The sequence below is a fragment of the Grampus griseus genome, assembly GCF_964374135.1.
Source record: "Grampus griseus genome assembly, chromosome: 9".
In the NCBI taxonomy this organism is placed as follows: Eukaryota; Metazoa; Chordata; class Mammalia; order Artiodactyla; family Delphinidae; genus Grampus; species Grampus griseus.
Genome location: NC_139003.1, coordinates 72586268 through 72874625, shown reverse-complemented (window position 1 = coordinate 72874625; position 288358 = coordinate 72586268). Strand labels below are relative to the sequence as shown.

General features: G+C 37.4%; 2 protein-coding genes across 2 annotated transcripts; one reads left to right on the top strand and one right to left on the bottom strand.

Annotated features, from left to right (window-relative positions):
- Positions 1 to 81235: 81235 nt before the first annotated feature.
- On the top strand, positions 81236 to 83745 carry SP8 (Sp8 transcription factor; the record flags this gene model as incomplete). Its single annotated transcript, XM_082661796.1, has 3 exons — positions 81236 to 81256; positions 81997 to 82093; positions 82253 to 83745. The coding sequence occupies 3 exons, from the start codon at positions 81236 to 81238 to the stop codon at positions 83743 to 83745; spliced, it is 1611 nt and encodes a 536-aa protein (XP_082517922.1).
- Positions 83746 to 106769: 23024 nt separating this feature from the next.
- On the bottom strand, positions 106770 to 220441 carry ABCB5 (ATP binding cassette subfamily B member 5; the record flags this gene model as incomplete). Its single annotated transcript, XM_082661709.1, is given in 31 exon segments — positions 106770 to 106967; positions 108630 to 108776; positions 114194 to 114400; positions 116220 to 116387; positions 116391 to 116417; positions 119374 to 119530; positions 130114 to 130254; positions 131356 to 131452; positions 133294 to 133420; positions 134208 to 134411; positions 143964 to 144047; positions 148473 to 148550; positions 148745 to 148849; positions 149810 to 149926; positions 149930 to 149953; positions 162394 to 162534; positions 166414 to 166554; positions 185769 to 185939; positions 197093 to 197296; positions 198586 to 198711; positions 201030 to 201140; positions 201453 to 201566; positions 202904 to 203081; positions 203162 to 203202; positions 203206 to 203283; positions 205902 to 206073; positions 206159 to 206350; positions 213970 to 214024; positions 216376 to 216526; positions 218187 to 218241; positions 220389 to 220441. Coding segments are annotated over 31 exon segments (3864 nt in total).
- Between the last annotated feature and the right edge of the window lie 67917 nt (positions 220442 to 288358).

Sequence of the window (288358 nt, the reverse complement as noted above, 5' to 3'; positions counted from 1 at the left end):
CATCTGTCTCCTCAGGGAAGGGAAACAGAAGCAAACATTAACAAATGGGACTACATCAAACTAAAAAGCTTTGTCTGATGAAGAAAACTATCAACAAAATGAAAAGGCTGCCTACAGAATGGCAGAAGATATTCACAAACAATATATCTGATAAGGGGTTAATATCCAAAAAATACAAATAATTCATACAACTCAACATCAATAAAACAAACAACACGATTAAAAAAATGGGCAGAGAACCTGAATAGACTTTTTTCAAAGAAGACATACACATGGCCAATAGACACATGAAAAGATGCTCAACATCACTACTCATCCTGGAAATGCAAATCAAAACCACAAAGAGATATCACCTCACACCTGTCAGAATGGCTATCATCAAAAAGACAACAAATAACAAGTGTTGGAAAGGATGTGGAGAAAAAAGAACCTTTGTGCACTGTTGGTGGGATTGTAAATTGGTACAGCCACTATGGGAAACAGTATGGAGGTTCCTCAAAAAATTAAAAATAGAACTGCCATATGATCCAGCAATTTCACTTCTAAATATTTACCCAAAGAAAACAAAAGCACTAATTCAAAAAGATATATGCATGCCAATATTCATGGCAGCATTATTTAAAATAGCCAGGATATGGAAGCAATGTAAGTGTCCACTGACAGGTGAATGGATAGAGATGTGGTGTGTATATATATATGTATAAATAATGGAATATTACTCAGCCTTAAGAAAAGTGAAATCTTGTCATTTGTGACATCATGGATGCATCTAGGGACATTATGCTAAGTGAAATAAGCATAAACAAATAAGCTGTTTTTAAAGGAACAAAGAGTGAAGGGTCTTCTTAGAGCCCATACAATGATTTGAACAGGGAAGTAAAGACTAATATCCATAAAATAAGGTCATCCATTTACAAAAGAATGGTATTAAACCAACTCAACAAATATTCACTGAGTTTGTAGTAAATGATAGTCAGTGGAAGGTGTGAATAAATCCTGACTTTAGGTTAATATATTATAAGTAGGACATAAACATGTTTGGGGGCACAGAGATGGATGTGCTTTTTCTCCCAACAACAAAAAAAATCCCACCAATACGGTGTTAAAATAAATGTGCTCATTTTATCACTTAGATGAGGGCTTTCTGCTTGACTCCAATATTTTAAAAAAATAAAGGTACTTCCCTGGTGGTGCAGTGGTTAAGAATCCTCCTGCCAATGCAGGGGACACGGGTTCGAACCCTGGTCTGGGAAGATCCCACATGCCGAAGAGCGACTAAGCCTGTGCACCACAACTACTGAGCCTGTGCTCTAGAGCCCCTGTGCTACAACTACTGAGCCCACATGCCACAACTACTGAAGCCCGCATGACTAGAGCCTGTGTTCTACAACAAGAGAAGCCACTTCAATGAGAAGTCCACACACCACAACAAACAGTAGCCCCCACTGGCCACTAGAGAAAGCCAGCGTGCAGCAATGAACACCCAACAAAGCCATAAATAAATAAGTAAATAAATAAATTTAAAATAATGTAACTTGCAGCCCATGTTTCTTGAATCATAATTTTGATTTTTATTTGAGGCCAAATAAGCATCAAGTCATAACATATAATGTTCTAAAATTTGGATGTTTAGGGGATTTCCCTGGTGGTGAAGTGGTTAAGAATCATCCCGCCAGTGCAGAGGCACAGGTTCAAGCCCTGGTCCAGGAAGATTCCCACATGCTGCAGAGCAACTAAATTCGTGCATCACAGCTACTGAACCTGCACTGTAGAGCCTGTGAGCCACAGCTACTGAATTCGTGTGCCGCAACTACTGAAGCCCGCGTGCCTAGAGCCGGTGCTCCCAAGAAGAGAAGCCACCACAATGAGAAGCCCACACACCACAATGAAGAGTAGCCCCCATTCACCACAACTAGAGAAAGCCTGCACGCAGCAACGAAGACCCAATGCAGCTAAAAATAAATAAATAAACAAATGAATTTATTTTAAAAAATTTTAATGCTTATACAAATACTTAATAGTTAAAATGTTAATTGTACCATGATAGTCAGAAAACAAAAACACTTTTTCCAATACAAAAGCTTAGATTCCTTGGATATAGTATTAGAGGCACAGAGGGGTTTGTGGAAGGGTTTTTTTCTTCTCCACAAAGATGAAACCTCACAAATCTGCGCTACAGAGAAAGCAAGATAAGGAATTTTTTTATTTGAGTCCAAAAATAACAGTAATATATTTATTTAAATAATTTAAGTTAAAATTTAAATCACTATTGCTGGAGGAACCTATGATCTATAAAATAACAACAAGAATTTTCTACCTTCTGGTTTTAATAAAAATTGATCTTCAGTGGGCATTTACAGTGTGTTAGGCACTGTACTCTACAGGTACTTTATAATCAATATTTGATTTTATCTCTGTAAGAACTCTATGATGTAGGTATTATATGATGTAGATATCTCTCTCTTTCTCACTTTGTTTTTTACATCTTCAGACAGTTTAAATACTTTCCCAAGAGCACACTCTTAATAAGTTTCAGAGCCATGATTTCAGCCTGAGCTCCTGTCTCTAAAATCACACCTCTCCATCATAAGCAGTAATATACTGAATCCCCTCCATTCCACCACTGGGGAGCAGTGCTAGTAGAAAGAAAACCAAATAGAATTTAAAAGGCTTCCTAGGTTGTCATATGTTTGATTTAGTGAAATACAAATCATGCCAATTTGCTACATAACATCAACGAGGCAAAGTTTAGAAGGCAAAACACCAGATCCCAAGAATCAAAACATAGAATTTCTTGGATATATGTATATGTATAACTAATTCACTTTGCTGTACAGCAGAAACTAACACAACATTGTAAATCAACTATACTCCAATAAAAATTTTAAAAACACACACAGAAAACACAGAATTTCTGTTCTCACTTATCCCTACTGATTTATGAATTAATCTCGAAGAGCTTGACTCTCAGCTTGTGCATACGCTTTTCAATTCATCTGATAGGAATTGTGATAAATATCTCCCACCTACCATATAGAAAGGTTCTGAAAATTAGTAATGTTTGAAAAGATTTAATTTCTCTTGAGAAAGAAGCTGTGAGATATTGTATATTTTTATCCCAAACAACTAAATTGAGTACCAATGAAAATTCATTTAAAAGGGTGAGAATTGTCCCTTTAGAGCATGTGAAACTAAGAATTAAAAATTAAAGGATGAAAGTCATAACCCATTAGTAAGAGATGCTCAATGCTAGGCTAGCAAAGCTTAAATATCAACCACACTCAAACAATCTGAAAGAAAATTTGCTTGAAAGGCTGGCTATCTGCTGGTCCAATTAAATATCTTTAAGATACAGATTTTGTTCTACTATGATATTTACCCATGACCTACATTTACATTATTAGATGTCTTAATTTTTATTTTTTCCTATTGACTCTATTGAGATTTTAGCATTAAAATCTCAACTTTGTTAACAGAGGGAAGACATCCTACAAAACAATACTTATATTTATGTTCTTGCATGCTTAATTATAAGAATCCATCTATGTTTTCATGCTTGGTTGTAAAATAATTTTTAAATATAATTATAACTTATTTTTCCTTCTCTGAATTTTTCTTTTTTTTTGGCGGTATGTGGGCCTTTCATTGTTGTGGCCTCTCCCATTGTGGAGCACAGGCTCCGGACGCTCAGGCTCAACGGCCATGGCTCACGGGCCCAGCTGCTCCACGGCATGTGGGATCTTCCTGGACCAGGGCACGAACCCATGTCCCCTGCATCGGCAGGTGGACTCTCAACCACTGCGCCACCAGGGAAGCCCTGATTTAAAATTTTCTCATTCAAAATCTCTGTTAACTTTAGAGCTCTAAAAAAGGAATCTTACACCAAGACAATGGAATATAATTCAGCACTAAAAAGAAATGATCTATCAAAGCCATGAAAAGGGATGGAGGAAACTTAAATGTATATTGCTAAGTAAAAAAAGCCAATCTGAAAAGACTACCTGCTGTACAATTCCAACTATATGACATTCTGGATAAAGTAAAATCATGGAGACAGTAAAAAGATCAGTAGCTGTCAAAGATTATGGAGGAGGGAGGGATGAACAGGCAGAGCGCAGAGGATTTTTAAGGCAGTGAAAGAAACTATTCAGTATATGATAATGGTGGGTACATGCCATTATACATTTGCCAAAACCCGTAGAATGTACAATACCAAAAATGAACCCTAATGTAAAGTATGGACTTAGAGTAATAATGATGTGTCAGTGTTGATTCATCAATTTCAACAAATGGACTATTCTGGAGTTGGTGGTGGTGGGGGTGTTCATAGTAGGAGAGGCTGGGGGGAGGTTGTGGAGGGAGTATATGGGAAATCTCTGTACCTTCTTCTCAATTTTGCCATGAACCTAAAACTGCTCTATACAATAGTCTGGGGGACTTCCCTGGTGGCACAGTGGTTGGGAGTCTGCCTGCCAACACAGGGGACACGGGTTCAAGCCCTGGTCCAGGAAGATCCCATATGCCAGGGAGCAACTAAGCCAATGTGCCACAACTACTGAGCCTGTGTGCCACAACTACTGAGCCTGTGCTCTAGAGCCTGCGAGCCACAACTACTGAGCCCATGTGCCGCAACTACTGAAGCCCGCACACCTACAGCCCGTGCTCCACAACAAGAGAAGCCATTACAATAAGTCTGTGCACTGCAATGAAGAGTGGCCCCCGCTCGCCACAACTAGACAAAGCCTGTGTGTAGCAATGAAGACCCAACGCAGCCAAAAATAAATAAATTTATTTAAAAAAAAATAAAGTCTGTTGAAGAATTTTTTTAAAGAAATATAAAACAAGTCTTGTGTTCCTCATTTAGAAGATTTGTCTTACTTTTCATTTCTATATCATATTATTTTATTAACAGTGAATCAAAAATGCTCTGGCCCTAAGCTATTTTCAACAGAGGTGAAAAGAAACTGGATTCCTCCATTATTTATATATTTAGTGAAAAAAAATGAATAAATGGAAGGAAAGTAAAGAAAACCTACTATCCATCAAAGTGAATGTGTTGCTCACCTTTTCAGGTGCTATAATTTGGCCTGGTCACTAGGGATCCACTTAGTGTCCTGGAAGAAGTAATTAAATAAATGGCCCCTTGTGGCCCAAAGAAACTAATAGAGCTGCCTTTTCAATAATAAAACATACCATTTCATCCTGACAGCATAGCAGTTAATTTCTAATCTGAAAAATAGGAGCTGCCAGGCTTGGCTGTGTTGTTCCTTTCAGATATGCTGCTGATGACTCAGAATTATAGTTTTTTAGCCAACTTACCTATATTCAATTTTAAACTCTTCACTGAGTTTAGATGAAATGGAAAATGTGAAGATGCAAGAGATCTGGTTTTTCTCAGCTTCCGACTCCATTCCCTTAATACCGCACATGATAATTTTCTGCCTTCATGTCTTTATGTATTTAATTGACTGTTTTACAGAGCAGCAGCCACCTCTGCATTCCAGTCTTGGCTAGTGCAACTTTGGGTAAGTAACTTGAACTTCTGGGGCCTCAGGAGGACTAGATGAGTTATCTGGTTATTTACAAACTTAAAAATCATAAAACTATCATAAAATCATATTAAATCCTAAAGATTGCCTCTGGAACAACATTCCACACCCTTTTACGTGACTGACTTCTTCTCATTCTTCAGGGCTATATGATGCCCTCCAGAGAGGACTTCTCTGACTACACAATCCACAGTATCACATACATAAATACAGATGACCCCTGAACAACACAGGTTTGAATTTCACGAATCTACTTACACACAAATTTTTTTAACAAATATATTAGAAAAATGTTTGAAGATTTGTGACAATTTGAAAAAACTCACAAAGCACATGGCCTAGAAATATCAAAAAATTAAGAAAAAGGTATGTCATGAATGTATAAAATATATAGATACTAGTCTATCATTTACTAACATAACATATAAAAATCTATTATAAAAAGTTAAAATTTATCAAACTTACGCACACAAACACTTACAGACCGTACATGGCGCCATTTGCAGTTGAGAGAAATGTAAACAAACATAGTCATTATTAAAATCATTATTAAAAATCCGCTTAAAATGCCATGTGACACTAATCCTCTCCACATGAGCAGTTTGTCTCTCCAGTAAATTGCCTATCACAGTAAAAAGTAAAAAGTGATCACAGTAAAAAGTGATCTCTCATGGTTCTTGCTTGTTTTTTATTTAGTCCAATACCATAAGCCCTGGATAACACCATGGGACCCATATGACACACCACTAGTGATGCTGGAAGTACTCCCAAGAAGCAGAGAAAAGTCATGATGTTACAAGAAAGAGTTGAATTGCTTGATATGTACTGTAGAGTGAGCTCTGCAGCTGCCGTTGCCTGCCATTTCAAGATAAATGAATCCAGTGTAAGGACCACTGGTTTTTTTGGTGTTTTTAAAAAATTTATTTATTTTATTATTTTTGGCTTCATTGGGTCTTTGTTGCTGTACGCGGGCTTTCTCTAGTTGTGGTGAGCAGGCTTCTCACTGCAGTGGCTTCTCTTGTTACAGAGCACAGGCTCTAGGCACCCGGGCTTCAGGAGTTGTGGCTCATGGGCTCTGGAGCACAGGCTCAGGAGTTGTGGCACACAGGTTTAGTTGCTCCGTGGCATGTGGGATCTTCCCGGACCAGGGCTCAAACCCGTGTCCCCTGCATTGGCAGGTGGATTCTTAACCACTGAGAGACCAGGGAAGCCCTTTTTTATTTTCTTTTTTAAAAAAAAAGGAAACTTGTGAAGCCATCACCACAGCTATGCCAGCAGCCGTGAAAACCTTGCCCTTTTGGCAAAAATACCTTTTAATCTTGCATTGAAAATGCAGACATGCAGGTGCAGGATTGCTATAAGAAAGGCATACCTATATACACACATATGATTCTAGAAAAGCAAAATCATTATATGACGACTTAAAGCAAAATGAAGGTGAAGAATCTAAAGCTGGAGAATTTAATGCCAACAAAGGATGGTTTGATAATTTTATAAAGAGGTTTGGCTTAAAAAATGTCAAGATAACAGGATAAGCAGCTTCTGCAGACCAAGAGGCAGTAGACGAGTTTCCAGAGGCCATTAAGAAAATCACTGAGGAGAAAGGCTATCTGCCTGAACAGTTTTGTAATGCAGACCAAAGTGCCCTATTCTGGAAAAAAATGCCACAAAGGACATTTATTAGTAATGAAGAGAAGCAAGCACCAGGATTTAAGGCATAAGGGATAGGTTAACTCTACTATTTTGTGTAAATGCAGTCACGTTTGTGATCAGGTCTACCCTTATCTGTAAAGCTACTAATATCCGAGCCTTGAAGGGAAAAGATAAACACGAGCTACCAGACTTCTGGCTGTACAACAAGAAGGCCTGGACAGTGTGAACCCTTTTTCTGGATTGGTTGCATTGATGCTTTGTCCCTAAAGACAGGAACTATCTTACCAGTAAGGGATTGCCTTTTCAAGTTCTTTTGATATTGGACAACGCCCTGGGTCACCCAGAACCCCATGAGTTCAATACCAAAGGCATCAAAGTGGTCTGCTTGACCCCAAACACATCTTTAATTCAGCCTGTAGATCAGAGGGTCATAAGTAGTTTTAAGATTCATTACATATGGTATTCTAGGGAAAGGCTTTTCAATGCTGTGAAAGAAAACCATGACAGGGAGAACATCATAAAAGTCTGGAAGGATTACACCATTGAAGATGCCATCTTTGTTAACAGAAAGAACTATGAAAGCCATCAAGCCCAAAATAATAAATTCCTGCTGGAGAAAACTGTGTTCAGAGGTTATGCATGACTGCACAGGCTTTACAACAGAGCCTATCAAGGAAATCATGAAAGAGATTGTGGTTATGGCAAAACAGGTGGCCATAACCTGTTTCAAGGATTTCAAGATATGGATCTTCAAGAAATTCAACAGCTTACAGACACCACACCAGAAGAACTAACAGAAGATGACTTGATGGAGATGAGTGCTTCTGAACCAATGCCAGAGGAGGAAGAAGAAGTCATAGAAGAAGCAGTGCCAGAAAAAGACTGACATTAGACAACAACTGGAAGAGTTCCAATTATCCAAGACTGCTTTTGACTTCTTTTTATGACATGGACCCTTCCATGATACAGGCACTCAAACTAAAGCAAATGGTAGAAGAAGGACTGGTACCATATAGAAACATTTTTAGAGAAATGAAAAAGCAAAAAAGTCAGGCAGAAATTACAGTGTATCTCCATAAAGTTACACCAAGTGTACCTGCCTCTCCTTCCTCCCCTTCGACCTCCTCCACCTCTTCTGCCTCTGCCACCCCTGAGACAGCAAGACCAGCCCCTTCTCTCCCTCCTCCCCCTCCGCCAACTCAACATTAAGATGATGAGGATGAAAACATTTAAAATGATCCACTTCCACTTCATGAAGAGTAAATAATTATCATGCCATACAGTTAATAAATGTATCTGTTGGGTACGTGTGTGTCTTCATGTGAAAATCTAGTAACTGTACAGCAAGAATTGTATGAGACATTGTTGTGCCACCATCATCACTGCCTAAGTATTCATCATGTAAAACATCATGTGCAAGACCTGTATTGAAGTGGATAGCCTATCCTGCCATAGGCATAAGGTGAGTGACGTTTAATATAAAATTAACATGTTAGTTTTCTAACACTGTTTCATAACTTTCAAAGAATTACATTACCATACAGTATGCCTCTCTGTCTTATAATTAGAGAAACCACATGTCAGCCTATCATCACAGGTAAGTGGTTTTTTGAAAAATGTAACAATGTTTCCAAAAATGTACTATGAACATGGTAATCATGTATCCCATAAAAACTGTATTCAATTCATTCATTAATGTATAGGCTAGGCTACTGTGAAGAAGTTGTATCGATTATACTAGCAATCATACTGCTGCTTCTTCATTATCAATGCGTGAATAATGTTATACCTGTAAATAAGTATGAATTTCTTTTTTATATTATCATTTTTTGATGTCTAGTATTAGTAATATGTATAACATCTACAGTGTTTTTTATCTTATAAGACAGCATTGACATAGGTAATGACAGAACACTCATCTTCTTAAACAGATGATATAAACTTATAGTATCAATAAATACAGTACAGTACTATAAATGTATTTTTTTATGATTTTTGTAATAACATTTTATTTTCTCTAGCATACTTTATTATAAGAATACAGTATATAATACATGTAACATATAAAATGTGTGTTAACAGTTTATGTTACAGGTAAGGCTTCTGGTCAACAGTAGGCTATTAGTAGTTAAGATCTGGGGGAGTCAAAAGTTATATGCAGATTTCTGACTGTGGCAGAGGTCAGTGCCCCTAACCTCCTCATTGTTCAGGGGTCAACTGTACATACACATGCACACACAGAACACATCCATACATATACATACACACAAACACACAGGGGTATGCACACATACACAGGCACACACGTAATTGCCAAGACCAGTTACTCTGGGCAGTTTTCCTTCATGGTTCATGAAAATATTTAATTATGTTGTTTACCTGTGTACTTATTTCTTTTCTGTCTTTCTTACAAAAATATAAGCTCCCTGAAGCCTGAGGGTCCATATATCTTACCCAGAGATGTATTTCTGGAGACTAGTACAGTGCCTGGCTGATGGACGGCCCTCAAATATTTATTAAATGTATGAAATAAACATAAAACCATATTGAAATTTAAAGTTTGTTTTTATAATATATGCAATCTGTGAGGGAGCCATGTCAGCAAAATGCACACGTGGATGTGTGCGATGTGTATAATGCATTAAAAGCATTATAATGACTGTTTATTAAACAATTTCTATGTGTCAGCACTAAATAAATGTTCAAGATGAATAAATGAATGAATCCTAGAATTTCAGTGCACCACCATAATCAGGTGAACGAAAACAGAATTCTAAAGACTAAGCTGTAATCAAACCACATTGCCTTAATTTCGGCTTAAGTTTCTTAACATGAAGTCATCACTTTTAACTTTTGTTTCCTTTCATGTACATTATGGTATACATATGGACAAAAAATTACAAGATAGTTAATCAGATAGCTAACCAAGTCTAGGGTAAATGGGCCATTCTCTTTGGTTACATATTTTTAAGGCTAAAAATCCATACTCATAACATTTTTAATTTATCTAATAGAATTTTTTAAATTTAACATGTACAAATAAATGAACAAAACAAAAATGTCAAGAAGCCAAAAATGATCTCTGAAATTATATGAAAACAATAATTATAAAACCATCAAGGTTATATAACTTTATATTCTGGGTTTATTCTCACAGAAGTGCAATCAGAAAGGAAAAAATATAGTGAAATAATGAATAAAGCAGAGGACACTCATTAATTCACTAACTTTTCAGCCCATCACTAAACTGATCAACAGCTGAATACACAGATTCACTGGTTATTTTATGTGTACTTTAAAAAAATCATGAAAAATATTTTTATTGCTTTCTATATCAGCGCCATTTTATAAAAAGAAGACACTTGGTTTCTAATACTTTTCATGTCCTCCTTCACAGAAACAAATCTCGTACTATCTTATTGTTGCTTCCAATGAAACACAGCTGTCTTTTATTAGAGATGTTTAGCTTACTGACTGTATATAGGTGGAATTTTACATGCTTAACAGAAGATTTTAATACAGTTTTAGCTCCTGCTTGAGATAAATCAAACTCAAACTGACAAATAAGCAACTGTGTCTGCAAGTGGGGGCTGTCTAATTTAAAACTCCAAGAAGCTGAGAAAGCCTTCAATCTCAGGTTGCACAAAATACACATTTTATTCAGCAAGACATGATAGATACTTTATTGCAGTCGTTCTTTTTTGAATTCACTAGATGCAACTGAGACTAATCTAAAGCTACAGTTTATTAATAAAATTAGCCAGAAATAGAGAAAGAATAACTAGTAATATAAGTAGTATCATTTATCAATTGCTTTAGAAATTTTATGTAAACATCTTCCAATCTTAAATGCCTTACTTGGTTCCCTTGTTTTCATATTTCTGTTCTATTATACTTGGTGCCAAGCTCTTTTTTTTGTACAGTCCAAACATTTTCCTGATTATTACTGTGCATGATTGTGAATAAATGCAAAGCAGTTTAAGATTATGCAGGGGGAAATGGCTGATGCACGCATTACACTTCATAGACCTAACTTATTACCATTCTGCTGCTTGATGAAAAATTCAGAGCATTTGTTGCAATAGCTTCGTTCTTCAATGGAGTTATTCTTTTTTTTTGCCTTTCCAGATTAATTACCTGTAGTAATACTGTGCCCTTCTTGTTGTCTACAGATGTATTAATCCCTATGATAACCTGTTTTACACTCTTTTTAAAAAAAAAAAATCACTGGTAAAAATTTCTGCTTGATCAAAATTGGTAAAAATAAAATATTTGGTAACCAACATAGTAATAACTGATTTAGGCAAAAATTATCAGTAAATGTTACAGCCTCTGGGCAAAAGTTAGTTGGGGAATAGGACCTAAGTATGTCCTCTTGGTTTACATATTAGTTAGCAAAGGGAATGGCATCTTTAAGTAGAGACAGTTGCAGACACCTCCTTAGGAAAGTAGTAAAGTTAGCATCACCAATAATGAGATAAACTGGCATTGTGTTACATGGGGTCATATGTTTGAGAAGGACAACACCATGTAGACAGTACTCCTGACAGAAATGCACAACCTGAATCTAATCATGAGGAAACAATCAAACACAAATTCAGGGATGTTATACAAAACAACTGACCTGTTATTTTCAAAATGTCATGAAAAAAACAAAAGGATTGATGGGCTGGTCCTGATTAAAAGAGACTAAAGAGACGCAATAACTAAGCACAATATGTAATTCTGGATTGATGCTGAGATAGGAAAAAGGGTATTTTGTTCTAGTTTTTTGTTTTTCTCTAAAGAACATTATTAGAACTATTGGAAAAATCTGAATATGGACTGTATATTAGGTAATTTGTGTTGTATTAATATTAAATTTCCTGAATTTTATAATTAAGCTGTATTAAATGAAATTAATACATGAGGCTGTAAGGACATATATGCTTCAAGTATTTAGGGGTGAAGAGTCATGACATCTTCAACTTACTCTCAAATAATTCAGCATGATTAGGTAGATAGAGATAGATAGATGATAATTATGCATATTCATAAAGAGATAAAAATGTGAGAAAACACTGATAAATCTAGGTTAAATGTACACGGGTGTTCTAGAATTCAGTAAAGTTTCTATAATTTTTCTGAATGTTTGAAATTTTTCAAAATTGAAAAGTAAAATAAGAATTTCTGCAAGTCATATCACAATGACAAAAGCATCAATATTCTTGGGGAAAAAAAAGGAGGAAATCAAGGTTTAAAAAATTAAGCATTCCACAATCTAGTGGACTTATTACCTTCCTTCAACATTGAACTATATTGTCAATGTGCTTGTTTTTCTGTAAGCGTTTAAGAATTTTCCATTTGTTCAGTCTGGTATATATGTCTATCAGTCTAAAGTAAGGTACCTTCTTAACTGCTGAAGTTTCTCATTTACTTTTGCCATAGTTAGCCAGTTATAGATTGTACTTTAGAGTCACAAACTTGAACACTGGAGACACTTTTCAAATTTTTTTTCTTGCTTACAACTCAGCTTAACTTTTTTAAAAAAACCTTTTTCTCTCATGGAGAAAGTACTGCTGCTTAAATACAAAAATAAAGTTTGGTTATCAGTTTTATGTCTTTACAGAATCTTCTTTTACCCCCACCCATGCATCTCTCAATTCCAATTGCGTGTGTGTATGTCAGTTTCTATCTATTTAAAGGGAAGCCGTTGATATATTGCTATATTCTTGATCCGTTGATATATTCCTGGTCTGCTTCCTCCATCCTAATCTTCACTTTGACCTAAGTTTCTGAAGAAAAACACCTTTAATAATTCTACTTCTTTACTCTTCTACTCAAGTCTAACTCCTTGTCACTTCTTTGCTAACTTTTCTGTGAATCCTTATAAATTACGTTAATCATGAAAAGCAAATATTTCATTCCGGAAAAATCTCTGTTATTTTCTTCTTTTGCATTTTGGGGTCAATAAAGAATGGATGAGAAATATGCAAAGAGAATCGCAATATGCTCTCTTCCCAAGAGCCAATTATTATACTAGAATGTTTTACTTGATAAAGGCAAGAGGAAAGGACTTCAGTTTCAGCTGGATTCATTATAAAGATGGAAACTGCCCCAAACAGTAATACTCATGCAGTTAGGAAATGGAACAAATGACCAGTAGACGCCAAAGTAAAGTGTAGTCCCCTACACTTTTCTATAAACTCCAACCTCCAACCAGTCATGTTTGAAAAGAGATCCCCTAATCCTTAGCACCATAATGTAAAAGCTTTCTCATTACACTGAGAGGAGGTCATGCTCCCTAGATCTAAAAAAAAAAAAAAAAAAGTGCTTTTCAAATTCTCAATGTTAATTTTTCTGTTGTTAAAAGAGATAATGACATAATCCATGAAAGCTACTAGCACGGTATCTGGCACATGACCAACACCCTGTAAATGTTAGATAGTATTAATTTTTGTTATTTTTCACGCTGTCTACCCTCAGAAGCATTTTTCTTTCTATCCCCTTGCATTTTTGATAGCTCAAGCTCCAAAAGCAGAGAAATCTATATAGTCCTGATATTCAGCAAGTATCATTTACCAAACTTGGAGCCATAACTTGAATTTTCCACGGCTGTATCAACGAGCTGCGTAACCAGTCACCCAAAACGTGCAATTTCAGCAAACTTAGTGACCTTTTAGCACGTTGGCAGCTCTTTTAGGGGCCAAGACATGCTGGGCAAAGAGTTAACTGTTCTTTATCTTCAATCTCCCCAGTCAGTAAAAAATTGTCAGAGTAATAAATAGCTTCAGGATAAAGATCAAATCAAAGTGTGACTGTAAGTCCTTTGTTAAGAACTCTAAAATTTTTAAGGACATTTATAGTAGATACTCTCAGACCAAAAAAAAAAAACAATGACTTTCAAAATTCTTCAGGGTGCTTCCCCAGCAGCCTGACACACCCAAGTAAAAAAGAAAACTGTCTCTGTAAGAATTGTGAATGTGGCTTCTAGACCTGAATCAGATTCATAGGAAACTCTCAAAATGTTGAAGTCAATTACACTGATCAAAGCACAGCAATCCTGGGTTGAAAGAGACCACGTCAGCTCAAACTAAAAAGAGCCTCTGGGCCCCTAAAACTCCATAAGAATGAAGAAGGCTGAGGACGATATTCAGCTGCATACACAATCCTTTTTTTTTTTTAATAAATTTATTTATTTTTGGCTGTGTTGGGTCTTCGTTGTTGTGCACGAGCTTTCTCTAGTTGTGGCGAGCGGGGGCTACTCTTCATTGCAGTGTGCGTGCTTCTCATCGCGGTGGCTTCTCTTGTTGCGGAGCACGGGCTCTAGGTGCGCGGGCTTCAGTAGTTGTGGCACGTGGGCTCAGTAGTTGTGGCTCGCGGGCTCTAGAGTGCAGGCTCAGTAGTTGTGGTGCATGGGCTTAGTTGCTCCACAGCATGTGGGATCTTCCTGGACCAGGGTTCGAACCCGTGTCCCCTGCATTGATAGGTGGATTCCTAACCACTGCGCCACCAGGGAAGTCCCACACAATCTAATTTTTATAAATAAGGTATGACATCTCAGAGGTCAGAGTAAAGAACTGTGAAGAACAATGGACTAGAGTACCACTCCCCGAGAGCTGTAAACAAAACAACAGACTGGAAAAACACTCCCAGGAAGCTGAGTCTCAGCCTAATCAAGGAAAATCTCCTGATCCTGGAGTACAGGGGATCTGGCAGCACACGCCTGGCAGGATTTCAGAATTTCTATGGACCAGTGACTGCTATATGTCCACCATTCTTCCCCTTTCAAATGGTTCTCTCTAGTGTAGTTATCATATTCTTGTCTTAACACTGTATGTTGTAACTTATCTTTTTAGTGTAACGAGATAAAGAAGAGCTGCATCCAAAAACTTACTTCAGACATCATTATATATCAAGAGATCCTGGACTTTGAGCCTGATGTTGTGACTAGATGAAATTTAGGGGGTTTTAGGAGGGAGGAAATGTATTTTGCCTATGGAAGGGATATAAATCATCATGACAGGGGCCTTCTATGGTAGGTTATGGCAGTAAGACTCTAACTGTTCACACTTGCCTGTATCCATACCTTAGTTAGTTAGTCCTCTCCCACACACTGGACTTGGCCAAGTGACTTGTATCAGCCAATGAGACAGTAGCAAAATGGACAGCACAGAGCCTCGAAAAGTACTCAGACATAAGGGCTTGCCTATTTTGGCTTCTCTTAGAACCACCATGTGAACAAGCATAGACTAGCCTGCTAGCTGATGAAAGATACATGACCTTCAATTGCCTTGATTACCCCAGCCAATAGCCAGTAACCCCTAGAAACAGAGCCAACTATATGACCAACAGCTGACCACAGACACATACATGAAACTAGACAAGAACCGCGCAGTGGAGCCCATCCAAATTGCCGGCCAACAAATGGCAAGCTAAATAAATAAACAGTTTTTGTTTTAAACCACTAAATTTGTGGTGCAGAATAACATGGCAAAGAATAATGTTCTAGTTCACATCCAGCAAATTACAGTCTGCAGGCCAAGTCTAGCCTGCTCCCTGTTTTGGTACAGCCTACAAATTACGAATGGTTTTTACATTTGTAAATGGTTGATAAAATCAAAAGAAGAATATATTTCAAGACATGTAACAGTTTGGGAAACTCACACTTTAGTGTCCATAATTAAATTTTATTGGAATGCAGCCACACCCATTTGTTTATCATTATCTCTGGCTTCTTTTGCACTGCAACAGCAAAGTTAAATAGACAGAGACTATATTGCCCGTGTTGAGGAAGAATGTCACCTGCCATATCAGTAAACAAAGGATGTTGCAGCCATCAAGCCCTCAGCCACTGCAGCCACCCCCAACGGTGCACCCTGAGAGGATTCAGGGTAAATAAAAGGAGGATACCCGGTCCTAAATAGTTAACGTGCATATCAAAGGAAGGATTTCAATGAGCCCAGACTCTTGCATCTTCCCAGGCATAAAAAAATGCTAAATTCACTATCTTGTGGTATCTGTTTTTCTTCAAATCTTCTTCAAAAGATAAACAGTAATCTTTTGCTGTTCTGACTACCTGTTTTGTCTTGTTTTGTTTTGTTTTTGCAAAAACTCCTGTATATCCTGGCTCCTCCCTTACCTCTTGGGAACAGTCCCTCAGAGCTAGCTGAGAGGCTGTCTCCCAGGCTTAAGTCCTCAGTATGTCCACTGAATAAAACATAAATCTCAACTTTTAGGTTGCACTTCTTTTTTTCCACTAGATAACTGCAAGCCTAAAATATTCACTATCTGGCCCTCTACAGAAAAAGTTTGATGACCCCTGTTTTAGCTATAGTTCAGTTGTTTACACATGGTCAAAAATAGCGCCGACAAAGTTTGGCATTAAGAAGGAAGGTGACTGTTCCATGTCTTGGCAGCCCAGGCACAAGCTTCAGGCTACCATCCACACCCACAGGACACCACCCATAGGTGGAGTTCAGTGAGATCCTATTAGAAGAGCAAGGGTACACCACAAATGACCAGGACCCTTCAGCAGTAAGTGAAATTAGAAGGAGAAAAGGAAACAAGGCACAAGTGACCTAAGAGACCCTGAGAGGAATCTGTGTTTGCTGTCACAGCTTTTTTCACCTCCTTACAATATAGCTGAAGCAACACAACTAGCAACAAAACTCCAACTTTAGCAATTCAACACAGTTATTTACTGTGAGAGAAAACCTAAGTTTACATCAAAAAAAAGCAAGCAACTAAGATTTCTAAATATTATAATAAATTATAAATTTATAATAAATACATTTATAATTTATAATAAATTATAAATATTCTACAAGTACAGACATGGTGAAAGAGAGGACAGTGCATTGGAAACAAATGCCTAATGTAACTTTTATGGCCTTACCCTCATTATTTCCATGGTAGTATCTTTGCTTACTCATTTTCCCTCATGTTCTTTTTCCCTGGCTCTTCCTTTTGATTGCCCCAACAAAAGAAAACTGGTAATTGAAACTCATTAAACTTGAGTTTGACCACCGATGAAGAAACCAGAAAAGTTACCAGTGGGTGCTCTAACTATATCCCTTCATAACTTCACTAGTAACTGATGATCCACTATTTTACGTATGGAAAACAGAGCCAGAAAGAAAGAACAGGCAGACATAAAATAAGAGAAAGAAAAACAGGAGGGAAATGAGAAAGAAAGGACAAAAACTAAAAAACAAACCCAGGAACCTATTCTGACCTCTTTACATGTGCTAAGAAATCGACATAGAAAGGAATTCCAGCTATCAGGAGGACAAGAACATTGTTCTCCACATTCCCTATTTTGGGAACTGCCTCCGATCTACAAGTACAATAGAATGGCTACAAATTAGGACCAAACTCACCAGGGACTTTGAAGCATATTGGTCACTTAGGTTCCTGAGACATCCTGTGAGTTGGTACAGAACATCTGAAAAAAAAAAAAAGAGTGATAAGCTTCTGACTGAAATTCCTACAACATTTGCCTTATTTTTTTTTTTTTTTTTTGCGGTATGCAGGCCTCTCACTCTTGTGGCCTCTCCCGTTGCAGAGCACAGGCTCTGGACGTGCAGGCTCAGCGGCCATGGCTCACGAGCCCAGCTGCTCCACGGTATGTGGGATCTTCCCGGACCGGGGCGCGAACCTGTGTCCCCTGCACTGGCAGGCGGACTCTCAACCACTGCGTCACCAGGAAAGCCCTACCTTACTTTAAAGTAGAGTTTTTGCTTATTTCTAATGACAGACCACGGTAGGAGGGTGGGAGGAGCAGTCTGCCTGGATGCCTGTAATCAGGAGACACATTCGTAGCAAATTCAAAAAAAAAATAAAAGTGAAAAAAAAATCTGCTTTTTATTATCACTCGGCACAGAAAATTCTAAATGATTCTAAATAAATGATAAAATATTCCTTCCTACCCAAGCAAACTGTATTCTACTTCTTAGTATACCACTGCTTATTTTACCCAAAACTCTAAAAGGTTCCCACTCTTTTCATAGCCACTGACACTTTAAAGCCAGCCTCACACATACATCCAAAATTGTAAACAAACATAAACACTCCAAAAGCATGGACCAACAACTGAATTTTACTAGAGGTTTTCTGGGGTGGCTGAGAAAGGAGTTACATAATAGATGACACAACAAATGTTTAAAACTCTTTCCCTCCTACCCCTGATCCCTTTTATCTTTCTTTGAAATCCCTCAGATTATCCTCCCTTTTCCTATCACCTGAAACTCCTTCCTTTTTCTCCTCAAACGCCAATCTTCCTTTAGTGTCTCTGTCCTTTTCTTATTTAAAGACATTTATCCAATTTATATCTTCACCCATTAGCCCCTCCACAAAACAAATAATAAACATGTTCCTGGGATACTCTTTCCTTCTTAGCCTAAAAAAGCACGAGGTAGGAAGTGGTTGTAAATAACTAATACTAATCTAAACCATCTAGTTGATAAAATAACAATGTGTGACTACATTTTAAAAAATGTATAGGGTAAACTGCAACAGCTGTTTAAATACATCACAGGACTTCCCTGGTGGCGCAGTGATTAAGAATCCGCCTGCCAATGCAGGGGAAATGGGTTCGAGTCCAGGTCCCAGAAGATCCCACATGCCGCGGAACAGCTAAGACCGTGCACCACAACTACTGAGCCTGTGCTCTAGAGCCCGTGAGCCACAACTACTGAGCCCACGTGCCACAACTACTGAAGCCCACACACCTAGACCCCGTGCTCCACAACAAAGAGAGGCCACTGAAATGAGAAGCCCGTGCACTGCAACAGAGAGTAGCCCCACTTGCCGCAACTAGAGAAAGCCCGCACACAGCAACGAAGACCCAACGCAGCCAAAAATAAATAAATAAATTTATAAAAAATAATAAATAATTAAATAAATACATACATTACAGAAAAACATAGAAGTAATAAAGTATGAATGGGAAGTATTTTCTAAGGGTATTTTTAAAATTTATATTACACCTTCTGCTATGAAGATAACATATATTTTACCCAAATTAGTTTGGCATTTGTGGTTTTCAATTTAATAACATCTATAATATCAAGGGAAAACTCCTGATAAATTGAAAGAAGACTTGCATTTTGACATTATATAAACCATCTAAAATGCGTGCCACAGACTGTGTTTTTCTATATTCTCCCTCTTTGTAAAGTTGCTTATAGTGAAATTCTTCAATAGTGAAGTGGAGTAAATGGTCTAAATTGCTTCAGCACAGCTCAGCAAGGTTTCATTACAATTACTGAAGTATACTTTTACCTACAAGCATGTGCAGTATTAAGTGATATACTTGTCATGCACCACATGGGTGAAAAGTACTTATACTGAAATGCTCCCTTTCTCCTCTCCCAGAGTACAAGAATGGGAAATAAAACTGGGTTCCCTTCCCAAGGGTTAAAATGACCAGAAAACTCTTCAGGATGAAGTTTAGCTTCTCCCTGATAATGCTTCCTTCCCCCCGCAAACCCCTACTCAGCATCAGGCTAAAAGAAAAGAGAAAAAAAAAAAGAATTAAAAAGTCCGTTTTGTCAGGTTTTCATCATCACGTGGTCTATTTTCAAGATAGAAAAGAAAACATCAATTCTAGACTATAGAGGTAGTAGCTGACCCATTTGGAAATGTGTTATCCCTTGTAGTATATGCTAAATACAATTCTCCTAAGGTGCCATACATGCATATCTATGTTATCTTAGAATAGATGCTAAAATTATCAAATCCAAGTGATCTGCCAAAAGATAAATCTAACCCAGAACCCCAGTCTTTTATATATGAAAGGCCTAAAAATATGTTCCTGCTCTGTAGACTTTTCGTCAACCAACAATCAGAAATACATTACTGGGAGACCTTCAGGATGGCGGAGGAGTAACATGTGGAGATCACCTTCCTCCCCACAAATACATCAGAAATACATCTACATGTGGAAAAGCTCCTACAGAACACCTACTGAATGCTGGCAGAAGAACTCAGACTTCGCAAAACACAAGAAACTCACCACGTACCTGGGTAGGGCAAAAGAAAAAGCAGAGTAAAAAGAATAGGGACGGGACCTGCACCTTGGAGAGGGAGCTGTGAAGGAGGAAATGTTTCCACACACTACAGGGCCCCTTCTGGGCAGAGACTGCAAGTGGCAGAGGGGGGAAGCTTCGGAGACACAGAGGAGAACGCCGCCACAGGGGTGTGGAGGGCAAAGAGGAAAGATTCCCCAACAGACGATCAATACTGACCAGCACTCACCAGCCTGAGAGGCTTGTCTGCTCACCCGCCAGGGTGAGTGGGGTCTGAGAGCTGAGGCTTGGGCTTCGGAGGTCAGATCCCAGGGAGAGAACTGGGGTTGGCTGCGTGAACACACCCTGAAGGGGGCTAGTGTGCCACAGCTAGCCAGGAGGGAGTCCAGGAAAAAGTCTGGAACTGCCGAAGAGGCAAGAGACCATTGTTATGGGGTGCACAAGAAGAGGGGATTCAGAGCACCGCCTAAACGAGCTCCAGAGATGGGTGTGAGCCGCGGCTATCAGCGTGGACCCCAGAGACTGATATGAGACGCTAAGGCTGCGACTGCAGCCACCAAGAAGGCTGTGTGCAAGTGCAGGTCTCTATTCACACATCCCTTCCTGGGAGCCTGTGCAACCCGCCACTGCCAGGGACCCGTGATCCAGGGACAGCTTCCCTAGGAGAACGCATGGCATGCCTCAGGGTGGTGCAACGTCACACTGGCCTCTGCAGCCGCAGGCTCACCCAGCATTCCGTACCCCTCCCTCCCCCCAGCCTGAGTGAGCCAGAGCCACCTAATCAGCTGCTCCTTTAACCCTGTCCTGTCTAGCGGGGGGAAGAGACGCCCTCAGGTGACCTGCACGCAGAGACAGGGCCAAATCCAAAGCTGAACCACGGGAGCTGTGCGAACAAAGTAAAGGAAAGCTCTCCCAGCAGCCTCAGGAGCAGCAGATTAAATCTCCACATTCAACTTGATGTACACTGCATCTCTGGAATACCTAAATAGACAACAAATCATCCCAAAATTGAGGCAATACACTTTGGGAGCAACTGTGCACTTGGGGTTTGCTTTCTGCATCTAATTTGTTTCTGGTTTTATGTTTCTCTTAGTTTCATATTTAGAGTTTATTACCATTGGTAGATTTGTTTATTGATTTGGTTGCTCTCTTCCATTTTTCTTTTTTTAATATATAGATTTTTTTTTCCTTTTTCTCTTTTTGTGAGTGTGTATGCGTATGCTTCTTTGTGAGATTTTGCCTGTATAGCTTCGCTTTTACCATTTGTCCAAGGATTCTGTCTGTCCTTTTTTTTTTTTTTTAGTATAGTTTTTAGTGCTTCTTATCATTGGTGAATTTGTTTTTTCTGGTTTGGTTGCTCTCTTCTTCCTTTCTTTCTTTTTTTTTTTTTTTCTTTTTTCATTACTTTTCAACTTTTTTAACTTCTTAATAATTTTTTTTTATTTTAATGACTTTATTTTTTCTTTCCTTCCTTCTTTTTTTCTCCCTTTTCTTCTGAGCCGTCGGGCTGACAGAATCTTGGTGCTCCAGCCAGGTGTAAGACCTGTGCCTCTGAACTGGGAGAGCCCAGTTCAGGACATTCGTCCAACACAGACCTCCCGATTCCACGTAATATCAAATGGCAAAAGCTCTCCCAGAGATCTCCAACTCAACGCTAACATCCAGCTCCACTCAACGAGCAAAAAGCTACAGTGCTGGACACCCTGTGCCAAACAACTAGCAAGACAGGAATGCAACCCCACCTATTAGCAGAGAGGCTGCCTAACATCATAATAAGGTCCCAGACACCCCAAAACACACCACCAGACGCATTTCTGCCCACCAGAAAGACAAGATCCAGCCTCATCAACCAGAACACAGGCACCAGTCCTATCCACAAGGAAGCCTGCACAACCCATTCAACCAAACTTATCCACTGGGACTAGACACCAAAAATAAAGGAAACTACGAACTTGCAGCCTGCGAAAAGGAGACCCACAAACACAGTAAGTTAAGCAAAATGAGAAGACAGAGAAACAAACAGCAGATGAAGGAGCAAGGTAAAAATACACCAGACCAAACAAATGAAGAGGATATAGGCAATCTACGCGAAAAAGAATTCAGGGTAATGATAGTAAAGTTGATCTAAAATGTTGGAAATGGAATACAGAAAACACAAGAAATGTGTAACAAGGACCTAGAAGAACTAAAGAGCAAAAAAAGAATGATGAACAACACAATAAATGAAATTTAAAATTCTCTAAAGGAATTAATAGCACAATAACTGAGGCAGAAAAACCAATAAGTTACCTAGAGGATAAAACAGTGGAAGTAACTACCCCAGAGCAGAATAAAGAAAAAAGAATGAAAAGAATTGAGGACAGTATCAGAGACCTCTGAGACAACATTAAACAAATGAATATTCAAATTATAGGGGTCTCAGAAGAAGAACAGAGAAAGAAAGGGACTGAGAAAATATTTGAAGACATTATAGTTAAAAACTTCCCTAATATGGGAAAGGAAATAATCAAGTCCATGAAGCGCAGAGACACTCATACAGGATAAATCCAAGGAGAAACACGCCAAGACACATATTAATCAAACTTTCAAAAATTAAATACAAAGAAAAAATATTAAAAGCAGCAAGGGAAAAAAAACATACCAGGGAATCCCCATAAGGTTAACAGCTGATCTTTCAACAGAAACTCTGCAAGCCAGAAAGGAGTGGTGGGACATATTTAAAGTAATGAAAGGGAAAAACCTACAACCAAGATTACTCTAGCCAGCAAGGATCTCATTCAGATTCATGGAAAAATTAAAAACTTTACAGACAAGCAAAAGCTAAGAGAATTCAGCACCACCAAACCAGCTTTACAACAAATGCTAAAGGAACTTCTCTAGGCAGGAAACACAAGAGAAGGAAAAGACCTACAATAACAAACCCAAAACACTGAAGAAAATGGTAATAGGAACATACATATCAATAACTACTTAAATGTAAATGGATTAAATGCTCCCACCAAAAAACACAGACTGGCTGAATGGATACAAAAACAAGACATGTATATATGCTGTCTACAAGAGACCCACTTCAGACCTAGGGACACATACAGACTGAAAGTGAGAGGATGGAAAAAGATATTCCATGCAAATGGAGATCACAAGAAAGCTGGAGTAGCAATTCTCATATCAGACAAAATAGACTTTAAAATAAAGACTATTACAAAAGACAAAGAAGGACACTACATAATGATCAAGGGATCAATCCAAGAAGAAGATATAACCATTGTAAATATTTATGCACCCAACATAGGAGCACCTCAATACATGAGGCAAATGCTAACAGCCATAAAATGGGAAATCGACAGTAACACAACCATAGTAGGGGAATTTAACACCCCACGTTCACCAATGGACACATCATCCAAAATGAAAATAAATAAGGAAACACAAGCTTTAAATGATACATTAAACAAGATGGACTTAATTGATATTTATAGGACATTCCGGGCTTCCCTGGTGGCACAGTGGTTGAGAGTCCGCCTGCCGATGCAGGGGACACGGGTTCGTGCCCTGGTCCGGGAAGATCCCACATGCCGCGGAGCAGCTGGGCCCATGAGCCATGGCTGCTGAGCCTGCGCATCCGGAGCCTGTGCTGCGCAATGGGAGAGGCAACAACAGTGAGAGGCCCGCATACCACAAAAAAAAAAATATATATATATATATATATATATATATATATATAGGACATTCCATCCAAAAACAACAGAATACACTTTCTTCTCAAGTACTCATGGCACATTCTCCAGGATAGATCATACCTTGGGTCACAAATCAAGCCATGATAAATTTAAGAAAATTGAAATCGTATCCAGTATCTTTTCCAACCACAATGCTATGAGACTAGATATCAATTACAGGAAAAAATCTGTAAAAAATAAAAATACATGGAGGCTAAACAATACACTACTTAATAACCAAGAGATCATTGAAGAAATCAAAAAAATACCTAGAAAGAAATGAAAGTGTAAAGACGACGACCCAAAACCTATGGGATGCAGCAAAAGCCATTCTAAGAGGGAAATTTATAGCAATAAAATCCTACCTCAAGAAACAAGAAATATCTCAAATAAAAAACCTAAATTTACACCAAAAGCAATTAGAGAAAGAATATCAAAAAACTGCTAAAGTTAGAAGAAGGAAAGAAATCATAAAGATCAAATCAGAAATAAATGAAAAAGTAATGAAGGAAACAATAGCAAATATCAATAAAACTAAAAGGTGGTTCTTTGAGAAGATAAATGAAATTGATAAACAATTAACCAGACTCATCAAAAAAAAAGGGAGAGGGCTTCCCTGGTGGCACAGTGGTTGAGAGTCCACCTGCCGATGCAGGGGACACGGGTTCCTGCCCCGGTCCGGGAGGATCCCACATGCCACGGAGCGGCTGGGCCCGTGAGCCATGGCCGCTGAGCCTGCGCGTCCAGAGCCTGTGCTCCACAACGGGAGGGGCCACAGCAGTGAGAGGCCGGCATACTGCAAAAAAAAAAAAAAAAAAAAAAGGGAGAAGGCTCAAATCAATAGAATTAGACAGAAAAAAGGAGAAGCAACAACTGACACTGCAGAAATACAAAGCATCAGGAGAGATTACTACAAGCAACATTATGCCAATAAAATGGACAACCTGAAGAAATGGAAAAATTCTTAGAAAAGCACAACATTCCAAGACTGGAAGAAATAGAAAACATAAACAGACCAATCACAAGCACTAGAATTCAAACTGTGATTAAAAATCTTCCAACAAACAAAAGCCCAGGACCAGATGGCTTCACAGATGAATACTATCATATATTTAGAGAAGAGTTAACACCTATCCTTCTCAAACTCTTCCAAAATATAGCAGAGGGAGGAACACTCCCAAACTCATTCTACGAGGCCACCATCACCCTGATACCAAAACCAAACAAAGATGTCACAAAGACAGAAAACCACAGGCCAATATCACTGATGAACACAGATGCAAAAACCCTCAACAGAGTCCAACAGCACATTAAAAGGATCATACAGCATGATCAAGTGGGGTTTATCCCAAGAATGCAAAGATTCTTCAATATACACAAATCAATCAATGTGACATACCATATTAACAAAGAGGAGAAAAATCATATGATCATCTCAATAGATGCAGAAAAGCTTTTGACAGAATTCAACACTCATTTATGATAAAAACACTATAGATAATAGGCATAGAGGCAACTTACCTCAACATAATAAAGGCCATATATGACAAACCCACAGCCAACATTCTTCTCTATGGTGAAAAAACAAACGATTTCCTCTAAGATCAGGAACAAGACAAGGTTGTCCACTCTCACCACTATTATTCAACATAGTTTTAGAAGTTTTAGCTACAGAAATCAGAGAAGAAAAACAAATAAAAGGAATCCAAATCAGAAAAGAAGTAAAGCTGTCACTGTTTGCAAATAAGATGATATTATACATAGAGAATCTAAAGATACTACCATAAAACTACCAGAGCTAATCAATAAATTTGGTAAAGTAGCAGGATACAAATTTAATGCACAGAAATCTCTGGCATTCCTATACACAAATGATGAAAAACCTAAAAGAGAAATTAAGGAAACACTCCCATTTACCACTGCAATAAAAAGAATAAAATATCTAGGAATAAACCTACCTAAGGAGACAAAAGACCTGTATGCAGAAAATTATAAGACACCGATGAAAGAAATTAAAGATGATATAAATAAATGGAGAGATATACCACATTCTTGGATTAGAAGAATCAACACTGTGAAAATAACTCCACTACCCAAAGCCATCTATAGATTCAATGCAATCCCTATCAAACTACCACTGGCACTTTTCACAGAGCTTGAACAAAAAATTGCACAATTTGTATGGAAACACAAAAGACCCCGAACAGTCAAAGCAATCTTGAGAAAGAAAAATGGAGCTAGAGGAATCAGGCTTCCAAACTTCAGAGTATTCTACAAAGCTACAGTAAATGAGTCAGTATGGTACTAGCACAAAAACAAAAATATGGATCAATGGAACAGGATAGAAAGCCCAGAGATAAATCCACACACATATGGTCACCTTATCTTTGATAAAGGAGGCAAGAATATACAATGGAGAAAAGACAACCTCTTCAATAAGTGGTGCTGGGAAAACTGGACAGCTACATGTAAAGGAATTAAATTAGAACACTCCCTAACACCATACACAAAAATAAACTCAAATTGGATTAAAGATCTAAATGTAAGGCCAGACACTATCAAACTCTTAGAGGAAAACATAGGCAGAACTCTCTATGACATAAATCACCGCAAGATCCTTTTTGACCCACCTCCTAAAGAAATGGAAATAAAAACACAAATAAACAAATGGGACCTAATGAAACTTGAAAGCTTTTGCAGAGCAAAGGAAACCATAAACAAGACGAAAAGACAACCGTCAGAATGGGAGAAAAGATTTGCAAATGAAGCAACTGACAAAGGATTAATCTCCAAAATTTACATTCAGCTCAATATCCAAAAAACAAACAACCCAATCCAAAAATGGGCAGAAGATCTAAATAGACATTTCTCCAAAGAAGATATACAGAATGCCAACAAACACATGAAAAGATGCTCAACATCACTAATTATCAGAGACATGCAAATGAAAACTACAATGAGGTATCACTTCACACTGGTCAGAATGGCCATCATCAAAAAATCTGCAAACCATAAATGCTGGAGAGAGTGTGGCAAAATGTCAACCCTCTCGCACTGTTGGTGGGAATGTAAATTGATATAGCCACTATGGAGAACAGTATGGAGGTTCCTTAAAAAACTAAAGATTGAACTACCATATGACTCAGCAATCCCACTACTGGGCATATACCCTGAGAAAACCATAATTCAAAGAGTCATTTCCCACAATGTTCACTGCAGTTCTATTTACAAGAGCCAAGACAAGGAAGCAACCTAACTGTCCATCAACAGATGAATGGATAAAGAAGATGTGGCACATATATACAATGGAATATTACTCAGCCATAAAAAGAAACGAAATTGAGTTATTTGTAGTGAGGTGGATGGACCTAGAGTCTGTCATACAGAGTGAAGTAAGTCAGAAAGAGCAAAACAAATACTGTATGCTAACACATATATATGGAATCTACAGGAAAAAAAAAATGGTTCTGACGAACCTAGGGGCAGGACAGGAATAAAGATGCAGACATAGAGAATGGACTTGAGGACATGAGAAGGGGGAAGGGTAAGCTGGGTCGAAGTGAGAGAGTGGCATGGACATATATACACTACCAAATGTGAAACAGATAACTAGTGGGAAACAGCCACATAGTACAGGGAGATCAGCTCGGTGCTTTGTGACCACATAGAGGGGTGGGATAGGGAGGGTGGGAGGGAGGGAGACGCAAGAGGGAAGAGATATGGGAACATATGTATATGTATAACTGATTCACTTTGTTATAAAGCAGAAACTAACACACAATTGTAAAGCAATTATACTCTAATAAAGGTGTTAAAAAAAAATGAAATACATTATTTTCCACACAATAATATGCATGGAAGATACTACAGAATATCCTTAAGGTTCTAGAATGTTGGTTCTCAAACTATTTGGATAGCACAGTGCAACAGTAAGAAATGTTCAAGCATGAAACTCTAATAGTCAATATTTACTTATTTTTAAATTATATACATGTACTATATTATCTAAATATACATCTAAAACACAAAAATTGAAAATTTTTTGTAAAAAGCTAATGAAGCACACAATATTTTAAAGTATTTTATTGGTCATTTGTATTTCTATAAAATATGGTTCTCACTAAAAACATAATATTAAGTTATTAATATAATAATACACTTCAATTGTTTCACAAATTTTAGTTTAACACCTGATGACAGAATTTTAAAGCCTGCTTCTAAGTTGTTTCTTTTATTTATTTATTTTTAATTCTTATAAATATTTATTATAGATAACACTGCTAACATTTCATGCATTTCCTTCCGGTCCTTTCTCTCTGTAATTTTTTTTTTTTTAAACATCTTTATTGGAGTATAATTGCTTTACAATGATGTGTTAGTTTCTGCTTTGTAACAAAGTGAATCAGTTATACATATACATATGTTCCCATATCTCTTCCCTCTTGCGTCTCCCTCCCTCCCACCGTCCCCATCCCACCCCTCTAGGTGGTCACAAAGCACTGAGCTGACCTCCCTGTGCTACGCGGCTGCTTCCCACTAGCTATCTATTTTACATTTGGTAGTGTATATATGTCCATGCCACTCTCTCACTTTGTGACAGCTTACCCTTCCCCCTCCCCATATCCTCAAGTCCATTCTCTAGTACGTCTGTGACTTTATTCCCATCTCACCCCTAGGTTCTTCATGACCATTTTTTTTCTTAGATTCCATATATATGTGTTAGCATACGGTATTTGTTTTTCTCTTTCTGACTTACTTCACTCTGTATGACAGGCTCTAGGTCCATCCACCTCACTACAAATAACTCAATTTCGTTTCTTTTTATGGCTAAGTAATATTCCATTGTATATATGTGCCACATCTTCTTTATCCATTCATCTGTTGATGGATACTTAGGTTGCTTCCATGTCCTGGCTATTGTAAATAGAGCTGCAATGAACATTTTGGTACATGTCTCTTTTTGAATTATGGTTTTCTCAGGGTATATGCCAAGTAGTGGGATTGCTGAGTCATATGGTAGTTCCATTTTTAGTTTTTTAAGGAACCTCCATACTGTTCTCCATAGTGGCTGTATCAATTTACATTCCCACCAGCAGTGCAAGAGGGTTCCCTTTTCCCCACAGTTTCTCCAGCATTTATTGTTTGTAGATTTTTTGATGACGGCCATTCTGACTGGTGTGAGATGATATCTCATTGTAGTTTTGATTTGCATTTCTCTAATGATTAATGATGTTGAGCATTCTTTCATGTGTTTGTTGGCAATCTGTACATCTTCTTTGGAGAAATGTCTATTTAGGTCTTCTGCCCATTTTTGGATTGGGTTGTTTGTTTTTTTTGATATTGGGCTGCATGAGCTGCTTGCAAATTTTGGAGATTAATCCTTTGTCAGTTGCTTCATTTGCAAATCTTTTCTCCCATTCTGAGGGTTGTCTTTTCGTCTTGTTTATGGTTTCCTTTGCTCTGCAAAAGCTTTCAAGTTTCATTAGGTCCCATTTGTTTATTTGTGTTTTTATTTCCATTTCTTTAGGAGGTGGATCAAAAAGGATCTTGCGGTGATTTATGTCATAGAGTGTTCTGCCTATGTTTTCCTCTAAGAGTTTGATAGTGTCTGGCCTTACATTTAGGTCTTTAATCCATTTTGAGTTTATTTTTCTGTACAGTGTTAGGCAGTGTTCTAATTTCATTCCTTTACATGTAGCTGTCCAGTCTTCCCAGCACCACTTATTGAAGACGCTGTCTTTTCTCCATTGTATATTCTTGCCTCCTTCACAATGATAAGGTGACCATATGTGCATGGGTGTTTCTCTGGGCTTTCTATCCTGTTCCATTGACCTATATTTCTGTTTTTGTGCCAATACCATACTGTCTTGATTACTGTAGCTTTGTAGTATAGTCTGAAGTCAGGAAGCCTGATTCCTCCAGCTCTCTTTTTCGTTCTCAAGATTGCTTTGGCTATTCGGGGTCTTTTGTGTTTCCATACAAATTGTGAAATTTTTTGTTCTAGTTCTGTGAAAAATGCCAGTGGTAGTTTGATAGGGATTGCATTGAATCTGTAGATTGCTTTGGGTAGTGGAGTCATTTTCACAGTGTTGATTCTTCCAATCCAAGAACATGGTATAGCTCTCCATCTATTTGTATCATCTTTAATTTCTTTCATCAGTGTCTTATAATTTTCTGCATACAGGTCTTTTGTCTCTTTATGTAGGTTTATCAGCTGTTTCCTTTAATACATGGTTTTTATAAGTGAAAAAGATTTCTCATAAATATATGTATTTCCCAAATGGAAGAAGTGCCAACATTTGGTTGCTCTTACTAAATCATGATGCTCATTTTTCAATGCCACCCAAAAATTTTACGGTTTTTGGTGAAATTCAGCTAATAAATTTCCAGTTGTTACAAACGAATCACAAATGTATTCAAACACACAAAACCTAAGTTGGAAGATTTTTAAATGGATTTTTTAAAATTTTCTAAGTTCTTACATGCCAAAATAATCATTTTTTAGGTACCAAACACATCATTTTATGCAATACCATATGACAGTAGAAACATTACCCACTATTTTGTTTTAAAATACTCCTTTTTGAGGCCTTCCCTGGCAGTCCAGTGGTTAAGGCTCCGCATTTCCACTGCAGGGGGTTCGGGTTCAATCCCTGGTCAGGGAACTAAGAGCCCACATGCCTCACAGCATGGCCAAAAAAAAAAACCACCTCCTTTTTAAGAAAAGAAAATAATTTTCTCACTAATTATGAAAACTGTCTCTGTTTTGTTGGTACAGAGTAAATGTGTTCAGTGGGTATATGTTAATTTTCTATTAGGTCGGAGTCTACTCATAGTTACTTATCACAGAAAGGTTAGCAAACTTGGAACCTTGTATTTTGTAAAAGAAATATGCACTATTCATCTTTAAATTTGACAGCTCCTCCACGTGTTTTATCTCAAAATAACCACTGAACTTCTGTGAGGCATAAGAGATGCCCATGGTCACTTCCCACCTCAGTACTAAACATTATGAGGATTCTATTATTTAGGATAGTACACTATAATCCATATATCTGCTTAGGAGGGACACACAAACGGCAATATTCCGAGAAAACTGAAAGACAACAGCAACTTCTCCCTGCATTAGAAGTTCCCCTGTATTCGAAGAAAAGCATGCCCTCTGAATCACGACTACCCAATATACAGGGTATAGTTAAGCTTAATTTCTTTATAATTTTGTAGACTAGGGAAATATATAAAGAAAAATTCTAAAATTTTCTGCATACTTAGAAATAAATAACTTTCTTGAGCAACCCCTGGGTGTTCTTCAGAGTAATGGTTCCAAGCAGTGACTCTGAAAGTACTACCTGCAATTTGAATTATTCCAGGATCTTGTCAAAATAGCAAATCTCTAGGCCTCATCCAAACCTACTAGGTCAGAAACTCTGTGGAAGATGTCAAGTTATGTATTAGCATTAGTAACAAGCAGGTTGTTTTAGTTACTTGTTGCTGTATAACCAGTCATCCCAAAACATAGTGGCTTAAAATAATTATTTTTTTCTTACAATTCTGTGGATTGGCAGGACTTGTGATCCACATGGTATCAGATTTCATTTATACAACTGCATTCATCTGGGAACTGTACCAGCCTGAATTATCCTCAGAGGTCTCATGCAGTATGGTGCTGACCAAGGATGGGGCACCCCAGTCCTCCTCTTTCCCATGGTCCCTCATGGTATCTCTCTTTCCCATGGTCCCTCATCATTCACTAGGCTAGCCTGAGCTTCCTGACATGGTAGCTGGTTTCTAAGACCATGGAAGCAGAAATCTCTTAAGGGCTTGCTCCAGAACTTACTTAGACTCTTCTGCTGCATTCTATTAGTCAATGCAAGTCACATGGCCTGCCCAGATTCAGGTGGAAGGGCAACAAGATTCCACCTTTTTTTTTTTTTTGCGGTACGCGGGCCTGTCACTGTTGTGGCCTCTCCAGTTGCGGAGCACAGGCTCCGGACGCGCAGGCTCAGCGGCCATGGCTCACGGGCCCAGCTGCTCCACGGCATGTGGGATCTTCCCGGAGCAGGGCACGAACCCGTGTCCCCTGCATCGGCCGGCGGACTCTCAACCACTGTGCCACCAGGGAAGCCCCAAGACTCCACCTTTTGATGGAAGGAGCAGTATGCATGTATAGAGATAGGAAGAACTGTTGGTGGCCACCACTGGAGACAAGCTCTTACACAGATGATCTCACAGTTAAAATTTGAGAGCAGCTCTTATAAGGTGATAAATCTAGCCGAGACTGTTAGATTTAAAGTAAGAGCAGTTTTCAGCATTCATAATAAGTTGTTACATAACTTTTGCATCAAACTAGCCGTTACTGATAAGAGTAAAAACCCATATCAAAAAATATATACACGTATAGATATATCAAAATATATATACGTAATATAAAATATTCTTCTTTTCCATGATGCTAAATTATATGGTAATAATTAGTTTTTTAACCATTCTTTCCTAAGACATTGGTCTTATCCTTGCAAACAAATAAATTGTAAATAAATAGACTAAAATTTATTAATGAAAGAAAAAACAAACTATTTCAATGCCATTGTTTTACCTTAACCAAACCAGCCATATGATTGGTAAATCTGTCAGCTGTCCTCAGTGCAAAACCCTACCATTTATGGCCAAATAGCAGCTGAAATTCTACCATGAGAGGGTTAAGCTCACTGGTGGTTTTTTCAGAGGGAGGCCAGGCTGGCACTGGATAAGAACAGAAAGCAACAGAGATGGTCCTCCAAATCACCAAGGGTTAACCCAGTTTCCAAGTACAGGAGATACTTGGTTTCAAAGATTTCATTCAAAGTTTCCATTAGAGATCTTGAGACCCATGGCTTGTAGAGATGTGTCATTTTCCTAAATCGTGAATTTGAATCACATAATTATATAAAGGAGTATTAAAGATTGAGCCTGTATTATCAAAAAGACAAGAAATAACAAGAATTGGAGAGAATGTGGAGAAAAAGGGAACCATCATACACTGTTGGTAGAAACGTAAATTGGTACAACTACGATGGAAAACAATATGGAGATTCCTCAAAAAATTAAGAATAGAACTACCATACGATCCAGCTATTCCACTTCTGTGTATTTATCCGAAGAATATAAAAACACTAATTAAAAAAGATTTATGCACCCCTATGTTCACTGCAGCATTATTTATAATAGCCAAGTTATGGAAACAACCTAAGTGAAGACATGATATATAATACAATGGAATATTACTCAGCCATAAAAAGATGAAATATTGCCATTTGCAATGATATGGATAGACCTTGGGGGTACTATGCTAAGTGAAATAAGTCAGAGAAAGAAAGACAAATACCCATGATTTCACTCATATGTGGAATGTTTAAAAATAATAAATGAACAAACAAAACAAAATAAAAACAAACACAAATATACAGAGAACAGATTGGTAGTCATCAAAGGAAAGAGGGGCTGACAGAGGGCGAAATAGATAATGGAGGTCAACTGTTGTGACGGATGGAAACTAGACTTCGGTGGTGAGCATGCTGTAGTACATACAGAAGTTGAACTATACTGTTGTATACATAAAACTTATAAAGCAACGTTACCTCAACTTAAAAAAAAAAAAAAAGACTGAGCCTGGCTGATTGTCCGGAATCTGCTCTCAATTAGGATTTGTTGCCCTCTACTTGTCATGAATGAATTTTCTAGGAAGAAATTATATGCTTCAAGTCAGATGTCAAAAACTAAAGACCCATAGGCCAGATACAGCGACATGTATTTAGTTTGGTCTAAACTTTTTTTTAGAACTAGAATTAGTGGCAACTTTACATTAAAAAATAAAAACATAGCACTTCAAAATTTTTTTAAAACATCATGGGAACTTGCAATACTGGACTCACATTTCCGCATGGCAACACAAGACTGGAGCTGATTATAGCCCACCCCCTACAGACAGGGCATGTGCATTCCAGCTTGCCATTGTCCCTACTGCTCCCTATGAATTTACTCTGGAATGCTTCCTTCATTTACATTATCTACCTGACCTTTGGAAGTAATTTAGTTTTTTACCCCCATAGTGGTTTTTAAAAATTCAGGGATTTTAAAGTGACTAGAAGATGTCATTTGTAAAGACTTTTGAATATAAAAGATCTACTCTATTTAAGACCAGACTTTTCTGATATACATCCTAGTACATATTTAATATACAATACATGTAGTACAAATTGAAACTTTTTCTTTGTTCTTGTCACAAAAAAAAAAAGCTAATTTCACTTATTTAGAGTAATAGACTTTTTAGGGAAAAAATCAAGCTAATAACCCCTTTTTATGTAGTATCATTTTTTTCCAGTTGAAGAGATCAAAGGGGGAAAAAATACCCTGAAATTATGCAAAGGGCAAAAAGAGAGAAATGCAACATATGTGGAGTTTTTTCTATAAAACAACCAACCTACTTACAGGTCATTATCATTATAAAATCTAAAAAAATAACCCAGGAATTTGTCCACTTCTGTGATAGTTAACTTAAATATCTGGGTGCCCAAATATTTGGTTAAACATTATTTGGAGGTGTCTGTGAGAGCGTCTTTGGATGAGATAAGAATTTAATTTGGTAGACTGAGTAAAGCAGATTGCCCTTCCCAATCCAATCCATTTAAGTCCTGAACAGAACAAAAGGTGGATTAAGAGAGAATTTGCTCTCTCTGCCTGATTATCTTCAAATTGGGACAGTGGAGTTTTCTCCCCCTGCCTTCAGACTCAGACTTGGACTAGAACTTACACCACTGGCTCTCCTGGTTCTCAGGCCTTTGGACTCAGACTGGAATTATACCATCCGCTCTCCTGGGCCTCCAGCTTGCGGACTACAGATCCTGGGGCAGATCCTGGAACTTCTCAGCCTCCATAACTGTGTGAGCCTATTCCTTATAATTTTAGATGTGTGTGTGTGTATATACATACATATATATACATACAAACATATATGCATATGATCTCCTTTGGTTCTCTTTCTCTGGAAAACCCTAATACAACTTAATATTTAATATCACCCCTACTGGCATTAATATGACTTCTGTGCTTACCAGAATTGTCTTTCTAACATAAAATTAACTTTTTAATCTAAAGGATAGAAATAGCAGAAAAAGCACTCAAATTGGAGTAATCAGAAGACCCGGATTCAAATCTCAGCTCTACCAGTTACTGTCGGCAAGACCTGGCAAATCAATTTACCTCCACGGATCTTCTTTATTAGTGGCAGGGCACAGCTAGGGACTCAATATTTAACGTCCAACTAATTCTTATGTTTTAAGATTTTATAATATATTGTTCTAAATAGAAACTTTCTCCCAGTCTGACTTGTGTGTGAATCTCCAAACCACAGGTTTCACTGACATCTTTGAGGAACTGAATGCAGTTACTGATCTCTTCTGATGTCCTCAAAGAGAGCTCTCTCAGTAAGTTAGTGTTTGTATTAGAAAGAGGCATTGTATTTTAAAGATACAGCACAAAGCACTGGCATTAGCATAGAATAACATTAAACTCTAGTACAAGATTTGAAAAGCCTAGTCGGGGTAGAGGTTCCAGTGACTCTTAGCTAGAATAACCAGCTTGATAGGACTGAAGAGTCATTTGGCTACACGTGATTTTTACACATCTGTCAACTAAATAAGAGCTCCAAATGAAAAATCTGGCACCTAGAAACATTATGAGAATTTGTGAGTCCCCCTGGAGAATTCTGGGTCCATAAACCAATGAATAGATTACTATGACACATAGAGTATTTTCATCTGTGACAGATAGAATCTTGCTCTGGTATTCTCTGTGTCATGTTGTAGAAAACTATACTCACTGTCCTCAAACCAGCTTTAGAAAATGTTGAAAGACGAGCGACAACATTAAACATGGAAGCCCACCTGTGAAGACCTAAATCCCCAATCTTTTAATACCACTAACTTCAATCTTTGAGTTACTCCACTGACTCCAGCCCTAATGTAAGTACTTTACATTTCAAATCATTTCAACAGTTAAGATCTCATTCATCCTTCCAAAAAATCTGTGACATAGTAAGTGTTACTAGGAAGAAAACCAAGATTCACTGATTTTGTGACTTACCTAAAGGCCCACAGAGGATAAAGATGCTTCTATCCAAATCCAGGTATTCTTTCACCAAGTAATAAAATGTTTTTAATCCATAAAATGAGAATATAGCAACTCAAGTTTTGGATTTCATTTATCCATTCAGAAAATATGTTATTTATAAGTTGGATGGACCAAAACACGGGTATATAAAAAGAGGATTTATGTGTCTCTAGAAGACAAAGATTACAAGGGAAATATGTAATGTTCTTTGGAAATTACATTAGTATCAAGTGCTGCAGAAGCACCCCTAAATGTGGCAGTACCAACAAAACTGCACCCCAGGCTTTGGGAACACTTCTTAGGGAATTTTTTGAGGTCTCTCTAAAAATTGTCAAGGAATTACTTACAAGATAACAATAACATATACAAGTGCCTGAAATGCTATCACATATTTTCTTATCTATTTTTGGACACAGATCTATATGGATATATTATGTTAGCCTTTTGGAAAGCACGGTGTATAAGTCTAAGGTTTAATGAAAACAGACTGATGTCTCTCCTTTTTATCGATATTTGAATTAACGAGGTGTTTGAAATGTTGTCTACCTTCTACCGTGTCCAAACCCTGGGTCAGTGACCTGCCTTGAAAGCCAAGCTCCCTGGGTCTGTGACCAAAGAGAGAAACCTGTCTCCCTGGATGAGATCAAACTGCCACCAGATACAGCCTCTCTCAGACCCCACACTGCTCAGTAGCTCTATCTACCACTCCTGTGTTCTCTTCACAGCATTTTGTAGCTGTGGTTTTGATCATCATAGAGAAATATTAGAGCTGGCAACTACAACATTCATGACCTAGGAGAAGGTTAGAGCTGGGTGGAGAGAGTTAGCTTCTCAGTGTCTAGAGAACCCTGATTTCATTGTGCAGGGGAGTGTTTAACTGAACGGTGACATCTTTTTAGAAAGTCTCTGGAAGTGTGCTCAGTGCTCCTTGAAGATGGGTAAAAACTCTGTAAAAGTTTGAATATTCTGTAGGAGCAAATTACTAGCATTTTAGAGTAGAAAATTTACATTTGTCAAGAGGAATTTTCTATGGATTTTATATTCTTTCTTGGAAATGCTTCCACAAAGAGATAATGTACGGAAGACCCATTTTTTCAAGTTTAAGTTTTTAAGTTAAATAACAATTGAAAATAAAATCTTCCCATTGGCAATATTGGGATCTTGATTTTAGTCCTTTTGCCAACTTAACACTTATTGATACAGCTTAGCAATGACATACAGCTAATAGCAAAGTGCTTATGGTGTTACCCTCATCTCCTCGCCTCCCTCCCGCTAAAGAGCAAGATAACATGTTTCCCAAGCTAATGGTCCCAATATGGGACTGATTTTTTTTCACTTTTTATTTTTCAATAATTATAGAACCACAGGAAGTTACAAACATAATATAGCCAGGTTCCATGTACTGTTGACCCATTTTCCCTCAAAGGTAACATCCTACATAACTATGATAAATATCAAAACCAGAAAACTGACACTGGTACAATAAACAACCTTGTTCAGATTTTACCAGTTTTGACAGGCAGTCTCATGTGTGTGAGATTCTATACCATTGTACCACATGCAGATTTACATAACTACCACACAGTCAAGGTACAGAATTGTTTCATCACCACAAGGATCCCAAGTGGTACCTTTTATAATCACACCCATGTTTCTCCCTCCCAGGCACTGTCCCTAACCCCTAACAACAACTAAATCTATTTTCCATCTCTATAATTTTGTTATTTTGATAATATTATATAAATAATTACTTCAGTACATAACCATTTGTTTGTAAATTTTTTCATTCAACATAATTATCATGAAGCCCCCCCCCAAGTTATGCATGTATTTCAACAGTTGATTTCTTTTTGTTACTGAGTAATTTTCCATGGTATGGATGCAACACAGTTTTGTTTCGTTTTGTTTAACATCTTTACTGGAGTATAATTGCTTTACACTGTTGTGTTGGTTTCAGCTGCATAACAAAGTGAATCAACTATATGTGTATATATATCCCCATACCCCCTCCCTCTTGTGCCCCCCTCCCACCCTCCCTCACAGTTTGTTTAATCAGTCATTCATCCATAGAAAGATATATGGGTCATTTCCAGTTTTTGGCTATTACTGTTGCTAGGAACAGTCACATAGATATTTTAATATGGACATAAGTTTTCTTTTCTCTGGGATAAATGCCCAGGAGTGTCATTTCTGGGTTGCATGGTAAGAGAATGTTTACATTTCTAAGTAACTGCCAAAATATATCCCAGGGTGACTGAACTGCTTTTCATTCCCACTGGCAATGCATGAGTGATTCAGTTTATCAGCATCCTTCCCAGGATTTGGTGTTATCACTTTTTTATTATTTTAGCCATTATGATTCCGCCTGGATTGTTTCCTTTTTTTTTTTTTTTTTACTGTTGAGTTTTGAGAGTTCTTTATGAGATATATGGTTTACAAATGTTTCCTTTCAGCCTGTAGCTTGCCTGTTCATCCTCTTAAAAGGATCATTCCTTGAGCAAAAGATTTTGAGGAAGCCCAATTTATTAATTTTTTTTCTTATACGAATTGTGCTTTTGATGCCGTGTCTAAGAACACTTCATCTAGTGCTAGGTCCTAAAGATTTTCTCCTATGTTTTCTTCTAAATGCTTACACATATACCATACCCTACGTACTAACACTTATCCAAATTCATATCCCATGTACTTAGGGTCTCAGCAGAAACAAATGACACACTTGAACAGATAATTGGAAAAAAGCTTAATAAAGTGATCATTTATGGGTATAGAAGGAGAAAAGAAAAATCAACAAGGGTGAAGCACCCAGAAAGTAGCAACAGTGGGACACTGTTACCACCCCTAGTCCTAATGAGGCAAGAGGGAAAGCAGGTACTAGGACCCAGAAGGAGCAGCTGTAGCTCAGAAAGTCCCCACAGCAGGAGCTGTGGCCTGCCTGTCAACCCAGCAGGGCGGGAGTTAGGAGAATACATACCTTAACTTCACTTTCTTCCCTCCTACCTGCTGTCACTAGAGGCCAAAGAAGCTAGTTCATGCAGTCCATAAAGGGCATGGTATCAAGACAAGTTGGATTTTAGAAAAGGTATCAGAATTCCTACATTTAGGTTCTTAAGGTACAAACATAAATAAAAGCAAGCAAGAGGCAGAAAGAAAGGAGAAATCAGAAATTCCAATCAATTTGTTAGACTCTTCGGATCACATCAATGCTGCATGTATTCACTGCATTTAAAATAAAGTATAAGTGACATAAGAAATGCTTACTCCAAAAGCAAAGCAAGAACTGCAAGCTTCACTGAAGCTATTTACTATCAACTGTTTTTCTTTTCTCCAAAAGCAAGCAACTCTCAGCAAGGTTGAGTAATGGCATTGCTTTCCCCAGCCTACAGGCACTTTCTGGACTGTCAGGCAGTAATTAACTTGAGTGGGGGTGGGGGAATAGGCAGAGGTTGCTAGGAAGGAAAGTGAGCCAGTGGATGGCAGATGGTTATCATCTAGGCATTTTGTCCACGTGGAGGGGGATCCTTGCCAAGAGACAAGGGGGTGTTAGAAAACAAGCAGCAGGATAGTCCTGAAAACTACAACCAATGGAGGAGGGCGTAACTGTGCCCACTGCAAGGTCTTAAGGTCATTTGGGGACACAGAGTTCCAGATCTAAGAGCAGCCTATAAGACTCTCTGTCCTGATCAGGAGAGGGGTCTGCAGAACCCTGTGCTGGGCTGGTGACCACTGCACCACCAACACTACACACCCACACCCTGGGCCCCACCTTGACCTGAAGGGGGATCTGAGGCTGTTTACTTTATACCTCTTTTAGTTTACATTGGTCTGGAAAATGGAGAGCTTGAGCAAATCAAATGTGACAGCTGAGAAAAGCAAGAATGGAGCACTGGATAAGAATTTGTTTTATTCATTTATTAAATACTTATTTATCAGGTTCCTACTAAGTGCCACGTACTGTTTTGGGTACTAGGGATACAGTGTTAAGTAAGTAAGGTCCAGCTTCCATGGAGCTTACATTCTAGTAGGGAATGCCATCAAAGAAAAAAAAAAGATAACAGAGAGAATTTCCAGAGTGACAAATGCTATGAAGAAAATAAAACAGAGTAACTTGATCATAACTGGGGGTGAGAGATGGGAGGACTGCCATGCAAAAGACCTTTCTGAGAAGATGATTCGAGTTGAGATGGGATGAGCTACTGATGGGATGAGTTACTGATGGGATGGAGTGAGTTCCGCAGGGGAAAATCTGGGAGAAATGCAAACAGCTGATGCAAAGTAGCTGCAGCAGGCACAATCTTGCTCCATTTAAGAAATAGAAAGAAGGTGGTCAGGCTGGAGCAGAGTAAGCCAAGACAAAATCATACAAGATGAAATGAGAAAGGTAGGAGGCTGATACCAGATCTTACCAGCAGAAGGGCTGGAAGTGCTCCTAGCTCCATCTCAAACCTCAGCTGCAACACTCAGCCTAGCTGCTGATCAAGTGCAACCCACTGATAATAATGTCCTGTAGCTTCTGACAATTATCACAACCAAGTTGATTAATTTGTAGTCAAGAGCCACCTGAACCAAGACCATCATGCCCTATTACCCTTAAGCTACTCAGTATAAAAAGATAGTGCAGACCCTTGAGGATGAGTCGACACAGGTTTGCTACAAGACCACTCGACATTTGCCAGGCACTGGTGTCGATCATGTTCCCTCTATGTTCACCCACTGGAGTCTGTCCCATTTCATAATTACAGGGGCTCTACTTCAAAATTTGCCTCCATCCTAACCATCTATCCAGAACCAGGATTCAATAAGAATATACTCTGAATGCTGCTCTTAAGAAACTTTACCTTAAGACTTAGCTTTTGCTGGGAACTTCTCCCACTGTGATTGAAGGGTATGAAACTCACCAGCTGTGGACAGCAGATGTGCTGGCATCATGTTGTCACGTTAATCCCCTCTCAAGGTATTCATTCCAGGGAGACACAGGGACACAGAACCACCTGATGCACCACTTCACGAGTTCTCTGGTGGTGGTTTCTTGACCAGGCTTCCCGAGGACAGCACAAAAGCAGACTAGAAAGGAAGAACTATGTCTTCCTTGACTGCCTTCACTGATTAATGTAGTCACAAGACTATCACAACCATAGAGGTGTTTCTCAAATACCTACTCTTTTTTTTTTTTTTTGCGATATGCGGGCCTCTCACTGTTGTGGCCCCTCCCGTTGCTCCGCGGCATGTGGGATCTTCCCGGACTGGGGAACGAACCCGTGTCCCCTGCATCGGCAGGCGGACTCTCAACCACTGTGCCACCAAGGAAGCCCTCAAATACCTACTCTTCTAATTGGCTAAAAAATCGCGGAGAGTTCTGGTTCCACATAAAAGGAATTTGGAAGTTACCACTTGGTGCTAACAACATGTAAAAAGCTGAAGAGACTGAAAATTCAACAATTCTTCTTGGATCCATAAGAGAGAGGAGGACACAGGTCAAACTGCCACCCCCAAGACTGGAGACACAGACTGGCAAATACAGACGGTCACGGCGTCCTGGAGCGGAGACTCACAAGCAGAAACCGCGGTGGGAAGCAGTGCTGGGGGCGGAAAGCCTGAACTGTTAATTAATGAACTGCTGGAAGCTCAGTATGGAAAAGTCTGAGATTTTAAAACTTCAGGGGGCACTCAGAAGCAGAATTCCCACAACATTGTGACTTACCTTCACGAGCTCCACCAGGTTTCCAAAGTAAATAACGGAGAAAAGTCCCCTCATGCTTCTGACAGGAGAAGGGGAAAAGCAACCATTTTTAAATACGTGCCTGCGCTCAGGAAAAACTAGTTAACCAGCCCCTAAAGTGTTGGAGTATTATCAGAGCCTTACTGACCTGGGGGAAGAAAAATACACAACTCCAGCCCGCTCTAGCTATACTGTCCCACTTAAGGGGACAGAAAAAAAAAAAAAAAAAAAAAAAAACAACTGAGAAACTCTTGTAAAGTTCACAGTACAGAGGCACAAGCTCACTAAAAGACTAAGACCTAAAAAAACCCCAAAAAGACTAAGACCTAATCACAGGATTATAGAATCCTTCCTCTCCCCCAATACCTCATCACCACATTACTAAATACTTATTTATTGCAGTTCCTTTTACCTGATACATATGTCTGGCTATCAAGAAAAAATTACATGGCATACCAAAAGGCAAAAAACACAATTTGAAGAGACACAGCAAGCACCCTAACCAGACACGGCAGGGATATCAGACTGGGAATTTAAAACAACTGTGATTAATAAACTAAGGACTCTAATGGGTAAAGAAGACAGCATGCAAGGACAGGCAAAGGAAGCAGAAAAAGGGAAATCTTAAGAAAGATCCTATCTTTCTTAATCTTAAGAAAGATCCTAGAGAAAAAAAAAAACAAACTGTGTAACAGAAGTGAAGAATACCTTTGATGGGCTTATTAGTAGACTGGATATGGCTGAATGGCTGAGGAAGAAATCTCTGAGCTAGAGGATATATCAATAGAGTCCTCAAAAACTGAAGCAAAGAGAACAAAAACTGAAAGAAAAAAAGAACAGAATATCCAAGGACTGTGGGACAACTACAAAAGGTGTAACGTATGTGAAATGGGATTATCAGAAGAGAGAAAAAGAACAAAGAAATATTTGAGAATATAACTGAGAATTTCCCCAAATTAACGTCAGATACCATACCACAGCTCCAAGAAGCTCAGAGAACACCAAGCAGGATAAGTTCCCAAAAAAACTACACCTAGTCATATCATTTTCAAACTACAGAAAATCAAAGATAAAGTCATGAAAGAAGCCAGACTCTTATCAGTAGAGGAACAAAGATAAGAATTACATCCAACTTCTCAGAAACCATGTAAGGAAGAAGAAAGTGGAGTGAAATACTTGATGTGTTAAGAGAAAAAATCACCAACCCAGAATTCTGCACCCTGTAAAATTACCTTCAAAAGTGAAACGAAATAAAGATTTTCTCAGACAAAAAAAAAATTGAAGTAATTTGTTGCCAACAGACCTGCCTTTCAAGAAATGTTAAAAGAAGTTCTTTAGAGAGAAGGAAAATAATATGTCAAAAACTTGCATCTACATAAAGAAAGGGAGAGCATCAAAGAAAGAACAAGTAAAGGTAAAATTAAAACTTTTCTTATTCTTTATTGATCTAACAGATAACAATATGTTCACAAAAACAATACCAACAACGTACTTGATTATGTGTGCTTATGTATATATCCACATGCAAAATATTTAATCTGGACAGACCTTATACCCTTCACAATAATTAACTCAACATGGATCACAGACCTAAAAATATAAACTCCTATACTACAAATAGATATAAAACTATAAAACTCTTAGAAGGTAACACAGGAGAAAACCTAGATGACTGTTTAGATACAATACCAAAAGTATGATCCATGAAAGAAACAATTAATAAGCTGACCTCATTAAAATTAAAAACTTCTCCTGTGGAAGTTAATGTCCAGAGAATGAAAAGATAAGTCACAGAGTGGGAGAAAACTTTTGCAAAAAACAACTGATAAAGGACAGTTACCCAAATATATATAGAACTTTTAAAACTCCACAATAAGAAAACAAACAACCCAGTTAAAAAATGGCCAAAGACCTTGGCAAACACCTAACCAAAGAAGATATACAGGTGGCAAATAAGCATATGAAAAAATGTTCCACATGATATGTCATCAGGGAAATACAAATTAAAACAACAGTAAGATACTACTACATTCTTATTAAAATGGCCAAATCCAGAAAACTAACAACACCAAATGTTGGTGAGGATGTGGAGCAACAGGAACTCTCATTCATTGCTGGTGGAAATACAAAATGGTATAGCTACTTTGGAAGACTGTTTGGTACTTGTTTATAAGACTAGACGTACTCTTATGATACAATCCAGCAATTGTGCTCCTTGGTATTTACCCAAATAAATTGAAAACTCATGTCCTCACAAAAACCTGCACATGAATGTTTATAGCATCTTTATTCATAATTGCCAAAACTTGGAAGCAACCCAGATATCCTTTAATAGGTGAACGGATGCATAAACTATGGTACATCTAGATAATGGAATATTATTCAGCACTGAAAAAAATGAGCTATCAAGCCATGAAAAGTCATGGAAAAATCTTAAATGCATATTACGAAGTGAAAGAAACCAGTCTGAAAAGGCTACATACTGTCTGATTCCAACTATATGACATTCTTGAAAAGGCAAAACTATGGAGACAGTAAAAAGTTCAGTGATTTCCAGGAGTTGGAAGGGAGAGGGAGATGAATAGTTGGAACACAGAGGATTTTTAAGCAGTGAAAATATTCCATATGATACCATAATGATATATACATATCATTAAAATTTGTCCAAACCCATAGATTGTACAATGCCAAGAGTGGATTGTAACATAAACTATGGACTTTGGGTAATTACAATGTGTTAATGTAAGTTCATCAGTTGTAACAAACATGCCACTTTGGTGGGGGATATTGATAATGAAGGAGGCTATGAATGTGGTGAGCAGGAGGTATACGAGAAGTCTCTGTACCTTCCTCTCAATTTTGCTGTGAACCTTAAAAAAAAGTTCTAAAAAATAAAGTCTTAATTCTTTAAAAAATCTAGGAAAAACAGTAATGTTACATAGACACACATGTCCATTGGTATTATGGTCCCAAATAAAGAAATTTTCTGTGGATTCCTACAGTTGTCAGCTATTAGTGGAATTCCTCCCATCTCTGCCCCAAAGCTCCACTGTTACTGAAGGATTGTGTTTAAGAGTTACCTCTTTGCTGCTGTCTCAATGCTTTTGTAGGACATTAAAATATCATAAGTATTTATGAATTGGCTTCCATTAAAGTATTTGGCACTATTCTTTAAGCAAATTTCTCCTGTTGTTTAAAAAAAAAATAGCGTTCTCACCTCTACAATCAGCAATTATACATATTTATAATTTTGAATATTTCTGCCAATCTGCGATCTAAATTATAAGGACTAGAAATAGGCTCATGAGAGAAAATTACGTGATTAGTAACGAGTCTAATAATATTTTTTAAAATTCAAAACTACAGTAATCTCTAGCACTGAATATTTGCTACATGTTCATGGAAATAAAAAGACCTATACAATCTAATATAATCAAAATACACTTCAAGATTAAAATCTTCATTTAAATGATCCATGTTGCCTGACCTTCCTTCATGAAAGTTCAAGGCTTTTTGTGGAAAAGCCTTTCTTAGAACGCCCCAAATTGAATAGCCACAATTGAATGGCAATTTTCTACCTTCCACTAGGAGTCAGGTTGGCCTGCCTTTTTCAGATGTCATCAGTTTATCTGGCTAAAACTCATGCCTCTCCTGATTGCCCCTTCCTACACCATGAAAATGTCAAATCAAAGCCACTTTTCAAGGAAATGTCCTTCTTGGGAGAGGTTGGCCCGGTCCCTTCCCTCCTGACGTGCAGGACCATCACTTCTCAGGAAGAAAGATAGAAAGGGATATGAGAGGGAAAAAGAAATTCCTTGACCAAGGCCTATAAGTAGACAGGAAAATTTTCTCTTTTCTTAGTAATTCAGAGATCCTGACTGGCATCACCTCCCAGGACTCCAAATGCTTCCTTTCTTGTTATAATCCTCTTAAGTTCTTTTTTTCCATTCCCCCTGTTATTCTGTCAGTGTTTCTCACTCATTCTCTGCTGGGCTTGGTGCCCCTCCTCCACCCTGCAAGCCTCACCCAGGGACAGGGAAAGAGGCCTGGGAGGCTTTCAAGTTTATGACCCATTATAGGTGAATGCTGGGAGGTGTTGGCAGGGCTGCGGAACTAATCAGTTTTCTTAACACTAAGGACAGTAGGGGTAGGGTTTGTAGATGGCTAAATGTCACAGCTTATTTTAATTGTAAGAAATAAAGAAAATCAGTTTTATGAATCATTGATCGGTGCTTTGAACGACAACAAAAACAAATCCCCAAAATCACCCACCAGAGCAGACCAATTAAGAAATGGGAAAAAAAAAACTCAAAAGAAAATTCTTCGCTTAGTGAACAAAACTAAAGGTAAGGTAAATCAGTGCTACTGCAGAAAGTTTAAATGAAACAAAGAGACATGCTCCATGTTCAGATGAGCCTCATGAAACCTACACCAAGATTCCATATTCAGAGTAATTCACAAAACCACAGAATTTGGATTAAGCTACTGTGAAAGGTAAAATACAAAGAAACAGGATAGAGAAATTTTAATCAGGAACAAAGATTACCATAATCCCCAAATGGGCTTACTTTTGAAAGAAGAGACATTTGTAGAGGACAAACATTCTTAAAACAATAGGAGTGGTGTATAAAATTAACCCAAGTAAGATCTAGGCTACTGTTTCCGTGACTAAGGAGAGGTACTTTCTAAAAGCAACACATTTTTCCATAACTTTATCTACTCATCTGTTCAGCTTGGTCCAACTTTTCTAAGATTAGAATGTGAGTTTTTGGAAGCAAGTGTTTCTTCATGCTTCAAGTCTTCTAATATGCAGGGATTACCTAATTAACAAAAACTTAAGTTATTCACTCTCTTAATACTCTCTTATATTCTTGGACACTCTAAAGGTATGATTGTTACTGTAAAGTTCCTCTTCCATTCGTTTTTCCTAGAGATTGAGAGAAAATTCCACATAAAGAGTGCAAAAATGAAAATCACAGGCAATTATAAGAAGTAATTATTGTTCGACAACAATCACATCATTCAACAATGATAATAGAGCATATTATAAGAAAAAAATGAATTGGTTATTTTAAAAATAAATGGCTTTTTTTTCCTTTTCCCAAGAAGAGGCAAAATGTTTACAGGTTTCTTCTCACTCACTAGAACAGGCACACAGCCACAGGACAAACAAGCTCCTTTTGTTGGGAGATCTGTCTATGGAATTGTTTCTTCTCCAAAGGGTTTCTTCTCCAAAGAACATTCTAAACAATTATGAGAATCTTGGATGAAAAAGACAGTACCACAGTAAACAAAAGTAAATTTTAAAGAAGATTTTTCTGAAAGAGTAAGACCAAATTGTAAGAAATAAACATAATTTTGGGAAACTAGTGTATTAACAATATAGGAAATTTTATGAGTTCAGTACAGGAAGGTAAAACTGCATAAATATATAGATTATGATAATGAAAGCAAAGGGTTTAGCTATATTATTCATTTCTGTGACAAAGTCTGTTATATTTATCATCATATTTTAGTCACCTTTGCAGAGCACATGGAACTCTCCAGGATAGACTGGAAAAGTGAACTGGAAAGGTCAAGAACAAAATGTCTGTATATGGAGTTCAACTCTTTCTTAAGCCAATTCACATAATATCCTATAAAGAATATAACACTTTCACTTGTGTGATAATAATACTATAATAATAACAATCTTGCATTGGTACTAGGCTTCACACTTTCCAAAGTGCTTTTATATTCATTATAGTTTCTTGATATCCCCAAGTAGTAAGTATTTATCTTTGGCCCCTGAGGAAAAATGTATTCTTCATCCAGAACATTCCTGGGCGGGCTTCCCTGGTGGCGCAGTGGTTGAGAGTCCTCCTGCCGATGCAGGGGACGCGGGTTCGTGCCCCGGTCCGGGAGGATCCCACATGCCGCGGAGCAGCTGGGCCTGTAGGCCATGGCCGCTGAGCCTGTGCGTCCGGAGCCTGTGCTCCGCAGTGGGAGAGGCCACAACAGTGAGAGGCCCACGTACCGCAAAAAAAAAAAAAAAAAAGATTCCTGGGCTATCTGGCTTTGCTTGAGAAAACTCGGCCCACATCAGTGAGTACTTTACTCCCAAGCATGAGTTTTGTTCTCCACATAGCATGATAAAATAGCAAACCAATGGACTATGAAAGCAGGTTTGAGTTGCTATGAATGAGTGAAAGAAAAAGTTTATTGAAATAACAAATTATTTATCTTGGAGATATAATTCTGCAAATCAACAAAATAATATATTTGGGGAAACTGCTAGCAATCTACCAAAATCTGTTTTCCTTCTATTTCTGGGCATATGACTATGGAGCTAGACATTTCCCAGCATCCCTTGTGGTTAGGTGTAGCCTCACAATGTGAGGAGAAAGATAAATGCCACTTGGCCTGAGCCTTAGGACACTGGGCATGTTTCCTCATGTCTTCTTTTCCCTTTCCAGTTGAAGGGAACTGGTTAGGAGGCAATCCCACTTTGATCAAGCAGATGGCAATAATGCCCTAAGGGATGCTTGTGCAAGCTGAAGAAAGGTACTTGGGTCCCTGAATGATCTTATGGAGCCAAGCTGCCCTGAACTGTTCTCCTTGTTATATACAAGAGAGAAAAATAAACTTCTATGTTCTTTAAGCCATTGTATTTAGCATCTGTTTGTTATAACAGCTTGACTTTAGCTAATATATTTCCCTTGAAGACTCAGATTTTTCTCATGATAATGAATGTCATATATTTGTGAGGACACAGGTAATGGATAGAGGATACAGGCCATAACTGTTAAATGGGGCAAAGTTCACACATCCACACTGGTATCCAATTATGATCAATGCTAACCAATTAAGTTAACCGTCCAAGAATTCTTACAAATATTAGTAATATTAATAAATGAATTTTGGTCTTAAGCAATTAAACACACAGTTTATTAAAGGAAACTAGGAAGCAAAGGGAATAAAAAGCCATCAGCGTTTCACACACAAAAAGATTTGGACCTTGTCTGAAACTTAACATCTGATAAGTGTTGCCAGAGTTAAATATTCAATCTTGGGATGTTTACAACGAACTCCTTGTTTATCCAGAAAGTAGTCTGGGAAAATGTAAAGCATACTTTATATCTTACGTCTGACATTCATGTACTTATTGAGGTAATTTTCAGCCTCATTCATTTATTGCTGGCTCTGCAACCCTGCAAATGACAACGCTGATTTTGTGACATAGCAAGTCTTTGAGACCACTCATCCCCTAGAAATGTTTACATTTACTCGTGAAATGTTTACTTGCTTGTGAAATCTGCTTCTAGTTACTGGGGAAAGGGAAATGCTATGAATTTTTTAAGCAGAGAGGGGCTTTTGCATTAAAAAATTAATAGAAATTTAAAAGCAAAAGATTCTACCATGTCAGTCTACCTCATAAATAATAACTAATATTTACTGAGTGCTTATTATGGGTGAGGCACTATTCTAAATATTTTACATGTATTAACTCATTTTTCCTCACAACAATCTTGCAAGTAAGTGGCAGAGCTAAGATCCAGCTGAGACAGTCTGGCCCCTCTGACTACAACCCTCCTCTGTCTCGTTGGGGCTAGAAGACTAAAAAGAACAGTAATTAGTAACATGTTGTTATATACTACAGAATGTATATTATTAAACTGAATCCTCACAGCTCCATGAGGTAGAAGATATTATATCTGTTTCACAGATTAGGAAACATTAAAGAATTCCATCACTTGCCCAACATTACAGAACAAGAAATTAGCAGACTAAGGGCATAGGATTTGAACCTAAATTTTCTAATCCTAGTCCATCCTCTTTCATTTCAACAAGTTGTCAGAATTTTATTTGTCCAAAATATAAATAAGGTCTGATAATAACTTTGGTTTTGTTGTTTCCTATTGCATTCCCAGCACACAGCACAGTTCCTGGCACACAGTAGGGATTAAATAAATATTGAATGCATAAATGCATGAAGTAGGCCTTGAAGGTTGAGTAAATTTTGGTTTACCCTGTCAGGTTTGGAGTCAGGGGCTCAGGGGTCATATTTAAACAAAACCAAACCACCACCACCCTTACAGAAGGGCCTTGGCTGTATGTGTGGAGGCTCTTTGCCTTCTGAGCATTGGGAAAAAAGCCCTAGGGATATACCCAAAAGAAATGGAAACATATGTCCTCACAAAAACTTGTACTTGAATGTTCAGAGCAGCATTATTCACATTAGCCAAAAGGTGGGAACAACCCAAATGTCCACCGACTGCTGTGTTGACAAACAAAATATCATATATCCATACAATGGAATATTATTCATTCATAAAGATGAATGAAGTACTGGTACACGCTACAATAGAGATAAACCTTGGAAACATTATGCTAAGTGAAAGAAGCCAGTCACAAAGGCTACATGTCATATGATTCCATTAATATAAAATGTCCAAAACAGGCAAATCTATAGAGACAGAAAGTAGTAACTGTGATGGGCTGGGGTGAGGAAGAGATGGGAAGTTTGGGAAGTGACAGCTAAAGGGCATGAGTTTTCTTTTGGGGGTAATAAAAATGTTCTAAAATTTACTGTGGTGATCGTTGCACAACCCTATGAATATACTAAAAAACATTGAATTGTACACTTTAAATAGGTGAATATTATGGTATGTGAGCTACAGCTCAGTAAAGCTGTTATATATATTTTTAAAAAAAAGAGTTGATGAGGAAAGTCCTGGAAAATAGTAGAAACAATCCATTTCTCCCTTCCTTTCTTCCTTCCTTCCATCCTTCCTTCCTTTCTTGCTTGCTTGCTTTTCTACCATCCTGTAAGAGAGCTCTTTTCTGAAGAAATGCCCGATTTGTTTTCCTTTATTTTATAAACTCTTGTAAATCTGGTTTTCTCTGACCTCTCTCTGACAGCTTCTAAATCCCAGGGAGTTAGTTTCCTTGGTGGAATGATTTTTAATTGCAAGTTCTCTGTTGACTTTCAGTGGGTTCTTTGGTATTTGACAGTGGAGTCTGATGGTTTTGGCATTGGCCAATTCTTTCTCCCAGGTATCAACCAAACAAGTCTATGTATATCACAAAAGAATATAGTTCATGTTTACATGCAGCTTTTTAGGAAAAAACTTACTGCAATCCAGTCCTTTCTGTTTTCTCTGGAGTCATTTAAACAGCTATTTTGAGTATCAATTCACTATAAGAACATTGATCATGTATAGATTATATGTCACCCACTGTGTTATGCTCTAAGATTATAAACGTAAGGTCTCTTCCATAAAGATATCTCAATTTAGAAAAGAAAGTAATCATGAACTAACTCTACATGCCATAAGAGAAATTCAGTGCAAGAACCCAGGAGATAGGGCTGGCAGTCTTCAGACAATGAAGGGGCAGGATGGGAGAAGGAAGAAGCAAGGTGAGGAGGGTGTCAACAAGTAGGGCCTTAAGGGATACGCAGGATTCCACTAAGCAAGAGAGGAAGTGAAGCATTCCAACAAGTGAAGAGCATAGGCCAAGGGCTTGGGGTTGTTGGTATGTTCCAATACACGGCAACATAGGTTACCAATGGTCCAGTGACCTCAACCACCCTCTTCTGTGCGTATATACCCTGTCCATATTCTACCCCTCTCAGTCTCATCCAGGTTGCCAAGGCCTTTCCTTCTACCCCATATCCAACAGTTCAAAAAGAGAACACAATAAGTGGATCCATGCTCTGCTTCATATATTCCTCATTTTCATGTACCCATAATTCCATTTAAAAGGAATTCCATTTCTGCCATCTGTCTAGCTCCAGAGTAGAGGAATCAGAGATGGAAAAACTTAACTCCAATACTTTGCCATTCAGATCATAGGCTTTATAAGGGTCCCATAAAAGCTCATTACCAGAGAGACATTTGGCATGGGGCACAAATTGGCATAGAAAGGATGCTGGAAACCTATAAAGGCAAGCTGAGGCAGCTCTAATATCACGCTGGAGCAGTGGTCTAGGATCACCGCCTCTGCTTACGCCCCATTGTACTGTTCAGATAGTGATGGCATATACTGACCTCAATTCTGCAGCAGCCATGTTTTCCAAGAGCGTTCTTCAACATCATCAGGGCAATGAAATTGAGTTACCTAAGGTTCTGAGGCCTTCATCTCTGATTCTTTGGTAAACTTGTTGGTACTAATTCCACTTGCACTCCCCAAAAGATCCTACCCTCGCTTAAGCAAAACCATTTCCCTATTTATTTTGGTAAAGTTGGGGATGCCTAGTTTAGACCCTATATCTGAGCACCTTCTTAGCAGCTATACCACTGGATCAGATGGTAGATGTTTAACCAATAACTAACCTCATATAGTTTAGATTCTTAAAATGTAACAGTGATTGAATATTAATACAAAACCAATAATTACAAGTATTAATATTAAATGGATAATCTAGGAAGATTCTTTAATTCAACTTATTAATTTTTCTTATACTCTGTAAAAATGAACTTAATTCAAATATGCAAAATAATTATTTTTCCAGTCATACCCCAATCACATTATTTATCATTCCTTCTATAGAAATCATCATGTATTGAAGTCAAAGATTTATGGAATCTCTTTAAAAAATAAATAATTCATTGAATGCAGGAGCTGAAGTACTGTAAACTTTATGAAAATCACCTGTACCGGTCTTTCTTCTTGCTCATTCTAGTTGAGATACTTTTAGTCCTTTAACAGTTTTATGGAATCATGCTGCATCAATGGGGGGGTAAAGAGTCAAAAACGGAAGGTACAAAAATGCATTTAAGAGGAGAGAAATGATTTATAAGATCATGCTAAATTGGTAGTGAGAGTGATAGATAAATGATATTTATTCAAAGATTAAATAACAAATTAATAAATGGACTATTTTAAATTTAAAAATTAAAAATTGCAGAATAAATTGGGCTCAGTTTTTTGTGTCCTGATTTGTTTTTTAAAGATATTTCAAGTTCAGTGATAAGAGCATGACCCAAAATATGTAAGTCAAAGTCAACTGACCACATAAACTGGCTTCCTGCTGCCTTGCAGACATAAAAGGGTTAAGATGGACTGTGATGAACTAGTACATTACATTTGAAATAACAATATTGTGGTTAATGTGAAACCACAATGTTCACTGACTTCTATAGGTCACTTTATAAATTCAAAATATTGGTCTCTCAGCAAGAGGTAGATGGTATAGTGAAAATAGATCAACACTCCCTCTGTGTCACTGGATGAGGCAGGAAGCTGCAATATTCTCCTCCAAAGGTCTTATGAATTATTTGGCTGGGATTGCAAAATCATACCCAGGGATCTGGCAGTAATTTAAGAAGGACTATACAGTGGGACCAGGCTGAATTTTCTGAAAGATGGTTTTTTGATCCTGAGATATGCTCAGTCACTTTAATTTAGTATCTATGTCTTGGAATTTGATTGTTGTGGTTGTTGTCACTTCATTATAAATGAGAAAGGTATTCAGTCATGCTGAATGAGGATATTTATATGTAAATAGAAGATGTTTTGCTTTGAAAATATCACTATTTCTGGGACGGAAGTGTATATGATTTTCCAAGTGCTACGGTAGCCATTTAAGAAAAAAAGGAAGAAAAAAAGAAGTCAAGATTTTAAAAGAACCAAAGACACTATGTATTTTGAATATTAATTTCATTCCATTTTATGTCTAATATTTAGTGTTCAAAAAAAAACAGACTTAGAAGCAGTCTACCTTACACAAATGATTCCATATGTTCATCCAAACCATTATTTTACAATGATAATGTTGAAGAGATATATGTTCATCAAAATATTTCACTGAGCATATCTTGTCCACAAACCCAGTGTTTTAATTGTTTTTTTTCCAAAACAACATGATGAACCCTGTCTAATGTTGCTTGATCTTCTACAACCTAACCAAAAGTGATAGAGGTTAAAAATAATATGAATAAGAATTATTAGACCCAGATAAAAAATTACATTAGAGTTCATTCCAAAAATTTCAGACCTCAATTTCATCATGTTTGATGTTCATTTAATTCATTTGAGTATTCATTTAGGATTTTCTACGTGCAAGGCAAGATAACATATGCTGGGAGGGAAATAAAGAAGCCTAAGATACTGTCATTGCTCTCAAAGAACTTTCAAACCAATGAGGGAGACATACATACAAAGTTCTAGGAGATGACTAATTTTAGCCTCTTAGTAACTCAGCAAACACCATCTTTGACTCTCGTACTTATATGTGTCATTTAGACCTCAAGTTGATTCCAGATCTACTTTCAAGGGGAACAAGTATTTCAAATTTTGCATCAAATATTCTTTCTTTAAGAGTTGTCTCATGAAGGGACTTCCCTGGCAGTCTAGTGGTTAAGACTCGGTGCGTCCACTGCAGGGGGCATAGGTTCAATCCCTGGTCTGGGAAGTAAGGTCCCGTGTGCCACAAGGCATGGCCAAAAAAAATAAAGGTCAAAGAGTTGTCCATGAAAAATTCTGTTTTCAAAAATTCGTAAAGCTTAAAACCACAATGAGATATTAACTCATGCCTGTTAGAATGGCCATCATTAAAAAGGCAAGAGATAACAAATGCTGGCATGGATATGCAGGAAAGGAAACCCTTGTGCACTATTGTGGGATTATTAACTTATACATCCACTATGGAAAACAGTATGGAGGTTCCTCAAAAAATTAAAAATAGAACTACCATATGATCCAGCAATTCCACTTCTGGGAATATATCCAAAGGAAATAAAAGCACTAACTCAAAAAGATAACTGTGTCCCCATGTTCATAGAAGCATTATTTACAATAACCAAGACACAGAAACAACCTACGGATTCATCAATGGATGAATGGATAAAGAAGTTGTGATATTGATATTACTCAGCCATAAAAAACAAGGAAGTTCTACCATTTGCAACAACACTGATGAATCTTGAAGGCATTATGCAAAATGAAATAAGTCAGACAGAGAAAGACAAATACTGTGTGATCTCATTTATATGTGGAAACTATAAAACAAAAAACCAAACACCAAACTCATAGGAAAAGAGATTAGATTTGTGGTTACCAAAAGTGGGGGTGGAGGGATGGAGAATTGGAGAAAGGTGGTCAAAAGGTATAAACGTCCACTTACAAGATAAATAAATACTAGGGATATAATGTGCAACATGGTGACGGCAGTTAACAAAGGGGTATGATATATGGGAAAGTTGTTAAGAGTAGGTCCTAAGCATTGTCATCACAGGGAGATTTTTTTTTTTTAATCTATGTGAGATGATGGATGTTAACTAGACCTATTGTGGTAATCATTTCACAATATATGTAAATCAAACCATCATGTTGTACACCTTAAACTTATACAGTGATATACTCAATTATTTCTCAATAAAACTGGAAAAAACACTAAGCAGATATTTAGAAAATTATGCTTGCTGATTAAAGCTTTAAAAAAATTATATAATTAGTAAAAACTGTTAAAGAGAAAAAATTCTTAAAGAGATGTAAAATATCTATTATCAAAATATAAGTAAGCAAATGATCATTTTTGTAGCTGAAATTTTAGCATTAAAATGTTGGGATTTGAGGGGCTTCCCTGGTGGCGCAGTGGTTGAGAGTCCGCCTGCCAATGCAGGGGACACGGGTTCGTGCCTCAGTCCGGGAAGATCCCACATGCCGCAGAGCAGCTGGGCCTGTGAGCCATGGCCGCTGAGCCTGCGCGTCTGGAGCCTGTGCTCCGCAACGGGAGAGGCCACAACAGTGAGAAGCCCGCGTACCGCAAAAAAAAAAAAAATGTTGGGATTTTTATGGAATGTATGGTTAAAATATACATATGATTCAATAAAAATATTCCACACTATTCTTACTTGCAAAAAAATTACTTTTGTATTTTCAGAGTCACAACAATCCATTACTTTTGTTTATATAATAGAGAAAAAGCAATATTTGTCATACTCTTAATTATTAGGTACTCCATACTATATAAAATAACATTTAAACACACACTTTTGGGAATGATGTTACTAACCTATTCACAATTTTTGAGGCTCTGTATAAATTTTCGCTTGGTGCTATGATATACTTGTGGATGCAAGTTCAAATAAAAATATGAAAGGACTCCTGGGAAATAACCACCAGACAAGTGAAATTCAACAAGTTCCCAATATCCCAATTAATATATCCCCGAGACTTACTTACAAAATCTCACAGTAACTGCAATTTCAGGGACGGAAGGACAGTAGGAAGGTCTCCATCTGTAAATCCAGTCTCTGGAAATGAGGCAAATACCAAAGTGAGACGTGCTGGAGAAAGGGCACAATCCTCTGATCAACCACAATAGAGGGAAGATACAGAAGAAGTGCTAGCAACCTCTGCCTACTTGTATTCTCTGCAAAAATTCATGCCCAGCAAGGATAGAGCAAACAGTAAAGCCAAACAGTCTGCTTTAGGTACTTAGAATGGTTTATTCTTCACAACTGTATGAAATTAATACTACTATGCTCTCCTTTCACAGATAAGGGAACTGCACATAGAGAGTTAAGTAATTCACCCAAGATGACCGTGAACAAGAGCCAACATTCACATCACTGTACTCTTAGCCAGTACACTCCACCTTAAATTTTTGGATGATATATCAGCCATTGTGGTCACACTACACCTATCTGTAACATTCCAATATCAGGAAGTCACAAGGACAATGGACAGACCAGGGCAACACAAACAAGCTAATGCAAGTCATTAGGGGATCATTATGGAAATCCCATATTCCTCCTATTTATAGAGACACTGAAAATGTGGAGTCAGAGGTAGTATAATGTAGCGATGGAGCATAGAATTTGTAGTCATGTTTGTCAAGTGCCTCCATGAGCTGGACCCCAGAAAACTAATCCCAGTCTGCTATTCACTTGAAAATTGGTATCCAAAGCCAACAAGCCAAGAGCCTTACAAACTAGAGGCCCATTCATTAAGATTAAGATTGAGATTAGAATATTGACCCTCATAGTAGAGGATCCGAGAGAAACTGGGGGGCTTGGGGCAGGGGGGCAGGTAGTCAAAAGGGCTATTGCCAGAAAGGAGCGGGAAATGTCATGGCCCTTTCCCTGAGAAAAGTTTTTTTAAAGGGTAATGCCAATGCAATGTGCCTGGGGTCACTTCTCAGAGAGAGGAGGACAAGTTCCAGAGGAGCGGTCCTGTGCTCCCAGAAAGTCTAGGAGGGACTGGCCTAAACCAGGTCTGACTTTCTCTGGATACACCTAGGTGCTAGTATTCTGGGAAACTTGTTCACATTTGCATTATGTCCTTGACAGCATTGTGCTGCAAATGCATACAGACAGATCTCCCTACTGGACTGCTTGAGGGTAAGAACCATACCTTTTCCACTGTGGATGCCCAGCCCCAAGCAGTGTGTCTATCATACAGTGAGCACTCCATAATTATTGAATGAATAAATGTACAAATAAACCAATCAAAGTAATCAATGGGGAAAAGCCTTACTGACCCTGCAGCAACCAAGGGTAGCCCTACAGCTCTTTAGGATTCAAAAATGTTATCCAATTTGTGGCACAAAGTTATCACTAACTGCATATTCAAGTTTTGAAACATTGTTTTATTAGCTATTCAGCAGCACTTATGATAGTGCGAAAATGATGAAATCAAAATGAATTAAGGCATATAAAGTATTATACTATAACAGAACAAAGTGCCTTTTTAAAGATATAAACTATATAGCCTATAAAAATTATATACCCTCTTCAAACCTCAGTTTTCTCATCTGTCAAATGGGGATAATAAATTACTCAAAGGTTTAATTGCATTTTATACATATAGCAATTTAAGCTTGACAAATGAAAGTCATAGATAATTATAATTAATATTAAATTTACTCCCTCAGAACATCAGAAACTAGTTACCTGTTCTTGCATAACATATAATTAAGACACAGTAAGAAATTAATTCAGTTGTACATCATACAATGGTCCATAATTCATGTGCTTATAAAAATAGATGTAGAGCTTCCCTGGTGGCGCAGTGGTTGGGGGTCCTCCTGCCGGTGCAGGGGACGCGGGTTCATGCCCCAGTCCGGGAGGATCCCACAGGCTGCGAAGCGGCTGGGCCCATGGGCCATGGCCGCTGGGCCTGCGCGTCCAGAGCCTGTGCTCCGCAGCGGGAGGGGCCGCAGCGGTGAGAAGCCCGCGTACAGCAAAAAAAAAAAAAAAGATGTAGCTAGAGATAAAGAGACAACTATCTAACAGGCCAAGTTAAAAACCATCTAGTTACCCAGTGGTAGAAGACAATGCATATTAATAGAGCTGTTAGAGAATATTCTGTTTTCTAGGAAGAAAGAAAAAGGGAAAGGAAAGGAAGAGTAAAAGCAGTTAGGAGTAAGTAATGCCTGTGATGTTCCAAACACTTTGCTAAGTAATATACTTCCTTTCATTTAATCCTCACAACTGCCCTATGAGATAGATACTCTTATCATCCGATTTTTAGAGAAGAAACTGATGCTTAGAGAAGTAAAACTACTAGCCCGAGATCACATAATCAGATCACATAATCAACCCAGGAACGTTGACTCCATTGTACTTCACCACTAAGAAATCAAAGAGGTGCAATAAAAACTGCAAGTAAATTATCTCCTTCATTGTTATAACCTGTTTCTTTTTTTAACTGTTTGATTAGAACTCTGAGCCCATTGAACTGAGTTTCTGAGGCCTTTAACTTTGCATTCCCAAAAATAACAACCTGAAAAGAATATTTTGAGTTGGGAAGGCTTAAAAACAAAATCACACATATACATGTTAACTGCTTTGGAAGTGAAAGATTAGTTTGAGGGTGTTTCTTCAAGCCACATGTTTGGGGTTTTTTTAAAGGTATTTCTTGAAATTAATTTTAATTTTTCTCTATGTAATACATGTACATGGTGTACAAATCAAATACTATTAAAAAGCCTTCCCTATCCCATTCCCACTTCTGTCCACCATCCCCCCAACAAAATGCTATAGCCCAAAGAAACCACTTTTAGTAATTAAGTACCTATTTTCAAATTGTAAGTATATAAAATTTTTTCGTATCACCTATTGATTTTCTAACATGGATGATATGAATGATGATTGAGATCTCTTATACCACCTCACCTCCCTTCCAAAAAATACACATTTATCTCCCCCATCCACCCAATATAATTACCTCAAAAATTTTATTTAGATCAATAATTGATATTTACTCTATTACAACTACATAAATATCGTTTACTATCGAGCCAAGTGGTATTTTCTTATTATGTTTCCTCTCTCATTAAGCTTTTTTGTTTTTCCTGTAGGTATTAATTTCATTGATTTCACATTGATTTAGTTTTCTATGTGCTTATGGCTATTTTTTCCCCAAAGGCTATAACATTTGTCAAATGTTCATCAATTTTTCTAAAGGTTTATGCACATCAAGTAACCCATTACTTCTGTATTTTTTCTTGAAATCCTCCCTCCCATAGCTTCCTGTTTCAATACAGATTGGTGGCTCTCTCTAAACCTAATTACCCATTTGTCACTCTTTCCTTCACCTATTTTCTTTGGTTGGATTGTTTCCTGGATTCCATGACTATTTTTTTCTTGGTTTACTTTCTGGTTCTACTTTGCTCTCTCATGTTCTTCCATTATTATTTTGATAGGTTTCTGAAGAGAAGACAAGAAATAATACATGTTCAATGTGCTATATTTAACTAGAAGTCCCTAAATCTCATTTACTTCAGAAACTATTCACATCGAGGTAGCTTTTGATAATGGAATTAGATTTGTTGTCTTTATTCATTAAAAAGAAACCAACATGATGAGTATAGGTGCAATTTAAAATAATCATCATCACCAGTAGTTAACTGACTAGATTAAGTATATAATTTGATTGTTATGACTACCTGCTATACAGCTGTATAGCTTCCCAGTGGCCTTTAGTTAGGTGAAGGGAGGATAAAAGTATTTCATGCTACTTTTCAGAGTCTATATGAGGGATTTAAACATATTTGGATAAAGGCAAACTCTAGTCAACTTTATTCTTTTGAGTACAATTTTTCTCCTTCAATACATAAAGCTTTTGTCGCAATTGGTGGCTGTTTCCTCTGCTGAAGAAATATGGCAGAATCAACTTCACCATCATGAAAAGTAGAAAAATCAACCTCATCATGACTAGAAAAGAACTTAGTGCCAAATGCATGCACAAAATAGTTATAATTTTAGATTAGATTTTCAATAAAAATTATTAAGTAGGGATTTAGACAGTAAATAGGAATGTAAAGAGGTAAAAAACTAAACACATCAAGGTAAAGGAATAAATACAGTCCACATTCTTTGACTCTGGGGTTAGATATATTCCAGAATTTAAAATTTTTCACATTTTAGAAAAGTTAATTTTCTACATACTACATAATAACAGAAACTGATGCAGCAGTCTGTAATCAACAATATTTCTACATTAAATTGTATAAACAGTGACACAAAGTGGAAACAAAAAACCAAAACAGCCTCACATCCATTCAAGTAAGGTTTTAGTGCCAAACTTACAAACTTTCCACTTTCAAAATTAAATGCAAATAAGAAATTGTAAACTATGATTAAAGGAGAGACAAAATTAGGATTACCAGTAGACCGCCCAAAAACACCTCAGAGGATTAACTGGAAAATTATAATAAGAATTTATAAAGGAGTTTTTAAGAATTATTATAAAGAATTTATAAGAATTTTTTTAAAAGATAAAGATCAAGAGTACAAGAGTAGGTTTCTACAGATAAAGTTCTGAGAGAGGATTCCTTTCCCTGTAACTATCAATGGAGAAATATTCAACTTCGACTTTTTTCCCTAATACAATAATAACAACATTAGGCTGAATTTATTGTACATGTGTCAGGGGAGGGGTATGATGAAAGAGAGCTGAAATAACTATTATTTAAACATATCTACAATGTGCTTCCAGGTACATGGTATTATATAAGGAAAGAACAATGCCTTTTAAGAGTTTAAAATCTAAAACAACACATTAGAACAGATAAAATTAATAGATATATAGAGAGAACATTACATCTTTTTTTTTTTTTTTTTTGTGGTACGCGGGCTTCTCACTGTTGTGGCCTCTCCCATTGAGGGGCACAGGCTCCGGATGTGCAGGCTCAGTGGCCGTGGCTCACGGGCCCAGCCGCTCCGCAGCATGTAGGATCTTCCCGGACCAAGGCACGGACCCATGTCCCCTGCATCAGCAGGCAGACTCTCAACCACTGCGCCACCAGGGAAGCCCTAGAACATTACATCTAAAAGGAGCAGAATACACATTCTTTTCAAGTGCACACAGAACATTCTCCAATATAGATCACATGATAGGCCATAAAACAACTCTCAGTAAATTTAAGAAGACCGAAATCATATCAAGCATCTTTTCTGAACACAACAGTTTGAGACTAGAAATCAACTACAAGAAAAAAACTGCAAAAAACACAACACATGGAAACTAAACAATATGCTTCTAAACAATGAATGGATCACTAAAGAAATCAAAAAAAAAAAAAAACCTGGAGACAAATGAAAATGGGAACACAATAATCCGAAATTTATGGGACAGAGCAAAAGCAGTTCTAAGAGGAAAGTTTATAAGTGATACAAGCCTACCTCTGGAAATCAGAAAAATGTCAAATAAACAACCTATGCTAATACCTAAGATGATACAAACAAATGGAAAGATACACCATATTCATAGATTGGAAGAACTAATATTGTTCAAATGGCCATACCACCAAAAGTAATCTACAGATTCAATGCTGTCCCTATCAAAATACCAATGGCATTTTTCACAGAACTAGAACAAATTCTAAAATTTGTATGGAAACAAAAAAGACCCTGAATAGCCAAAATAATCTTGAGAAAGAAGAATTTGCTCCCTGATTTCAAACTATAGTACAAAGCTACAGTAACCAAAACCATATAATACTGGCACAAAAACAGACATAGATTGAGAGAACAGAATAGAGAGCCCAGAAACAAACCCACACTTCTATGGTCATTTAATCTACAACAAAGGGAGCAAGAATATACAGTGGGGAAAAGACAGCCCCTTCAATAAATGGTGCTGGGAAACCTGGACAGCTACACACAAAAGAATCAAACTAAACTATTTTCTCATACCACACAAAAAGAACTCAAAACAGATTAAAGACTTAAATGTAAGACATGAAACCATAAAACTCCTAGCAGAAAACACAGGCAGTATGCTCTTTGACATTAGTCTTAGCAATATTTTTTTTACATCTGTCTCCTCAGGGAAGGAAAACAAATGCAAAAATAAACAAATAGGACTACATCAAACTAAAAAGCTTTGCACAGTGAAGGATACTATCAAGAAAATGAAAAGATGGCCTATTGAATGGTAGAAGATCCCTACAAATAATATATTTGATAAGGGGTTGATATCCAAAACATACAAAGAACTCATATAACTCAACATCAAAAAAGAAACAAATTTTAAAAATGGGCAGAGGACCCAAATAGACATTTTTTCAAAGAAGACATACAGATGGCCAATACACACAGGAAAAGATGCTCAACGTCACTAATCATCAGGGAAATGCAAATCAAAACCACAATGAGATATCACACCTGTCAAAATGGCTATCATCAAAAAGACGACAAATAACAAGGGTTGGTGAGATAAGGGAACCCTTGTGCACTGTTGGTGGGATTATATATTGGTGCAGCCACTATAGAAAAGAGTGTGGAATTTCCTAAAAAAAAATAAAAATAGAACTACCATAGGATCCAGAAATTCCACTTCTGGGTATTTTCCCAAAGAAAACAAAAACACTAATACGAAAAGATATGTGTACCCCTATGTTCATTGCAGTATATTTAAAATAGCCAAGATATGGAAGCAACCTAAAGTGTCCATCAATAGGTGAAGGGATGAAGAAGATGTGGTATATTTATACACAATGGAATATTACTCAGCCATAAAAAAGAATGAAATCTTGCCATTTGTGACAATATGAATGGACCTAGAGTGTATCATACTAAGTGAAATAAGACGAAGACAAATACAGTATGATTTCACTTACATGTAGAATCTGAAAAAACGAACAAACATAAGAAAACAGAAACAAATTCATAGATATAGAGAACAAACAGGTAATTGCCAGAAGGGAGAGGGATGGGAGATAAGTGAAAGAGGTGAAGGAAATTAAGAAGTACAAACTTCCAGTTGAAAACTAAATGAGTTATGGGGATGAACTGTATAGCATGGGGAATATAGTCAATAATATAGTAATAGCTTTTTGTTTGTTTTTTTTTTTTTGCGGTAAGCGGGCCTCTCACTGTTGCGGCCTCTCCCGTTGCGGAGCACAGGCTCCGGACACGCAGGCTCAGCGGCCATGGCTCACGGGCCCAGCCCCTCCGCGGCATGTGGGATCTTCCAGGACCGGGGCACGAACCCGTGTCCCCTGCATCGGCAGGCAGACTCTCAATCACTGCGCCACCAGGGAAGCCCAGTAATAGCTTTTTTATGGTGACGGATGGTAATTAGACCTATCATGGTGATCATTCTGTAATGTACAGAAATAAAGAACCAACATGTTGTACACCTGCAACTAACATATTATTGTAGGCCAGTCACACTTCCGTTTAAAAAAAAAAAAGAGTTTAAAATCTAAGGCAACAGTTTTAACACAAATGGAGTCATTTAGTGCAGGATATTAAGGTCATTAAATGAGAAAAGTGTCTAAACTACAGGGCTCTGAATCCTGTTTACTTTGGCCCCATTCTGAATTTATGTAACTTACCCTACCTGCTTCTCTCCTGTAGATATTTGGGATTGTCAGCTCTAACTGAAGACCTGCAGGAAAGACCTGGAGAGGAGCTGCCAAACTCCTCAAGTAAGCTCTTGAGCATACTCCAAATAGTCCACCCTTGAGTCCATGGTTTCCTACCTCAGCTGTAAATTAGAATCATCTGTCAAAACTCTTTGGAGGAGTTTTCAAAATTCCAATCCCCAGGCCACATTCCAGACGAATTAAATCAACCTCTGAGTGTCAGGCCCAGACATCAAGATTTCTGACACCTTCTCAAGAGAGTATGACAGTACAGCCAAGGTTAAAAACAACTGAGACTCAAGGGAGAACGCAAAGGATGTGATGGCCATGCTTCAAGATTATGCATTCAAGTTCATAGCAATTGAGCAAGGACTATCAGATAGCACCCTCGCAGATGCCTTATTACAATGCTTCCTGGGGATTTGGGTAGAACATAATAGAGTAATTAAGGCAATTTTCTGATTTCTCTGCTGTTGAACATTTAACAGTTTAGAATAGAAACGAAGCTGAAAGAAAAAGAACAGGCAAACCTAAGAGTTACTTGAAGCTGAAGTCCGGATGCAGTCACAGCTAGCTTTAGGTTAAATGACTCCCATCTTGCTAAAATCTACAGTACAGTTGTAATAGCTGACAGACTGATCTTCCAAATAACAAAAAGTCTTCTCATTTTTTCTCAACAATTAAAAAGAAGTAATAAAGTTCTTTTCTTTTTCTTATTTAGTGTTTTATTTAGTTTTAATTCTAGTTACTCTGCTCAAATCTCTGGGTATGTATTAGTGTGTGTAGAAATCTCATATTCTTGGTTATTTATGTCACTAAGTCTCTGGAAGGTAAGTAGCTGGGCATGGTATTCTTTGGCAAAATACTCTTAGGTCTAGAAAATAATTTTGAATTTCTAAATGGAAAATATCTTCAGAATTCATGTATTTCTCCCACAATTTGTATTTAGAGTCTTCCTAGGAACTTGGTGTGCTGTTTGTTGGCTCTAAAGTCTGTGTCATTGGAACTGCCCCAAACCCACCTGTAGAGTGATCTAAATTTCTGGGGCAAGAAATTAGAATTACTACTTTACCATCAAAAATTTTGGGATGATTAAAAACTAATTCAAACACACAACCACACACCAGCCAAGGAAAAAGAAAGTGCAAATGAACTTTGATTTTGTCTCCACCAATTCCATTCAACTCAAAGCTGCAGAGTTTAGCCAGAACGAGCCCAGTCACCAACCGATAGAAAAATCATTTGATTCTCTATATTCAAGTTCCTCTGACAAATCCAAGCCATTAATTCCGAATTAGTAGAATTTGCTACTTCCAAACACAAAAGACTCTTTGCTTATGTCCACATGTCTTATGTGGGAAGTCAACAGATTAGTCCTTATTTGGAAGGAAACCTAACCTGAACCTTGTCCTTTCCTCTTCCATTCACTAACTATTCCTAGCTATGCAAATACACGAATGTGCATGGTAGAACATAAATTATGGCTAACAGTTTGACATCATTGTTTTATTAACAAACACAACTCAAAGCAAAATAATTAAATAGGGACACATAGTAAAATAAACATTCCAATGACCTTTTAGACTGAAAAGTTCTGCTCTACAAATAAAGGGGAGAACAATACAATTACAGGATAGTACTTGTACAGAAGTACTGAATATGCGATAAACCCTTGACCAGCCAGCCAGTCATCTCATCTCTTCCATCACAGAAAAGGTTGAAAAGAACAGGACAGCTGTAGTGTCCTGACTTTGAGACTCACTGGTGAATGGAATGACAGATGTAGAGCAGTGTCCCAAAGTGGGCAGGACCTCACCCCTGACAAACAAAACAGAATGACAGTCTCGGAGCCCCATTTACTTCAATGAAAAAAAAAATTTAAGCCAGCTGTCTTTTTTATGTATACAAGATACTGGTACAAGGTAGTATTTACAGATTAAGTCTCAGAACACCATTTTACCCGATAATCCAAGCAAAACACCAACAATTAGTTTTTCCCTAACTCATTATTACCTTTTAATTATATGTGTGTGTATATATATACACATATGTATATATTATATGCTACAGCTCCATCTATAGCTTTATCACATGTGTCAAATAATAAGGGCAGCTCTAGATGTGTCTTAGGTTTACCCAAAAAAAATCTGAAAAATGAAAATTTTAATCTTCAGAATGTTCCACATCTGTTACATGTATCTTCTTATAATCCACCAAAGACCCTTAGGTTTTGTCTTCTTGAAACTCCCTACTGACCCAAAGTAATGATTTGTACAACTCATTAAACACATATTCAATTCTCTACCATATGTTGTGCTGGTGACTTCCTGCACTTTTCCTCTCCTACTCAGTGACTGTAAATATCTTGAAATCAGGTGTCTATTGATTATTTTTTTTGTTTTGGGGGATTTTTTTCCCTACAGTAGGTGCTCCGTAAAAAGGGCTATTTCAGATACCTTATCTCATTGGAGCCTCAGAGCCATCTTGTGGAGTTGGCAGGGCAAGTAATATTTTAGAAATGAAAAACCTGAGGCTCAAGCAGGTTAAGTGATATGTCATCTAACCTAATACAGAGAATCAGTGGGGAAATTGGAAATAGAAACCAGTTTTCCCAATTTATAAGTCAGTATTCATTATACGTATAGCTTCTCCAATGTATGGACAAGTATATCAATTGTAAAAGTACTTTTATTCTCAATTTCTTTATGTTAACTAGTACTAAGAAATTTCCCAGGGACAGAGACAATAACCATTACTAGTTGTCAAAAAACATGTTTTATAATTTAGGTCGTACATTTCTGAAGCTTAAATTCTGATTAAAATTATTCATTCTGCAGTTCTTGGCTTAATAGGATTAACACAACCATCAGCACTTTTGCTTTGCCTTGACAAATAGCTTTAGAAGATAAAGACTTTATTGAAATATAGTAGAGAGACATGTTTAAAAATGTGAGCTATTTACATAAGAATAAAAGAAAACATTAAATTACATTTAAATAGTTAAAGTAACAGTGATTCTAACCCAAGGAGGTAATGGTATGTATAAAATTTAAAGTTCCCGCTAATTCTTACATAAAGCTGTATGAATTTCACATCTGAAAAACTGCAAAAATTCATCAACATTTATTTGTAAGATGGCTTTAAGGTCCACGCAGTTAGAAGTTGACTTTCCATAGAAGAGAGAATGATGCTAATGAGTGAATATTAAGTATAAGGCACTAACACTACAGAGGTAAATATGTAATTATATACATTTCCAAAAGTGGGATAAATCACACATTAAGTTATACCATAATTCAAGCACTTGTAAGAGGCAAGAAGATGTACTTGATAGCCTTTGGATAATTACTTTTAATTAACATGCCTATATTATAAAAGATATAAGAATATTTTAAATTAGGAATGTAAAAATATTCAATACAAGAAAAATATGGATCTTTAAAGCTAGGGGAGGGCAACCATTGGAAAGAGGAGTGGGTTTACTTCTTCTGCTTACCCATAAAGGCCAAGTCTAGACATTCATAATTACACCAATTAATTGGCCATTTTGGCTAAATTATGTAAATTGTCTGCATACACTTCTCAAAGTACATAACTGCCAATGCTATTTTCAGTTTGGTCAAGTCTACACTAGCTAGCAAAATGAAGTGGATAATTAAGACAATTATTCTGCAAATTTAGATCAAACATTAATTAAGGTAAAAGCAGATTAAATTTGCGGGGGAGAGGGGCTTGGATTGGAATATAAATGTTCGTCTCGTGTTCCATAGCATGTCAAAAAGGTCTTCTGTTTCTTGAATTGTTTTTGAAATCTGATTTCAAAATACTTAGTATATATTGTTTCTATAATAATTCTTTAATCAGGTTCTTAAATTCCCAAGACACCTAGGTAATACAACACTGATAAAATTTATGGACATTCTGAACTCAAAAATAAAGTCAATAGAAAGCTTTTTAAAAATCAACAATAAGAATATATTCTATATAGGCATTATAGGTAGACAAAAGAATGTCCTTTACCAGAAGTGTGCTGAAGCATTTAAGAGTGAAGTGCAATGATGTTCATAATTTAAATGGGTAGAGACAGAACTATGTGCATGTACATGAATATACAAACAAGAAAACAATTTTATTCCATATCTACCTATTTAGGTACAGTATGTTGACACCTATCTATCTATCTATCTCTCTATCTATCTATCTATCTAAAGGGAGAGAGAGAGGGAGAGAACCTAAGCAATTGTCACAAAATGTTAACAATGTTAACCTAGATGAAAGGAATATGGGTGTTCACTGAAATGTTTCATTGTACTATTATTTCAACTTTTCTGTAGGTCTGAAATTTTTCAAAATAAAAAGTTTGGGGAAATATACACTTTAAGCTTCACATTAAATAACTAATAAATATTCAGTACCCATCAAACCCCCACGAATATGATACCCTGAGATCGAACATTCGGCAGTACCTCATTTCTTAAAACCATACTGTGAAATCTATACTAAAGATTCTTTCCAATAGACCTTAAGTGAGCACTTTAAAATATTCCCAAGGTTTCCCATGCAGGGTATAGTTAAAGAGCATTCCACTTGAGATCTTTGCCTGAAAGGCCCTATAGAATTGCAAAGTATCATTATTAAGCAAATGTTCCTGGGCCCTTGGGTGGTTCACTTAAAACACATTTCACTGTATTGAATATTCAGTGCCAAAAGCACACTGTTCACTGTTAAGATTTGCAATTTAAACCCAGTTGGGAGAAGTAAAAGGTTCTTGTAATTTGCCTATACTGTATTGCACTGATGTAGTGGCTTTCATTGATAATTAAGTTCCAAAAATATGAGTTAGAGTGTGTGAACAATGGAGGAAAGCTAACCTTTCTATTATAGCTTTAGCTCTTGACTTCTTGTATTTAAGATTACAGATGCTCCATTAAATCGATTTTGTGTTTAATCTCCTCTTTAAAAACAGTGAATGCAAGTCCCCAACTTTCTTCCCTTTGAGAGAACCCAAGTATTTGACAATGAAACCTACAAGGCTCAAACCAGATGATTAACACCGCCCACTGGGGATAAGAAAACTTTAGCATGTCTCTTTTTCGGGAGTTTTCCTCAACTAACGCTCACTGGATTGGAATGTCAAAATACATTTCACACTAGATTTTCAAATAAATTTTTTGGCGGAATCAGATTTGAGAGTGCAGGGGGTGCATTTAAAATGATAAGATTAATTATGTTCCCTTTAAATACATAGATATGCTTTTAAAAAACAACAGAGAAATTTTCAACAGTAATGTGGCTTTTTAAAAAAGTTTCTTTCCAATATCTTTTCTGCTTACCTAGTTCTTGTGCCCTGTTTTAACACTTTCAGGTCCCTCAGTAAAATATAAAACAAAAATATGGAGAATATAGGACGGAAAAAAATCAAAAATTTAGAAAGAAAAGCAGACAGGAGATTGTCTTTATACCAAAAGGGAATTACTTGATTCCCTTTTGAATTTGTGCTGGAGAGGCAGGACCCATCTCTCTGGTTCAGGCTTTCAGTGTGGGGAAATGACCAGCTGAACTATGGCGTTCACATCTATGCAGCCTCACTTTCTCAAGCACCACTGGCGCTAGGATTACACTGCAGCATTTGGTCAGTCTCGAATTTAGAGCTTCTGGCAAGAAAATCCCATTCATACTCGATATACAGCTTACCTTCAGGAGGTAAGACTGCCTTGGCAGTGAGAACACAAGCAATGCATTTGGGAATCCCTGTGGAAGATCCTCTCCCCACTTCTACGGGAAGAGTGGTGAGGAAGGAATGGTGTAGCAGTGATTCTCAAGTGCGGTACCCGAATCTGCAGCTCAGCATCACGTGGGAACTACTTGGAAATGCAAATTAGCCGTCCCCACCCCAGACCTACTTAAGCAGAAGCTCTGGCGATGGGGCCCAGCAATCTGCGTTTAACTAGCCCTTTGGGTGATTCTGATGTATTATCGCTGACAGAGAAACGAGAATATAAATTTTCCAAAGGAGCTTTTACATCCAGTCGGGTCAAAACCTGGAGGGGGAGACGAGGGGAGCAGGAGGTTCAACCACCGCCCGGGTGGGATGGGTCCCAGGCCCCCTGACCTGTCCGCGACCCCCTCCCGCACCCCTGCGGCCCCAGCGGCGGGGGGTGGGCACCCCGCCCCGGCCTCACCGCCCACCTCTCTCCGCCCCTAGGCCGCGCCGGCCGCCCAGCAGGAGTCAGGTCGACGGCCAGGGCGCGGCGGGCCCCTCCCGCGGCCGCGCGTGCCGGCCGCAACCCCCTTCCGCCCGGCCTGCCCCTTTGTCCGCCCCGAGGGCGGCACCTTCCCGCCCGCGGGGTGTGCGAACCCTCGGGGGGTGGGAGAGGAGGAGGGACCGGGGAGGGAAAGAGGAGGAGCGGGGCGGGCGGCTGAGTGCCAGGGTAAGGAGCCGCCGCCTCACACCCGACTCCCGTCCCGTCCGGCCCGCGGAAAGAGGCTTCTGTGGACGGCCCGGGAGTCCCCGCGAAATGACCGCCGCGGGTCGGGATGGTGCCTCCCCCTTGGCGGGAGCCGACACAGCCTTCCAGGCCGGGAAGCCGCGGAGGCCGGCGGCGTCCGAGCCGGGCCGAGCGCGGAGCCGGCGGCGGCGCTCGGCGGGAGAGCGCGGCTAAGCGGAGGGGAGGGCCGGAGGGTGGGGCGGGGCGGGGCTGGGCCGGGCCGCGGCGGAGCCCTGCGCCCGCGCCTCCGCCTCCCGCTCCGGCTGCCGCCGCAGCCCGGACCGCGCGGGCGGGCGGGGACGCGTGTGCCCCCCGGCGGGCGGCCTGCGCCCGGGGCCAGAAGGTGCGAGGCGGCGCGGGCCTGCGCGCTAGGCCGGCAGTGGCTGGCGCGCGGGTCCCGGGACGGCCGGCAAACGCGGTGGGGGCGGGGGCGAGGGGAGAAAAGAAGGGGGAGTGCAGATTCTGTGACTGCTGGGTGCCGGTCTGTCAGAGATTCCGGCTCCAGGCTCCGGAAGACTGCCGGGAAGGCCGACGACCCCTCGTTTGCAAGGTCTTCCTGACCGCCTCCCAGACAACCGTCGCTCATTTCTTCCCCACTGCGACGGGTGGGGAAAGTTGTCCACTACTCACCTTTTATCCTAGAGTCCCCAAGGACGGGATACTAAGCTGACTTCTTGGGGAGCTTCAGCTGCGGAAAAACGCTGGGCGGTTGCCACCTTTGCAGGCGGATGTGAGGGGGAGCGTCTCCTCTTCCTTCTAATCCCCCTACCCCACCCCTCGGCTACAGTCTTGGGTTTTTCCTTGCCTGTCTCCCGAACTCTTAGATAGCCACAGCACAGAGAAGGGACATGAAACCAAAAGTACCCTCTGGAGGGCAAAACACCCCGGGGATACGTGCAAGCCGAGAGCGGGAGCACCTCTGCGGTTGCCCGGACAATTAATCGCGGGAACGCAGGGATCTTCGCGGCTTCCTGTGGCTACGGCGGTCTCCGCGAGTCTTGCCCCTGCGCAAAGCGTGGTGGCTGGCGACGCATTACGTGATATCCGCGAGGTTCTCCCCTCCAGCTGAGTTATGAACTTGCACAGATCAGGCCTTTTTAAAGTCAACAATTAAAGTTGACTTTAATTTCCTCCCGCAGATTTCTAAACCTACAATTTTGCTACTTATTTCTGACCGTTCTGGAATTTCTGTTCTTAAATCTTAGGTACCTAAGGGGAAGGAAATTCGAATCACCGAAGCTTACGAGAAAGAACAGTTTTGGTCAATACTCAGCTGGTCAATCAACAGCAAATCGCCTAATAAAACAAGTTGTGCATATCTGTCTAAGGTTTATTTTGAAACTTTACGTATATCAATTGGCCTATTTTCAGTTCAATCTGCTAAAATCTGTTGAAACACTGAAATTGAGCAAAACACTCTTTTTAATGCCATAATACCAGTCAGTCAATAAAATCGATAGTGCGGGTGTCTTTTAGCAACAACAAACAATGCTTCTTTTGCTTTGACTTTGGCTTTTATTAGTTTGCTACAAGAGTTCCAATTGATAAGTATGCCAGAATTGCAGAAATCAGTTTTGTCTTCCTTTTGTTCTCTGAAGCTTCTTCTTGAACCAGAGCAGGAAAAGTTTTGAAGTGGATTCCTTAGTTCTTCCAACATTTTTATACAGAAAGCTTCAAATAAACTGACCTTCGACAGTACTAGTCAAATCGTTTCAATTTGCAGCAACTGTTTTTTCCAGCTTCACGGTGGTGAGGCTGAGGTGAGGCGGGGGTTATGCCTCTGTTAGGATAGGTGTCATCTTGAAAAAACTACTTGAAGTACCACCTACAGAAAAATGAGAACGTTCTGCCGTTAATAGCTGCCCTTTTGAAGGTAATGGCCATTCCATTTCAGGGCTGTAAATGTAGAGTGTAGACTCCAAAGTAGTGGGCTTTGGTCCTTCCAATGTTTGCTTTCTTCAGTGTTGATCAAAGAGCTATGTGTTTGCCTTATGAGGCCCCTTTGGAAAATGTTTTTAGAGCAATTACAGACATGACAATAATTAGTTCAGCTTATTTATCTCACCTTAAGAAACTGCAAAAAATTTGAGAAAGAAACCTTTAAATAAAGACAACAGGGAAGGAAAAAAGGACTATATTGCCTATTGCGGGTTAAGTGCAGACATTTCAAGAGGAAAAAGTTGGAACCTCACTCTCCCACTCTCTAAACCCTGCAGTCCTGGTCTTGTTTTGAATTAAAATGGGGCAGCAGCCTTCCTTGGTGGCCAGCAGGGTCCTTGTTATTTAAGAGAGAGAATCTTCACAGCGACGTTGGGGGAGGGGTCGTGCTAAGTGTTAGGGAGAAACCGAGCTGCAAAATGCAATTCCGTGAGTCGGTTACGTTCCGGTGAGGCGATTGTGGAAAATTGCGTTCTCAGTATCTGAGCAAACTATTACTTTTCCAGAATCCATAAGCAAGAATCGAGGTTTTATTTCCTCTTGAAAAGTAACCTCTGCTGAGTACAGAAGTCGTTACTTGTCAAGCCTTCAATGAAAACGTGCCACCTCCTTTAGTCGAGATGGGCGTTTCTGTCTGGATTTGGAAGGGGGACCGCGCGGGTAAGGTAGACGCCCTTGAACTCAAGTGTTTAGCGCATCATGTCACGAATTTCCTAGAATTGCTGTAGATAATTTATTTCCAACACCTTCTAGAGTGGGGGCGGTATCTGCTAAGTGGGTCCCCCTCTCTGTAGGCTTGTATCCATCCTTCCCGCTAACCCTGCAGCCCTGAGCTCCTGGAAATGAGCCTGAGGTGGCTAGCGCCTGTCTGAAGAGGGAGGAGGACTGCATAGACGTGATGCCGTAAGCAGCAGTAACCCAATTTGTAGGCTGCGTTGACGAAATTAATCACTGAGGTTCCTTCCGTTTCCATCTAGAACTCTCCAGTCACAAGCCAAACCGTCTCTGTCTTCTCAGAAGGAGGACACTGGGCATGTGAGGCTGTTTGGGCCAAGACCACTGGGAAGTCCTGCAAAAATTCACTGAAAACAGGCATGAAAGATGCTCACACATGACCTGGGCGATGCGTAGGGAGGAGCGGGGTATGGGGGTGTGGCGGCGCTAACCCCAATCCACTAGGGTCTGCGGGGGCGGGACTCACCCCGACGGCTGTGCGGGACCAAGCTACTCCAGGGTTCACAAGACACCCTTTGCAGTGACCAATGCAGACGTCCAGTTCGATTACCATGGAAGCTCTGCAGGCCGATTCAACTTGACCCAAACGCATAACCCATCTCTTTCACAAGGGAAAGAGGGACCCGTGACTCCCTTCACTTTGACGGCACTGGAACGCGTAGAGCTGTGAGCAACAGCTTGTGTGTGTGTGTGTGTGTGTGTGTGTGTGTGTGTGTGTGTGTGTGTGTGTGTGTGTAGGTGTTGGCGCACATATTCGATTTCCAAACATCTTTGAATCTGTTTTCTCCTTTGTGACTTACAAACCCAGTAAATTCCAAAGAGCTTGATGGTGTTATCAGACACCTAAATGCACAGTCAGCTTTCCTCCAAAATTGGGTTTTCTGTATACTCTTCAAAAATCTTTTAGAAATGTGTGAACTCACCATATGAATCCCCCTATAGGAATCACTCAGTCAAGAGAAATGAGTTACATATATAAAATGACTGAGGTAGATTTTTAAATAAAAAGTTAAAGTGAGGCACACAAAAAATATTCCAATATTCTGTACAACCTCATTCAGAAAAGCAGATATCTTTCACGTCCCCACAAGCATTCTTTGCCCTAGTGTCCTCAGAGTGACTTCTGATATCCCCACTTCTTCAAAAAAAAAAAAAAAAAAAAAGTTAGAGAAAGCCTGTACCCAAGTTTTGGGTGGGATTCAATATACTAAGCAAAATATGCTCAACAGATGATAGTAGAGATGAAGCCAGAAAACAACTCCAGCTATTTAAACTGCCAAATGAGACATAAAGCTGCATTGTAAAAATCATCTGGAAAACAGGTTTTCCCATTGAAGTCGCTATGTGTTAATTACTGTGAGCTGGAAGACTGGAGATCGAACGCCTGGAAGCCGACTTTCACCCCGCATACGTAAACGGAAAAAGTGCTGAACCGCAGCCAGAGGGCTCCTGCTCGGACTCATTGCCATGCATGCCTGGACATTAATATGTGTTCATGGAGGGCTCGTACAGTACGAGGTGTTATTTCCTTATAAAGAAACACCAGGTCTCGCTTTCCATTCTTCTTACAAAATTATTCGCATTATTTATGCTACATTGAGCGATCTAATTTCTTCGTGATAGTCAGCTAATTGCTCTGGCAGGTAATTAGAAGCGGTTTACAACGCAAAGGGCTTTTGCATTGCCCCTCGGATTATTAAGTTGCGCTGTAAATTATACCATATTTGCTGGGGAAAAATTCTTTTGAGCAAGTTCTGTTCCTGCGATCCGAGATGAAATCGGCTCCCCACCCCAGCTCCCCCTCATACACACCCCTCCCTAGCCACCCCCACTGCCACCACACCCCCTGCTTTTCCTGGACTCAGAGTCGAATGATTCTAAAGCACGCGATTTTGTTCGTGTTCACTGGGCCGAAATAACGTGGCCATTATGGCCTGAAATGGGCCAGGTTTGAAGCGAGCTTCCTGCGCGCCTGCAATATCCAGCAGGCATGTGGGAAAAGAACGGCTTAAATGGGGACATCTGTTCAGTGCTGCTCATCTTACTCTTACAGCCAGGTCAGGTTAAGAGAATAACCTGTTCGCCACCTTTTTTTTTTTTTTTTTGTTAATAAGACTATTAGAAAAAAAAAGCGAGCACACACACAAACAACACTAATTGAGCTGCCGTAGAAGCAAAGAATCAGACACACAAAGGTAGCAGCTGAGTTACAAGAGGAACTGTAAAAAATAACCATTGGGCTATTTCAGTGAAAATCTACAGGGCTGCGAGGAAAAAAAAGAAAGAAAGAAAGAAAAGAAAATTGAATCTGTGAGTTTAGAAATGCTCTCTACAAAAATGGTTTTACATTAAGAGATTTTAAGAACTCAACAAAGACTGGTTTATTTTCAGGTTTTCATTTTCATAAAATTGATCTGAAGGTAAACGTCAATGGAAAAAAATTTTCTTACGCTTTCAAGTACTCTGAGGCCCCAACTTTTTGTTATTGGTGTTTTTTGCTCTGTGTTATCTCTGAGACAAACCCCAAGTGGGGGCATCCTAGTTTGTCCCCTGATTTTAGAAAAGCGAAATGTATCCCCTTTCACAAATATCACCCATTTGTAAACCTTGTACAATGATGTGAACACATGTGCAGTTAAACCTAGAGACCCGGTGCAGCTCCTAGATTATTTGTAATTAAACACAATTCCCAGAGTAACATTTATCTTCCCGAAACTGCGATTGCAATTGTCACCCGTCTGGTGGAGACGACGGGGTAATCTGGGAGCATTACCTCCTCTAGTAATAGAACAGAATGAAAAGAAATCAATATTGTTGAGGATAAGAATTTAGTAGTTTTTAAGTCTGCGTGTTAGCTGTGAGAAAGTGATATATAATACCAAAAGAGAAAACAGCCGAAACAAATCCACTCTAGGAAAAAATCAGGGACAAACTTGTCTGAATGTCTAAGCCTCTCTCTTTCTCTCTCCTGCCTTGCACAACAAGAATACACACACACACACACACACACACACACACACCACCCCCAAATGAGCAAACTCTCTTTTCCCTACATGTGTTTCCTTCATTTACGTGATGAAAGAGAAATATGAAGTGCTGTAGAATTAATTATCAATTTCATCTGTGGGCTGTCAGGGAGATGAATACGACATATACCATAGAGTACACGTCTGCCTGTAGACCTAGCACACGATCATATCAACATACTATGATGATATGAACATTATGCATGCATACAACAAATAAGGAATTATGATTTTTCTTCCTTTACTATAGGAAGAAATACCAATTTGGCTAAATATCTTCATATTTTTCCTATCTATGAATTTACCAATACATTCATATGATTGATATACTGGAAAACTCTCCCTTGTCTTTCTGAATATAGGCAATTTGAATGCCCTAGCTAAAGGGAATCAAAGGATGTAATATCCTAAGTTAGATGAGTCTCTTTCAATTAAAATGTCCCTAACTTTTGAATGTTTCGAAGCGTCAGAGAAAAAGAATAAATATTAAGCAGTGTGATGGTGGGGGGGGGGATCGAGTCAATTAAGAAATAATGTGCTTTCTCAAGCAGTCCTATTTATTTAAAAAGAGTCACCAAGGCAAGGCTTTGCATCCAGCCGGAGATCCTATGCAAGTAGATCAAGAGTCACTACTGCTTCGCTGTGGTCAACAAATGCATCCAATTAAGCAGTACCAGGAAAGTAAGGACTCGGCTGTAAACGTGGCCGGATAGTTTGAAACCGAATAGCCTCACTAATAGGGGCTATTGTTCAGTATGGAAGTTCCCATTTTCCAATCAGGAAAATACAGCCCTCTCTGGGCTCTGGCTGACTGATCCCTTCCCACCTACAGCTCAACAATCTGCCACCAGCGAGGGGCTTTTATTACCTCCCTTCCCAGGAAATGTTAGGCAACTTCCTAGTAAAGCTGCCCGAAAGCAGGAATGGACAGCAAAAGGGCACTCCTCAGGAATCCACAGGTCCATGCCTGGCCAGATTTTCTTTTCAGCAGGAAAGAAACTTTGACTAGAGAGCTCCGGGCGAGGAGACACCCCCAACCTGGCCCAGACCGCTCCTCCCCGCAGCCGCCGGCGGCGCTCGGCTCTCTCCCCACCCTACTTCAGGCTTTATTTAATAGCCAACGAGTCCGCGCACGAGGTCCCCGCACAGTGTCCAGGGATTGGGGGCTGTCTCCCTATTTGGGGAGAGGCACCCACCAGGGCACCTGGGTCTTCAGCGGGCACTGGCCGGTCAGCTTCCAGAGCTTGCGCGTCCCTGCCAACGCTCAGGAAAGCCAAATGCGAAGAGCCCGGTTTAAACGTACCCAGCAGAGACAGGCGCCTATATAGTTCATGTGTACTTTTTTTTTTCTATTAGGCTTTTTCAGCGCTGTGTATTTACCAGACCACACTTAATACGTTCAAAACCTTATTTGGTGTAGATGTGTGGCCGGACACTTGAAAGCCTGGATAACTTTGATGTTTTCAACTATAAATCCCCACTTGTACTTAATGGTTACAAATGGTTTTATTTACTTGTCGTTCTATCTACACATTTTAATCTATTTAACCAAACAGCAGAGGCATATTTCATTCCCCACTCCCCGAAAAGGAAAAGCAGGGATCGAGGCCTCTAATTTTTTTTGGACCTTCCATTTCTTTGGTTGTGAAAGCGTAAGAGCTCCAGATTGCAGCATTGATTAGTCTTCAAACCCGGCTGCAAAAAAGCTCCCCTTCTCCACTCCATCTAAGGAGATGTTGATGTATATTGTAGCTGCAAGGTGTTAGATATACTTGAGCAAGTTGTCCCCAGGATGTAAATTAGGTCCCAAAAGCTGTTGTCCAAATCGAAGAAACAGAGAAATTAATCTGGGAGACTATCCATCATCACCGGTAATAAAGAGAGCGACATGGATGAGACAGATGATATGATTAAGGGGCTGTGGTCGTTTTAATTAACTTTTTGCTGTCCTGTAATGATCAAACTGGTCACCAGACCCGGTCAATAAGCATGTTAATATCAAACAAATAAAACCAGGGATGATTAAAAACCTCCTGGTTTATTAAATTTGAAATTCAAATGAAATTTATGCTGCAGATGCATACAGAATGCTAATAGATTTTAGCTTTATTGAAAGTGGATCTCACAGGTTTGCAAGAAACAGCAGAATATCCATCTACCCCTCTCCCTGCCAGCACTTAAACTTCATATGGGGTGGGGAAACTTTTAATTAATGTTAGAAAGGCTGCACTTCCTGTCTTTCTTCCCCTTCCAAACCTCCATATTATTATGGTATAATACTCAAGAGCAGTGATCAATATCACCAAAAGTAAACTGAACTGGATGTGCCATGAAATGCTTTGCTGGACAGGCTCTATCTACAATGGATTACAGATGTTCCCTCCTGTGGGCGATTCAAAAATAATAGAGTCACTTCTGCAAAGTGGAGAAAGAGCTGCTATTAAGACCAGTTTCACTGAAACCAGAAGCAAGATTATTGTTGTTTTAATTTTTGGTCAATTATATAATTCTCTTTGTCTTTCCTTTTAAATTCTGCTGTCTTATGCCTTATGACAAACACTAACCACTTCTTTTGGGGTGGGGGGGTAGGATGAGAAAAAACCTTTGACACTACTACTATAAAATAAACACCTAACTTAAAAATGGGAAAAAATGGAATACACATATACATGAAAACATAAATATATTTTTCCATAATGAAGAAAGATGCACGTGCAAACCTTTGTGAAAATCTGCTGCGAGCCAACCTTACGCAAACTGAGAAATCCAGTGTGTTCATTAAATCCATACCAACACTGTGATCCATTGTTATAGGCAGAATTACATGATTCTAAAGTGAATTTATATAAATGAAATCTTAGAGGTAGATACTCAAAATTGTAATCACATGATGCTGTTTTTCTAATTCCTAGCATTTTTAAGGAAACAGTGGTTAATGCCTCTGTTTACTCTCAGAATCAGTATTTAACTTTTCAATAGTCCTGCCACACTTCCTACCAGAGATAGGAGGATAAAAAGATAAAATAAATAACTATTCATAGAAGAGAGTCTTCCCTCAAACCATTTTTTCTCCACCTTTGAGGATGATGGTATTGATTAGAATTAAACCCCAAATTTGAACAACTGTATATTAGGTTCTTAAAATGAATATCATTATAGAAGGAGACCAAAGCAATGAAGTTAATTCTCTTTTATTTGTTAAACAGAGTTCCCTCCTTTCCCCCACCCCTTCCTCCTTCTGGGCTGGCCTGTCACGCCTTCTCACCACGCTAAAATCATTCAGAGTGGCTTGCAGGGAGAAACACGACATTTATGGTAAGCGTCAGCCTTCAGAGAAAGAAAGCAGTTCATTAATTTACTTCACACTTACTTCAAAGTATGAGAGTGTACCTTACCCCCTTAATCAATAGATATATATGATATACAGTCAATATCCCAACACTGTTAAAAAGGGGTCAGAAACACACTCTCATACCACAAACATCAACCTCAACTCTGCTCCATGAAACAAATGCTACAACCTGACTTTGGAGTTCAGTAAACCCCAGGAGGATTTTTTTTTTTTTTTGACATCTCCAGAAGCTGTGACGTACTTGAGGAAGGTTCAAAAACAATAATAAAATTAACATGTTTCTCCAGTCAAAACAAAACACTTCTCTCAGCTAGTATCATTTTAATCAACTCCGACTTAAAATTAGATTTCTGGGAGCATTTGCAACTGCTTCAAAATGTGAATTACTTTTTTTAAACATATGAATATTCAATAGGGCTCCAAGGGCTGTGGACTTTTTGTTACACTGGTATGGTGCTTTCTGTAGTTTATGATGTTTCCTTGTGGTGGCAGTGAAATTGTAATTACATTTCTGAAGGCAACTAATAACACAAATGGCAAGCAAGTTCTAAAACCCACCAAATTTGAACTGTCTATTGACATGCATACACACTCATAGATATCCGGCCCAAACGCCATTAGACACAGACGCCTCCATACATGTGGTCCACGATTTGTCAACAGCTTGTTTCTATTCTCAGATAAATAAAACTCAAAGATTTCAGTCAAAATCCTGATTTTTTTTCTCAGAAAGAGGCGGCGGGATTTCCTGCGAAAACTCCTAAATACCAAAAAACGCTCAATTTCTCACCCCCAGAAAAAACAATACTCTCCCACCCCCTTCTCTATCTAATCCTTTTGTATTGAAATTTACTCATCGCCACGGGACAAACACACCCTCTCCCCTAGAGTGAGACTTGCACTTCCAAAGCCGAATCCCACCTCAGAAGAAAAAACAAAAAGCTACCGCAGCAAAGTAACAACTCTTTGACGCAGGCGCACACAAGCCCTAACTCTCTTAAAAAAATACCCCTCAGCCTCCCTAAATTTCTACCCTTCGGCTGTAGAGCCAGGAAAGGAGAGGAAGGTATTAATACGATTTTCTTTTAAAATGTAGTGATAGTATCCATGAAATTAAGGGGGGAAAAATCACTCAACATTTGAGCTACAGGAAACCAGAGGAAGTTGGCGACAGTGATAGCGTTTGTGAATATTTATTTATTCAGCCTCACTCAACTTCGCAGTTTCACTCTTCAAATCACCATGTCTCTCTTTTACGTATGTGCACTTCACTGCACTGTTCCTGTTCTCCACCCCCAGTTCTGTGGCACAGACACACACAAGCACACACGATTCCCCCTTCTCTCTCACACAAACATTCACACAGCCTTCGTCTCTCCCACATCAAGCGGACACACACTCATCCACCCTCCCCCTCTTTTCACACACTCATATTCACACTCCTTCCTCTCCCACAACACCAAACACACTGAGACACCACCTCCCCCGTCCACGCACACTTTACTGCACTGTCCCTCTTCTCTCCCGAGGTTTGTCACTCACAGTTACACTACACTCACACCCTTCCCCTCAACACTTTACTGGTCCGTCCCTCTTACCCCCCTTTGTCACACATGCAGCTAAACTGTCACTCACAACCCCCTCTCCCTCTCTGCACTGTCCCTCCCCTCCCCCCGTCACTGTTACACTGCTATACTCTTGCCCCCAACCTCCCCCCATCCCATCCCTCAGTCTGCAGTGTCTTCTTCTCAGCTTGGTCACACTTGTACACAGTTACACTGTTATACACACACACAACCGCTTTGCAACACACACACAGTAACCCGCGCCGCTCCCGCTCCAAACACCACCCCCCCACACCCCGCCGAGGCGGCCGGCGGCGGCGCCGATGACCTCACGGCGCGCGCGCGGCGCGGCCCGGCGAGGCCGCAGATTGGCTGGCCGCGCCTCCGCGGCACTTCAAAGCCGGAGAGGGAGCTACAATTGTGGTGGAATGGGCGGAACTGATCATTGTATTGCACACCTCTAAAAAAAACACTGCCTCTGATTTATCAATATAAAAAAGATCCTCTGAGAGGAGGAGGGCACTTTTGTGTGATGGCAACTTCACTTCTAGGGGTGAGTCTCAGGATTTTCTCTTGCTGGTTTAATTAGTTTCCTTTTATTGCCGATCGGAGGGGGTTAAAGTCGCCCCGGCCAGGCCACGGGCTATCAGTCTCTATTGAGAGCTTTTTTTCCCCCCTTTAAATACAAGTGAGTTTGGAGAAAAGAAAGAGGGGGAGAGGGGGGCAGAGTCACTTTTTTCAGAGCAGGAAAAGGTTCGAAGGGCATTTAGACAAGCCACCTCGCAGCGCCCGGCCTCTCCCCGCCCGGGAGACGTGCGCCCAGCCCATTTTACGTGCGACGATTTCGAGGGTAAAGAGAGCAAGTTTTTCCTCCTGGGCAAACTGCAGATTTTCCCTCTTCCCCTTAGAAAATTCCGCAGCCCGCCTTGTCTTGCAGGTACGTTGAACCCGTCTCTCTTTCTCTTTTTTACTATTGTAGACTTTTTTTTTTTTTTTTTAAAGAAAATCAGGAAGAGCGAGCCAGCCCTATAGTTTGACGTCTTTTGGCCTGGGAGAAACAACCCAGGATGGGTTTGTGGGGACCGGAACAGGATTTTCAAAGCTCTTCTGTGGATTACAGGGGTAGCGCTCTTAAAAGCAATCCAATGGTTTTTCCCCAGGCTTCTCCGCAAAGGAATCTTCCTTCCTCCCCAATCTGGACTTTTTGCTTGCTTGTTTGTTTCGAAGTGCCTGGGGCCTTGTGTGCGCAAGAGTGTTGTTTTAGCTGAGAATACTTGTCAAACTCTTCTTTAGCATGGCGCTTTGCTCCCGAATCAGACGCCGGCAGCCAAACTTGTCCCCTCCCGTAGAGTAGAAAGCAGCCGGGCGCCGGGGCTGTTGGGGGAGCCAGGTGAGTTGGTGGCGCCGCGCCGCAGCGAGAAATGGGGTGCAGTGGGGCGTTTTGGAGGCTACCGGAGGACTAATGCACATTTCCTTCCTCCCTCCCCCACTGGCCCTTTGCCCACCTCCCCTCCCCCACCCCGTCTCCTCTCCTCCTTCTCTCAGGAAGAACCGAGGTTGGGATCGACTCCTTTGGCCATGCTTGCTGCTACCTGTAATAAGATCGGCAGCCCCAGCCCGTCTCCCTCCTCCCTCTCGGACAGCTCATCTTCCTTCGGCAAAGGCTTCCACCCCTGGAAACGTTCCTCGTCCTCCTCCTCCGGCAGCTGCAACGTAGTGGGCTCCAGTCTCTCGAGCTTCGGCGTGTCGGGCCCCTCCAGGAACGGCGGCTCGTCCTCGGCCGCGGCGGCTGCCGCGGCGGCGGCGGCTGCGGCTGCGGCCCTGGTGACCGACTCGTTCAGTTGCGGCGGCTCGCCGGGCTCTAGCGCCTTCTCCCTAACCTCCAGCAGCGCTGCCGCCGCGGCCGCGGCAGCCGCCGCCGCCGCCTCGAGCTCTCCCTTCGCAAACGACTACTCGGTGTTCCAGGCCCCTGGCGTATCGGGGGGCGGCGGCGGCGGGGGCGGCGGCGGCGGCGGCTCCTCCGCGCACTCGCAGGACGGCTCCCACCAGCCAGTGTTCATCTCCAAGGTGCACACCTCTGTGGACGGGCTGCAGGGCATCTACCCGCGCGTGGGCATGGCGCACCCATACGAGTCGTGGTTCAAGCCCTCGCACCCCGGCCTGGGCGCCGCCGGCGACGTGGGCTCGGCCGGCGCCTCCAGCTGGTGGGACGTGGGCGCGGGCTGGATCGACGTGCAGAACCCGAACGGCGCGGCGGCGCTGCCCGGCTCGCTGCACCCCGCCGCCGGGGGGCTCCAAACCTCGCTGCACTCGCCGCTCGGAGGCTACAACTCGGATTACTCAGGCCTGAGCCACTCAGCCTTCAGCAGCGGCGCCTCTTCACACCTGCTTAGCCCCGCCGGGCAGCACCTCATGGATGGCTTCAAGCCGGTGCTGCCGGGCTCCTACCCGGACTCGGCCCCATCGCCGCTGGCCGGAGCTGGGGGCTCCATGCTGAGCGCGGGGCCGTCTGCGCCGCTGGGGGGCTCCCCGCGTTCTTCCGCCCGCCGCTACTCCGGCCGCGCCACCTGCGACTGCCCCAACTGCCAGGAGGCGGAGCGGCTGGGTCCGGCCGGGGCGAGCCTGCGGCGCAAGGGCCTGCACAGCTGCCACATCCCGGGCTGCGGCAAGGTGTACGGCAAGACGTCGCACCTCAAGGCGCACCTGCGCTGGCACACGGGCGAGCGGCCCTTCGTGTGCAACTGGCTCTTCTGCGGCAAGCGCTTCACGCGCTCCGACGAGCTGCAGCGGCACCTGCGGACCCACACCGGCGAGAAGCGCTTCGCCTGCCCTGTCTGCAACAAGCGCTTCATGCGCAGCGACCACCTCAGCAAGCACGTGAAGACGCACAGCGGCGGCGGCGGTGGCTCGGCGGGGTCAGGCAGCGGCGGCAAGAAGGGCAGCGACACCGACAGCGAGCACAGCGCCGCGGGCAGCCCGCCTTGCCACTCCCCGGAGCTGCTGCAGCCGCCCGAGCCTGGGCACCGCAACGGCCTGGAGTGACGCGCACCCCACCCCTGCCCCTCTCGCCTTCCCCCTCCCACCTTGGTCCGCTTGGGCCCTGTGGGTCCTGGCCTCAGTTCCAGCCTCTCTACACTGCACCCTGCTCACTCTCTCTCTTTCTGCCCGTGTCCCTCTCTCTTTTAACTCCCTCTGTGACAACTTTGTAAAGGGAATGTGGACATGTAAGTAACACGCGTTGCTCTCCTGGGCCCTGGCTGTCTCTCTCCACCGGGTGACACTGTCGGAGCCCAGTACAGCCCAAGCCAGCGCCTTGCCGGGCCTTTAATTTTGGTCCTCTCCTCCTCGTCCTCCCTCCGTCATCCCCAGCTTTGACGGGCACATCTTTTAGAGGAAAGCGGCCACTGGAGGTAGAGCTGGACCGATCCAGTGCCTGGGAGACCGGGGGCCTCCGCACGTGCGGTAACAACTAGGCTGAGCAAGGTTGAGCAGCGCCGTGGGGAGGGCGAGGCAGTAGGCCCACCCATGGCCTCCCCCCGCCCCCCCCCCCGGGCTAGCGACTTGGTACCAGAACCTCAGTCTTGGGCGTCTAGGCTGCGGAGCGCCCTGCCCTGCCGCTGCGCGCCGCTGCCTGTCCTGCGCTGAGCCGTCGGGAGCCCATCTGGCGGCACCGAGACCAGAGTTTCCTAGTTTAGCTCTCCGACGTCAGCTCTGCCTCTTTTTCTTTGTTCCCTGGGGTGGAACCGAAGCAAGTTTCAGCTAAGGGCAGTCTTGGTGAATCGCTGCAGCAGCCTTCCTTTATCTTTATAACTTTTTTTTTTAATGAAAAAGAAAAAAAAAAACTAAAGAAAATAAGAAAAACAGCATCCTTCCATTTGGTTTCCCTTCTAGATAGCTTTTCCTCTAGCAGTGAGCAAGTCTTTCTCTCGAAACTTTGCTAATATTGATCCCAAAGTTATTTTGATCGCATTAACTTAACTTATGGGTTGGGGTTGGGGGTGGGGGTGAGGGTAGGTGTCTTTTTCTTATGCAAAAATACCCCTTTCCGGTGAGACCAGATTAACTATCTCCGTGTTTGTCCTTTTCTACCTCGTTTTCACCACTCCCGAGCATAATCTCCTTTTTTTTTTTTTTTTTTTGCTAGTCTAGCCGTCAATTTGTATAGTACCCATTTCTGTAAATTTTTGCAATTCGTTGAAGATTCTTAGGGTTAAACTTTTTTTGTGTGTGTGATTCAAACTTATAAAGAAGTGAAGAAGCTGTCGTTTATTTCAGACGAGGCTGTAGTTTAAATGCCAAAAGGGAAAATAGAAAAAAAAATTGTAAGATATATCTGAACCTAATGGTTTGTACAACTGGAGAATCGTTCTAGATTAGGTATCAATTAACTATAACTCCACCAATGTATGGGTGCGAGGTGCAGTTGTCCAGGAGACGATTTTGTATAGTATTTTTCTTGTACATTACTTCCAGTAAATATTTGAAAATATATTGAAGTAAACTTGATTTTTTTTTTTTGTCACAAGAAAATATTAAGAGTTATTCTTGCAGTTCTGATGAGCTGCAGGTTTATTGAACTCACTTCTGGAGGTGCAGAGCCACAAACGCACTTTCCGGGCCTAGTTTTGCTCGAGTATGAATTTAGATAGGTATCAAACTGTAACTAAGACAATATTTGATAAATGTGGGATGACACTTAATTTAATGGAGCATGTACTTATTTGCATTTGCTGGCAGTTCAGGCATAGTTAAAGTGAGAGTTCACCTATATTTCATAATAACTGGGTCTGCCAAAACCCATGTGTTAAATAAATTGTCCAAGTGAATCTCAACTAATTTTGGCCTTTGTGTATTTCCTAAAGGTAATATTGTTAACTGTTAATAAACACTCCTGACACTACATTTAAATGTTTGCAGATTCTGCAAACTAATTGCTCATTGTAATGTTGAAATAATTTGGATATTTCACATTGAAATGAAAAGCCTTTCTCTGGAACATTTTAGACTTGCATTTTAAATGCATGAAATGTAATTGATTTATTTGTAATATTTTAAATGGTATTAATAAACTCAGATAAAAGACTAGGTCAGTTAATTTGTATTTTTTTTCCTTTTTAAACTATGGACATTTGCATTTATCTTCAGTTAAATGTCTAATTTAAACAAAATATAATCCTGTTTGTGGTAATATTTAAATAATTGCCTTTAAGATATTACTTAGATGGAATGCTATATTTGGCAAAGCTGTGTTTTCTCTATTTACCAAGATAAAGACTGTAGTGTCTAAGAAATGTAATTAATTATTTACCAGTAGATTTAGCTCCAAGCATCAGGATTTACTGACCTCTTAAAATTTGTACAAAGTCACCAAACACTCTAAAGAAATTTCTCTGTTCTGCTTCTTCTCACTCTCCAGAAGGATTCAGGTTGTTGGCCATTGATTGCATTTGGTATTTAAAAGGCCACATCTTACACAAGAAGATCAATACATCTAAAATAAAAACATGGGTTTGGGGATAACTTTTGTTGTTAGGGGGTGGAGGAGGTCAGGCTAACAAAAGCTGGTTTTTGGCATTCCATGTCTTAGCTAAAGATTATGTAGAGGTAAATATCAGTAGTAGATTCCTGTTGAAATGAGTTATCTGTTCTTTTAAAGTCTCTAAACAGCCACCAAAGAAAAGGAAGGTTAAACCTTAATCTATCTACTAGGCTACTGTCCATAGGTGTCAATGATGCCAATAAAAAAATATTGTCTTGTTATGTCTAAGTGCATTTAAGCAATGGGTGTTCCTTGAGCCATACTTTGAAACATAAAATACTTTAAATGTTGATTGCTGTTTTATCAAACTATTTCACTATTAGATTAATATTATTATTTTGAAACAAACTGAATAAAAAGTTAGAGTGTTCAGATTCTCATAAGTTTAGCTTCTTTCTTTCTGTTTGCATTCCCCCACCCTAAGTTCAGTCTCGGTGTGCATCTTGAACTAAAAATTTTCCAGTGAAATTTATATAGTCTTTATGATCCATAGAAACGGAAGTGAAAATAGAATGCTATAAATACTGTAAATTCAGAAGAAAAACAACAATTAGGGATAAAATATTTTAGAATAATGCAGTTTGTGCCCAAGTAGCAGAGTGCCTTAATCCTGTTGCCTATGCTGATGTTTGAGACTTCCAATCCTATGGTTTTAGGCAAGCAAGTTAGCTCTGATTCTTTGCTGTACTATAGCTCTAAATAATGTTTTTAAAAAGTAAAATAGTCTCCTTCGTCACTTTCTTCCTAGGAATCACACACAGAACACAATTAAATGTTGCTTCTTTTTTATTGAAAGTTGCAGAGCTGAGGGATTCGGAGAAAACAGTTCTGAATGAGTTAAATGTAGTGGCAGGTAAGCAGAAAGCAGCTTGGTACATTTATAATATCAGTTGTATTATACACAGAATCACATTTGATTTACGAAGTGGGTGATGACAAGGAGAGATATTGTCTGGAAGAAGATTTCTTTGGGGTGGATGAACGGGGACAGATTTTTCTGTAGCATAGATGTTCAAACTTTCACTTTCTTCCTTTGGCTCCTCCTCTCTGTTCTACCTTTGGTTTATTTTGTATTGTTGGTTATTGAGCAATATTTCTAGATTCATTTTCTGCAGGGTGGGCAGGGTTCCCTTTTGGGGATGAACATCTTTTTGGAGGATAGAGGATGAAGTGCAAAATTGTGGTTTCTTCCTGCTTTATCTGTGCTAAAGCACCTCTTAACAGTGCCTGCAGGCTCACTCAAATGAAGCCAAAGTCTTGGTCTCACTTTGAACCAAGGGACCAGCTTCCAGTCTTACAGATCAAGGTAGAGTTAAACTAGTTGTTGACCCAGAGGTCAGGCCAGCCTATATCAGTCCACCCTCTGGAGACTAGAATAGGACTGCAGCTCAGTCCAGCTTTTCTGTTAACCTGTCTCATTTCTTCCCAAAACATGAGTGTTTCTTCCTTATCCTGCTTTTTCCTGTTCTGGTCCAACTTCTTTTTGGATGATGTCTTTCGCTTAGGGACGTGACTGTGATTTGTTAAGGTTGGGCTATCAACAAAAATATTTTAGGCTAAAACTTAATTTAAACAAATGTGATGAGTTTTTCTCATCCCTCTCCTATAACAACTGATATTAGAAAAAGTTCCTGGATGGGTTTGCCCTCCTTCCACTGTCCTCTTAACTCCAATCTTGGTATAACTTCTCAACTGAGGTTCCCGTGGGGACAGAATGCTGAAATTAAAAAAGACAAGCACGTGATGAGACTGGACTCCTGGGCGGACAGATCGATAATCCTGCCATCAACATTTTCATCTCCCCGTGGATCTTTTGGTTTGATTATTGAATGGAATGTTACAGAAGGCCACTGGAGGAATTTTTTAAACAAATATTTTATTTTAGAGGATTAGCTCAAAGGTCAGATGATCTTTTAGGCTGGTAAATTAAGGTAGGAACTTTACAGAAAAAAAGTAGATTTGATTATTCTCTGGTGGCCTAAAATGGTAAAGATGAATATTATTATGAAAGAAGTTCTACATTTTGCTCAATTTTTCATACAAATAGCCTCAAAGAGGGGTTAATTTGATGCAGGTATTTTGAATAAACTGGGGCTTTTAATTTCCTGCTGGCTTTTGCTGCTTCTGTCCAAACAGGCAGGAATTATTATTTCTTCCTACACCCCTAAGAAAAACCCAGGTATGATCAAGTCTCCTCTCTCTCTTTTAAAAATATGGTTTCTATAGTTGTTTGCTTTTTCCCCCCTTTCTTTAAAAAATGCCCCAGCAGATTAATTCTATCGCTGTCTTTAAAGAAAATCGTATTAAGGGATCAACAGGAGTGAAGTGTACTCATTTTTAAGTTAGGACTGTAGTTCTGGGTGGCATCCTTTGAAGACTTTGCTCGATATACAATTGTTGCTGTTGTTTAAAAAGTAAGATTCAGAATTTGCTTTCGCCCTATTTATTCCCTGCTTCCGGATTAAAGGAAAGCCGATAATTCCTTGCTGTCCTGGGCTCCAGCGGCTGAGGTTTAAGGGGATGCGCGTCAGTGGCCATCTCTTTAGGTTCGCTGTATTCCCTGCGCGCAGAAGTGTTGATTTGCTTGGGGGCGGGGTGGGGTGGGGTGGTGGAATCTATTTCTTTTCGTCCCTGGGCGCGTGTTTAATTTAATTTAATTTTCTGCGGAGTCTCCTGGCGGTGAGGAAGCAGCCTTATACATTTTACTTTGGTTCCTAATGACAGTCGGGGCTTCTAGAGCGCTAGAGACAGCGAGGAGAGCTGGTGGGGCGTGGGGAGTGACTGGGAACAAGAAATAAAGCGCCCGCTCAAAACTGCCGCTTTTCATGGTGTTCTTTCAAGTCCATCTTATTGGGGCTTCTTTTAAGCCCACTCCCTAACTTTACTCCTCAGACAAGCATTTCTTGCTGCGCAGGAGGGAAGGGTGGAGGCGCCCTCTGCATCCCTTGCGGGGTTCGAGGCGGAGGTCTGGGCTGCCCAAAGTCCCCCTCATTCTCTGTTCCATTGAGTTCAAGGGTAGGTTTTGAGCCCAGGAGAATTTCCCAGCCTTTCTAAACGCTACCTCCTCTTTCCTCTCACTTCTGGACGTGCCGGCTGCTCTCAAAATGACCCTCCGAGGCCCCCGGGAACAGTTCGGAGGAGGCGAGGCGCGTCGTCCGCCCGAGGGTTGCAGTGAACGGTGGGGCGGCAGTCGGGTCTACCCGCGAGCCCCGGTCCCCTCCCGCAGTCCCCCTCGTGCTGCTGGACAAGCCGCCCTGCGCGGTGCCAGCGCACACAAAGGCGTCGCGGCCGCCTCCGCCCGATGCGCGGACTGCGAGCGCCACCACGTGCCCCGCGACCGCGCTGCAGCGCGCCCGCCGCAGGCGACACCAGCCCGAGCAGCCCGCGCTTCCCGGAGCCTCTCTGGCTCCACCAAAACCCACCGTGGGAATCGCCGCGGTGAGCCTCCCCCGCGCTCACCTCCCAGCTCAAAAGACACTCGAGGGGCTTTCCTGGTGGCGCAGTGGTGGAGAGTCCGCCTGTCGATGCAGGGGATACGGGTTCGTGCCCCGGTCCCAGAAGATCCCACATGCCGCGGAGCGGCTGGGTCCGTGAGCCATGGCCGCTGAGCCTGCGCGTCCGGAGCCTGTGCTCCGCAACGGGAGAGGCCGCAACAGTGAGAGGCCCGCGTACGGCAAAAAAAAAAAAAAAAAAAAAAAAGATACTCGGGCCGGATAGGGATGGGGGGATTCCCTTCCCTTCTTTTTCTCTCCGAATCCCCAAGCATCCTTCCTCTGTCCTTGGCCATCCGAGCGCCTGGACCCTGGGGCCTCTGTCTCACCCTATCCGGGGCTGGTAGGCCAAGTTCTGCGTCTTGCCGGTGCCACCCGGGCCTGCCGCGGCGTGGACGGGCTGAGGGTGTTCATCCCGAACTTGTTGGATATTTCTCTCCTGGCTTTAGCAACGACTGTTCTCTTTTCTTGGCCAAACTACTTTGTTAACTCTCACCCGCCTCCTCCCCCTTTCCTCCCCCGTGGCAGATCAACAAACTGCAGCGTCCTCCGTCGGCAGGAAGTGTTCTTCTTGTCATTTTATTATGGGTTTGCCAGGAACTTGTGCACCTTTTCTCACACTGTTATCTTAAGGGAAGCAGAGTCAAGTCTGACTGGCTGTGATTTTTGATTTCAGGAATCAAAAGAACAGTTTAGCCACTTAAGGGACTATCTAGGGGAGAATCTTACCGATAGGTAGATATAGACATATAATCACTGTACCTGTTGAACAGAACTCAACTTGTCTTTACCAAGTTGTACCTAAATCCCAACAACCTCTCTTGGGCTTTCTTCCCTTCCCTTCTTGCCCCTCCACCCTTCGGGCAGCTGGATATTTGGGGAGCGCTAGCCACATTCTCCAGGCCCCGTATTTTGGTGACATCTGAAGGAAGGGGAGGATGGATCAATCTCTAGGAAAGAGTACCGTACTCCCTTTAAAGATCTTTACTTTGAAAACGTACCTGCCGCTCCCTGGGGGCGGGGGGCTGAGGAACAGAGCCCTCTCCCAGGAAGCCTCTCCCTGCCCCTGACTCTCTTAGGCGCCTCTAGGACTTGGGCCCTCTGGTCTTGAAAGCTCATCGTGCAGGTTTGGATCTATGGGTTCCACTTTGTACTCTCTAGATATGCCAGGGATTCAACTTGGCATGTAATTTTGGTTATGCATGCACCTTCTATACGCATTTAAGGCACCCTGTGATGCGCTGCAGTATAAGCATCTTCCTTAATACTCAAGAGTTCTCAGAGCTTCACACCTGAGTGTGATATGGCTCCAGCCATTCCTGCCTGTGGTTAAATCCACGGGCTCCATTGACCCCAATCCCAGTAGCAGGGAAGGGAGGGGAATGGCCTATCTGGTCTGCAGTGAGGGCCTCGCGCGCCAAGCCCCTGGAGCCTCCCAGTAGAAGCAGTCTGGCCTCCTGGAGCTGCAGGATATATTTGACACATCCACCTCCGGAGCCTCCATCACCCTCCCCCCTCAAACCAGCCGGTGACGAGACCCCCACCTCCACCCCTCTCTCCAGGGTCCGGAAAGCCGGGAAGCTCTGGAATGTCGCGTTCTCTCACCCTATTGTGCCTAGGTGTTGCAAACCACTGGAGGACAGAGCTTCGGGCTTTGATCTCATGTCCCGGTCATTCTTTAGCACAGAGGGGTGAGTTTAAATTAAATTTCTTTCTCTGCTGATAAGTTCTAATGGGCCTCAGAAGGTGAATAATTATGCAGTAACATTTCATGGGTTGTTGGAGTGGGAATTCCCACTGCGCTGTCACCAGGAACAGCATTTCCCCTGTACCTCAATGGTAAATGAAGCTTCACAAGTAAGCTACAAGCGTCTTTCAGAATCTACGAGTGGATAATCCTTCCCTGCCCTCACCTTTCTTGCCCCTGCAAAGCAGTTTGGTGTCACTTTTTAAATTTAAGTTTTATTCGTGGCTTAAAAGTACTTTAAAAATCTCTACTAAAGGATCTTATGTCTGAGTGTAAAAAATTTTTGCTTTGATGATTAAATATGCATTCCTATCAAGACAAAGTACACATTGATGAAAGCGGAGGCCGCATTTTCCTGGAAAAAGGCAGACAAGACACCTGGGATTTGCCACCAAATACCTGGACTTAGTCTTGCTATCTCTCTTCACTTATTTTAGTGAATTAGTGCTTTTTTGCTTGCTTTCTGAGAAAAAGGGTCAAGACCTGGAACTGCTACAATCAGTGTTCTGAACCTACCTGGTTTGCAGTTCAGAAATGTACTTTCTGTGGGGGAGGGGGAGGCTAAAAACCATAATGCATTGCTGCTTCATTCAAAATAGCCATCTACCTATTTGAGACTGTGGGCTTCTTTAAGATTTTGATTTATAGTTACTTTCCCCCTAAGATAGATAAGAAACAGCATCAACAGTTTGAATATTTAAATGGATCACGACATTTTGACAGACATTTTAAAATCAGACTCTTAGCTTAAATCAAAGAAATCTAAATTTGTAATTTAAAAGCACAGGGGAACTCTTTATGGTTTTCTTCTTTAAAGAAAATCCTTTATACATCAGTGTTTCATTGCTTAGCATTTTCCTTGTTTACTTTTCTTCCCTTTAAATTTCTTCCTTTAAATGAATTGAGCTCCCACAAGTTTTAAGATTTCTAAATCAACACATAGAAACTGGAGCCTGCTTATCAAGTTTTCACTCCTCTCTTGGCAACTAATTTGAAAGGGCCCAAACAATGAGTTGATTTACATTATGCTCATTTCACCCTGTACTCCATGTGAATGTTGGAAAAAACCCTCAATACTTTATCTAGGGTTATCTTTACAGCTTTGAGGCGACCGATCCTTCCAGCTTTAAGTTTTTTAGCCACTCCATTTTAAGCACTGAAATAGAAGAAAGAAAGTAGATGTCGTGCCCTCCGCCTCCCCCAGAGTTCAGGTGATTGTCTAGTTCAACTGAAAATAAGGGATTTGTACTGCCCAATTTTGCACCCAATTTAATGTCCCTAATTATTCAGGTACCCTATCATCAGGTTTCCCATCATTTCAGGAAGTTTTGTGCTCATTCTTCTTCAATGCTTCGTTTCTCTCTTACATACCTGTCCCTTATTTTTTTGTTTGTTTTGTTGTTTTTATAAGCACTTTCCCCTTTCAATTAAACAAACAATGGCCTTTGTAAGGGAGGGGGAACCTAGTAGGTAGAAATGAATTTAAGTTATTCACATTGATTTAGTGAATGAATATTATCAAGTTATACATACTCTAACAGAATTTGACTATAGATATATGAAGTCTCAATGTAAGAGAAAATAATCATTTTTATAACATTAAATTCTATTTCTCCCAAACTTTAAGAAAATAAGGTTCTTGTAGGTGACAATTCAATAGCCTTTGTACTATGAGGCAAACTAAGTTTTACTCTTTCTCCCAGTAAATATTTGCTCTTTCTCCCAGTAAAAAAAAAAAAAACCTGTAGTGGTTAAGTAGAGGACTGTACACATATATTTCCTATACCCTCAATAGTGACATATTTTAGTTTATTATCACAATTGAATGTTATAATTGTAATGAATAGGAAGCAGTAAAAACACCTTGTAAATATTTTGGCAACAGAACATTATATATTCTTCAGTTGCATACACTTTGTAGAAAGCATATGATATAATTTATTTAGTATATGGTGTAATGATTAAATTTGAACATACTTTGCTTAGTGACATGTTCATTTGAATGTTTTAATATGTATACCCAGGAAAATCAGAATCAGTGAAGTGTTCCATTCTTAAAATTCACCTGTTGTTTTGTAGAGAAAATTTTAGTTTCAAAAGAGGGGTATAATAGTGATCCCTGTTGTAGAGGAATGGCATTTATGTCTGTAAAGTGGTTTAGAATGACTTATTACTTTATACTCCAAAAGAAGTAGCAATTTTACTTCATTGTTTTAAAGTAAAGTTTTCATTTTGGAATAATTTTAGATTTACAGAAAAGTTGTAAAAATAGTATAGTGAGCTCTAGTAGTTTTCTTTGTTATTAACATCTTACATTATGATGGTATATTTGTCAAACCCAGGAAATCTATATTGGTATATAATTTTTTAAAATAAAGAATTAAAGGCAACAAGTGTTGCACTGCACATCAGTCAGTGGTAGACTGCAGCTTAGGAAAATGCTGACTTCTTTTTGCTCAACTTCTTATATAGCCAACTTGCCTATGCAGAGGCTATGTACTACATTAGCAAGTTATGTAGAAAGCTATTCCTCAGGAAGGTTTTTAAAATATAGTGTCTTAGAATAAAAAGTTTTTTATTTCTTTCATAGTTAATTAAAATCTAAGAAAATATATCTAGTTCAGTTTTCATTTTTTATTTTATGAATGGAAGCATCAGATTAAATTTTGAATGGTTGACAGTTTCACTTAAAATTATCAAAAATTTATTCTTAGCAATGTTCTACTTGTAGCCTAGACCTATTTTTTGTTCTACAATTTAAAATGACTTATTTACTCATTATTGTACTACAAAATACGAATAATCTAATGTTTCTATTTATTTCCTCCATATTTTTGAAGTTAAATTTTAGGATCATTTTTACTAAGGAACTGAGTTTGTCAGAATATAGAAAGCTTTAAAACTTAATGGTTGAGTCTTTTTTTTTTTTTTAAGCACAAATAAATGTGTCTCTACACTCCATGGAGCAATACACTTGCATGGGTCTTTGTCTTGTTTAAGTGAGATTATAAGGAGTTTCAGAAAAAAGGAAAGTATCCTTTATTTAAAATGTATTTTCACTCTACATAGAGTTGTTGGATAAAACACAGGAAACGCAGTTATATTTGAATTTTAGATAAACAACAAATAATTTTTTTTAGCACGAGTATGCCCCATGCAATATTTGGGATGTAATTATACTAAACGTGATTTGATGTTTTTTTAAAAAATTCAGATTTAACTGGACGTCCTGATTTTTCATTTTTTTTTCATTTTTGAATGAAATTCATGTATCTATAAGGACAAATTTAAAAATAGAAGACAATATACAAACAAAGTAACTCATGCCTGTTCATGAACATGCTAAGGATAGCGTGCTGTACTATTTAAAAGGGAAATGCAAGACATAATGAAGTTAAAAGTTACTTGTTACCTGTAGGGTGAAAATATAAAATTGATTTTCCTATCACTCTTTTCTGTTTCTTATTTTTCAGCTTGTTTGGCTTCCATCTGGGCTTTACACTTTTAGAATGCTAGTACTACCTTGCCATACTAAGAAACTACATTCATCTAGCTTTCAAGAAAGTAATATTATACTGATGTGTGCACTCTTCTTTTTAATATTAATGCTATAAAAAAGGAGGTATCTAAAAAATCACCCTAATTCATTAGTTTCATGCAGTTAGGACCCTATACTGAAGTTTTGCTTTTGCAAATTCGATTCCGTAGATACTTTACACTACCCCCGGTTTAATTGCTCTTACTTAAACTGCATAAATGTGGATTCCTATATTTCCAGAAGTCATGTATAAGTTGTAGTAGCAGTACTGCATATGAAATTCAGTTGCCAGGTATTCCATCGATTACAACTAAATAACCAGAAGTTAAAGTTCTCTGTACCAGGAGAGTTTGTTTTTCCTTCTGTGCAAGTAGTGCTATTTAGGACATAAAGGTAATAGCCACTTATTATTTTTTTTATAGGTTTTTTTTTTTAATATTAAAGTTTTGGTCTTTTTTTTTTTTTAATAAGTAATTCAGTGAGGAAGGCAGAATAATTCTTTATTTTATTTATTTATTTTTGGCTGTGTTGGGTCTTCGTTTCTGTGCGAGGGCTTTCTCCAGTTGCGGCAAGCGGGGCCACTCTTCATCGCGGTGCGCGGGCCTCTTCACTATCGCGGCTTCTCTTGTTGAGGAGCACAGGCTCCAGACACGCAGGCTCAGTAGTTGTGGCTCACGGGGCTAGTTGCTCCGTGGCATGTGGGATCCTGCCAGACCAGGGCTTGAACCCGTGTCCCCTGCATTGGCAGGCAGATTCTCAACCACTGCACCACCAGGGAAGCCCATAGCCACTTATTTATTCATGACATTTTTCTCAAGAAGCAATCCATTAACCTAATGTAAGAGTTTTCTTTCTTGCGATTCATTTATACTATTAATTTAATTTTTCTAACAATTTCCTATCTTTTGATAATTATTGTTTGTGATTATCCCCAGAAATAATGAGTAAAATTCTGTGTAGCTTAGACACGATACAGGCTAATAAAAAGTGAGGGGGAGAATGAACCTGGCATCTGAGGTTTATCCATCTTGCTTTCACACAGCTCAAAGGGTAAGTAAAAACAATATTTACAGGCCATGTATGCCAATCAGGTAGATCATTAAGAACAATACAGGCAGTCTTTTATCCATAAACAGGGAATTTATCAAAAACCCAGGCTTTAAAGGTAGCTGCTTTTACCAGGCAATACACCTATTACTGTAAGTGTCCAGAAGAAATGGGTAAGTGGGAGGTGTAGGAAAATTTACTTTGGAGGCTGCCTTGATGGTAGCACTCCCTGAAAATTAAATTGTAAGCAAGTTTCCACAAACTGCCCTACTTTTTTCCCCCACTTTACTTTGTTTTATAAAACTAATTAGATATTCATTTGGATTAATAAATATTTTTTAAAATGTAATTACCTCTGTGAATTTTGAGGGAGGCCTTCACATACAAATGCAAATTTGTCAACTCATAATACCTCCATCCTAATCCAAAGATTTTCCATTTCAACAGAAGTTTTCAACTTCATTTTTTTGGAGACTCTTAGATGCTCACTGAAGATACCCTAGAAAGTACAAGGAATTGTGAAGAAGCAGAGAAAACAAATTACCTTAAAGCTACTTCTGAGAAACAAAAATTATGTCTTATAATCTTTGTTCCAAGTGACTTTTTTCTTACATGTATGTACAAGAGTATAACCTACTTTTTTCCCATTAATATTAAAATAAATTCCCCCCACTATTAAAAATTATCTGCAAACACAATTTTAAATGGTATGGACCTCATATATCAAAATTTTACTACTTCTCCAATATGGGGCATTTAGCTGTTTCCAAATGATTGAACATCCTTTTGCATGACTTTTTGTTCTAATTTCTGATTATTTCCTTAGGATACTAAAAGAGGAGGGAATTCTTGAGGGATAAGAACATTTTAAAGGCTCTAGATAGGGATGACCAGATTACTGTCCCTGTAGCAGTTTATACTTCAGGAAACAGCTGTTGAAAGAACCAGCCTTAAGTGCACTGAATTCTTTGTTCACTTAATAAGGAAGAAATGAATCTCATTATTGCTTTAAGTTGTATATTTTAGATCCCTAACCTTTTCTTCCACATCTTTATTTGCTATTTTTATTCCCTCTTTTGTGAATTGTCCTTCATTGGTTATGACCTTTTGAATGAGGGTCCACTTGGTTGCAAAATCAAGCAGATGATCTGGGCCAATGGAGAACATTGTGGGGAAAGAGAGTGCTGGCTCTGGAAGCAGAAACTCCTTTTAAGGCTTTGCACCATACAGTTCCAGTAAACTGAAACCTGCAGATCCGTTTCCATTTGTTAGTACCAGATTAATTACAGTAAGTGGGCAAAATGGAACATAATATGTGTTATCATTTTACAAAAGAATTTTGGGAAACAATCTGTTGTATTTCCCAACTGAGAGTGGACACCACTGTCATATGGTACTAAATATAGATTCACTTGAACATGTTAGCTGTAACTGGTTGAAAAGTTAAAAAAAAAAAGATTTCAATCAATGAGTCTATAGGATACCCCCCCAAAATGACATGATTTTTATAGTTTACTTTTTTAACTGAATTAGCCAGATGTTTTGGCCCCTGGCTGCACGAAGCCACAGAATTGACCTTTAAAGAGAGGTAATTCATTCATGGCCACCATACATAATGAGTCTGATTTGAATCAGCTGTCTTAGCGGGACAAAAAGATCTGTTTTAAAATGTTGATATTTTATGACTGTTGGAGAAGTAACGTCCAAGAGTAAAGTTACGTCTACTTAATCACTAATTCTAAGTTTCTTAAAAAGGTTTTCATAATTCTACATAAGTTATTCTTTAACAAGCTTGAAGTAATACCTGCATGACATATTCATTAGCCCTTGAAAGGAATGCTTAAATGCAGCCACTGAAGAGGCTGTCACTCTTGAATTGTTGGGAAAAGAGAAGGAGGAAGGGGGTAAGTAGATTGGACATATACCGTATCTCTAATATAGCCTCAGCTTGTAGTAGAGTAAACTGTATCTCATAGTGATTTTTTTTTTTTTTTTGCGGTACGCGGGCCTCACTGCTGTGGCCTCTGCCGTTGCGGAACACAGGCTCCGGACGCGCAGGCTCAGCGGCCATGGCTCACGGGCCCAGCCGCTCCGCGGCATGTGGGATGTTCCCAGACCGGGGCACGAACCCGTGTCCCCTGCATCGGCAGGCGGACTCTCAACCACTGCGCCACCAGGGAAGCCCCATAGTGATATTTTAAATGATACATTTGCTGCTGTTCAAAAAATTTTAAAAACAAGTCAACAGCCTACTTTGTGTTCAGTACTTTGGGTTAAAAATAACCCTTAAGCATGATCGTGAATCACAGTCATAATTGGAGAACTTACTTAAAATTGTAAAACAGAAGTAAAATATTTCTTGTGTCCTTTCTTTAAGGAAAAAATGATCATTTGAAAAAAATAAAAAATCACCCCATCATTCTGACCTTATGACTCTATTTAAAAATTTAATAATATGTACGCATTATAGCATTATAATTTTAAAATGCTCAAACTGTGTTAAAATAACTTAAACCTTGGTCTGTGAGTCTATATGTATTTACTTGGAATTAAGCCCAATCTATTTTGATCTAAAATTGTTACAAGGGGACAGAGGTTAATTTAGTTTGTCCTCCAAATAAAGTTACTTGATTATTAAGTAAATTTAAATATTCTATTGCATATAACAAACTAATAGAGCTCACTGATGTTGCTAAATAGACTTTTGTAAAAGTAACTGCTCTTTCTTCTTTTAACTATATATAGGAAATTCTGAATACACCAAAAAAAAAAAAAAAAGGATACAAGAGTCTGTGCCTTTTAAAAACTATACTACAGCAAAGAAAATAGGTGAACACTTATTGGACTTCATTAATTATTCTATCCATGCTCAGGTTTACAACTTTTATTTATGAATCCTATATTTAAAGTGGCTGGTTTTGGAGATAGTTTTTTTGTTTTTGTTTTTTAATTCTGGTCTAGAACAATGGTTCTCAATTTTGTTGTTGTTAATAAGCCCCTTTGAGAACTTGATGCAGGCTATAGACCTTAATTTAAGAATATGTTAATCTCAAATCAACACCTCTCTGACACCTATAAATAGACTTAAGATTTAGAGCTAGAGGTGTACTTTTGAGTCCTTAGTTTGTATGCTCTACTAAAATGTTACACATTTTAGAAGAACTTTACCTGAGTAAATCAAAGAAAGTGTCTTTTATCTTTGGCTTTGTAATCTACCTTGGTAAAAATGAATGTGGAGAAAGGAGAAAGGTTAACTCTTTTCTGACGAGACTGGAGTTTCTCTGAAGATTCCAATATTCACTTAAGGAGCAACTTGAAATACAAAACATTAGCGAAGAACCACGGGATTGTTGTCCTTCACATTTCAGAAGTTAATGATTAACATTTTGTGATGTTTTGTACTTCTCTTGCTTATTCTGTGTATGCTGGGTTCCGAATGTTTTGTCTAGGTTAATGTCATAGACCTTCCATCAGTATGGAAATATATGGAATTTTATAGTTTTTATAGTCCATCATTAAATATCCCTTTTAAAATAATTTTATTACTGAAGCAGTATTTATTGTACAGTATTTGGAAAGTTGTTCTTATGAACAGGAGCCTCAGTATAATTGAGCAAACCTGAACCACTTTTGATGGCTCCACCTTAGCCAATACATTACCCAGTGCATATGTTACTACGTTTTTTTTTTTTTTAGTTGCAACATTTGTAAATCTGTCTTAGTTTTTGTATAACATAGCTATCAAGATCTTTTTTATCTTACGCAAAGAGAGGAATGATGCATCAGCAAGTGGGCTGCAAATGGAACAAAAGAGTTATGATAAACACCCTGAAAATAAGATAGCAGGGGTGAGTCAACAGTGAGAGAAACAATCTATGTAGATCTCAGGGTCTAATCTTCCTCTACACTTGTGAGTGTGTGTGTCTGAAGGTAGAGAAAACTGAACACTTGTGGGGAAAATGTGCTATTGCCAGAGCAGCTATATTTCTAACCCTTCCGAATTGTAATCGGGTTGTGTACGAGAATTTTTTTCAGTGTGGGTGGGCAGAAAATAAAATCCAGCTTCACATCAGAATGTTAACCAAAGAGGAACCGTGCACCTTTGTATGTCTGCAGTGTAAGGGGGAGGCACAGTGCAAGTTGTTTTCTATGTAAATAATTCAAAAGTTCTACTTTACCACCTCCAGTTCCATCTTAGAGGGCTAATGGGTTAGTTGAGTGTGGGTTATAGAGTCAGATTTTCTGAGCTGAATCCTCATTCTGTCACTTCCTTGGTGTTTGACCTTGGGAAGATTCCTTAATTACTCTGTGCCTCAGTTTCCCCATTTGGTAAAATTTGACTAAAAGAATGAATCTTACCGTCAGTAAGTTAATGCCTATAAGGCTCAATTGTAGTGCCTGATAGATGAGTGCTCAGTGTGAACTTAATTTTATAAGTTCTATATAAAAACTATATATTGGATATAAAAACTAGAACTTATGAATCTAGCTTATTTTATATTATTGATCTTATTATTGCTACTACTACTGACAGGAACATTTCATTTTATAATAGAAAGCATTCTCTGTTACTTTGGAGGTTTTTTTTTCCCTGTCTCCCTCCGTGGGAGCCCTGTCGACCTTGCTCTTATTTGGTGACCCCCTCTTGCTCCTGTTTTCCTTTGGTGTCCTGTACATACCATCCTGTGAGAGCCAGGCTTTTTGGCTTATATGTTGCTCTTAACCTATCTCTTCTCAAGGGATTTAGCCCTAGGAAACTGGGGACTAAAGGAATTTATGAAACTAATGTAGGCAAAGGTGTAATTCTGCTTTACCTGGGGCCATGGAAGTAAGAATTTTACATTTAAATTTGTACACCTTTTTTAGGTTTTCTGAGGATTTGATGGTAGAATATTTTTTCCTTCCAATCCTAAGCTGATTGCTTGAGTGTATTTCATTCTTTATTGTTTGAGTATTTTCAAATAGGTTTTTCTTCTTTCTCTAGTTCATTCTTTCTCTTGCTCTCTCTCTTTTTTGCTTTACAATTGTCCAGAATGTTCTGGTAATTTAACAACTTCAACTCTTTTCCTAGAATCTCTTCTTGACTTTCAACTGGGAAGAAAATATTTTAGCCATGTATTACATTACTGGATTGTAGTAAAGTTGATGATCAAACAAAATACCTCCATTCAATAGCAAATTTTACTTGGCTTATAAAGAATAGCATTCCATCATTTACTACATCTACAAAAACACAGATCAGTTTACAAGACCATTCTTTCCCTCAGTTTAATAATGCAGCAGTGATTGCATTCATTTACAGAATTTCACACCTAATTGTCTAACTTTTGCTTTTCTGAAATCTCAATAAACAGATCCTCAAGCAGTTTAAAAAGTAAAACATTTTAGAAGGATTAAATTGGACCTTGATAATTATGTATAAATCATTAAGAAAACATGCCTAACAAACTCAATTACATTGGTGATGCTTTTCAGCATATTTCCATAGACATTATAATCACAGATACCATGCTTTTGTCTAAGAAGTGTGACTCTTTCAAAAATTTTTTAGCTTGGAATTCTCATATTTCTACAATTTTACCAGGGTAAAACGTGTCCAAATCCACAACACTTATACATGTAAGTAAGCACAAAAGGAAAAACATATCTCGTAACTTGGGCTGAATTCAATCTTGTTTCAGCAGTGTGGATGTAGAGAATATTTTTAGGGTGTGGCTTGTTAATTTTATTAGACTACGTAACTGCTGGCAAAACTTTACTTTGATCCTCACATTGATATACTCCTGTGAGCAATGACTGTACTCTCAGTTTGGCTAGCCATCTTCCTGAATAAATTGTGGACAGAAGTACTTGGTGCTATGATGGAGACTGTGGGCTCTGGAGTTAGATAACGCTGTGAATACCAAAGCCCAGGCCTCAGCAAATTACTTAATTCCCTTAAGCTTCAGTTTTCTTCTCTTTAAAGAAAGATAATGTTAATATTTGTCATTATAGGGTTGATATAAGGACTAAAGAGACAATGTACATAAAGTGCTTATCCCATGCCTATGTGAAAAATTTCACACAAAAAAAATAGCTCTGATTAGAAGCAGTAGTTTAAAATGGTTTTAGGAAAATTCAAAAGTATACTGAGTCAGAAGTGTGTGAAAGCTCATATATTTACAGTATTAAGGATGCTATTTTTACTTGCTAATGCATAAAGCATTTTAGTGGAAAGAGAAAAAGGTTAAGAAAGTAGAACTTAGTATAAACTTCTATTTAATAAATCTAGTCTCAGGATAAAAGCGAATACCAGCAACAGCAGAATCCAGTAGCAAAAGTGAAGGGAGAAAGACAAACACATTCCAAATCCTTGCCTAGCAATGAGGATGGGTAGCATGTTGCAGTGGAAATAGCACAGGGCTTGGAGGCAAGATCTGTGAGTTTTTGCTCTCTCATCAACATATAACGATGATGTTCGATTGGATGTTTTCAGGGTTCTTTTTTAGCTTTTATTCAGTGGAAATCTAAGAAAAATTGTCTTTTCTTTTCAATGGAATAAAAGTTTGAATGCTTTGTAGTAAGCTGGGCCTCCCAAAGATAGCCACATGTCAAAAGGGTCTTTGCAGATGTGATTAAGAATCTTGAGATGGGAAAATTATCCTGGATTCCCTACGTGGGCCCAATGTAATCGCATGGGTCCTTATAAGAGTAAGAGAGGAAGGACAAAAGCAGAGAGAGATGGATGGAGGTACGATGAAGGAATCAGATATCCTCAGGATGCACGCTGAGGAACGTGGGAAAAGAACAAGGAATAGATTTTTCTCTAGAGCCCTCAGACTGATTTTAGAAGTTTGTCCTCTAGAACTGTAGGATAATAAATGTGTGTTGTTTTAATCCACTAAGTTTGTGGTAATTTGTTATAGCAGCAATAGAAAAGTAATACAGGCTTTATCAGTGTGGTTTTGCTAAAAGGTGGCAAGCTGTGTTACTTGAGGTACTATGTAGATATTTGATGATCCATGCATTTTTTTTTTAATAATTATGGCTTTTAAATGAGCTTTTTAATTTCTGTTTTATTACTTCCAATTTTCCCAGTTTCTTCCCTTCATCAGTTCTTATAAGTGAACTTTCCAGTCAGCCTATGATTCCACTTCAGTAGCCCTCTGGGAATAAGAGCTCAAATTAGAACAATGAATACACAGGTGGACACTAACAGGAAATATTTTCATATAATAGGTCATATGCAAAGCACGCTATACATACGATGAAACTGACACATTGAGTAGGCTAAAAACCAGGTTATTAGCTATGACCTAAGTTGACTTAACATAAAAACACACCACAGCTTGTTTTAAGGAATGATAAGATATAAGGTAGGTTGGTTGGGCTAGTTATAAAAGAGGTGTGACAAAGTGGCTTATTTCTTTTTGTTAATATCTGTGCCTTATCCTTGCTACATTGGTTCAGTTTCACTGGTACCCTCATTGGTGTTTCAATTATTTTAAGACTCAGTGAACAGCCCTCCTTTCCAGGAAGGAAAGGTGGTGCAAAGGACAAGATGTGGTGATGGCTGAGAGCTACTACAACATACTAACATTTAAAGGATGACTCCGATGGATCCTGACCTCCCTGGTCTGCTGCCTTCACTATATTTAGGGCTTTCCAGGCCAGGTATTTAGAGGTTCTCCTGTACCCACCCCACTGCCCACCTTCCCCTGCTCACACCACCCCCCCTCCACTGGTGCTTCCTTTTTGTCTCCTGTAACATATCCAAGCCCAAAGGTCAAGTAGAAGCAGAGGGCAAGAGTGCTTGGACAAGTTTGGACTGAGGTCAGCCTAAATGAGTATTAGGCTATGAATCATGACGGCAGAAGTCAGTGTTTTCCTGAGACCAGGAAGTCCTCAAGACTAGTGAATGCCTAGTAAGATAGATAGAAGTCTTGTGGGAAGTTAGGCCCACAAGGATCTAAAAGGGATTTGGCAAGGTACACTCAAGTGCCAAATTATTTCAAAATTAAATAAATTAAACCAACTCAATCACTATGATAAAAGACCATAATTAATTAAATTAAAATTGAAGTTAGTTAAAGTAAAATTAAAATTGCGTGTGAGTGGAAAGAAAACATTTTTATGGACTTAGGCTAGCCTAGAATAAAAGCTAACCATCCAATGGGTCACCAGTGATGGATAATACCCGTGACAAAGGGATGGCAATATGTGACTGTTGAAGCAAAAACCATTTGCAGCTCACCAGCTCATCCTTTCAGTAAAATGTAAGCCTCATTTCTGTATCAATAAAGCATACCTGCTATGAGAGACGTCCTTCTGAGCTGAGTCACCTAGTATTTATTTAATATCTACAATATCTAAGGCACTATAAGAAGATAATGCTGAATCAGCTAAATGTGCTGATTTGGTGCCCTGAATAATGCAGCATTCATTACTTACAGCCCTTACGTAAATATCAAGTTGGGAACTATAAACCTAAACATATTATTATTTAATAATTAATTTATAAGAGCTTTAAGGAGTGATTTAAAATTTAAAACCTAGACTTAAATCTGCTAAAGTACCTTTTCATTTCATTTTTTTTAAGATAAAAATCTCAGTTCCTAACTTAGCTTCTTTTCCAGTTATAGAATACCCCGATTTAAGAAAAAGTATACGGATTAAAAAGTCAGACTTACAAAACTGATAAGGTATGTGCAAATGGTAGTTCATTTTGAAAAAATTTCTACAAGTATTCCTAAAATCCTGACCTCACTGAAGTAATTCCATAGCTGGCTGGAATAATTTTGGGGATGGGGTGCCTTGGTTCTATTAAAACTAGTGTTTTAAATAAAATGATATATTTTAAAACCATTTTAAGAACAGTACAGCAACTTTAAACTTTTAAACTGCGGCAGTCCCTAAAAGCAGCTGGTCTCTACTTATTTTCTGCCTTCATCAGCTGATAACCCCACAGATCCTTGTAGACTCTCTGGGACCCTAATTCTCAGCATGGTTGCTTGTTCCCATGAAGGCAGTGACTTTAAGAGAATGCTGATGTGGAGCATCCTTTAAAATCTTTTGAAATAAAAATGCAAATAAAAAATTAGACAGGGCTATTAATTAGAAAGGAAAGTGTTTCTCTGACATCTGTAGGTATGACGGTAGGATTGCTATGGATAGGCTCAAGGGGAAAGTAGGCATTGCAGGTATTTGCTAATCTAGGAGGCATTACAGACTTGGGCCTGGGCTGCTCCTGTTCTGAGGAATTAAGCATATCCATATCATATTGCCCTTTCCCTCCTTCCCATCCTACTCTGGAAAGAGAAAACACCAAGGGCTCTATATCCACACATAGCAAAGGGGCCACAGGCTTTCAGTGCCAATGCTTTTAAACAATAATCTGGTTCTCAATCCCCTAAGCCTATTTTTATTTTGCATTTTCTAAAAAGTGGCATAAGACAAAAATGGTTTTAATTTTTTTCACAAGATTTCAGATTACTGGCAGAGGGTACTTTAGAGAGGCTGGCTGTAAGTATCACTGTAAATGGAAGAAAATACAATTAAGGATGGAGATAAATCATTAGATGAAATGACATATTTAAGTAAATGGAAAACATGATTCAGTTTACCAATATTGTTATTTACACAGAATTTTTAAATCATACATATATTACATAAAATACATATAAAGTTTAAACAAATTACTTGATTGAATAATAATAGAGAAAGGCATTTAAAAATTTTCACCCGTAATAAACGTAGCTCTTATTTTAAGTAACTAAGTGTTCATACACGGGTAAGCTTGTGACTTATTCTGCCTAACCGAAAGCTTGGAATAATGGAATCTTCAGAATGGATCATGTAAGGCATTTCACTTACTGAAGTGGAAGATAACTACTTAATTCTGCCAGAAATTTTACACTGTAATCCTATCCCCCTGACAAAGGAATATAATGGAATTTTGGGAAACAGTGGATATTCACTGAAAGAAGCATTGAGAGATATTATGAGAACGTCCTATGGTCTGGAGTGAAGGACTACCTCAAAGTACTCTAATTTGCTACAAAATTTGGGAAGTTCCAAATTAAAATCATTCTCCCTGCAATGCCACAGGCCCAACTACATCTTACTCTCTCTTTGCTAAAATCTTTTAATTTAGTTAACTGGGTAATTTTTCCCTCTGGGAATATATTCCCAATTTCATAGTGGAAGTTTAAAGGAAAATATTCACTTTGCAGCAAATTGCTTTATAAGCAAATGTGCTTTTTATAAAGTGAAGGATACAGGGATTATCTCACTTAAATGAATTTAGTAATTTTTGTTTCCTTTTAAAAATCTGAAGGGGGGCTTCCCTGGTGGCGCAGTTGTTGCGAGTCCGCCTGCCGAGGCAAGGGACACCGGTTCGTGCCCCGGTCCAGGAGGATCCCACATGCCGCGGAACGGCTGGGTCCGTGAGCCATGGCCGCGGGGCCTGCGCGTCCGGAGACTGTGCTCCGCAGCGGGAGAGGCCACAACATTGAGAGGCCCGCGTACCGCAAAAAAAAAAAAAAAAAAATCTGAAGGGAAGATGGTGTGTAAACAGAACATGTCTGTACTTGAATAGCATGATTCTATTGATACATGCAGTAAAGGAGATCAAAGCATGCCAAATAATTATTAAGTAATTCCTAATTCCTACTAATTATTCTTTGCATTACACAAAGATCAAAATATGGGTTAACTCCAACAGCATCACTGCACTGACTGTGCATTTACTAATTTAAAATGTATGTCTCGATTTCTCAGGAGCTCTTGATGAGTTCCTTGTTCCTTTATTTTTCCACTGTGCAGAACCACTATCAGATCTGCATTCTGTATCGTGGAGAGTCTGTGAGCCACAACTAGGCATGTCCTCCCCTTACTGGCCTTATCAAGGGCATGCTGAACCACCTGGAAGAGAGAAGGACCTGTGATTGCTACCTTGGGTTAAATGCTAATAAACTTGCACAAGTCAAATTAATTAAGGTAATCTAATAACATTCATTGTGTATTTGCTTATCTCCAAGGAAACTACCCTACTTTGTGAAATACCCTACTCAATAGAAATCTAGAAAAAGTAATTATAGACACATTAAGTAATACTTTTAATTTGAAGAGCTTTCATGACAATGAATAAAAATTAGGTGGTTATTTGTGTGTAAGTAAGTGGTTCCGAAGTCAAAGCTGGAAAGTAGTATTTCCATACCCAAGTGGAATTGTCTAATTTACTTACTTCGTTTCTTCTCACAGTTTTATTTTTTTATTTGTTTGTGTTGGGTTTTTTTTTCTTTTTTTTTTAATATTTAGTTGTAAAACTGTCCTGGCTAAAACAGCATCTCAGCTACAATGAGGTTATAATGCTATATAAGAAGAAATGAGGGAATTCCCTGGTGGTCCAGTGGTTAGGACTCTGCACTTCCACTGCAGGGGGCATGGGTTCAGTCCCTGGTTGGGGAACTAAGATGCTGCATGCCATGAAGCACGGCCAAAAAACAAACAACGACAAAAAAGAAATGAAAGTGGAGGGTGAAAACCAATATTTGCTGAGTATATAAAATATTCCAATGATGGATATTTCATTTAAATTCTTTCAGTAACTCTGTGAGGATTATTTTCATTTCCCTGATGAGTAAACCAAGATTTGAAAAGTCCAGGTCCCTGGACCTAGGCCACACTGCTAGTAACTGATGAATCCAGGATTACAGCCCAAATATGTCTGGTTCCAAAAGTCCCATTTTTTTCTTTCATAACACACTGTTTCCTTGGAAATAAAGAATGATAATCATCTACAAATAGCAATTGTGTGGTGATTAATCACATGGGATCTTAGGTCAGACACCATCTATTAAAATTTAGGGAAGTTTCTTAACTTTTCTAAGCCTTAGTGTGCTGATTTGTAAAATGAGCATAAAATAAGCTAATTCATCAACTTGTTGTGAGGATTGAGATAGTAGTATATAATAAGCACTTGATAAATATGAAAGATTATAATTCATTCAACCAACATTCATTTAACAAATAAGAACATGCTATATGCAAGAACTATTAGGGGACAAGGACATAGTAAAATTAAACATCTGAAGCACCTTGCAGTGTAGGTTTATTGTTACATGTCTGTTCGCCCCCTTGTTTCCTTCTCAAACAGAGCTAATAGTCTATAGAAGGTAGAGTAGCAGGCTCCAACATTGCAGGGTAGATCACTCTTTTATATATGTAGATTGCCTTATTATTTTGTTTGGTATCATTAAAATAATAATAAAACAGGAAAGTAATTTTCATTGGGCTTTTTCCTTGAGTGGAGAAACATTTCAAGAATTGGGTCCCTTTTGATAATGAGACCAATTCAAATGAGAAAACCTTTCTAAAACATGAGATGCCCTGTGTCCCAACTCTCTCCCACCTCCCCACCAGCCTCTAACCTTTTTATAAAGGCCAAAACTTTAATTACAACTGGTGACCCTATGACTACAATTCTCTCCAGGCCTTTCTTCCCCAAACTGAGCTTCATTTCTTCCACAATACTCCACTCTCATACTTCATATTACATCCTGAGATGAAAGAAGAGGCTGTTACCTTTTCACTCTCATTATCAAGGGCTGAAGTGGCCTCATCCAACAACAAAATTTTTGGTTTTCGGAGAAGAGCCCTTGCAATAGCTAGTCTTTGTTTCTGGCCACCAGAAAGCTGTGTTCCTTTCAGTCCAACTTGTGTGTTGTATTTCTATTACAGGAACGTGTAATTAAGAAAGCAAGCCTTGGTTATTTAAATTAACATGGCGACTGTGGGCGAGAGCCATCTAAATATTTCAAATTTTGCTACTCTCTAAAATTTGTGTCCCAACAAGTACTAAAATCTATTCTTGGGCTTTGTTGCTAATAAATGCTAAACCAGCAGTAAACACTACCATCTCATTTACATATCTAATCTGATCACAAACAGTAGACCTTTGCCATTGTGCTTCTACAAAGGAATTGTTCAAATTAAAGCATAAGAAAAAAAATTATTAGGGAAAAAAAGTTCCCAGTAAGCACAAATCTTTCCCCATTAAGTTAAATTGTCTTCTGTTTTCAGATCAAAATGATTTAAAGTATCATTTTAAAGGAAATCATTGGGTTCTGTAACTTTGACTTTCACCAACCCTCTATGGGCGCATCTCTCCAGATGCCATGATGCCCTTCTCAGAGGTCCAGGTATCATCCTAGTAGTAAGTTAGGCTGACATCTTGAGACAGTCCATTCACCTTTTCAGGCCATGATAGTGACATTTAGCACTTCACAATGTTTCTACACTCTCCTACATACTAATGACCCCTTTTTCAGTATTACCCTCCATGGAAGGGTAAAGGAAGTTTTTCACTTATCCTGAAGCCATCCTAAATCACAATGGATCAGCAAGCAGGCTCCCACTTGCTTTCTAGGTTGTCCTGTTAACTCTGCTTCCCTCCAAGGTTTCACACTGCTTTCTAGTAGCCCTTGCCAGTTGTCTGAGAAATACATGCCATTGGTACCCCGACAAGGATGTGTGGATGGATGAGCTCCACTGGGAAAGTGAGTCCAAGTGTACAGCCTTCTAAAGGTGGATCCTTTAAAGGTAGCAGCATTATAGAGAAGATGCAGCACATGACTGATGTGCTATTTATCTTAGTGCCCTGGAGAAGCCTGATTCAATTGCTTTCCCTCCATACCTGGCTGCCTTTAGGAGGTGCCTTTCCAGCAGAGTGGGTTTCCAGAGAGCCTATGATATAACTTCATAACAAATGTGTCTGCTTCATGTCAAAGTTCATTTTTCAACTTAAAATGCTCAGTTGCTTACTTTATATCAAACAATGGGTATCTGAATTACTAACGCCCAGTAAAAGCATCCTTTCTGAAGTGAATGCTCTACGAAGAAAACAGACTTTAGCTAGCTCCTCTGTGATTTTTATCTGGGACTGCTAGCACGCTGGGTCTCTTCCTCCTAAAATGCATTTTATTAAAATTGGAATCATAGGGCAACAGATAATCAGGTAAAACTCTGTAGTTCATTTCCACACACTGCAAAGTTCCCATCTAATTAGGGAATTCAATCTTAAGCCAAAAATTGAGAGAGGATTGGGTGGGAATGATAATGGGCTTGTAGCTCTTTCTGCCAGTCCAGCTTAAATTGTATGTGGATTCCTCTATTATAGCTGAAGAAGATACAATACTAGCTTAGAAATCACTTTGCATCTCTTGGCCTTCTCTGGCTTGCAGGGAGATGTAAGTCTCAAGAATGAATTGGTTGAAAATACAGTTCAGATGTTTTTGCCCATCATTAAGCAGAACAGATTATAAATGTGACTATACACGTTGTCTCAATAGCAACCCCAAAACATTTTCAGACACTTAAACTGAAGGCTTTTGTTTGTTTTTAATGAAGAACTATAGGATTTCATTCCTTCCTGTTTAAACTGAAAAGCTAAATTTTCTGGCAAACACTGGGATAGTGAGTGCCCTGAAATCACCTGTTTTATGAGACACTGAAGGGGCAATGGCTGTTCAATGTGAACCTGGGTCTAAATACCAGTTGGATCCTGGAGGGAACATCAGAAAGAGTCTAGTCCTAAACCAACTGCATTCTGGAGATCCCTGCAGGCCCTGGAAAGGAGTTTCAGTGTGGTTCCAGCGGGAGACATCATGTGGCTTGACTGAGAGCTGCCACCCTGTGAAATTGTGGCCGCTAGGGGACATCTACACCTGCTGTGTTTCTCCGAGGATCCTCAAGACCAAGTCAGTGTTATGCCAACTCGTCTTCCAGGCTGATATTTCCAAATGCCTGGAGGTTATCTCCATGGCACATACCATAGATGTGTTACCCTTAGCATGCTCTGAGTTGATGCTCTGCTATTCACCCTCCTGCCTTGATCTGCCAGATAGGTCCATAATCCTTTATCTGAAACCCACAGGGCTATATTTGTTTAAGAAGTCTATTTTTTTTTTTTTTACTTTAGAAGAAAATATACTGTAAATTGTACATACTATATATTATTTATATTTAATATGTGATATATATTATTTAACACCCCCAGAAAGGGCTGGGTAGCAACCAGTAATCAAATATATGAATATTTCTGTAGAAATATCTGACAATTCATTCTAAGTAGGACTAATAAAGATTTCATAAAGCCTCACATCATTTTGGCCACCCAAAAAATTGATATCAAACACATGGTCTTTGTGCGTGGAGGGGAGAGGAGGGCATGGAGTTTAAGAACTTTTGGAAATTGGAGCTGGGGGAAAGAAAATGCGGACCTGAATTTCTCTCATCTAGACTGTTGTAATGTACCAGGACTTGCCCCTTTCATGCAGTGTATGCCATTGCCACAGAGACCACAGAGCCTCTTGAATGAGCAAACAAAAGGCTGAGCTGCAAATGCAATTATTTTCTTTAAAAATTTGATCATGTCAGTTCTCGGCCTAAAAATGTCTAGCGGTTTCCCATTTCCAAACGTAGCCTGGTTAATCAGAACCTTCGCATTTAGTCCATGTGCATATTTTGTTTGGCTTCTTCTTCTCAATTCCCCAGTTTATGCTTTATGCTCAGAATTTTAAATTTATTTTCCCCAAAATACCTAAAACCCTTTCACATATACGTGTTTCTTCATGAGCTTATTCTGCCTCCTAAGAATGGTGTTGTCCCCTCTCTGCCTAGTGAACTACTCATTCTTCAAAACCCAGTTGAAAGCAACATCCTCTGTGTGGTTTTCTCTGAGCTCCAGTGACACCATCGAGAACATGAAGGCCAAGATCGAGGATAAAGAAGGCATCCCCCCTGATCAGCAGAGGCTCATCTTTGCAGGCAAACAGCTGGAAGATGGCCGCACTCCTTCTGATTACAGCATCCAGAAAGAGTCGACCCTGCACCTGGTCCTCCGTCTGAGGGGTGGCTGTTAATTATTCAGTCTTGCATTCATAATGCCCAATGATGGCATCACTCTGCACTCTAGCCATTTGCCCCAATTTAAGATTAGAAGTTATCAGTTTTAGTAATAGCTGAACCTGTTCAAAATGTTAATAAAGGTTTTTTTGCATGGTTAAAAAAAAAAAAAAAAGAAGACTTTGTCATTCCTTCTTCTGTACTCTCACCATATGCTCTGTGTGTTTTCATTCCAGCAAGCTGCCCAGTGTATTATGTACTTTCTTGCTCACTTTCTACAGACAACCTTAAGGTAAGTCCTGACAATCCACTTTTATGACATCTTTTACATCCTTTTCCTTGTTTTACTTCACTTTATAATTATTAATTCAGGCCTTCATAACTTAACCCTGGAAGTAGCTCCTAAGTGATCTCCCAAATTCCCTATCTTCTCTTCACTCCAAATGGTCATTTTCATTGCTGCTAGACTAGTAGTTCCACTGTCCTATTCCAGAATGATATTTTGGCACCAGATTTCTCTATGGTTGTATATATTTTAGGGGTAACAGTGATATGAAGGTAAACTAAAGTTAAAAACACTGAGAAACAAGCTATTCTTTCTTTTGGAAATAACATCATGTTGATTCTCAAAGTTTATTGTAAAAAGGACACTGAATCTCTGCAGTATGTAGTTTTGGGTAAATCTGAGAAATAGTACAATGAAAAGAATGAAAGATAATAAGCAATTTAAGGACAAAAGTCAAATGGTACAAATACAAAATGGATAGCATTTTACCATGTATAAATTAAAGAAAAAAACCTATCAGGAGTATGTGGATAATAATCTGACCCTGAATCAATAACGCAATGAATGCCTTAGTAAAAAAAGGGAAAGACATAGGGTCACAATATTGATAAAAATATGTTACTCCTTCTATTATAGGTAGTAATGAAGAAACTTACTGGAGTTAGGGAAATTGTATTAAAGGCCCATTTATAGTTAGAGGCATCAATTAGTATGGACAGGAGATGGTGAGGGAAGATCTAGCAGTATAAAAGAAAGTATGGTGACCAGTATCCTCCCCCAAAGAACAGGGCACTAGATTAGTTGTTTGATATAATGCTTACTAAACTTTGGCATTTCCTTTTAAAGTGAGCTAGAAAATCACATTATAAAAGTTGTTTCCAATCAAAAGTAGGTATCTATATTTTTATTTTATCTATGTGTATATGTAGGTTTAAACAGATATTGCAAGAATTTTAAGCTGCAGTTACAGTGTCTCTATGCACTACTTCTGGATTTGTATCAATGCTTGCTATGCTAAAGGCTTCTCTACAGTTAGCCAAGCTTTTTAACTTTTCTGAGATTTTGTGTCAGCCATCACAGACAATACAGAGAGGTCACAAAAATGGCAGGCATTTACTTAACATTTGAGTGGGAAAAGGAGGCCCTAAACAAGTCAATAAGCACCAGGGTAATTTTAGACTGCGATGAGTGCCCTGAAGACTATGTGATAGATTATAAGGGCTGGTGGGGACTCTTTCAAATAAGGTGGCCAAGGAAGGCCTCTGCAAGAGTGACATCTGAAAGATCTTGAAAGTTAAGGAGCTGCCTCTTCAAAGAGCCAGAGGAAGGGAGGCCCCAGCTGAAGAAATGGCAAATGTAAATGTCCTGTGGTAGGGAAGAACTTGGCCAACTGATGAGACAGAAAGAAGCCAGTGTTGCTGGAGCAGAGGGAGCACATGATGTGCAAGGCGCTGGAGAGGCAAGCAGGGCCAGATCATTGAAGGCCTTGCCAGCCACATAAGGAGTTTTGACTTCATTCTTCGTGCAAAGGGATGCCATTAGGAGGTTTTAAGCAGGGAGGGGTATGATTTACTTTATGTTTTTAAAAGATCCTTCCAGTTGCTGTGAGGCAGAATTAGAAAGGGGCAAGACTGGAAGCAGGAAAATAGATTAAGAGGCTACTAAGGTTGTCCAGAGGGGGATGATGGTGGTGTAGACATGGCAGAGTATAAATGAATAGAAGGTGTAGAATCAAAATATGAAAATTAATTCCGTGAATATTAATACAGTTTGGTCTTGGAAAAAATAGTCACACAAAAATCTCAAATTTTGCTTTTTATATCTAACTTTACATTAGATGCTAGCAATAACTACATTGTATAATCCATGGAGCACATAAAAATAACCACTTAGGCCCAATAAAATACTTGGGCTTACTTGACAGCTTTGTAGTTCAAGATTTCAGACATTTTCTTACCTCAGGGAGACTCTCAATAAAAGAGTGGATATTCGCGGCATTTGCTACTTCTTTTATCTCATTCAATGGCACGACATGGCTGTTATCACCATAGGCAATGTTCTCAGCAACGCTACAGTTGAATAGCACAGGCTCTGGAGAAACGATTGCTATTTGGGAACGGAGCCACTGTACGTTCAATTCCTTTGCATCCACACCATCAAAGAGCTGCCAAAAGCAGAACGGAAAATGGTATGTGAAGATCCAACAACTGTATCATGTTACGGTTCACTGTATTCAAACATATACAAATCATAACAAGAAGGTTAGGAATTCAAGCTGTTTCATAGTATAATGTTACCCAAGGAAGGTTCATAAATCATATGTTGTATAGAAACAGACAGCATGTAACTGACTAAAGTACCGACTCCTAAACTTACTTGACATTTCTAGGAATGGCTATATATTCTAGAGACCTGCTCAGAGTCTAGGATAAACGTCTGGTGCTCTGTACTGAAGTCAGAGGAAAAAATACCAACCTCCACTGCAACAGGACCCCACTTTATTAAAGCCTGGTGAGAGAGTAGGTGCAGAATGATACAGTAGTCCACATGCAGCAATAAGTCATTTTGTACAAAGCCATGTTTATTCACATGGACGTATAACAAAATTCAAGTGACATTTGATGAGCATACCTATTATGTGATGGGGACTCTTCAGACACTGGGGAAACAGTAATAAACAAGACAAAGCTCTTACCCTCCTGTAGCTTATATTCTGGTGGAGAGAGGCAGGCAATAAGCACACAAACAACTCAATAACATCAGAAAAAGAAAGTGTCACGAAGACAAGATAATGGGATAGAGGGCGACTAAGGATGTGGTGAGGATTTGGGAAGGGGGCGACGGGATGCATTATATTCTATCTAAGGAAGTAGCATTTAGACTGAGACATGAATGATGAGAAGACATTGGCAAAGAAGTTAGAGTAAGAACATTCGAAGCAGGGGAATAGCAAGAACAAATGTCCACAGTGTGTTTAAAGGACATAAAGAAGCCAGTGAGACTGACACACAGTGCATAACGAGCTAGGAAGGATAGGAGAGGAGTTTGGAGAGAGAGGCAGGGGCCAGATCATGAACGACCTTGATTTGATGGTATGGACTCTGGTTTATTGTAGCTGTGGTGGGAACTCACTGGAAAGTTTAAAGGAGGGAGTGTGCTATGCTATGTGCAAATAGGTGAATGTCGCCTGATTTTCATACTCATTGTTAACTCATTGTTTTCTCTTGTAACAAGGCAGCCATTTTGGACTGTTCCATTTTTCAAAGAGTCTTTGAGACTCTGTGATGGGGAAAAGACTGTAAATTGCAGCAGAAGGATGACTAACATGACAATTTTTGACTTTTATGGACTTATGGTTTTTTGTGGCAGTAGGAGAAGGCAGAACAGGAAATTGTCTTTGTGTGTGTGTAATTTGGTGGTGGTTGTGGGGAGAGAATAATTGAAAATCTGAATACAAGTTAAAGTAAGAAAAGTGCCAGGTGAGAAAGACAGTCCTTGGAGTTCAAAGGAGGGAGAGGTTGCATTTTTTTGAGATCAGGATGCAGAACTTAACGGAGCTGATTCAAAGAAGCTCTAATCATGTCTAAGGTTTTGAGAGTTGGGAGGTGGAGACGGCCAGAGTGAATAGCAGGAAGCCTGAACCAGGGAGGCAGAACAGAGTGACAAAAGAGCCCAGATGTTGATATTACACCCATCTTCCAACACCTGTATTCTAAGAGAATTCCATGGCTTATAAGATCAAAATTTCTGCTCTATAATGGTTGAAGAATCTTTGGAGCTTTGATCTTAGCCTCAAAGTCCTATCCATCATTTCTTTTATTGGTTTGCTTATCCTCTTAGTTAAGGCATAGAGTTTTTTTTTTTTTTTTTTAACTACTGCACTGTTTGCCCTCCCCAAATCAGCGAGGATGCTTAAGCCCAAGGGAATGTTTAAGAATAGCCCCACTAACCCCCAGATAAGTTGTATTTGAATTCAGTCTTACTACTTGTCCTTTCACTGGGTCATAAAATCTCTGTAGAAGTTGGACAGAAGTGCTTTTCCCACAGCCACTGCTCCCAACAAATGCTACAGTCTTCCCTTTCTCAATGCTGAGGGATAAACTGTGAAGGATTAGAACATCTGGGCGGCATGGATAGAAGAAAGAGACTTCTCAGAACTCTATATTCCCTTCACATGTGTCCTGTGAAAGAAAGTTGGCAGTGTTTAGAGGATGACTTAGAAAGGCTGTAACAAATTATAGCACATTGGCTGAGTGCTTTCTGAAAATTGTGCATGTTTCCACAACCATTTTAATTTTATTATTTTTAAAATAAATTTATTTATTTTTGGCTGCATTGGGTCTTTGTTGCTGCGCATGGGCTTTCTCTAGTTGCGGCGAGGTGGGGCTGCTCTTAGTTGCGGTGTGCAGGCTTCTCATTGTGGTGGCGTTTCTTGTTGCGGGCCGTAGAGTGAGCGGGCTTCAGTAGTTGTGGTACATGGACTCAGTAGTTGTGGCTCGAGGGGGTCTAGAGCAGAGGCTCAGTAGTTGCTGCGCACGGGCTTAGTTGCTCCGCGGCATCTGGGATCTTCCCGGACCAGGGCTCGAACCCGTGTCTCCTGCATTGGCAGGAGGATTCTTAACCACTGCGCCACCAGGGAAGTCCAACCATTTTAATTTTAAACATCGTATTCCTTTCTATAGAGTTGCTGACTGCATATTTGTTTCTGTCACTTCTGTTGAGATTTTTATATCTGTAGTTCTTGTCTTCACTACAGGACTTCACCAAGTTCCTAAAATCACTAGTTTCCTTTGGCTTCAGTACCCAGTCACAGTGCAATCTGTAAATTAGCTGTTTGACCAGCTGCTCTAAATAAATACATTTTTTAAAAATTAGTTTGTGCTTTATAGACATTTATTGCTTAATTCAGCATAGCTGGGGTCCTCATCAACTGTACATATAAATGTTTTTCTTTTTGTTTTTTTTTTTGCGGTACGCGGGCCTCTCACTGTTGTGGCCTCTCCCGTTGCGAGGCACAGGCTCCGGACGTGCAGGCTCAGCGGCCATGGCTCACGGGCCTAGCCACTCTGCGGCATGTGGGATCTTCCCGGACCGGGGCATGAACCCGTGCCCCCTGCATCGGCAGGCGGACTCTCAACCACTGCGCCACCAGGGGAGCCCCTATAAATGTTATTTTTGTAGGTTGGACCATGTTTTACAGTTAATATACATTATATTTTGAATTCAGATTTATGTTAATGGATCATTTTTTGGCAGTGACACTTGCCTAAAAGTTTATCTTTCTCTCTATGCTTCTTTCTCTTTAGTGGTTGGTAATTTGTAAACCAATACTTATGTACACCAGGGATGTTTATAAAAGACTTTCCAGAATGATCAGTAAATGATGATTAACTTTCCATTTATATATTTGGTTCATAAGATTTTAGCTTCTTTTGAACTTCATGTTTGCCCTCAATCAACTGCATTTTAAGTAGTCAGGTTTAATAGTCATGCTCAGCATATTCCAAGCCCAGTATATAGGTAGGAGGCGGGGGTAGGTGGAGGGGAGGAGTACCAAAAACTGTTTGACAATGAAATTATTCTGTTGTCAAAGGAAAGAAATGTTAACATATGGTTAAGAGGTCTAGAATTAGAAAAAATATATCCTGGAAGGATATATGCCAAAATATTAAGTTATAGTAGTAGCTTATTCAATGCTTTTTGTTTTGCCCACTACAACACATGAATATTATTTGTGAAAAAAAAGTTTTTAAAATAACCTCAGGATACTGCAGAATAATGAGAGTGCAATTATTTCTGTGTATGCTCTGGTGCCTTTTGGAAAGGCATAGAGAGATGTTCTAAATTTCTAGACTTAATACGTTTAAAAATTTATTCCTACTATTTTAAACATTTTGTTATGGAATATTTCAAACTTCTATAAAAGTAGAGAGAATAATATGTAACAGACTGCTATATGCCTATCTCCCAGCTTCAATAACTATCAATATTTGCCAATTTTGTTTTATCAGACTTTAACTTTTTTAAAGCATAGGGACTGATATTTATAAGTATTCATATATTAAATAAAATAAAGATTAAATAACAATTTTGTAGTCTTTATAAGGAACATTTCCACATTCTATGTCTTGTATACAGTTCTATGAGGACATTTATCAATGAGATGCTCAATTCCTCTATTGTAATGTTTAGAAAGAAATGAGTAGTAATATTATTAAATATCTAAATTCTAAGATTAAAAAAGTTTCCTACATACTTTACTTTCCAAAAGACAAGTATAAAATCTTATTTTGACAATAATGTATCTTAGAATATTCTATTTTGAGAATTTCATGATCTTTTTGTTTCTAACAACCAGGATTCCTTCTAATAATTATGCAGTTCTAGTGATAATGTACTATTTTAAGCTATCGTACATATAAATCTACTGTTAAAATTCTAGAGGGAAATACTTTTAAATGAAAATTTTCTTTTAAGTATATACCTAATAGCTATTCTTTTAAATTTAAAATGTCTAGAAAAATTGAATATATGTTTAATGTATAAGACTACTACTGAGAGGCTTATTTTAATTATACAATCTTCCTATTGCTTCCCTTTTAATATTCACAGTCTTTTAGAGTTTGTGACTAAATATGTGCATGTGTTTTAATATTTAATAATTTAATAAATATAGTTCCCTTTTTCTCTCTTTTGTTTGCAGATATATTTCCCATGAAAAATGGCATCTGAAGTTGCAGGGCACTATTTACTTTGCATATGTTACCAGAGGCAAAAAATGAATAAATCCTAATGCAAATCTTTATCCCAGACTAAAACTTTTGCAGTCTAAGTAAAATGAAATATATAAATCAATCATTTGTTCCAGAATATTCTCACGGCATCAGGCAAATAAATAAACTAGAAGCACATATTTTTAAATATAAAGTCTGTACATTTTAGTAACAGAGGTGAAAATTTGATTAAGACCCCCTTTCTCCCTTTGTAGCCGTAACAATTATTTATACAAGCTTTTAATTCTTTATAGCACTCTCTTTTGCAGTTATCAGATAATGCCTTCATTTAAGTCTCTATTTAGAGAGCATGCATATAGACAATTAATAATAAGTGGACATTTAAAATCAGAGTTGTGCTTACGGGTTTTTTCCATTCTTGACTATAGCTGTCTATAGTTGGTTTCTTTTCCAACAAAGCAAACAGATGTGCAGCCCCAGATTTGGCTCTCGAATATTCAGGTGCCAAAACAAGTGTTTCTCCAATGACCATAGCTCCATATGCAATTGCAGTAAAAACTCTATCAAAATATAAAGCATTTGAATCTCAATTAGGTCTGTTTTCAAACAAGAGCTGTAAAAGCGAAGGAAAAATCAGGCACTGGAATATAATCTTTTGGCCCAGACAATACCATCAATGCTGAAGGCCTAACAATGATATCTCTTTTGTAATTTTCTACCACATAGTGATCATCCCTTGCCTTGTACACCAAAATAACCTTTGGAGCTCAGGTAATCTTAAAAATTTCTTTTCCAATTAGAAAGATAGCTCAAAGGCTCTAACTAATGAATATAAAACTTCTTAGCCTCCTTGATATAAGGCTCATTTGCTTGGAGATTTAACAGAGAATTCAACTAACAATAGGAAGAATGTGTCACCAGTAGTGAGATCTGAATTTACACAGTAGATATGAATGTTTTTTTTCTTTTTTTGCATATAATGTAGTTAGAACAGATAACTGATGTCAGATGATTGGTTATCTGTCTGAAGTGCTACATGATTTAAAGAGAGCAAAGCATGGAGATTGTACTTTGTTAAGGTCCTCAAAACAATATCTGACTAAAATGTACCTTAGCCAGGCTGGAAGAAGAGCTTTGATCTTTGGTCTGCTATAGATTATGATCTCAGTCTTAAAATATGTTAATTATAAAATGGTAAGTGTGCAAATGATGTTTGGAAGCACACAGATTGTTCACAGAAATGTGGCATATCATGTGGCCATGGTTAAATATTTTCCTCTCATTTCCTTTTTCATTTTAGCCATGAAAACATATTACTAGAATGAAAAATAATGCATCTCAGTGGCAGAGCTAAAGGTATAATTCCGTTTCATTGGCAATATTTAAACATTAGGCAGTAAAAAGACATCACAGAACCCAGTTGTTTGTTTGCTCTGCTGGATCACAGCAAGGTAAACACACTGGTCTCCTTGTGAATTTCTTCAGAGATGGGACCTACTAAGCGCTGGATTTTGATGCAATCTCTTCAGTGACACAGACCTCAGATCTTGAATCTTGTTGTCTTTACAAATGTCAAACACAGTATAAAATATAAAACCAGTTTACTGGGATGTGAGACGCTAAAATTTTGTAGCCACTAGTTCTGTGATGTCAAGGCAGTTTTAGTACTAATATTTAGTAAAATTATTTAGAGCTCAAAATGCCATTCAAAATACTTAATACTCAGCTATAAATATCAGAAGTGGTTATTGAATTTAGGTTACACATCAGAGGTTTTTTTTTTTTTTAATGCAAGGAAAAAAAACCAGGCTGAATCAGACTCCAGCCTCAGTCTGATCCAAGAGTCAGCAGGTAAGATGGGAAGAGAATTGGATTATGAGTCAGGAGACCTGGATTCTAGTCCCACAGGGATGGAGGCTTCTCAGAACAACTAAGAAAATACCATTTTCCTCTGATTTGAGATGTGCCAAAATATCTACCTGTCGTAAACTTTGTGTCATTAAAAGTCAATTTAATCATTTGGCCTAAATGTACAAAGGCTGATGTCTTTGTTAGGTCTCCCATAAAATGAAATTTACTGAGAAGGGTAGAAGGGAGAACTTGTTTCTGTGAGAGGTAAATGATCCAAAGGATGCACAATAGAGCAAGAAGAAAAGTTTTAGTAGAGAAGGGAGAGTACCAGCTAAAAGCCCTGATGCTGTCTTTATTGTGTATATGTTGAGGGGAGGCTAAGTGGGATGGGGGTTGACGTTGATGAGGATTACATTGAGGAACCTAACTTTGTGGTGATGGGACTATCTGGGGGTTGAGTCAGGGACATCAATCTCCTTTATACTTTTTCCCCAGGTGGGTTCTTTATAAAGAGGCCAAAGCTGGTCTGCTATAGAATCTGTCCTAACCTAGTCTGGCCCAATTAGCTAGAGTGAACTAAGTTGCATTTCACTTCCACTTAGAAAGTATTTATTGCACAATAACCAGTGCTCTAACTCCATGAGAGAGTTAAACCAGATCCTTCAAATTGGTCCAACCTCCTGGAAGCATCTGAGCCAAGAGCTTACTCCAGAGAAATGTTCAGGCCGACTTCCCATGCCAATGTTGGTCTTGGGAATTTCACCCATTTGGGATATACAAAGAGGAATGATTTGCTATAATGATGAATGTTTTAAAGTCACTAATAACACATTTGTCAAAGTATTAACCTATCATAAATGCTTATATAGCCCCTTCATGCCCAAATAAGATTACAAGAAACATTCCACCGTTCAGAAATGATTTTCACGTTGAAACAATTCTTGAACCATAAATATGTAAAGCAGGAATTCAAAAACCTAAAATTTAACTTCTACAACTTTCTTAATTTAAATTGTCCATGGAAGAAGAAATCTTATCTATAGTTTATCCTTATATGGATTTACACTGAGTTTATACTGCTTTACTGAATTTATAGCAAAAACCTCCAGGTTGGCTGGGGTTGAGGAAAGAGAATATTGAGCAGGAAGAGGTCTGGAGAGGGTTTTCACGTGCTAGGCTTCTTCTTTCCTAGTTTTATGGATTCTTCATGGGTTCATGGGGCCGTTGTCACTGCACCATTGCTACAATGATCCTTCCAAGCATTTTCAAGCAGTGGGGAAATCCCCTTGCCCATCATTGCTGCTGAAATAGAATTAGAATTTTTTTTTAAATAAATGTATTTATTTTATTTATTTATTTTTGGCTGCATTGGGTCTTCACTGCTGCGCGTGGGCTTTCTCTAGTTGCAGCGAGCAGGGGCTACTACTCTTCATTGTGGTATGCGGTCTTCTCATTGCTGTGGCTTCTCTTGTTGCGGAGCATAGGCTCTAGGCGTGCGGGCTTCATTAGTCGTGGCTCGCAGGCTCTAGAGCACAGGCTCAGTAGTTGCGGTACACGGGCTTAGTTCCTCCGCGGCATGTGGGATCTTCCCGGACCAGGGCTCGAACCCGTGTCTCCTGCATTGGCAGGCGGATTCTTAACCACCACGCCACCAGAGAAGCCCGAATTAGAACTTTTAAAGGATCTTTTGGCTGGGAACAACGTAAAAAAGCATAGAAATGAATAATCCTAATTTTAATACAATTGATCCAAATAGAAATACCCAGCATAGTTACTGGTTCAGGTCTATTTGTCTCCCCTTAACTCTGCTCCCATATCCAGCTTGTATACCTTTGGTGACTTATTCTAAGAGGAAATATACTGGGCAGTTCAGAGACTGGACTCTGAAGCCAGATCACTGGGACTACATCCAAACTCCATCATTTATTTGCTAGTTCTGTGACCCTGTGCATGTTCTTTGTGCTTCTGCTTCCTTACTGACAATTGGAGATAACAAGACCATCTACATCTTATGGGGTTGTTGTGAGAATTAAATACATTAATAATATGAAGTGTTTAGTATAGTGCTCATTAAGTGTTTAAGTTATTGTTATTCCTCTCATAGAACTGAAAGTTAATGGGACACTTTCTGTTGGAAAGTAAGTTCTCACATTTCTATGGATGTAGATTAGCATAGCAGGTCACACCACAACTTCTGAAGTCCCCACTCAGTAAGTTTCTTTTTTTTGACTGGAAGATAGAGTATCTTTCCTCACAGGGGTGGCTATTACAATTATTCCCATACTCATACTCTTTTCCCCTAACATCCATATAACAGTACAAAGATCCTTTTCTTTTCACCATAAATCCCTTTCTCAACAGAAGGGAGAGAGAAAATATACAACTTATATTTATTTGGTACTTTGGGTTTTACAGAATGTTTTTGTATACATGTTACCATTTGATCACCTAGGAGTAAGGCACACACATCACTTTTTAATAAATAAGGAGACTCTTTATCTCAGAGAAATAAGTAATTTGCCCAGAATCACATAGCTATGAAACTGTAGGACTGGAACTTGAACCTCCTTGTTAACTGTTTTCCCTTACACAGTGCTCCTTCTAGTGGAAAGCTGACCTGAACTGTCTCTCCCTGCATGTTGGGGTTTGTTACCACTTGTTTCCCATTTTAGAATCTTCAGAGGACCCTAGATAGCAAATCCCCCTTGATTTGTCTCCTTTAGATCCCTTCAATGGTTGATCCCTCTATCTGGTCTCCTTATCTTTTCCTCCTAACCTCTGCATAATCTCTGGGGAGGAGCCTGGCAGCAGCTGGGTGGCTGCCATGGCAACGAACACAAAGAAGACTTTCCTGTTTTCCTTGTTTTGGCTAACTAAGGTTGTTTTCCTAATTATGTTAACACAGTTCCATGGCTGCCTGGCCTACCAGAGCAAAGATGATGGTGGAGACCTAGCTTGCTTTCTATCCCTTTTTATTCCAAGCTGTTAACCTACTATTAATATTCACTGAAAACCCACCTATTGTTCTTTTGGCCAATAACCACATTAAATATTCAAAGTTCAATATGATTTCCTGTCAAGAACTGCATTTGGATTTTTGGAGGACTAGGCCAAAACACATAAGCTGCTTGGCTCTCTGCTTATCAGGCAGTTTTCAAAGCTGTGGCTTTTATAATTACTGTACTGAAGGCTGTCATGACTTGATTCTTTCTTACCCATCTGCTCTACTTAGCTTCCTGCTAATATGCGTAGCAAAGAAGGAAGAAACAGAGAGAGGAAAGTTCTGACGTGGGAGTATGGAGAATAACAGAAACCTCTGCTGGAACACTAATGGTTTCTGGACTATACTGCAAAAGGCAAGTTAGCTAGAAACTAACCTAAAGGCACTAAAATTCAGATGGGAGAAAATAAATTTATGTTGTATTTCTCAAAGTCTGTACATTTAGACTGAAGTAAATCCAAAGTGTTGCCAGGGCTAACAGAAGCAGAAGGGGAGATTTTTACTACACGTATGTGTATGAGAACGTAAGAAAGAGATTTTCTGAATGCCTATGCATTGGCTGCAAGGCAGCAGAGGGAAAATGTCACCACCTTTTAAAAAATGCTCATTTCAGAGAAACTTCTACAATAATAGAGATGGATGGAGACAGTTTCTACCATAAGAAATGTATGTTGCCTATTTTTTTAGAAGAAAAAGCTAAGGTTTTGGTTAAGTAGCTTTGCTGATAACGTAACTTTATGAGCACATCAAGGGATTCTGCTGTTAAAACTCCCGTTGTGCATCTCCTTCTATAAGGCACACTGTCATTTCTGAAAGAGAGACAGCTTATCCATCCTGGTAGCTATAAATCATGAAAATACATTCACATTTTATACAGTGAATAAAGCATCTTTATTTTATACAATAAACTAAAATATGACTTCCCCAGTTCTTATATAATTCTAGAAAAGTTTCTGGTAATGGCCAAAAGAAAACCCTGAGGTTTCAAGTAGCTGTGGAGAGCAGCCTGGAATTCAGTCCCTATGCTCATATTTCTTAAAGAGTGATCTTCAGATCCTGTGCCTCAGAACAGTCTGGGATGTTTGGTAAAATGTAGTTTCCTGGCCCTACACCAGATCTACAGATATCTGGGTTAGATCTGTAGGGTGAGCTCCAGGTATCTGCATGTTTAACCAGCTCCTCGATTGATGAGTTGGGAAACCATTGATTTAGAGAATGGCACAAAGTTCTTTTCATGTAAGGAGGGTTCTAGTAGGAGAGAGTTTTCTTTGTAAAATCTTCCATTCAATTAGCTGATTATATAGAAAGCTGTCTCTGTCCTTAGATTCTGGAAGGCACAGAGTCCTTTAGGCCAGGTGTAGTTTAGTGTGTCTAAAGGGACACTTGTGATATGTTTATGGTAGCTGGGGACCACTTTGGGTCTCTAAGAAAACTGAAGATTTTGCTATTGAAGACAAATCTCATCTGTTCACATTTTGCACAGCCCCATACCCATATTTCCCAGAGCCTCTCTTCTTTGTCCATACTATAAAAGTATGGGTATCCTTACTTTGTTTGTAGTCTGGTTGAATGAAACTCAAATCAAAAATGATACTCGTGGTCCAAGCTCAGATAGCTCCTTGTTTCTTCCTTCCCTCAGGGCACTAGGAAATACCAGTGTGATTACTGTTCATTAATCGTTGCTCTCATGTTAACAGTCCTACATATGTTCTGACAGCTAAAATTCTTACGTCTCCAGAAATGACCCTTTTCAATGAACTTAATGAAAAAAAAATTCAGGATATATGGTAGTCCAGCAGGAGGAGGAATTTTTGTATGGGGGCCTTTTGATTCTCCTATATTTTAGGGTCATAAACTAATATTAAGCAAGTTACTTGTTCCATTTATGGTAAGAATCAGCCCAGCTCTGGATATTTAAATGTTTGGAAAACTATACAAGAATTTTTAAAAAAACAATAATTTTATAGAAAGGTTCTATGAAAGTTTGTCACAGAATTAGTAATCATAATTAATAAAAATAAATGTCAACTAAGCAAAGCCCCTAGCATCTTGAGTCATGAACTTGAATCTGTGCTCTGCCACTTGCTGATTAACTGACTTTGGGCAAGTTAGGTAACTTCCTTGAGTGTTAATTTTCCCCATCTGTACAATGGGAATCATAGTATTTCACAGGGTAGTGGAGAAGATTAAGCAGAAAATGTATTACAAATCCTTAATACTAAGTAAGGACTCAATCAAGTTTGGTGTTATAGTGATTATGATATGAAACAGAATTGTTGGCAGCCTTGAGAGGCCCCATTCAAGAAATGTCCTGCCTGATGTCATTTGCAGGCATGATAGTGATTGCATGATTTTGAAGTTGTATCATTCTTTAACTAAGAAAATTCTTTGCTTAGTTTTAATCTAAACAAATCTCAGTATGGAGAAGTAGACTCCCAGCTACAAACATTCTACTTTTCTATAAATGGCTGTCTTTGACTTACATCCAGTCCTTATGCCAAAGCACTTGGATGTAGAAGGGAAGAAAAAGAGAAGAATCTGTAAAAAACAGGAGTGATGTGGAAAAGTTGAATCTGGGAATACATTTCCAGGAATGACTGGACTGCTTAATTATGCACCACTCCAAGTCTCTCCCTTTATTTTTGGTTCAGTCTTTTATTCAGTGAATATTTATTGCGTGCCTATGATGTTCCAAGCTCTTGTTTTTGGCTCTAGGGAAACATCAGTGACCAAAACAGGCTAAGCTCTGCTCTGACTGAGCTTACAGTCTATGCACTCAATAAATCTGGAAACAAAAAAGATAATTTCACATAGTGGTAAGTGCTGTACACAAACTAAACCATGGTAATGGGATAGAGAGTGATGAGGAGAAGGGCTAAGAGGACTACTTTGAGCCATCAGCAAAAGTCCCTCTGAGGAGTGGACTTGGGAGCAGAGGCTTGGATGGTGAGAAAGAGGCAGCCCAGTAAAGAACTGAATGATTATTCCAGACAGAGGAAAGAGCAAGTGCAAAAACACTGAGAGTTCCAGGGACAGAAATGCAAGTAGGGGTCTGATGTGCAGATCACAAAAAAAGACAATGGTAGATGAGGTTAGAAAGGAAGGCAGAGGCCCAAATGTGTAGAGCTTTCAGGTCAGAGTAAGGAATTTGGTTTTATTCAAATTTCAATGGGAATTCATTACAGTATTTTAGTAAATTGATGGAATTGGATTTGTGTTTTAAAAGATTAGCCTAGCTACTGTGTGGAGAATGGATTACAGGGAAGCAAGAGAGTGAGTACTGGGACATCAGTGAGCAGGTAGTTGCAGTGGTCCAGTCAAGACAGGCAAAGAGATAAAATGGAAGGTAACATGGGTAGAGATGGTAAGAAGTATTTTGGAGTTACAGCTGTTAAGACTTGGTGCTGCATGTGGTGGGTGAAGGCAAGAGAAGAAATAAGGGATGACTCTTAGATTTTTGGGCCGAGCAACTGCATAGATGGTGGTGCTGTTTATTAAGATGGAGAAGTCTTGGAGAAGAGACACTTTGGGAAGGAAAAACTTCAAATTCTGTTCTGGACACATTAAGATATGATTAGATGCCTAAGTGGAGATGTCCAGTAGGTAGTTGGATAAGCATGTGGTATTTAGGAGTGGGGTCAGAGTTGGAAATACACAGAAGGGAGTCATCAAGATACAGGTAATATTTAAAAAACCATTAGATTGGATGAAATTACCAATTAGAGTGTGTGGATGAAAAGCACTGAGAACTCTAAAGCCCCCCAACACGTGGAGGCCCAGCAGAAAATCAGGAGCCCGTAAAGGAAATAGAGGAGGAGGGGCCAATAACAAAGGAGAAAAAGCCTAGAGAAGAAAATGTTTCAGGAAGGAGAGTATAAAATGCTGCTGAGAGGTCAAGTTAAATGAGATGGGAAAACCGGACACTGGATGGGTCATGGGTGGGCAAGATGGAGGTCAGTGGTGACCTTGATAATGAGTCTTTCTAGTGGAATGGTGGGAATCAAGGCTTGACTGGAATGAGTTTAGGAGAGGTTGGAGATGAAAAGGTGTAGATAACAAGAATAGGCTACTCTAGAATTTGTTTTGCTGCAAAGGAGAACAGAGACATTGAAAGTAGGCAGAAGGGGACTTAAGGTCATGGGAGAGATTTCTTTCTTTTTCTTATGACAGGTGATTATAAAGCAAAGAAACAGTAGTGACAGAAACTGATGTGAAGAGATGATTGCAGGAACCTATTGCAGACGAGGACCTTAGTTCTTGCATGGAGATGGCAGCATGGTGAGTCAGTGGTACCCTAGTGAGTTTGGTGATGGGAAAATGAGGTGATTCTCTCTTGATTGCTTTGTTACACTATCTTCAGCTAAATCCATTAGAAAGTAACTGGGATTATAATTGCTTTTATAAATGAAAATTCTTCTGTGAGAATTGATAAAATCATCAGACATCCTACATTAGTATAAATATATTTAATTGGCTTGCTCTCTACTAATACCAAGGAACAGTTATATGAAGGAATGGGACACTGGGGATTTAAAGATGGCTGCAGAAAGTTTAGAGCAACGTAAGGAAGACATGTTCTGAGTTTCAAACGATTGGCTTGCAAGCAAACTTTTGGAATACAATCAAATTTTAAGCTTGTGATTGCCTGCATTTCATAAGAACCAAAGAAACAACTTGCTAATTTAGTGCAGGCTGGTGAACTGAATGAAGTAATTTAGGTGATTCTACATTTGGTTTCTTGCTAATTTATCTCTGTAAACTAGTCTGTGTAATCAGAATGAAGTCCAAGGCTAAATGTCATAATTGTGATTTATATGTTCACACGGACAGTACTGCACACTGTTTTAGAGGGTAGGAAAACATGGTAGAACAGGGAGCCTAAAATTCCTGTTGACATTTTACATACAGATATTCCATTTTATAAGAAAATCTGCTTCATGAAACCTCTAAGTGGCCCCACAGATTCAAAAATATTAGGTTGGTGAACTGTGGATGCTTTCCTTCTGAGTGCCTAGCAAAGAAACTTCCTGGGAACTCAGTTAATGTTTGATAGATAAACAAACAAACAAACAAACAAACACATGAAGAGGAACTGAAAATTATTCCAAGTTATTCTGAAATTATTTGGCTTCAAATGACTTTTGGTCATTTCTTCAAATTGAATATATCCTCAAAGTACAAATATGTGCCACCAATAAGGATATTCAAAAGAATGTGTCTGAGTGTTGAGAGGTAAATCCCAAAGAGGAGTTCCCGACATTTTTTGCCAAATGGAAGTATCCTTGAAACAGGTGTAACCTCCCAAGTCATTATATTGAAGAGGCTGATCCTTGCTTTGATGTGTATGTTTTGGTGGGCTTCTTAAAAAGAAAATAACGTTACTTTTTGGAGTCAAATATTGTATGGATTTCTCTAGCTCTAAACATTTAGCAGTGACATTTATGATACAGATTAGTAACAATCTGACATTTTGGGGAGACTTAAGAAGCTCAGAATTAATACCCAAGATAAATTTTTCTAATTTCAGAATTTGAATTTAGGTGTTTCTGTGAAGTAAAGAAATTCATAACTATGTGAACAGAGTTCCAAATAGAAGCACCAACAAATGCTTTGGGAAGAGGCAGCCTCATTGGGATGCCATGATCAATTCTCAATGTGACTTTTCTGAAGAGAAATACTCATTTACATGTGTTTCTCCTGGAGTATTTGCTTAGCAAGGAACTTACCTCACTGATTTACAGTCACACTTGATAAAGCCATCTTCACCTTGGAAGACAATGGATAACAAGAAGGCTTTTTTTTTTTTTTTTTTTTTTTTTGCGGGACGCGGGCCTCTCACTGCTGCGGCCTCTCCCGTTGCGGAGCACAGGCTCCGGACGTGCAGGCTCAGCGGCCACGGCTCACAGGCACAGCCGCCCCGTGGCATGTGGGATCTTCCCGGACCAGGGCACGAACCCGTGTCCCCTGCATCGGCAGGCGGACTCTCAACCACTGCACCACCAGGGAAGCCCAAGATGGCATATTTTACCCCTACATTCCCAGGTCTAGTAAACTGAAGTAGGAAGCAATTCATCTGGGAGTTTAACTCAGAGTACCTGTGTTATATCAGTATTTTACCAGCTTGACTGCACTTATATCAATAGATATTAAATAACAAAAAATTTTAAAATTTCCCCAACATGTCTTTTGCACATATATGATTTAAATGATAATACACTCTAAACTAGACATCTTTCTGGTTAATTTAAGTACATAACCCATTTACAGGGTTTATATATTTGTCCAACTTACCTGAACATGCCCTCTGGGGTCATTCGTCCTGCTTGAATTAAATAAGTTCCAAATCGAAAACACGCTGCATAGGCAAAATATACAAAGGCATGGCTGAATGCGTAACAGATTCCAATGATCTGTGCTTTCTTCAAGGTATTTCTGAAATGCACAAAATTTACTAGATAATGGGGCATGAGGTATAGTAAGGTCCTTTAAATAAACGTAGAGTAATGAGTACAGAAGGTAAAACATGTTATCATTTAGGGGGTATACACTTTTTCTAATTATTAAAGAGAAAATGACTTTTTTTTTCTTTTTTACTTTTTTTTTTTTTTTTGCGGTACGCGGGCCTCTCACTGTTGTGGCCTCTCCCGTTGCGGAGCACAGGCTCCGGACGCGCAGGCTCAGCGGCCATGGCTCACGGGCCCAGCCGCTCCCGCGGCATGTGGGATCTTCCGGGACCGAGGCACGAACCCGTGTCCCCTGCATCGGCAGGCAGACTCTCAACCACTGCACCACCAGGGAAGCCCCGAGAAAATGACTTTTTAACTACTGAGAATTATTATAGAGAAAAAAATAAATGTAATGATTTTCTCTATAGGTATATGCTCTATAGTTCAATGTAACAAAGCTGCCTCTATGTATTTTCAAATGAATGGACAAGGTCTGTGAAAGGATAGTTACTGAAAGAGTTAAAGAGATTTGGTTTAAAAATATTTTCTATCCTAATGTTGCACTAATAGAATAGTGGGAATTAAATGGCGGTACCAACCACAAGCGTGAGTGTAAAAGAGTACAAAGCTATCTTTCTGATAAAGTAATACAAAGAGTATCACTAAGTAAATGTGGTAAGGAGGACTAGTTTAAAATTAAAAGAATTGATCACATTTGTTGTGCATATATTCATTTTAAAATGTGAACTCTTTATAGAGATTCAATATAAAGGGCTAAGCAATATTATTTTCTTTCTTAAATATGTTATTTCCTCAATCATGTTTCATGGAAATAAGAAAAATATGCACACTTTGTTATAGTTCATGGCAATGTGGGAGGACCTAAAACATATATTCTAAATGTGCTTGCTCTCAATCCTCTTTCTAGTTTCCTCTTGGTGGAGTCATATAAGGAATTACGCTATGCCATTACTAGGAAAGATTCCAGAGCAAATGAGTTGGCAGGCAAACCACTGGAGTCACCCAGGAGTGCTGCCTTTATAGGAACAAACTATAGTTAACACAGTCAGTATGAATCTACAATCACCTGTGCTGAGTCTGAAGCGTCTCCTCATACATTTGCCCGAAGGCTTTTTCTCTTGTTAATGACACTGTAGTGCGTATATTCTCCACAGTTTCGGTTGCTATATTATAAAACAAGATAATAAAATAGAGAAATAAAATTAGTAATGGCTGAACTTCTGGTTGTGAGTTACAGTCACAACGGGGACATATTAAGTACATTAAGTCAATAAGTTTTTCTGATGAGTTTTCTTAGCTTCTTGTTTTTCCTTCCCCAAAATAAGACAGGAAAATAATATATTAGGATAATAAGCTCAAGGAAAATTCCTTTTGAAAAGATTTCGTCCACTGGTCTAAATTTAGCCCTCTTTAAGTCTTCATTGAGTTTCTATTTAAACTAGTTCCATAAGCAGAGAGATCAAACATTAGTGAGCATTATGTCCGTATGTAATTATGCAAAGGAGCTGTCCTATGAATTATGAGCTGATTTAAGAAGAAGACAGAAGAGAGAATCAAGTAAATAATTATTTTATTCTAGCACAGAAATGCAAATAGCAACCAAAGTTCTCAGAAACACTGCTGTAAAGTAACATGGAGTGTGGCTTTTGAATTCTGTATAAGATATTGTATAGCTGTTTTTCATGTTGATGTCTGTGAACTTAAAAAGATATTTAGGTCAAATGTAATGCTTCTTCATAGTTATATAGTTTTCAAAAAGAAGGGGGATCAAAAATGGAGGAGACTTTTGGCGCAGAATAACTTCTTGGACATGAGAACACATGTTGACTTGAAAGAGAAACTTTTTGCTTCCACATTCTCTTTCCAGGCTGGCAGAGTGGACTGTGGGACAGATGAAGACCTAGGTGGATACCCAAGGTTGTTTGAAGGAGAACTTGTGTTACGGGAGAGAACTGATATGTAGACCATGGTCAGGACACCTGGATTCTGCTCTAAATTCTCATAATTTCAAAATGAACTCAAAGAAATCTCCATCTGTAACATTTTGTAGTGCATGAGGAAAATCGATGAGAATGCTGAAATCTTGAGGAAAACAAAAAGAAATGAATGAAAAAGTCTTGTGATCATTTTTCACAATAAAGAAAGGACTGAAAGCAGAACCTTAGAAAATAGTCCTTTTTTAAAAACTAATATGGTCATTTTATTTATTTTTTACTAATATGGTCATTTAAAACCTGAAAAATAAAACACTTGATGATTTTTCCAAATCTACACATGCAACCAAAGAAGGACCAATATGTTTTATTGGTCCATATTCTAAGTTTTGGTGTTTGGTAAAGTGACTGATTGAAAAGCTAGTGGGAAAGGACACATTGCTTATTTGATTGCAGTTATCGATTGTATACTCTGAGGTTACTTTAATAATACAAAAAGGAAAAAAATCAAATGGCACATAAGCAACTAAAGCTCATGACATAAAAATTAAGATGAATAAAATATAATTAATTATGGCCAGATTAACTTGGAAATTGTGATAATTTGCTCACACGGAGGGCTGAACAACTTTTCTGTGTTTCTGAAGCAAATATATGCTATGTAGTTCAGTCTGTACTGCTCAAGCAGACATTCCAAGGGTCCTTATCTAGTGCAAGAAAGGTGGAAAAGTCCAAGGGTCATGAAAACCAGATTTCTATGAGTCCTGTGCTTGGTTGGATCCCTATTCATGAATATTCATGCTATTTATAATATGATACAATCACTGTGATACAGACCATAATGATATTAAAATCATCTTTATATTCAGGCCTTTCACCAATGTGATATAGATCTTTGAAACTATATCATGAGAGGAGTTGGGGCTGGGTGACCAAGAGAAGACTTGGCATTTACATGATGCGGCTTCATAGCATCACGAGAAGCAGGTTTTGGACCTCAATCAAGATGAAAGGCAAGAAGAGAAGGATAGAAGGCCACCAAAAAAAAAAAAAAAAAAAGAACTCCTTACCATCTAAGGTGTAGGCAGCAGCCTGGGAAAGTAATGCACTGCCTGCCACTGGAGAAAAGGGTGGATAAAAGATGGATATATGCTCAACAGGGATGTTGTACAAGAGATTTCTACTTTGGGTGAGTGGCTGGATCAAATGACATCTCTTTCAACTTTTAGATATTATGGTACTACATTACTAATGTTTCTCTAAATCACTACTACAATGATTATCTTTATGAATATGATTGATTCTGAGAAACTTATATATGTCAAAAAATTTTCCAAGTAAATACATTGTTCATTTTGATCATTTTAAAAATGGTCCTTGTCTCTAAAGCTTTGTTTTAGGCACTACCAATATCAGTACCTTGCCTTGAATTTAGTAACTATTATATTTCCTCTTTATTTTGAAAAATAAAATACCCAGAATTATTCAAGACATTCAGTTATTCAATAATCAGAGAATGTAGAATCACAATGTTAACAAATTCCCCCACGATTTGGTAACAGTAATAATGGCTGACATTACTGAGTGCTTACTGTTTTCCAGATACTATTGCATATACTAATAAGACTAAGTGTTTTCTGTAATAGTCATAAAGATCTCTAAGGGGATACTATTTTATTTCCACTTTACAGAGGAAGAAACTGAAGTCCAGAAAGGTTGATGTAACTTGCTCAGATCACACATTTGTTAGTGGTAGAATGTGGATTCTAATTCAGCCAGTTTGACTCCAGAGCGTATGCTCTAAATTATGCACCCTATTGCTATGACATTATCTACACCCCATCTTAAACTGATCTGTATGAATTTCAATACATATACATCACTTTACAGATTCCTAAGAAAGGAAGTTATGTATTGTAAGGATAGGAGCTCTTATTGATTTTCTCTTAAAAGGTTATGATGGGAACAACAGTCTTTATTTTACCTTTCCAGCATGCTTAAGTTCTTGCTTATCCTTGTTGGCAAATCCAGTCATTGCTGCCATTTCAATCATTCCTGTCAGAGCAAGTACCGGAGCAATACTCAGAATCAAGAGTGTCATCTCCCATCCATATATGAAGGAAATGATAACTGAAAGTCCCATGTTAGTTACATTTTGTGTTAAGACACCAACCCTTGAACCCGTTGCCTATAATCAGACATATTTTGGAAAAAAGTCAGCTAATTTTAAATTTACAAGAATTGCTATTATAGTTTCTTGTAAAATAAGATAAGCTTTCTTTTTTAGGATTTATACATAGATTTTTATTTTGAATTTATACTTAGAGATTAAATAATAGTTATACTTTAAAAATGTCCACTACTAAGGAGTCATTATGTTTTATTTGTCTATATTATGTCTGATATTGTCCTTTGACATGTTCCTATTATTTTTGAATATGTTCTTACTTTCTGGCACAAAAAGATTTTCCAGGCCCTACACCTGAAATCTGTCATTTCTCCAAGGAGTTCCAGTTCCTGTTAGTGGAGAATGTTATTTAGGACTTACTATATGAAGAAAAAAATTTTTTTAATTAAAAAAATCAATATATGGTGCTAGTTGTACTCATTATCAGTGGAATGTTAGTAGATAGAACTGGGGAGTGTGTGTGTGTGTGTGTGTGTGTGTGTGTGTGTGTGTGTGTGTATGTGTGTGTGCATAGATGCAAGCACATATTGAAATCTGTATTTATTTCTCTATTTACATTTCTTGAAATCCATGAGTTCATACCAATACCTCCAGTTCCAATCCAAAAACACAAGGTTATTTCCAGCTTTCTCCCTTCTAATATTTGTTATCCCCTTCTTCAACAGTGAGAAACCTGGCTCCCATTTTCTTTAACAGAGTTCCTTGATCAATCTCTCTGCTATCATGCAGATCGTGACCAATCTGCTATCATGACCCCTGTCTCTCCCCTGCATGCATACCCTCCTCACTCTTCTCTGGCTTGGCTTTCCCACATGAGGCTGCTGCCTCACATGGATGCCCAACTTACCATATGTGGGCTCCAAAACCAACCCTGCCCCTTCCCCTTACACTGAAAAAGGGCCGGTACTTTTTAGTCACTACACTGTAGTAGTGCTGAATGGAATGATTGAGGATATTCATTGAAGTATATACTTTGGATATGATATCTTGCGGTCCCTTTTCTGCACTTCATAACTTGGTTTCACTCAGCAAAGGTCTAAAGAGGCAATACCAAGACAGAAAAGGAGTTGGAAACATCATGGTATGAGGTAACTTAAAAGAAATTTGGAAAAAAATCTTAAATTAAGTAGAAATATCTTCATAACTGCTTTACGAGAACTGCATGTCTTATGAATTAACTTTCAGTGGGACACATGTTAAGTAATAAACTGAAATGTTAAATTCCTTTATGCTGTGATGAAAATATGAAACACCTATTTACCTAGAAACACAGCTATAATCAACCAAGATATCAATTCACATTTTCAAACATATGTTTTGCTCTGATCATGAAAACATGGCCATTGGAAAAGGTCTAAATAATGTTAAAAATTACATCCTTCCAGACATAAATACATACACACATTCAGATTAGGATTATTGTGTGTATTCAGCTTTGTATCCTGCTTTTATCTCTTTACATTATACAGCAAGCTTTTTCCTGGGTCACTAAATAGTCTTCAAAAAATATCTAGTAGATTGCTTCCAATTTTTCACTATTGAAAGCAAAGATGTAATGAACATCTTTGTGCAAAATATTTGTGCCCATCTTTTATTTCCTAATGTTAAATTCCTAGCCTGGAGTTATATGTTAAAGGGTATATACTCTTACATTCTTCATAGATATTGTCAAATTGCTTCTCTACAAGGTGATATCAATATTCACTGAAGTATCCCCCAAATTAGTATCATCATTAAAATAACAATAAAAAGCCCTCTTTCTCCACAGGGCTCTGACTTATTCCTAAAAAACTTTTGTGGTTTTAGTTTCAAGACTGCATCTGATAATGATCCACTATTTTCCCATTTTTTTCACTGAACTATCAAAGAAAACCCCAAAAAAGTAAAAACAAATAAAAATAACAAACACCAAACAAACCACTAAATACTGAAAACTCAGACAGGTAACCCATTTTACATGCTTTAGGGCGTTATACACTAACTCTAAGCTACGAGGCTGAAATAAAAATGTCATTTGGTACTAATGCTTGCTTACACTCTGCCTCTTGAGAGTTTAAGGATGATGCAGAGATAAATGATGCTGTATATTATGGACTGAATGGTTCTACACCCCCCACCCAAATTCATATGTTGAGGTCCTGAATCCCAGTTCCTCAGAATGTGACTGTATTTGGAGATAAGGTCTTTAAAGAGGTAATTAGATTAAAATGAGGTTTTGAGGGTGAGCCCTACTCCAATATGACTGGTGTCCTTATAAGAAAAGGAAATTTGGTTGCAGACATGCTTGCATAGAGAAAAACAATGTGAGTACACAACACGAAGAAAACTATAAGTCAAGGTGAGAGGACTCAGAATGAAACCAACCATGCCAACACCTTGATCTTGGTCTTCTAAGCTCTAGAACCATGAAGAAATAAATTTCTGTTGTTTAAGCCACTCAGTCTGTGGTACTTCGTTATGGCAGCCCTTACAAACCAATATACTGTACTTGCTCCTCTCCTCCCACCCTCACCATGAGTTTCAAAGTTATATAGGTCAGATAGCTGGATGAAGAGGCTGTGGAACTTAAGTACTTGTACTGTTGAAGGTCCCACCCCACATCAGATTAACTATGGAATGCTCCTACAGCCACATAAACATATATATTTTTTGCTGTAAAATAGAAGTATTTTTAAAAATTACAATCAAGTTTTGTTAAGAATAAGATAGTCACTGTTCTTTTAATGTAAAATTTATCTAAATATTACTAAGAAATTACTTGCCATCAATTACTTGATAGCTATGTTTTTAGGCCTTTATACATTCATTAATTTCCACTTTGTACTTTCTTGTTTTGAGGTCAATGACTTTTCCTTTTTCAGATCTCAGTTTTTGGCACGATATCTATATTAACAAAAGTGGAAAACATATCCAGGGAACAGTTATTCTTTTCTGTTTGGGTATTTCCTATTAGGTGGCCATAATATAGTTCCTTTTTTCACCACCTTCCTCTGTTTTTATCCTATTTACTTTAAGATTACAGCTCTTTACAGGAAATCAAAAGAAAATGAAGTCAAAAGGTGAAAAATAGGAAAAGTTAAGACAGAAAGCATGCTGAGGATTGTAGTTTTTGAGTATAAAATTATGCGGCGTGTTGGAAAAAGAGGTAGAGGGAATTATCAGAGGCACATCAGATGAACATTTGAGAGTCACTTAAAATTAGTCTAAGGAGTATGCAAACCAACCTCATGTCTAAAAACATACAAGTGTAAACTTGCCAAATTTTTAATGGAACGGTCTTGTATTTGAGCTTTTTGTTTGGGACATAAGAACTTTCTATAAAGTGACTTGCACTTGCATAACCTTGCTTATTCAATAAGCTTGATTTATTCACTCTTGTACTAATCTGCTTCTTGAAAGTAAGATCATATACCTTTCTAAATGGCATTTTAGTTTAAGCTACCAGAAACTTACTGAAATATTCAGTCAACGCAGCCATGGACAGGCCACAAACCCTGCCTTTTGGTGATGGTAGTAGGATAAGAAGGATCTGAATATATCTTTCCTGTTCCAGGAAGAATTAACAGAAAACAACAGACATCTGGCCTTGAAAAATACTACAAGAACTAAAAGACAATTTAAAATTGCCTTAAAGACCTAGAGAAATAGTGTAGCTCTGGAAAGAATTTAGAACTGCAATCAGAGGAAATTTAATTAAACTTCTTTAGATTCTTTATCAACGTGCATGAAGATAGAATTTTTCCTTGGAAATCAAGAGCAGAAAGTCATAATTAAATAGTTCTACAGATAACAATTATTTATGGAGTATCTACTATGTCCAAATACTATGCTAAATGTGGGTCATATAACTTTGATAAGAAAGTTCCAGAGGAATGGCTGCCATAAGGAAATAAATGGAAAGATACTCAGTAAGCAATTGTAGAAATAAAATTCTATATAGCAGGATTTCTGCTTCTGGCTAACATGAAGAGAGGGAATGGATTTGTCCTCCCATCTGAAACAAATAAAAAATAGACAAAATATATGAACCAATAGTTTTCAAGATACTAGACCTAAGGCAACCAAGGGTGAAATGGGAAACAAACGAGGTGAGCCCTATGTTTGCCACGGTTTACCCCTTAAAAGAGCTTCCAGGCTTCAGGATAGGAAAGGTAAACTGAGATAGAGCCTAACAGACTCCATAAGTGGAGTAGACAAAGCTGAGTCTGGAGAGGCCAAGGAAGCTAGAGTTTGTAGCACAGAACACTGAAGAAGAGAGAGGTATACAAAAAGAGAAATCTGGATATCTGCAGAGGGTCCTCCTTGAGTATTCAACTGAACAATGCATGTGTGAGGGCTAGTCATACCAGTCATACCAAGACCATACGCTTGGTCATACCAGCCTGACTGAATAACCTCATGATTCACTGGTCATAGGGTAGAGTATATTGAAGGGTCTTGCCTCAGTTGTTGGCTCCAGTCCTGCTTAATAAATCTTAAAATCGAGACCCCCCGCAAGATCAAACTGTTCCCAAGTAACTTAACTGCATCCCAGAACAAAACAAGAATATTTCTAGAAATACAAAAATATTCAGCACCCCAAAATGCTAAATTCACAATGGGTGGCATCTACACAAAAATTACTAGGTATGACAAAAAGCACCAAAAACGACCCATAATGAGCATAAAAATCAATCAGTTGAAACTCACCCAGACAGACAATGACATTAAAAGTTATTATCATTGTATAACATACATTCAAAAAGTTAAGAGATAATGAAAATAAATGAAAACGACCCACATAAAAATTCTACAAATTCAAATGTCAGTATCCATAAAAAAAGTTTTATTGTAACACAGCCATGCCTCTTTGTTTACCTATTGACTATAGCTGTCTTAGGACTATAATGATGGAGTTGAGGGGTTGCTAGAGAAACCATATGTGCCGCTCTCCTTGCTTTGTACTGCTGCTCACTGTGATGACATTGTATATAATTTGGCAGCATGTTGAGTGCCCTGTGTGTTGCTGTACTGTGATATTTCATCCTAGTTTTAAAAATTACCATTGTATGCCCATTATCTAAAGACAAGAAAGGAAGAGAAAAGTGGACTTTGGATGTCCTGCTTTTAAGGAAGGCACAATGGACTGTGGATCACTTTGTGTTCTAATTAGATGTCACAGTGCTGTGTTTATTATGCCATGAGACTATACAGTCTTAAAAATATACAAAACAGGTCGACATTAGCAGACTAAGCACGCATCACAAAATTCCTATTTCACAGGAAAGTAACATTTATAAAAATTAGAAATGGGAAACAAATGGAATGGAAATAACACAGAATGGAATAACAGCAGAATTTCTTCATAAAACTAAAAAGTGAAAACAAGGCTGAATCTAAAGTAAGTTTCTGAGTGGCTCATTTATTAGCTAAGCAAAGAAAGTCACTCACAGATAGTGAGTTAATTAAATCATGTTTGACTGCAACAGTGGAAGAAATCTGTTCAGAAAGCATAAACTAATATCAGATGACTAGCGTTTTGATGAGAAGAACTGCTCAAAAAGTTGAGAAAAACGACAGCAATATCAATTATCAACTGAAAACCAACATAGGTCATTTTGAGTAGTTTTCCCTGGCTCTTGATGGGTTGACATATGTTACTGATACTGCTCAACTGTTGGCTTTTTTGAGGAGTAGATACTGAGTTTGAAGTGACTTTAAAATTAGCTGCTATGAATAGTCTGTGTGGAACAACTGAAGGTGAGAATATTTTCAAAGAAGTTGAGAGATAAACTAGATGAGTATAACCTGAAGTGTAATCTGCTAAGATGTATTATAACTGATGGTGGCAAAAATATTTGTAGAGCAGAAAAAACAAAAAGGTTTAGTTGGACAAATTACAAAGTTTGTGAAAATGTAAGGTGTTTAAGGCCTATTGTTATTCACCCTATTATTCATTAGCAAGTATGTTGTGGAAAATAAATGAATTTATCACACATTATTGGACCAGTGGCGAAGTTCATTTGCTCCTGTAGACCTTACTATCTTTATTTCTTTTTTTGTCAAAAGTGGAAGCTGAATTTCTTGACTTGTCTTCCCAGACAACAGTTTGAGGGCTTAGCAGTGGTAAAGTTTCACTGCAAAGTTTTGAGTTCAGGGCTGAGATTGAAATTTTTTTTTTTATAGGAAGGACCACCTTTAACCACTATGGTTTTGGATATTAGCTTTTGCTGTAGACTTGATAATGTCTCAATTAATTCAACCTAAAATTGTAATGCAAAACAGCAATTATATGCCAACCTTATACTGTGGTAAAGTGATTTCAAAGACTACTCACATTGTTTGAATTATAAGTAATGTTAAGCTGTTTTATACACTTTCCATGTCAAAAAGTTAAACCAAAAGGTGAGGTCACCATTGTCCATGTAATGATACCCTAGCTCTACCTAATCAATTCACTGGGCTCTAGGAATTAATAAAGGAAATTTTTATTTCTTGGGGCAATGTAACTGTAGTTCTGATGAGAATTCTCGGAACTAACATTGTGTCTGTCGGTATATCAAGTGTACACTGTGGCATCAGTCACACACTTTCATGTGGACAAAAGTGAGGTAAGACTTCTGGTTGATGAAAAGGGGTTGCTAAAATATACAGAAATAATACTTTGTAACTTTGTGAAATTCAGTCTCCCAAAGAATTTAAAATGGCTTTATACCTTTAATAAAACTACATACTACACAGAAAATAGTCTGTTGACAGATGTACTGGCAGTAAGCCATTGCCTTGGGCTGAAATAATACCAGTTAAATTGGTTGTATTCAATCAACTATTTCAGGAATCATTTTGTCCTATAACCTTATTTCACTAACATGTTTTTCTCATGACTCTCAAAGTATCAGAACATCTAAAAATAGCCAGGAATTTATATTTTTGGTAATTAGTAAGGGCTTCAGAATAAAATTTACTGTTATTAAAGGGTTAGTTTATAAACATTCATCCTAATACATTTGATAAAATAACATGTAACTGAAATTACATGATGAAGAAACTGAGATGGAAATATCTTAAGTTGATATGATAGGATATATGACCCCAAATTATTGTTTACTGATTCATCTCTAGTGTGGTGTGTCTTTGTGATAAAAGAAATAGTGGACAACTAGGATTAGTAAATAATCTTCCTTCGATAGAAAGAGAATCCATTCAAGTTAGATATGAATCTACCTATATATGGCAAAGCAAGGGTTTATGTGAATTATATGCCAGTAGACACAGTCTTATTCTTGGAATCCTTCTTTGGTTGCTATGCTTTCCAAATTCTTCAACTTTAAATGTGCCATCAGTATTCCACCCATCTAGTGTTTAGCTACTACTTCTTATTTAATGAAAATGATTTGACTTGCCCAGAAGTTATCATGAGACCAACATTTACTAACTGAAACAGGAAATTTTCAAATGATTCAAATAGTATTAGTCAAAGGCTTATAAGGAATCACACTGACAAATATTCCCATTAATTTTTCTTGATGAGAGACAACCTTATGTATTAGAAACAACTAATGGGTATTTGGAGGGTAATGTTCGTCTTTAGCACTAATTTGTTCTTTTCATTTAAGTAAATACTGAAAGAGATGTCTCACGTATCCAGTATAGCTTATAGTAAGAATACTTATTTCACTGGATTCTTAAAAGATCTGAATGATGATAGGTAGTAAGAGAAAAACGTGCACACAGCAAAGGAAAAAAAACCAAGTTTTGTAGAATGGGGATTCAAAGGGAATTATAGGGATTGATACTTCTGCCAAAAGTAGTGAACCATTGAATTTCTAAACACAGATGTTGTTATTTATCTGATTCTATTGTGCTATGGAAGATTAATGCTATGCTCATTAGTTAACTATTAAGTGAAATTTTATCCATCATTTTCTTCCCATTTATACAAGTACAATCCAGCTCCTCAGCCTTACTTTAAAATTTAAATACTATCTAGTGAAATTTAGAGTCTTGTTTTCAAAATTATCAAAAAAAGTTTTAGGAAGAGATGAAGATGATGCCCCCTTTCCTCTTGAGCTCTTTCTACATCATAAAATTAGTTTTCCAAACCAATACAGAAGCATGTGAATATTCATAATTGTAACCAACTTGTTTTATTCTCTAGTAATATAAATCTATCCTTATATGTATATATTGAACAAAGAAGTCTTGCAAAAGTTACAAAAATTAGAATAGTGGCCATGTCCTGTGGAAATAGCTTCCAAAAGAAAATACAATTTTGAAGAGCTGTTTCAGTTGACAATTTGTTGCTCTGGTAGCAATGCTGTAATCAACATTTCAGTATTTCTAACCAACAAAAAAATACTTTTAAGATTTTTCTGTCATTCAGAGGTGCATCATTGACTTTCCTTTTCTCCCACATGAATGATAAGGAAAAAGGAAAGTCTATAATTCTTGTAGAGTTCTTATTTTAACAGAGATCAAAAACTTTACCTTACTTAAAAGTGGGAAATCTTGTTTTGCATTCCTTTTCTCAATTATAGTAGAAATCCTGCTTGTAATATACAGGTTAATTTTATTAAAATAATTGGAAGAAAACTAATAAATTACCCTTCATCTCTTCCACACTACTCTACTGCCCATAAATATTTAAGTGTCACTTTGACGTACATTATGCTCGTCATTCTGTCATTGATTTTGAATATGGTTCATAAACATGAATTTTATTTATATGTATTGTGACCAGTCATGATCACACATATCTCTTTAACTTGATCTGTATAACAACTAGCACAGAACCATTTCCAGATGCATATGAATTTAACATGTTACATATTATGCTAAATAAGATTTTATTTTCTGGGGGGAAGGAACAACTAAACTTCATTCTTTTATTAAAACTTCTAAGTTATGTGTGTGTGTTTTCATTTTGTTACTTTTTCTTATCTTACTATTTAATTCTGAGCTCTTTTCTCTAACTCATTCTTGGTATCTTCTTTAGTCCTCTGGTTATCCTATTACATGTCCTAAATCTCCTTTATTTTTGGTTAAAAATGTCCAGAACAGAAAGGCTTCTTTATATCTTTCACTGCGAGCTCCCTGTTAGCCCTGAGACAAATCTGGTCTCCTTAATGATGTGGGTCATCTCAGCATAGCTCACATATATGCACAAACACATGTGTGTACACGCATGCATGCATACCATATACATACACCATTTAAAAATAAAAGCAGGGACTTTCCTGGTGGCACAGTGGTTAAGAATCTGCCGGCCAATTCAGGGGACATGGGTTCAAACCCTGATCCGGGAAGATCCCACATGCTGTGGAGCAACTAAGCCCCTGGGCCACGACTACTGAGCCTGCGCTCTGGAGCCCGCCCCCCACAGCTACTGAAGCCCGCGAGCCTAAAGCCCATGCTCCGCAATAAGAGAAGGCACCGAAATTAGAAGCCCACGCACCCCAATGAAGAGTAGCCCCCGCTCTCCACAACCAGAGAAAGCCCGCGCACAGCAACGAAGACCCAACGCAGCCAAAAATAAATAAATAAATAAATTAAAGATAAAAGCAATATACATACTCCTTGAATTTGTGCTGTATCTATGGCTAATATTGTTGTCAAGGCTCCTGTGCTGTTTTCCTTATCATCAAACCAGGAGATATCCTAGAGAAAAAAGGGAATTAACATATGGTCATCAAAAAGATCCTTTTCTGACTTGCGATTTTGCTACATTAACTTAGAAGCCATTTGCCTGCCTCCTTACTCACAGGCGCTTAATTCTTGTAAAAACTATGGATCAAATAACTTTTGTTTCTTACTTCACAAAGATCTATATTTAGATACAAACTGAAGAACTTAAGCCCAACAGCTTGGACTCATTACCATGCTGCAATATTATATAATAATCAATGTTTAAAATGGTCATTTTGAACCACAAAATAATTTGTAATTTTACTCCACAATTTGTGGAGAGCAGATTTTACCTAAAAAGTAAAGTAATGCACAACACAGTTTAGAAATATTTCCAAACCTTTCTGTCTAAACATATAAATGATAAAAAATAAGTCTGTCTCCTTCTCTACAGGACCCAGATAGGTGAGATTTTCCCTGACACTTCATATTGCCCCTTAGATCTTATAAGTACTGGGCCTTGTGGGAAGCTAAAGATGCAGAAAGGCTGCTGTAAAAACCCTGCAGCCAAAAAGCATGCAATTTGAAGGAGACAGGTCAAAAATACAAGCAATAGGGCTTCCCTGGTGGCGCAGTGGTTGTGAGTCCGCCTGCCGATGCAGGGGACACGGGTTTGTGCCCCGGTCCGGGAGGATCCCACATGCCGCGGAGTGGCTGGGCCCGTGAGCCATGGCCGCCGAGCCTGCGCGTCCGGAGCCTGTGCTCTGCAATGGGAGAGGCCACGACAGTGAGAGGCCCGCATACCACAAAAAAAAAAAAAAAAAAAAAAAAAATACAAGCAATAAAAGCCTAACGTTATAACCAATTTCATTTTCAACAGCAAATAGAGATAGCACTTCTTAGCACCTCTCAACTTGAGGAATGCTGATTTCCTTTTATTAGTTATTGACTGTTTCCTCCAATGCACTCAAACCAGTTATATCTCTTGTGGATTAAACTACATGCAGACTGTCTCCAAAAAAATGACTGATTTTTAGTGAGTAAAGAGCAAAAGAACTGTTGGCTTACTACAACCCAGCCAGGGCCCTGATGCCCACGTTACACATTTTTGCCAACTAAGGAAACAAAAGCAAGAGAGATAGAAGGCTGTGCATTAATCATGCTGTTGTGTGAGAAGAAAGCCCCCGTGGAGGAATACGGCAGCGGCCAGGGGGATTACAACCCTGGCATGACATCACTACTCTTTAAACCCCTGTATTGGGAAGGTGTCCCAAAGAGTTTAGGGTCCTAGACACCCAAAGGGCATCTTATAGAGATCATGATACGCACTACACAGTAGCCACTTTGAGAATACAACCCGAGTCAAGAGCCTAACATACCATGAACACACATCAGCAATGACAGTAACTACAGCACTCTTGATCTAGAAGACATTACCTGTTTTTTTATTGTATACTAAAATATATATATATATTTTTTACATTGCATAATTCTTTCTATATTTCAACATGACATGGAATACACAAAGAATTTCTAGAAACAATATAAAGTAAAAATATAGAAAAAGAATTTATCACTTACTATTACATTCCTGATTCTATAGTATAGTAATTGCTATAATACGCAAGGCAAAGGATACATATATGACTAGTCTTAGTCTTTCTCTGATGTTCAGTCAGCAAGATATCCAAAACTGCTTTTCAACAAGTCAGCAATTATGCACTCTAGAGATTGTTTTCCATCATAGGCATTATATGCTAAAACACTTAGCAGAGTTTCTGGAGCACAGCTGGTATTGAGTAAAAATTAGCTTGCTTCTTCTCTTCCTGATGGTAAAATGATTATAAGCTAAGCTAGCAGGTTTTCTGATACTAGTAAATCCATTTTTTTCCTGCCAATAATTCTATTAGAAATAAAAAATTACAGTAGCACTATCATAAGTGCGTGGTATGTCTTTTCTCATTTAATCATCACAACTCTATGAGATGGATACTGACTATCCATATTTTATATATGAGGAAACAGAGGTAGTGAGAGATTAAGTAACTTGCCCAAGGCCACATAGCTGGAAAGAACTGAGGCCAGGATTTAAACCTAGGCAATCAGATGCCAGAGTTTTTAATCAACTATCCTGTTCTGCCTCCAATCTAACTGAAACGTTACAGCTGAGTTTCCTGACATGTTTTTCCTGCTTCAGGATTTGTTACCTCAAATCCTTTTGGAAGTAGCTTTTTGAGATTCCTTAGTGATCTCCACTAATGCCATCATCTTATGATTTAGTGACCCTCCACAGAAGCCCTAGCCAATCCAATTTAGAGAGAAATAGGCAAAAAAAACCTTCATATCTTTTAAAAAACCTAATAGATTTATAGGTCAATATTTATCATTAAGAAATATAAATTTAGCTTTAAACACAATAAGCAATGGATTATTTATAACCACTGAAGTCAGCGACAATTAGAACATTCTTTTCAACTGGAGGGATCTCAAGTCATCAAATAAAATAGAGATTTTATACCTACAAAAAGACCACACCTGATTCCATAAATACCTCTATTTCAACTGAGGTTTCAAAATGGTTATAAAAAGCACTGCAAGTTTCAGCATGATTTCTAAGACTTAAAATATCTTATCTTAGGGGAAAAAAAACAGGTAATAGGAGTTAGGGCGAAACTGTACATTAGGAACTTCCCTTACTACAGAGAAAAGTGAAATTCGTTAAGACATTTATTGAGAAAAGGCCAAATACATTACTCTTTTCTTTCAATTTAAGAAAGCAAATAAGCAAAAAGAGTGCTAAAGAATGAAGAGGTAAAACAAATGGTAAGCTGAAAGGGGCTCAGGTGAATTTATGGGAGAATTTAATAACATCTGCTGAATAGCACAGAGTTTCTGTCTGTTTGTCTTTCTATGTGTTTTGAAGAAGAGTTTATGGTTTACAGATTGCTGTATTCTTATGGGCAGAAGCTACTTAATCCAAGAATGTTACTGTCCTACTGTTCACGTGGCTAATGCTAGGCAACGGATTAAGATCCAGTATCAGCCATCAGGATATTTGATTAACAATATTCACTGGTTTAACTGGCTTGTGGTCTTGGGACTCCTCCACCAAAAGCATCCTGTAATCCTCTAGAAAGAAAGTTCAAAGTAATGATCGGAAAAGTTAAAGTTTATACTCTTTAAGACATTCAGGAAACATTTTCAAAAGTTCCTGAAAATTGAAAATAAATGTCCTTGAATGTATAAAAACATAAATACACAAAAACCAAAAATGACCAAAATTGTCGTGTGAAACATAGTATTAGTTAGTTAAAATCCCACCTAATTTCATCAAAGATTTGAGGTAGACATAAATTGTTCATAAAAAAAACCCCAAAAGTACAAGCTTAATGTGAGCGAGACAAGATGTGCAGTCATTAAATCATTTTATGACCCTTCAAGTAGATTTTTGTTTTTCTGAATTAAGGAGTGTCTGCAGTTGTCTCTGACAGGACCTTTTTGAGAGAAGAAGTTAGGCACCAACTGCTTCAGAGCATTAAGTTGCTATGGGAAACGTCCCACTCGCTTCATTTTATATCTTGTTGTCCTCTAAGAGCACATAAAGGTGGAGGAGTTTTGTTACTCAGCAGTCCTTTGAGCACTACTGCTAAAAGTCACAAGATGTAAAAACTGGTTTTGACAACTCGGCTGGAGTGACAGTAACTCTACTTTTGAAAAGAAATGACCCTGGCAGGAAGCTATTTGCCCCTACACGGTGAGCTCTGGTGACAGAAAGTGTGGCAAAGGGCTTCAAATGATTACTGGCTTTCAGGGTAACCCAATATACCTTGGCCTTCTGAAAGAATTTTAGAGGTGCCAGTCTGAGACATTCCTGTCATTTGCCCCCAAGACTCACTTTTCAAGATTACTATTTGATACACCTAGTTTTAGTTATTTCACAGTTGTGAATGATCAGCTGTGGCAAGCCAACCTGCCAGCTAGACTGATGTTATCTGAATTCAGAGAATGGCTGCCTTCAGAAGTCAGCAATGAAAAAACTTAAACTGTGCAGATGGATGAGAACTATAGAAATTAACTCCTTTTAAAACATGTTTCCCAAGATACTGTAGTTCTTAACACTCCTTTTCAGTTTTAATTTAGCCTCCATTCTGATTCTAGAACAACTACATTATACATTAAAAGAGATTTGTCAAGATAAATGCAAGGAACAGGGAGTGGACTCTAAACCTTGTTTTCTATAAACTGCATTTTTGAACATAACAATTTTGGACTTGCTTCTGTTAGAAAATACAGTACAATAATTCTAATACAGTTGCTGCTTGGTACACAAAAAAGGATGCTTTTAAATGATCAAAGGAAAGCTTATGTCAAGAAATTGATGTGAAGAAAAACTAAAAGCTAGAATATTTTAAAACACATTTAAAATAAAATAAGAAAAAAGCCCAACTAAACACTGACCTGATATAACATGGCTTTAAATGCCAAGTATCTTAATCTCATGGTTAAAATTTCCCCTGCTCTGCCATAAAATAATCCCTGGAAAAGAAACAAACAAACAAAAATCTACATTTATTTTTAACTGTCTTATTTATTTCTTTGGAACATTCAGTTACTATATTTACATATTTGTATTTTATTTAGTTATTATATTTAGTTACTATTTTTAACTCAAATAGGATGACATAAAACAGTAATCACGTACATATTTGTTTAATTCATTAAAAGTTTACCTGAATGAAATAACTGACAAAGCAAATAATACCCAAAATTACAAATATCATGGAATAAATTTCTGCATCATGCTTTAATGTGGTTTTATCATCATTTTCAAACATCTGAAAAAGAATAGATTTTTTTAATCAGGTGATTGGAGGAGAATATATTATAAAAGAAGGAGAAAAAACTAAAATGTCTATTCATCAGGATTTTAAAAATGAATTTCAGCACAGTAATTTCCACACATTTCTGGGGAAAAAATGCACCATTATTCTATCCTTTACATTCATTACATAAAAAAAAATTCACTACTTCAATAAAAAAAAATAATTCACTCTTAATTCTCTCACTTAAGCTATGTAAATACAGGATCAGACAAATGAGTCCTCTATCTGCTATTAATATCACCACATATTTTCAAAGAAACTATTGAAATTAGTTTTCTGATTGAGTTATTATTTCTAATAACTTCTCATAACTCAGGTTTCTTGATATTCGTCTATTCAGAGTACTACCTGCAATATGAGACCTTTATAAATTTCTCCAGAAATTGTTCCTAAAATTAGTAGTTATACATATACTGGCATCTATGTTGACACAGTGTAGCAACAGTCCAGGAGACTGAAGACTTAAGGTGGCTCTAATAAGATCCATGAATTCATCAGCTCTCCTGGGTTCCCCAGCACAATCCCAAACTCTCATTATTTCCTCTCTCTGAGCTGGCTGGTAATAAAAAATGGCCATTGTTCAGACCAGTTGAAAGAAAGAGTGGTCGTATTTGTCTCTTTTATTACTTCAGTGCTTTGGAATGCTGATACAGCACTGGAGTCAGAATTAGAAAACAAAGCAATTTCTTTACTGATTGCCCAGTCAACAAGGTCCAGCCAAACACTTCACAATAGAGGCTGGCTTATCCCCTGAGAACATTAGTTAACCTTTCTATCATGGATCCCACACTAGGGGTGACCTACTACACGTCCCAATTTTCCCCTTGCTGGGTCAAAGTATACCAAGTCTGTTCTCTCAGGTTACACATTGTTTAAAATTGTTAAAAATATTAGCAAATAAATTTTACTTACAGTTACAATTTTTGCAAAGATGATGGAAAATACTGGATGAACAGTTCCATTTAGAACAGAAGCCAATATCCCCAGAACCACAGAAGGCCATTCAGACTTGTTTAATTTAAAAATTTTTTAAAGAGAAACTTCAGGAAGACTTGTCTATAAATAAAATACCTTGGTTATAACCCCAGTTTGAGAGCATAATGGAACCTAGAGAAGTTAGCCAATCTTGAATAAATCTATAATGTAAAATGTCAAATATAATAGGTAACAGAGTAGAAAGTAGAATTTTTCTTAGAAAAATTTTACTGCCCATATTACTGATAAAGATCTCAAAACAAAATAAATTTTACACAAAAGTGACTATTTGTGCAACTTATCACCTTTTGGCATTTCACTCAGCCACTATCATTAAAAAAGTACAAATTAACCCACATGTTCTGAGAGCTAAGATTCACAAAAGAATGACAGGCATATTTTCCTTTACACCTGTTAAACTGGATTGCACATCATGCTCTAGCATAGGACAAAATCTAGATAGGAACTAAGCAGAGACAAAGATAAAAGTTTTTCTAGCATTTTAAGCTTGAAAATTTTGTAGCTTTGTGACTTATTTATGGAAATATTTTTCTAATATCTTGGTTAAAAGCTTGTTTTGGGGTTCCTATTTATAAGTTAAGTGTTGCAATATCTGAACATATTATTTACAATCACCAAGCCTCAGTTTCCTTATATTTTTGAGGAAGGTATCAGTTCCTATCTTACAGGATTTAAAATAAAAATTTTATTTTATATTGGAGGATAGTTGATTTACAATGTTGTGTTAGTTTCAGGTGTACAGCAAAGTGATTCAGTTATGCATATAACCATTCTTTTTCAGATTCTTTTCCCAAATAGGTTATTACAGAATATTGAGTAGAGTTCCCTGTGCTATACAGTAGGTCCTTGTTGATTATCTATTTTATGTGTAGCAGTGAGTATATGAGTATATGATCCCAAACTCCTAATTTATCCCTCACCGCCCACCTTTCCCCTTTGGTAACTGTAAGTTTGTGAGTGTGTTTCTATTTTGTAAATAAGTTCATTTGTATCATTCTTTTAGATTCCACATATAAGTGATATCATATGATATTTGTATTTCTCTGTCTGATTTACTTCACTTAGTAAAATAATCTCTAGGTACATCCATGTTGCTGCAAGTGGCATTATTTCATTCCTTTTTACGGCTGAGTAGAGGATTGTTTTTATTTTTTTATTTTATTTTATTAAATTTATTAATTTATTTTTGGCTGCATTGGGTCTTCGTTGCTGCGTGTGGGCTTTCTCTAGTTGTGGTGAGTGGGGGCTACTCTTCATTGCGGTGCGTGGGCTTCTCATTGCTATGGCTTCTCTCATTGCAGAGCAACGGCTCTAGGTGCGTGGGCTTCAGTGATTGTGGCTCGTGGGCTCTAGAGCACAGGCTCATTAGTTGTGGTGCATGGGCTTAGTTGCTCCACAGCATGTGGGATCTTCCCTGACCAGGGTTTGAACCCGTGTCCCCTGCATTGGCAGGTGGATTCTTAACCACTGAGCCACCAGGGAAGCCTGAGGATTGTTTTTAGAATTAAGCTTAACTCAGTATTTGAAAACAGTAAGTACCCAATAAATGTTAGCTGTTGCTGATGTTATTATAAAAGGAAGGATAATATTATGCAAAATCCCAGATCTTATACAGAGAAAGAACACTGCAAGTAGCTCTGGTATCTGCCAGTCTTTCCTGGGATCCATGGAGGGTGCTATGGGGAGGTAGTGGTCACAATAATCAGAGGATAAATAACACAATGGTGAATTCCCCTTACTCTTGTCTGGAATATGTAGAGGATTTATTTCAGAAACTTAAAAAATCTTACGAATAATTTTGTAGTGAGTAATTATTTTGAATAGGAAAGTAGACAGCGAACTACTAGGCATTTCATATGTTAAAACTTCCTCATGGCATTCACTCTTGAAGTAATGGCGTTTATGAACCTAATAACCAGAGAAAGACGTCAGGAAAGACTATAAAATAGTTTATAATTCTTGCTTTAATTTTAGTCTGGCAACTATAATAGAAACTCCATTGTTTGAACAAAAGAACTTTTAAAATTCTAAAGCCTTTAAAGTCTATTTTCAGGATTGGCTAAACCTGGGGTTACTTAATAATTTGATTACCTATTATCTTTCTTTCTGAAGTTTTCTGAAGATTAACATCATAAAGAGCCTTATTTTTCAGTTAGGTCACTGTCCAACAGAATATACAGAAATTTTAAAAGTTCCATTCCAACTCTTTGTGGAGCACTAAATACAGATTTTCTTTTTTGTCAAATTCTTTATAAAATCACCTCATTTTGTAAGGAAACTAAGGCTTAGCATGTCCTAGGAACAATACCAGTAAATTACAGAGCCAGTAAATGTAGGAGGGCGGTCTTGCTCCTACAGAATAATCTACCCTTTTGCCTCTAAAAATATAAAACAGATGGAAAAAAATGGGTATTACTTAAATAAAGTTATAAGATAGAAAAGAATAAAATGAAATAGGATCAAAACAAAATGAAAATTTTTAGTAAAATCATGAAGGACTCTGTGCTACCTAACTGTGTTACAGGTTATAGCATGTTTTAACAGAATTTGATATAAAAATATATGAAATTAGAGGCATTTTGTAAAGAGATATGAAAACATTTAAAAAAGCTAAACAAATCTCTTAAAGATTTAAAAATTTAATCTGATATATTTTAGAGCTTTATTGCGTTATAATTTTCATGCAATAAGCTGCACATATTTAAAATGTACAATTTGAAAAGTTTAGACATAACTACACACCCATGAAACCTTCACCACAGTCAACATAGTGAACATATCCATTACCCCTGTAAGTTTTCTCCTGCTTTTGTATTCCGTTTCTTCTATACCTCTCAGCTGCCAGTGCTCTTCCACTAAAACCACTCATGTGTTTTCTGTCACTATAGATTGTTTTGCAATTTCTAGAGTTTTCTTTTAATAAATGGAATCACATAGTATGTGCTCTTTTCGTCTGGATTCTTTTGCTCAACATAATTACTTTGAGATTTACTCATTCTGTTGCATGAATTAATATTTCATTCATTTTCATTGCTGAGTAGTATTCCATTGTATGGATATACCAAAATTTATCTGTTGACATAAGTTTGGGTCATTCCAAGTTTGGGGCTATTACAAATAAAGCTACTATAAATACCCACATACAAGACTTTGTGTGAACATATGCTTTCATTTCTCTTGGGTAAAAACCTAGAAAAGGAGTGGCTGGATCATAGTAGGTATATGTTTAACTTTTTAAGAAACTGCTAAATGATTTTCTGAAGTGGGATTACTAATTTTTTATTCCCACCAACAAAATGTGGAGTTCTAGATGCTCCACATCATCACCAATACTTGGTACAGTCTTTTTAGATATAACCATTCTAACAGATGTATCATGACATCTCGGTTATGATTTAATTTGCATTTCTCTAATGCCTAATGATTTTAGGCACCTTTTTGTGTGCTCATTTCCCATATGCATATCTTCTTTGGCAAATGTCTATTAAAATCTTCTGCCCATTTTTCAATTGGGTTATTGGTATTTTTATTACTGTGCTTTGGGAGTTCTTATATTCTGGACACAGTCCTTTATCACATATGTGACACAAATATTTTCTTCCAGTTTATGGCCTATGTTTTCATTTCTTAAAAAGTTTTACAGGGAATTCCCTGGCGGTCCAGTGGTTAGGACTCAGCGCTTTCACAGCTGGAGTCCAGGTTCGATACCTGGTCAGGGAACTAAGATCCATGTGGTGTAGCCAAAAAAAGGTAGTTTTACAAATAGCAATTTTATGGATTTTGGTGAAGTCTAATTTATCAATTTTTTTCTTTTATGAATTGTGTTTTTGGTGTTTATAGCAAGGAAATCTTTGCTTAATTCAAAGTAATAAAGATTTTCTACTGTATTTTCTTATGAAAAGTTTCTAACTTTAGGTTCTTCAGTAAGGTCTGTATTCCATTTATAGTTAATTTTCATCTGTGATTTGAGGTATGGATTGAGGATGAGTCTTTTGAATAGATATGTAATTCTTTCAGCATCATTTCTTAAAAGGACTATACATTCTCTGTTGAACTGCCTTTGCCACTTTCGTCTAAACAGTTGACCATATGTGTGTGGGTCTATTTCTTGACACTCTATTCTGCTCTATTGATCTATTTGTCTATTTTTGTTCCAATAGCACATTATTTTGATTACTATAGCTTTGTATTAAAAATTGGAATTAGGAATTATAAATCCTACAACTTTGTTCTTTTTAAAAGTTGTTTTATCCATTTTATCCTTTTGAATTTCCATCTAGAATCAGATTGTCAAATTTTACAAAAAAGCCTGCTAAGATGTTTACTGGGATTGCCTTGAACATATAGACCAATTTGGGGAGAACTGACATCTTAATAATATTGAATTTTTTTATTCACATACATGGTATTTCTCTCTATTTAGGTCTGCTTCCATTTTTCTTAGTAATATTTTATATATTTCAGTGTGGGGTCTTATAATCTTTATCAAATTTATACCCAAGTATTTAATATTTTTGATACTACTGTACATGACACTGTTTTGAATTTCATTTTCCTACTTTTTGTTTTTAGATTATAGAATTAGAGTTGATTTTTATATATTGATCACATATTCTGATCAGTTGTCAGCCAAACTCAGTTGTCAGTTGTAGTACCTTTTTTTGGTGTGACACCATAGTACCTTTTCTTGTGGATTCCATAGAATGATAATCATGTTGTAATTATGTTGTTTGTGAATAAAGACAGTTTTATATCTTTCTTTTCTATATGGATGCCTTTTATATTCTGGTCCTATTGCACAGGCTGGAATTTTCAGTTGAGTAGAAGTGGTGAAAGTGTACATACTTGCCTCATTCCTGATCTTTCACCATTTAGTATATTGTCAGCTGTAGATTTTTGGTTGATTCCCTCTATCAGGTTGAGAGAATTTCTTTAAATTCCTAGTTTCCTGAGAGTTATCAGGAATGGATGGTGCATTTTGCCAAATGAGCTTTTTGCTTTGATTGAGATGATTGGATAGTTTTTTCTTTTATATTTTTAGTAAGGGAAATTACATTAATTTCTGAACTTTAAACCAAGCTTGCATTCCTTGGATAAACCCTACTTGGTGATGATGTATTATTCTTTTCATACATTGTTGGTTAGATTTGCTAAAATTTTGTTAACAATTTTTCCATCTGTGTTCATAAAGGATATTTGTCTATAATTTTCTTTTCTTGTAATAGCTCTAATTTTGATATCAGAGTAATGTTGTGCTCAGAATGGAATGTTCTTCCTCTTCAATTTTCTACTTCATAGAATTCACAAGTAAAGCCACCTGGGCCTTCAGTTTTCTTTATGAAAAAGGTTTTAACTTCAAATTCAATTTCTTTTTAATTGATATAAGATTATTCAAGCTATTATTTTATTCTTGAGTAGGCTTTGGTAGTTTGTGTCCTTCAAAGAATTTGTCCATTTCATTGGAGTTGTAGGATTAGTTTCCATAAGATTACTTTATTATTCTTTTAATAGCTATAGAATCTGTAGTGATATCACCACTCTCATTCTTAATATTGGTAATTTGTGTCTTCTCTCTTTTCATTTGCTCAGTCAGTCCAGAGCTTTTCAGTTTATTGATGTTCTCAAAGAAGCAGATTTGGATTTCATTGATGTTTCTTCTTTATAATTATTTTCTTCCTTTTAGTTTCTTTTTTTTTTTCTTGCGGTATGCGGGCCTCTCACTGTTGTGGCCTCTCCCGTTGCGGAGCACAGGCTCTGGACATGCAGGCTCAGCGGCCATGGATCACGGGCCCAGCCGCTCCGCGGCATGTGGGATCTTCCCGAACCGGGACACGAACCCGTGTCCCCTGCATCAGCAGGCGGACTCTCAACCACTGGGCCACCAGGGAAGCACCCTTCTAGTTTCTTAAAGGGGAAGTTTATTCATTTGAGATCTTTCTTTTTAATATAATATAGGTGTTTAGTAGTATAAATTTCTTCCTCAGTACCACTTTAATCTTCATACCACATGTTTTGATTATGTTTGGTTTTTATTTTCATTCAGTTCAAAATACTTTTGAATTTCTCTTTTGATATCTTCTTTGATTGTGTATTATTGAGAAGTGAGTTATTTAGCTTCCAAATATTTCAAGATTTCCCAGGCCACTTTTATTCTTGATTTCTGATTTAATTCTATTTTGGTCAGGTAATATACTTTGCATTACTTGAAATTTTTAAAGTTTGTTGAGACTTGTGTTATGATCTATCTTGGTAAATGTTTCAGGTACATTTGAAAAGAATGTGTATTTTTCTGTTGATAGGTGGATTCTTGCATAAATGTCTGTTAGTTGGTTGTCAGCTTGGTTGTTGTCAAGTTAGTTGACAGTGCTATTAAAGTCATCTATATCCCAGTTGAATTTTTATCTACCTATTCTATCAATATTTAAGAGAGGGTATTAAAATCTGTGAATATAATTGTGAATTTGTCTGTTTCTTTTTTCAGTTCTTGATAGGTGGATCCTTTTATAATTTTCAAATAACCTTCTTTATCCCGGGTAACTTTTTTGCTCTGGAATATACTTTGACTGCCACTAACATCACAGTCTACCTTCAAGTAATATAATAGTATATACCATTTAAGAACCTTGAATAGAATACTTCCATTTCCAGTCTTTTGGCTATTGTTTTTATACATTTTTACCTTTACCCCACACTATAATGCTTTTTTTCTTTAAAGTAGATTATTTAAAAAACATTATTGATACTCTTCATTCCTTTGTATAGGTAGAACATTTTTTTTTTTTGCGGTACGCAGGCCTCTCACCGCTGCGGCCTCTCCCGCTGTGGAGCACAGGCTCCGGATGCGCAGGCTCAGCGGCCATGGCACACAGGCCCAGCCGCTCTGCGGCATGTGGTATCCTCCCAGACCGGGGCACGAACCCGTGTCTCCCGCATCAGCAGGCTGACCCTCAACCACTGCGCCACCAGGGAAGCCCCTAGATAGAACATTTTGATACTCTTCATTCCTTTGTGTAGATTCAGATTTCCACCTGGTACCATTTTCTTTTGCCTGAAGGACTTCCTTTAACATTTCTTGTAGTCTGCACTACATCTACAGGTGATGAATTGTTTTAGCCTTCTTTTACCTAAAAATTCTGCATGTTGCCTTCATTTTTGAAAGGTATTTTTCTGCAGGTAGTATTCTGAGTTTTTTTCCTTTCATTACTTTAAAGATATTGCTCTATTGTCTTATGGTTTGCATTGTTTCTAATGAGAACTCTGTGATATTTCTTGTTTTTTCCTTTATACAAATTGTGATGATTTTCTCTGGATGCTTTATAATTTTTCTCCTTATCACTGTTTTTAAGCAATTTGACTATGGTGTGCCTTGGCGTAGTGTTCCTTGTGTTTCTTGCGCTTGGAATCTATTGAGCTTCTTAGATCTGTGGGTTTTCAGTTTTCATCAAATTTGGAAAATTTTTTTCATTATTTGTTCAAATGATTTTTGGTTCCCTTTCTCCTTTGGGAACATATAAAATATAGTTATAATAATTGTTTAATATTCCTACTATTTCTATCAAGTGTGTCATTTCTGGGTCTATTTCTATTGATTGATTTTTTTTCTTCATTTTGGGTACTATTTTCCTGCTGTTTTTCTTGCCTGGAGATTTTTGATTAGATGCCAGACATTGTAAATTTTACTCATTGGTTATTTTTGAATTCTTATACATATTATTGAACCTTGTTCTGGAACACATTTAAATTACTTGGAAACAGTTTGATACTTTTGAAATTTGCTGTTGGGTCTTGTTTGCTGGGCTCAGAGCTGAGTTTAGTCTGGGAATAATTTTCCTACGCTGAGTTAATACTTTTCTTAAGATTCAACTAAATTCCCCATGAATTTAGAGATTCCTCACTTTGGTTGGTTTAATAAGAACTATTCCTGGCCCTTTGTGAGCTCCAAGAATTTTTCCTTCTTATACTTTCCTTTGCCTTTGTCAGTCTTCTCAGTAAATGCACTAATTAGTACTCAGATGAAGAGTCAAGGGAGAACCTCTGCATATTTGTGGAACTCTCTCTCTGAGCTGCTCTCTTCCCTCTACTTCTTTGCTCTGAAGACTGCCTACTTTGGCCTCTTGGGCTCTGCCTAGGTTCCCGTTCCAGCTCTTAGGCCTATAACTTGACAGTAACCTGGGTCAATGATAAGATTCATTTCATTTGTTTCCCTTTCCTCAGGGATCACTGTCTTGTTATGCCTGATGTCCAATGTTAGAAGACTGTTTCACATACTTTTTTCTAGTTTATTAGGTGTGTCAAGCGGGAAGGTAAATCTTGTCCCTGTTAACCTATCTTGGCTGGAAGTAGAAATCTCTAATTTCATCTGGTTTCCACAGCAATTGACGTAAATGATCTATTCCTCTTTTTGTAGTACTTTTCTTAGTTGGCTTCTATGATGCCACACAATCTTAGCTTTCTTTTTATTTTCCAGCCATTCTTTAGGTGTCCTGTTCTGGCTACTGCTTTTCTACCTGAATTTAAATTTTGCAGTATCCTGGGTCTCAATCTCCTGTCCTAGTTGCTCCTCCATCTATTCTTTCTCCTTAGACTGCTTTAGTCAGGCATATCAGTCCATTTGTTTTCACCACTATCATCTCTTCTCTGCTCTGCTCTCCCTGATCCCACTTTGGCTCCCAAGTGCCATTCTCCACACAGCAGCCACATCAAGCAACTCAGTTCATGCACTCTTCTGAATAAGACCCTCTCATGCAACAGGTTTTTTTTTTTTAAGTAGATTAAACATTTTTTTTTAATTTGAGTATAGTTGATTTACAATGTTGTGTTAGTTTCAGGTGTATAGCAAAGTGAATCAGTTCTACATATACCTATATCTACTCTTTTTTAGATTCCTTTCCCATGTGGGTCATTAGAGTTCTTAACCTGTTTGTGTCATGGACCCCTTCAGAAAACTGATGAAGTCTATGGAATCCTTCCTAGAAGAATTTATAACAATGTACCAAATAACACATCTCAAAGAAAGCCAGTTATATTGAGATATAATATTTAAAATGTTTAACAAAAAATTCAAAGCTCTGATACAGTTATGTGCTTCATTATTGGCACATTAAATAACAAGATCTAATAGTGATGAGTATAAAGATATTCTGGGGAATTCCCTGGTGGATTAGGGCTCTGTGCTTCCACTTCAGGGAGGATGGGTTAGATTCCTGGTTGGGGAACTTAGATCCCGCATACTGCATGGCATGGCCAAAAAAAAAATAAAAAAAGATATTCTAAGATATCTGTAATAACTATAATGTGATATAAATATTTCTGTGATTTTCATTGGCGACATCGCAGGCCCTGGTAATACTAATGTAGTCTGTTATTTATATTCATAATTAAAGTAAATTAAATTTCTATCAAGTATAGGTAGAAAAAATAGTTGTGATTTTTTTTTGCCCATTCAGGTTAATTCCTGTGAGTCATGAACCACTGGTTAAAAACCCCCAATGACATTCTGTTAGAGTAAGAATAGAATCCAAAATTGTTTTTATGTCCTACAAGGTGCTACATGATCTGGTCCCTGAGTATCTCATACACTTCTCTGCTCACCTCTCTCCTCCTTAGTCACTGTGGCTCCCAATTCCAGGCCCTTATGTTTGCTGATTCCCCTGTTCAAAATAATACCAGCTCTGTCCTGGTTACTGATTTTTTGCTTCTCAGGTCCAAATTGATCCTTTTGTCTGATAAACTTTTCTCTTTTACCACTTGGTAAGATGTCAAGCTCCGTCAGTAGAGGCTGCTGGAAAGACATTGTAGGAGGGGATTATTCTTCCTGCTCTTACCGGTAGCTTACTGGGAAAGCTCCTGCAAGATGAACTTTTTTCTCCGCTGTTTTGCCTGAACAGTTTTTTCAGAGTTGGGTGCCTGTAGAGTGCAATTTTCTTCTGTGTTTGGCCATCAAGCGCTTTCTCCAGCTCTTGGCTTACCCATTAGAAGTGTAGCCATGGGGCCCAGACAGCACAGGCTTATGTTTCAGCCAGGTCACTGATGTCTGTACCTCTTATACACAGAACTGCACTTGACTCCTGCAGAAGGCAACCTCTCCAGCCCCTGGTTTCAGCAGTGCCCAGTAGCTTCTCCTGGCACCTAGTGGGTTTTGAAGCTCAGAACCTCCCTGTGGAAGGTCTCCCTTGGCACCTTGGAGGACAGATTTCAAGCAAGCTCCACCAGTGAGGTACCTGGGCATCTTCTCTGCTATCCAGTGAGCCAAAGCTGTGCCCTTTGCAGTAAGGCCTGTATCTCCACTTCAGTTTCGGGCAATAATGAATGCTCTTCCTTGGGTCTCTTTTCACCCCAGGGGTGGTAGTTGGTACTTTTTATTATGACCTCTGAATTCTTTAGAGTTCTCTTAATTTCCACTAGCCAATTCCTATTACTCCAATTCCCTACTGATTCATTACACTAAACTTTCTCTGTTCAAATCATTGTGTGGTTTCTGTCTTCTGACTCAACCCAGACTAATATAACCTCCCATTAACTATTCTAAAATCCTGTTTCACATTTTTCATTTCGTTATTCACTTTTAAAATTTTTTTTTTTTTGCGGTACTAGGGCCTCTCACTGTTGTGGCCTCTCCCGTTGCAGAGCACAGGCTCCGGACGCGCAGGCTCAGCGGCCATGGCTCACGGGCCTAACCGCTCCGCGGCATGTGGGATCTTCCCGGACCGGGGCACGAACCCGCGTCCCCTGCATCGGCAGGCGGACTCTCAACCGCTGCGCCACCAGGGAAGCCCTCGTTATTCATTTTTATAGTCCCTTCATTTCCTTGTTCACTTTTCACTGCAATACCACAGGCTGAAAGAACCCTTTACAAATATGGCCATGGAGCTGGTGCTTGGCTTGTTTCAGTTCTTGGTTGTTAATACTATCTTTCCAGGCTCTCAGCTTTGTACTCGGTATAGCTCCAGGCACTGGTAACCAAGTTTGTAGCCTCCTGTTAAGAGTAGGTCCATGACTGTAGCACAGCTCACCACTTTGTACTTTTGCTCTATTTCTGGTTGGTAGAGATCTTGTTTTGGAGCCTGGGTATATCTAATTGGCTTTTCTCTTTTTATGTTTTATGTATCATTCCTGTGTGTATGGAGCAGAGCAGTTGTATCAGAGTGTAAATTTACCCTACCATTTTCTCCAAAGTCTGGGAAATTGCTTTTTAATTTTATGAATTTCATCTTTCTTAGGTTTTGAAAATCCACTTTATAGACCTAGTGAATTTGCAGACTTTGAGGTAGATTTTCACTTTGTTTGCAGCAATTACGGTGGCAGGTCCAACAGCTATTAATAGATGTTTTCACACAGTGTTTTTACAATATGGTACAAACCCTTTTACTGTATTCTTATACTCAGGCCTTTTGCCATGGCAAATTATCTATGCTATTATTTACTTAATATTTTTCTTTGCATGTTTATGTAAATGATTATTATTATTATTAGTTTTTGGCTTTCAAATGCATTTTATTTATTTATTTTTTTATACTTAGGTTTTTTTTTTTACATCTTTACTAGAGTATAATTGCTTTACAATGGTGTGTTAGTTTCTGCTTTATAACAAAGTGAATCAGTTATACATATACATATGTTCCCATATCTCTTCCCTCTTGCGTCTCCCTCCCTCCCACCCTCCCTATCCCACCCCTCCAGGCGGTCACAAAGCACCAAGCTGATCTCCCTGTGCTATGCAGCTGCTTCCCACTAGCTATTTACCTTACGTTTGGTAGTGTATATTTTAAAGAAAATTAATAGATAAGAAAAAATATAGGGGCTTCCCTGGTGGCACAGTGGTTGAGAGTCCGCCTGCTGATGTGGGGGACACGGGTTCGTGCCCCGGTCCGGGAAGATCCCACATGCCACGGAGCGGCTGGGCCCGTGAGCCATGGCCGCTGAGCCTGCGCGTCCGGAGCCTGTGCTCCGCAACGGGAGAGGCCACAACAGTGAGAGGCCTGCGTACCGCCAAAAAAAAATTATATATATGTATATATATATATATATATATGTTATATATATATATGTTATATATATATAAGTGTGTGTGAATGCTATGTATGACCACGTACCTAAATGGAAAGTACTGAATCTAGAATTAAAAGCAGTAGACTGGCAATGCCGGAGAAGGGCAGAGGAGGAGGTTTGGGGCAGATAATCCCAGGGCTTCAGGCTGATAATTGGCAGATGAGACCGAGAAGAGTGGGTAGGAAGATGGTGGGAATAGTTAATGGGCGGTCAACCTCAAGTATCTGTCAGACCCAAGGAGAAGAAGGGAATTCCAGTTTGGGAGGAAATAGTGGACCAAAGAGAGGAGTGGGATGATGTGGAAACTGGTGGTTAGGAAGACAGAAGCTAATATTCAGGGGCTGGATGAGAGATTTCATGGTGTCTGAGGTTAGTTAGTTAGATAGTTGGTAACATGATAGTTGGTAACAAGTTACCAACATGTTGGTAACTTGTGATAGTTGAACCATTACCTCTTTATTTTGGATGGATTCCTCAGACTTGTCAGTAAAGTCTGACTTGATGCTCTTCATAGAGCACAGAGGAATTGAGCTGATATCTTTTTCAGTAGAGTATGCCATTGAGTTCATCTGTTCATCAGCATTTTTAATATCCTAAATGAAAAATATACATGTTACCACTAGAAGAATGCCTTAAAAATTCAAAGCAACTTTATTAAGCATCCCTCTAAAATTGTACTGCTTCTGTTATTGAAAGTGGTGTATTCCTGAGCAGTTCTTGCTAACGTTTTCGGACTCGATACAGAGACAGTAAGTCCAACTCATACTAAAATGTTAGTGAGTAACAATAGCTTTTATTGTGCCTTTTCCCCCAAAGACCTGTACAATTAACTAGAGAAAACAATGTCTTAATTCAAAACAATTATTCCACTAGCAAGGACGGATCTTAGTAAAAGGAATTTGTGAGGGAGATGACTCAAATATACCCTCTCTCTGATCCCTTCTTCCCAGCCTTCTGTGGAGCTTACAAATTGATAACATATAGCAAGGCAGTTAAATGTGAGGCTTGCCCTGGGCCTGAGATAGATCTCAGGAGACAATAACATTTTCCAGGCTTGCCACTGCTGCCCATTCCAATCTGACCAAAAAGCAAAATTGGTGGGTCCACCTCCAAAAGAATGAGAAATTCCGAAGCCATCAAGTTAACCTTAAAGCTGCTTAAATCATAGAATAGGATAAAGTTCTAAACCAGATTGCTCTAAGTCTAGTTTTTTTTTTTCTTGTTACTCCAAGAAATAAGACCAGTTTCAGTGAAATAAAGGAGTTACGTATTCTCTGCTTATCTGAATGTGGTGCGAGTAAATTTGTGACTTCCTCGTGAAGAGATGGGAGGAGGGGAGAAGACAGAAATGAAGAGGCCAGTTGGGGTGATGGTGGCCCTGACCATGGTGGGGAGTAGAGATGGAAAGACTTAGATAATTTTGGGTGCAAGGGAGAGTATGTACACGGAAGGTTTCCCAGGGACACTGTGATTCTTTAACAAGAGTAACAACTGTTAATCAGGCATTTCAAACTAACATGAACTTTAACCAGCTATCCTAATATCTTTAATCAGATATTCCTTTATGCTATCACTTTCTTTTTTACAGTAAATTTCTCTACCGAGAAATAAATTTTTTATTTGGCATTTTTTCAGGAGCTATTTACTTTGTGCCAAGTTTAAAATAAAATTTTTACTTCTCATAATAAAATTTTCTAAAGAGGTGCTTTAACAGATCAAAGACAATTCCTTTTCCTGAGAAGGCTGCTAGACAAAATAAGAATGACAAGAAATTTTGGTATGTATGTGTCTCTACCAGTTTCTATTTCACTTTTGTATGAAAACTCACTAAAGGAAGCTCACAGACTCACTATGTCTGTAAATAATTATGTACATCCTAGATAAATAATTACAGCATTGAATCTGTACCTGATTACAGCAATAACCATGGTTTGAACTTTCTTTAAAAGTTTGATTGGATAACAAACGCTAATGCTAAGAATGGTAATATAATAAAATTTATTATGCTAACAATAATTCTAGGTACTTTACATAATTGAACTCATTTACTACTCAATGTAATTAATTAATATGTTATTATTTTCCTCACTTTACAGTTTAGAAAACTGAGGCACAGAGAATTTCAACAACTTACCCACAGTCCTAAAACTATTAAATGGCAGAGTAAGGATTTCAACTTGCTGTGTCTCCAGAGCTTGTGACTGTAACCATTTTCCTATGCTGCTTTTTGGGATTGATTTTCTTAGCAGCATTAACTTTGTAATACTTATGAAAATCATGAATTGTCATAAATTAATTCATTTGGACACTATAGGCAATAGTGGCAAATAAATGCATCCAGAGTTTCAGAAATGTGGTACTGTTTATGTAGATATCACGTATGTTATGTTTACTATATATTTCCCAGAATATTAGAGCTGTTCATTGAGTATTAATATTTAAAATTGTATTATTATATCAGAATGAAAATTATTTTAGGTAATCAGAGAGTACTAATCCATTTTGAATATGGTATTTTAAATTTTTATACACTTATACCAAAAACACTCCATTTTTGTTTTCCTTATGTTGTGGAACTCTTTCACCTAACACCTAAAAATGGAGTTTTAATTTAGTTATAATGAAAAATAAAGAAGTGTTGCTTCAAAGAAAGATCTGAGTGTAGTAGTTTTTTAAAATCTCAAAGTAGTGTTAATTTGACCACAGTTATTTCCTTTTATTGTTACAACTATTAGTTTGAAGATACTGAACTTAATAACTTCATAAATTATTAATTCTACTGTGGAATGAAAATCATGAAAATTCAACTGGCAAATAACATGTACATTTTATTTTTAAAGAAAAATATAGCCTAATATAAAATAAAATCGGAATCAAGCGTTTTTAAATCAATATAAGATTACATTTTCAAACTTTTAATTTTTTTTTATTATCATTGCTTTAGAGGATGTGTTTAAAAATCCTTCATTCTAGAATTGTGGAGAAAGCTGGGGTTTGAAATTCTAAGTTTGATGAGATGGAGACTCATAACTTTCTAAATTTCCTAATTTGTGAAATAATAATATTGATATCAAAAATATAATCAGAAAGTTGAAGAAGTAAAATAAACCAAAAAAGGTTGATATTAGTTGTCTGCAGAAGACCCCTTGGAAAGAAGGCTGCCTTCCAGACCAAGAGATGAAGGCAGAATGAAGAAGACAGCTAGAGCCTAATCACTATCACTTACGTTAATGCACCCTAATGGAAGAACCATGTGAAATTCAGTAGACTGGGTCATATGCATGCAAACATGTGGATCCTCAAAAACAGGAGTTTGTCAGTGTGCCTCCAGGATTATCGTGCCTCCTCTTCATTGCCTAATATGAGCTTTCTGGTCTCCCTGTGAGAATTTGATGTATACACGGTATGGATATATGTGTGCATCCTTTCATTCAGCAGATAGATTTTGAGTGTGCCAAGCACTGGGGTAGGTGCTTCCGACACAGGAAGTCTCAGCCTTTTCATAATCTGACCTTCATTATCCAAATTTTCCATTATTCCCCCAACACTCATTACTCATGGCAGGCTGGTCTCCTTTCTGTTTAGTTACAAACCAAGTTCCTTATTACTTCCACATTACCTAGATTTCTCCTCCTTTTCCACCTCTTACCTTTATAATTTTTAAAATTTTATTTATCTATTTTTGGCTGCATTGGGTCTTCATTGCTGCGCACGGGCTTTCTCTAGTTGTGGCGAGTGGGGGCTACTCTTTGTTACGGTGCATGGGCTTCTCATTGTGGTGGCTTCTCTTGTTGTGGAGCATGGGCTCTAGGAGCACAGGCCTCAGTAATTGCAGCATGCAGGCTCACTAGTTGTGGCGCACGGGCTTAGTTGCTCCACAGCATGTGGGATCTTCCCAGACCAGGGATTGAACCCGTGTCCCCTGCATTGGCAGGCGGATTCTTAACCACTGCGCCACCAGGGAAATCCCCCTCCTACCTTCTTGCCTTCAAGATTTCTTCATGAATACTTCCATGGGTAATCTAGTTCCCTATATCCCCATCAATCTTGCTTCTTATTTCTACAACTTGTAACATCTGTATGCATGATTCTGCATTTTGCCTCTGTAGCTAAGTTTTAAGTCTTTAAGTAGGGATTGTGTGTTATATTTCTTTGTGTTTTAACAAAAAGATCACGGAATATAGAGTTAGATTGCTCTGGATCTGCCACATACAAGATTTGAAGCCTATTTGTAGTGTGCCTGGCAAATATTAGGTACTATGTAACAATTAGTTCTTTAACTTTCATCATTGTCTAGCACAATGCTGAGGATATTAGACTCACTGAATTTCTTCACTAAGGAACTATAAATAAACCTTGGTTGCCTTGTGAAACCTAAGATTATAATTCAAGACTTCTATTTTCTAGCATGGCGTGATTTCTGAAAAGTCAAAAAAAATCTGCAAACATACATTATGTCATGTAAACATTACCTGTGACATTGCAAGTGAATAATATAGACCCTGTTTTGCCATTTCCACCACCATCCCATCTTTTATAGTCACAATCATATCTACACTTCGAATAGTGGAAAGCCGGTGAGCTACCACAATTGTAGTCCGACCTTCACTTGCCTATAAAACAATAAGCAAAGAAAATAAATATAAATTAGCAGAAATAACAAACTCTGAATATTCAAGAAAACTTCTTATAGTATTATTTGAGTATCAAAGAATCTTACCTCTGGATATAGAAGTTTGAAAACTTTGATTAGGGAGGCCAATAGAAATTAAAATAAAAAGGCAGGAAGTTAGGTTCCAAACTGGTGGATTTATAAAACCATAGTATCTTAGAACTAGAAAGGAAACTAAAGACCATTTAATCTGAGCCACCTAACAACCGCCTGGCTATTAGTAACTAAAAATAACTAAGTTTAAGTAACTTAAACTTAGTATTTCTTATTTTTTCATCTCTAAAATGGGGTACAGATTCAAGATAATATGTTTTTGACTTTTTAACAAATATTATATATCAATACATACGGAAAAGTACACATAAGTGTACAGATAATGCACTTTCACAAACCAATTACATCCAGATGCATAGTACCCCGATTACAAAACAGATCATTACCAGCACCCTGAAACCCTCTTCAAGCTCTCTTCTAATCACTGTTACCACTCACCTACACCAACGGTAACCACCCTCCTAACTTCTAACAGCTTAGATTTATTTTGTTCAGTTATTTTCTTTTATATAAATGGAATTATACAGTACATACCCTTCTATGTCCAGGCATTTTTGTTTAACATTATGTTTTTGAGATTCATCCATTTTGTTTTATATCATTGGAGATCATTCTTATTGCTGAATAGTATTGCATTGTGTGAAGATACCACAATTTATTTTCCATTCTACTGGTCATTGACATTTGGGTAGTTTCAGGGTTTTCCTATTATGAATAGATTCCTACACATATTTACTTGGTGAACATATGTCCCCAATTCTAGTAGATGTATACCTAGGAGGGGAATTATTGAGTCATATGCTCAGCTATTTTAGATTCTGCCAAACAGCTTTTCAAAGTGGTTGTCCCAGTTTATAAATGTTTTCCAACAGTGAAAGAGAGTTACGTTTACTCTATATTCTCACCAACACTTGGTATTTTCTTTGTCTGGCAGGTGAATACTATCATATTGTGGCTTTTATTTGCACTTTCCTGGTGACTGATAAAATTGAAAAACTTTTCATATCGTTAGTGGCAATTTGGATATTCTCTCCTGTGAACTGTATGTTTTTGTTTGTTTTTCTATTGGAACTATCTTTTTCTTGTCAATTTTCAGACGTTGTTTATATATTCTATATATGAGGACTTTGTCAGATACTATGTATTACAATTATTTTCCCCCTCTATACTGTTGTTTTCGCTCTCAATGGTGTCTTTTGATGAATAAAATTTAAAATTTTAATGAAGTCCAATTTATCAACTTTTCTCTAATAATTTATATTGTGTCATGTTTAAGAAATCTTTATCTACTCCAACGTCACATGAATGTTTTTCTATCTTTTACAATCTTTATCATTTTGCCTTTCATATTTAGATCTATAATTCATCTGGAATTGACTTTTGTGTGTGGTGTCAAGTAGGAGTCAATGGACATTTCCCTATGTAGTTAACCAATTGTCCCAGCAGAATTTTTTGGAAAAAAAAATCCTTTCTCCGTTGCACTACAGAGAAGTTTTTGTTATTAAATCAGGTGACCATTATTTTGGGTCTGTTTCTGTATTCTGTATATTGTTCTACTATTCAGTTTGTCTATAGGTCTTTATATATACTAATCTAAGTCTTCTAGCTTTATTGCTACTCTACAAGATTGTCTTAACTATTCCTAAGGTAATATATTTTTTGTAAATGCTTAGCACAATAACCGATACGTTTGGCATACTACAGGCACACTAAAAATTTCTGGATATTCAAGGACTGACAGTTAATATTATTACAATTATTATTACTGCTATTTATTTTTATCATTCTCATATTTTATCCTTATCTATTACAGAGAAGGAAATTGGAGCTCAGAAAACTTTAGAAGCTTGCTCAAGGCTTCAGCCAGTCATGGGAAAGACTGGTATACTAGAATCTGGTATGATGTTCTCTATTCTCTAAAAAGGGTCTCTCTATTGCAGTAGTTGATGAAGGAGATAAGTATTTCTTTCAAACTCCTCTATTCCAAATCTATAAGAGAAGGAAACTTGAAAACAATAGTTATTAAGATTAAATAACACTGTGGAAACAGATTTATGATATAATGTTATATGGAAAAAATACAGGAAAAAAAGTTGCATCATGTTATAACTAAGTTAAAAAAAAAAAACTATCCATAGAAAAAGACACCTATATAGTAATGTAGCAAAATACTAAGAGTGCCTATATTTAACTATTGGGCCTATGTGTTGTATTCTTCTTGTTTCAATTTTCTCAATTTTATTTAATGTATATGTATTTCATTTTTGTTTAAAAGAAAGCTAAAACAATTTGGAAAAATATATTCCATTTTTAATAGCTTTTGTTTTTATGAGTAATATCTATATGCTCATGAGCAAAAAGTAGGTGCTATTATGAAAAACTGAAAATACACTGTTTTGATTAAAGGCCTTTTTAACTATTATATTTACAGCACCTTATTTAAAATAAAAAAAGGATGAAAGTTATATTCTGATATATTTGGCTAATATTAAGGTGATCATCTAAAGTATCATCAAAAGAAGGACATTCTTGAGTGGGACAAAAGGGGCAAACTGGAAATTTTTCAGGACAACTGGGAGATGTAATTATAACTTAAAATCATTTGAATTTATGGTCTAGGGTCAGGAAAGTTAAAGAGAAATCATATATACCACTCAGGTTCCAAATAGCAGTAGAGAAATGCTTACTACATATATCGAATATTCTACCTGGGCATTAATTTTAAAAAATACCCAGGGAAATAGGACTGGGAATGAAGACACTATAACTTATCAAACCTAGGTTTCTGCATTAAGCAAATATTGTTACTAAGTTTGGCTCTTGAAACAGACTTATCTGTAAATATCATATATATGTATGCACACATATATTTATGTCAGGAATACATGCACATATATAAACATATTCAATATATGTATAGACATATACATACTTGATGTGTATGCATGCGCATTTTGCATGCACATTTTGTACTCAAGCCAACCAACATGCATGTGCATTTTGTACTCAGCCAACCAACAACCAAGAATGTTATAATTTGGGTTAGTAATGAGGAATGATGCCTAAAGTTCATAGGAGGGGCTAGGTCACTGTATCACAGTCATCTAAAGTTCCTCCTAGTTGTGGTGGCAGTAAAGAGATCACTGGCAGAACCAGCTTCATGGGTGTGTGAACTATGCAGTTGCTCAGGGCCCCATGCTTAGAAGGGTCCCACTCTTGGTTTAATGCTCTGCTGTTGCCATCTTGTAATTCTTAATAATTTTTGAGCAGGAGGGCCCATATTTTCATTTTCACTAGGGCCCTACAATCATGTAGCTGGCCCTGATCATTGTTAAAGGTAAAAAGGTTTCCATGTGGGTGTACCTAGCTGGTTTGTCTCAAGAATAGATATTAAGAGAGCTCTTTAAACAGGTAGATAAAAAGAAAAAAAAAGAAAATTTAACATCTATCCAAGGTAGGATTCCTTTTTGTCACGACCTCAATAACATTCTAATAATCAGACTGTAATTATTATTCAAAGCATCTAAATTTGTATTACAGTTAACCTACATCTCCTGTCACATAGAGTAGATAGAATAGATAGTTACTTCTGCCCTCAGCAGCCCTACCTGTGTTTCAGACCTCTTTTTTAAAAATACAAGATAATGAGACAATATGACTGGCACCAAATTCCCCTTGATTTTTTTAGTCTGAAAGCAGATCATCACACTGCATGAATAGCTAAGCAAACAACAGACTAGGAATGGAGTCCACTGTTTCAAGTAAAACTCACAATACAGTAACTCTGACATATATAATGATGGACATAACTGTTATTGTATTACATGCTAATTAAGTACAAATGGTAAGCAATCTCATATATAGACCATAAAGAGTACCATGTTTATAGAGGAAATCTTAATTTTCAATAATTTTTTTCATCACTTCTGTTCTCTGGAGTCACAGTTTCTAGGTTTGAGTCTTGTTTCTGCCATTTTTGGGGGTCTGCAATCTTAGACTAGTTGCTTAACTTCCCTGAGTCTTAGTTTCCTCATTTGTTAAATGGGGAAAATTATGCTACCTATATTTTAGGGTTATTGCACAGATTAATATCCTTGGTACCATGCCTCAAACATGGAAAGTTTGCAGTAAATAATAGCTTTCATACTATTAACTGTCTTCAGGCTGCAGACCCTTGACTATTTACTGAGAGCAAGCCCAAAGATAAGTCAAGGTCTTTAACTTTGAGAGAGCTAATAAGGGAGGCAGAAAAATAATTACAACGTAAAGTAATACATCTGTAATTGAAGTTATATAAAAATACCACAGGAGAGCAGAAGTGATTAACTGTCTAGTTGAATGAAGATTGTCAAATAGATGATTTTGAGTAGGGTCTTAATGAAAGAATAGAAGTTTGCCAGGGAGAAAAAGATGAGGGGTAATTATGATAGAGGCTATAGCAAATCAGGCAGTTGGGCTTAAAAGGGCATGCATTCAACAGGTGAATGGATAGGTGCACATATACAATGGAATATTACTCAGCCATAAAAAAGAATGAAATAATGCTATTTGCAGCAACATGGATGGATCTAAAGATTATCAAACTACGTGAAATAAGCCAGACAGAGAAAGATAAATATCATATGATATCACTTACATGTGGAATCTAAAAACTGATACAAATGAACTTATTTACAAAACAGAAACAGACTCACAGAAATAGAAAACAAACTTATGGTTACCAAAGGGTAAAGGGGGGGGGGGAAGGGATAAATTAGGAGTTTGGGATTAGCAGATACAAACTATTATATATAAAATAGATAAACAACCAGATCCTACTGTATAGCACAGGAAACAATATTCAACATCTTGTAATAAACTATAATGGAAAAGAATCTGAAAAAGAAAATATATATATATATATATACACACACACACACACACACATATACATATATCTGAATCACTTTGCTGTACACCAGAAACTAACACAACATTGTAAACTAACTATACTTCAATTAAAAAAAAGGGCATGGATTTGTGAAGAATATTGAGGTTCACATGTAGCAGAGTTGTTTGAAGAATGGAAGGTCATGGAGCTAGGAATAGAATTTAGGGCTAGTTAACGTAAAGCAATTTTAAAGAGTGTTTCTTCTGTACGGAACAGAATTTACGGGAAGTTTCTGAACAGGGGAAAGGTGTATATAAATGAAATTTGTTCTTTACAAATTATCCATCACTCTGTATTTACATATGGTTTCAGAACTTTTAAGGTCTTTCTAAACCCTTAGATTCTATTTTTTCCATACAAGTTATTTTATCATGTTTTTGAGATTTGAGTGGTTACAAAATAATCAAGGTAAAAATGTTGATGCTGTGGTAAATAGCTACAGACATAATAGTTTGAACTGTCTTTATTGCTTTTTTTCTCTTTTTACTCCTTAAGACAACTTAATTTATATATATATATATGATTAATTATTAACTACTGATGGCAAAAATAATTATTACTTTTGAAAATATCTTACATTTTAAAGAATGTTAGAGTTTAAAAGGTTCTATAACTAACAGTTCTCTGTTTGGTTTTGCTCACACTGTCCCATGAGCTGATTTGGAAAGTATGCTTATTTTCCTCTAAGAGATAAACTGAGGCTCAGGAAGTTATGTAATGGATGTCAGTCCACATAGCAGGCAGTTGGTAATGCTGAAACGCACACTCAGGTCGTTTGAATGCTTTAAGTCCACAAACCCTGCTGCATCTCTGTGAGATGTCTTCCTGTTAATGTGACTAAAGCCCTTTGCATTGACTGCTTCTTATACTCTACAAGTTTTCTTTTCCTGTACCTTACACCAGCACTAAGTGTAGGCTTTTCATTCGGCCTACTCTTTTTGTACACTTCTGTAAACAGTTTTACACATGAACAAAGTAGAACTATTTAAACTCCTTGTGTTGAAATGCAGGTAATGATGAAAATTACTGATCCTTAATAGTGATCTTACAATACTGAGCATGCATACCAAAGAGCTATTTTCAATTCTATAATATATACTTCATTTAAATAATATTTATAAACTCTACTCTCTAATAGTTTATACTGTATGGTTTTAAAAATGGGTGATTTCTGAATTTTGTGAAATATAAGAAGTAAATATATTGGGAAAGGAGAATACCAAGGCAGTGCCTCAAAAAATGAACAGTCAACTGTATAAAATAAAAGACAGAATTTTCCTTTGAACCAAGATAGAGTATCATGGATAAGATTTATTCTCCCACCTGAAACCAACAAAACAACTGGAAAAATGGTTTTCAAAACACCGAATATTTATTAGGCAATGAAGCACAGTGACCCCTTGAAACACAGAAGGTGAGTACTACAATTGCCCCAGTTTATTTCCTTGAAAGAATTTTCAGGGTGCAGTGTGTGGAGGAGGAATGCAAGTGGAGTTGGTTGACTTGCTGAGTTAAGGAGGTGGGGTTAAGGGTCTGGGAAGACCAAGACAGCAAGAGTTCACAGAGAACAGTGCTAGAGAGGAAAAAAATGCAGAGAGAACTTGGGAAATCTTTAGAGGATCCCTCTCATGTATTCAATGGAGAACTGACTGTAGAAGAATGTGGAAACTACTCAAGGCTAGAGAAGGAGGCACCTGAAAGGATTAGAGGGTATCATACCTGTTCCAACCAGCATGACTGCGAAACTTTATAATTCACGGGGGCATTGGGTAGAGTACTCAAAAGAGTCCTGCCTCCATAGTGGAGAATACTTTGCTTTAGACTAAAAATAGCTCTGGTCTAGCCTAACAAAAATTAAAAGTAAAGAAAAAATGTCAACTTGTTTCTAAGTAAAAGCTGCATCTCTCAGCAAAAGTCAAGAATATTTCTAAGAATATAAAAATAACCAGAATCCTACAAGGTAAAATTCACAATTTTTTTTTTTTTTTTTTTTTTTTTGCGGTACGCGGGCCTCTCACTGTTGTGGTCTCTCCTGTTGTGGAGCACAGGCTCCGGACGCGCAGGCTCAGCGGCCATGGCTCACGGGCCCAGCCGCCCCACGGCATGTGGGATCCTCCCGGACTGGGGCACGAACCCGTGTCCCCTGCATCGGCAGGCGGACTCTAAACCACTGTGCCACCAGGGAAGCCCAATTCGCAATTTTTGACACCCAATAAAAAATGGCCAGGCATGCAAAAAAGCTAGAAAATACAACTAATAACAAGGAGAAAAATCAATTAATGGAGCCTGCTCCAGAACTAACACAGATGTAAAATTTAGCAGACAAGGACATTAAAGAAATAAATAGCACTGGAAATGGTAAATACATGGGAAATTATATAATTTTTTCCTTATTATTTAAATCTCTTTAAAAATAAATGATTTAAGTAAAAAAAAAAAGAAAACAACAACAGTGAAAACAATGTATCATTGGGTTTATAATACATGTATAACTTTATAACACATGTATATTACTATTAGATAATTAGATAATTATAATAATAATAGCTTGAAGGCCAGAAATGGAGGAATGGAAGTATACTAATGTAAGTCCTTTTTACTGTATGAGAGGTGATGTAATATCATTTGAAGGTAGATGGTGATAAGTTAAAGGTATATACTATAAACCCTAAACCCATCACTGAAATAACAAAGAGTTATAGCTAATAAACTTACAAAAGAGATGAAAAGGAATCATAAAAAGTACTCAGGTAATCCAAGTGAAGGGAGAACATGAGGAAAACAGGAGCAACGGCAGAAAAATAGCAAAGATGATCTATTTAAATTAATTCATATCAATAATCACATTAAATGTAAATGGTCTAAATACTCCAATTAAGTCAAGGATTGTCAGACTGAATACAAAGCCAAGAACCAACTGTATGCCACCTACAAGAAACACATTTTTTAAATAAAGACACAAATAGGTCTACATTAAAAGGATGGAAAAAGACATACCATCATAACTCTAAGTAAAAGAGAGCTGGGGTGGGCTATATGAGTATCAGAAAAAGAAGACTCAGGAGCAAAGGACATAACCAGAGTAGAGAAGTTTACTTCATAATGATAGAGGGATCAATTTATCAAGAGGACCTGACAATCCTGAATGTTTATGCCCATCATAACAGAGATCCAAAATACATGACACCAAAATGGATACAACTGCAAGGACAAATCCAATCTACAATAATAGTTGGAGAATTCAATACCCCTCTCTCAATAATTTATAGAACAAGTACACAGAGAATCTATAAGGATAAGGAAGACTTGAATAACACTATTAACTGACTTCACATAATTGATATTCATAGAACACTTCGCCCAACAACAGCAAATGCACATCATTTCCAAGTCTACATAGAATATTTACCAAGATAGACCATATTCTGTGTCATAAAGCAAGTCTTAATAAATTTTTAAAAATTCAAGTCATACAAAGTATGTTCTCTGACCACAAAATTGTTAAATTAGAATTCAATATAGAAACATCTCTGGAAAATCCCCAAATGCTTGGAAACCAAATAACACTTCTCAAGTAAATTACCTCAGATTCAACCTAAGAAAACAAAGAGGGAAGAGCAAGTTAAATTTAAAGTAAGCAGAACAAAGGAAATAATAAAGATCCAAGCAGAAATCAATTATATATAAAGAAGGAAAATAAGCCATAGAGACATCAGTATAATAGAGAGTCCAAAGATAGACCCATACATATGTGGACAAACTGATTTTCTACAAATGTGTAAAGGCAGTTCCGTGCAGAAAAACAGTCCTTTCAACAAATATTGCTGGAACAACTGCAGTGTGCAAACAAAATAAAACAAAACAACAACAAAACAAACTTCTCACCATACAAAACACCATGAACAGAAATTAACACAAAATTTATCATAAACCTAAATGTAAAACTAAAACTATAATACTGCTAGAAGAAAACATAGGGGAAAATATTTGTGATTTTGGATTTGGCAAAGATTTCTCAAGCAGAACACTAAAAGCTTGATTTACAAAAGAAAAAAATGATAAATTGAACTTCTTCAAAATCAAAGTCTTCTGTTCTTTGGAAGATCCTTGTAAGAGGATGGAAAGACAAGTCCCAGATGAGAAGAAATATTTTCCAATCAGTTATCTGATAAAATCCTTATATCCAGAATGTAAAGAATATATAAAGAACTCTCAAAACTCAAAGACAAGAAAACAAAAGACCACTCAAAAAATGGTATGAGGATAACATGTGAACAGACACTTTAACAAAGAAGAGATATGGATGGTCAATAAGCACATAAAAATGCTCAACATCATTAGTCATCGGGATAACTCAGATTAAAAGAAAAATAAGACACCACTACATATTTCTAAAATCAAAATTTCCGGATATATCAAGTATTGACAAGTATGTGGAGTAGCTGGAATTCTCATATATTATAGGAACGTAAAAGGAAAATAGTTTTGCACTTAATTAAAAAGTTAAACATACTCCTATCATAAGATTCACCCATTCAAATCCTAGGTATTTACCCAAGAGAAATAAAAGCTCATGTCCACAGAAAGACTTACACGTGAATGTTCAGAGCAGCCTTACCTATAATATTTAAAACCTGCAAACAAACCAAATAACTCAAGTGGGCATCAATACCAATAGCTCAAACTGTGGTATATCCATATAATGGAATACCATTCATCAACAAAAAAGGAAGGAACTACTAATACATTCCACAACATGCACGAGTCTCAAAACAATTATGCTTAGTGAAAGGAGCCAGACAGAACAGGATACATACTGTCCGATTTCATTTACATAAAGCTCTAGAAAATACACACTAGTCTATAGTGGCAGTAAACAAATCAGTAGCTGTTAAGAGTCAGGGAAGAAGCATTGGGAAGGTTGGGATGCAGTGATTACAAAAAGCATGTAAAAATTTTTGGGAGTGATTGGTTGACAAGCTTGACTGTGGTGATGGCTTCACAGGTATACATATATGCCCAAACTTTTCCAATTGTATACTTTAGTATGTGCAGTTTATTGTAAGTCAATTAAACCTCAAAAAAGCTGTTAAGAAAAAGAAAGTCAAACAAAAGAAACATCAGTACACAGCAACCCAGCTGGCCATGCTTGAAGTTCTGCAAGAATCCCCAATGAGACTGAGACATTTTAATGAATGTTATGTAAATATAATGAAAAAGCGGATTGAGGAGCAATTAACTGCATTGTAGGTAGGAAGATTTCTTTTTCTTAACTTCAGCAAGGTCTGATAATGGACATATGTGAGTTTCTATAGATGATATTTATGTGTAACATACTCTGCGGTAGAAGAGAGGTCTAAGTACTGCAATGTTTAGTGCTTCCTTTATTTTTCATATTGCCAAACACAGACATTTTATTAAACTGATGAGTGGATAATACTTGGGGAATGATTTTTTATTTGCTTTTTGTTTTCCTCAGTCTCTTATTTACTTTTATGTGGTAATTCTAAGCCTTGCTTATATAAAAACATTCTTATGAATGGTATGAAAAATTAGTAAAAAATGTAGTTAGCTTTTTCATTTTAGTTTTTTTAAATAAAATTTTTATTTTAGAATAATTTTAGACTTATAAAAAATTTGCAAAGGTAGTACAATATCCATGTACCCTGCACATAGTATACTCCAGGGTCAACATCTGAGATTTCTATAGTGCTTTTGTCACAACTAACAAAATAATATAAAACTAATTATTAACTAGACTCCAAACTTTATTCAGGTATCCTTAATTTTTATCTATTATCCTTTTTCTGTTCCAGAATCCTCTCCAGAATACCACATTGCATTTAGTCATTATGTCTCCTTAGGCTCCTCTTGGCTGGGACAATTTTTCAGATAGCTCTTATTTTTGAGGTACTAGACAGTTTTGAGGAATACCTGTCACATACCTGATAGAAGGTCCCTCAGTTTGGGTTTGTCTGATGTGCCTAGTTTTTAGGGGTAAGACATTCAGCCTATACTGATTCCCTTTCTCTCATTCAAACTTGAAGTTTGAATTCTATTTTGGGTCTTGGAGACCCTAGGACTTAATTACAGTGCCTTAAAAGATAATGTTAAGAACACTGTTGTTGAGTGTGAATGCATTAGAAGAACTATCACTGCAAAAGTGAAAACACCCAGATACCCAGGCTCCCGGCCCATATCTCTCCCATTGATTCAATTACATTTCCTTGAGGTTACAAATATTATTTCCTAAAAGCAAACAGAGCTCAAACCTTATTGATGAAACTATGTTACCAATTAGCTCAATGGTTTTCACAGTACTAGCAAACATTTCTTAAAACAAATTAATGCATATGAAGTTTAATTTAAAACTATAAAAGGGCACATATAACACATCATACTCAAAGGAGAATGTGGGGAGAGAGAATGCTGTAAAATGAAACAATTAGGAGATTGCAACTAGAAAAGGTCAAGAATGGTGTGCAGCCTCTTGTGACAGAATCAGAATCACAAGGTTTCCTGGTGCAGGTTTGTACTATTCCAGCCCTTCTCGTCTTCAAAGAGGGGCTCACAGGCATTTTTATACACATATATTCTCATATTTCTTCACTTATTAGGCATTACACATGGTGCAGGTTTACTTATTTTGCGAAAGTTCATACTGTTGTCTGACACCTGAAAACAGACAATAAGTGATGACCATTTCTACATTTGTGCCTTAGTGTGCATTGATGTTCCCCAGATGGGAACGGCCTGAGCTTACCCATTTGTATCATCTTTATGCTGCCAGGCTCCTGGCCTAAACTACAAACATTTGAATAAAGTCTATGTTATGTTACAAGTTAATTTGTTATATCATGAATTAGTGTCTGAGTATATGAAATAAATTACAGAAATACCTAGTACTTTAAAAGGGAAAAACTGCTCCAAAGGCCTATCAAATGAGCCTACAAGTACCATACACACTTAAGGTACTATAAAGTATACTACAAGAATACAACTTCACTACATCATATGTGTGACCTAAAACTTGATATAATAGCCATAGGGGAGAAAACAATTTCCAAACTAATCATTTCAGACTTAAAACAGAGAAGAGATTTTGGAAGCCAAGGCCTCTTAGAAAACTGATCAAAGAAATTAGAGCATATGCTTTGTCTTTTAGCAAGAATTACTGTAAAGATAAGGAAGGTAGTGCAATCCATTCCACTGTTTTCCTCAGATGCCTAGGTGTGATAGATTTTCAATATGTCTTTGTTGCTATTATTTCTTCTAGAAAGTACCAATTTGAAAGGATTTCCTAGCATCTCCTCTCCTCCTTCACAGTTTATACAAAGCTAAAAGCCACACAATTAGTTATATGACCAAAGAAAGGTCAACAGGAAGATCTGTACTTGACACTGCTGGCATTTTCAGATTACTTCACAATTCCATGCACAACCATAAATCATCAGGTAATTAGCTTGGATTTTGAAATAGAGGGTGCTTTAAAACATTCCTCCCAGAATTGCTAGGGCAGAGATAAGGGCCTGAGGAGACCAGCTAGCTTCTCACCATTGGTGGCCATGGGCCTTGAATAAGTGTGGGCAACAGGAAAAGAAAGGAGAACAATGCAAAGCTGTGAGCATTTGAGAGGGCCTGCATTTGACTGCTGGGTCAGTTAACAGGAGTAATATACTCTCTGGAGAAGCCTGGAAACACAGAGTTCTAGTGTCTCACAGAAAGCATAAGGTGGGAAACCTATGGGACCACAAGTTCCCACTGACTGCCTCCTAGAAAATTGCCTCAGGTGGACTTGGGGCCCACTGATAACATTTGCTCCATGATGCAGTCCTATGGTCTTCAAACTCTTTTTTTTTAAGATGAAAAATCCTTTCATCAAATGAAAGCACATGTGGAAACTTGATATATGTAAATAAACCATACAGGTTAATGAGTAACTCCTCTATATGAATTGTTGATGGCAGGGGTGGGGGGAGGTGCAGCCCTACCTGCTCATCTACCTCACCTCCCCACCTTCTTTCATACCTCAAGAGGCTCCTGGAAAACCGTAGTACCCAATACTTCAAAAATACAGTCTGACAAATCTCTCACTACTCTTTAACAAATTTCCACATCTTTTAGCTACCAAATTTTAACTGATCATCTACTACAAGAAAGTCTCTATGGTAGTTATATGGGGAATACAGGGTTTTTGGTGTCTTAACTACATCATTATGATGTTGAAAGCCAATTGGCCTGGCATTCTTCTGGGTCAATATTGGTACCGTAGCTGAACAATATGGAATTACTGTCACATCACTATGCCTGTCTGAGAATGCTTTCTCTTTTGTAAAACCTGGTGACAAAAAGAAAAATTTCAGGCACTTAGAAGCTATATTTAATAAGGGACTCACTTCTTCACCAATCTCTTCCTTTCAACTTGCATGTGAATATGTATGCATGCTTAGGTTAAGACCCTTTAGAAAAGAAAACACATTCAAAATCTAAACTCTTTGCTGAGTTGAAGCCATGTGTACTACCTAATTAGGAACTTGGAATAGTACACTATAGTACAATGTTTTCTTTTTATAGCCTGGAATCTCTTCATTCTCACTTCTAAAAAACTTAACAAACAACTGAAGATAATAAAATTATTTATAGTCACTTAATACCATTTTCCTTCTCTTAAATTTATTAAAAAGCTACTATTTGTGAAGAAGTTTACAACAAAAAGCAAATGATGAAGTAAACAGTGAATAAAAAAACACTACAATAATTAGCTCATCTTTCTTCTAGGAGGCAATACTGTCTTACCTAGCTCAGAGTGCTGACCAATAAACAATACATTAAAGATGTCTTATTTGGTAAGAGTTAGGATAATCAATATTTTATATAGGAGTTTTCCTTATTTTTGGGGGAGGACAAAGCTTAGGAATAATTTAAATTCACAGAAATCACTAAGATAAGTATCTGTATCATGGGAAAATACCTTGCTGTATATTTTTAAGTTTTTTTCCTATGTTTTTTAAAGACTTTGAAATGTCCTGCTAAGTAATAATGATTTAAATTCATTTGTGGAAGAAAAATTTACTAGCTATATATACAATAGGGTCAAAATAAGCAGCTTAAGGGGACAAAAACAAGTCTATTACAGTCCTACATAGCAGCTTCAATTTGGGGTACAGTTTGAGTTTCTTTTCTAAGAAGGCAGTGTGGTTTTGTATAGAAAATAGTTGTTCTTTTTTTAATGCTGGTAAAGTACAGATAACATGAAATTTACCATTCTAACCATTAAAACTATTTTTTATTGACATATACCTGACTTACAATATTGTATTAGTTTCAGTTGTACAACATAGTGATTCAATATTTTTATAGATTATACTCCATATAAAGCTATTATAAAATATTGGCTATATTTGCTGTGCTGTCATTCTAACCATTTTTAAGGGTAGGGTCCTCCTGGATCTGAGAGGTCAATTCCTTCTGTGTCACTATCCTTTTATGCTCAGGCTTAGATCATTCTTTTTTTGTGTGGTAAAATAACATAACATAAAATTTTAAAGTAATTTTAACATTTTTAAGTGTACTTTAGTGGTTTCATGTATATTCACATTGTTGTGTAACCATCACCACTCTCAATCTCCAGAACTTTTTCTTCATCCTATACTGAAACTCTGTACCCTTTAAACCATAACTGCTGATTCTCCCTTCCCTTAGCCCCTGGTAACCTCTATTCTACTTTCTGTGTATGAATTTTACTATTCTAGGTATCTCATATAAGTGTAATCATACAATATTTGTCTTTTTGTGTCTGTCTTATTTCAGGTAGCATATGTCTTCTAGGGTCATCCATGTTGTAGCATGCGTCAGAACTTCCTTCTGTTTTAAGACTGAGTACTATTCCATTGTATGTACATACCACATTTTGTTCATCCGTTCTTCTGTCAATGGACATTTGCGTTGTTTCTACCTTTCAGCTATTGTGAATGATGCTACTGTGAACCTTGGTATACACACGTATCTGTTTGAGTCTGTCCTTTCAGTTTTTTTGATTACATGTCCAGAAGTGGAGTTGCTGGATCATATAAGTAAGTCTATAAGAGGCTAGTTTAAGAGCGATCTGGTTTCAAATTTAGCTTCAAACCCTAGCAGGTGTATAATCTTGAGGCAATATACCATGGTGGTTATATGAATGAGCTACAGGGCTGACTGTCTGGGTCTAGGTTCTGACTTCATTGCTTCCTATCTACTACTCAATCTCCGTGCTTCAGTTTGCACATCTGTAAAATAGGAGAATACATGTACGAATCGCATTGGGTTCTTGTAAGGATTAGTTATTATTGTTCATTTGTTCCTTTATTACACCTAAAATAACGACTTATGAATGGCTTCAGGGGGTCTGTGAACCCCTCAATATTATATATAAATCTTTCTGCACAAGTGCACTTTTAGATTTTTCGGAAGAGTTACAGTGGTTTATTTTTCCCTTTCTTAGTCAGATTCTCAATGGGACCCTGATCTATCAAAGGGGGAGAAGTGCTATCCTAAAAGAAGTTAGTGGCCTATAATTTAACACCAAGCCTTATAAATGTGAGCTTGATTAAGCAAGCTTGTAAAATGTCCCATGATGCTTTGGGATGAGGTATTCTCTGTGTTGCCTTTGTTCTCCTGGCTAAATTCCAGCCAAGGAAATCCCCTTGCAGCAATCCCTTGTCTGTTCCCAACTATTATAGTATTGCTACAAATGGTAAAAAAGAAAAAATCTAAAAAATTCCCAATTCCATATATAAAGAGAAAGTAAGATATCTGACAGACACACCAAAAGTGTGAGTGTGTGTGTGTGTATGTATAATAATTAACCTAACTTCAGCTTTGGAAAACCACTTCTTGGGCTTAATATAATAAGGTAACCCACAGCCTAATGTAATATACCAATTTACTTATTAATTCTCCAAGTAGTATAAACATAATGTAAGGCGCCTCAGAGGAAGACAAACAATGCACCACATGAGAAAGAGAAGTGATGATAAAGAAAAGCCTATGAGGGCTGCAAAAAAGCAGCTCAGTCTCTTCAAAGCATAAAGCTGTGATGGAAACCCATCTTTCATAATTAGCAAAGGGTCTTTTTAAAGGTACTCCATTAATGTGGTGTAGCTGAATCTCCCTTAATAATAATTATTCCTTAGATTTGCATACTACTTTTAACATTTCAAAGAGATTTTACAGGCTTTATCCTAAAATCAGTGTGGGCTTCCTCTGCTTCCCCAGGGGCCTGCAGGTGTCACTGCCACGACTCCTCATGGTAGGGTAACCTGGAAGCCTGCTGCATTGGCATGCTGGGTCTAAACAAGTAGCAGAGTGGAACTCCATAGCTTGCAGTATAGATCTTTATCCACTAATCCTAAGTCCTCCTCTTGAACAAGATTAGTGAAGCAAAACTAGATTGCAGCAAGCCTAAACTAAGAAGTCCAGAAAAGAGCACTTCAGGCCTTGGAACTATTCTGTATCACACTCATCCAGATACTATTCAACAAATATTTATTGGCTGTCTAATAGTGGCCAGGCATTGTTCTAACGCTGGGTATGCTGCAGTTAACCAATTAATGCCTTTGACAACAAAGAGTAGATATTCCAGTGGAGGAAGGGAGATAACAAAATAAACAAATACATATATAGTATGTTAGCTGATGAAAAGTGTTAAGGTATGTTTAAGGGGCAGCCAATGTGGGGTAGAGTGGTAGGGTGTCAGGTTCCAGGAGGAGCTTGGTACCCAACTCCATAGAACCTTGTAGCTACTGTAAGGAATTTGGTTTTTACTTAGCGTAAGAAGTGAGATAAGGAGGCATTGAAGGATTTGAAGCAGAAGCACGACATGATCAAATTTACATTTTAATAACATCGTCTGGCTGTGGTGTTGAGAACAGATTGAAGTGGGCATGAGAGACAGCTATTGCAATAATCCAAGTGAGAACAAGAGTGATATTTCCCTCATGCCCCTTTTCAATCAAAACCCACCCCCTGCCCCAGTAAACTATTGATCTGATTTTTTTTATCACTATAGATTAGTTCTACTGGTTTTGGAGTTTCATATAAAAGGAAGACAATGAGGTAATGGAGAGGAGGGGCTGGGAGGATATCTGAAGGCTGGCTCTGGAGGGAGGTGGATGCAGCATTCACCAGTAAGAAATAATACATTTTATTGTTCCCTCTTTGTTGGTTAGTGGTTTACATGGTATTTTGAGCTATAAAACAATCTGTCAACTGCTGTGGGTTAGGCCATGTCATGCCACAGCGTCTGAGAGTTTTTAGACAGATGAGCAGAAACAAGACATGTTGAATGCCCTACCCTCCTTAGGTGGGGACCTCTTTAAAGACTCAGTTCTGCAACCACCATCTGTGTAGTGGGTGTACGGGACTGTCATGGCACTAGAGTGTTCATTTCCTTGCCTGTATTTTAACTCTCCTCTTCACCACAAGTCAATTATATACTGAAGCATAGGTATTTCATGAGTTTACTGCACTACTTGTCACCTCATTTGCTACCATTTACCCTCACTCCATAAAAGATCAGCAAAGTCTATTTAAAGCAGTTTCACACCCATACAGCTCTACAATGTTAATTTAACTACACCCTTTAAAAACTGGAAAACAATAACATAATTGAATTTTAAAAATATATACTTGGAATAATAGCTTACAAACATTTTGTATTCTTTTCTTTTCACTTATGATATAGATTTCATTTCTACCAGTAGGAAAAAAATATTTATTAGTTTATCATGTCACTAAGCAACTGTTTATTTTAAAAGTCTGAACAAGTTTTGATTGCCTGAAGTGATTAACATATTGGATGAAAAGACAATGGGTACAACATTTAACCTCTAAACAACTTCACAGCCTATTACAGTATTTTAAAAAAATTTTATATATGTGTATCAATTATATCTCAATAAAACTAGAAAAACTGTAATTTGAGATGGTTAAGTGTAATCATTTTTCAGTACGTTCAAGCCCTAAGTAACTAAACATCACCGTTAATAAACACAATTTGAGTGTATTCTATAAATAGAGCCCTGTCCTAGTTACTAAGTATAAAAAAATGAATAAAGTATGAGACATGCTTTTGAGGGAATCATCGTTTCTTCTCCACCAAAATGAACCAAATTGGCAAAGTGTCCACAATGAAAATGGATTTTCATATCACTTGCTTATTTTATGAAAATAAGAAATATCATGAGCAACATGTGGCACTCTCATCATTTGAGATGGAAACAACGGTAAAAACTTATAAAATCTGATCTGTAAGTTGATAATAGTAACTAATAGATTTTTCAATAAGCAGTGGGCAGTCTGGCTGCCAGTATCCATTTCTGGTCACACAAAATCAGTGTTTAAAAAGAAGAGCCTGTAATTTTCTTACAGAGAAAAACACAACCCATTTTCAGACAAGCACAAAGTAAAAAGTTCCATTAAGCCTTCTGAAGAGTTTGAAGGTTATGATTTAAAAGAGTGTTCGGCCACTGAAAAAACTATTCTGTGGCTTTTCATATCACCAAAGGGCCAAAGAATTGGCCCTTTACCATATTGCACTGCATCAGGGAGGGTAGTATCACCAGGGAGGGTGATACTACCCTCCCTGATGCAGTGCAATATGGTAAAGGGCCAATTCTGCATTGTGGCCATGAAGCATGTGTAATAGCTTGCAATGAGCAGGAAGTCAGTGCGAGGGCCCCAGGGCTGTTGAAGGAGGATGGTTCAAGGTCAAGGCAAACCACACTGTATGCTTCTCCACTTGAAGTGAAATTAAGTTAAAATGAGTACTCTAGGGTTGCCCAAAGAGGAAAAAATGGCCAGAGAAGAAAATCCCACGGGTGTATATGGAAGAGACAAAGGGTGGATGCGATTATAATTCTGATAGTGGTAGAGGTGTGGAATTACTCTGGGGAGGTGGGAAGTGCAGACCTGTTGGAATGGAGGTATATATGGGATGTTTGCTTGGATATGAGCCTCATATATATTTTTAACACTAAGTATAGCATCTTGTTCTTTCTTCCAAATCACTGCATCCATACCTTAAGGAGGGCTCTGAAATTAATAAATAATCCGCTATGGAGCCATACTTTCTTGTATTTAAAAATAATGCTGAAAGAAGAATATGAAAATAATAAATGAATCTTCTCACTTACCTTCTCCAGTGTGGCTTGAACCATTGATTTGCTTTCTGTATCTAGGGCAGAAGTAGCCTCATCTAAGATCAGAATCTTCGGGTTTCGAACTAAAGCTCGAGCAATCGCGATTCTCTGTTTCTGTCCTCCACTCATTTGAGCTCCTTTTTCCCCTACCAAGGTATTAAATTTCTAATGAAAAATAGGAAAGAAAACAGAAACAGAAGGCAGCATGGTTAGATGATTAGAATAGGAAATGGCAATCACAGTTGTGTTTTAATGCCAGCTTAATCTCTACTTCAGCCTGGCTGGTATTGACTTATCATTTGTTCTTTGTAAAAACAAACAACTATTTTAAAAGAGTGTAGTGAAGAGAAGCCCTAAGAAAAATTTGGCTAGGACTAAAAGACATGAGAACATAGGATAATCAAGGATTTTAAGGAAGATTAATAATAATCTGAACCGATTTTCAAAGTTTTAAAGACATTTTTTGAATGCACTGGTATCTTTAAAAGAAACACTATCTGGACTCTGTTGAATTGATCTATTTGTTTTTCTTTCACCAATACTGTACTGCCTTGATTACTGTAGCTTTATAATAAGTCTTGGAAAGTTGGATAGTGTAGTCTTTTAACTTTGTTCGTCTTCAACATCGTGTTGGCTATTCTTGGTCTTTTGCCTTTCCACATAAACTTGAGAATCAGTTTGTTGATATTCACAAAATAACTTGCTGGGATTTTGATTCAGATTGCATAGACTCTATAGATCAAGTTGGAAGAACTGACGTTTTGACAATATTGAGTCTTCCTTTCCATGAATATGGACTATCCATTTATTTAATTCTTTGATTTTATTTGTCAGAGTTTTGTAGTTTTCTTTATATAAATCTTGTATGTATCTTGTTCGATTTATACCTAAGTATTTCATTTCTTAGAATCCTAATATAAATGGTATTGTGTTTTTAATGTCCAATTCTACTTGTTCATTGTTGGTATATAGAAAAGTGACTTTTGTATATTAATCTTGTATACTGCAGCCTTGATATAATTGCATTGTGTACTTTTTGGTCTGTTTTCTTTTATCTAGCATAATATTTTTGAGATTCATCCATGTTGTGTGTATGAGTAATTCACTCCTATTTATTCACAATGTGCATCTATCTTGGGTTGCCAGATTTAGCAAAAACAAAAACACACCAAGAACCATGGAGCTCAGTTAATTTTGATTTTCAGGTAAATAATGGAATACTTTTTTAGTATATTTCATACAATACTTGGGATATACTCATACTAAAAATTATTATTTATCTGAGATTCAAATTTTACTGAAAATTCTGTATTTCATCTGGCAACCCTATATAAATCACAATTTGTTTATACATTCAGCTGCTGATGAACATTTGGGTTATTTCCACTTTTTGAATATTATGAACAAAGCTGTTATGAACATTCATGTACATGATATTCTTGTAGTCATATTTTCATTTCTTCTGGAAAAATATGTAGGAATAGAATGCTGAGTCATAAGTGTTATGTTTAACATTATAGTAAACTGTCAAATTTCTTTCTAAAATGATTGTACCAATTTCACTTTATTCAGAATGAAAGAGAGATCCAACTGCTTTATATCCTAACCAGAAGTTACCATTGTTATTCCTTTTAATTCTGGCCATTCTATTGAATGTGAAATGGTATCTCATTGTGGTTTTACTTAGGATTTCCCTGATGACTAATAATGTTGAATATTTTTCATGTATATTTTCTCATTTGATTATTTTTTGGTGAAATGTCTGTTCAAGTTTTTGTCCAGTTTTTATTTTATTTTATTTTTTGGTCTAATTACCATTTTGCAAAGTTCTTTATATATTCTGGGTGCACATCCTTTGTCAGGTCTGTGTATTGAATATTATCTTTCACTCTGTGTCTTGCCTTTTTATTTTCTAAATGGTATCTTTTAAAAGGTTTTAATTTCAATAAAGCCCAGTTTATCATTTTTTTAACTAGTAAGTGCTTTTCCCAGAATTTTTTGCCTACCTTAAGGTCACAAAGATTTTCTCCTAAGTTTTTATTTCTGAAGTTTTATGGCTTAAGTTTTTACAATTGGTCTAACATTCATGGCAAATTATACGTGTATATAGTATGAGGTAAGGGCCACATTTCTTTTTTTTTTTTTCCCATATGGATATCCAATTTTTCCAACACCATTTGTTGAAAAGACTTTCCTTTCTCCGATTGAATTACATTGACCTTCTCAAAAATCAATTGACTAGGTATGTGTGGGTCTATTTCTAGACTCTCTATGTGTTCCACTGACCTAAAAGTCCATTGTTATGTCATTACCACTGTCTTAATTGCTGTCTTAAAATTAGCTATTGTAGGTCTTCCAGCTTTGTTGTTCTTTTATCAAAATTGTTTTGTCTATTTTTGGTCCTTTAAATTTCCAAATAAATTTTGTAATCAGCATGTTGATTTCTGCACATGCAAAAAGACTGCTGGGATTTTGATTGAAATAACATTAAACTTATAGATCAATTTGGGGAGAATCCATGCCTTTAAAAATATTCAATCTCTAAATCAACGAATAAGGTACATCCTATTTATTTAGGTATTCTTTATTTTTTATTTTTTTAAACATCTTTATTGGAGTATAACTGCTTTACAATGGTGTGTTAGTTTCTGCTTTATAACAAAGTGAATCAGTTATACATATACATATGTTCCCATATCTCTTCCCTCTTGCATCTCCCTCCCTCCCATCCTCCCTATCCCACCCCTCTAGGTGGTCACAAAGCACCCAGCTGATCTCCCTGTGCTACGCAGCTGCTTCCCACTAGCTATGTATTTTACCTTTGGTAGTGTATATATGTCCATGCCACTCTCTCACTTTATCACAGCTTACCCTTCCCCCTCCCCATATCCTCAAGTCCATTCTCTAGTAGGTCTGTGTCTTCTCGTCTTACCCCTAGTTTCTTCATGACCTTTTTTTTTCTTTCTTTTTTTTTTAGATTCCATATATATGTTTTAGCATATAGTATTTGTTTTTCTCTTTCTGACTTACTTCACTCTGTATGACAGACTCTAGGTCCATCCACCTCACTATAAATAACTCAATTTCGTTTCTTTTTATGGCTGAGTAATATTCCATTGTATATATGTGCCACATCTTCTTTCTCCATTCATCTGTCGATGGACACTTAGGTTGCTTCCATGTCCTAGCTATTGTAAATAGAGCTGCAATGAACATTTTGGTACATGTCTCTTCTTGAATTGTGGTTTTCTCAGGGTATATGCCCAGCAGTGGGATTGCTGGGTCGTATGGTAGTTCTATTTGTAGTTTTTTAAGGAACGTCCATACTGTTCTCCATAGTGGCTGTACCAATTTACATTCCCACCAACAGTGAGAGAGGGTTCCCTTTTCTCCACACCGTCTCCAGCATTTATTGTTTGTAGATTTTTCTCCCTTTTCTTCCTTCTCCCTTTTTTTCTTGATGCATCTGGTTAATGGTTTATCAATTTTCTTTATCTTCTCAAAGAACGAGCTTTTAGTTTTATTGATCTTTGCTAATGTTTCCTTCATTTCTTTTTCATTTATTTCTGACCTGATCTTTATGATTTCTTTCCTTCTCCTAACTTCGGGGGTTTTTTGTTCTTCTTTCTCTAATTGCTTTAGGTGTAAGGTTAGTTTGTTTATTTGAGATGTTTCTTGTTTCTTGAGGTAGGATTGTATTGCTATAAACTTCCCTCTTAGAACTGCTCTGCTGCATCCCATAGGTTTTGGGTCGTTGTGTTTTCACTGTCATTTGTTTCTAGGTATTTTTTGATTTCCTGTTTGATTTCTTCAGTGATCTCTTGGTTATTAAGTAGTGTATTGTTTAGCCTCCATGTGTTTGTATTTTTTACAGATTTTTTCCTGTAATTGATATCTAGTCTCATAGCATTGTGGTCGGAAAAGATACTTGATACGCTTTCAATTTTCTTAATTTTACCAAGGCTTGATTTGTGACCCAAGTTATGATCTATCCTGGAGAATGTTCCATGAGCACTTGAGAAGAAAGTGTATCCTGTTGTTTTTGGATGGAATGTCCTACAAATATCAATTAAGTACATCTTGTTTAATGTATCATTTAAAGCTTGTGTTTCCTTACTTATTTTCATTTTGGATGATTTGTCCATTGGTGAACGTGGGGTGTTAAAGTCCCCTACTATGATTGTGTTACTGTCCATTTCCCCTTTTATGGCTGTTAACATTTGCCTTATGTATTGAGGGGCTCCTATGTTGGGTGCATAAATATTTACAATTATTATATCTTCTTCTTGGATCAATCCCTTGATCATTATGTAGTGTCCTTCTTTGTCTCTTGTAATAGTCTTTATTTTAAAGTGTATTTTTTCTGATGTGAGAATTGCTACTCCAGCTTTCTTTTGATTTCCATTTGCATGGAATATTTTTTCCATCCCCTCACTTTCAGTCTGTTTGTGTCCCTAGGTCTGAAGCGGGTCTCTTGTAGACAGCATCTATACAGGTCTTGTTTGTGTATCCATTCAGCCAGTCTATGTCTTTTGGTTGGAGCATTTAATCTATTTACATTTAACGTAATTATCAATATGTATGTTCCTATGACCATTTTCTTAATTGTTTTGGGTTTGTTATTGTAGGTCTTTTCCTTCTCTTGTGTTTCCTGCCTAGAGAAGTTCCTTTAGCATTTGTTGTAAAGCTGGTTTTGTGGTGCTGATTTCTCTTAGCTTTTGCTTGTCTGTAAAGGTTTTAATTTCTCCATTGAATCTGAATGAGATCCTTGCTGGCTACAGTAATCTTGGTTGTAGGTTTTTCCCTTTCATCACTTTAAATATGTCCTGCCAGTCCCTTCTGGCTTTCAGAGTTTCTGCTGAAAGATCAGCCGTTAACCTTATGGGGATTCTCTAGTATGTAATTTGTTGCTCTTCCCTGGCAGCTTTTAATATTTTTTCTTTGTATTTAATTTTTGATAGTTTGATTAATATGTATTTTGGTGTGTTTCCCCTTTGATTTATCTTGTATGGGACTCTCTGTGCTTCCTGGACTTGACTATTTCCTTTCCCATATTAGGGAAGTTTTCAACTATAATCTCTTCAAATATTTTCTCAGTCCCTTTCTTTTTCTCTTCCTCTTCTGGGATCCCTATAATTCGAATGTTGGTGCATTTAATGTTGTCCCAGAGGTCTCTGAGACTGTCCTCAGTTCTTTTCATTCTTTTCTCTTTATTCTGCTCTGCAGTAGTTATTTCCACTATTTTATCTTCCAGGTCACTTATCCGTTTTTCTGCCTCAGTTATTCTGCTATTGATCCCTTCTAGAGAATTTTTAATTTCATTTATTGTCTTGTTCATCATTGTTTGTTTGCTCTTTGGTTCTTCTAGGTTCTTGTTAAACGTTTCTTGTATTTTCTCTATTCGATTTCCAAGATTTTGGATCATCTTTACTATCATTATTCTGAATTCTTTTTCAGGGAGACTGCGTATTTCCTCTTCATTTGTTAGGTCTGGTGGGTTTTTGCCTTTCTCCTTTATCTGCGGTGGGTTTTTCTGTCTTCTCATTTTGCTTAACTTACTGTGTTTGGGGTCTCCTTTTCACAGGCTGCAGGTTCATAGTTCCCGTTGTTTTTGGTGTCTGTCCCCAGTGGCTAAGGTTGGTTCAGTGGGCTGTGTAGGCTTCCTGGTGGAAGGGACTAGTGCTTGTGTTCTGGTGGATGAGGCTGGATCTTGTCTTTCTGATAGACAGGTCCACGTCTGGTGGTGTGTTTTGGGGTGTCTGCGGCCTTATTATGATTTTAGGCAGCCTCTCTACTAATGGATGGGGTGTGTTCCTGTCTTGCTAGTTGTTTGGCATAGGATGTCCTGCACTGTATCTTGCTGGTCGTTGAGTGAAGCTGGGTCTTGGCGTTGAGATGGAGATCTCTGGGAGATTTTCGCCACTTGATATTACTTGGAGCTGGGAGGTCTCTTGTGGACCAGTGTCCTGAACTTGGCTCTCCACCTCAGAGGCATAGCCCTGATGCCTGGCTGGAGCACCAAGAGCCTTTCATCCACACAGCTCAGAATAAAAGGAGAAAAAGTAGAAAGAAGGAAAGAAGATAAAATAAAATAAAGTACAATAAAATAAAGTTATTAAAGTAAAACAGAAAAAATAATTATTAAGAAAAAAATTTTAAAAAGTAAAAAAGCCCCCAAAGAACAGACAGAACCCTAGGACCAATGGTAAAAGCAAAGCTGTACAGACAAAATCACACACAGAAGCATACACATACACACTCACAAAAGGAGAAAAAGGGGGGAAAAATATATATATCTTTGCTCCCAAAGTCCACCTCCTCAATTTGGGATGATTCGTTGTCTCTTCAGGTATTCCACAGATGCAGGGTACATCAAGTTGATTGTGGAGATTTAATCTGCTGCTCCTGAGGCTGCTGGGAGAGATTTCCCTTTCTCTTCTTTGTTCGCACAGCTCCCCGGGGCTCAGCTTTGGATTTGGCCCCACCTCTGCGTGTAGGTCGCCCGAGGGTGTCTGTTCCAGCTCAGACAGGACGGGGTTAAAGGAGCAGCTGATTCCGCGGCTCTGACTAACTCAGAACGGGGGGTGGGGGGTGGGGGGGAAGGGAGGGGCACGGTGGCGGGGCAAGCCTGCGGTCCGCAGAGGCCAGCGTGACGTTGCACCAGCCTGAGGCGCGCCGTGCATTCTCCCAGGGAAGTTGTCCCTGGATCCCGGGACCCTGGCAGTGGCGGGCTGCACAGGCTCCCAGGAGGTGAGGTGTGGATAGTGACCTGTGCTCGCACACAGGCTTCTTGGTGGCGGCAGCAGCAGCCTTAGCGTCTGATGCCCGTCTCTAGGGTCTGCGCTGATAGCTGCGGCTCGCGCCCGTCTCTGGAGCTCCTTTAAGCGGCGCTCTGAATCCCCTTCCCTTGAACACCAGGAAACAAAGAGGCAAGAACAAGTCTCTTGCCTCTTCTGCAGCTTCAGACTTTCTCCCAGACTCCCCCCCGGCTAGCTGTGTTGCACTAGCCCCTTCAGGCTGTGTTCACGCTGCCAGTCCTCTCCCTGGGATCCAACCGAAGCCCGAGCCTCAGCTCCCAGCCCTCGCCCGCCCCTGCGGGTGAGCAGACAAGCCTCTCAGGCTGGTGAGTACTGGTCGGCACTGGTCCGCTGTGCAGGAATCTTTCCGCTTTGCCCTCCGCACCCCTGTTGCTGTGCTCTCCTCTGTGGCTCCGAAGCTTCCCCCCTCCGCCACCTGGAGTCTCCGCCCATGAAGGGGCTTCCTAGTGTGTGGAAACCTTTCCTCCTCAGCTCCCTCCCACTCGTGCAGGTCCTGTCCCTATTCTTTTGTCTGTTTTTTCTTTTTTCTTTTGCCCTACCTAGGTATTTGGGGAGTTTCTTGCCTTTTGGGAAGTCTGAGGTCTTCTGCCAACATTCAGTAGGTGTTCTGTAGGAGCTGTTCCACATGTAGATGTATTTCTGATGTATTTGTGGAGAGGAAGGTGCTCTCCACGTCTTACTCTTCTGGCATCTTGAAGCTCCTCTCTATTTAGGTATTTAATTTCTCTCAGCAATGTTCTACCTTTTTTACATAGAAGATTTACAGATCTTTCATTATTCTACTTTATATTTTTTGTTGCTATTGTGAATGCCATTTTTAATTTTATTGGTAGTTGTTGCTACTATTTAGAGATCTAGTTTATTTTTTTCATAGTTATAGGTCTTACTAAAGTTATCTATCTACTTCTCTTTGAGTGAGTCTTGGTAGTTTGTGTCTTTCAAGGAAAAGAACTTCATCTAAGTTAGCAAATTTATAGGCATATTTTTGTTCATTAGTATTCCTGTATTAACCTTTTAATGTCTTCGGGATTAATAGTGATGTACCTTCTTTGATCCCTGATATTGGTAATTTCTCTTCTCTTTTTCGTTTCTTCATCAGGCTTCCTACAGTTTTACTGATTTTATTGATCTTTTAAGGAAACAGCTTTTGGTTTCAATGACTGTTTCTAATGTTTTTCTGGTTTTGATTTCACTGATTTCTGCTCTAGTCTTTATTATTTCTCTTGTACTTGCTTTGGGTTTGATTTGCTCTTCTTACTCTAGTTTCTCAAGGTGGAAACTTAGTTTACAGATTTTAGATCTTTTTCTTTTCTAAAGTAAGCACATAATGCTGTAAGTTTCTCTTAAAGCAGTGCTTTAACTGTACGTGGACGCTTGAACAATGTAGGTGTTAGGGGCACCAACCCCCGTGCAGTTAAAAACCAAGTATAACTTTACAGTCAGTCCTCTGTGTCCACATCCTTGAATTCAACCAGCTGTGGGTCGTGTAGTACTACAGTATGTATTTATTGAAAAAGCAATCCACGTATAAGTGAACACATACAGTTCAAACTCATGTTGTTCACGGATCAACTGTATTCCACAAATACTGATATCTTGCATTTTCATTTACTTCAAAATAGTTTTTTATTTTCATTGAAACTTCCTCTTTCTGCCATAGGTTATGTAGAAGTAGGTTCTTTAATTTTCAAATATTTGTGGATTTTCCAGATATATTTCTGTTATCGATTTCTACATTTTAATTCTGTTATGGCCCAAGAACATACTTTACATGTTTCCTTTGAAATTATAAGTTTTTTCTTCCAATGGTAAAATCGATAGCTAATGGGAAGCAGCCACATAGCACAGGGAGATCAGCTCCATGCTTTGTGTCCACCTAGACGGGTGGGAAGGAGACTCAAGAGGGAGGAGATATGGGGATATATGTATATGTACACTTGATTCAGTTTGTTATAAAGCAGAAACTAACACACCATTGTAAAGCAATTACACTCCAATAAAGATGTTAAAAACAAAAAAAGAATATTGTTTAGCTCAGTGAACAGTCCACGTGCACTTGAGAGAAATGTTTTCTGCTGTTATTGGGTGGAGTGTTCTATAAATATCAGTTAGATCTAGTTGGTTGATAATATTGTTCAGGTCATCTATATCCTTAGTGATTTTTTGCCTGCTTGTTCTATCAAGTACTAAAGCCTTCAGCTAAAAATGTGGATTTGTCTCTTTCTCCTTTCAGATGTACCAGTTTTTCTTCTTGCATTTTGAAGTTTTTCTTAAGTGCATCAACATTTAGTTGTTGTTTTTTTTGCCTATGGATCATAGTTTCCTGTTTCTTTGCACATCTAGGTACTGTAGAAGATGTACTGAATTCTGTGCATGAATGTTGAAGAGACTCTGAATTCTGTTTTCTTAAGAAAATGTTGATTTTTATCCTCATAGGCAATTCAAATATTGACTGATCATCTTGAACTATGTAATCTTGGTTTTATGCTTTGTTGGGGTTAATCTATAGAAAGTCTCAAAACTTGGCAGGACCCAACATCCAAGTTCTATCTCCTTTAGGGATCTTGTCATGGCTTGGTTTTAGGATTTGTTAGAGCAGGTCTAGAGTCAGCCTTACTCTAAGGTGTGGTCTTTACTCCTAAGGTGTGACTTTTTTTGGTGTCTCAGCTATATGCCTGAGGTATTAAAAATGGTGTTAATGTGACCTCTCCACTCTGGCTGGGTTGTGTTTTCAACATTTCCACTATACTGCTTGACTTCTATCTCGGCTCTACTCTCGGCTTTGTAGCAGCTGCTCTGTGGTAAGCCACGGGTAATCTTATCCTCAGAGAAGGATTCCCAAGGGATGTCTACATGGACTTCTGCCCCCTACCTCATGTCCACAGCTCTCTCATTTTGCCTCTCCAGTTGTTTAAGCTGCCCTGAAATTCTACCTCTGCCTTTTAGCTCAGTGGGACTGCCATGTTCTCTCTGGTTTCCATTTTACAGAAATATGGTCAGAAATTTGTTCCCAGGAAGCATGCTGAAAATTCATGGACTTTCTTAATGAGTTTCCTTTCTCTCAGGAATCACAGTTTTGTGATATCTCTTATCCAGTGCTTGGAAACAATTGTCCTATGTCTCATATATTTTGGCCAGTTTTATGGGTGTTTATGGGAAAAGGCTAGCAAGTATCAGTTAATCCTAATATATTAATTCAAAAATATGTGTATATCATAGAAGGAGTAATGGTATTTATTTCTGAGTATAGTTTTCCCTAAATTTTCACCTATACGAATTAACCACTTCTGTAACTTTTATTTATTATTATGCTCATTCTTATTTCCCTGGTTAACCATGGCTGTGGAATTTAGTTTCTATCATAATAACCCAGCATCTTTAATTTGTTCTTGGGATTATATCTTTAGGATTTACTATTAGATTTATAGCAAGTGACATCTTTGTGTAAATATTGGACTTTTAGTAAAAGCAAGTCATAACTTATAGGGAATGACTTAAGAGACACCAGAAAACTTTCTAATTCCAGGTGGGAAACTGAAGATCATTGGTGTTTTGAGGAAAGGAAGTCACTGAAAATGTCAAAAGGTCAAAGAAAGGAAGTCTTTGTTTTCCCAAACCACACGGCAAAGAATGACCTCAAGCCTTTAATGTTTTCTGTCCTAATTATGACCCTAAATAATGGGGATAGGTGGTAATGAATGGCAAACATAAGTTTTTATGAAATAAACAAAAGAGAACAAAATTATTATGACCTATGGAGTGTAGTTTGTAAAATATATCCATTAAAACAAACTTTTTTTGTTATGGTTGCCTTCTGGGATGTTGGAATTTTATTTGTGTTTTTAATTTCAAATCTCATCCTTTCATATTTCACGAGGTTTTCCCCACAACAATTTCAGAGGATGCCGATGAACAAATACTTTGATAAATAGAAATATTTTTAGAGCTCTCTATCAATTTTAAATAGCCATTAGGATCCTATATGTCCTAATACCCAAAATTATAGTTTACTGTATCTCTTTCCAACTATCATTTCACATGTCTTGTCCAATATTAGCTCCATGTACTTCTAAAGTCAATGGTATTTTTCCTTTGCCTTATCACAGAACCGATCTGAGCACTGTGTGTGACATTCCCACACTTAGCCACAAGATGGCGTTGCAAACCAACATTTTTGCAGATACATGATCTCCCTCAGCTTGCACTGATGATTTTGTTTCATATTTCTTTGTTATATTTTAACATATCCCTTATTTTTTTCTTTTCCATTTGCAGTGAGAACCAGTAAGAACTAAACAGATTAAAAATTGGACCTTTCAAGGATGTATTTCTTCTTTTGGTTGTTACCATGCTCTCTCATTTTCAGATGTGTCACCTAGGACAATGCAAAAATTAATCACACTCCCCCTACTCTGTAGATGTTATTGTTATTTAACTTATTTTGGAATATTTCAGTGCCTTACACTTAAGCTAAGGATATAGGCTACATAGTGTACTTACCATGGGGAACTGCATTATAAAATCATAAGCATTTGCTTCCTTTGCTGCTTTCTCAATGTCTTCATCAGTCACGCCATCTCGCCCATATCTAATATTGTTATTAATGGTTGTCCCCAAAAAAACAGGCTCTTGGCTGACTACTCCAAAATGTTCTCGATAATGCTGCACATTTAAAGTTCTGATGTCGTTACCATCCACCGTGATCTGTGAATCCAAAGGAATGAATCACGTTGTGATGCCTTTCACTGCATTGGGTTAGAGTCCTTTTTACTACTGCAGAACATAAGCTGAGAAGCAGGTTATTTCAGGAAACAATGACTGACTATATTTTGATAAAATATTTATAGCATGTATAATGCCAATAGACTTTTTCTGGTAGTTGGGAATTAATAAAACCTAAAAAAATGACTTAAAATTTGGCCAAACTACCTGAATATCTTTACTCTACGATCCACAAATTAGGTATTATGAGGATATATACTCTAGGAGCCACAAATATTATCATGTAAACACATGTAAAAAACTGCAGTTTTGTTATTTTAAGACTGATGTGACCTTTGCACTTTTTTTCCAGGAAACATCCTTTCTTCCCTTCAACAGCCCACTCCTCTGCAAAAGGTAAAAGTGCATTCTATTCACTGCTATAAGTAATATTAAATGAACATTGTCTTCTCCATACATAGTACCATTACCTATTATCCCAACATACTCCAATGACAGAAGCCAAGGTTTGATAATTATAACTCTGGTATTTCACACCAACTGGTATTCTGTCTGGGCATGGATATTCTATGCAACTGCTTTATGTAAGGAATGCTAATCCAGTAATTTATTTATTCAATATTAGCATGGATACATGAGTCTAGTAAACTACAAATGAAGACTTAAGAAATCAAACTTAAGTTTTAGAAGAGTAGATTTTCTTTTAAAAATTACAGTTGAAAAACTGAATAGAAGCATTAAGAATTATGCTTCTGTGACTATCATAGTCTTGTACTCTATGCTGTTTACAAGGGTGAGAAAGTTAAGTGCAACATATGGATGACAGAAAAAAATGAGACAGTATATTTTCTACAGATATTATTCTTTTGGGATGTTTTGAGAAACTGAAATTCTTGATAAGTTCTGCGTACTACAAATTACTATTTTATTTTTCTCTATAGCATTTATTATCTTCTAACATATTATATAATTTACTTATTTTATTTATTGTCTGTCTCTACTTATTAGAATGTAAACTTGATGAGGGAAGAGAGGTTTTTATGCTTTGTTCACCAATGTATTCCCAGCACCTAGAAGAATGTCTGGCACTTTGTAGGTGCTCAATAAATATCTGTTGAATGGATGAATATGCAGTAAAGAAAACAATATGGTTTCTCTCCCATTTCCACTGTTAAAAATTAAAAGTTGACACAGGTGTAAGCTCTCTGTAATAGGTGGAATTTCCAAATCTTGTCGTGAGGACTGTGTGTGATCTTGCTAGGTGCACTTACAAAGTTGTCATCAGGATCACATAACCTCTGCAAAAGTTGGACGGCTGTATTCTTCCCATTGCCGTTGAGGCCAACCAAGGCTACTGTCTCTCCAGACTTAATTCTGAGATTCAGACATTTCAGAATCTATTTGGAAAGTATGGGGAAAAAATTCCATAAAACTAGGATAAGAATATGATTTACCTATCTTCAGAAATGTAATGTATAATTATAAACAGGAAAAAATTCTCTGGCACTTAAAAACAAATTTAGATCTTATTACGTTTTTTTCATGTATGTGTATAATAACCTACAAATTTTGGAGAAAAACACTAATCATCTCTCTATATAAAGAGGAGATCTAAATTGAGTACTTAAAGATTAATTAACTAGCCACAGGAATCGTTTTTTCATATTTTCAACCAAAATAATTTATGTGAATTTCATGACTACGAAGTTAGTGAAAGTTGTATCTTCTAACTTGCAACAATTGAATGAAATCTTGCCAGATATCCCTGTAAGCTATTTAAGGAAGTTCTTTCTTAGAATATATGTAACATTGTTGCAAAACAGACTCCAAACTAAAACAATTGGCAGACTTCTTAGCGACTCCCACGAATAGGATTTCACCACTAGAAAGCCTCTTTTTCTAGCGGTGGATCTCACAGGGACATTTCAACTTAGGGGGAGTACTTCTACAATTTTCTCAATAACTGAGGGTTGTTACCAGCATTTAGTGTCCCAGGGACCTGCAATATGAGAGAAACCTCACAAAAATTACCTTCCCAAAATGACAACAGTAATCCTGTTGAGAAACTCTCACCTATCTTTGCTTACATTTTCCCAAAACATGGGAATATCCCCTTGGATTCTTTCACTTTGATCTCCTCATTTGTAAAGAAAGAGACTCTGTAAACAAACCAAATGTAAAACCTTCAAAGGGCCAAGCAAAGAAAAATTCTCTAAAGGAGGTGACAAATCAGGGACCCCCAGTGAGAGTACCTCCTCTCCCACCTGCACTTTTACTCTAGAATTCGCATCTGTTCTTTCTTTGGAAGAATCTGTGTTTTGTTTATTTAAAGTGGGTGGACTTTCGTGGGGGGGGTAATTATTTATTTTTCAATTTAACAAAAAAGCGTATGTTTCAAATGTTCATTTAAAAAATACTTGTTTAGGGCTTCCCTGGTGGCGCAGTGGTTGCGAGTCCGCCTGCCAATGCAGGGGACACGGGTTTGTGCCCCGGTCCGGGAAGATCCCACATGCCGCAGAGCAGCTGGGCCCGTGAGCCATGGCTGCTGAGCCTGCGCGTCCGGAGCCTGTGCTCCGCAATGGGAGAGGCCACAACAGTGAGAGGCCCGCGTACCGTAAAAAAAAAAAAAAAAAAAAAAAAAAAAAATACTTGTTTAAAACCCATACAATGTAACGACAGAGTCGGTGCTTAAGTCTTCAGGAAGCCAACCCAAATGTAGTTGCAAAATGGAATTAAAATGCTCTATTTATGTTAAGAAAAATGATAGAAGACAACACTATTCCAATAATGGTAATTAAGTAACAAAAATTTTTAAAAATAAAGAGCTTTGAAAAAAAGAATTTCAATCAAAGACTTACAGAAAAATAAGGAAGTAGGAGTAGGTATATATTTTTTTGATGCAAATTATGCAGGAGATATTTGGACACTTTAAAAGACATTGAAGGTTGATGGCATCAGTAATTTTACCAATTTCACTTAAAATCATGTCATCCTTTTTCTATAAAGCAGGTGTTTTATTAGGAAGTACTCTTTGCAATCTTTAACAGTAACTACCTTTTTAGATAAATACACTAATAAGATGAAAGGATGAAGACAATAGAAGAGACAGACACATTTTTACAAGAATTTGTCAAAGGCTGAATGATAGAGGGAGAAGGATGCACTTTATGCTGAGTGTGTGTGTGCCTGTGTAAAAGTGAGAGAGAAAGAAACTGAGGCAAAAATGCTGATGTAGTAAAAGTCCTAGGAAAGGGATAATGGAAAGACACAATATATGCACAATTCCCCCAGGTTAGAAACTTTAGAAAGTTCAAATAGGTTATCTATGCTGAGTGGGAAAACATCCAGGGACCACCAGTAGGTGGCAACATCAATCCAAGACACTTTTGCTGTGCTCCCAAATCCAGAGTGAAGGAATTCCAGGAAGTCAAAAATGCTTTAGTCAGTTCAATATAGAGAGGAGGCTGCAAAATGTAACTAGCTCTCCTAGAGTTATTTGTCCATTACGAATCTATCCTTCCCTCTTTCCTTCCTCTCTCTCTTCCTCCCTCCCTCTCTATCTCTGTCTCTGTCTCTCTCTCTCTCTCCCCTCAAGTCTCTAAACAAAGTAGCCAAATCTTGGTCAAAGTGATCCTAAACAATCTCATATGAGGAGATCCTAGCCAGTGGAAGGTAATTAGAAAACTGTACATTTCCATAATTAAATTTTACTTACTTTGATAGATGGTCTTGATGGATAACTGAAAGAAACATTTTTAAATTCCACATTTCCTACTATGCATTCCAATTTATAGCCTGTTGTTGAAAACTTATCTATAGCAGTTTTCTTGGAAAAACAAAGAGGACATTATAAATCTTAGAGAAACTAGGCTGACATGCTCTATATTCTAAAAGTAGTTTAAAGATGGGTTTTCTTTTACAGTGTTCTCCTTTCTGCTTTAGAAGTGCATTGAGTTAGATATGAAGGTTTCAATAAAACACAATCTCCTTGTTGAAGAGTTAAAATAATCTGTCTTTCCATAGCCAACTGGGCAACATGGATTTTTGCCCATCTTTTTAAGTGTAATGAAAGTGCCTGTTTTTTGGTTTCCTTCTTGCAGTAATGATAGTTATCTTTCAAGGCAGTTAGGAGTCTTACCTTAACAATAATGTGGAAAATATTAAAGGCGGCTCCTCTGGCTATAGTGAAGGTTTCAAAGCTAGGGGCTGCTGCTCCAATGCAATAACTACTATGGATTACACTAATAAAAACCTACAGGAAAAAAAATAATATTTATCCGTCACAGTTATATAAGAGGGACAACAGAATGAAGTGTATACTTGGTTGAGACTCAGGTATATCAGAGAAATTAGGTAGGAAAGAATGGAAGATGCTGCCAAATGTAAAGGAAATATTAGTTAATCCAAGTGCAGCTGGCCTTTTCCTAATGTTGAACGACTTCTAATTGTCCCCTAATCTTGTCGTTATTACCTGTTGGGAAGCTGAGCAGAAAAATCTGCTTACTGAGGAGTGCTGAACATACATGAACCTGGGTGGGTAAGGAGGTGAGCTGTACTTCCCTGCATGCTGGTTAACTCCTTAACTTTAAAGAAAAGGATATTATAGATTTCATTGTCTTAGAGATGCTGTACTATTTTTTCCCAAACTTTTCTGAATTCATATATTAGTGGACACCTGTTCATTTTCAGACAGACACATCTCTGCCAAAAGTCAAATAAGCAAAGAACCCCACAGGCTAAGTGCTATTTTCCCTGTCTTATAGATGAGGAAGCTAAAGCTTAGCAAGTCATACACCTATAGTCACACATAAATTGAGGAGGAAAAATGTGCTAAAAATTCCTCATGCTCAAGTTTCATTTATCAGAAATAAATGAATAAGCTTAAAGACTTAAAAATGAAAGTCTCAAGTTCAAAAGATGACTTTAGTTGACAGAAAAGAAATCTACATACAATGGGAAGGCCAAATGAGAACTAAAGTATACAGACCAGATCAATTTAGTTCAGCAAGACAAATGGTTCTTAATCCTGAGCCAATCTGTTTATTATTGAAACTTGGGAGCATAACTGAAAAAATTACAATTTAACGTATAACCATTAAGAGTTTAAAAAACTCTAAATTGATGTTGGACAGAGCTGTGTATAGTCTGTTTTTAACATTACTGTATGCTGAAAGGACAGAGGAAGAGCAGGAAATTCCAATCTACAGAATATTTCCAGAAGAAAACATTTAGCAAGGTGAATGTAGAGCGCTCTCTTATTTCAGCAAGATGGAAAGGAAGCAGTCTCACTACAGGCTGGTCTTTTTGACTTCTGGATTAAGACAACTCTATCTCCCAGTGGAGAATTCAATTATGATTCTTTTAAAAACATCATGCTTTTAGAAGACACTAAGCATGCAGGATGAGTAAATCCTGCCAATGTATAACTATAATTTAAAGGTGTATACAAATCATTTGAAGGAAACAAATATTTGTTTATTAAAAACACTCATCTTCAAACATTCAGTCATTCAGAGAGAAATTTTTAATAAATTCTAGGTAAGAAAATATTATCCAGGCCAGTTACCTTTGTTCTCAAATAAGACTTACAGCAAGGAGAGTTCCGATGGTATAATCAGGTTCTCCACTAAGAATCAAGGAGGTTCCATACCAAAAAGCAAGTCCGTAGGTTCCATTCATAAAGAAGTACACAGCACCAAGAGAGAGTTTCGAAGCTATAGCTTTTTTCATGCCAACATTCTTTGCATCTTTTAGATTCTGAGTATACCTTAAAAAGACAAAACACAATATAATAGCCTTGGGGGAAAATAAAACCAAGCAGATATTATCATAATTAAAGGAACAGACCTTTGAATTTCTTTTTCCTGGGCCCCAAAGGCTATGACTGTTCAGATTGATAACAAGACTTCTGCTACAGCCCCAGCTTTGGAATAAGCATTTAATTCCTTACTGGACAATGAGATAACTATCTGTAATAAACAAAGACCACAGTTAACCAAAGAATAACCTGGGATGGACAAATATCATATGATATCACATATATGTGGAATCTAAAAAAAGGCAACAAATGAACTTATCTACAAAACAGAAGTAGAGTTACAGATAAAAAATAAACTTATGGTTACCAAGGGGGAAGGGGAAGGGAGGGATAAATTGGAAGATTGGGAATGACACATACACACTACTATATATAAAATAGATAACTAATGAGGACCTGCTGTATAGCACAGGGAATACTATTCAATACTCTGTAATGGCCTATATGGGAAAAGAAGCTAAAAAAGAGTGGATATATGTATAACAGATTCATGTTGCTTTACACCTGAAACTAACACAACATTGTAAATTATACCCCAGTAAAAAATTAAAGTGTGATTGATTATCAGAAAAAAAAAAAAAAGAATAACCTGGGGTAGTAACAAGGTGCAGAGAATTCAATTCAGTTAGAATCTAGAATAACAAAATTTTACTATTGAAAAGGTACTTATCACTTATTCTAACACCATCAGTTTGCAAATGAGGAAACCAATGGTCACGGGTATTGACTTTTTAAAGCCTCACCACAGTGAACAAGCTTAGCTTAACGTAACCTAGAGTCTAAATCTCTATTTTTCCTTCTAATAGAGCTTCACTGTTTTTTCTCTGTGCTTTTAAAAGCTTAGAAAATGAGTATCTATATTAATACAATTTAGAAAAATTTGATTTGGAGAAGGATATTAGGGCCACAGTTCTTCTTATGTGCACCCTGGAAATCAGTGTGCCTGATGTGACTTGATTTGATTTGTTATTATGTAAAAAACAAGACTTCCAGAGAGTATGAGTCACAGAGTTGTGGCACGAAGAGGAATATGACTCCTGAAACTAATACTACATAATGCAGCCTGCCTAGTAAACACTGTATCGCCACATAGTAAAATGTGAGATTTTAGAGAGAGAGAGAGAGAGAGAGAGGAGACTATCATTCTTGGTGATATTAGTCAGGTTTACCAGATTTATCAAAAATTTTAATACAGAATGTGCCTTTTTCTTTATTATACACCCCACTTACTATTCCTTTAATTGGTAAAGGATTTAATTTAGTAATTAGCATAAGAATTCAATGAAAGGAAGAAAGGAAATTGTCTTCAGAGTTGTGAGTCTGTAACTACAGCTTGCTCATATAACAAATCTATCCATTTTCAAAATACATTCCACATAATTGGAACTAATTTTATGTAAGACATGCACAGATGTTTGTTAAAGCAGAAGGTAGTATAAACTGAGTAATACTCATTATTTACTGATTTCACTTAATAAAGACAGCTATCACTGGAGGGGAAGCTGCACATAGCACAAAACCTTGTACATAGCCAGTATTCAATATGTGTTTGCCCAATTAAATTGAACTGAAGGATGCTAGAAACCATCCAGCCTGGCTTCTTTAGTCATTTAGATAATTTTGACTTTACTTGCTTCCTACTTGCAATTAGTTAACAACAATAGCAGACTTTAGTTTCCCCACTGCTGTCCTTTTAAATTTCATTGTCCACTTCACTTCTTGGGCAGTTAAGCCTCTGATTTTAGTAACATATTGTGGGTAATCTTCCTACTGAGGGGTCCTCATTTCAAATAAGCTGGGGATGAAGATTTTGACAAGGGTTACAAGGTCAACACTAGAAGTCACACTAAATAAAGATCTGCTGTCTATACACCCAAGTCTATTGTGAAGGAATTATTCAAACACAGAATATTTTTGTTGCTGAAAATTCTTATTTGGTTGAATTTGTATGTTGCTAGCAAATAAACTCAGCGAATTTTATGGCTTTGACTTCCATAAAGAACAATTGGTTTTGAAAATTTTTTAACTCCAAAAAAACCCCCAAACAAAACAAAACTCCATCTCTTAAGAATACACTGTGCCTCCAATCTAGGAAATGGGTATACACATTGGTAGAACTATATTGGCAGAGATATATATATTTTGCCTTGCACAAAGAGCATTGGTTTCAAAACCAGGCTGTAAATAGATTAATATCTTGTAAAGAGATTAAGATTAATACAGTATAGCAGTGCTAAAAATATAATTTAAATGTAAATACAAAGTTTGTTTTAAAAAATTGAAACAGATTTACATACTACATAAAAATATACATTAGCAGACATTTTAAATGTTAATTCAGAGCTTTATAAAAATATAAACTTGAAATGGCTGACATAAAGTAGTCACATAATAGCTCAGGTGTTTACTGTTTTAGGATTGTCTCATTCTGTTCTAGTGAAATGAATTGAAACACATTTATCTGGGAATTTAGACAACACAAGGCTTTCCCAGCATTCAATGTATAACAGCATAAAGCTTTATCCATGCTATTATTTGAAACTGCATTAGGTTCTAAATGAAGTGGAATGTTTTAAAATGTTAGCAAGGTATTAAAACCAAACCTCACTGTAGCCAAATAACTTGAAGATAGAAAGGTAGTTAATATTCCTTCCTACTTTGGGACACAGGGAAAAAAAATAGAAATGCCTTCTTTTTTATACAAACTCAGTAAAATATCTAGTTCACATTCCTGCTTCCAGTTAACACTACATTAGTCATCTTGCCTACCCTAGAAAACATGGCTGCTGAAGCAATTATAAGAGGTGATGTGGACAGAGTCACCAGGGTGAGTTTCCAGCCCTTCACCAAACCAATCGCCAGGCCAGCCGAAAAAGTAGACATGTTTTGAAACAACAGAGCAATCTTGTCTCCAATACCATCATTGATTTTGTTGATGTCACTGAAACAAGAAAATAAATGCAGTTAAGTCATTTATACATCATATATGAGAACAAAGTTGATAAAATGCATATCCATCCTCTTACTCAGTCATGCGAGTATTAAGTTCACCGATGCCACAACTGTCAAACCAGCTGGTGTCCTGAGACAAAATTGAATGAAAAAACTGTTTTTGAATTCTCTTGGTCTGTCGAGCTGCAGTCATAACCCCAAAGGAAATCTGTATGTAGCCAAAAACCAAGGCAGTAACTCCTATTCCAACATAATACAGGATCAACCTGAAAAAAAGATTATTGGAAATTTTAGTGAGACTGAAGCACAACTTTTTTCCCTTGTTACCAAAAAAATGAAATCTGTCATAATATTTGATTAAGAGTATTTGGGCTAAAGCCTATAAGATAACTAAAAATAAACCACCATGAGAAAGACTGAAGTATGCTGATGTAGGAATCTAGGTTACCCTTGTAAGATGTTTAGAGTATGTCTCTCTTATACTATTAGCAAAGATTAGCATTTCAAAATATATTCGCTACTTATAGCTTCTGTCCATATTTTTAATACTTTCATTTGAAAATGTTACATTGATGTAATTATGATAGCTGTATGTGGAAAAGGAGGGTAAAGAAATGATAGTAGTCAAAAGCATTTTATAAAACTCTTTAAATACATATACTTAAAATCCAAAATTCAACTTAAGGAATTTACCCTAAGGAAATACGTACAAAGATTAATCTAAATGACTGTTCATTATAGCATTAATTATAATATATAAAATTGAAAACATTCTAAATAGCTACCAGTAGGAGACCAGATAAGAAATGTAGTCATTTCATACCAAAATCTATGGAATGCAGCAAATGCGATACTAAGGGGTACTAAGGGGAAGTAGGCCTATAAACAAGAAAAATCTCAAATAAACAATCTAGCTTAACACCTAAAGGAACTAGAAAAAGAAAACAAATGAAGCCCAAAGTCTGTAGAAGGAAGGAAATAATAAAAATCAGAGCAGAAATAAATGAAATAAAGACTAAAAAGACAATGGAAAAGATCAATGCAAAACTAAGAGCTGGTTCTTTGAAAAGATAAACGAAATGGACAGACCTTTAGCTAGACTCACTAAGAAAAAAGAGAAGGCTCAGATAAACAAAATCAGAAACAAAAGAGGAGAAATCACAAGATACCACAGAAATACAAAGGATTATAAGAGAATATAATGAACAGCTATTTGCCAACAAATTGGACAACCTAGAAGAAATGGATAAATTCTTAGAATCAGGCAACCTTTCAAATAAACAAATGGGACTACACCAAACTAAAAAGTTTTGCACAACAAAGGAAATTATCAACAAAATGAAAAGATGACCTATTGAACGGAGGAAGATATCTGCAAGTCATATATCCAATAAAGGGTTAACATCCAAAATATATAAAGAATTCATAAAAATCAACAACAAAAAAACAAACAACCCAACTAAAAAATAGGCAGAGGATCTCAGTAGACATTTTTCCAGAGAATGCATACAGATGGCCAAGAGACACATGAAAAGATGTTCAACATCACTAATCATCAGGGAAATGTAAATCAAAACCACAATGAGGGCTTCCCTGGTGGCGCAGTGGTTGAGAGTCTGCCTGCCGATGCAGGGGACACGGGTTCGTGCCCTGGTCCGGGAAGATCCCACATGCCGCGGAGTGGCTGGGCCTGTGAGCCATGGCCACTGAGCCTGCGCGTCCAGAGACTGTGCTCCGCAACGGGAGAGGCCACAACAGTGAGAGGCCCGCGTACCGCCAAAAAAAAAAAAAAAAAACCCACAATGAGATATCACCTCACTTCCATCAGAATGGCTATTATACAAAGACAAGAAATAACAAGTGTTGGCGAGGTTGTGGAGAAAAGGGAACCCTTGTGCACTGCTGGTGGGAATTTAAATTGGTGAAACCACTATGGAAAACAGTATGGAGATTCCTCAAAAAATTAAGAATAGAACTATCATATGATCCAGCTATTCCAATCTGGGTATTTACCTGAAGAAGTCAAAACCACTAATTTGAAAAGATATATGCACCTCTACATTCATTACAGCATTATTTACATCCAAAAATATATAAAGCCAAGATATGAAAACAATCTAAGTGCTCACCGATGGATGAATGGCTAAAGAAGATGTGGTATACACACACACACACACACACACACACACACAGTGGAATACTACTCAGCCATAAAAAAGAAAAAAATCTTTCCATCTGCAGCAACATGGATGGACCTTGAGGATATTATGCTAAGTGAAATAAGTCAGATGGGGATAGACAAATACTGCATGATTTCACTCATATATGGAATATTTTTAAAAAGCAAAATAAATGAACAAACAAAGCAAAAATAAAACTAACACATAGATACAGAGAACAGAGTAGTGATTACCAGAGGGGAAGGGAATGGGAAGAGGGTGAAATGGGTGAAGGGGTTCAACTGTGTGGTGATGAACGGAAACTAAACTTTTGGTGGTGAGTATGCTGTAGTATATACAGAAGTTGAATTATAATGTTCCATTATAATTATAATGAAACTTATATAACGTTATAAACCAATGTTACTTCAGTTAAAAAGAAAAAGAAATGTAATCATTTAATAAACCTATACTGGGTGTCCACTAGTATGAAGTTCTAGAAATAAATACAGTCAAGAGCAAGATAAGAAGTCCCTATTCATGAAGAGTTTACATTCCTGTGTGAGGAGACAGACAACACACAAAGAAAAAGAATTTTAGGTTGTTTTATGTGGAAAGTAAACAGGGTGATAAGTCATGGAATAACTGGTGGGTAAAGGTGAGTTGGGAGAGCTAGTGAAGATAAAAAGAGTGATTAAGAAAAATTTCTTTGAGGAAACGATATTATGGCTGGGATCCAAAAGGAGAAATGGAGCCAGCCATAAAAACGCAAGAAGAGCATTCCAGGGACAGAGAACAGCAAGTAATAAGGTCAGAGGCAGGAAAGAGCTTAGCTTGTTCCCAGAAGAAAAAAAGTCCAAAGAGTTATGAAATTATGAGGCTGGAGAATTTGGCATATCATAGGGCTCTTAGCTATGGTGCGTTGTACAGGTTTTCTTCCAAGAGAAACAGAAGGCCATTTAAGCGTAGAATGTTCTTATCTATTCAACTTTTAAAAATATTAGTCTGGGTCCTCTGTGGAGAATGGATGGAGGTTACAACAAAGCAAAACAGACAGTTTACTTAGGAGGTTATTGCAGTGGTCAAGGTGAGAAGGATGGAGGCTTGGATGTAGATGGTAGAAGCTGATTGCCAAGAAGCAGACAGATTCTAGATATATTTTGGAAATACAACAACAAACAAGAATTGCTAATGTAATGGATGTGAGGAATGCAGGAAGGGAAGAAAGTAAGGATAACTCCTTAGATTTTGTTTTCAGCAACTAAGTGAATGGGGTGCCATTTACAGATGTGGGAGACTGAGACAGGGACAGATTTGCAGGAGATATCAAGTGTTTTGATTAAGACATAAGTCTGACATGCATATTAAACATCAAAGTGGTTATCAAGTAAGAAGTTGAAAATGAGAGACTGAAGTGCTGGAGAGGGGTATAGGCTGGAGATGGAAATTTGAAAGTCACCAGCTTACAGGTGGCAATTAAAACAAAGTATTGGCTGAGATCATCCACAGAGACACAGAATAAAGTATAGATAAAAAAGAGGACAAAGGACTGAGCTCAGGGACTCTCCAAACATGGTAGAGTTTAAGATGAAGGCAAAGAGCCAGTAAAGAAAGCTGAGAAGTGGCCAATGAGGTAGTTGGAAATCCAGGAGAGTAAAGTACCAAGAAAAGCACAGAGGACCATACACTTGAGTCTCATTATTCCCAGATTCTGTGTTGGCAAATGTGCCTGCTCAATGAAATTTATTTGTAATCAAAAATCAGTTTTTTTTTGTTTTCATTGTTATTTATGGACATGTGTAGAGTGGCAAAAATTTTGAGTTACCCAACACAGGTACTCCCAGCTCAGGCTGAACAAGACAACACTCTGCTTTTTTGTTTGTGCCCTCATACTGTAAACAAGTGCCATTTTTGTCATCTAGGTAGTGGCAAGTTTTTCTAATTTTTGTGCCTTTTGTTGATGTTTTCACTGTTTAAAACGACTCTCAAGAAGCATGCTGAAATGCTGTCTAGTGTTCCTAAGTCCAAGGAAGCAGTGATGTGCCCTATGGCACATGAAAATACATGTGTTAGTTAAGCGTCGTTCAGACATGAGTTATAGTGCTGTTGACCGTGAGTTCAATGATAATCGATTGATGAAAATGTTGTGACTGGAGGTTCACAGAAACCAGGAAGCAATGGTTCAGTATTTGCTTATTCAGTGTTCATGATGACTTTAATAGAACATAATTATTACAATAACAATAATTGACTGTTTTCTAATAAGAGGGACTGTTCAAGGACAGCATAGAACACTATAGGTTTAATAGAAATCTTACTGAACTTTTTTTAATGTTGTGGGGAAAATGTTTGCAATATTGTAAGAGAAAACTGGGTTAAAGATCAAATGCAAAGGAGAAAATAAAGACTTGTACACCGAAAACTACAAAATATTGTTGGCAGAAATTAAGGAAGATCTGAATAAATGAATTGGAAGACTCAATGTTGTTAAGATGACAATCTGCCCAAATTAATCTATAGATTCAATTAATCCCTGTCAAAATCCCAGCAGGCTATTTTGCAGAATTTGAAGAGTAATCCCAAAATATGTGTAGAAATATATGTGGAAATGAAATGTCTAAAAAGAAGATTGAAGTTGGGGGACTTTCATTTCCTGATTTTTAAAAATTTATTTATTTATTTATTTAAACTCTAAAACTATAGTAATCAAGGCAGTGTGATACCAGCATAAGGATAGACTGTCAATAAATGCAACAAAAATGAGAGAACAGAAGCTAGCCCTTACATTTATGGGCATGTGATTTTTAGCAAAGGTGCCAAGGCAATTCAATGTAGAAAAAATAGTTTTTTCAAGAAACAGTCTTGGGACAAATGAAAAAAAGAAGTGCAAAGAAGAAGTGAGGCCCTTACCTCACAACAGTCACAAAAATGAACTCAAAATGGATCATAGACCTAAGTGTCTGAGCTAAAATGTTGAAATTCTAGAAGAAAATGTAGACGAGAATATTCACGATCCTATGCAAAGAATTCTTAAATCCAAAAGGAAAATCCATAAAATAAACACCTGGTAAACTGTACCTAATCAAAATTTAAAACTTTTCTGTTTCAAAAGAAATCTTTAAGAAACTGAAAAGACTAGCCACATATTAGGAGAAAATATATGCCAATCATATATCTTACAAAGAACTTGTATCTAGAATTTACAAAGAACTTTCAGAATTCAACATTAAGACAAACAACACAATAAAATAGGCAAAATATCTGAATATGCGCTTCACCAAAGAAATATATGAATGCTTAAAAAGTAAATAAAAAAATGCTCATTAGGGAAATGCAAATTAAAGTCACAATACGATACCACGTCATACCTACACAATAGCTATAATAAAAAAGACAATAACAAGTGTTGGTGAAGATGTGGAGAAACTGGAACACTTACACATTGAGGTGGGAAAGTAAAATGATATATCCACTTTGGAAAACAGTTTGGCAGTTTCTTAAAAGGTAAACATAAACTTACCATGTGACCCAGCAATTCTACTCCTAGGTATCTAACCAAGAGAAATAAAAACATATGTCCACACAAAGATTTATATATCAATGTTCATAGATTCATTATTTTTAAATAGCAAAGAAATGGAAACACTCCAGAAATCCATCATCTGGTGAACAGATAAACAAAATATGATATATCCTTGCAATGGATTACTATTAAGCAATAAAAAGGAATAAACTACTGATTTACATCATAACATGGATGAACCTCGAAATCATTACATTTAATAAAAGAAGCCAGGTGCAAAACCCTACATGTATGTTTCCAAGCACACGTAATGTCTAAAAAATGCAAAGCTTTAAAGATAGCAGATAAGAAGTTGCTTGGGTCTGGGGTGGAAATGGGGATTGATTGCAAAGGAGGAATCTTATTTTCAGAATAATTGTTTGATAAGTAAGACAAAGGCACAGACAACATTAAAACATTAAAATTACAGAAAACCATAAGTCATTGTATTTGGAAAATAGGTAAAATAAAATTTTTCAGTTCTTGATTATTATAGATGTAAGAGGTATTATCTTATCCCCACCAAAAAAGTTATATAAAACAAGGTTTCCCAGAAATGTGTTCATCAAAACATTAGCTCAGCAGGATGTTTAGTTTCCATAGTCAAACAGGTTTGGAAAGCTTTGATTAAATTTAGCCTTAAGTATGCTTATCTGTCCTAAGTGTATCCAAAGAGGCTGTCATATACAGTGTTTTCTGAACCATTTTGACTATGGAACCCTCCTTCACCATATACCTCAAATATTTCCAAAACAGTACACTGGTTTGAGAAACAACAGCATAACAAATACAACATTATAAATGTTAAGAATGTTTCCTTATAAGTTTAGTAATCTCTTAATAACCATACATAGATTACATAGACATACCTTATTCTCCCTTTTATTATATGTTTTTAAGATAGATGCCCCTATTTTTAAAAGTTCCAAACATTTTTGTAAGAAACTCATACTTAATGATTGTAACATCAGAACCCTGCTTTAATATTGTAAGACTAGAATTCAGTAGAAGAAAGTTCCTGGATCCTAATCAGGAATTTTTAAAAGATGCAACATAAATACACTTTATGTAAAAAGTGCTAAAAAATAGAAAATTTCCCTCAAAGAAAGTTGAGACTACAGCAAAGCACAACTTGAGGCAGCATTATTCACACTGTAGTCCAGAGCAGCACTGTCCAATAGAATGTTCTGTGATGAAGAAAATGTTCCATATTTGTGCTGTACAATATGGCAGCCAGCCATATGTGACTTGAGCACTTGGCAAGTGACTAAGAATGAGAAACTGAATTTTAAATTTTATCTAATTTTAATTAATTGAAGATTAAGTAGTCACATGAGGCTGTGGCTAACAGTGTGGAAGGTCAAGAATTATGGCCCAGAGGGTGTCACTACAATGTGATGGATGTCTCTTGGGGTTGCGTAGGATGGAGGCTTCATTTTTTGGGGAAAAGATTAAGAGATCACTTAGGTCTGATAAGACTCTGTTAGTTTCAGTGAGACACTACTGAAATCCAGCGAATATACTCAGTAAGTTTGCACAAACTCAACACATGTGACAGAGGAAAGCATATTGCTTAACATACAAGCCTACAAAAACAAAATGTCCCTATAAATTATCTATTTCAGACTTTACAATTAGTAGTCTGAATACAACTTTACTATAATAGTCTGAATAATTAGTCTCCAAAATTAGCCTGAGTAAAACTTTACTCTTTTTATTTATTTTTTTATTTTACTATTTGTTGCACACATCTTCCTGGCTTTTAAAGTTTACAGAAGTGGCATTTTTTCTGTAAGTTTTGTAAGAAAAAAATTTTAAAAAGGAAAAAGTAGTAATTTAACCTCTAGGTTATGTACCTTCAGTCCTAGGAAACAAAATTTATATAAAAATGCAAATCCCAAAACAACATTTCTATTGATGTCAATTTTGTCAAAACTGAAAGCATATGAACTTATATACCTTTCAAGTAGGAGAAAAAATTATAGTTACACAATTATAATTGTGTAATTATATTTTCTATACCAAACAAAAGAAGAGGACATGTTTGCTTTACTCATTTATATGCAATATTAATGATCAAACAAACATTTCAGTTTTCTTCCTTATAAATATTGAATAAAGCAGCATGCAATGAATATGATATTAACATTTCATTTGGACTTACACAATCATATCTTCATTCACCTTCTCTTGAGACTGAGTACAGTTCCGATAATTTGCTGTAAAAAAGTTTTTTTAATTATAAAGGAAATTAATAAACTTATAATTGGCCATGATGTCTTTTATACATAGCCCTCCAAACCAAATATGGTCCCTTCTCAAGAAAATGGACTTAATGACTACACACTGGTTAATGATCATCTTATTTTCTATTCTTTAACCTAAAATTTGAAATTGTTCTCTCTGGTCTCAAGAAGCACACATGCAACATGAAAAATTATAAGGAAATATTAACCATGTAGCTCATAAGTGGAAAGAATTCTTTAGGACATCTCTGATTTCAGGTAACAGGCACGTAAGTAATAGTAATAGAATTTTCCTTTCCTGTCAAAATTATGCATTTAGAATTCAGTTTGAGATACTCCAGGGAGTAATTTAGAAAGTCCAAGAAAAGCAAGAACACAAATGAAAGTTGTAGAGGTAGGAGTCACAAGAAAAATTTAAAAGAAGCTCATCGAAATTTGTTGGGTATAACAAGGATAGCAACATCATAAAATGGTATTTAAATAATCCTTGGTTTACCAGTTTGCCATGTAAACTTTTCTATATATATTCTAGCAAAATCTACTTCATACATTAATTAGTATACCAAGGTTGTAATTTTACCAGAAGCACAAAACAGTGGTTGATATCAACTATCATAATTTTCTTTCTTAAATAGCCATAATAAACATTTGTAATAAATTGCAGACAACATGTTCTTCGTATCTTACATAACCACAGTATCATCACATATGATGATGTCTATGATCTTTATTTATGTGCAAACAATCATTTTTCCTTTATTCCATTTTTGGAATTGTGGCAGGAAGCACTTTTAAAGCAGCTTATTACAAATATCAGAATTGACATAGAAGTATTGACATAGAATTGACATATAAAACTCAGTAGAAAGTTTTAATGAAATTTAACTGAGTTAATAAAGAGAATACATATTGTTTCTAAAAGTAGTTCCTACAGTCACACTAAAATGACATAATGTCATTTTGGAGATTATATTAATAGACGTAGAATGTGCGAAAGTTCGGTGCTGGCATAAAAATGGGCCTGTGATCAATATGATAGTTACTATTCATATTTTCAATGGTAGGAGCAAAAAAATCTTCCTCTATTATTCTTTAGAAAACAAATGCTAGAAGGTTGATGACATATGCCTTAATATCTCCACTTCTCTTTAATAATATGTTATACCAGTAATATCCATACATTTATCTAAATCTTTATCAACCTCTTTATGTGTTCATTACATTTGAAAAAACACACAATGAAACTCGAGAAACATGGAGAAGGCTTAAACAAAAACAAAATTAAAATTCAGTAATATCAGTCAGGTATGTATTGACTATTCTATCTAAAACTGACAAAGCAATTAATTATAGAGCAAACCTAACCAAAGGAGTACTCCTAAACAGACTGCCTTAGGTTGCTAGGTTTATTCTTTCTCCCTCCTGCCCTCCTTCCCTCCCTCCCTCCTTCCCTTTCTTCACTCACTCATTCACAGAGAGAGAGAGAGAGAGAGAGAGAGAGAGAGAGAGAGAGAGACATATTTGGCAATCAATAAATATCTGCTCAATGAATTGGCAGTTCCATTTGTTTAACAAAGTGGCATCGTTACCTTCTGTCATTAAAATATCAAAAAATTAATAACTGTGTAGACAGGAAGACACATGGAAGATGGAAGCTATGGATTTATTCACGTAAACAAGACTAGGGCATTTGAAAAATTAGGCTTTGGGTGGGAAATAAGAGGGTATGAATTAGTATTTAAAGTCAAATAAGGGGCTTCCCTGGTGGCGCAGTGGTTGAGAGTCCACCAGTGGTTGAGATGCAGGGGACACGGGTTCATGCCCGGGTCCGGGAAGATCCCACATGCCGCGGAGCTGCTGGGCCCGTAAGCCATGGCCGCTGAGCCTGCGCGTCCCGAGCCTGTGCTCTGCAGTGGGAGAGGTCATAACAGTGAGAGGCCCGCGTACTGCAAAAAAAAAAAAAAAGTCAAATAGGGCACAGATGGTCTCCAGCCTGCCAACTCACCTTACAGATTTTGGACTTGCCAGCTTCCATAATTGTGTGAACCAATTTCTTAAAATATGTCTCTCTCTTCCTCTCTCTCTACATAAACACACACACACACACACACACACACAAACATTGTATTGGTTCTGTTTCTTTGAAGAATTTTGACAAATACAGATTTTGGTTCTTTGGTCCCTGGCAATACAGAAGAATAAATGACTTAAATGTTATATAGATATTGTTTGACAAGAAAATAATCTGTATTATGAGTTTAATGTTTGTTTTATTTAATGCTTTTGAGTCCCTAGCAATATAGAAAAGTAAATATTGTACTCACTTGTGTTGGTTTTGACTAGACATCCACTGATAAGGCTGTCACTCATTTCTCCTAAAATCAGTGACATTACAGGAAGACAGGCCCCATTTACTAGTGATGCTAGTAATCCTAGGATCATGAGTGTGATGTCCAGTCCATCAGCAAAGCGAAACTGAGGAAAACAAATAAAACATGGTAGCATGACAGCTGTTAAAAACAAACACCAAAAACCAACCTACAGTTTTTGCCATCAACTAAATGTTATTTTACAAATTAAGAGGCCAAATAAATGTATAAGATCATGGATAAGTATTTATATATTAAGTAAAAAAAAGCCCCTGATCTTTAGGATTTACAATGTACTCTGGAGAAACTATTGACAAATAAGGTAGAAAAATCAGTACAAATTGTAGATCTGTGACACAAGTCAGGTCAGTTGTGCATATACATCAGAAACTTCCTTCCATTTGGTTGATTCTGAAATAAATTATGATATTTGAAAAGTCTGTAATGACAATATCTTGGCTTAATGAAATATCTTGCCTTATGAAAGTTGATCTTCAAATTTTCAGTGCCCTAGGTGTATCAACGTAACATCAATGACACAACTAAGTGCAGAGAACAGTAACTATCTAGTAAAAATTAGTTCACCAAATGTAATGAATCATATTTTTCATCCTTATTTTAAATTCCTCAAATTTTTTGTATCCAGGACAACATCTATCCTGTAAGTAAGGGTCTATGATAATTTTAAGGTTGTTTGGAATGAGAAAGGAATGCCTGAAAGTCAAATAGTAAACGTTTTGTATTCTATGCTATAATGGGTCCCTACAGCACTATTCCAAAACCAAAACATGAACAAAACTTGAAAAAGTGGATTACTTATCTTACTGAGAGAGGTCAAGATAAAACATATAAGGTATTGAAATAAAATTAGATTTGAATAGCAGCAAAAGGAACTTAGTACATATTTTATGAATGGATATTGAGAAAATTTCATGTTTTTCCATTCACTCTTGCAATAGCTAATAAATATTTATGGAGTAACTGCCATAACATTGTACTCAGTACTACAGACCATAAAAAGGTATCTGCTCCTCCACCTTCCCCTAGAATAGTGTGTTATCTCCTTGATAAAGCTTGTCATGCTCTGCTACTTTCCAAGTTTTTAAATTTTTGACTTTTGAAAAAACAGGCACTGCTGCCTATGTATTTCTAATGACAATGACAACCAGGCTGACATAGAGATTAGGGTCAGTGGAGGTGATGTTTTAGGAACACGTCTGAAAATGTTCCTTGAACATAGTCCCAAAGAATTGTGCTGCCACACTTTTTGATGCATAGGATTTATAAAATATTTATGTAATTTTTTTTATTTTAAAAGGATTTATAACATTTTAAAAATAATAAAAGCAACTCATTTCAATGTATTATCATTGGAAAGTACTGAAATGTAAACATACAATAGCAAGAGTCACTCATAATTCCCCACTACTGAGAAATAACCTCTGATAACATTTATGCAGCACACACACACACACACACTTGCCTGCACACACATACACACATATACATGCTTTTTTGGGCAAAATTGGATCATTGTATGGATATTATGTTATTTTTATTATCTCTTATTGTGCAACTTATGGGTTATTTATATATATTGATATTTTTCCTATTGGAAATAATAGTTTAATGAATTCTTTTCTTAAAATTCCCCTTTTCCCCAAATAGATGTAAATTATCAAACAAAAACAATCATTCTATGCACTCCTGACAATTCTCTAAAATTTTCTGATACATAGACATATTTTCTAACTAATTTCACTAACTTTCTCAATAGGTCCAACAACTTGCTGTCTTACTTTGGGCAGTTCTTGCAGTTTTCTGGAAAACAAATGTTTACAATGGAAGGATTACCATGTGAATATAATTTGCAAAAATTTTTAATTAAAATTGTGTTGAAGTGTCAAATTTCACTCATTGGTAACCAGTTTATATCAACACTGACATTTTAAAAGCAAACTTAATGACAGACTACAAAGATTTTTAGTATAATCACTGGGAAAGTTTAAGTCATCACTGGTTGTCTCTACATTATTTAGGTAACAACTGAAGACACACATCTGGAGTAGAATTTTTTTTTTATTGTGATAAAAGACACATAACATAGAACTTACCATCTTAACTATTTTTAAGTGTGTAGTTCAGTGGTATTAAGTACAATCGCACCGTTGTGCTACCTTCACCATCACCCACCCATAGAACTCTCATCTTGCCAAACTGAAACTCTATACCCATTAAATAACTCCTCCCCCATAGCCATTGGCAATCACCATTGTACTTTCTGTCTCTAGGAATCTGACTTCTATAGGTACTTCATTTTAGTGGAATCATACAGTATTTTGTTTTTTTTCTGAAGGGCTTATCTTGCTTAGCATAATGTCTTCAAGTTTTATCCATGTTGTAGCACATGTCAGAATTTTCCTCCTTTTTAAGACTGAATACTATTCCATTGTGTGTGTGTATATATATATCCCACACTTTGTTCATTCATTCACCAGCAATGAACACTTAGGTTTCTTCTACTTTTTGGCTATTGTGAATAACGCTGCTATGAATATGGGTATACAAATATCTCTCTAAGTCCTTGTTTTCAATTCTTTTGTATCCAAGAGTAGAAAAGCTGGATCATGTGGTAATTCTATTTTTAATTTCTTGAGGAATCACCGTACTGTTTTCCATAGTAGCTGCATCATTTTACATTCCCACCAACCCTGCACAAGTGTTCCAATTTCTCTATATCCTCAACAACACTTTGTATTTTCTGTTTTATTTTATTACTATTTTTTTAATAGTAGCCTTCCTAATGGGTATGAGGTGGTAGATTAGAATTTTCAAACCCTTTGTAACAAATTACTCAAGAGCAACTGAGAGGTTTAAATGAAAGAAGTTCTATTAAACACACATTAAACAAATGTACTGAGAATTTTGTCCCCCATTGAAAATTTCATTTCTTAGCTCACATTTCAAGGAGTTCCAGATGAAGAATGTAAATTTTTGTCCATTGATTTCAGAGAAATCTGTAATCTGTCAATTACACACACACACACACACACACACACACACACACACACACACACACACACACATAAGATTATGAAACTTTAAAAGAAGGGTGGAGGGGATCAGATTAAATTTTCCAAGAGAGACGTCACAGAAGGATGAACTTCCAAGTCTTTTCTTCAGCTTTATAACATATTGTTCTGGTGGCTTTGATAAATGACAAGTCACTTAATTTTATTCCATCTGAAGTTAATAATTTACTTATGTATTGGGCCAGCTTTCTCTGAGATGATTCATAGATGACAAAAAAATATTACTTCAAGATTATAAAGGCTACAACCCTTTCTCCCTACCCAGATGTGGATTTTAAAGCTTAAGACCTAGTAAGTTATCTTGTTTTGATAAATTTTGTTTCAGGAATATTAAATAACTAGTGATCTAGAGGGGTTCACTACCGTTTTACAGTTTATACATCAAAATGTAACACAATTATTATGGTAAAAGTGGAAATTAAAGATTTTAAATCATTTCCATTTTAAATCTCTAAATTAATGAATTATAGGTGTAGGAAATTTTATAACACACATATGAACACACACACAGACACCTATTTACTGAAAAAATAATCAGAATCCAATATTTTGTTATGTACCACATGGAATGAAGGATTCATGGAGAATTAAAATATAAATATTCAAGTATTTTCTCTCTATATGCTGGTAAACTATAAGAAATTCAGAAGAATAAATATCTGAAGTAAATACTAAATCAGTAAATCCTGTAGCTATTACACTTCCTAAATTTACTATTAAGCCACTTATAACACTGATTATGTTGAAGTCCAGCAAAATGCAAACAGCCCTGCTAGTTTTGGAAAAAAACTATAAACATTTTTGCTACAGCTGAGAAAAGGGTAAGGTGTATTTGAAGTTGCAGAACAGTTTTTGTAGAATTTAGGCAAAGCTTACCTATTTCTCTGATAATTTTCTTGCATTTCTTCAACTCTTTCAGAATTTGCCATCTTATTTACAATGTAACTCTTCTGAAATAAAATATTAACAAGTATATCATGATGATGTGAATTTTTATCACTTAGTCGATATAAAGCATTCTTTACATCCCTAACAGCTTCTAAAAAAGCATGCTTCTGAATTTCACTCTGCCCCCACCACCCCCAACTCCAAATAAAGTTTCTGGTTACCTAACTCACCAACTCAGAGTTTTTTATGAATTTATAACTTCTTTGCTTAACTCTGGGCTTAGATTTGGAGCTAATAAAATTCTAGAAATGGAATAAAAGGAGGAAATCCAGACTCCATGAACAATGCATGTTTTCCCAGAATGTTAAGATTTTATTCCTACTCTGACCCTGATTTTATTGTTACTGATGAAAATCTTTAAATTAACTATTGCTTAGTTTTCTCTGTAAAAAAACTGATGCAGTAGTTTCTGTTAGCCAGCAGCTTGAAGGACTAAGGTTTTTAGTTCACCAAATATAAGGCAGTTAGAGCTTCTATCATATATGAATTAACCGCTCTTAAAAATTAGAATAGTAAAAAACCTCATTATTAAAATTATATTAAACATAATGTATTATTCCTTTAGATGATACTTTAGGATCTTAGCTTGTCTTAAGTTGCAATTATCAATATAAACTATCATTTCATTGCAAATATGCAGAGATGTTTTTGCCTCAATCTGATTTGTTAGACCATGTAACATATTACCTATATTAGGATGATTATAACAAATACAAATTTAAACTCTAGAGTGAAATTAGTAATTAATTAAATACTTCCTAAGCCTCTGTAAAAACCTGTAAAATACACTTTCAAATAGTATGTTTCTCCATGAAGAAATGATCACAATGAGTCAGAAATGGTTTTAGCACTTGAGAAGGAAGACATGATACATATACATTGGCATATGCTTCCTGTTTTGGAAACCAATGGTCATAACTTCATACAAGAAATCTTCATAATTGCTGTACTGATGTTATACCATCTCCAGTAATTTAACGTATATGTAAGTAATTAAACTCTATCAATCATTACACTTTATAGAAATTAACAGTTATATAATAAAACTCATAAATTCATAAAAAGTAACCAAAACAATTTAGGCCTACCTTGGTAAGTGCATGATCTCTTCATTTACACCAAAATTATGTGTAATTTCCCCCCTCAACAAATAACTAACTGCTCTTTCAGAACCGTGTTTTGCTAAGCTTATTTTCTGATCACGCCTTAATATCTGATTACAACGATGGTGAATTTCCAGGTAAAGCACACTGTGTTCTTGTCATACTGTACTTGGGTAACAAAGTGAGCAAAGAAAATTCATTGGGCCAAATAACACTTTTTTTTAGAATTAAAAATTTTTTTTTAGTTCGTTACAATTTAGATTTATTTATTTTTAGTTCTCAGATGGCTTTTCTTTTTAAAAATTTTTTTATCGTTATTTTTTATATCTTTATTGGAGTATAATTGCTTTACAATGTTGTTAGTTTCTGTTGTACAACAAAGTGAATAAGCTATAAGTATACATATATCCCTATATCCCCTCCCTCTTGAGCCTCCCTCCCATCCTCCCTATCCCACCCTTTTAGGTCGTCACAAAGCATCTAGTTGATCTCTCTGTGCTATGCAGCAGCTTCCCACTAGCCAACCATTTTACATTTGGTAGTGTATATATGTCAATGCTACTCTCTCACGTTGTCCCAGCTTCTCCTTCCCCTTGTCCTCAAGCCCGTTCTCTACGTCTGTGTCTTTTTTCCTGCCCTGCCACTAGGTTCATCAGTACTGTTTTTTTTAGATCTTTTGACCTACCTCCTAGAGTAATGGAAATAAAATAAAAAATAAACAAATGGGACCTAATGAAACTTAAAAGCTTTTGCACAGCAGAGGAAACCATAAACAAGACCAAAAGACAACCCTCAGAATGGGAGAAAATATTTGCAAATGAAGCAACTGACAAAGGATTAATCGGCAAAATATACAAGCAGCTCACACAGCTCAATATCAAAAAAACAAACAACCCAATCTAAAAATGGGCGGAAGACCTAAATAGACATTTCTCCAAAGAAGACATACAGATTGCCAACAAACACATGAAAAGATGCTCAACATCAATAATCATTAGAGAAATGCAAATCAAAACCACAATGAGATATCACCTCACACTGGTCAGAATGGCCATCATTAAAAAATCTATAAACAATAAATGTTGGAGAAGGTGTGGAGAAAAGGGAACCCTCCTGCACTGTTGGTGGGAATGTAAATTGATATAGCCACCTTGGAGAACAATATGGAGGTTCCTTAAAAAACTAAAAATACAGCTACCATACGACCAAGCAATCCCAATACTGGGCATATAGCCTGAGAAAACCATAGTTCAAAAAGATTCATGTACCACTATGTTCATTGCAGCACTATTTACAATTGCCAGGACATGGAAGTGACTTAAGTGTCCATCGAGAGATGAATGGGTAAAGAAGATGTGGCACATATATACAATGGAATATTACTCAGCCATAAAAAGGAGTGAAATTGAGTTATTTGTAATGAGGTGGATGGACTTAGAATCTGTCATACAGAGTGAAGTAAGTCAGAAAGAGAAAAACAAATACCATGTGCTAATGCACATATATGAAATCTAAAAAAACACTCTTTTTAAAGATGGGTAGTGTCTATATACCCAGTTTTCTATTGTTTAGCCCCATAATATTTTTTAGTTAGCTGAGTTAGTAATTATAATAAGTAAAATAAATCTTTTCAATGTCAATGGCACATTTGCACAACAAATATTCATTGACTAATCCTATATGAAAAGCATTCATTTAATTATCTCACTGTCGTTACCTGTAAATAATCACCTCCTTCTCTGATTTCCTTCTGAACTTTGCTCAAAGCTGTATTATGTTCATTGAAGCATTCTGACTTGTATTACAATTCATAGTTACTCTATTAGATTATATTTATTTACCTATTCCTTCATGAATTCATTGAAACAAATTTTGAGCTTATATGATGTGGCTGCTAGTTTATAAAAATAAAAAGATATTTTCCCATCTCCTAAGGAACTCACACACAGTTTTTCTCTGTACTGCAGCCTCACTACTCAGTGTGGTCCCAAGACCAGCAGAATCAGCAACACCTGGGACCTTGTATAATTTATTCATTTATTTATTTATTTATTTATTTTGCGGTATGCAGGCCTCTCACTGCTGTGCCTTCTCCCGTTGCGGAGCACAGGCTCCAGACGTGCAGGCCCAGCGGCCATGGCTCACGGGCCCAGCCGCTCCGCAGCATGTGGGATTCTCCCGGACCGGGGCACGAACCTGCGTCCCCTGCATCAGCAGGTGGACCCCCAACCACTGCGCCACCAGGGAAGCCCCCTTGTATAATTTAAATTAAAAAGAAAATTGTGGTAAATCCTGTTCCATTGATTTAAATATCTGTTTTTATGCCAGTACCATAATGTTTTGATTGCTGTAGCTTTGTAGTATAGTCTGAAGTCAGGGAGCATGATTCCTCTGGCTCCACTCTTCTTTCTCAAGATTATTTGGCTCTTCAAGGTCTTTTGTGTTTCCATAGAAATTAAAAGAACTTTTTTTCTGATACTGTGAAAAATGCCATTGGTAATTTGATAGGGGTTGCATTGCATCTGTAGATTGCTTTCGGCAGTACGGTCATTTTAACAATGTTGATTCTTCTAATCCAAGAATACGGAATATCCTTCCATCTGTTTGTGTCATCTTTGATTTCTTTCATCAGCATCTATAGTTTTCAGGTCTTTTGCTTCCTTAGGTAGGTTTATTCCTAGGTTTTTTTTTTTTTTTATGTGGTGGCAAATTGGATTGTTTTCTTAATTTCTTTCTTTTTTTAAATTGAAGTATAGTTGACTTACAATGCTGTGTTAGTTTCAGATGTACAGCAAAGTGACTCAGTTACACATATGTATATATTAGACTCTTTTCCCTTGTAGGTTATTACAGAATATTGAGTAGAGTTCCCTGTGTTATACAGTAGGTCCTTGTTGGTTAACTATTTTATATATAGTAGTGTGTATATGTTAATCCCCAACTCTTAATTTATCCCTCCCCCACCCTTTCCCTTTGGTAACCATAAGTTTGTTTTCTGTCTGTGGGTCTATTTCTGTTTTGTATATAAGTTCAATTGTATCATTTATTTTAAGATTCCACATATTAATTATATATTTCTCTGTCTGACTTACTTCACTTACTATGATAACCCCTGGGTCCATCCATGTTGCTGCAAATTGCATTATTTCATTCTCTTTTTTATGGCTGGGTAATATTCCAGTGTATAAGATGTGATATAGTTAATTTTTCTTTCTGATCTTTATTGTTTGTGTATAAAAATGCAACAGATTTCTGTGTATTAATTTTGTATCCTGAAACTTTACCAAATTCGTTGATGACTGTAGTATCAATAGTTTTCTGGTAGTATTTTAGGATTTTCTATGTATGGTGTCATATCATCTGTGAACAGGGACAGTTTTACTTCTTTTCCAATTTTTGATTCCTTTTATTTCTTTTTCTTCTCTGATTGCTGTGGCTAGGACTTCCAAATGTATGTTGAATAAAAGTGGCCAGAATGGGCATGATTATAGAAAGCCCAGAAATAAACCCACACACTTATGGTCAATTAATCTATGACAAAGGAGGCAAGAATATACAATGGAGAAAAGACAGTATGTTCAATAAGTGGTGCTGGGAAAACTGGCAGCTACATGTAAAGGAATGAAATTAGAACATTCTCTAACACCACATACAAAAATAAACTCAAAATGGATTGAAGACCTAAATGTTATGACCAGATACTCTAACACTCCTAGAGGAAAACATAGGCAGAACACTCTTTGACATAAATTTCAGCAATATTTTTTTTGGATCCCTCTCCTAAAATAATGGAAATAAAAACAAAAATAAACAAATGAGACCAAATTAAATGGAAAAGCTTTCGCACAGCAAAGGAAACCATAAACAAAACAGACAACCTGTGGTCTGGGAGAAAATATTTGCAAACAATGCTACTGGCAACGGATTAATTTCCAAAATATACAAACATACAGTTCATACAGCTTAACATAAAAAAACAAACAACGCAATCAAAAAATGGGCAGGAGACATAAAAAGACATTTCTCCAAAGAAGACATACAGATGGCCAATATGCACATAAAAAGATACTCAATATTGCTAATTATTAGAGAAATGCAAATGAACACTACAATGAGGCATCACCTCGCAACAGTCAGAATAGCCACCATTAAAAAGTCTACAAATAATAAATGCTGGAGAGGTTATGGAGAAAAAGAAACCCTCCTTCACTGTTGGTGGAAATATAAATTGGTACAGCCACTATGGAGGACAGTATGGTGGTTTCTTAAAAAACTAAAAATAGAGCTACCATATGGTCCAGCAATCCCTTGCCTGGGCATGTATCCAGAGAAAACCATAATTCAAAAAAATACATGCACTCCAATGTTCATTGAAGCACTATTTACAATAGCCAGGACATGGAAGCAACCTAAACGTCCATCGACAGAGCAATGGATAAAGAAGATGTGGTAGATATATACAATCGAATATTACTCAGCCATAAAAAGCCGAAATTGGGTCATTTGTAGAGACGTGGATGGACCTAAAGACTGTCATTACAGAGTGAAGTAAGTCAGAAAGAGAAAAGCAAATATCATATATTAATGCATATATGTGGAATCTTGAAAAATGGTATAGATGATCTTATTTGCAAAGCAGAAGTAGAGATACAGGCGGAGAGAACAAATATATGGATATCAAGGGGGAAAGGGGGGGTGCAAGGAATTGGGAGATTGGGATTGACATATATACACTATTGATACTATGTATAAAATAGGTAACTAATGAGAACCTACTGTATAACACAGGGAACTGTACTCGATGCTCTGTAGTGACCTAAATGGGAAGGAAGTCCAAAAAAGAGGGGATACATGTATACGTATAGCTGATTCACTTTGCTGCAGTAGAAACTAACACAACATCGTAAAGCAACTATACTCCAATAAAATTAAAAAAAAAAACAAGCTCCAATTGTTTACATATCCTCTAATATTTATATTTTGTCTTACTGCATTTCCTCAAATGCTGTTATCTTCTTCCCTCCACATGTCTACCTAGATTGCAGAGTTGAGAATTATATATAAGAGCTCCAAAGTTATATATATCTGATGTGATGGTTTATTTTATGTGTCAGTTTGGCTAGGCAACGACACCCAGTTTTTTGATTAAACACCAATCTAAAGGGTGTTGTGAAGGTATTTTTTTAGTTGTGATTGACATTTAAGTTGGTAGATTTTGGGTATAGCAGATTACCCTTCATAACGTGGGTGGGCATCATCTAATCTGTTAAAGCCCTAAGAGAGAAGACTGAGGTCCTCTAAAAAGGAAATAATTCTACTTCAAGGACTGTCTTCAGACTCAAAACTTCAACTTCTTGCTAGAATTTCTAGCCTCCTAGCTTGCCCAGAGGATTTTGGGCTTGCCAGCCACCACATTCATGTGAGCCAATTTTTAAAAATCAGTGCTCCCCATTTCCAATCTCTGTCTCTCTAGATAGACAGATACAGATAGATATAGATATAGACAAAAATACGTTTTTCTGGAGAATCCTGACTATCACACCCAGCAAGACAGAAGTTATGTGATGAATAGTACATAGAGTGACTATTCCAGCATCTACAAAGAACATTATGACCTAAATGGCTTTACCACAGATGAGAAGGGCCCTGAGGTTAGTCTTTGGAGGGTGGTTAAGATGTCAATAAATGGAGATTTGTGGAGGAGGAACAAGAACATAATTTCAGGAATGCAAAGGTGAATTATTTCACAAGAGGCATGAGATCGGTCTGGTTAGAATGAACAGTTCATGCCAAAATCAAGAAAGAGATAAGGTAGATAAGATTGTAGAAGGCACTGCCCAATTTTTCAGGCAATTATTATAATTTTCTGAGAATGAGAGTGACAGGGCCATTGATATTTGATATATTTAAACTGATGTCAAGGGTTGACTGTAAGGACTTGGGAAAAGACAAGATTTAGGCAGACCCATTATGGTCTAGTTTGATAGCAGTAAGAAAGTCATATTTGAGAGATATTTTTAAGGAAAGGTTGACAAGATACAGATTCAGAGGACAAGAAAGAAGGAATCAAAAATAAAAGTTCAATGAGTAAACTTCAGAGACTGGGAATAAAAGAGTAGGAAAGATGGAAATGGGGAAGTGAGGAGAGGAAGCTGGTTTGGGGGAAAAAGTGACATTCTGTTTAAAAATTAAAGTTTGGGTTTATATTAGAGTGTCCAAGTGAACAAATCTGCCATACAGATGGAAATGTGGCACTGATAATTAGGAAAATTGCCAAGCTAGATATATACTTGTAATAGTCATCTGCAGAGAAGGAATAATTAAAATTTTGAGAATAAACTTGCTTTAATACTCTGACAATGTTATATAAAAGCACAGGTGAAGTGGTGTAGTAGAGATGTCGAGTTTTGCTTCTAGGGCAGTGCTGTCCAATAAAGGTTTCTGCAAAAATGGAGATATTCTCTACATTGTCCAGGATGGTACTCACTAGGCATGTGTAGCTATTGAGCACTTGTAATGTGGCTGTTAAGGAAACTGAATTTCTAGTTTTATATAATTTAATTAATTTAAATTAAAAAGCCACACATGGCTAGTCACTCTCATGTTGGAAAGCACATTGCTAGAGTCAAAGTACCTAAAGTCAAATTCTGGATTCCCCACACATATAACTTTGGGCAAGCTATTTAATTCTTACTACAGCACTAAGCACAATGTCTACAACTCAATAATATCTCTCTTCCTTTTTGAATTATGTCACTACTTGCTTAATTTTGTCAGTTTAGGACAAACAAGCCATATCAATTACCACAAGATGTCAGTGTAACATCATGATTTAAAAAAAAGAGGTGAAGGCAGAGTTAGATATCAAAATGGTGAAGTAGGAGCTTTCTACCATCTTCCATCCAAAAAACACTGATTTAGACAATCACTCACAGACAAGAGTGCCTTTGGAGATGTCTGGGGGTAGTCCAGCGGAAAAGTTCCTTTCACTGTTGGAGCAAAAATCTGAGATTGAATGGATTGAAGGGGGTAAGAGGAATAGTTTAACTTTCTCAGCTATGCAGGAGGCCGTTAAAGATACCAATTCCTTTCTTGCCCCATCTAGAACACTGAGGTGTGCTGCATGACTAAGGGACAGGGAGTAGCTGGGATAATAGGAGTCAGAGCTCAGAATGGAACATATCGAAGGGATGCAGATCCTACTAGCCATATGGCAGACTCCATCAAGAAGCCAGCTCTTAGGCTGCTTCAGATACCTTGCCTACAGATCTCCCCAGTTGGCCCGTGGGTACCCCCAACATTGTGCATGCTTCACCCACACTCTACTACCTCCCAACCCTGTGGCTGGCTCCCCGTGTACACGCCTGAGGATGGTGGAAGCAAGGCTTTGCAAATAGCTCGGGAGCATGTATGCACATGTGTAGAAAGCTGACCCAAGTTTACAGGACTGGGAAAAAGCACACAAAACTGAGAAGTGCCCTAGGAAAATAAAGAAAATGAGAAGCTGTCAGAACCTGGTCTGGCTTTGCAGGATCAAGAGAAGGCATACAGTCTTAAGAATTTCCCTCCCAGAGGGAGTAAGAAGTGTGGAGTAGACATACCCACAGAAAAGCTCTAAGAAAACCTCAGAATCCCTAACAGGGCTGATGGAGTACATTTCTCTCCTGAAGTCAGTCAGTAAAGACTAGAAGAGGTGGCTGCTTCTTCAAATGCAAAGACAGCAATGTAAGACTTCAAGAAATATAAAAAATCAAGGAAACTGGACACTACCAAAGGCTAATTACCAAGGCTAATTTTCCAGTAAGTGATCCCAAAGAAATGGAGGTGTGAGATTTGCCTCATAAAGAATTCCAAACAACTGTTTTAAGGAAGCTCAGTGAGCTACTAGAAAACAGAAAGACAATTCAACAAAATGAGGGATACAATACATGAACAAATGAGAAGTATAAAAGAAACAAAAATCATAAAAAGAGAACCAAACTAATTCTGGAGATGAAGAATGCCATGAATGGAAAAAATGAAATAGAAACTGTCAACAGCCTATCAATGAAGCAGAAGGAAGAATCTATGAAGTAGAATACAGGTCATTTGAAATTACCAGCCAGAGGATAACAAAGAAAAATTGAAAATAAAATGATAAATGAAAAAGAGTGAAGAAGGTGAAGAAGGCTTACATGAACTATAGGATACTATCAAGAGAAATAATCTATGTGTTATTAGAGTCATAGAAGGAGAAGAGAGGGAGAAAGGGGTAGAAAGCTTATTTTAAGAAATAATGACTGTGAACCTCCCAAATCTGGGGAGAGACTGGACATTCTAGTTCATGAGGCATATAAGTTTACAAGCAATTTCAACTCAAAATGATCTTCTCCAAGACATATTATGATAAAATTGTCTAAAATCAAAGACAGAGAATTTTAAAAGCAGCAAGACAAAAGAAATTCCTCATGTATAAGGGAACCCTCTCATAAGGCTAACAGCAGATTTTTCAGCAGAAACCTTGCAGGCCAGGAGAAAGTGGGATGATATATTCAAAGCACTGAAAGAAGAAAACTGCCAATCAAGAATACCTTGGCAAACCTGTCATTCATAAATGAAGGAGAGATAAAGACTTTCCCAGACAAACAAAAGCTGAGGGAATTCATCACCACAAGACCTGCCTATGCTGACAGGAGTTCTTAAAGTTGAAATAAAAGGACATTAATTAGTAACATGTAAATATATAAAAATATAAAAACCACAGGTAAAGTATATAGTCAAATTCAGAATAGTCCAACACTGTAATATGGTGGCACTACTTAACTCTAAGTATAGAGGTTAAAGGACAAAAGTATTAAAATAACCATAGCTATAATAATTAGTTAATGGATATGCAATAAAAAGAGTTAAATTATTACATTAGAACATAAAAGAGGGGGGGAAGGAATAAAAGGGTAGAGTTTCTAGATGTGATCAAAGTTAGGTTGTTATCAGCTTAAAATAACTGGCAAAAGATGTTTTAAATAACCCTCATGGTAACGAGAGAGTAAAAACCTACAGTAGATACACAATAGATAAAAAGAAGGGAATTAAAGCATACCACTATGATAATCATGAATTCACAAAGGAAGCTAGCAAGAGAGGAAGAGAGAAGCAATGGAAGTACAAAATAGCCAGAAAACAATAAGATCGCATTAGTAAGTCCTCACCTATCAATAATTACTAAATTGTAAACAGATTAAATTCTCCAATCAAAAGGCATAAAGTAGCTGACAGAATAAAAAAACAACGCAAGACTTAAGTATATGCCTACAAGAGATTCACTTCACCTTTAAGGACACACATAGGTGCAAAGTGAAGGGATGGAAAAGATATTCCATGCAAATGGAAATCAAAAGAGAACAGGGTTAGCCAGATTTACATCAGACAAAATGGACTTTAAGTAAAAATTATAACAAGAGACAAAGAAGGCAATCATTATATAATGATAAAGAGGTCAATTCATCAAGAGGATATAACAATTGTAAATAAGTATACACCTAACATTGGAGCACCTAAACATATTAAGCAAATACTAACAGATCTAAAGGGAGAAACAGAGAACAATATAATAATAGTAGGGAACTTCAGTATTTCACTTTCAACAGTGTATAGATAATCCAGACAGAAAATTAATATGGAGATATTGGACTAGAATTTTACTTTAGACCAAATGAACCTATCAGACATATACAGAACATTCCATCTGACAGCAGCAGAATACACATTCTTCTCAAGCATGCACGGAACATTCTCCAGGATATATCATATGTTAGCTCACAAAACAAGTCTTAGCAAATTTAAGAAGATTGAAATACCAAGTATCTTTTTGGACCATAATAGTATGAAACTAGAAATCAATAATGGAAGAAAACTTGAAAATTCACAAATATGTGGAAATGAAGACAACATACCCCTAAACAAACATTGAATCAAAGAAGAAATCAAAAGGGAAATTTAAAAAGTCTTGAAAGAAATGAAAATGGAAACACAACATACTAAAATTTATAGGATGCAGCAAAAGTAGTTCTAAGAGAGAAGATTATAACGATAAATGCGTACACTAAGAAAATGAAAAATCTCAAATAAACAACCTAACTGTACACTTCAAGGAACTAGAAAAAGAACTATGCCTAAAGCTAGCAGAATGAAGGAAATAAGAAAGATCAGAATGTAAATAAATGACATTGAGACTAGAAAAACAACAGAGAAAAAGAAACTAAGGGCTGATTTTTTAAAAAGATAAACAAAATTGGGACTTCCCTGGTGGTCCAGTGGTTAAGACTCTGCAGTTCCACTGCAGGGGGCGTGGGTTCGATCCCCCGTCAGGGAAACTAAGATCCCGCATGCCGCGCAGCGTGGCCAAAGAAATAAATAAATAAACAATAAAGATAAACAAAACTGACAAACCATTAGGTAGACTAACTGAGAAAAAGAGAGGAAAGACTCAGATAAATAAAATCAGAAATGAAAGGAGTTATTACAATCAATAACACAAAATACAAAAGATCATAAGAGTCTACTATGAAAAATTACATACCAACAAACTAGATAACCTAGAACAAATGGATAAATTCCTAGAAAGAGATACAATCTATCAAGATTCATGACAACCAATCAAGAATCATGAAGAAGTAGAAGATCTGAACAGACCAATAGTAAGTAAGAATATTCAATCAGTAATCAAAAACCTCCCAAGAAAGAAAAGGCCAGGAACACATGGTTTCCCTGTAAATTTTACCAAGCACTTAGAGAAGAATTAATGCCAATCCTTCTCATACTCTTCCAAAATTTGAAGAGTAGGGAACCCACCCAAACTCATTTTACAAAACCAGCATTACCCTGATACTAAAGCCAGTATGGAGGTTGCTCAAAATATTAAATGTAGAACTGCCATAATGATTCAGCAATCCCACTTTTGGGTAGATATACAAAGGAAATAAAAACAGCATATTGAAGAGATATCTGCACCTCATGTTTATTAGAGCATTACTCACAATAGCCAAAATATGGAAACAACTTAAGTGTCCATCAATGGATAAATGGATAAACAAGATGTGGGATATGTATACAATGGAATATTTTCCTCCATGGAAAAGGAGGATATTTTGCTATTTTTAACAACATGGATGGATCCATTATGCCAAGTGAGATAAGTCAGACAAAGACAAATACTGCATGATCTTACTTATATAGGCATGTCTCGTTTTACTGCATTTAGCTTTATTCCACTTTGCAGATACTGAGTTTTTTACAAATTGAAGTTTTGTTGCAATCCTGTGTTGAGCAAGTCTATCAGTGCCATTTTTTTCCAAGAGCATTTGCTCACTTCATGTCTCTGTTTCACATTTGGTAATTCTTGTGATATTTCAAAGCTTTTCATTATTATTGTATTTTGTTATGGTGACCTATGATCAGTTATATCTGATCATAGTATTGTAAAAACATTACAACTTGCTGAAGGCCCAGATGATGGTTAGCATTTTTAGTAATAAAGGATTATTTAATTAAGGTATGTACATGTTTTTAAAGACATAATACCATAGCACGTTTAATAGACTGTAGTACCGTGTAAACATAACTTTCATAACTTTTGGGAAACCAAAAATTTGTGTGACTTGCTTTATTGCAGTGGTCTGGAACCAAACCTGCAATATCTCTGAGGCATGCTGTATGTGAAATCTAAAAAAGCTAATTCATAGAAACATAGTAGTATGGCTATTTACAAGGGCTGGGAAGTGGGAGAAGTGGGGAGATGGAGGTGATAGACCAAGGGTAGAAATTTGTGGTTAGAAGATAAATAAGTTCTGAAGATCTAATGCACAGTAGTGTGACAATAGTCAACAATCATGTATTATATGCTTTAAAGTTGCTAAGAGATTAGATCTTAAATGTTCTCACACAAAATGAATTATGAATTATAATTATGTATATATATTATATATATAATTATATATTATATATTATAATTATATATCTATTATATATCTATTATATATATTTTATATATATTATTATATTATATTATATTATACTTTTATTATATATTATTATATATATTATATATTATATATATTATAATTATATATCTATTATATATATTATGTATATTTTATATATGTATTATTATATTATATTATATTATATTATTATATTATTATATATTATATATACATTATATTTTATTATTATATATTATTATATATATTATTATATATATTATATTATATATATAATATATTTATATATTATATATTATATATATAATTTATATATATTATATAACTATTATATCTATATATAATATATAATATATAATATATATTATATATATAATATATAATATATAATAATATATATATAATATAATATATATTATATATAAATATATTATATATAATATATAAATATATATATAAATATATATAATATATTTAAAATAAATAAAATATATATATAATATATATTTATATATATAATATATATATAAATATATATATATATTATATATATATATTTTTATATATATATTATATATATTATTTATATATATAAAATATATACATATACATAATATATTATATATATAATATATATAATATATATTTTATATATATAATTTATATATATATAATTTATATATTTATATTTAGTATTTATAATATTTATATTATAATATTATATAATATATAAATATAAATATTTATAATAAATAAATAAATAAAAACAAATATAATATTTATATTAGAATATTATAATAATTTATATATATATTTTTTATATATATATTATATATATAATAGATATATAATTATAATATATATATAATATATATATTATATATATAATTTATATTATATATAAATAATATATATATATTATTTATATATATAATATATATATTTATATATATATTTAAAATAAAATAAAATGTATATAAAATATATATAAATATATATATAATATATATAATATATATTATATATATATTATATATATTATAATAATATATATTATATATAATATAATATATATAATATATATAACATATAATAATATATATAATAATATATAATAATATATATAATATAATATATATATTATATATTATATAATATATTATATATATATAATATATTATATATATATTAAATTATATATTATATATATTATATAATATATATAATATAATATTATTATATATATTATTATATATATATTATATATATATTATACTATTATTAAATTATTATATTATATTATATTATTATATATTATATATATAATTATATATATTATATATAATATATATTATATATAATAATTATATATATAAAATATATATATATTATATATGTAATTATATATATTATATATATATAATATAATTATGAATTATAATTATGTCATGTGCTAGAGGTGTTAGCTAATGCTACAGTGGTAATCATATTGCAATATATAAAGGTATCAAATCAACATGTTGTACACCTTAAACTTACACAATGCTGTATGTCAATTATATCTCAATTAAAAAAAGATAAGAGTTAACAAAGTAAGAAATTTGACTGAATGTTAAAAGAAGAGAAGGTACTTTAGCTAGATAGATTTAGGAAAACTATTAAAAACAATTATTACATTATTTTAAAGATAGAGTACAATAGAAATAAAATGGTATTATTCTTTTAATCTTTATAGAATTATTGGATACTAACATTCATCCTAATGCTAAACGATGTCACCAATATAAGACATATTTTTTAACTTTTAAAATATATTTGAGCCATGAGTTCTTTCAGGAAAAAAAAGCCCCATTCTCCATAACTTATGAGAAAGAATTAAGAGCAGAATATCAGCTTCCCATCTCAAATATTCCTGAGGGTGAAAAAGCTCCAAAGTCATATACAATTTTCAGATCTAACAAAGAATATAAAAACTATGGAGAAGAGGGAAAAAAAGTATTGTGGGAAAATATCTTTGTCTTTTACTTAGAAAAATATCTACTCAGTAAGGCAGATGTGCTCTGTAATAACTGTAGGAGCTGTTAGCAGCTACAGTGTTTGGAAAATTATGGTTCTTCACTGTCATGTTAGACTTTTAAATTTTCACTGTTATAGTCAATAAAAATTTTTTAGAGTTATTCTTTTATACTGGAAGTTTGATATTTGATATTCAGCAAAATATCAACTTTATGACAACCTTTGGCATTGGTACAAAGTATAAAATTATGTGTGTATATATACAGATATATATTCAAAACACTTCTAATATTGTGGGAGCATAACACAGTAGGAACTTTTGTGAGAAAATTCCTTTGTGAGAAAGTTCCTTTTAGTGACAGCATGGTCACTTAATGGCCTGCAGTATCAACCAAATTCTCAGTAGGCTTTGCTTACCACATTTCCTCTGAATTCTAACCCTTGTTCCTCTAAAATCCATGGGAATAGATTGGTCAGTTTACTTTGGTTTGAGCCTAAATGAATGCTTTAAAGTGACTCTTTAAAGAAACCCATTAAAAAATCCTCCCACTCTGGAAGTGTTTTGCCAAGACTAACTCAAAGCCACAAAAGATTTAGGGTTGGTTCCAAACTGGAACCTGTAAGAACTGTGTGGGCCTTTAACTCAGCAAAAACTCCATGTTTAACAGAAACTCAGAATATTAAACATCAGAGTATAAGGTAATTTTCCAGATCCCAAACATTTGGTATAAAGCCATGGAACTCTACGAGGGAATTCTCCAAGTGAAAGTCTTTCTTTTGAGTAAAATGAAAGGATCGCACTGATCCCTGGAGACGAGACAAGGTCTCGGACAGGGCAGAAATCTGACCCTGCCATGGAGTCATTTTGTGATCTGGGCCTAGCTACATAGTTTCCTCATGTTTACTCTGTTTCCTAATAAAGTAAGTGGTTATAATACCGACTAATAATTCTTCCATTAGCTATCTGTTCACATTAATAAAAAATTTATTGCTTTACTCTTTGTTAGTAACAGTAATAACCGTTCCTATACATTAGCAGTACCTGTAGCATGTGTGGGCGGCTGGTTTCTTATATACTAGCTCTATTCTGAGCATTACTCTGCTATACACTGTACAAAATATTTTATGGAGGCGTCAATAAATATTAGATATTATTATTGCTATTATGAAAATTATCTTATTTAATCATTGCTTTATTAGTCTCATTTTTATAAGAAGCTATCGAGGCTTAGAAGACTTAAATACCATTGTCAAGTTAACACAACTATTAAAGTGGCAGAGCCAAATTTGTCTACTCCAAACCTATGCTCTTAACCACTACTACTCTGCCATTCTACAGATTGGAAATTCACCTTGAGCTCTGAAGTTTTAAGAAGCATTCGGGGGCACACTAATTCCTTGGCTTCAAAAGGCAAAAGAAACTCCTACTCTCTCAACCACTTTGAGGCTCATTTTTTCCCACTAAGCCTATGATCAAATGATCATGGCAGTAGACTAAGATTAAACTTCATTTTAAAACTGGAACAATAATCTGTACCCTCTACCTCACATGCACATTGTGAGGATATAATTGAATGATGTGTTTGAAAGAGCTCTGGAAACCATACAACAATTTCCTTACAAATGTATAAAACATCAATCGGTTGTATTGTCTCCACTCCTATCCTTGTTCTTTGCTGGGTACTGGGTTAAATGCATTATATACAAATGCTCCTTTAATCCTCATCACAATTTTGTGAAGTGGCATTATAATTCCATATAAAAAATGAGGAAGCAGATTCAAAGTGTTTAACTTGGTCTGACTTGGATAGTCAGTAAGTGACTGAGCTGGAAATTTTACCCATTTATGTCTGGATCAGATGAGGTGGTATCAGTAACATAACTATATCTAGGTATCTAGATCTACCTACCTATAAATGTATATATACTATATACATGAACTTAATATTATCAACCCGATGTTTAGAGAGAAGCTGCTACTAGGAGATACTTTAGAACCCAAAAGCTGGCAGCTGCCTGCATACATGGCTCAACAACGAGTCTTCCAAACCAGGCAAAGCAGGCTAGTGGTTTTCCTGTGACTATTATATTGTGATTCTTGGAACACCTGTGTCAGAATACAGACTTCTTGATAAAAATGCAGATTCTTGACCCTCTCTTCAGACTTTTGAATTAGAATCTCTGGAGAGTATGGCCCATGAATACACACTTTTAATAAGCTCTACAAGTGATTTTATTTAAATTAGAGTTTGAGGTCCATTGCATAAAGGAATGGGCCCACCTGGCTCTACCCCTGGCTGTTTTTATATACAGAACTTTTTTCAAGTTCCTCTTCTAAATGGAGGAAAAATAACTTCTCTGGGACAATGATGTTTTTATTTCATAATATGAATTATGAAATGTTACATTAATGTAGCTCTTGTCTGTAGCTCTTGTGTGTAGCTCAGCCAGGCATTTATAAATATATTTTGTCCACATCCAGGCCATGAACTCCATTCTCATTTAAACATCAACTAAAAGAAAATGCATAATTTGTCGCAAGATTAATTTCCTCCAGGGGAGGAAACACTAGCTAGTCACATGTGAGGGTCACTTGCTTCTCAATAGCTCCTTCCTAAATAAATTACAAGATAAACCACCAGTTCTGAATGAACAATTAGGGAAGTTGTTAGAAGCAATGCCTTTCCCCTTGAGTTTTGTAAAAATTTCTGAAATCACTTCTAATCTACAAAAGGGAAAATTATTTTTCCTTAGGTGACTCACAGTATTTTATTCATATCAAAAAGAGATTATAGAGATTATTAGACCACTAATCCAACTCAATAAACTTTATTACTGAGTTTTTCCTAAAGAATATGGAAGTGATTCATTCCAAAATAGTCTCAGTGGGGTTGAATTTTCCTCTCTTGAAGTCTTACTTAAAATGTTTCACAAGGAAACCTCTGAATATTGTAGAAAATATTAGATTAATAATACATTTACTACTAGAAGCTATTTTGCTGAATAGTTAATAGGATTAGGATGTATTTTTAAATGTACCCAGGATTTATTTTAATCAGATATGGTAAGACATATAGACACAGAAATGACTTTCATGAAGGAAGAAGTTCATACCCACAGATCCCTAGAAACATGAAGCATACTTCTCCATCAGTGCCACCCAAGAAAGCACCAGAGTTGGAAAGCAGGCAGAGGAAGCAGAGGAAACTGTGTGCAAGAGCCTTTACTGTAGTTTCTGTGAAAAAGGCAAGGCAAAGCAGGATAAGCAGGCTTAGAATTGGCCAGTGTGAATAATTTCAGTGGACTCTGGGGTGTAGGGGCTGTCTCTAGTTGTCTTGGCACCTTACCTTCCTTGTGGTGATTAGGGCAGGATAGTGGCTTGCTCAGCATGTGATAGCCTAATAAAGGAGATGGCTAAAGGTATGGGCTCTGGATTTTATATGGCTTGCATATAAAAGGATTACTCCAGGATGAATTGTCTGCTATCTCTAGGAATTAGCTAACCATAGGACGGGTAGTCCCTCTAGGGTCAATAAGGCCCCAAGGTGTCAAAGCATCAGAAAATAAAGAAAATAAAAATACATGACTAACATAGAAGTTCTTGTGCTACTGCTATAAAACAAGACAAATTCTTGTATTCATATATTAGATGTACTTGTAGCATATGTGGGTGGGTGGTTTTCTATATACTAACTCTATTCTTAGGTAATGTGTTAATGTACTACTACTTCTCCAGGAGTTATAGGGCACTTTTTAAAAACAATAGCTTTAAATTCTTCATAGACTGAGTATTATAGTGACATTTTAAATTTAGAGCAAGAAAAACGTTAAACTTTACAGCAACATTTGGCATCCAGGTCCATCTGTTCTGAAATTCTGTGTGTAACCAAAGAAGTAATAATTGGAGCAGCAAAGAATTGAATATCATGAGTTAAGGATGGAGAAGACCTGCTTGAGAAACTTGTAAATCTAAGGAATGGCTACGTCTCAACAGCTGCCACTACAGGCATGAAGGCGAGGGGAGGAGCTAAGATTGGGTTAGTTTCTTGATGAACGGGATACCTTCTCACACAGAGCTAATGCTATCTAAAGAATCTCTTGAGAAAAGTGGGACTTGGTAAAGGGCTCAGGCGTGGAGTATATCAGAATGCAGACAAAAGGGACAGGAGGGGAGAGTCAGAGAAGCTTAGAAGAAAGGCTCTTTGAGCACGGCATTCCTCCATTTTCCAAACGTCCTCATCTGGTCAGAAAGGTGGTTTTCCTTTTACCTTCCTGGAACACCTACAACAGATTTTATGTTTCTTGGAAGTCTGGCTTCTAGCACCATAGGAACTTCTGTAGGTGACCGAAAGGCCTCAACATCAAAGGCAACAATGGTATGGCATGAATTGTTTTAGCACTGGTAGTCTGAACAAGGTTACCTATCTGGTTTACTTTGCAAATTTTATGTGTTAAAAGTTGAATATTCCTGACATATTAGTTAGGACTCTAGGTTACAAGTGACAGAAATCCAGGGCCAAATAGTTTAAGCAAAAAACAAAGTCTTTGGGTTTGCTGGGACTAGGGACTAGTTTATTTTCCCCAAGTCTCACCCTACGAGTGGATATGAAAGTCTGGTGGGCCAAAGCACTCGTGTTAGAAACCCCAAGGTGCTCACTGGATTAGGATGATCTTACCTGTAGGTTTTCCTGGGTTGTAACGAAGAGGCAGAAGTCTGAAAGGTTTTTTTTTTTTTTAAGTTATAGGGAATAAAGTTTATTTTGGCAGAGAGTGTTAAAATTACAGTTGCATACATTAGTAACATAACTCAACATCCTTAATTTGGTATGTGTGACACATTTTCTTGCTTTCCTGTGTTCTGCTAAATCACCATAACCTAAACTGCTTTATAAAATTGATGTGCTGAAATTTAATTTTACTGTTTTCACCTATGCTCTGATTCCAAACAAAACTTTTCATAAGCTTCTTCTATCTCTGGGTCCATCTCATCTGGAGAAGAAAAATGCTTCCTGATGGATACTGGGATCATGAAAGTCAATCAGGAAGCCCTAATTTTTCTTTTTAAGCTGCCTAATAAATATTTATTGGCCACCTAGTTTGTGTTGCTTATTGAGGGTGTAGTATGTAATAAACGAAGTAGAGCCTTTGTCTTCAAGTTGCTCCAAGGCTAGTAAAGACTATATTAGATGTTAAAATGATAAGAATAAATATTCTTCTTGATCTCAGCAAAGGGTCAAAAATGATAATGAGGAAATAACCTCCCACTGGAGGCATGTTCTGAGTGGGGAACAGGATAACATCTCTTGGACAAGTCTGCTGTTCCAATGAAACTTCCTCTCTCTGGGAATGACCTCAATTTCTCCACTGTTAAAACACCCTGTGTCTATAAGTCTCATAGAGGTCCCTGGATTTTGTAAAGAAAGATATCCCAGCTAGTTTTTTGTTAGCTATCAGATGTTGTTGATTGGCTGATTAAAAAAAAAAATCTTAGTTTAAGGAAGCTCACCCATAAGAATCAATGCCATTAAGTCACTATTCTAATTTGGTAACTCAATCAGCACTGCTGGATCCTGTGGGGAGTTTGGGGTGGAAGGTGAAGGAGAGTCATGATTCAGAGACTGGCATGTCAGATGTACTCTTCTGTAAGGGATGTGATGGCTAACCGATGTAGCCATAGGACAAGATGTGCCCTTATCAAATGATGGGCATCAGTAACACGACTTTTCACAACTACCTTAGGAATGCTTAAAATTATTTTTAAATGACTTTGAGCCATAAAATTGTGAGAGTCACCTCATATCTCTATGCTTTAGCTTGCTCAGTAGCTAAACAAAGGAGTTTCCTGGATGTTACTAAAAACTCTGGGCTCCAAAATTTTATGTTTCTAGGGAGGCTTCAGGGATGCAATGGAATATACATTAGTTTATAGCCATAAGATGTGGGTTTGACAGTAATTTCTACCTGTTTGTTACATCACTTTAGGCCAGTGGTTCTGAACCGGGGGTGATTTTGTGCTGCTCCCCCCTCTTCCTCCTCCAGAGAACATCTGGCAATATCTGAAAACATTTTGTTATAATTGGGGGTGGTAGTTCATCTAGTAGAATCCATGGTTGCTGCTAAACATTAGGCAATGCATAGGACGCAGCCCTGCAACAGAAATTATCCAGACCAATAATACTTACGTTTGGAAATACTGATGTAGATAAATCACCTCAATCTTGGCTTCTGCATTTTGATGAATACTGTTTTTGAGGATAGTAAATGAGACAGTTGTGAAAGCACACAGTAAATGACAAAGTGTGGCAACACTTGTGGTCATCAGTCTGAGTGTTGCCTTCACAGTGACAGTGGCAGAAAGGGAAGTCTGGAAGTGGAGCGGAAGCCTCTGGGACACAGCAATGAGGGGAGATCACTGAGATGTTGCCACCTGGCAAATACTACTTGACGATTTTGTTACTCTTTGCTCCCCCACCTTTTGTGGCCTCTTTGATGGAATTTCCTGGAAGGCGTATGTGACACTGATATCTGGGTACTGCTGTGGCTGAGATCCTGTGCTTTGAAGTTAGACAGACTTGAATGTGAATCATGCTTTACCACTTCTATGTGACTCAACTTTTCTGGCACCCAGATTAATATAGGTATAATATTTCCTACTTCACAAGGCTATCTTGAGGCTTCACGTTAAGCCAGAGCCTGTGATCACAGAATAAATAGGTGCTGTCATTACTGTTACTTCTGCACTCAGTGCTATATAGTCACTTTAAGTATCTCTCCCCTTTACTTTTCCTCTTTACTTTTTGTCACCCATCTCTTTCCCCAGCTGAGCAAACTTTCATTACGACCTTCTTATGAACAAATCAATACCTGTTCTTCCCTGGTTAACATTAGTCAACTCAATCTGTATTAGATTGAGATACAAAAAATGAAGTTTCTAACAGAAAGTTATATAAGCAATCAATAAAAATTCCCTGCTCCCTGAAAAAAAAGGGGAAGTTATTGACTACAGGTTGCAGAATTTTGTTGTTGAAAAGGATCTATAGCTCAGGTTTTCCTGCCTGGTCTTAACTCAGAATCTCACAGGAGCTTTTAAAAATACAATATCTGGGGCTTCCCTGGTGGCGCAGTGGTTGAGAGTCCGCCTGCCGATGCAAGGGACACAGGTTTGTGCCCCGGTCCAGGAAGATCCCACATGCCGCAGAGCAGCTGGGCCCGTGAGCCATGGCCACTGAACCTGCACGTCCGGAGCCTGTGCTCCGCAACGGGAGAGGCCACAACAGTGAGAGGCTCGCGTACCACAAAAAACAAACAAACAAAAAAGAAACAATATCTGGAACTCCATCCCAGTCCTGGTGAATCAGAATCTTTGGCTTATATGAGGCCCAGAACTATGCATTTTCTAAAAGCTCTCTGGGTTCTGAGATGCACGGGAACATTTAAAAAATAGAGACAGTAGAGTTCCACATGAGACTTACTTACAGAATCTCTGGAAAAGGATAAAATAACAGACACACACATAAAAATATATCCATAGTCTTACTTGATCTTTACCACAATCCTGAGCTTAGGCTGGAGAGGATTGTTACCGGCAACTTTGGGGTTAAGTCTTAGGACTAAGAGACCACAGGTGATCTGTTTACAGTCACATAATATATTTCAGTATTTGTTCAAAATATTTGCTGACCTTCCCTACTTTGCCCTTCTCTGGAGCTCTACCCCATGAGAGGAGTATACTTACTGTTCTATTGACATCAGGCTTGGCGCTATAACTTGCTTTGATTGAGGAGTGTGAGTGCAAGAGGCCCATGCCACTTCCAAGCAGAAATTTTCAGGCATTTCATTGGTCAATTTATTTTTTCCTTCTGCCACCAGACTACCATGTCCCTGTCAGTGGCTGCTATTTCAGTCAAGTTCACAGAATGAAAAAGACTTGGAATGCAGTTGCAGTCACCCTGCAGTGGTCATTAATGTGGGCACAAAAGAGACCTTTGTTTAACCTTATGGGATTTGGGGATGATAATCCCCACTCCCTTCTCCTATAACAGAAAAAAGAGTGAGAATTTGAGTCCAGGTCTTCTGTCCATGACTTGCTGTTTCTGTTATAATTCTCAGCAGGAGAAGAGAGTTATGTCTGATCTAGGTGGAGAGGGGATTATTTGCTCCCTTTGCTAGGGCGGCAACTGGGGGAAGGTGTGTTTTTGGTATGCTCAGTTGGAATTTAGAATAGAGATCTCAAATTTCTTCAAACCCAGAAATTCTATTGTTCTTTGACCCTCCTGAAGAAACATCACTGTCCATTGTTGCTACTTGGGCTAATACAATTTGTGGGGCTGTATAGTTGAGGCTTAACTGTGGCATTAATCTGGGATTGACAGCGAAATAAATCACCATATATAACATCCCTTATATGGAAAAAAGTTTTCCAAGTTCCATATAATAGGTAAAAAGGGTAAACTTTTGAAACAAGTTCTTGCTTTACCTTAGGGTTCAGGTAAAGCTCAAATGATATTTTCTAAAAAAAAAACACATACATTTAAAAAGGGTGTTATTCACATTTCGCCCACAGGGGGGCCACACAAGTCAGTACTTAATATTTTTTTTCCCCAATGTTTCTAATATTATTATTTTTTACCTACTTATTGGCGTATAATTGCTTTACAATGTTGTGTTAGTTTCTGCTGTATAACAAAGTGAATCAGCTATACATATACATATGTTCCCATATTTCTTCCCTCTTGCGTCTCCCTCCCTCCCACCCCTCCATCCCACCCCTCTAGGTGGTCAGAAAGCACCCAGCTGATCTCCCTGTGCTATGCGGCTGCTTCCCACTAGCCATCTATTTTACATTTGGTAGTGTATATATTTCCATGCCACTCTCTCACTTCATCCCAGTTTACCCTTCCCCCTCCCTGTATCCTCAAGTCCATTCTCTACGTCTGAGTCTTTATTGCTATCCTGAGCCTAGGTTCATCAGAACCATTTTTTTTTTTAAGATTCCATATAAGTACTTAATATTTTCTTGTGATAAACTTGTTTACATATTTATTCCTAGTGCTTTTTTCTCCCTCCAGAAATCCAGGTTGTCTCACAATTTATAACTTGAGCTGAAGAGGTTGTTTTTCAAGTTCTCTATATAAAGATAATTTCAGTCTGCTTCAGTTCTTCTAAACCCTTCATTACTATTCAAATTTTGATGTCTATGGTAGATTAAAATTTCTATTTCATTTTCAGAGATTTAAAGTAGTTTTCCCAGACTCATTTTTCTAGAGCTGAAGCCTCTGAAACCAAGAGAGATGAGGTAATTTTAATCAGAATCAAAATCAGTTACTGATGTTCCTAAATTTAAAAACCAGGATTTTGTTTTTAAAAGATGTCAAATTGGAAACATGATGATAATAATTCTTAGCAAAATGTAAATAATAATAATAGTAGCTATCATTTATTGACTACCTACTCAGGACCAGAATTTATTGGTGCATGATTCTATTTAATCCTCTCCAAAGAAGCTTGGCAAGGTATATGTCATCTTCATTGTTTGGGATGAGTCCCAGAGATGTTAGTTGTCATAACTACCACATGACTTTAACGGAAAGACCTGGCATTTGATCCCAAGTCCCTCAGAAGCCAAAGTCCACAAGCTTTCCTCTACACCACAGTGCCTCTCCCATTTGGCTTTGAAATGAGTTTCTACTCTGGCTATCATATTTGTCATCTCAAGTTTCTTCCTCAATTACATATTTTATTTCCAAAATAAATATTTATGCACATAAACGTCTATCTCAACAGGAAGCACAGAATTAAAAATCGCATAATCACCATGAAAGCTTCAAGTGATCTTCCTACGGGAAAGGGAAGTTGTGGTTTGCAAGGAGCACATGCAGGGACCCCTTACCAGAAGTTTGTGGGCCACTGGACCACAGGAGAGCGGGGAAAGCACTGGGAAGGCAGAGATCATAAATTTGCATTTGAAGTCCCTTCATGAGCAAGCGTAATTGATAGGAATCATTTGGGTTCATTACTTAATCTATATCGTTCTCCTTATAAATGCAACTATTAAAAAGTGAGAAGAATCCATGCAAACTTTCAACCACTAGATGTCACTGTTGCTTACGAAATGGAATTGCCCACTCAGGTGAACTCTATAATGTTCATCAAGAGATTAAACACATGTGGCTCCTGACAAGGATCTTGTGTTTTTCTTGGAAGAGACAAGACACACCTAATGTGAATAGTTACAGAGTAGCAAAGGAGTGTGCATTCATTCGTGACTGGTTGCAAATAGTAAGGGTAGAGGTAACAGGAGCTGTAAGATGTGAGAGAAATAAATGTAAACTGGAGTCGCTGTGGAAGTTTCCACAGATGTGTGACTAAAATGATGTTCTAATGATGAGTAAGAGCTGACCAAGGTAGGAAGAGAGCAAGCTGATTCCTACGAGGAGTAGTGACATGAGCACAAGCAAGGAAGTGGAAACAAATACTGACTTCCGGTGAAGGGGAAGATTCCTTTGGGGAAGAGTGGGAGTTGGTTGTGGAGGAGACAGATTGTATAGAAACAGAAATAACAAAGAGGAGGAATTTATTCTCCTTCCTGAATGTGCCTCTAAAAGTTTCTGAGCAGAAGAATGATGTGATGAACATTTCACTGTAGTAAGATGAATTGTTTGGGTACTGGGGTCAGGTACCAACGAAGGATCACGACTTGTCGAGCTGCGTGATTTGGGTTTTCTTCCCCGTGTAATTACTTTATCCCGGACCTTTCGCCATTTTTCATGTTCCCTTCCCGCCAAATCTCGATCTGGAAAGAGCAGAGATAACCCCTCCCCCGCTTCCCCGCGCCCAACATAAAACTGGCACCTGTCAGTCTTCCTATAGAGCAGGGGCTTCTGCTTGTCTCGTCCCCAGAGACTTACCTTCCTCTGCTTGACCATTTCTGACATAATCTGAATTTGTGCTCTGATGTATTCAGCCAGTCAGCTCCCCTTTAGGAAAAAAAAAAAAAAAAAAAATCAAAGCTAGGCTTTCACCTCAGTGAGAGAAACGTCTGCAAGCAAAGGCGCCTCTATTCCACTTGTCCTGAACCAAGTGCGCGACAGTTTCAGGGATTTTCTTTTTTGCCCAAACGTCACCTAATAAAGATCTGAGAACACGAGGGAAAAAAAGAACAAAACAAAACAAACCAAACAACTTTCAGACTTTCAGCTCCTTTACCTAGGTGCTCTGAGGAGAGTGCAGAGGGCGGCCAGCGAGTAGAGAAGGCGGCCTTTCTTGAGCCCCATGCGGCAACCGGTCGGTCCTCCCCTCCGTCCGGCAGGCAGGCGGACCTTGCTGGGGTCGAAGCAGACGTGGAGCCGTTGGCCTTTCGGACTTTCACAAGCCTCTCAGTTTCGCAGGCGACCACTCCGGCATCCTGTCCTCAGGCAGAGAAGCCACGAAACGTGTCGCCAAGGACCAAGATGATGGAGAAGCCACAGGGGAAGACGAGCAGCACGTTCCGGAAGGCCACAAACGCTCGCCGCGTTCACCCTGGGAGCCCGAGCTCCTCTCACAGAGGGCGTGTCCTCAACATCCGGTTCCGCCGCCGGCGTCCGCTTTCCCGCCACAGCGAACTGACGGACGCGGCCGTCGCAGTCCTGAGGTGGCTGGGTTCCTACTCAGCGGTGTGGACCACTGAAGACCCTGGCAGAGGAGTTCACGGTAAGAAGGCCATGTGCTGTTAAACAAAGCGGACGGCAGCGGTGGTGTCCAAGTGGCGGGCTGTGGCAGAAGACGTGTACGCTCAACGCCAGCTCCCGCGCCGTTCCCGCTTGGCTTTCTCTAGTTGAGAATTACGTGGTGCCGAACGCAGTGAATGTACAAGCCTAGCGGCTTAAAGCATGTGAGTGGCTTCTCACTGTCCTCAGGACAGAGGCCCTCCAGGCTCCCCTAGTCCCACAGTTCCAGGCGTCCTGGGTGCTGTGCCTTCTGTCCTGGGGTTCACCAGGCTCCGGCCTGCGAGGCCCCAGCTCATTTTGTTCTGTCTGGAACGCCCTTCCGTCCCTTTCTTCCCCTCCTTACCGCGGACTCCAGGTTAACGCATACTCATTCTGCAGCTTCAGCCCAACTGTCACTTCCCTCAGGGAAGCCTTCCCCACCGTAGCCTTTCTTCGTAGCATTAATGGTGCTTTTCCTTCGTAGCATTTATCTTCTCATTTACGCCCCATATTTGTGTGACTTTGGTAAACCTCTGCCCCTCCTATTAGAATGTAAATTCCTTGGTAACAGGGTTCCTGTCTTCGTTTGCTCACCATTATTTCTAATCTCATCACCGTGGGAGACCGTGGTGAAAACATTGGTGCTCTAGTCTGGGTCTCTCATGATTCCATGGGAGTGGGAGGGGACATGTTTAAGAAACTGAAAATTCAGAGCGAAATTCTTCTAGATAAGAGGGCTCTTATCTTTTTAGCTTCATTCCAAGTTGCCTGAGAAAAGCCACTTTACATTTTATTAACAGGGCATGAAATACCGAGCCACTTGTACTCTGAGCCCTGTAGGGCATAGAAACCTCAGCGTCTTACAACTTTAGGACTAAATGGCGTGGGGCTGTGATTGTTGTTGTACTCCGTAAGTGAGATGAAGCTAAAAGTGTTCAAACCGTTCTGAAGACATTTCCACAAACGATAAAACCCTTCCTGAAATGACTGCAGAATCATTAGGGATTCTTGGTCAAGACGTAGAGATTACTGCCTAGAGAAAGAGAGGCGCCCATGGCAGTCTGGGACAAACAGGTTCAAATGGTCTTTTAATTGAAGAGTCAAATTCAAGCCTTTGGACACAATTTTTAGCTGAGTCCTTGTTGCAGACAGTTCATGAATGTGTTATTTGGATTTTGTGCAGAGATGACAGGATCTCCCTGTGCCCAGCTTATTGTGTGGATAGTGAATGACTTAAATTCTTTTCTTGGCTTAATGCTGTTAACCTCCTCCAAGAAAGATACGAGTCAATCAGTGATCTCATCCAGCTAATAGTGTGATTAGATCAGGAATGACAAAATTGTCATGGGAGAGGGCTATATGCATTGTATATTGTTCTTTCATGTTTATAGTTATGTCCAATTGTATATTGAAAAAATGATCACAACCATATTTCCAGTGCCACATGCTCCTCCTAAACCTTGCCATACACCCTCAAGGGTTGAGGTCTTTGCTCTGTTTGAAACTGGATGGTGTTTTGTGGCTGTCTTGACAAAGAGAAGGTGGTAGAAGTGACACTGCATGACTACAAGGCTAAGTCAAAAAACGTGATATGGCTTCTACCTGGTTTACTCTCTCTCAGGATGCTCACCCTTGTAACCCAGCCACCATGTTGTGAAGAAGCTGAAGCCAGAGGGACAGGCCAGGGCTAGGCTGATCAGGCCACAGACTCAGCTGTTGCCATTATCAACTCACATATGAGACAGCCCTCATTGATTCTAGCTCTAGCCTTTAAGCTCTCCCAGATGAAGCCAGGCAGTGCAGAGAGAAGCAGTTCCCACAAAGCCCTGTCCAAATTGCAGGTTCGTAAGCAAAATAACTGCTGTTATAAGACACTAAGTTTTCAGGTGGCTTGTTACACAGCAGAAGGTAACTGGAGAAATAGGCCTAAATAGGGAGCAAATCATTCTGTTTAAGCTTGCCTACGTGCTTTTGTTGATTCAATTTCTTGGGCCTGAAATACCCTTTATTTTCTTCCTCTCTCATTTCTTTCACTTGCCTAAACTTCCTGCTTAGCCTTCTTGAATCACCTCAGGTCTTAATGTCTTTAGGAAGTCAGCCATAATCCTAGTCAAATGCCCTGCCTATGTGTGTAAACCTCAGTAACAGTCCTAGCCACATGGGCTATCAGGGTCCATTTAAGTGTCTGATGTCTACATCTTATTGGTGCATTCATCTTTGTATTATTCATCTTTGTATCATTAATCTTTGTACACCCAGGGACTCACATAGTGCCTGGCTCCACCATCTACTACCTGTGTGAACTTAGCCAAATTAATAAGCATATCCAAGACTCCCTTTCCTTATCTGTGAAAGGAGATAAAAGTTCCAACTCATAATGTTTTGTGAGGATTAGAGGGTAAAGTCATCTAAGGTGCTGACGCATAGTAAATGCTACATAAATGTAGCTATTACAGTTATTAGAGTAACCTCAAAATAGGAGAAACAACAGCATTCCAGAACACATATCCAGCAAATGATATTTTGAGATACATTTGTCAGAGTTCTTGACCCCGCTTTCCTGTTCCTCTGTAGGGCAGCGTGGAACCCATTACCTTTTTTCCGTAGTATAATTTTCTTTGTACACCACCCACAGAGGGAGGACATGTGTAGCTTTGAAAGGGAACATCAATTGGATTGATGAATGGATTTTGAAACGTAGAGCCGAGATGAAATTTTTGGAAGCCAAGTGCTTGAGACAGATAAGGTGCTTTAAAGTTCAAGTGCTTGGCTTTGGATATCAGAATCCAAAGTCCTGAGGTAATAAGGCATGGAGATTATGCCAAAATCAAAGAATGTATGATGATGTAAGAGTTAATGAGAGAGACCCAAATCCTGCCCTGTATTCCCTCACTCCCACCTCCCAAGCAGAAGGGAATTGGTTCATCATGTCCCAGGGTTCCAAGGTGTAGCCAGGGGAGACTGGAATACTGTTAGAAGCCCCTTGGTAATCTTGGGGCTGGAGTAGCAGACCAGCCATGGCCTGATGAAGTGCCTGATCTAATAGCTCTGAGGATCTCCTCAGAGTTTTGTGTACCCCAAGGGTGAGAGAAAGGACCCAGTGGAGGTGCAGAAAGAGATCCAATGTAATTGAAAGAACTTGGGGCATAAAAGGAAGACATGGGGAGAGAGAGAGACAGAGAGAGTGTGTGTATGTGTGTGTGTGTGTTTGCATGTGTTTGCTAGAGGCCATTTAACATCAGCACCTGCCAACCCATGAGAAGCACCTATTGAAGAGATTTACAGCTCAGCAGATACCAGACACTGTAATAGTTACTTTTTTCTTGGTATGATTGGTGTAAATTCCCAGGTGTGGGTAAGTGAGTAATTTGAATACAATTTATTTAGGCAGAAGCTCATTTTTTCTTCAATTACTCCCCCTTTAGAACAGAAGGGGTCCTTTAGTCTTCAAGTGAATGGACAGCATGGTAATGTCCAGCCCGTTGCAGCAGCAGCCCTCTGCGAGCTCAGTGGATTTAAGGCAATCTAGTGACCATTTCCTGTTGATGGCCCTTCCAACAGCATGCATCTCTTAAGTGTGGTTTCCCAACAGTCTTAGCCAGCTGCTCCCCAAGAAACCATTGCACAGGCTTTTGTGGAGGCCAGCGGAAATACCCCTCTCCTGGAGACGTGCTGCTTCGTTAGGACTTGCAGCCCTCAGCAACGTCGACCTTCTTAGCACTGTAATCTGGAAAAGCACATGCTGTTCTCAACGATCTTGGCAACAGGCTTTATGAGAAAATTTTGTGGAAGTTGTCTTTTCCAGTTATAGCTAAACCACCAGGGTCAGTTTCTACTTTGCAGTCAAGATCCACTGATGAATATAGTTGCAAAGCCTGCAGTATCCAGAAATAAAATGCTCTAAACTCTGAATCTTGTGCAATTCAGAAGAGAAACACTATAGGGGAAGTAGTCTAGGGGAGCAGTTCTAAGAGGGGGTATTTATCAGATTGTCTCGTTTATTGTCCTAGCTCCAACAAGTTACCAGCTCTAAGGTCTAGAAAGGTATTTTACTTCTCCGTTCTTCAGTTTTGTTTTCTAGAAAATAGACAAACACTTTCTTGGTGGGATTTTGGGACTAAATGCATACAGAACACAGTGACTGGCATTTTGTGAGTTCTCAATGAATGTTGGCTATTGTTATCATGTTTATTATTATTTCTAGCATTGATGGTGGCAGAAAATGTTGGCTGCCTACCTGTAGACACATCCTGCTTCTCTATCTTCCTTTTAATCTGAGCACTGATTTTGTGTATTTATCTGGGAGCTGTGTGCTGATAAATCTTGACTGAAAACTTCTCACTAATAAGTAGTTCCCCTCTGTTTCTGATGGTATTTCCCCACCTGCTTGAAGGTAGCCATGGCCAGATGACTTGCTGTGGCCAAAGAAATAAGAGAGATGATACTTGTCACCTCAATCATTGACACTCCAGAAAGTCCCAAGAGAGAACAATGGGTACAGAAACCCCTGCCAAAATGTGATAGACATATAGCATGAATGAAAAATAAACTTTTCAGCTTCAAACCACTGAAGTAATTGGAATGTGTTTGTCATCTGTTACCATAGCTTTACTTGGTCCATCCCAACTCATATAGACAAGCTAACTGCATAAAACCTATTTCACTCGTAGATAACTATTTTGTATAGCATACTTATGTCATTTTAAAAGTTCATTTTATTTTCTTCAAAAATTATTTTTACAATCAACTGTTTTTTGTGTAAATTCCTAGAAATTATTAATTCATAGTTGTTTTGTTCATATCATGTCACACTGATTTTAGCTTTTGCATTGTGAGTTTTGTGGCTATTATTTCTAACAAGCTCAATTTGCTTGTGTCAAAATTTGCAGATATAAATTCTGATATGAAGATGTGAGTCTTCTTTAATGTTCTAATCAATAATAAAGTTTTATTAGAAAGGGAGCAGTACATAGAGCAAACTCAGGGACTAGATTGATGGATTCCAAAACTGCCTCTGCCACTGCCAGCTGTGTTACTTGGGATAAGTTTCTTAACTTTCTCTGTTTTACTCCTCTCATCTATTAAAAAACGGGGATAATTTTAGCATCTAACTCATAGGATGTTTTTACAATGTCCCGTGATAAGTCTGTGATTAATCCTATGATGAGAGTTAACACATGCATACCTCATTTTATTGCATTTGCTTTATTGCGCTTCGCAGATAATACAATTTTTACAAGTAGAAGATTTGTGGCAACTCTGTGTTGATCAAGTTTATCAGCACCATTTTTCCAACAGCATTTGCTCACTTCCTGTCTCTGTGTCACATTTTCTAATTCTTGCAATATTTCATATGTTTTCATTATTATATTTGTTATGGTGATCTGTCATCAGTAATCTTCGATCTTACTATTATAATTGTCTTGGCATTTTTTAGCATTAAAGTATTTTTAAATTAAGGTATGTACATTTTTTAGACATAATGCTGTTGCATACTTAATAGATTACAGTATAGTGTAAACATAATTTTTATAATATGTACTGGGAAACCAAAAAATTTGTGTGACTCACTTTACTGCAATATTCACTTTATTGCAGTGGTCTGGAACTGAACTCGCGATATCTCTGAGGTGTGCCTGTAAACTATGCTTTTTTAAAGCTCTCAGAGTAGTACCTGGAACTATAGAAGCCGTATAAGTATTTTTAAGTGAAAAGATATTGAGGCTTAACTACTGTTAACTTTAATTTTTTATTGTTTATTTGTATAAAGTACAGTTGTTACTTGCTGTGCTTTTGTAGCTATATATTCTATCAATAAGATACGTTTTTGTCAGTTTTTAATCTATAAAACATTTTACCGTGAATAGAATATTTATATTGATTATTTCTACTAGTAATATTTATTATAAATTATATAAAATGTTATATTTATTTTTTATTTTTATTTTATTTTATCTTACTTTTGGCTGCATTGGGTTTTTGTTGCTGTGCACGGGCTTTCTCTGGTTATGTCGAGTGGGGGCTACTCTTTGTCGTGGTGCACGGGCTTCTCATTGCAGTGGCTTCTCGTTGCGGAGCATGGGCTCTAGGCGTGTGGGCTTCAGTAGTTGTGGCATGCGGGCTCAGTAGCTGTGGCACATGGGCTCTAGAGCACGGGCTCAGTAGTTGCAGCACGTGGGCCCTAGAGCACGTGGGCTTCAGTAGCTGTGGTATGTGGGCTCAGTAGTTGCGGTGCGCAGGCTCTAGGGCGTGCAGGCTTCAGTAGTTGTGGCACGTGGGCTCAGTAGTTGTGGCATGCAGGCTCAGTAGTTGTGGCTTGTGGGCTCTAGAGTGCAGGCTCAGTAGTTGTGGTGAACAGGCTTAGTTGCTCCGCGGCATGTGGGATCTTCCCAGACCAGGGATTGAACCTGTGTCCTCTGTATTGGCAGGCGGATTCTTAACCACTGCACCACCAGGGAAGTCCTCTGCATCCTCTTTTAAATCATAAACTTCTCAAGGTGAGAGGCGGGGTCTGGTTTCAAGAGGTGTCTCCAGCTTTGAAGATCATGTCTGGCCTTAGTAGACCCCAATACTTCCTGAATGAGCAAATGAGCGAAGTATTATTCTCATTAAACACTCAAAAGGCTGAAGTTGAAACTTCCCTTGTGGCGCAGTGGTTAAGAATCTGCCTGCCAATGCAGGGGACACGGGTTCGAGCCCTGATCCGGGAAAATCCCACATGCTGCGGAGCAACTAAGCCCATGCACCACAAGTACTGAGCCTGAGCTCTAGAGCCTGTAAGCCACAACTACTGAAGCCCACATGCCTAGAGCCTGTGCTCCACAACAAGAGAAACCACCACAATGAGAAGCTCATGCACCGCAACAAAGAGAAGCCTCCACTCAGTGAAACTAGAGAAAGCTTGCGTGCAGCAACAAAGACCCAGAGCAGCCAAAAAAAAAAAAAAAAAAAAAAAAGCTGAAGTTGTATGAAGTATAGTAATTTCCCCAAAGTCAAACTGCTAATAGGTGGCATAGTTGATGTGACACTCAAAGACTGCTGACTCCCTAAGGATTTTTCCAATACTTTACTTGTCAGGGGTAAGAAGATGAGCTGCAGAATAAGTTACTGCCATTGTGTAATCCCTTATCAGATTTAAGGTCTCAGCAGCTTGGGGCTGACCTAAGGTGGCATATAACTGTGCAAAGTCCCCTGATACATGTTCTAAAGGGGAAAGGGAAGGGAACCTTGAGGTCAAGAGGGGCTTCTAGAGAGTAAGATAACACATGTGTTAGTGAAATGGAGCAGGACCCTATGGTCCTTGCTGCCCCATGTCCTCAGCCTGCCTTTTCTCTGTGGAAAAACTTTAGCCCAAAATAAGTTTAATCAGAGAAGTGAGAAAATGCAGAAACAAAGGAAAACAGTCAAAGGAGACCAAATAATAGTAGTTTAGTCATTAAGCATAGTCAAGGACCTTTAGTTCTTCCTTAAGGGGTATGAATAGTATTCTGAGCCATATCCTGTGAGCTGTCTTATAGATGATGAAACCCCCACCAGGTAGAAGAAGTTAACTACTTGATGACCAGGCTGTAGCCATGACATAAGCTGCCACAGTTCCGAGAAGTGGCCTCAAAGGAATGGAAACAAACGAACCTGGAACTGAAGATTAACTGTACCTAAAACAATCAAGATGATGCTGGTCAGACCACTGAGGACCAATTTCAAGATGACTGCAGAGCTGATTGTATTGTTTCTGCATGTAGCCCCCTCCGTCTGTCTATAAAAGCTCTTGCCCCCTAATTGTCGGGGAAGGGGGAGTCGGCCTTTGGACAGATGTCCACCCTCCCCCCGCAACTGGTTTCCGTCATCCAAAATAAAGCAAACTTTCCTTTCCACCAACCTGGCCTCTTTATTGGCTTTTGAGCGGCTAGCAGCCAGACCCCACTTTCGGTTACATTAGGAAATTGTCATATTCTTGAAAACAATGGCACATCTAGGATTTGTAGAATATTGACTCAAAATGTGGTTTAATCTCCTTAGAAGTTAAAGTATTTAAGAATGTGAGATACTTAAGTATTTTATTCTTTGATTATTTTAAGAAACATCTCTGATATCAGATTGCAAACCCAGTTAACTGGTTAACTGGTTGACCCCAGTTAAATATTCCTGTTGGCTCACGTCTTCCACCCACACCCCCATCCAATTTCCATAGAAAAGGTCTCTTTAATGTCTTTGTTCATGACATGTCTGTGTCGTTTCTACAATTTTTTGTGGAGTAATAATCATGTTCCTCCTTGTTTTACGAATGAGAATTTTGAATGTGAAAACAAAAGATGAACTTTACTGATGCCTTAGTCTTTATCAACTTGATCAACACAAATGGTTTCTTTATGGTGAGTGGCACAGAAGACCCAAAGTGTCTTGTTTAATAGCTGAAACAACTCTTCAAGTCACTGATTGGTTTTCTTATTTTATTTCCATTTAAAGTTCTCTAAGATAGGCTTCTTTTTTTTTTTGGCTGCTTTGGGTCTTTGTTGCTGCGCAGGGGCTTTCCCTAGTTGTGGCGAGCGGGGGCTACTCTTCCTTGTGGTGCGCAGTCTTCTCATTGCGGTGGCTTCTCCCGCTGCGGAGCACAGGCTCTAGGCCTGTGGACTCAGTAGTTGTGGCTCGCGGGCGCTAGAGCGCAGGCTCAGTAGTTGTGGCGCACAGGCTTAGCCGCTCCGTGGCATGTAGGATCTTCCCAGAGCAGAGCTCGAGCCCATGTTCTTTGCATTGGCAGGCAGATTGTTGACCACTGCGCCACCAGGGAAGTCCCCTAAGATAGGCTTCTTGAAATTTGCCACTTCCCTCAAAATAGAAAACAAGCCAATAGAAGATGTTTCTCAGAAAAGCCAGCCACTAATGTGAGCAAACTCGATTTGAACATATTACTGTAAATTTACTTTGAAGAGTGATCTCATATTTAGCATGGACAACCTCTAAATGCAAAAGGTTGAGGGGATGCTGTTCAGAGAATAGTCTAACTTTTAGAGGAATTTCAGTCCCTTCCTGTTTTGGAGATACATAAAATATGCCAGTAAGTTGTGCTTTTGTTGACTTTGGTTAAAAGTCTGTTTGATGATAAGTATCTTTTCAGTTTCTTGGATGATTCATTTTGAAGTCTGGAATTAAGAAAGCATTGGAAAATATTGAGGAAAGAGAGGCTCACTACTTCTAGCTTTAGGGCATTTGACCTTCATCTCTTCCTTTCTCTTTTTAGGTTAATTTCTTAATCTTTAGGTAATCATATGTTGACAGTGAACATTCACCTCCAAAAAGCAACAGCAGCAGTTGTGAAATGTCTCTTTATGTATAAGTATGTTCATAGCATGGGATCAGAATTAATTTGTTTTAAGATTAGACTAAGCAATATATGGTGTGAACTTCTGTGGGAACAAAAATTCTCAAGATTTCTTACTGAGAAAACCATTTCTGACCATTGCCTTAGATTGCCGTCATTGGTGTTCTAAGTAAGTTACCACTTCTTATTAACAGATATGGGGATCTGTGATGCCCAGCATACACACACACACACAGAACATTAAATTAAGGTAAATTTAAAGTACTAAGAAAAATAAACTTATAAGCATAGTTGTTAAGATACTTACAGGATAAAATCAAGTGTTCTCCAAGACTTAAAGTCATGTCAATTTCTGTTGTTGGTCTAAAATATAGCATTTTTTTGTTACTTGGAAAGGCAAAATATTAAACCATTAGTTCTCATTAGCTCGATAACAAAATTTGTTAGATTAGCTGACCAGTGCAAGGGCCCTGACAAAAAAGAACATGGAGCATATGAGTTTACTTAACTTTTTCTCTGTTGGGGCCTCAGAGAAGCTGAAGGAGAAAGAGTATCTGTGACAGTCTAGATTCTGTAGCTCTGAGAGGGGATTAATGGCTGGGATGAGGAGCCTTGAGTGGAAATTCCAGGAGGGGAGTGGTCAATGCTAATCAGCATTGTGACATTCTTTAACATTGTGCTGAGCTCCAGCCTACAGAGAAGGTACACCTCAAAGGAACAAATGAGACTTGAGTGTATTACTAGGAGTCACTAGAATTGTGTGAGGTCATAGCAACATCCCTGCCATTTTCTCTTTGTCTGTCAGGCAGGTGGAAAAAGCATTGTGAAAAAGCAATTTGAACAAAAACAAAAATGGAGGGATGGTGATGGACTGAGAGAAAGAGGGCTTCCCATATAAAAACAGGAGGTGTTTGCAGTAATCAAAGGGGGTACGGAAAATGTGCTAAGCACTTCTGTAAGTGTTTTTCTCATGAAATCCTTAAGATAAACCATATGAGACGGATCCTATTTTCATCTCCCTGTTATAGAGGAAAACACTGAGGATTAAAGATATTGAGTAACTTTTCCAGGGTCTTTAGTGTCTTTAAAGACATATAAAGACAAATAAAGCTGGTAAGTTGCAGAGCTAGGATTAAAATCTAAGGACGGGCAAGACAGTTTTAATTAAATATTCAGAGGAGGAACATGATTTAAATGGGAGTTAAAAAAATTTTTGTAGCTCTGGAGAGTAGAAATAGTAGAAGTAGGAATGAAAGGGAAGTTAGACAAAAAGGTAGATTTCAGTACATCATTAGGAAGGGCTTTCTGAAGTTTGAATTAATTCAGGGAAAAGGTGTCTTTGTGTAACAGTGAGCTTCCTAATACTAGACACATTAAAGTGGAGATTAGATGACTAAATGTTAGAGAAGCTGTAGAGGAATTTCAGATATGAGTGGGAATGATAAACAGGTGAACTTCAAATCCCTGTGACTGAAAATTACCACCCTTGGAGTTCCTTAACGCCAGCATTCATATGTATTTTTGGGCCTAGAAAGTAAGAGTTTAATCTCAAGTAATTCTGATCTTCCTAAGAGACAAAACAAAAAAGGAAAATGTATCCTCAAGTTGATAAACAGGTAGAAAATGAGTTTATCAGTTCAAGTGAACCTTTTCTTTGCTCTCATCTCAGAGGGCAATTGAATGCAAGTGTCTGTATTTGGTTGCTGGTGTCAATCAACGAAAGAAGTATGGCATAGCAGGGACTTTAAAATGATTTTAAATTATAAATATTGTCAGTCTTGCTTGCATTTGTATCTGTGTGTCATTGATCATCACAATTTTTAATGGACATCCAGGGCCCAGTTTCTGACACATGCTTAGGGTTCCTTGGGCCTGAGAGACATAGTCTTTAAAAATCATGTATTTATCACATATTTATGTTTTCCGAATTGAATCAAATAATAATGATGCCTCATTAGCACTGTCTCTGTATAGCTTTAACAACAAAATGTTAAAATGAATGAATAGTTCTCAATTCAGTTGAGATCTTGAGCTCTTTAAAATCCACAGTGGCACAGTAGTCACAGCAGGTGGAGGATTAAGGGTGCTTCCTGTCCCATAATTATTTGTGAGCTGGATCTGCTCCTTTTTGAATAAGAAAAGACCTCGTCACCCACTCTCTTTGAAAGACTTTTCTTATGTATTTACACAGAAGATTTTGGAGGAATGAGACCTATATAATCAGTGATAGGCTAACTTTATAAGACAAAGACAAAAAAGGAATCATATTTAACACTGCTTGGTTGAACAAAATAAAATAGTGAGCATATGACTTATGGGTTATATATCTTATAGCAATGGACTGTTATCCAGCTAATGGAGAAGTGAAGTAAGTTGAATATGATTTAGATAAGGAGAGTAAAAACATTATTTATTCTAATTTTTTGGCAATTAAATTAAAAAAAATTCCTTATTGATAATGTTCCTAAGGAATAAGAAGACTTTTACCCACAAAAATCTAATGCATATTTATTGGGAGTGAGGCTTACTAATTTAGTTCAATTAAACAAATTAAAAAAAAATTATTCTGCATGAAATCCTCGATTTGACCCTGAAAAAGACATAAAATCGAACATAATATCCAGAACTTCAAGACGTTTACCATCTAGTACAGAATCAATCAAATGAGCCAATAACTCTAACAAAAGGCAGTATATTACACATATTGTAACTGAGGTATAAACAAAGTTCAGCGAGATTCAAAGGAGAGAATGCTCACTTCTGTTTGGGGTTGGAAAAACATACGGCTTCATGGAAGAAATGACATTTGAAAAATAGATGGAATATTTATAGGTGAAAAGAGGGAGAGAGGGCATACCAGGGAGACAAAGGATTAAAAGCAAGATGATAGGCAGGTGAGTCAGTTCTGAGAAAGTGTGCCAGCTAGAGTGGAGTACAGGTATGTAAGGAGGTGAGAAATAGGAAATAATACAGGAGATTCAGGCTGACGCCAAACATGGTGAATTTCCTGTACGAGGCTGACAGGTGTACATTTATTTTCACGGGTGATGAGGTTGTTAAAATGTGTAGAGTTGAGGGATGGTATGGTCATAGGGCTGCCCAGTATTGTGTGCAGATTGTCCACTGAAAATCTTAGAGGGTGCCATTCACAAGATAACTCTGTATATTTCTGTATTTATTATGACCAGTCATTGTAAATATGTTATGACAGGTTTCCTGACAGATAAGTCAAGTCTGTTGAAGATGGGGTGTCTTTTCTGATTTGTACAAAAGCACCAGATGGGCTAGTGGTAGCCTGGGACAGCTGTGCTGTAGGGAGACATATCTTATAGCAGAATATAGGACCAATTGCTTCAAGGAGAGACTGAGGGCTTTGACAATAGTAGACACAAAAATAGGAACTTAGCTTGGTAAAGACAGGCTGATGTAGCATCTAGATGGAAGAAGGACGCATACATGACTTCAAAGACAGATGACAGATAGTGGTGGCAAATAGGAAACAGAAAAGTGAGAAAGGAGGTTTCTTAAGATAGGGGAAAGGGAAGTAGATGGAGGGCAGAGATGAGAGGCTCCATTTTTTTTTTTTTTTGCGGTACGCAGGCCTCTCACTGTTGTGGCCTCTCCCGTTGCGGAGCACAGGCTCCAGACGCGCAGGCTCAGCGGCCATGGCTCACGGGCCCAGCCGCTCTGTGGCATGTGGGATTTTCCCAGACTGGGGCACGAACCCGTGTCCCCCCTGCATTGGCAGGCGGACTCCCAACCACTGTGCCACCAGGGAAGCCCGAGAGGCTCCATTTTGAACATTTTGGAGCCAGAGGTGTTAGCTGAACATCCAGTTGGAAGTGTCAACTGTTAGGTTGAAAAGCTGAAATGTTGGTCTGGAGGGCAAGGCGGGAGTTGGGCTAGAGTCAGCCACATCAAAATGATCTCTGAGATAACAGGAGAGCCTTTACAGAGAGACAAGTGGAATACAACTGGTGTCAGAAGCAATAATCCTTCTTATCACATTTTGCTCTCTAACCCCAAAAGAATTAGGGATAAATCTTGCAAAAGGAGCCTGTTTTCTTAGTACTGTGGTTGTTGGATAATGTGTTTCCTTTCCAATTCCTGCCAACCATCAAACACAGTCAGCATGTCAGCTCTTATATGTAAACATGTAATTTTTTTCATTATAAGATTAGATAGGAGTGTTGGCAGGAGAGGTTTTCTGACCAAAGGTAGAATCACTGATGACTTGGTAATATTTTAATGGAGAAATAGAGGCATAGAAATCAGTTATAAAATCCGCTCAACTTGTCACTCAAGAAAGTAAGAAATGGCAAAAAACATACAAAAGTATTTTTCTTTGACCTTCTTATGTACTCTGTGTGGCTCCATATTTTTATCTCGGTGTTTTCCAACATGATATATGACAAACCCACAGCTAACATCATACTCACTGGTGAAAAGCTGAAAGCATTTCCTCTAAGATCAGGAATAATAAAAGGATGTCCACTCTTGCCACTTTTATTCAACATAGTTTTGGAAGTCCTAGCCAGAGTAGTCAGAGAAGAAAAAGAAATAAAAGGAATCCAAATTGGAAAAGAAGAAGTAAAACTGTCACTGTTTGCAGATGACATGATACTTACTATACATAGAAAATCCTAAAGATGCTACCAGAAAACTACTAGAGCTCATCAATGAATTTGGTAAAGTTGCAGGATAAAATTAATACACAGAAACATGTTGTATTTCTATACACTAACAATGAAAGGTCAGAAAGAGAAATTAAGGAAACAGTCCCATTTACCATCATATCAAAAAGAATAAAATACCTAGGAACAAACCTACCTAAGGAGGCAAAAGACCTGTACTCTGAGAACTATAAGACTCTGATGAAAGAAATCAAAGATGACACAAACAAATAGAAAGATATACTGTATTCTTGGACTGGAAGAATCAATATTGTGAAAATGACTATACTACCCAAACCAGTTCACAGACTATGCAATTCCTATCAAGTTACCAATGGCATTTTTCACAGACTAGAATAAAAAAAGTTTTAAATTTGTATGGAAACACTAAAGTCCCCAAATGGTGAAAGCAATCTTGAGAAAGAAAAACAGAGCTGGAGGAATCAGGCTCCCTGATTTCAGACTGTTCTACAAAGCTGCAGTCATCAAAACAGTATGGTACGGGTACAAAAACAGAAATGTTGATCAATGGAACAGGATAGGAAGTCCAGAAATAAACCCACGCAGATATGGTCAATTAATCTATGGCAAAGGAGACAAGAATATACAATGGAGAAAAGACAGCCTCTTCAATAAGTGGTGCTGGGAAAACTGGATACGTACATGTGAAAGAATGAAATCAGAACATTCGCTAACACCATACACAAAAATAAAGTAAAAATGGATTAAAGACCTAAATGTTAAGACCAGATACTCTGAAACTCCTAGAGGAAAATATAGAACAGCTCTTTGACATAAATTGCAGCAATATCTTTTTGGATCCATCTCCTAGAGTAATGGAAATAGAAACAAAAATAAACAAATGGGAACTAATTAAACTAGAAAGCTTTTGAACAGCAAAGGAAACTATAAACAAAACAAAAAGACAACCTATAGAATGGGAGAAAATATTTGCAAGCGATGTGACTGACAAGGGATTAATCTCCAAAATCTACAAACAGCTCATACAGTTCAATATCAAAAAACAAAAAACAAAAACAAAATACAAAAAAAAACAACCCAATCAAAAAATGGGCAGAAGATCTGAAAAGACATTCTCCAATGAAGACATACACATGGCTCATAGACACACCTAAAGATGCTCAGTATTGCTAATTATTAGAGAAATACATATCAAAACTACAATGAGGTATCACCTCACACCAGTCAGAATGGCCATCATTAAAAATCTACAAATAAATGCTAGAGAGGGTGTGGAGAAAAAGGAATCCTCCTACACTGTTGATGGAAATGTAAATTGGTACAACTACTATGGAGAACAGTATGGAGGTTCCTTAAAAAACTAAAAATAGAGCTACCATATGATCCTGCAATCCCACTCCTGGACATATATCCAGAGAAAATTTGAAAAGATACATGCACCCCAATATTCATAGCAGCCCTGTTTACAATAGCCAAGACATGAAAGCAACCTAAGTGTCCATCGACAGATGACTAGATAAAGAGGATGTGGTGTATATATATATATATATATATATATATATATATATATATACATATATATATATATATATACAATGGAATATCACTCAGCCATAAACAAGAATGAAATAATGCCATTTGCAGCAACATGGATGGACCTAGAGATTATCATACTAAGTGAAGTAAGTCAGCCAGAGAAAGCCGAATATCATATGATATCACTTATATGCAGAATCTTAAGAAAATGATACAAGTGAACTTTCTTACAAAACAGACTCACAGACATAGAAAACAAACATGACTATCAAAGGGGAGAAAAGGAGGGATAAATTACGAGTTTGGGATTAAAATATACACACTAATATATATAAAATAGATAACCAACAAAGACCTACTGTACATCGCAGGGAACTATACTCAATATCTTGTAATAACGTATAATGGAAGAGAATGTAAAAAAAGAATAGATAATATATATGTATATAATTTCAATAAAAATTAAAGAAATCTGGTACTAAAGTTAATTTATGTTTCATCAGGCCAAAAAATTGATGATAAAAGATAGTCCAGAAGTACACTGGGTGGCAGATAAACAATTAGGAGATGAAAATGTTTGCCTTATGTAAGTCTTATGTAGAGAATGAAGGCTTATTTTAATGGCTGTCATGGGCTTGTCTTCTCATGTTTTTAGACTGTCTGGCAGGAATATTTCCTCGTATTAGTGCTCTCATATTTACTTTGTTAGGATGATCTCAGAAGCCAAGAAGACATCAGTGTTCTGAAAGTTAGGTGGAAGTTGACATTTAAATACAATCTATTCTCAACTCATCCTATCCCCTATTTTATGCTGTATTAATGGACACCAGTGTCCAATGTAATCTGGGAGTTATAAAAAATTGGTTCTTCTTTGTCTTCAAGGAAAGTTAAAAAAAACGGGAGCAACATATAGGTCATCATCACTATTTCCTTGATGTTATCATTTTAAATACTAATATGACATTGCTTTATTTGTTTCCTGAACTTTTCAGGGAGGTAGAAAAATATTGTGTGCCAGTATCTCTAGGTTGATAGAGGAAAATTTGATATTATATCGATCTATTTGAAATTTAACATTCTGATCACCTCACTTGAATGTTCTATTATAGATATTCAGTTCTGTAGCTGATATTCCCATTGAACTAGAATGGCTTTTTTCTTTAATGTAGTAAGTATTTAAGAATGTTATTAGTGTAGTAGAGAGATTAAATGAAATATTTAGTAAGCACTTTAACCTACAAATAGAAATATGTAACTTTTAAAATAATGTTTAATGTAGATCAATATCTGTAAGATAAAATTGTGGAAAAAAATTTGGGCCTTTGTAAACAGTATTTGGGGTGTAAAGTTCATGAATTTGATTGTACATTTAAAAATACAATGGTTGGAAACATCAAATCTGTATAAACAAAGATATTCTAATGGATATGGTGAACTGGTCTCTCAGATTATATTTAAATTTGAACAATCACATTTTCTCATCCCTTTAGAAATTGTTCTATATTATTATCCTATAATTTTCTAGATTGAAAAATGTGCCAGATCTTATATTATTGAAAAGGGAATATATTTAGTACATAGCTCTTCATAAATTACACAAAGCTGTGAATTGGGTTGTTTTCCTCATTTCTGTGAATTTACATTAATAGAAACTAAACCAACAAATAAACACGCACATTAATATTCACTTAAATATACCATTTAGCCTCTTAAATTAAAAATAGCTCTTGAGCTGTATTTTGTCAAGAATATATTTATTTAGTTAATGCAGCTTACCCAGCTGGTCTTTATAAATATTTACTGATATCAGTGACAACTGAGAAAATTAGTGTGTGCAAGAATATAATTTTCTTAAGAATTTAAATCAGGTAAAAATTCAGAAGAGAAAATAAATGGCTGTTGAGTGTATTATAGAAATGACTGTAAAATGAACCTGGAAAAGAGAAAATATATCTGGTTTCCAGGGGTCAGAATTAAATTGCCTTTTCATTTAGAATATTAAAAAAAATCTTTTGAAATATTTCTACAATTCTTTTAAATTTCATTTAAAAATACTTAGGGACTTTCCCAGTCCAGAGTAAGTCTGGAGGGCAGAATATTAAAACCTTTTGAGGAAAAGTTTTGCTTTCAGACTCCCCCAAGGATGTGGTGAAATCTCTTGGGAACAGTCTTGCAGAATTATAGAGATGTTGTTCTTCCAAGCTTTCACTTGGCCCTGACAGCCTGCTTTTTGATGTTTTTTTCCTGCTACTGAGTAAAACGTAGATTAGCTAACCAATCAACTAACCAAACAAACAAACAAAAGCTGCATCTGTAGAAATGTATAATTTGTGAAATTGCCTATAGTGAATGCCTCAAAAATATGGTTTGAAGCGTAAGTGGCTGGTGATGCTGAGAGCAGAAAATAATTACATTCTCCTGTTTTCCCTGGTTGACAGCATATGACCTGAACTATTTGTCCATAGCTCTTCTGTTTTTCTTTAGGAAAAACCACATGTACAATTAACTAGGAGATTAAACTGTGTGCTTGATATGGATTGAATTGTATTCTGCCTAAATTCCTATGCTGAAGTCGTAACCCCCCATTACCTCAGGATATTACTGTATTTGGAGGTAGGGTTTTTAAAGAGGTAATTATGGTTAAGTGAGGCTATTATGGTGAGCCCTAATCCAATCTGACTGGTGTCCTTATAAAAAGAGATTAGGACATACAGAGAGCAACATCAGGGATGCATGTGCACTGAGAAGAGGTCATCAGCAGGCCAAGGAGAGAGACCTTGGGAGAAACCAAACCTGTTGACATCTTGATCTTGGGCTTTCAGCCTCCAGAATTGTGAGTAAAAACACCAGAATGTGGTATTTTGTTATGGCAATCCTAGCAAACTAATACAGTGATAATAATGAAGTAAGTACTAAATCTTTGAAGAGAAAAAGCATTGAGTCATTTAAATCTATTATAAAGGTACACATCCTGACATCTGAACTACAGGCTCCTGTATATATTGGTACTCATGTAACAATTCTGGTTTCCTCTCATGTTATTCTCATTTAACACATATAACTGTTGATACTTGTTTATCTGACCACTTCCTTCGTTCCACCTGGACTGCTTACTGTTTATTCCTTTCAGCCACCTCCAAGTGCATGTTGCAGGAAAACGTCTGTGAAAAAAAACTGGTCATAAAAAAAAAAAAAAAAAAAAACTGGTCATGAGTTCTCTCTCCACTTTTAAAAACTTGTAAAAAACACATGACATAAAATTCATCATCTTTACCATTTTTAAGTGTACAGTTCAGTAGTGTTAAGTGTGTTCATATTGTTGTGCAATGGATCTGCAGAAATTTTCATATATGGCTTTTCATATATGACCTTTATTATGTTGATATTATTTCCTTCTATTTCTAGTTTGTTTTAAAATCATAAATAATTGTTTTATTATCATTAATTAAAAAATGATTAAAAATGACTAAAATGATTAAAAAATGATTAAAAATGATTAATTAAAATAACGATCTCAGCTGATGCAGAAAAAGCCTTTGAATTTTGTCAAAGGCTTTTTCTGCATCAACTGAGATCATTTTTTGTCCTTCATTTTGTTCATGTGGTGATTACATTTGATTGATTTTTGTATGCTGAACCATCTTTGCATTGCAAGAATAAATACCACATTTTTTTTTTGTTTGTTTTTTTGCAGTACACGGGCCTCTCACCGCTGCGGCTTCTCCCGTTGTGGAGCACAGGGTCTGGACATGCAGGCCCAGCGGCCATGGCCCATGGGCCCAGCCACTCTGTGGCATGTGGGATCCTCCCGGAACGGGACACGAACCTGTGTCCCCTGCCTCAGCAGGCAGACTCCCAACCACTGTGCCACCAGGGAAGCCCAAATATCACGTTTTTAATGCACTGTTGAATTTGGTTTGCTAGTATTTTGTTGAGGATTTTTGCATCAGCATTAATCAGAGATAATGGTTTTTAAGTTTTCTTTTTTTGTAGTGTGTTTTCTGGCTTTGGTATCAGGGTAATGCTGACATCATAAAATGAGTTTAGAAGGGTTCCCTCTTCTGTTTTTTGGAAGAGTTTAAGAAGGATTGGTATTAATTCTTCAAATGTTTGGTAGAATTCACCAGTGAATCCATCTGGTCCTGGGTTTTTCCCTTGTTGAGAGGTTTTTGATTAGTGATTCATCCTCCTGACTAGTTATAGGTCTGTTCATATTTTCTATTTCTTCATAATTCAGTCTTGGTACCTTGTATGTTTCTAGAAATTATCCTTTTCTTCTAGATTGTCCAGTTTATTGGTATAATTTTTCATAATAGTCCCTTGTGATCTTTTTTATTTCTGTGGTATCAGTTATAATAATGTCTTCTCTTTTGTTTCTGATTTTAGTTGAGTATTCTTTTTTTCTTTGTTAATCTTAAGTGTTTATCATTTCAATTTATATTTAAGCAAATCCATTTTTTAATAGTTGTGAGAACATGTTACTTAAACCCTGGAAGTTTTCATTTGTTCATCTGTAAAATGAGTGTATCATTACTGTGCCAGGTTGCTGTCTCCTACTTACATTCAACTCTTTACTGTCACATTCTTGGTGCTGAATAAATAGTAGTTAGTATCATTTTAAATTATTTAAGTAAGAGAGAAATTCCTCTCCTCCTGTAGATCACAGATCCTTTTCTCATTCTTTTTCAAAAGAATCATGAACTCTAAGTTCACATGTATTATTAGTATTCACTGCTTAGGAATTTTAAATCTTGGTGCTGTTTTGTCTTATCATTCTTATATAATTCTCCTTTTAATTGTATGGCCCTGCTGTGCACACGTTTAACTCCATAAGGATAAATTACTTTCAGAAGCCTTTCATTTTTCGTTTCTTTATACATGACCTTGGGTTGATACCTCACCAGTAGAATTTTTTCTTTAAGTGTTTTTCCAACTGTATTTTCTATTAAGTATAGTAATTTCATGGTCATTCCATATACTATGGGACATTATGTTCATATATAACTCTCCTGTAAATTTAAAGAACTTGAGAAAAGTGAAAGCTTATTCATTCCCTGTATACCTGTTTTTAGTAGATGTGGTTTCAATTTTTAGGATGCAAGTGAATATAAGCTTTTTTTAAAATTCTTTCTGGATTGCTTTTCATGTGTGTTGGTTGGGAATGCTCTTGTTTGATTTACAGCTTGAGTACACATAGCTGAGTTTTAATTTTGATGTAATTAAGCTGTCTGAAAACAATTATAGCCATGGATAATGCATATTAGAATTTTTCTTATTAAATCCCAACCCAAAAGCAGTATTTGGCTTTATAAACAAAGGGAAAATCATTTGATTCCCATGATTGAAAACTATATACAGTGAATTTTATTGGCAATGTTGGTTAATCATTGATTGTCCTACAAATCATGGTGGGTAAAACATTTATCTTTGGAGGGTGAGGAAAGGGAACTGGGTATAGAGTGAGGAAATATAGCATTATTGTACTTTCTTAAAGTTATACAAATATATTGCAAAACTAATAATGAATTTAACAATTCCTACCTTAAACTTTATTTTCTAGCCCAAAGCTATTCAAGGCTAACATTGCAGGCATATGACTTAGAGTCAGATCACCTTAGATTTGATTTACAGTTTCAACTTCTGCTGTGTCAACAAATAATCCCCAAATTTCAGAGGCTTACTGTAATAAACATTAATTTCTTGTTCGTGTTGCGTGAGGGCTGTGGGTTGGCTGTTGCTTTGTAGGTATCAGCTTCATGTCTCTTCTAATTTCTGGGGCTTTCTCTTCTTATGGTGAAGAGAGGTCAAGGGGGTAGACCACACAAGTACATTGGACCCTCACATCCCATTAACCAAAGCAGGCCACATGACCTAGCCCCAAATCAGTGGGACAGAGAAGTGAACTTGGCCTCTAGGAAAGCATGGCAAGGGTGAGGAGGGAATGACATGAATAATTATTCAATCTACCACAAGAACCTGTCTTGGAAATACTGTGGACCCTTTCTGGGTAATCCCATAATAAGCTCAACTTGTCAGTTCAGACTAGAAAATTATTTCTAAGTCAGAGAATTTTAGAAACAAAAGAATTTCTAAAGTAATGATTCTTTTATTCAAAGTGATATTGTATTTTGAGGCCCCAAAGTAGAAAGATTGAAGTGGGGTGGAAGACCCAATATCCTACTTGCTGACTGCTTCCTCTTCACCACCTTGCTTCCCCTCACTCTGGTTGCTGGCAAACCCTGAGAGGATTTTACAGAACATAATTTGAAAATCACCAGTGCAGAGTTTCTCAGAGCAGGCTTCACAGATGTTTAGGGATGTTAGGTTGTAAAAAATGTAAAATATTCTGTATAGGTTGAACAAAATTAAACAGAACTGCAGGAATTCTCAGAACTTTTACTGTGTTAATGTTCCTTGTGAATTTCCAAGAGGGCTGTATAGGTCTCAGTATTGCCCAAACTTATTGTGAAGCAACTTAGTGCTTTGCAATACATTTTATGAACTGCTATGCTAGACAAGTGCTCTTTTATTAAAAAAATTATATGTGAGGCAGAGGCTTGAGATGGAACAATTAGCTGAGTTTTTCTCATCTAGATAGTAGCAGAGATCAGATTAAAATTCTGGTCTCCCCCCTCCCTTTCCTGGAGTCATGTTGCTGAGTTTGTTCCTATGACCAGGACATACTTTCAAAGTGATGTCATGGCTCACAGGGTGTTTTAACCTTTGAGAACAATAGGCCTGGTGAATGCCTCTGTTAGGGTCCAATAAGAAAGAAATTGAAACTGAGTGACCATGAGTAATTGATTTCACAAAGTGAATGAAGGATTGTATAATCTGATGTGAAGTAACTGTTGGGACAAATGGCTGCATGAGCAAATGCTCAGGGATTTTTTTTTTTTCTCTAGTGAATTTAAGGCTCTATTCATTAAGAAAATCACAGATATTGAAAACTGTGATTTTCCATTGTACGCAAACTCTGCTCCTTTCTTTCCCTTTATCTTTTGTTCACAAGTAAATGACTGTTGTGAATCTGTATAACGTATGTCCTAGGTTATTGTTTGAAAAGTTCTTTAAGAGTAATGATACACTACTTAGGGGCTAAATTTGACCCTAATTCTTTTCAAGAGTTTCATCGCTATTATACATTTAGAGGGAATAATCATCATCAATTGTATGTATCTAAGAAAAATCCATGAGGATAGAATGAAGAGAACCTTATCCTTATATAATTACCTGTGATTTAGAAATCCAAAATTTCAAGTGGATTAAGGTATCAAAAATATATTAGTAAATGGGAAATACCCAAAAGAATTAGGATGAACATTTGGAAGAAGTTGTTTCATGTTTCAAAATATCTGCAAAATACAAAAGTAGAGAAAAGAATAGCAAAATGAGTCTCGAGAAAGAGAAATACTTTTTAATTTAACCTAGATTGTTTCATAACTATTGAGTAAATACAACTTCAGATTTTCCTCTATTGTTCTTATAGACTAAGCATCCTGTTCCTTTTATTTTTTACTTGATAGATGAAAGATGCAAGTGTAGTGTTTATAGTTTTATGAGCACTTGCCTTAGACATCAATGATTCAAATTGCAAAAGAGCAAATTTAAAACTTTACAGGTGTGTGTAAATGAAGACCATATGTGAAGATAAAGCTATGATAAGAACACAGATTAAAGGATGACATTGATTTTTAAAATCTGCAGTTAAGGTGAAACTTTATTTTAGGTAAATACAATGACGTCTCATTTCATTAGCTTTTGTGTACCTCTTGAATATTCTCCCATTATTTAAAATAAGTAACATGCTTGGCGACGGCTTACTCACTGATTCACAATTTTGTAAAAGCTGCTCTAAATTTTCCTTTTAAGATTTTGTTCTAGTGTGTCCCATAAAAGATGTCTATTTTCCTGGACTTGATTTTTTTCCCTCTCAGACTAAAAAACCCCAAACAAACCACTTTTAATTGACATTGACATATTATATACAAACAGAAAAGTTAGTACAAATCATAAGTGTATACTTGGTGAAATTTTCACACATTTAACACACCATATAATCTGCACCCCAGGAGGACCCCTTCATATTTCCTTCTATATGCTTACAAACTTTTGTATATAAAAGCAAAATTTGTAGGCCCATTATCCTCCAGTTAGGTCATTCAGAGTTTAGAATTCTTACCCTCCTTTGGGAATTGACAGCATTGTGAATTTGATTGTACATTATACCCAAATAAGTTTGTCTGCTTATTCTGTAAATGCTATTTGAAATTACTCTGATATTTTTACCAGAGCTAGGTGCATCCACTAGCACTCAGAATTCGTCTATCAACTTGGTAGCCTATGATCTTGAACATAGGTGCCTATTTGAGTCTGCCTGTTTGCCCAGATTTTAGCTGTTATATTCAGATTGCATAAATAGTAACCAAGATTAAATATTGATGTTTTAGAAGTAGATACACCTATATATAAGTCGTATATGGGATTTTCTCTTCCCTCCTTATCTTCTGGGTCTCTTATGAAGGGTTAAGTCTTCTCTTACATGAGAGGAAAGGTCTTTAAGAATCCAGCAGTAGTGTGTTTTATTTCATGGCAAAACCAGTCTTTTGAAAGTTGATTTTAGTTGTTTGCCGTTTGTCATTGGACAATAATCCCTCTATAGTAATGTATCTGTATATCTTCTTATATACTACTATTGATACATCTATACAATCACATATATGATATATAATATTAAAGTTTAAATTTATTTAAAATATTCAAAAAGAATTTCTTATGTTTTTCTGTTGCATGTTCTTGGAATACACCTTCCTTAGAAAGATCATTTTTTGGTCTCTTAACCCAAAGTAGTTGGTCACCTGGCCCTATTGTGCTTTCTTAGGACAAGCCTTCTGTTCTTTTCCCGTGTAGTACTTACTGCAATATGTAAGAAAAGATTTGAATTTGTTACTTAATGTCAGTAATAGTTTACAGAAGAGACCTATTTTGTTCATGGTGTATCTGTAGTGCTGAACACTATGCTCCTCATGTAGTGCAGATTCAGTAAATATTTTTTCATGAGTGAATGCTTGAACAATACGAGTATTGTCCTTTTAAATAAAAGACACTATAGGTATTGGGCCTCCTCCTTGCATAATGAGAGCCATGTGCCTTGTACTCAACCCTAGGTCCCTTGCTGACCTGAGTTTGAGCTTCAAGTTTCTCTTACTTCCTTCCCTCTGTCTCTGCCCTTGTGTGCCATTCAGAGAACCAGTCTCTGGTTTCTTCTCTCCATTGGATCATCCCATCTGGTATTTGGAGATGGAGGGTTACAGAAGTGCTGAGTGCCCAGAGCCAATTCTGTGAGCAGCTGTGTCCATTTTTGTAAACCAAGAAGCAAGAAGGTTGAACTGCACTGTCCTAAGTCTGTTTCCTGTCATAATATACTTTCAAAACCCTAATAACTCTAGGGCTGAGCATTTGTTCTACTTTTCATAGCCATGGGCTCAGAGACTGGTATTTACCCTTGAGCCCTGGCTAGGTGGCTGAGGTGCTACTCTATGCTGATGGACTTCTCTGGTTTTACCTGTCAGCCTCTCTACCAGAAGTTTGACCACTGCCATCACTGGATTTCCCATGACTGCTCAGCTTGTATTATGGATGATCAATGAATTGAGCTCAGATTCCCAGATGCGAACTGCTTACAAACTGTGGTGCCATAGTCCCTTGGATGCCATGCCTTGGCTGCCAAATTATCATTCTGTTTGTTTTCACAGCTTGGTCTTTCCCTCCTCTAAGCAGTTCCAGATTCAAACTATGTCTTCTTTGTCTACCTCTTGGGCAGCAGGGCTGTGCTAGGTGATGTTCAGAGATATGATATTCATGTTATTCATGTATTGTATTCTTCACCCCTGCCCCCATTCATGATCTATCATATAATAGGAAAGCACTCCAAACTCATTTACACTAAAGTGGAGTTGATTGATATCAGTAAAAAGATCACCATTTCCAGTAGTACCTATTTTTTCATGGTTCAGTTTTATACTATTAAGATGGAACTCTAATAGTGAAAATACAAGCTTTTGCTTATAAATGGGCACTTGTTTTTCTGGGCAAGTGGCTCTCTTTGTTATTTCTGAAATGCACTCTGAGGTGACTGCCACCATGGCCCAGGCTAAGGTGCTCTGTGGTTATGGCATTTGACCTATATTTTAATTTGAGACACCAAAACGGGCCTGTGTTTCCAGATCCCAGTTCCAGAGGAACTGTATTGGCCCAGTATTACCTATTTGCATATGAAAGCAAATCCTCCAGAAGATGGCAATAAAGGTTAAGCGTGTGTGAGCTAGCAGAAACAATGTGCAAGGCATAGAGTCAGGTTTTGCAGCCTCAGGCAGGACATCTTACCTCACTCATCTAATTACGGAGTAGTTATTTAAAGGAAACACTGTATTTATTTATTATTGTTTTTCACATCTTTATCGGATTATAATTGCTTTACAATATTGTATTAGTTTCTGTTGTACAACGAAGTGAATCAGCTATGTATATGAATCACCATATCCCCTCCCTCTTGAGCCTCACTCCCACCCTCCCTATACCAACCTTCTAGGTTGTCACAAAGCATTGAGAAACACTGTGTTTAAATTGCTTCATTTGATAATTAAGTTATTAAAAAATAGAATTTTAGGAAATTGCTTAAATAAAATAATTGGTTATATTTGATTTTTTTCTTCCTTAGGGTGATCCTGGAACAGGTCCCCTCTGTTGTTCTGATGACTGTGCCAAGTTTTACAGAAGGCAAATTAATCAGCTTTTGTGAAAAAACACATGCTATCATGTGCTGCTGAGATCAGGGTGAGGGAGGGTTATGGGAGTTGATAAAGTAAATAAGCTCAGGACAAAAATAAATGTACACTATGTAGAGTAAAAAAAAATATTTTGTTTTAGGGGGATGTATTAGCATTACTAACATACTTTTTACAATTATTTAAAGGAAATAATATGGTAGATACTGTCAATTATTTTTTCTAACACCCACTTCCACCCCTTCTCCCTTGGGCACTTCTCTTGAAGTTAAGCATGTGATCTATTTCCAGTTATTTTTTATATTGAGCTGCATGAGCTGTTTGTATATTTCAGAGATTAATCCCTGTTGGTTGCTTTGTTTGCAAATATTTTATCCCATTCTGAGGGTTGTCTTTTTGTTTTGTTTATGGTTTCCTTCGCTGTGCAAAAGCTTTAAGTTTAATTAGATGCCATTTGTTTATTTTTGTTTTTATTTTCATTACTCTAGGAGGTGGATCAAAAAAGACCTTGCTGTGATTTACGTCAAAGAGTATTCTGCCTATGTTTTCCTCTAAGAGTTTTATAGTGTCCGGCCTTACATTTAGGTCTTTAATGTATTTTGAGTTTTTTTTTTTTTTTTTTTTTTTGTGGTACGCGGGTCTCTCACTGTTGTGGCCTCTCCAGTTGCGGAGCACAGGCTCCAGACGCGCAGGCTCAGCGGCCATGGCTCACGGGCCCAGCCGCTCTGCGGCATGTGGGATCTTCCTGGACCGGGGCACGAACCCGTGTACCTTGCATCAGCAGGCAGACTCTCAACCACTGCGCCACCAGAGAAGCCCTTGAGTTTATTTTTGTGTGTGGTGTTAGGGAGTGTTCTAATTTCATTCTTTTATGTGTAGCTGTCCAGTTTTCCCAACAACACTTATTGAAGAGACTGTCTTTTCTCCATTGTATATTCTTGCCTCCTTTGTCATAGATTAGGTGACCATAGGTGTGTGGGTTTATCTCTGGGCTTTCTATCCTGTTCCATTGACCTATATCTCTGTTTTTGTTCCAGTACCATACTGTTTTGATGAGTGTAGCTTTGTAGTATAGTCCGAAGTCAGGGAGCCTGATTCCTCCAGGTGCGTTTTTCATTCTCAAGATTGCTTTGGCTATTTGGGGTCTTTGGTGTTTCCATACAAATTGTAAAATTTTTTGTTCTAATTCTGTGAAAAGTGCCATTGGTAATTTGGTAGCGATTGCATATTTCCAGTTAATGAAACCTGGGGATGGGGCTGGCTAAAGAACATTAACGTGATGATCAGAACTAAGGAAGTCATCTTGTAACCATGAGTTTACAAACATAAGAAAAAGGCTATGAGTCTAAGATGTGACTCTCATAGTGTTGAGTCATTGAGCCCATGTGTGCAACTGCCCACCTTCAGCAACTTGGTGTATGAGTTCAACGTGCAGTTACTCAGGAATTCTGGTACTTGCAGCCAAAAGCGTGGTTGAATACTATTATATGCTATGAAAGTTAAACTCATTATATTAAATTTCACCCTTATCACATGATGAGCCAAGTATTATGTGTGAATGAGGTAAAGAGATGTATGAATGAGGTACAGAGGTAAAGAGATTTGCTCTTCTGGGATCTTTCCTGCATTAGAGTTGGAATTCAAAATCAAGTTGTCAAATTCTAGCACATAATGCTGATAAATACTCTGATGGAATTCATACAAACTATGTCTGTTTTGGAGTCCAGGTGCAGTAGAACATCCTTCATTAGATTTTTCCTCCCTAAATGGTTCCATGACAAAGTTACCCACATTTATGAAATTTTTACCTTTGAAAACAGAATGTAAAGATTCTCATCTTCAGAAAAAAGCACAGCAAAGAGAATGATGATCTAGATTAGGAATTTGATTTATTTTATGAGTCAGAAAGCACACAGAAATAATTGGTTTGAGTTTACTTAAAATTGCAGGTACATTTTGGAGAAGAGAATTGGTCAGAGCAGCTTAAGAAGCCTGGTAAGCAGAGAACTCATCTTGTTTTATTTAGGTTGTTTTGCTCATAAGCCCCACTAGTTTGTAGTGAAGTCAACTCCTACCCCAGGTGCTTCTTACTGATACAAGTTTGAAAAGCAGAAGGAAGAAGTGGGAATTTGAAATCCGGGGAGATGAATCTAAGAGAATGTGGCACTTTTAGTTTATTCTGCTCGGTAGGTGCCCTCAGTTTTTGCTCCAAGTAAATCACCACCAAATAAATGTTAAAGGCAGCTGCTGCCTTCCTTGGAGATGTAGTAAAGCTTTAAAAAACAGCACAGAAAGTCAAGGCTGTCTCTGACTCTTCTTGGAGTGTTTAATGATTTTCTACTCTGAATAAAAAACAAAAAAACCCTTCACCTGTGCCTAGCAGCTCTTACCATGTTTTCACATTCCCTATTCCAAGGAGTTTTGAATTTTTTTCTTAGTTGGCCATTCTTTTAAAAACTTTGACTTCGGGATTAAATATTACAATTTAAAGATGTGAATTAGTTGGATGATTTAGGCAGGGAGGGTGTAGGATGGGCTGTCAGGAGGTGGGATGGCTCCAGGAATATTTTAGTCCAGAGTTGTTGGTAATAGCATCAGCAGACAATACATTTTAAAAGAAGAATTTTTCAAGTTAAAACCTAATTATCCTTAAAACTGAAGCTAAGAATGAACTAAGCATTAAAATTTATATACAGTGTTTAAATTTCTTCTTCCACATTATTCATGTGAACATGATGCACAAATGAGGTATCACATTTGATTTGGTTTGGACATTTTTTTTTCTGTCTTGCTTTATTTAAAATTCCTTATTTCCATAAGATGAACATTATAAGTGAATTATCTGCCAAGCCCTTTTAAATTTTTATCTTTATCTGTAATTTAGCTAAATGTAATTTTGTTAAAAACAAAATATTTTAAATAAAATATATATAATGTAATTGCACAAAATAAATAAAAGACTTCCTTACATAACCACACAGAAGGGATTGAAATGAAATGATTATAAATATTGTTTACATAATTCCCAACTAGTAGTTTTTAAAAGCATTCTCTAATTGAAAAAAAAAAAAAACTAAACGAAAAACCCCAAGTAATTGTTAAAATTGAGTCAGAAATAGATAAGAATGACTTTTCTTATTAAACTAAGAAAAATTGACTGAAATACATAATCTCTTTTTAAAGGGAAAGCATGACATACCTTTAAAAATTAATCTTTCAAATTTTGAATTGGTAGAAAAGTTTATATATGTATTTATATATATGTAATTCTAAAGTACAGTAGCAGTTATGATGAAAATTCCTTGGCTAAATACCCACTGAGCATAGGTTCTTTATTTTTTTCTTGGAAATATTTGAGAACTCATTATAAATAGAGCTTATTAAGCTATACATCATACATATTGTACAATACAGTTGTGATGCAGTCAGTAGATACAGACTCAGTTGTTTTTCTTTATTAACATTTAAGAGAGTCCATTGCAGATACGGAGAAATCAGGTATTGTGGTGGCTGAAATTCTGAAAGTTTAAATAGAAAAGAAAGATTTTATTTAGGTGAAGAAATAAGAGAACTGAGATTCCCACTCATATTTGCTCCTTACAGCCCTATGCCCCCTCTCAGTACTATTGTACATTAGGTTAAATTTCATTCTAGTATTGTATTTGTTTGACTAGAATGCTCTAACTTTAATAAGAGTGTTTATCAAATGTGGTATTTATGCATTTACAAAGTTAAATATTGAGTGTCTTTTACTGAAAGCTGCTGGAATTTCCTGTTTCACCAGTCTCTGTTCAGAGAAGTGGCCATGATGTCTGCATCTTGTATAGTTGTCCTGGAATCAGCCTTAACATGAGTACTTTTATCTTTTGTGACATCTTGCAAGGTTTCCTGAGCAGTCTGTACAGCCATGCAAAGAATATTGTGTTTCTTTTTTTAAATAGATTGCTCCTAGCAGTCCCCTTATTGATTCAATTGTTAATCCCATTTCTCCCATATTGGTGATTTCATTGTAAATTGTCATGGTATGAAGGGTAGGTTTTACTTTAAGCCCTAAGAATGCTTCAGCAGAAGGGAGTCTTCTTTTCCCACAAGTACTGTACTCAAACTTTGAGAAAATACTTGTTCTTTAGCCTTTGCTATGCTACTGGAAGATCTTCACACCGTTAAACTTTGAAAAATGGCAGTAGGCAAATTAACTTTATGAATCTGTGAGATCAGAATTCTACAGACTGTAAATGTGTTTGAATTCATTCATTAAGCCTCCAAGAGAAAAACAAGGACCTTTCTACTTTTCTTCCATGATTATCATATAATAAAAGAGCTCATTACATGTTAATTCTGTTATTTGTATATTCTCCTAGTTACCCATTTCTAGTAGGTAGCTAGGCTGTGTTACCATAGTTAAAGAATTTTTTTTTTTCTGTATAGACATAAGACATTCTATTATGTTTGTTCATAGTTATAAATCTCTGTTGGTACCTAGTGCCTTCGGGGAAATAAAATGGCTCTTTATAACTTCTGGGGGTCCATTGTATTTTTTTTTTTTTTGCATCTTTATTGGAGTATAATTGCTTTACAATGGTGTGTTAGTTTCTTCTTTATAACAAATTGAATCAGTTATACATACACATATGATCCCATATCTCTTCCCTCTTGCATCTCCCTCTCTCTCACCCTCCCTATCCCACCCCTCTAGGTGGTCACAAAGCACCGAGTTGATCTCCCTGTGCTATGGGGCTGCTTCCCACTAGCTATCTATTTTATGGTTGGTAGTGTATATATGTCCATGCCACTCTCTCACTTTGTCACAGCTTACCCTTTCCCCTCCCCGTGTCCTCAAGTCCATTCTCTAGTAGGTCTGTGTCTTTATTCCCGTCTTGCCCCTAGGTTCTTCATGACATTTTTTTTTCTTAGATTCCATATATATGTGTTAGCATACGGTATTTGTCTTTCTCTTTCTGACTTCACTCTGTATGACAGACTCTAGGTCCATCCACCTCACTAAAAATAACTCAATTTTGTTTCTTTTTATGGCTGAGTAATATTCCATTGTATATTTGTGCCACATCTTCTTTATCCATTCATCTGATGATGGACACTTAGGTTGTTTCCATGTCCTGGCTATTGTAAATAGAGCTGCAGTGAACATTGTGGTGCATGACTCTTTTTGAATCATGGTTTTCTCAGGGTATATGCCCAGTAGTGGGATTGCTGGGTCATATGGTAGTTCTATTTGTAGTTTTTAAATGAACCTCCATACTGTTCTCCATAGAAGCTGTACTAATTCACATTCCCACCAGCAGTGCAAGAGTGTTCCCTTTTCTCCACACGCTCTCCAGCATTTATTGTTCCTAGATTTTTTGATGATGGCCATTCTGACCGGTGTGAGATGATATCTCATTGTAGTTTTGATTTGCATTTCTCTAATGATTAATGATGTTGAGCATCCTTTCATGTGTTTGTTGGCAATCTGTATATCTTCTTTGGAGAAATGTCTATTTAGGTCTTCTGCCCATTTTTGGATTGGGTTGTTCGTTATTCTGATATTGAGCTGCATGAGCTGCTTGTAAATTTTGGAGATTAATCCTTTGTCAGTTACTTCATTTGCAAATATTTTCTCCCATTCTGAGGGTTGTCTTTTGGTCTTGTTTATGGTTTCGTTTGCTGTGCAAAAGATTTTAAGTTTCATTAGGTCCTATTTGTTTATTTTTGCTTTTATTTCCATTTCTCTAGGAGGTGGGTCAAAAAGGATCTTGCTGTGATGTATGTCATAGAGTGTTCTGCCTATGTTTTCCTCTAGGAGTTTGATAGTTTCTAGCCTTACATTTAGGTCTTTAATCCATTTTGAGCTTACTTTTGTGTATGGTGTTAGGGAGTGACCTAATCTCATACTTTTACATGTACCTATCCAGTTTCCCCAGCACCACTTATTGAAGAGGCTGTCCTTTCTACACTGTACATTCCTGCCTCCTTTATCAAAGGTAAGGTGACCATACGTGCGTGGGTTTATCTCTGGGCTTTCTATCCTGTTCCATTGATCTATATTTCTGTTTTTGTGCCAGTACCATACTGTCTTGATTACTGTAGCTTGGAAGTATAGTCTGAAGTCAGGGAGCTTGATTCCTCCAGCTCCATTTTTCTTTCTCAAGATTGCTTTGGCTATTCAGGGTCTTTTGTGTTTCCATACAAATTGTGAAATTTTTTGTTCTACTTCTGTGAAAAATGCCAGTGGTAGTTTGATAGGGATTGCATTGAATCTGTAGATTGCTTTGGGTAGTAGAGTCATTTTCAGAATATTGGATTCTTCCAATCCAAGAACATGATATATCTCTCCATCTGTTTGTATCATCTTTAATTTCTTTCATCAGTGTCTTATAATTTTCTGCATACAGGTCTTTTGTCTCCTTAGGTAGGTTTATTCTAGATATTTTATTCTTTTTGTTGCAGTGGTAAATGGGAGTGTTTTCTTGATTTCACCTTCTGATTTTTCATCATTAGTGTATAGGAATGCCAGAGATTTCTGTGCATTAATTTTGTATCCTGCTACTTTACCAAATTCATTGATTAGCTCTAGTAGTTTTCTGGTAGCATCTTTAGGGTTCTCTATGTATAGTATCATGTCATCTGCAAACAGTGACAGCTTTACTTCTTCTTTTCCGATTTGGATTCCTTTTATTTCCTTTTCTTCTCTGATTGCTTGGCTAAAACTTCCAAAACTATGTTGAATAAGAGTGATGAGAGTGGGCAACCATGTCTTGTTCCTGATCTTAGTAGAAATGCTTTCAGTTTTTCACCATTGAGGACGATGTTGGCTGTGGGTTTGTCATAATGGCCTTTATTATGTTGAGGAAAGTTTCCTCTGTGCCTACTTTCTGGAGGGTTTTTATCATAAATGCGTGTTGAATTTTGTCGAAAGCTTTCTCTGCATCTATTGAGATGACCATATGGTTTTTATCCTTCAATTTGTTAATATGGTGTATCACACTGATTGATTTGCGTATATTGAAGAATCTTTGCATTCCTGGAATAAACCCCACTTGATCATTGTGTATGATCCTCTTAATGTTCTGTTGGATTCTGTTTGCTAGTATTTTGTTGAGGAGTTTTGCATCTATGGTCATCAGTGATATTGGCCTGTAATTTTCTTTCTTTGTGACATCCTTGTCTGGTTTTGGTATCATGGTGATGGTGGCCTCGTAGAATGAGTTTGGGAGTGTTCCTCCCTCTGCTATATTTTGGAAGAGTTTGAGAAGGATAGGTGTTAGCTCTTCTCTAAATGTTTGAAAGAATTTGCCGGTGAAGCCATCTGGTCCTGGACTTTTGTTTGTTGGAAGATTTTTAATCACAGTTTCAATTTCAGTGCTTGTGACTTGTCTGTTCATGTTTTCTATTTCTTCCTGATTCAGTCTTGGCACGATGTGCATTTCTAAGAATTTGTCAATTTCTTCCAGGTTGTCCATTTTATTGGCATAGAGTTGCTTGTAGTAATCTCTCATGATCTTTTGTTTTTCTGCAATGTCAGTTGTTACTTCTCCTTTTTCATTTCTAATTCTATTGATTTGAGTCTTCTCCCTTTTTTTCTTGATGAGTCTGGCTAATGGTTTATCAATTTTGTTTGTCTTCTCAGACAACCAGCTTTTATTTTTATTGATCTTTGCTATCATTTCCTTCATTTCTTTTTCATTTATTTCTGATCTGATCTTTATGATTTCTTTCCTTCTGCTAACTTTGGGTTATTTTTGTTCTTCGTTCTCTTATTGCCTTAGATGCAAGGTTAGGTTGTTTATTCGAGATGTTTCCTGTTTCTTAAGGTAGGATTGTATTGCTATAAACTTCCCTCTTAGAACTGCTTTTGCTGCATCCCACAGGTTTTGGGTCTTCGTGTCTCCATTGTCATTTGTTTCTAGGTATTTTTTGATTTCCTCTTTGATTTCTTCAGTGATCACTTCATTATTAAGTAGTGTATTGTTTTGCCTCCGTGTGTTTGTATTTTTTACAGATGTTTTCCTGTAATTGATATCTAGTCTCACAGAAAAGAAAAGATACTTGATACAATTTCAGTTTTCTTAAATTTACCAAGGCTTGATTTGTGACCCATGATATGATCTATCCTGGAGAATGTTCCATGAGCACTTGAGAAAAATGTGTATTCTGTTGTTTTTGGATGGAATGTCCTATAAATATCAATTAAGTCCATCTTGTTAAATGTATCATTTAAAGCTTGTGTTTCCTTATTTATTTTCATTTTGGATGATCTCTCCATTGGTGAAAGTGGGGTGTTAAAGTCCCCTACTATGAATGTGTTACTGTCGATTTCCCCTTTTATGGCTGTTAGTATTTGCCGTATGTATTGAGGTGCTCCTATGTTGGGTGCATAAATATTTACAATTGTTATATCTTCTTCTTGGGTTGATCCCTTGATCATTATGTAGTGTCCTTCTTTGTCTCTTGTAATAGTCTTTATTTTAAAGTCTATTTTGTCTGATATGAGAATTGCTACTCCAGCTTTCTTTTGATTTCCATTTGCATGGAATATCTTTTTCCATCCCCTCACTTTCAGTCTGTATGTGTCTCTCGGTCTGAAGTGGGTCTCTTGTAGACAGCATATATATGGGTCTTGTTTTTGTATCCTTCAGCCAGTCAGTGTCTTTTGGTGGGAGCATTTAATCCATTTACATTTAAAGTAATTATGGATATGTATGTTCCTATTCCCATTTTCTTAAATGTTTTGGGTTTGTTATTGTATGTCTTTTCCTTCTTGTGTTTCTTGCCTAGAGAAGATCCTTTAGCATTTGTTGTAAAGCTGGTTTGGTGGTGCTGAAATCTCTCAGCTTTTGCTTGTCTGTAAAGGTTTTTTAATTTCTCCATCAAATCAGAATGAGATCCTTGCTGGGTAGAGTAATCTTGGTTGTAGGCTTTTCTCCTTCATCACTTTAAATATGTTCTGCCAGTCCCTTCTGGCTTGCAGAGTTTCTGCTGAAAGATCAGCTGTTAACCTTATGGGGATTCCCTTGTGTGTTATTTGTTGTTTTTCCCTTGCTGCTTTTAATATGTTTTCTTTGTATTTACTTTTTGACAGTTTGATTAATATTTGTCTTGGCATGTTTCTCCTTGGATTTATCCTTTATGGGACTCTCTGTGCTTCCTGGACTTGATTAACTATTTCCTTTCCCATATTAGGGAAGTTTTCAACTATAATCTCTTCAAATATTTTCTCAGTCCCTTTCTTTTTGTATTCTTCTCCAGAACCCCTAAAATTCGAGTGTTGGTGCGTTTAATGTTGTCCCAGAGGTCTCTGAGACTGTCCTCAGTTCTTTTCATTCTTTTTTCTTTATTCTGCTCTACAGTAGTTATTTCCACTATTTTATCTTCCAAGTCACTTATCCGTTCTTCTGCCTCAGTTATTCTGCTATTGATCCCTTCTAGAGTAGTTTTAATTTCATTTATTGTGTTGTTCATTGTTGCTTGTTTCATCTTTAGTTCTTCTATGTCCTGTTAAATGTTTCTTGCATTTTCTCTATTCTATTTCCAAGATTTTGGATCATCTTTACTATCATTATTCTGAATTCTTTTTCAGGTAGACTGCCTATTTCCTCTTCATTTGTTAGGTCTGGTGGGTTTTTATCTTGCTCCTTCATTTGCTGTGTGTTTTTCTGTCTTCTCAGTTTGCTTATCTTACTGTGTTTGGGGTTTCCTTTTTGCAGGCTGCACGTTCTTAGTTCCCGTTGTTTTTGGTGTCTGCCCCCAGTGGCTAAGTTTGGTTCAGTGGGTTGTGTAGGCTTCCTGGTGGAGGGGACTAGTGCCTGTGTTCTGGTGGATGAGGCTGGATCTTGTCTTTCTGGTGGGCAGGTCCACGTCTGGTGGTGTGTTTTGGGGTGTCTGTGGACTTATTATGATTTTAGGCAGCCTCTCTGCTAATGGGTGGGGTTCTGTTCCTGTCTTGCTAGTTGTCTGTCATAGGGTGTCCAGCACTGTAGCTTGGTGATCTTTAAGTGAAGCTGGGTCTTGGTGTTGAGATGGAGATGTCTGGGAGGTTTTTGCCGTTTGATATTTGTGGAGCTGGGAGTTCTCTTGTGGACCAGTGTCCTGAAGTTGGCTCTCCCACCTCAGAAGCACAGCACTGACTCCTGGCTGCAGCATCAAGAGCCTTTTTTCATCCACACGGCTGAGAATAAAAGGGAGAAAAAGTAGAAAGAAAGAAATAGGATAAAAGAAAATAATATAAAGTAATATAAAATAAAGTTATTAAAATAAAAAATAATTATTAAGAAAAAAAATTTTTTTAATGTAAAAAAAAACAAAAACGGACAGATAGAACCCTAGGACAAATGGTGAAAGCAAAGCTATGCAGACAAAGTCTCACACAGAAGCATACACATACATACTCACAAAAAGAGGAAAAAGGGAAAAAATAATAAATCTTGCTCTCAAAGTCCACCTCCTCAATTTGGGATGATACATTGTCTATTCAGGTATTCCACAGATGCAGGGTACTTCAAGTTGATTGTGGAGACTTAATCCGCTGTTCCTGAGGCTGCTGGGAGAGAGTTCCCTTTCTCTTCTTTTTCTCACAGCTCCAGGGGCTTAGCTTTGGATTTGGCCCTGCCTCTGCGTGTAGTTCGCGGGAGGCGTCTGTTCTTCGCTCAGACAGGTTGGGGTTAAAGGAGCTGCTGATTCGGGGGCTCTGGCTCACTCAGGCCGGGGGGAGGGAGGGGCACTATGCGGGGCAAGCCTGCGGCGGCAGAGGCCAGCGTGACGTTACACCAGCCTGAGGCACACCGTGCGTTCTCCCGGGGAAGTTGTCCCTGGATCCTGGGACACTGGCAGTGGCGGGCTGCAGAGGCTCCCCAGGCTCCCCGGAAGGGAGGTGTGGATAGTGACCTGTGCTCGCACACAGGCTTCTTGGTGGCGGCAGCAGCAGACTTCGCGTCTCAAGCCTGTCTCTGGGGTCCGTGCTGTTAACCGCAGCTCGCGCAGGTCTGGAGCTCCTTTAAGCAGCGCTCTTAATCCCTTCTCCTTGCGCACCAGGATACAAAGAGGGAAGAAAACGTTTCTTGCGTCTTCGGCAGCTCCAGAGTTTTCCCCGGCCTCCCTCCCGGCTAGCCGTGGTGCGCTAACCCCTTCAGTCTGTGTTCACGCTGCCAGTCCTCTTCCTAATCTCTGACTAAAGCCCGAGCCTCATTTCCCAGCCCCGCCTGTCCCAGCCGGTGAGCAGGCAAGCCTCTCGGGCTAGTGAGTGCCGGTCGGCACCGATCCTCTGTGTGGGAATCTCTCCGCTTTGCCCTTTGTGCCCCTATTGCTGTGCTCTCCTCTGCGGCTTTGAAGCTTCCCCCCTCCGCCACCCGCAGTCTCCGCCACGAAGGGGCTTCCTGGTGTGTGGAAACCTTTCCTGCTTCACAGCTCCCTCTCACTGGTGCAGGTCCCGTCCCTATTCTTTAGTCTCTGTTTATTTTTTTTTCTTTTGCCCTACCCAGGTACTTGGGGAGTTAGTTGCCTTTTGGGAGGTCTGAGGTCTTCTGCCAGCGTTCAGTAGGTGTTCTGTAGGAGTTGTTCCACATGTAGATGTATTTCTGATGTATCTGTGGGGTGGAAGGTGATCTCTGTGTCTTACTCTTCTGCCATCTTCCCCCGGCCCGGTCCATTGTATTTTAAAGAAGATAGAATGTCCAATTTATTTGTAAAGTCTGCTTGTTGAGTTGATGTTGCTAAATAATTGGTGAAATTTGAATATGGGTTGTGAATTAGATAACAGCATCAATGTTAATTTCCTAAAATTGTTCATTGTACTAGAGCTTTGTAAGAAATGTCCTTTTCTCAAGAGATACACACTGAAGTATTAAAGGGGTAATGAAGTACAATGTATAAGGTTTTCTCTCAGTTAGTTCTGGAAATTTTTTTACGTGTACATGCACATACAAATAAATAGAGAGTGAGAGAGAGAGATTATGCAAATATGGCCAAAAATTAACAATTGGTGAATCTGAGTGAAGGGTACAAGAGTCCTTTGTATAATTCTTGCAACATTTCTGTAAGTTTGAAATTATTTCAGAACAAGAGAGAAAACATGCCTTCAAATTAAGACTTAAGCAAAAGCGAATATATATTTCTGGCCACCATGTGTATTTTATTAATCCATGTATTTTATTTTTGCATTTTTAAAACAATGAGAAAGCATATCTATGACTTTTTAGGACATCTGGAAGCAAGGAAGGGCGAGAGACTTCCATTATGGCTGTGGAGACTGATAGTAGTAGCTACCGGAATTGGATTCTCTGAATGCTTCCTTCCTGTCAGACTGAAAACAAGTACCCCTGGAGAGCTGCCTCTTCAACTCTGCACTGGGGGGAAGGTAGGGGTTTTACTTTTTCTAGTTTCTTCCTTCTAGTAAGAAATCAATTATGTGAATGTGCTAATCAAATTCATTCATACACAATAATAATTTAAAGGAATAAATAAGTGGAACACCTTAAACATGCTATACTCTTCTGAGTAATCAAAAATCTTGATTTTTTTCTAATAAAATATAAAAGTATTGCATTAAATTAGAATTTTGCATGTAATGCTATCAAACACTTTTAGTTGGTTATACATCAATTATTTGAATTCAAAGATAAGATTAACTGTGATTAACTATCTCAGTTTTTCCTAGCCTTTATTGCATGTGATTTTATGCTTTTCAATACAAATAATTTCTTACATGCTTGAATGAATATATTTAATTGTTATGCCTTTGCAAGACTTTCAAAAATTAGGAAAAACATTCCCACCAGACTGTAGGTCGGAAAATAGGACTGTTGTGTTGTTAGCTTGTATAAATTAAGCCAGGTAAAGTCAGGGTTAGTAATCAGTGTTAGACAAATTGGCTAAAATGACATGCAGAGGACTGAAATAACTTCTACAAAGTAAACAAATCTTTACTTGAGTTTACCCTGTAATCTATGGCTTTAAGCCGTAGAATTCTTTATAAGGCTTACAAGGTCTCTTAATTATAATGAGTTTATAATTAGATGTTATATAGTCATCCTTGGTTATTCCCTGCATTTGTTTATTCTAAACTGCAATTTAAAGGACCCAATGTTTTTTCTGATTGAGAGCGCCAGAATCCAAGCTGCTTTCTAATTTGCAATGACAATATTTTGAGCTTTAATAATATTGTGATTTTATACAATTTACATATTGTAATTTAATAATGTGATATTTTGGTTGTTATGACATCTTACATGTTATGTTTTTAGCAATATGGTTCTGAGTGTTTCCCCATTTATAAAATACATTAAAAAAAGAATCGCTTTGAATATTGATTCATTCGTAAAATCAAAGTATGATACACACATATTACTGGTACTCTCAACTCGTGTTGCAAGAAACCTTGTTAAGTCCTACTTTGTGTGCTAAGAAAAGTGTTGATTCCTCATATCTGTCTGGATGCAGGTCTTCAGGGTTCAATCTTGCCCATATCTCTGTGATTGTTTCCTTATCCTTGGCCACCCCGAATCTTCTTCTGAATGTTGAAACCTAAAGTTCCTATTCTGTGCCCTCCTGTGTCCTCTGAGTAGCCATTGTATGTAACTCTGTTTCTCCTCACTCTTCTTATTTCATTGTTCTTTTTAAATGGGGTTTTCATCTTTACCTCTGTAAGCGAAGCCACAACCTACTCTGGATATATTTTCTATTATTGCTCCATAATGGCAGGCCATGCAGAATTAGGAATTACATAAACAAATTATATAATGAAAAAGAAAAATTAAGAAAAGTTTCCATGGTGCCTTAGGCCAATATCAATGAAGCCATGAACATTTTTTCTTTTATCTGCCTCTTCAGCCTCTTCCTGGCTAATAATCTTTATAGCATTCCCATATTTAATATTTTGAGCAATGCTGTAGTCAGAATCAATGCCAAACTGGGACCTTACACAGTGGCCATTTACCTCTTAATGTCAGCTTTTTTTAAGAATTAAAAAAAAGAGGCCCATTTTATTTAAATAATTATTAAACACAAGCAGTGTTAGCTGAGCCAGGTAGCTGTTGCTATTTGTGGTGGACTTTTGTATCTTGTTTAAAATTCAAATTTGTGTGTGTGTGTGTGGTTTTACAGTTTAATACATATGTATTATGTAACTTATAAATACCATATATTTCTCGAATTAGGTTCTCTTTCATTTCCTGCTTGCTGAACTATTTAAGGAGACTTGGGCATTGTTCATCTTTACTTCCTTGTAAACACCTCTGCCACCTAGTGGACTGTATGAAATTAGTCAGGTTGGCTCAGCAGGTGTGTGATTAAGCACAGATGCTCAAATGTCGAGTATTATTGGAGATGGCTGTAAATCCTGGATTTATATGTTAACCTATACTAAGAAAAATTGAGTAGCCAGCCTGTACTAGGTGAAATATATTGTACCCTGAGATCTCCACACAGAGAGAAAAGTGGCCTCTGCACTTTAAGTAGCTGTTTTGGGTAGCTCTACTGAAATGAGCTGTGAAGGAGGTCTCATAAGAAGTATAAGGAAAGACCCTTAGGACGAGGGGTCAAATGCTTGAAGAAGAAGCTCTGACCCTTGGGCATTGCCAGTGGGGGATAATGGGACTCTATGGAAAGCTGGGAATATCTGGGAAGCCAGCTGTAAAACTTCTGCTTGAAGAGCCAGCCTTTGGGTCATACTTTTATCACAGATGTAATGAAATAAAACTATATCATTACTATTACCAACTTAATAAATAACAATCACTAGTTGAAATTATCATCTGATTTACACGTTCTGTTTTATCTTTGTAACTACACACAGGTTGTTCTAAAAGTTGTTGCCTATTCATAATC